Here is a 217,511-nt window from a genome sequence, read left to right on the forward strand (position 1 = left end):
AGCTGCCTAGTCACTAAACTAAACTAGACTAAAAGTAAGACATCAATTATTTAGACTGAGTATTTTCCAGGCACATTGTGACATATTATAGCACTGTCAAGTGGCTTTTTACATTTAGTTGTTATGGAAATGCTGCATCAAAAATAATTTGACTTTGGATCATATCCGTATCTCTCGAATTGGGACTCTGTCTCTTTAAGAAGCATCTTCTCTTTCCGACACTCCAGCTTCAGCACGTCATCACAGCTGTAGTTTGTATGATGAGCTCAGAAGACACACAAAGGCATTTGCTAATTGCTGCTGCTAGTCTATAGGAGCTGGGTGTGGACACCCCCAAATGGCTGCCAGAGGAGATTCAAGGATTTCTCTCTCAAACATGCATGAAAGAATAAAAGCAACAGTCCAGGTAGGTTTTTGATGAGGGAATAACATTATAACATGATGCAAAGCTCAAAAACGTTGATTTTGCTCAATACTGGGTTTGTTTGAGGTCATACCACAGCTTCTCAATTGGAGTGAAATCTTACGTTTGGCAGGACCAAAACAAATCCTTCATTTTGATTTTTTTGTTTGTTTGTAAACTTCCTGAACTTCCTGGTGTACTTTGGATCAACGTACCAAGTTAGCGAGTCCCAGTTCTTGAAGTTTGGCACTCAACACTGATCTGCCACTCCACAGGTGATGTCCTAATCTCCAATGCAACAATGAAAATGAGTGTCAAGAAAAACAATGTACAACAATGTCCAGAGTCAGGCTGAATCTCAATCACTTCACTAATTAAAATAACTGAAAACTAAAGGTTGATATTAACAGATCTGAATGTCCTGTAGATCCTTACATGTCGAACGTTTCTTCTTGTTCTAGAAGCAGCGTAATTAATTAACATGTCATACTTTAAATATAAAGTTCATATTTCTGCAAAGCTGACTCAAAAGCACGCACACTACTTTAAACCACCGGTTGCATCGTTATTATTGGACAACAGTAACAGGCAAGTGGAAGGAAGTGGCAGGAAGCAAAACCAGTGCGAGGCTAATTGGTGTAAGAGAGCGCTCAGAGGACAAAGGTTTAGTGTTGGAGTTTCTGCTTGCCATTATTTGGATTTCATATAAGATCCAGTCTGACCCAATTAATATGCCACCTGATAGGAGGGCCTCTCATCAACCTAATTTAGAGAATCAATAGGGGACAAATGAGAGTGAGAGCGAAGCTCTTTACGCATGCAAACAAAGACCACCCAGTACAAGCTCGAGGAGCCTGATGCCAGCAATGACATAAACCTTTTGACAAATTCTCACTCGACATAAACAAACATTCACACAGCCTCCTGCCCCTCAAGTGCATCAATGTGACCGTACACGTCATCAGTCATACTCGCCCTATATAGACAAGGGAGGGCATTGATGGCTGCTTTTATTGTTTTGGCACATAAGGAGCGGTTGTACAAGTTGAACATGAAGTGTTAGCGGTTGAATGCATCGCCCCGAGCCTCCTCACTGCTAACATGGTGAACTCTGACCTGGCTTCATTGCATTTAGATGCTTGTTGAGGGAAAAGAGGTACAGTACAATAGGAATATTGAATATGTTACAAAGCAGGTCATGAAAGGCCGTTGGGAGCCGAGTTTTAGGAGAAATGTAGCAATAAAGTTCAGAGAGACGTTGAACTCTGAACTTTATTCAGAGTCCAATAAACTGAAATGTCCAGTGTTGCTGGAAACGCTGCTGGACACAGCAGTCATCAGCAACACCTTTTGTCCGGCTCAGTTGCTGCTGAGAGTTGATAAATGTGCAAGAAAGATCAAATCAGCTAATGATGCTTCCAAAACAATAACGTAAACAGAGACAAGAGACACGAGTAGATCATCAGCACAACTGACACTTACGTTCGTTCATTGAACAAAACTAAAATCTGACTTTACTTTTTATTTCCATCCTCATATTTTGAAGCAAGCTTGGTGCATTTCAAGTACTGCTGCTACAGATGGTTTCATACTGCAACAGTGGCCTCTTTATGCATTTTTCTTTTCTTTTTTTTTGTGCAAACCTGCATTGACCGAAGCACACAGTTCTCCTCTGAAGTTCGGTTGCAGCTTCCGTGAATGACAGCTGTCACTCTTTTGTGCTCCCAGCACACCATCTGCTTCTGGAGCTGACAATTACTGGCTCTGCCACAGATGGTGCGAGCTGCAGCCATGCCGGGGCATGTTTCTGCATCATCCGGCAGACCCTGCAAGCATACCCGCTAATAAGATGACCACCCATACCCTGAGGGATTTCCTTTCCCACCATCCGGCAAAACTAGGAACAAGTCTAAATTATAGTCGAGGCTGATTATTAGCAAGACAGATGGGTGAAGTAGAATGAGTGTCAAACTGTGTGGTGTGTTTATAAATCCTTGGAGAAGAACAATTTAGGTTACTATAATCCAACTTGAAGGACATAACATGTTGGTAAAAATAGAACATTTTAAAGCATGTTCATTCATTAGCTTTACTTTGTGAAATAAAAGCCATTATAGAACTTAAAAGAAGTACATTCATGTCAGATGAAGTAGAGAATGTGGAATAATGAACACGATGGTATGTTTTTAGCTTTCATGACAGCTTAATTTCTTTGTAACAAAAATCCATCCATATTTTGTGCTCTGCTTTTCCAAGATCGGGTCACAGGGGCAACAGGTGCAGGAGCGAACCCCAGATATTCCTCTCCCCAAAGCTGGGCTGGGGGCTCGTTCCCAGGCCAGATGGGACGTATCATCCCTCTAACAAGTTCTGGGTCTTCCCGAGAAAACCTCCAAGGTGAGGCACCCATCTCAAAGACTTAGTTCGGCCACTTGTATCCGGGATCCTGTTGGTCATAGGAGAAGGTTGGCGCATAGACGGAGCGGTAAATCTTTGCTTTGGTTTATGGTTCAGCTCTTTCTTTACCACAGCAGACTGGACCAGCACCAGCATTACTGCAGATGAATCCCCAATATGTCTATCTGTCATCACTCGCAAACCAGATCAAGAACAAGATTACGTCATCCATAAACAGTAAAGATGCAATCCTAAGGATGTTAAACCACACCATTCATCCATGATGAAGCATTAAAATCCATGAACACCACAAACAGGATGGGTGACAATGGGCAACGTGAACTGGGAACAGGCTCAAAAACACACGCACCCGGATTGGACAGGCATTTAAAGTCACCCAGACACTCCGTATTCGCTCAGCAATCCCCCACAAAATATCTGATGGCCGCAGACGCACTGCAAGATATTTCAGTGAGGCTGAGGATGTGATCCCTCGATAATCGGAACACACTTTGATTTCTGACCAACACCAAAGTGCCAAAGTGTCCCACAACTGTGTTTTATCGGACATTGAAGAGGTGTGTCAACCATGACATCCACATCCCCATGTAGAAACGTCCACTTTTAAAAAACCGAAAGAATAAAGTTTGTGAGCTGACAAATCTTTTCTAGAGACAACCCCCTCCTTAACCAACGCACAGCAATTTGCACATTATGTCCACTTATTTCCAATGCTCCTCACAGCAGTGTGCCAATACTTGAAAGTCAGTCGAACGTCTCTCTTTAAGTAACGACAGGAATTAGAAGGAGGAGAGAGAGACAAAAGCTTTTGTCCCACAAACCACTGTTTCTGGTAATAATCCTAAATCTGCCTCACTGCTGGAAAAAGTTGTCAGCTTTTCTCACAGCCTTAATTCCTAAATAAAGAAGTATATTTCATGAACACCATGAAATGTGGTGTTCATGGATATTTATTTATTTATTTATTTATTTATTTATTTATTTATTTATTTATTTATTTATTTATTTATTTATTTTAACCTTTGTCAATCAACTCTGATGGTAAAAGAAATAACACAACATAAACTATTAAAAATATAAACAAAAAGTAAATAACATGAGAGTGCTTTGCTTCTGTGATGAGAAACGCTGACAGAGTTGTCGGCTGCTCTCTTGAGATGTCTTTTTATTTTTTTGGGAGGGGGGTTGGTGAAAAAAAAACAGGAAGGTCATACGAGGACACAGCTGCACGCTCTCTGTCTCTAATGTGGTAACGCTGGATACACCCAAATAATCCAGGTCACTGATCAAACATCCAAAAAACACAACCTTGGATCAGCTCAGTCTTCACTTCCCTTCGCCTTGATGTACAGGAAAATGACAACAGATGGAGGTTCTTTGTTTCAAACTGGGAAACGAGGGACTTCTTTCAGTCTTGCACTTAAGCATATTCTCTTTTTTTTAGTGTGTATTTTTATGTATTCAGAACACTTGAATGTACTACAAAAAAAAAAGCTAGAGAAAAGAAAACATATTTTCTTTCCTCCTTTTTGACCTCTGGTGTAAGGATATTTTTACTGAATGTCACAAGTACATTGTAGAAACAGTAATGAGTACATCTTAAATGATGCAGCCGACACATATCTCAGGAAAGAGATGCCATCGGCTGCAGCGCCAGCCAATGAGAAGCGCTTGTGCGTTTCTTTGAGCGACTTGAGCAGTCAGTGAAAGGCTCTGTGGGGTCTCCATAGTTCACATGGCAAACTCTCAAACACCCACGGAGGGCGTCCTCCCTCCCTCTCCTGTCATGCCTTAACTGAGGCGAGTGTTGACACAGTGCTGGCCAATCTAATTTTGATTGTCAGGAGCAAGGAATTGCGATCGTCCCCCCGCCCCCCACTCCTCCTCCCTTGAGAGCATCAAGTTCATTTCTCTGGTTGCATAGGGATTTTTTTTTTCTTCCCCACCACCATCACCACCTCCACCACCACCACCAAGCTCCCCACAGCCCCAGCTCCCCACCACTAGAACAATATTCAGCCGTTCCTGGGCCTCTCAGAGTGAGCTCACTGGAGTTAATCTCTCAGGCCTCTCTTCTTCTTCTCTATTGCTGCCTCTCTCTCGCTCGCGCTCTCTCCCTCTCTTTCTATTCAAAAAGCCATTTGAGAACAGCTTGAATTAGTGACAGTTATTATTCAGACTAATGAGTAAAATCTCAAAAGGCAACAAAAGTGGACTGTGACATCAGCTATGCTAGCATTCATAAATCATTCATTCTCTGCAAAAAAAAGGGATGCATCAGCAAATGGGTGACAAATATAATTTTCTGCAACTTATGAAATGTTTTTTTTTTTTTTACACACAACAGTCGAAATGAAATGCAGAAATGTAATTTTTTTGTGTGAAACCCTCAGTAGAAAACCTATAAAACATCACTAAACCCTTATTGTATTCGCAGATCTGCATCATCGGAGAAGACAGATGGTCCTCTGCACATTTCTGTGTGTGTGTGTGTGTGTGTGTGTGCGTGTGTGTGTGTGTGTGTGTGTGTGTGTGTGTGTGTGTGTGTGTGTGTGTGTGTGTGTGTGTGTGTGTGTGTGTGTGTGTGTGTGTGTAAACAATAAAAAAGAAAAGGTCATGTTTATTTCCAATTCTGTTTTAAATTTCAATGTTTTCCACATGATTCCTTGCATAAATAACCTAAAATATTTCTTCTTTGCTTTCTAAATAGTAAATACACAAGCAGTAAATGAAGGCTAAGTCATTATTCATGCATTCAATGATATTCTAATTTAGTCCATTGTGTGCCATTGTTTTAAATTTAGCTGTGCGTGAAAAGAGATTCCCTTAATGTCTTTTCTGTGGGAAAACTGCGTAGTGACGAGCTACGACATTTGGTTGACGCCTCTGAGCCGTGTGTAATCACATCCAAGCATTTGGAGACAGATGTTCATTTTCTCAATGCACTCTCTCCCATTGAGATGCAGCTCCGCTTGGCTGTATGGTGTAATTAAAACTGATGGAAATCCAGAAAGAGGACTGGATGAGCGAAACCCGCTGATCTGCCTGGATGTTTTTGACTGATTTGCACATCATGCAGCTCCAGTTAAGCATTTTGAATCATGTATGTCTTGTTCTCCAAATGCAATTTTTAGTGTGTTTAAAATATGTTGCATACAGTAGCAGGAAGAGACCTTTTCAGATGCAAATGTAAAAGGCAAACATGGGTTCAACTGCAGTTTCACAACATGGCCAGGCGGGGGCAGTGCAGCTACAGGACCGAGGTAAGATTTCTCCTCAGCTTTCCGTATTTGGTCAGTCTTACCTCTTCACGCTACCAACCGATGTCAATTTAAAATATTTCCTTTTCTCATTATAACAAATACATTCAATTCTAATTCATTAGAACCTATAAAGTTAATTACATTTACAAACTGAGTTTTAAAAACTGGCCAAGCTCATTTATTTGTGTAGCTGCATCAACACGTGCATTGCAGGAAAATAAAGGAACTGAGGTAAGGGGAATTTCATCAAACAAAAGAAATATATATATATATATATAAACTAAAGTAATGTTAAAATGCACATTTAAAACAAATAAGAAAAACATAAAAATGATCTAATAAATGAATTGTTCTAAGCTGCATCAAACAATATTTTCAATCCTAATTTAAAGGAGCGAACTGAGTGTAACTTAATCCAGAGGACTAAATCCTGCCTCCCTGTAAAACGGTTTTAAATCTTTTTTTTTTCTTTTTTTTTTACAATTAAGTTAATATAGGAATTTAAAGACAGGTGTGATATGATGGGTTTCATTCAGCAGGACTCTGGGAACAGCTTTAGCTGACTGATTACGTTACGGTAATTTCACTTTAGTAAAAAATCTGTTTCTTCTACGTCCTGCTTTGACAGAAAATCCTTTATTCTGATAATGTTTTAAAGATTTACTTCAGTAAATAGTAGTAGGCTTTGTGTAGATACTGGATTCAGGTCTGAGTGTGTGAACTTGCGTTTTTGGACAGAAAATGGCATGTCATGTAGTGACACGGAAATAATTACGTGTTATTGGGTAAGTGATTTGATGTATGTATTGATATATGTGGCTCCATGACCCAAGCAAAGGTGAGCAAATAAAAGAGAACTAAGAATGCAGCCTTGAGGAACCCCTCAGATGATTTTTTCTTTTTGCTCTGATGAGACAAAGTAGGAGACAAAGTTGACCCTCCCAATCTTGCTACACTACCAGACAATCCCACCCACTTTTCCAGTTTAGAAATCAGCCCTTATATGGTTTTGATTGCAGATTGTTTAAGTTTGCAGGAAGGAAACAGAACCTGGTGGGTATTTTTACTCTAAGAAAACATCTTTTTAACCTAAATCAAGGCCTGAAGTAGTTTGTAGTGTTCAGCTCAGTATTTATCACTATGGCATCCACAAACAGGGAAAGAGCAAATTGGAAAAGTAATATTTAAGATATTAAGTTTAGGTAAGAAAACCATTTCTGAACAACCTAACCACAAGAGAGATGCAAATAATCTGAAACCATGCAGGGACAGAGGAAACAAAACAACTCTATGCCTTTAAACCACAAAAATTTTTGTTCTCAAGTACTTTGCTTTCAGGCTTTGAGTCCAATTGCAGCTTGTCAGAAGCAATCTTGACATTATGGAAAACAATTTTAAATTGAAAGATCAAAGGTGAAAGGTCAGAATTATTCTGTCAGGGGCAGAGAGGTCATCGAGGGGGAGGACTGACCGAATCGGAGCGCCTTTAACAAAAACACAAATCCTTTACAGATATTTCTCAAAGAGTTACTCATGGCTCCTTAGTGTTTAAAAAAAAAAAAAACGCGTGGTGAAAAACGTCAAGAAGGATTCTGACGGGGTGGCGCCGTGTTCGGATCGTAGGTGCATGATTTGCAGGCTGTCACATGACCGGCATGCAGATGAAGAGCAGTATCCCCCTTGCTCTGCACCCGGCGCAGGGGGCTACCCACCCCCCTTAGCTAAGAAAGCCTCTCCGTACCCCAGGGGAGGAGGTCTGTTGCGCCACGGCCACACTAAATCAACATCGTCCAAATGAGGTGTCACACTTGACCCCCAGCAGCCTCAGCCCCTCACACGGGTGTCAGAGCCACAATGAGCGGCCCTCCATCTCCAGCGCCTGCCTGACACATTTTGATTCATGAGAGAGCCTGGGCCCTGTCAGGACAAAATTACCCCTATCAAAATGCCACCATCAACACATTCATCAACTCCACCTCTGAATCCGCCCTTTTTTTCTTCTTCTTCTTTTCTCCTCAAAAAACAATTCTTCTCCAAAATCAACATGCTGGACATGCGCCTGCCCTCTGCCCATGTAGAAGCGCAAATGCATGTTCCCACTGATTGCCTCCTGTTATTGAGGGTGAGGGTCCGGCCTTCTGCTCTGTGAGCGGCTGAGCCTTGTGGCGAGCCTCGTGTCACAAAACACCGCAAACAGGTTCTCACGCATGATAGTGAAAAACAAGATCCAAATCTAAAGGACATGTCTCTGAGGGCCTCGTGCACCATCATTATCCACGCGTTTAAGGAAGGAAGTGAAGCTAGTTTATCACGATCGCAACTCTGACTTGTGAAAAAGGGGGTGGGAAAGCACATTAACTGACCTGAGAAGGAGCCAGGCCACTCTCTTCTTTCCCAGGAGATCCTGTCCTCCATTTTGTGGACACAGCTGAGACTGTCCTCTGGCTGGAGTCACCCAGGGAACGGATCACCTTCCTCCTAATCTCCTGGGCAGCAGATGCTCTCCTGCAACTTTGGAGCTAAAGATCGATGAGATCTCCTTTCTTACAGTTAGTTACAACTCAGCCTTTCTTCTGTTTTTTTTTTTTGTTGTTGTTTTTTTTTGTGATTGTGTGTGTGTGTCTTTACCACAACAGCTAGAGTGTTTTGGTCCCTTACTGAGAAGATCATTTACTGTTAAATGACATTCAACTTGGCCCACTGAGGCAACCATCTGCTAGCAAAGCCTTTCCCCTGGGTGACGCAGTCGCTGCAGTAAGACAAGTGTATCTGTCAACCAACTGGTGCCTTCGTGAGCTGCTACAAATGTCCATAATCTCCACATCATTATCTTTCAGAATGAGAATGAGAAGCTGCCAATATCTATTAGTGAAAACATCAACTATCTCCAAGCAGACCTTTGATTTATAATTTGTTTATGACGTCAATTCAGAAATCTTTACATAGAGCAACTGCAGCAAAGGCTGAAACAAATGGTAGATTTAACTACGGGGGATAAAATGTTCACGTCATGAACTGGTGTTTATGTAAATTAATAGTACCCAGCTGCAACAACCTACGCGGAGAATAGCTCACATTTGTGTCTAAATTTACTGGCATAAATGTCACAACATTTAAGGTAAAAAAAAAAAAAACTCTTGAGGATGTTAAAAACTCTTGCAGTTTTTCCAAATAGCATTTTTTTGTGTGTCTGTGAGGAGTTGCTGCAACCAGAAAGTGGCAGCAGCTTGGTCATATTTCAAAACCTGTGTTTTGTTTGTTTGTGGCAGTTCTAGCAGGAACACGAGACACTTCATGACTTTCCTCAGCTTCCACAAAACAAAACAAAAAAACATGATACAAAGGTTAAATTTCAAATACAAGAGAGATAGAAAAGAAATTAAACGGCTACAACAAACATGTGAAGCAAGAACCGTGTGCAAACATTTGAATTTATTTTACGTCTTTATTTATTCATTACACAACAAATATGTACAATCTAATATTTTGTAATATTTGCTTAAATGTTCCTTAAGTTGTAGAGAAATCTCAGTCTTTCCCATCAACAAGCTTCTGGCATAAAATGCTTCCTGATTGTTTTTGTTGTTTTTTTGTTGCTTTGTGTTCTGGGTTGTTAAAGGAGGTTGATGTTAGCTGCTTTGTCGTTTCTTGGATCTGCGTTTAGGATCTTTGTTGCTTTTGGAGCAAACAGCTGTGTCCACATTTCAGCTGGATTTGAGGTGAAGTTGGAGATGGTTGCTGCACCGTCTCTGTGCCGAAGCTGAGCTTGATGGAGGCACAAAACCAAATCCAGAGGCTATCAAGAGGAGGCAGCATCATGCTGAGGGGCATAGTGTAATGAAGCTGGAAGCGTTGCTAGTACCATGAATGAGTGAAATAATGACTGATAGACTGTAAACATTTGGATAAAAATGTGTGATCCAACAGGACAAAACTGGTTTCGGAGTAAATAAAGCAGAATGAATGAATTAACTAGTGAGCAATGAGTTTATTTTGATTTCAATCATATTATTGTAACCAATATAACAGACCAATAAACTCTGCTGGAAACGAATGGACTCTGCTGAAAAAGTCCTTGTATCCCCAGACATTTGATGTTTATAACTTTTCTATTTTGGTAGATGAATTATAATCTTGTTTTCCACTACCTGAGAAACTTTTAAAATATGTGTAACACTACAGAAAAAGGAGACTTTAAGTAGATAAAAGGACAAGAGATACAAGTTAGTAATAAGTAACAGAGTTCATCAGATATCTGGTGCCACATCTGAAAGCGGATGATGATCTCTTGTTATTTTCTTTCTTTCTTGGCGTGTGGATATGGCTTCACAGAAAACACACATCCTCTCTTTCTGGTTTGGCTTTGTGCCTACTAAATGCTCTGAGATGGCAAGATAAGCCGCTATTGATTGAGACGTGTTTTGACTCAAGCAGCTCTGTCTGTTTCAAGTCCGGTTCAGTCTTGCGGGTATGGAAAAGAGAGCAAAGAGTGTTTCTCAGTTTCTGTCGCCTCCAAAAATTTCTACATTCAGATTTTAAGGGTAATTTCTATCTAGTAAAATAAATAAAGTGCTGTGGAAAACTTTGATGCAAAAAGATGTGTTAATATAAAAACCCATCAACACACAGCCAGATTAAAATCGAATAAAACAAATGTGATTTCTTCATGTAGTGAATTAAATAGGTCAGGATGCCACATGTCAGTCAGGTGTGCGACATTTACATTTTTCTGCTCGAAACAAGCAAACGACATTTTAGGTTGTGATTTCTTGTAATTTCCTGCAGTGTGAGCAAATCCCCCTCATTTCCTGCATTTTTTAGCCACACTATAAACATATTTACTGCAAATATTTTTTGGCTGATGCTGTCTTGCATTTAAAATGACTGCCTGATTGAAGGAGACTTGTCTGCATGCTTGAATAAATCTGACATATAGAGTTTTTGCTCTATCGATTTCAGTAAAGCTGAGGTTTTTCATGCAGGATGTGATGAAAAAGCCTGTATGACTGTGTTGAGCTTACGGTCATTTCTTTATTTCCCATCATGCTTGTGTACTTTGTGTGAAAGAGGCTTGATTGAGATGCTTTTCTGCAGGTCATTTTCCAGAGATTTATTATTGAACCTGCAAGACAAATAAACAGAAGTCAAGTTCTCAGAGTTTGTCTTGGAAATATTTTTCCATTTCTTTTGTCTTTGAGGTATAAACCTCATGTTCACTGTGTCTGTCAAAGCTTTTACTTTAATGTGGATGACTGTCTTATAGTTTGTTTTTCTCTGATCTTGTTCAAGACACTTGACAGAGATTTTCACCTTTAACCGTTCTTGCTTAAATTCATTCTTCCACACTGCACAGATTTGTCTGTCTCACAGAAAACCCATATTGCTGCCACAGATCATGCAAATGTCAAGTTCAACATCATAATTTCCTGACTTTTTCTGCTATAGCTTAACGTGGGTGGGAGGTATTATATAAAATCGACTTTTTTGAGGTTTATATCATGTAATAATGTTACCCCTTCATCAAAAGCATACCTGGAGATTTGCTTTGACTCATTCATGCTTGTTTGAAAAATCCTTCAGTTTTCTGTAGCAGCCATTTGCAGGCGCCTTCATACGGTGTGATGCAAAGTCAAACTTCTTTTACGTTGTTTTTGACATATACAACATTTTTATCACAACTAAAGGTAACATAGTTACTTGAAAAATACAGATTTTTAATGTTGACCGTCTGTTAGCTTAGCTTACTTTAGTTGATGCTAGTTTCCCATTCAATTTTCTTCAGATATGAAGCTGCAACATTTTTTCTGTATATACTTTTTGCTTTTTTCATTACACTAAGATATGTATTTAAATCAACCTTTCTCTTTCAAAAGTTATATTCCAGTTTAATCAGCCCTTTATTTAATTATTCAAGTTAATTTGTAATATTTTAGGCAATTGTTTTTTGTCATCTTTTAGTAATTATTTACATAGTACAGATGAGGAATTAGCAAAGTTATTTACATACAATCTCAGTAGAAGTGTCCTAAAGTAGAATGTTACTGAACCTCCATGTTTAATGAATTTACAAGATGAATTTTGATCATTTAAATACTCCTGTCTTCTAAATAAATAGTTTTTAAACCAGCTGATGTTGCAGCGTTGCAACACATCAATTAGAAAGTCATGTTTATTGGTGACAACAGCAAACTGCAGTTGCCTTCACATCATGTAGGAAGTTTTAAGTGAACTATAGTGAATAAAGCTCCATGAGCTGCATTTAAAACATTTCCATGCTAAGCATATCTTGGTGATGTTATTCCTTCAAAGGTGAAAAGAACACCGGGATGTGATGTTGCCAGTGTGAGTAAAAACCAGGGTTTTGTTCAGCAGTAGTTCATGTCTCCTGGAGTGGCTGGTGTGGGTCATTCACCCCACGTAATGATGACAAATGAGGGTCAAACACCTGGGAGCTGTTGTGACATGGCCGCTACTATTTCTTGCTTCTTATGCATTAGGCAGGAATCACACGGTGTAACGTTGGGTTTTTTTTTTCTCCACCCATCCCACTTAAATTCTGTGTAATCCATTCTACTTAAACAGTTCTTGCTTTCATTTAGTTTGTGTCTAAATGAAGCAGAACTTTTCACTTTGACGCCTTAGGGAAAAACAATCTTTTCTTCACGGCTGTAACGAACTCTGAACAAAGGGCGAGCGGCGGGTAAACACCTCCAACCACGAGAGATGAAACAGAACATAGAGCGCATCATGTGCAGTTTTATTTGTGTCAGCTCAACTTTTGATTCGTTTAGCCTCATTAAACAAGACATGCTTCAGAGCCAGTCAGTGGGGTCTTTTTCTTTATCTTTGCACATAATGAGTGTAAAACAGTTTATGCTTTTGTGGGCAGATGTGGAATAGAAGGCCATGTAAACATATTTCTACATTGCAACCACAAATTTTGGTGTAGTTCATTGATATTTTATGAGAATACTTGTGCATCTTTACTGGAGATTTAATGGAAAACAAACAGCATCATGATGAAAAGGTTGAGCAGCGTTTAGTTACGAAACATCATCTGAGCCGTTCACTTAACATGACAGACTGAGCAAGGAGAGCGTTAACCTGCGAAACAACCAGCAAACCTGTGGTACCTCTGAAGTCTGCTGATGGTGAAATTATCAGTTTGTTCACGCTTAAACTCGGATCATTTTAGAAAAAAACTATAGCTGAAAGAAAACCCTCGGATATCCACAATCCAAGCAAAAGAAGGTGCTCAGATAAAACCAAAATGAAACTTTTTAGCTTGTTCAAAAAACAGCAAACTAATGCATTTCACCTTAATCAGACATTATCCCCACTGTGAAACCTGACGGTGGCTGAATTATGCAGTGAAGATGCTTATTTTCATCTGGATGGAGCAAAAAACAAGTTAATCCTAAAATAAGTCCATCAGAGGCTTGAAAATGGGAAAAGATTGACTTTCCACTAGGACGACCTTAAGGATTCAGGTTTAAGGTTGAACCTGAATGACATTTAATGCAAAGTTATACTAAAACTTCCATTAAAAGTCCACTAAAAGCGTAAACTTTGCACTAAAGATGTCATTATTTACCGAATGACACTTCATGAGAACAGTCATAAACATTCACAAAGACTCCTTCATGTTCATAACAGGTGTTATGTCATGTTTATGGCAGCGTTGTGCCAGTCTTGTACACACCTCTTCAAGTAAAGTGTTACCCAAAGCATATGAGCGAGAATGGCCCATTTAAAGTCCGGACTTAAATCCAACAGAGAACAGAAAATAGTTGAACATGGCTATTCACAGAAACTCTCCATCCAGTCTGGCTGAACTTGAACAAAAATAAATTCATATATAATAACATATATCTCTAGACGTTCAAATCCTCAAAAAATAAAAATAAAAAAACCTACTAAAACAAAAGAAACTGCAACAAAAAGTTCCATAAAAAGTAAAATACTGGCTCACAGAGGCTGAGCACAAATACAAACCAAACTTTAGAGCTTTTTAAAAACCTCGTATAACTTTACTTCCATTTCTCAGTTACACGCCACTCATATTAGTGCATCACTTAAAATCCAAATTATGCAAAGTTCAAGGGATGTGAATACTTTTGCGAGGCACGGTATGCGTTTAAAATACAAACCCGCTCTTCATTTGCTTCATTGCAAAAAAAAAAAAAATCAGCGCGAGAGTAAAATCATCTTTAGGAGATCCTCTTCTAAACAGAGTATCCATGGGAATCTTGGCACATTGGGAAGGCCTTTCTCTCCCCCCCCCCCACCCCCCCGCTCCTCGCCACCTTCCCTGCTGCACCCGTGCACCAATGCAATTGTTTATTTTCTCCCATTGAGGCTGCTCCATTCACCGGCTCTCACATTTACTCTGCTCAACTGGAGTGAGACAGCACTTATTCGAGGAGAGGAATGCGGCGTTCCACTGACAGAGCAGCAAGAATGCCGCAGAAATAATGAAACCTTTTCGGGTAGAAAGTACAGCTGAGGGCAAACCTCGTCAAGCCGAACAATGACGGGCTTGGCAGGACTTTCTGCCGTGATGAGTATATCCGCACATCACCTTGACACTTCAAAGCCGAGGAGTGTTTAAATAACGCGCAGTGAGGATCCCATCGGGGGGGGGGAGGTCATTCATTTTAAGTGCTTTCCTCCTCAGAACAATAAGCTGCTCTCTTGTAAGACGTGCTCTGTCCCCCGACCTTACTTTCCCCAACCGCAGTAAAGCAACAACAAGCAGCAGCACAAAGGTCATCTCTCTTGAGCTCGACCTTGCTTTGGAGAGCTCACCTAGCTCCTTTGTTAGCGAGCACAGGTGCAGCGGCTTCCTCTGCTCCGTCTCTGCCAGAAACCTTCAACCAGACATGGCCGAATGGGTTCAATGCGAGGCGAGGAGTTACATCACTCACACCACCACCACCAGTTATGTCGGTTTTGACGGGCAATGCCAGGCGACTCATACAGAAACTGCACTTAAGTTTCTGTTCTTTTAATCACAAGCAGTGTTTTGCAACGCATTTTTTATGATGACACATGTTGCTTTGTCACAGAGTTAAATGTGTTTACAAGCTTTTGTGATATAACGAGACCAAAACTGCTGACTACACGCTGAGCTGTGGCAAGCAATGACGGCGTGCTTATCCAGAACTGATGGAAAAACTAGCAAGAACTTTAGGTTTTAAACCCGGAAGGTTCAAATAAAATTCGTCAGGCATTTAGGTTTGAAAAGTTGTTTTGCTCATGGTTTATCTGAGACAAACAAGTTGAATTAATATAAGAGGATCACACCTGCACTGGTGAGATTATTTAGAGTTACATATTTGAGCAAATGCCAAATGCAAACAGTGAAACTCCTTGTATATCACCACTGAGATGGAGACATGTCTGCCATCTAGAAGAAATCACCCAGACATTGTTTACAAATTGAAACACCACCAATAACCACTAAAAACAACAACAACTTCATAAACCTGGAACTAATAAAAGCATTTTTCATATTGACAATTGCACTCTTTAAGACAATCAGCTCAAATCAGACGTTTAGATGCTGCTTTTATTAAATCCTAACTAAAATAATGGTGAAATGAGATTACCAAACAATGTTAGGCATTGTAAAGCCACTTGTTTTTCAACGTCATTGACACATCTCTTGCACATCTGAATCGGGTAACTTGTTAATACAGCTTATCTTGAACTTTCACACATGTTGTTATGCTGTAACCACGGAATTCAACATCATTAGTGACAAACCAACACCTAGGAAATAAAACAAAATGTTTTTTAAAAATATTCTCTCAGATAAACATCTGAAAGTGTGGCATGCACCCCGAGCCGAGTGCAGCCAGCTTTCACCACCAACCTCCTGGTGTGTGTTTCTACTTTCTACCAGCTTTGCACCTCTAAACACTGAAATTTCTGCCCATTCTGCTTTGCAAAACAGCTCAGAGTTGGTCAGAATGGTTAGATAGGATCTATGAAAAACATTTTTCAAGTCCTACAGCAGATTCTCAAACGGTTTTACGCTCTTAACACATGACTTATGCGTTGATCTGAACCAAAGAGCCATTTCGTACGTCTGCTTGTATGTTTATGGTTTTTGTCCTGCTGGAAAGTGAATCTTCTCCTCAGTTTCAAGTCTTTTGCAGCCTCTAACAGCTTTCAAACAGAACTAAAGATTTATTAATTTGGTGGCCTCTTAAGGCAATTGAGTTTATTTCGGGGTGTCAGAATAAAAGGCACTGAAAATAAATTCAACATTTTTTGTGGGTTGCAGCTTTAATGAGGGAAAATGCGAAAAAGCTCGAGGGATATGAATATTTGTAAAGAGCCAGTAGAGATGAGATTGATCCCTTATTACTAATTACACAATATTAAAATAAATAGGTTGATAATTTAAAACACAGTTCTTTCTTTATATTTAAACAACACAATGATTTTTATGAAATCAACAACTCAACCTCGTTCTGCTGCCTCAAAGCTTTGTCATGAAACTGAACTCCCTGCAGCAGAAGCAGCTTAGTTAAAAAACAAAAACATGTAGCGCTGATGACATTTCATCCGCAGCCAGCCTGTCGGCTTTAACTAGGACGACTGTGGAAGTGCATTTTCACTTCACAGTTTTAGCAGATTATTGAACAGCATTTTCAGGTGATTTAAGAGATCAACTTACATGCAACTTGTTCCCCCGCAAAGTGTCGACATGTTGCTTATAAGTAATGCAAACTTATGTCTTCTAACAGGTTCCAAAAAATGAATGTTAAGATTTTGCCACAATGATTTTAAGGGTTTGAATGTATTAGAGTGAAGAAGAGTTTAAAAGCAAACACAGAAGTAAAGCTTAGCTGCCCCCTACTGGTCAGATAGATGCAGGAGACATAAAACTGGAAACTTTAGTGGGCAGATATTAAGATTTTTTTAAGTGAAATGATGGCAAGCCACCTGACCACAGACTTGTTGACAGTCCACAGGCGCATGGACGTCCGAGGAGAAGTGTTTTGAGGACATTCTAAAAAATTTACATGAAAAAAAAAAAAACGTTTGTTTTCTTTTAATACAAAACATTTGTCATAGCTTCCTCATGGTCTGTCAGTGATGCTTCTCAAGTTCCAAACTACATGTTTGGACTTTCAGTTTATTGCATTTTCAATTACATGAGAAAAAGCTATAAGGGGAAGTCAAGTCAGACAGATAAAGGAAGACGGTTGTGGCGCTAAGAGAGGAAGAGAACTGAAATAGGATCGTGTTTTTTTTTTTCTCTCTGTGGTTTGCACTCGTAATATCGAGTGGCAGTGTGTTCAGAGGGTTAGATCAGTCACCTCGATGCAGAGCACAACCTCTCCATCACCTCTCAGCATGGGGGACGAAGATTACGACTATTATAGCTATGAGAATGAGTCTAACGTTACTGACAATGAGACCTATAACATTGGCAGTGGCTTTTCAGACCTACCCGGCTCCCACATTTTCCTGCCCACCATGTATTACCTGATATTCTTCACTGGATTCTGGGGCAACATCTTTGTGATCGTGGTGGTGGGGAGCAAAGGCAAAAGAGCAGGTCGCCTGGTGGACATCTTCGTCTTGAACCTGGCCATGGCTGACCTGGTCTTCGTCCTCACGCTGCCTCTGTGGGCCATCTCTTCCAGCCAGACGAACGACTGGGACTTTGGGTTTGCCAGCGAGTTCCTGTGCAAGCTGAGCAGCTACATCATCTCTGTCAACCGCTTCTCCAACATCTTTTTTCTCACCTGCATGAGCATTGACCGCTACCTGGCAATAGTGAAGATGATGGATTCCAGGTACCTCAGAAGTAGTAAGTGCATTCGCATCACTTGTGCTGCCCTCTGGATCGTCTCTGGCATCCTTGGCGTTCCCTCTCTGATCTACCGAAAAGTGGCGCCATCTCTAGGCGGTCAGTCCTGCCAGGAAGAGGACAACTTGGCGATCCTGATCGGCATGAATCTGGGCATGGTGTTCCTCACGTTCATCTTCCCGGTGCTCGTCATCATGGTTTGCTACGGAACCATCATCATGCATCTCAACAGGCACTGCGCCGCTGCTGGGAACGCCCGAGCCGAGGGTCGCCGCAGACACTCGCTGAAGATGGTCCTCTGCATCATCGTGGCGTTCGTGGTGTCCTGGCTGCCTTACAACACCTTCAAGTCCATCAAAATAATTCTCTATCTCTCAGAAGGCGATCTAAGAAATAAAGCATGGCTGCACAACGGGTTCCTCATCTCCTGCTGCCTGGCTTTTCTCAACAGCTGCGTGAACCCGGCCATCTACTTCTTCTTGGACCACCACTTCAGGCGACGGGCGAAGTTCCTGTTCCAGAGCTGCGTCGGGAAGACAAAGATGCTGCAGAGCTTCAACTCCTCTGCTTCTATCACCAACCCCGGCACTTCTGAAACCTATGCGACAAATGGTGGGCGAACGCAGATTCAGATGTCCCTGCAGGAGGAGAACAAGTCATTCATTACCTTCTGAAAGTCCAGAAGAGGTGATGTCATTGTTTTATATTTCAATTAAAATCTATCTGACAATCATACGCAATTTTATTCTTTTTTTTTGTTAAATTCTAGTCTCTGCTCATTTTCTCCTGCAGAGCCCTGATGTATTACGGCAGAACATTAAATAACTCATCTTATTTTTTGTTTGTTTCTGAAATATTTGTTTTATGTTTAATTGTACAATGGTTTTTTTCTTTTCTTTTGACTCACTCATCTAAGAAAATGCCGTTGATACTGTTTATACTGGATGGCAGTACATAACTTGACTGTTTATTTTTTGCATGTTGCATTATTATTTTAGTATTAATCTAACAATAGTTCCTAAACATAACATTAGCTTTGAATTATTAGCATTTTTATGTTTTTTGTAAAACTTTCAAGTTTTGTACTTTTCTGATTCATCTTTTGTTGTAAAACTGCGAGGATTTTTGTAAAGTTTTTTTTTTATTGCGGGAAATAAATGTGTAAGAAAAAAAAAACAGTTTTTTACAATTAGCTGCAAGTTTTTCCAGATAAACACTTTTTATTAAATTGCTGTGAAACTGACAAAGCTCCAGTAATCCATAGTTTACATATGTTAACTACATTTAATGAGTGGTTTGATTTGTATTGTTTTTTAATAAAATCTAATTTTGTTATACATATTTTTATTGCTGCAGTGCTGCTCACCCACTTCTTATGCTTAAACAAATCTATCCACTGTTGTTTAAACATGATTTGAAAATAATACAAATTGACACATTGTAAACATATATATTGAGCTTTGTAATGACAATAAATCTCTTATCAACAAGTTTTAATTATACAAGAAAGACTTTTACACAACCTCGCGATGCTTTCAAACACTCGGCGGTCCTGACAGTCAAAGCACACGATACGTAAAACCATCAAAGTGGAAACATCTGGTTTCACATCGCACGAAAGCTACAAATCAGGTCATATTTATTTGCTAGTTATTTAATCATCATAAACCGATAACGACAATATTCAAATTATTATATATATTTTTTTTTATTTAATTCTCTTGAAGATTTGCACGCATGTAATTTGGATTAACTTTAGATGCATTACAGAGAAGTCTGTTTGAGAAATCAACTCAGACACTTTTCTCACAGGTGTCTTTCTGCAGTTTCTATGGAGAAATAGTCATTTTAATCAAATGCCAAGAGACCACAAAGTACTGTTGCGACTCAAGATGTAGATACATGCTCAATTTCAAAAATGTGTGCTTCAAACTTTATTGAGCTTACTTCATTTTTCACACTTAAAAAACAAACAAAAAAAAGACATAGAAAACCACAGGATCTGACAGCGTTGACCGCTTTCTGAGTTTTTTTTTTTTTAGTTTTCACATGACAGGCTCACTGTGTGAACTGTGTGCACAGTGCGACCCGTATTGTTTTCTGTCTTCGTCAAAACCCAGAGTGCACACAAAGGACAGTTAAACGCAGGGTTTTTCTTTGTTAAAAGTCTGTTCAAGACATAAAAGATTTCCTGCCTTCACATAGCAGAAAATGTGCCAAAAACAAACAAAAAGGAGCAATTAAAAGTTAAAAAAATAAAGGGGAAACACAAGAAAGAAAGGCACAAAGTTGACAAGACAGTGGGAGAGCAATGCAGACGATCACAACAGGAAACAACAAGTCTCAGTTCTTTTTTTTGTGCTTCTTGGTGTTGTTTTGAAAGCTGAAGAGTAAAATACTAACAAAGAAGATAATATCAAAAGTCATCGTCAAATAGTAGCCCACTGATTCACAAGAAAATATACATTTTTCTAAAAAAATCTAAATTTAAATCTAATTCCATAATCCATGCTTAATATTTATTCTACACATTTAAATCTACAGTCTCTTGCACTCCCACATAGTTGCTTTTTGTCCCCATGTAAAGAATCAACTGAAATCATTCACACCTTTTCAGTTTTCTCACGTTTTGCACAGACTTAGTCAAAAATAGATCTACATACGGTTCCCCATTGGGGTAAGGTGAAAACACCTGTTTTATAAAGATATATTTTCTGAGGTGAATGCAGACTCATTACAGGTGCACCCCTTGTCAGGGGTATTCAATGTGCAGGTGTATAAATATGGTTTAGTTATGGACTTATAAAATACAAGACTTCACGATTCAAATGGAAAAAAATTCATGCCCAACTCGTTTTTGAAGGGGCGTGTTGGCTTTAGTGTGTGAGTTTCATGCCTCTGTTGTTGATCACTTTGAATGTAGTTACTTTGTTTATTGTGAAGGCCGTTAAAGTTCTGTGCTTTTATTTTGTCAACGTTCTTTATAAGGTATCCATGGCAACAGTACAGCAGTTCTACCTGGGAAGGTTAACCGCAATGAAGGAAAAGCTTAACAGCAAAGCAGAAAAACCCATAAAAAGCCACTTAAATTTAGCTTCGGTCAATAAGAGAACAAGGTAACGGCGATTGAAGTTTAAGTATTTTAATTCTGTGATTGCTTAATTATTAATTAATTAAATGAATTGTAGCGAACTACGTCACGAATTGTGAAAATGATTGTAATTTTTCTTGTTTAGATCTTATCGTGGTTGATGAGAAACAGGGATGGCTTTAATAAATCATCATCTCATCATCAGCGTTCACAATGCAGCCTAAAGTGACCCAATTCCGTTTTTTGTTTTTGTTTTGTTTGTTTTGCCTTAATGCGACCTGTTTCTGATATTTTCATGACAGTCTGAACAACACAGGTCGGATTTTTTTCGAATCCGACCCAGGCCACTTAGATATCCGATAAGTATCTGATTCAAATGTGACCTACCGTCCAGGTCGCATTCATCCACCTGAACGTCATTGATACTCGACAAACGTCAATATTCTGCGTCCTGATACGACCAAGCGAGAAGAAAAGCAACATAGCGGACTGTAATGAGGATTAGGTTGTTACTGTACTGGCTCCGCTCGGACAACAACTTTAAAATCGTAAGCTATGTTCCACCGTTAGCATCCATGTTTACTTCCGCAAACGCTTTTTCTTTATGACAGTTGGCAAAAACACTGAGCACACTCTATTCGTGACGATATTGCGCCCTCTACTGCGCATGCGGGACACTTTCAGGTCGCTTACAGTTCAAACTGGAGAACGCATACAGGTCGGAATTAGGTCACTTAAAGCTGCAGTGTGAACGTAGCCTAAGTTGACTGAACGCTAACTACATTCAGTTGGCCTTTACACATATAATTTTAAAAATGCAGAAACAGTTGTTAAATACAGAGAATGACAACTCAAAATAGTATTTCCACCCATGCAAAGGCAGCACAGAACAGCCACTTTTTTGCACCATTGTTTTGGTGGGAAATGAATTATTGCCTAAGCAATCTCTCTATATCTAGCTGCTGTCATCTTATCCTCTATGCAGACTGGTCGTCCACATCATGCCACAGATAAACATGCTTCATAGTATAGTAGGGTCGGAGTTGGTCAGTTCATGACCAGAGCGTTGTTTTTTTTTTGTTCGTTTGGGGTTTTTTTTTCTCTCCAGGTCTGATTCAATAAGTTCAGGCCAAGAATTACTAGTTTAGTTTCTACAGACTATAATTTTGTTGCTCATTCTAATTTGTTAGAATGAGCAACAAAACAACAAAACAACAACGTTGATTGTTGCTCCTTTTAGCAACAAGAGCCTTTTAGATTTTCCTGGCTACTGTTCCATGAACATCTTATTGGTGAACTGTAGTAGCAATGGTTGATCTGGGTGATATTATCAAGACAAAGGAAACAGAGTCACTCTGTCTAAGTCAGGATGCCCAGAGTCTGTGGAGTTGGTGTGCTGCAGGTTTATTACTCTCTCTGGTTCAACACAGCATGTTAATTTTCTGAAGAGGCCTGCTAATAAACCTTCATCTGATTCATATGTTTTATTTCTCTTGAGCCAGGGAGAGAAATAAAACATTTCAACACCCTTGTGTAAGTGAACAATTGAGCACTGAGTTCTTGGTCACCTTCATTATCAAGGTCTTTTATACCTGATCTAATGTTAAACGTTTCCAACATTTTTTTTGTGTGTCCTTCATGAGAACTGTGGTTTACACAATCAGATCCATATACATTTCCTTTGACTTCACAGCTTTGTTTGTGATGTGATTTGCAGTATTAGCTGTGAGATATTATATAAAGTGCTATTGCAAATCATGTTCATTTAACTGAATTTAAAGTGCATCTGGAAATTGTTCAAAATGCTTCACTTTTCCACATTTTGTTACGTTACACCCCTATTTCAATGTGTTATGAATTAATGTTGATTTAAAAAAAAATCAAAAATAGAAATCCAAGAAATCATATTTACATATTGCAGCCTTTGGTATTAAGCTCAAAACTGAACTGGTTCCACTGATCATCCTTGAAAAGTTTCTACAACCTAAATGTAGTCCACTTGTGGTAAATTCAGTTGACTGGACTTGACTTGGAAAGGCACGCACCTGTCAATGTAAATATATCTTTACTCAATGCTGAAAAGCAGAAAAACAACTTACCGTTCCAGGTGGCAGGTTGTGCTGCCGGGATGAAGCTGTAGCATAGCAGAGAGCAAGGGGGAAGATGTGAGCAGTGTACTATATGATTGACAGCACTAAGACCCTCCTGCTGGCTATGATTGGTTGTTTCTGAGTATTTCTGCAGATAGCACTGGAAGAAGGCAGAGGAGCTTGATTAGTGACAGTTTAACAGCTGTGTAAAAAACAATGTTTTATAAATGTTTCATATGTTCTGCAGCTTTCAGATTCAGTCGGTAATGTCAGAAAATGTTGAATAAATAATGGGGTGTGAATAGTTTCTGGCTCTTGAGACTTGCTGACACGGAGCAAAATCCCCCCCACTCAGAGAAAAATGAAGCATAAATCTATTCTGTTTTACTCTTCAGAAACACATCTGTCAGCTCTGAGGTCTCCTGGGAGAAAGTCGACAGGTTCATCACCCTGAGAACCGGCTGTATGATTGAACATGCATTCACACACGAGACAGACAGTCAATACTAAAATGTAGCTTCTCAGAATCCGGCTGAATTCACTTGACTCTGAAAAGGAAGTTCATGTACTAGAAAGTTCAAATGTTCAAACATGCCCACTGCTTTTTCAGTGGTGGGCGCAATATGAATCGGAGAGTTTCAAAACCGAGAGAAACAGGTTAGATGCTGGCCCTTTGGTGGCAAGGTCAGGAAATTCCCTGTTTCCTGCTTCGAGAAGTTGCCAATCATCTATGTTCGTCACACAGAAACAAACTCTGCCCTGTCCCACGAGAGGTCAAACTGATTTTTACCGCTTTTACACAAACAGAAACACTCTTACATTTCTTAGAAACCGGCTTTTTTTTTTTCTTCTAATCCTTTCCAACCAGGTGATCTTCTCTCCAGCTTGTAAGTAAAAAAAAATAAAAACACATCATGTAATCTTCAAAACAAATGCACAGATTTCTGCCTCATTTATGAAAAAAAAAAAAAAGTCAGATTGGGAACTATACAATGATTAAAAACGAGTATATTTTTGCTGATTTATTTAAAATTTGTGGTAGAATTGTGCAGCGTGCGCATTGTTGCCATGGTTTCAGTTCTATTATGAGAGCTGTTAACCGCCTTCGCGTCACTCTCAGGGCACTGCCAGTTACTGCTGCTCTCAACTTCAACAGCCACCTAAAGTGCACTAGTTTCTGTTATCTGAGCACAAAAACCTGCAAAACTAAGTTACCATACTTGAGTATGCATCCCCTTTTTAATATAATTTAATTCAGCTCCAGAAGACAGACCTTTCTCAGGTTAGGTTTAATAATTATGCCAAACGTTTACCTGACTTTCACAGTTAAACTCAAAATATATGTAGTGTTGTGTCTATACCTGTACACAACATATTACACATTAAAGCACAGCATTTGTTTTATTTGAAGCATGAAATTATAAAGCAGCTTTTTTAAAGTTTTTAAAATGTTCCGCCTACATTCCCAACAACTCTTTGTCATTGTGTTTCTAATATAATTGTATATTCCTTATAGCCATTTTTGCATAAAAAAATGTACATATGAAAGCAGTTTTTTCTGGTTCAAATAAATCCCCGTGACGATCGTATGACTGGTCTGTTAGTCTGGCACACGCAAAATGAAAGGTGAGACACCGACTCTTGTGTCTTATCAAAGTTTCCTTTTGTTTCAGCTGCCCCTTTCTGTGCATATCAATGATGAGACAATCAACTTGTAATTTTCCCACAGACTTCTTGCTGTACCATCTGCAGAGGCTACACTTTGCTCATATCAGGAATCTAGGCTCACTATGACATCCCGTATGATCTTCTTGGTGTGAACTTGAAATCACCTCACTAGATGACATTTGCATCCAGCCTTCTTCCCACAGTTTCTCACAATATGTCTCAATGTCTCTCACAATGTCACATATAGCATAGGTGAAGAGGACCAATGTATAGAGATGTGTCTCAGTAAATTAGAAAATCTTTAAGTTCATTTATTTCAGTAACTTAGTTCCGATATTGAATCTTGAAACATATTTTCTACATAATTAATTACAGGCAAAATTATAGATTTAAATGGATTATTAATATTCATGGTTACAGCTAAAAACAAATGAATACCCCCAGACAAAAATGAGAAAATTGCATTCCCAAAAAAACAAGTTCAGAATGTATTTAACATAGGAATTATACGGCCATGGAAAGGGAAATACTGACTCGATAGTTGTCAGACAGTCGTTGACACACTCCACAAAAAGAGACAGTTATTCTTAACGAAGCTGGTAGTTCACACACTGCTGTATGTAAGCATATGAATGGAAGACTAAGTGAGAGATTCAAAAGGCATTAAGTGTTTCAAGAACTACTGCACACGATCATATCGCCATGTGATAAACCCGTCGTGAACCAGAGACAGCGTCAGCATCATCCTATCTGGGCTGAGAAGAAAACCACCTCCTGTTGTTCTGTGGTGCAGATTTTTTTTTAAAACAGAAGATAATTTTACATTTGGAAAATCGATTTATTTTTGTGTGCACTTATGTCAGCTGAACATAGACACGTGGTTCAATAAGTTGACATTTCTGTATGAAATTTCTTTTTCGTTTTTTTTTTTATCGTCAAAAGGAACTGAAAGTAAACTGTATAATGAATCAAGCTATTTTAAATCGTATACAATTAAATTTAGAAATTGATGTGCAGACATAAATAATCTTTATCAAGAATATTCAGATTTCTTAAGACCCGCCTTTTCCTTTTAACTCATGCAAAGCACTTTGAATTGCCTTGTTGCTGAAAATGTGCTATATAAATAAAATTACCTTATCTTACCTTTACCGTCTGGCAGAAAAGACTGAGGATCTTGAACTAAATGTTGACTGAAGGAGGTAATGATTTGAAAATCTGTGAGCCGAAGGAAGCAGTGAGGAAAATAACCAAAGATGAAAAAGCTAGTGGTAGATAATATGACATGAAAAAAAGACACCCTCGGTGACACATCAGCTGGAGTTTATTGGTGATCTGCCTTTGCTGTAGGAGACAAAATGAATACAATTTTCAGCACCTTGATATAAAGAAAAGGCAAACAGTTGAGTTGCATCAATTTCATGTTTTTGCATATTTAACTATTAATCATTTATATCAGCTTGTGTTTTTTTTTCTAAATTCCTGTCACTCAGTTCTTGACTCACACTAAACCGACACCAGACTCCCATATTTAGATTAAACATTTGATGAATCACAACATTTAAATTTTGTCTGAGCTGTTAGAATAAAAGTGACCCGAGAAAAGAGCCTTGTGGATCCCCAAATGTGGCATTTGTTCACTCAGATTTGTATCTGCCGATAGATAGACGGCGCGTTCAGTGTGCCAAAGAGGATCTGACACAGTCTAGCGCTGTGAGAGATTCCACCCACATGCACTCTGGTCGACTCGGGTCACAAGTTCTTCTTCCACCACTGATTTGTAGATCTCATGCCAAAACGTCACAGGCTAAGAGGAATCCATGTGAGGATTAAGGTTTTTTTTTGGTTTTTTTTAGCTGGACTTCAATTTAAAGTTTTGTGATAAAAACATAGCTGAATAAAATTCATAAAATTTTGTTGGTGTAAAATTCTGCAATTATCAATGTGTTTCTAAGGGGAACCCCTGCCTAAGTCAGCAACCATTTATAGCTGAAAAAGAAAATCTGACCACAGACCAAACACAGATCACCAAAAAAAAAACCAACAAGACAGTGAGTTAATGAATTACAATAATCATGCTTTTTAACTAAGAAGAGTTGAATTAAAGGATTTTAAACAGAACAATTATTTCTGATAAAATTATTTCTTCCCGCTCAGTGTTTTGTTTGCTTAAGTTGTCTGTCTTTCACAACAGTGGACTTGTAATGTAACAAGTCTATTTTTAAAAAGAATTGTCTGACTTGTCTCTTTTTACTTGGCTGGGTTTTAACCCTTTTCAATTTTACTTATTTCCAGCAATAGTTTTAAAATTGCACTCTCAGCAGTCATTTCCATGAAAATGAAAAACTCTAAAAGTGATTTTAAAAACTTTAGTTAATCCACGGAAAACGTCAGCCTCTTTGTTGAGATTCTTCTGCAGCGTCGCCCGGCTCCAGGCGTAGCTGCCCTCAATTCTGTCTGTGGCACCATGCATTCATTTCTCACAGTTAAACCACAAAGATGCAGCGCATTCATGCTGTGATCGTGCCAACGGTGCAGCCAATAAATGAAACAACTTGATGTGGTTTCCTAGTTCCTTACAACTTGAGCTCAAGCCTGCATGAGCGACATTCGGTCTGTGCAATCTGTAGCTAAAACCTAAGAAAGAAAAACAAGGCCAGAAAGTGGCTCGGGTGGTGGGGACCAGGGAGGTGGTCTGCCTTACTCCTCTAACTGTAAGGAAAAATATGAGTCATGCTGCACAACGCTTGGCCATGTCTGTGGTGAACTTGAGCAAGGCACAGAGTATGCTAAGAGTGACTGCTTAATACTTAAGAGTGCTGGTGTGACAAGGAGATATTTTAAAATAGATCATCTATTTCTAAGGAGGATTTTATTATTTAACACACATGCATCCTGATTTTTTATTTCAGTTTGATCTATTTGTGGCGTATACAATTTTCACACTTTGCAAGAGTTTTTTTTTTTCTATCCTGTCCATACTCAGATGTTTACTTCATTGTATTTTTTTCCTACAATGTACAGGTTTTAATGTGAAGAAAAACAACAAAAATAAAAGACTGAATGAAAGAAAAGCAAAACAATTTCCACCTTTTGATCTTGCAAATCTTATAATTGTTTTTTTAATCAATTACTGACTCTAAAGCATGTTGTGTAAATGTTAAATGAACTTAAGAATTACTTTTTTTTGTTAAAGTGTTAGCAAGTTATTCGCTATTAAAAAGTACAACCTTCTGTATTAACACAAGCCACTATGTTTTACTGAATTGATGTTAAACATGTTTACAGTATAATTTTCTGTAAGATATACCAATAAAGAGATACACACTATCCAATGTCACTGTCATTCACATGATGTAAAATTGAGTTGGTGTTGTTGTTGTTGTTGTTGTTGTTTTACAAATCTCAGTTCATACTGCTGCGATAATGGTCAAGATGCTGAGAAACAATGCATGTTCTTCTATAGTAATTGGTCACGAGTCTCATGTAATGCTCTGCTGTCCTCTAGTGGACGTGTTTAAAACTACAGTTCCGATGCATGAGGTTTGAGTTTAGGGGCGTTTCATTTGGTTCATGTAAGAATATCACATGTGGAAATATCATTCGCTGTCAGTTTGATAATGTTGAACATTAGTGTCGTCATCATGACTTTCGGTCATTCTACATTACAAATCACACATTTTACATGGTATGAACTCAGAGAGTTTTCAATAAATTCTTAAAAATCTGTTTTTGAATTTCAAAGTCTGAAATTATCACTTTTAACCTATGAATTATTATGACTGTGTCTCGAATTGAACATTTGGAACGCTATATAATAATCTTGTCTTTCTAAATTACGATTTAAATATCAGGACTTCAAATGTTAAAATCAAGACCAAGAGAATCAAACGTGTTACTTTGAGTCTATTTGATCGTGTATTACTTTGAGTCACTTTTTGCTCTTTGAGGGAAACTGTTCACACACCGATGGGGCGTTCAAACACACGCTGGTGCAGATGTGTAGGATTACTAAGACCTGTCGGGTGAACAATTAACTAACAATTAACTCACGATGACTGAGTTTGTGCGGAAAAACAAGCATTTTGCTGTTTGTTTTTCACACTGTGAACGTATCTAAGAAACAGCGCAGAAATAAAAAATAACAAAACAGTACGGTTTTAAAGATTTTTTTTTAGAGTACATGTGTTGTATGCATTTATTTCCTTTTTATTTGTAACCATTTATTGTACTCAATGATCCCATTTTTTCCTCGTCGAAACAGTTCTGTACAAATTAGGTGGTTACCTCGGTTAATGCTTGTTGATTCATGCTCCTTTACGACCGTACGTGAAGGCAACACTACATTACTTTACTGAGCTCTTGGAGAATCTTATTCAACAACGGCTGCGTTTGGGGGACTAAATTTAGCTTTATGTTCGGGGTTTTGTCGTAGTAATTAGAAATTTTACCTGACATAGAAACTTGGCGGTGTTTTCATTGCTTTTTTAGTCGGAGCAAAGAATAAACTTCCAGGTTAAATCTGGGAGGATGCGAGCAGCCGATGGAGCGCTGACTGTATGGATGTAGCTGGGACACGATGCTAGCAAGCTAACTGGCCGCAGAGGTAAGGGGAGAAAAATCTCTAACGTTTTGTGTTTTTTTTTATTTCTATTGTTTGTGAAAGACGCTCATTTAAAATCATAGTTTTCCATGGGTGGTGGTAACTTAAGAGAGATGATCGGTGTTTTTAGAGGGGGAATGCTTAGTTGAAGAGGGGCAGTAAACTTTCAGAAACTCCTTCAAAGTTGCGGCCCAACAGCAACTTAATGCTGCTGACTGATTACATGATGTACTTTCAGGGTTTCTTTGGTTATGCTTATACTCTGTGCTTTGAAGGTTATAGTGGCTGCTCAAGAAAATCAATCTGATAAGTTGGAAGTTTAAAAAAAGAGTATCATTCCTCTGGTTTGCGGTGTTGTAGATACAGGTAGTGTGTAAAGCTGATAAACATTACAGTTTATCTCCATTGTGAATATATTTTAAAATATCGTTTTATAGAGAGATACTTTTTAGTGTCTTGTAACATTTATAATATGAATATGTCTTGATTCAATAAAAAGCTAAACTAAGCAGAGCCAAGTCTGTAGTGAAATGTATTTACATTACTTATCCCTTTAGTAAAATGTTTCAAATATACATTTAAAAAGTCACTTTGAAAGGTTTATTTAGGATACTTGCATTAAGTGATGTGTTTTATGTTGCTGTATGTAGTTGTCAATGTTTTGGAGTTTATATACTTTTGACTTTATACCCTATCACATTGTTGCATATTGAAATTTATGACAGTATATAAACATACATTATGGTAACTAAATAGTTGTCTAGCTTCACCTTCCTGCTTGTTGTTATTGGTGTTGACCAAATATCAACACCACATAATGACGCTACCCTCTGTGTGCTCAGTCTGCATTAATGGAAGATTCATTCACCTCTGTATGCTGAATGCTTGAAGCAGCTCCAGCATCAAGATGATGTGTGGGATTAATTCAGCTGTTAGTCACTGGTGAACTTTGGTAAAGAGTCATAGACTCTAAGGAGCATTGAACTTTCATCCTCTGGTAGTCAGGCAAACAGGAAGTATAAAGAAACTAGATTAAACTGTGAATTAGTCAGAACATCCTTTTCCTAAATGCTTTCTCTTTGATACAGAAGTTGCAACACTTTGCTTGGCTTAGCTCCGGCTGTTTTAATGTCAAGGGAAAAGTCCAGGTTTTATCATAGTTCTTTGTAAGTACACTCCAGAAACTGAGGCTTACATTTTTCCTTTAATGTGTAAATGATTCGGTATTCACCAGGTTAAACTTTTATTTAAATCTAACCTCATGGGTAGAAAACTAGATGCCAGAGAAGTCATTATTTAATAAGCAAAGAGAAAACCAAAGATATGGAAAAGTTTGAAACATGTATGCCCTTAAAATGCATAAACCAGAGAATTTAAAGAGTTTGAGCTTTATTTTTACTGTGATGGCTTCAACCATGTTAATGTGTACATGAAGTCAAACTACCATGAAAGGGTCCCAGTCGCCACTTCTTTGTGTTTATTTGCTCTTGCTCTACTTGTAATTCTGGGCTTCATCTCTTGTCATTTGTCCACAAAGCAGAAGAGAAGAAGTAGAACAGTGTAAAGATAGAGTGGACAGAGAAGTTATAAGCCTGCAACATCCTCTTTGACTAGACGGGAACAAAAAAGGTCAAGGCAGTTTAAACGCAAGCTGTTGAGGTTTGAAAATCACGTTTTCAAAAGGTTTAATACAACGTCTTACAAATTTGTGTCATAAAAATTCAAGTGTATCGTGTCAAGCATTGTGAATTGCTTGTTGCAGAAATTTGCTATGCAAATAAACCAGACTTCACAACTATGACGGGCAGTAAAGTGAGATCTCAATCCCAGAAATGTAACGAGTGAAAGGTAAATTAACACCAAGTTTTAACTCCAGTGACCCAAATATTTGCAGCATTGATTCCTGTATGAACGTAGCTTTAGCTTCAGTCAGCGAAAAGCCTTTCCACCCCGCAGCACTCTCATTAGTTAGCGTGTGATTTCTGTGCAATGAAATATCTCTGCAGTTTATGCATTCCTGAGCTCTGACCTGGGGGCAAGTGGCTTAACCCCCTCAGCTTCACAGACCTGCCAGTGGGACGGTCATTAAAAACCCACGCTGAGTATCCCCACTCGGTTCAGACTTGCATTCCTCTGGTTGGGTTTCCTCGGCAGCCACAGATATGAGTGTTGCCAAAACACACATGAGTGATTGACTGGTTTAGAGGTGAATAATTGAGTGTTCACCTTTTGCATCAGGTTAGCATAAATTGTCATACTACCAAGTTTGAGGATGTTGAGGGTTTGTGAAGACGTACGAAACATGAAAAATTAATAACTGGTTGAAATAAATTCTTCATGGAAGACAAAATATGTCTTTGTTGTTGTAACAGAAAAACATTTTTTAAGAGCTTCTGGTCTTTATCACAAGGTTCAAGTCTTCTTTAGGTCATGGTCCTATTTTATGACTTAGTACGTTTTCTAGGCTTGTGATCATCAAGCCTAGAAACAAAAGCCACTGAAGGCATCTGCAGTTATTCAAACATGTTTCAATATGTTTTTAAGCTCCAAATGTCCACAAAAACAACATAATTAAAGCTGACAATTATAACATTTTTGGATTGTCTAAATCTTCTTTAAAAATTTTTTAACTATTTAAGTTTAGTTTGACCGTTTTATCATGCAAATGTGGTATTTATTGCACACCACAAAACTGTAAGCTGAGACTTAAAGCATGTGAAAGTATGTTAAGGTTCCTGAAAAGCATGAGAAGAATAAATGAACTCAAGCGCAGTACATGAAATATTCTGGAAATAAATAAAGATATGGTTTATTACAGTGTGGAAGTTGTTATAGGTTATAGCTCATGTCATTAATTAAATGAGTAAAAATATTATGAGCTGTTTTTCTACAACTCCCATCTTGATCATATGTGAGTTTTGTCGTTTCCATGCTCTAATTTTCAATCAAATTAATTTGCACTTCATAAAAAAAAATTTTAAATTCACAATGCCAAACTCCACAATAAACTTAAATTGTCATCATATTTACTTTGTTTTTAACTCATGTTTTGAATGTTAAATAATTTTTTTTAATCTAATTTTTTACCATTTCTATAGAAACTTTACTAGGAGGACCGAGCTACAACAAAGTTAGTTACATATTTAAAAACAAAAAGATTATCTACAGGATGCAGCTGAAGTGAACTGGATGTGATGCAGAGTCATCTGGTGGAGGATTGGGAGGAGGAGGAGACTCTTTTTGGGTGGCGTAGAGTTTCATACTTCCAGTCAATTTCCTATGTGAAACGTAGAAAAAGACGGAAATTTAGGGCATCTGAGTGAATAAAAAAGAAGAATAAGGCAGGGAAATTTGAAGAGATAAATGAGGAAGATGAGATAAAATGGAGGAAGAGACAAAGGATGAAGGGATTCCTGCTGAGGATATGGGAGGGTGGGGTTGAAGGAATGCAGCTAACAAGTGATGCATGGGTATAAATAAACTGGACGGTAATTAGACGCATGTTTAAATCATGTTCCAAAACCAAGTTTACATATATTGCATCAAAAACCTTAAACGACTTATTTCTCCACGTGTAAAATAACATTCACATGTTAAGCCCAAAGCTTTTGCAGTGTGGATTTACACGACACATCTGGGCGGGGAGCTTTAGCTTGTTTTCACATCATCATCGGATTCTCATAAACACGAAGTTAATTACAGGAGAAAAGCTGAGAAGGAAGACGGCGGCTCCGAGTGTGATCGTCTGTCACTGAAGGCTCCACATGTAGCCATGAACTTAAAAAAGTACTCAAGAGTATGTAAAGAATTAGTTTTGTCAGCTGCTGTGTAGCCGACACAAAGCTGCCCTCTGTCTCTCTGGGACTTGTCGTTTATCTAAACTACCCACCACATCCAGCAACTGGTTACCTCCTCGGCCCTGGGTGGAAGTTGTGTTAAAGTAGCGTTTTAGAAAATGTCTCCCACAAGACATATTTGTGTTCGTAAAACCTTGACTGTAGTTTCCCAGGGCCAGAATAGGTCATTATTCACTACTATGACAGCACTTCCCTCAGTTGGGGTTATCAGACTGTTTGGATTACAGCATGTTTATGCAATATGCTGCTTCTGTTTGGGATGAAAAAGATTTTTTTTTTTCCCTGCTGCCTTCTCTCAACCCAACCCAAGTTTTTCTAAAATAGTCCCTTCCTGCCATCAAGAAGTTTATTTGTGTTTTTGTGGTCTTCGCCTTTGTTGTAAGTCCTGTGAACATGCGTACGTTTTTCACAAATATCAGTTTTTGATTGTTTTGTTACATCAGTATTACTTTAATGAGGAAGTCTTTATTTAATAGGCTATTTAAACAGAAATGGCAGTTCTGCTTTTGTTTTCCGAACGGAAGTCGTGAAACAGACATGAATCATCCAATAAAGATTTCTCCACGGAAATTACCTTCCTTCAACTTCTCAAGGTTTGGCATGCCAGAACAATAGGAGGCCCAGTATTTTTCACGTGTCCAGTTGTGTTCGCAGCCGTCAAGGCTGAATGTAATACATGTTGCTAACCTAAAACTACAACCTCTAAAGCTGCTGCTGCTTCCTCGGTGCCATGTCATTTGAGATCTGACTCTCCAATGTCTGGGAATCGCCGGACCTTTTGCTACATGTCTGAGACCCAACATTCCTGGAAAGCCAAAATGAATGTGTAGATTCAGAATGAATTTAAGCCATGCAGGAGCGGAGCAGGTGCTGCGAGTCTGCTTAAATCATGTGGACTTCCCGCTGCCATTTGCTTCTCCATATGTTTTTACATGACAGGCCACAAAACATCCTCTGGGTTGTTCTGAAAGCAGGTCGTCAAGTGGGCATGTTTAAGTGGCGACACGCATATAAAGAGTTACGAGATAATTACAGATTCTTGTTTTAAGTACTGTTAACAGGGTTTTAAAAAGACTTAAATATGTCTAGATTTTTCATATTGGATCCTAAATTGAAATTTATGATTTCTATATTTGTTCATTTGTTGCTTTTTCCACCGACTACAAGTTGTGAAGACAGCAGTAAATGAAATGTTGCATTTCCTACAAAACCACTAAATAATTCTGGTTCTGAAACCGGCATATTTTATGTTCAATCTATTAAAATCAAAACACTCCACCTACCTTACCCGGAGTAAGTATATATATATATATATATATATATATATATATATATATATATATATTTCTAGTTTGTTGGTATTTGTTAATGAAGCTTACTGTATACTGCTTAAACCCTTGAATAAAAAACTGACCTACATTATTAAACAATTTGAAATATGTTAAACAGCGTAAACTCCAAAATGAGCCAACCTCAAGACCTTTCAGATTCAGGTTTAAACTAATTGTTTAATTTTACCAACACGTGGCTTGTGAGTGGAAGAAATAACATTTTGAAGTCGCCAAATTAGAGGCCCAACTTGAATCTGTTGAAGAAGTAAAAGATTAGAGTGATGACAAAGAGGCTTTCCAACTTCAAAGATGTAGCACTCATCTCCTAAAGACGACATTACCAGGAGAAACAGGCCAAACGTTCGATTGTTGTAGCTCCAGGAACTATTTTACCACTCATTATTGAGAAGGACATAAATAATTTCATAATTTCATTTTCTGAAATGTGAAAACAAAAGTTTTTTTTATTATTATTGATTCTTCTTTTATATTGTTCTGTCAAGAGATACTTGTCTGCTTTTGGACACAAACTTCTTGGTTGAACTAAAATAATTTTAAATCTAAATCACCTAGAAGATGAATACTTTCGTGATTAAATGTGTGCTATAATGCAAATTACGTTTTTATTGAGTTTATATCATAATTCAGATATATCTCAAATTTAAATCATGGTCTTATAAAAGTCTGTAAACTCTTAACTTTGTTTTACTGAAACTTGCAGGAATCCTGTATTCCACAACCAGGAGGTGGCAGTAGTCAAAATTACTTGCATGCCTGAATCACTGACGTTGGAAAACAAGCTAGAATGGTAATTATCAGAAAACCAGTAAAATAGCTTCTAAAGTCATAAAATCTTTTAAAACCGTTAATTAAAGCAGTGGTTCCTGAAAGGGGGGTGGCGAGCCCAAACCAGGAACTGTGGAGCTTCTTTTTGGAAATCAAAGTAAACGACATATAAAAGGACCTTAATTAAAATGTTTTTATGCCATTTTATCTTAGAAGAGATAAAAACATGCTTAAAAATTGACAAGATAAGTTGGTGTGGGTTTTATTTTTATTATACCAATGTTTAATTGATGCCAAATTCTTGTATGCGCAAGCTTTACTAGTCAGTCACACGCTGCATTGCTATTTGGGGATTGGAAGCGGAAAAGTTTGGGAAGCACTGGATTAAAGAAAGTTTGTCTTTAGTCGTCTCTGAGAGACACTTTTCAATCTTTCCCTCAAATCTGAGCCTATAAACAAGTTGTCACAGGAAACGGTGAGCAGTACTGTTCAAGACGGATGACTTGCTGGAATCGTCAAGATAGACTAAGCATGGGTGGGAATATCAAACATTGGTCACAACATATTAAAAATGAGAGTATTTCTTGAGCTGCCCCATTTGTTTTGCTTTTCTGATGATCAGCTGACAGATTAATTTGCTTGTTACTTTATTTTTAGTCGGTAAACTGCTTGGTTTCATTAGAGCTGTAGTGAATGTGAAGGAAAACAGTTTTGATCAAGTTGCCACTCGTGTGTTAGCGAGTGCTGATAGGAGGGTGATGCTAGGTGTAATTCTTCAGTGTGTTGGTCATTGTTGTTGACACAGTTTCAAACTCTGCCAGTGGAGTCGGGTCATCCGACACCGTGTTTAAAGCGCTCAGCCCTCTGAATGCAGCCACTCCTCTCCAGAAAGCGCCGCGCTCTGTGGGCGAGTCGCTCATTCCTGTCCAGACTCCACACCGCTCACATTTTTCTTAACATTCAAGTCACGGATTCTCAGGGGGATTATTTCACCTCTTTGACTTTGGCTGTTTTTCTTACGTTTCCCACAGAGTAAGTGCATTTCTTATTGTTGTTTGGCTGGAAGTGCCTGAGAAACATCTGCTTTCATCTGCTTCCTTATTTACGATGTAGAATATGTTGTACTTTTTCATTTAAAAAAAAGTGGGGGGGTTACATCACATAACTGTATCAATATTTGAAAACTATAGAGTTAATGAATATTTATGCTTCAGAAATATTCTTTTGTCTAGCCCTTATCAGAAAAATTGTTTCTCAAACACCTTGCGTTCTTCAGACATCACAATACTGAACGTTCGGGGCTTTTCACTGCTTCAGCTGTTTAAGTTTTAAGTTTTTAAGTTGTTCAATGCATAATAAATGAATTGATAACATGTTTATCTCAGTTTGAACCAGATAATGAGAAACGAGGAACTTCTAATGCTCAGAGGTTAAGACCTGTCAGGTGGTATTTCTCTTCGTATTCTAGAGAAATCAGCTTAGCTGTGGAAGTGATGCAGGTTTGAAGAGAGTGAAATATTATTTCATGTGGCTGTTTAAGTAATTTAACGGGATAATTACAAACTTTTCCAAACTGACTTTTTATCTCTTTTTGTTTTATTAAAAAGCAATTTCTCCTAAGTTGCAGCATTTTCACTTCACAAAAGAGGCTGATGGTGAATTCCACTTGTAGTTCTGGGATCTTTTTCTAGTTGCTGGCAGTAGAGGTTTTATTTTTAAGGAAATCTGTCTAATTCATAAATGTCATAACATGTTTTGTTTTTGTTTTTTTTACCAATTTTTGTTTAGCTAATCAGAATTGCTTTCACACTGTTTATAATCTAGCTTTTACGTTTTAGCACCTCAGTTCTGCTATCTGCAGATATTTGAGATTTTTTTTTTTTTTTAATTTGGTCAAGATGGCTTTTTTCTTAAACTCGTCTTACCTTGTTCTGTTTGAAATATCATCTGGATAATTTTCTTTTTATAGCCTCTTGTGTATTAGTGATTTCCCTTAATTTCTGCAGTGACGCCAGCAGCTTATCTGTGGTTTGATGGTGCAAAATTTTCAAAGTCATGAGATTTGTGGAGGCAGTTTGTCATCTGCTTGTCATGCCCTGAATGATAATGGGAGACGTTTTACTAATGCCTGTATGTTCCTCAGTGTCATCATGTGCCAGCAGCACCATCAGTATGTAGCTTATCTATCCAAAGGCAGCAGGGAGCCTCCTGGTGTTAGCTGGAGTGACCCTCTCCTGTGTGCTGGAATGCGGTCACCATCGCATTCCTTCATTTTCCTGGTTAATAATCGAACCAACAAGCCTCACAGTCGGTCTCTCTTTGACATCAGGTGGATTTATGTCTCAGTTATTACACGGACTGAGCTAACAATCATCAGAGTGTTAACAAACATGTAGTCACAGGAAACGCCTTAGACAGAGCAACATGTGTATGTACTCACTCTCTTGAAGACGCTGACTACACCTGTCTGTGAGGTCAATAAGGCACGTCACACCTGAATCACTGAAGCAACAGGTCGCAAGATTAGGTAATGCTGGGAAAGAACGTTTTGCTCATGTTTGTCCTGGCTGCCTGTCTGATTTATGAAGGAAAACTATTCATCTTTTCAATTTTGTAAATATTTGCAGTTTTGTGTCAACCCTCTCTATTAAATTAGTGAGATAATTAGGCATCTGTTGGCAAAACATGCTTCAGAAATTTCTTGCAGTCTGTTGAAGGTCTGATAACCCTGAGTAAAAATAACTTGAGTTTCGGGAACGCACTGTATTAACACAAAAATCTAAATAACTTTACACCATTCATTTTTTATTATACCAAATGTAAATAATGTAGAGCTAAATTTAGGAGTGTTTTTTATTTTGTAAATGCAAACCAGCACTTTGACGTTGATATTAGCTGGTCAGTAACCAGCCAGCACTCCGCTGTGTTACAGACATGCCAATAGCAGCACGATGGATGCTTTTCTCCTTGGTTTCCACACCATGACCATTGTGTTTTCTCAATAAGAAATATTTGCAAACAGCCAAATTTGTCCTTGTTGAGCGAGAGAAAAATATGTTGGGGGCTGTGTTGTTGCTACATAAAGCCAGAGAAATCTTCCGTCCCTCCAGCACTTTAAGGAATGGTATGAAGGGAAACGTTTGAAAGTTTGCGACTACTGCTGTTTACTGCGACTACTGCTGTTTACAACTGTGCTACTAACTGGCACAGTTAGTAGCACAGTGACCTGCAGTCACAGTATTTATGTGACTGCAGGTCACATAAATACTGTGACCTGCAGTATTTATAACTATTTTTATACTCATAAAAATAAGTTTCCTTTCGTCAGCAATTATTACCAATTTGACCATGACGTTTATCCCAAAGACTCCACAAACTACACTTCTTTTTTGTGTTTATTTTAAAGTTTAATGTAACATTGCCTGGTGTTGTACTTCACAGGGCATGGTGTGGCTCTTATCGTTTGCTTCAATCGAAAACCAGTAGCAAGAAGTCGATCAGCTGACATGGAAGTCACTGGAGAAATCAGCGACACGGACAGCGGCATCATTCTTCATTCAGGTAAAAAATTGTTGTTGTTGAATTGGTGAAAATGTTGAGTAATTATTAATGACATGAATTTCTATGTTTCTTGTTGGAAAACCAAAAAAAAAAAAAAAAACGCGTCTCCCAAGAGTAAAATTCCTTCTGCTGATTCAATATGGCTGCTGCGCTTATAACCCTCTGTCGAGATTCTTGTTTGCACATCTTATGGGTATATTACGTTAAACACACCTGCATTTTTTTTACCAAACCAGTTCTATTCATAAACTGGTACTGGAACTTGTTTAGCACCTGTTCTTTGTGTTTCCACCAATAGAAACTCTTGTTCCAGTCCTTAACCTCTTTCTTTCTTTATTGTCATTATTATTATCAGCTGCTTTCATCAGGAGCTAAGGAGACGAACAACCAATCCAAATGCTACATTTAAAACTTTATTTTTTTATCAACTTAATGTAAAACAGACAGTAAAACGGAGCTCTATAACATTAATGAAAAGTCTTAAATCTCTGCAATAGCATGAGCTCACTGTCTCTTATCTTCCTGCTATTTAATTTGATATTACCAGAAACACCCACAGCCGTCTATGGATGTAATTTCCAAATTGGTTCTTAAACGCTGGTTGTCTTTTGGCTTTGCTTCAAATATTTACTTTTACTTCTTTTTCCAGCACTTCTGGTGTCAAACAGACCAGAGACCCTGTGATTGTTATTCTAATGTGTTCGCAAATATGGCTTGTTGTTTTAGCAAACATCTAATAAATCCCAGCAGCTATCCATCTTACTGATACGGCAAGCCTGACAGTAGTGAGACATCGTTCCCATATCTAAGCTTTGACTTCCAAGACAAAGCAAATGCAGCATTAGAGCTCTACAAAAACATGAGACAAGCTGCTGAACTGCTTTTTAATTTAGGAGACTCATATAAGCAAGGCACAACTTTTAAGTGATTTGAGATGCAAAAACTAGTGCTTAGACATTAAAAAGGTGTTAAAATTACACATCAAGCTCAGGAAAACCTTGTTTGTTACAATTGTTAGTTCTGACAAATGCGCTGTACCTTCAGCAGGTCGTGCAAAGAAGACATACCAGATGAGTGAAGCAATGCTTTTTATGATGACAGCTCTGTACTAGCAGTAATAGGCCTGTATCATTAATCATAGTTTAATGTCTTTGGTTGAGATAACAGGAGCACCTGACTGTCCAACCATGTTTTTTCCTCAGGCTTGAAGCTCATTATTTGTCCAGGTCAGGCCGACAGCCGGGTCTCAACATGACTGGGCCTTCCTCTGAATTCAAAAACATTATACTGGATATGGTGTTTTTCTTTCTCTCCTTTACAGTCTAAATCAAATGAGTTTGAATTGGTAACCACAGACAGTTAAAGTTGAGTGCAAATGATCAATTTTGTGAATGAAAAGAAGTTGTTTGGTATACTCAGAGCCATTTCAAAACTGACTAGTCTGTCCCGACTCTTGATTTGGATTAAATGATCACACTGATTTAGCATTTCTCTTTTTCTGACTAGATGATCCACACAGAAGTACCTGCTGCTTATTTTGCCTCCCAAGCAATAATAGGATTTGTGGTATTTCCATATAAGCTAATAAAGATGAAAGCCTGTGTTAGAATTGAGGAAGTGCCTGTGCAGACATGCCCTCTATATTTAAATGTAACTGCATGACCTGCTGATTTGCTCATTGTGAAACTTTTGGTTCCTGGATCTAATAAACTCTGACTTGAATTACATCACTTAAGGCAATCTCAGTTAGTGCTGTTTTTGATGTTATTGTAAGCATTTCTTTATTTAGGTAATGTTGGCATGTTGCAGCAAGCTGCAAAAAAAGCATTTTGTTGTTTATGTCCATTTTTTTTATTTCTATTTATTAGGGTGTGCTTGTTAGTAGAATTTGATGTTTGATAAATACGGATTTTATGACGGAGGAAACAAAGTTTTTCTTTTACCACTTTAAACTTCTTCACATGGATGCATTCATAATTTAAAGATGTATTTAGACATGTCACCATCAAATTGATTATCTTACAAACATATAACTCTTCTTATGCTTCCTTTGACTTTAGGAAGGTTAAATTGCTGTCTGATTTTACATGTCTTGTTTATTATTCAGCATTTGAAACTTCTGTTTTAAAACTTTTTTTGCAATACAAGTCTCGCTGAATATGTGCTTAAATGGACTCGAGTTGAATTTGTTTACTTCTTTTGTAAAGCAAATGAGTTTAATTTTGGTTAGACTCAAAAGTAAAATCAAAAATGAATCTTTGACGTTAGTTTATGTTTCTTGACAGATCTTATCATTAATGTTTCGCTCTCAATCTCTTGGACTGCTAACCCAACACTAATGGTTCTGAATAGAAAATGTAAAGTTGGATGCGCACAAATTGTTAATCCAGCACACAAGTATGAATATTTGTTGTTATCCCCTTTGTCATGAATACATTCTTTTCACACCAGTAACATATTCATCCTGTTCAATGGAGTCTCAGTGGACAGATTGCACACTGCTACCAGCAGCCGATACAATCCATATTCAAAGCTTATTAAATAAATATGAATCGATAAATATTAACTAAATTACAATCCTCGTGAATAAGTCAGTCACCATTTCTTATCTGAACTTGCATGAAACCTAAACTCTTATCTCTCTGCACCCGCTGCTGTCTACTGATACGTTGTCCTCTCTGACATTCCGTGAGCTTTAATTGAGCCACGTGGTTTCTGCTTCGCACAATGAAAACGTGTCAGTCCACATTGAAAAGGGGAATTGTGTCTGAAAATGGGGGGAATCTTTAGCCTATTGTCGTGCTGTCACGTTCTCTTCCTGTTGCACCTCAGATGTTTGTCAGCACCTGCAGGGATTCTTCGAGTAATCTCTGAAGGTATGCAGCACTCAATGCATTGTGGCTAGTAGCCCCTCCCACGCCAGAGACTAATCTTTATGTCATCAGTCGCCATGGCTACAGACGGCACCAGTCACACTCTTAACATTGTCTGCGATTAGAAAGATCCTGATACTGATTGTGCAGTTTCGGTGTCACTAATGAGGAATGCACCAGGAGTTTATTTTTCACTTAAAGAGTTATGTCTTGTCCAAACTGCTGTGTTGGCTAATCGCCAAATGAACAAAAGGCTTTCCACTCAAAATTTTGATTGATCCACTGTCTTGTTTTCATACCAGATTAGCTCAGACAACAAAAAAAAATTATTTCAAAATATAACGTGAATTAAAAATATAAATATATTTGTTCGTACAAATTAATCAGAGAAGTCCAGTTTCACACCAACACTTGAATAATTCTTGAACCGTTCCTTTACTTATTAAGTAGCTTTTGTTTAAACAATGGATGCTTTTCATGTTTTTTTGTGCACGGAGCAGGCGTTCAGTTTGCTCGCTGACTTGTCACGATAATGCAATGCAGTTCAGCAACAATTAAAGTGATGCTTGAAACAACATGTCCGTGACCCGGAGTCAACACATCAGCGCTCACAAAATGTTCTCTGTGCTGGGGTTACAATGGGGACAAACTCATTAACACCAACAATAAGATTATTAAAGTTTTTATGATGTTTTATTTTGAATTCCTGCTTTGTTTTGACGTGACTTGAGTTATTTATTAATTACGTTCTACCTCCGTGTGAGCTTTATTATTAACTACTCACTCCGTAATGAACTTTAGGACAGTCACAATCACGATTGTTGATCTCAAACTAAGTTGTGTTTCGTTTCTCTTGTTGCACGGCACAGGATCCGACAGTCCTACTACGCATGCAAAGGATGTGACCACACACACGCGGGCCATGAAGCTGAAACACCAGGCGCTCCAAGACCGGCTGGAGATTTGCATACTGGAGCTGAAGAAGCTCTGCATCCGAGAGGCTGTGAGTCACAATCTCAAGACAAACTCTTCAAGAACAAACGTTCAAGATTGATTTTGTTTGAAATGATGTGCAATGTTTTTGTTTGACAAAACTAAAGATATTACATTTAATCAAAGCGATCCAATCCGCAGTCAGCGTGTGGATGATTCATTGCCTGCTTAGGAAGGCTTAGATTGGTGGGGCAGTTTTGTGCCGCTGACTCATTTTACTGCTTGTTAACCATCGTTGGTTTCACAAAAGCTCCAGGGAAATCTTACGTGGAAACACACATTTTCACAATGTTGCTTCAGACATGTGTAAAAAATTCTCCATTTTTCTGTCTTGTGAAATCTCTTGAATATCATTTAAAAAATATATTTATTTTTTTCCTACAATTTCAGGAATTGTAGGAATTGTTAGAAGTGGTTGTAGTTGGTATTTTTATATTCAGTGAGATATCTGTTTGTTTCTACTAAAGTTTGTCTACTTTTTTCAAATAAGACTTGACAATAACACAGACGTTAAAGCATGTTAAACTGGAGTTTAAAGAGAAAATCTGAACTCCTGTTTCCCTGTAATTGCCCCAGGAAAGTTTCCTTTTAAAGGGATATATTGCCCCAACGCCGATCAAGGGACTGAAAGCTACGCCTTTCTAGCCGCTAATGGGTCATCAGCCTCTCCAGAGTGACTCTTAATATAATATAAGTTAGATGTACTTTCTTAATTAATAGATAATGCAAAGATTATTTATCAGTTTTTAAAATTAATATCTGTATAGAATTTACACAGAGTGGTCAAATTAAAGGTATTTTTCTTTCTGTTTTGGCATCAGGTCACCAATTAGTTATTTTTTTCTTCTTAGTTTTTACAAAAATGGAGCACTGATTAGGAATGTGTTCTCTTTTTGTACAAATTTGATGTTTATTTCTTTGTTCTAAAACCTGTCAGTGGAAATAACCATAAGCTAAACTATTTGTACAAAGCAGTTATTTTTTAATTATAAACTAGACAAGGGTCTAGTTGGTCTTTTGGACCTTTTTATTCTCCAGTAGCAAGGGCAAAAGCCACAGTTTGGCTTGTAAAGGTTGTTGATTTCTGCTCTCCAGGAGTCGGGACACTCCCAGCACCATTTGCGGTCATATAAAATGTTCACGCATGATGTGACCCTCATTTTTGTTTATTTCAACCTTGAAGACACTTCTCGAGCAAACAATCTGTCTTTGCAAAGTGGAAAAAAGAAAAGCAACTGTAAATCATTTTTTATTGAATTGCCCAAACATTCTCCATAAAACGAGTTGGTATATTTTATCTTTTCCTTTTTGTTGTGGAAATGTTTCTAGCTTATAAGGTTTTATAGTTATTACAGATCTTTGATTAAGAAAAATGTCGAAACATGCTGTTCTGAAATTTAATTAAAAATCCCTGTCCTATCATCCTCATCTGTCCTGTCAGTAAGACACTTTTTTTTCCTTCTTGGTAGAAAAAGTTCCCGTAGCTCAGCAGACAGTGCAAAGTTGCTTCTCTAAGATAAAGCAGATTGAGATCAGACTGCGTTAATCTCCACTCTGCTGGCGAATAACATAAACACTTAAAGTGATACAAGCAGATAATGGCGCTCGCTAATTTTTCAAGAGCTAAAATGGAAAAAGATTAAGGAAAATACTGGTTAAGGTTTTACAGATTGGCATCTTCTCTGCTTCATTTTTATCATTCATATCAACTTCCATTGTCTCTTGGGGTCATAAGAGTCAAACTCTGGTTCAGACCTGTATGGTTGAACTCTTTCAACTAAGGTGATTCTCAAATGTTTTGGAATATTAGTCGAAATCTCTCAGAAGATGTTCATCTGATACAAAGTTTTGTCATGCTCGCTGAGCGTCGTGGTCATTGTGCCTCATGTGGCGTCACCAACCCAGGAACATGAAGCAGAAACGGCAGTAATATATCTTTAGGATCCTGTTTGGTATCATTTTTTTTGTTGGAAATCCATAGATAACATCTTTAAAGAGATGAGAGGAAACGGTAAAGCTTAGCATTTCTGTAGAATTGAATGTAGTTCAAGGTTTGTTTGTTTTCTGTTTTTTTGGGGGGGGTTTTCACACACCATCCCGTTAACTTCCTCTTTCCTTGTCTACACACCAGCTGAGTGAAGGGTTCAATAAAATCTGGCATGCACATTACATGTAATTTCCAAGCTGGAGATATTGGGAAACAATTGTAGTGTTGACATGCACAGGCGCTCCAACGTGGAATCCCAAAATGGGTCGCTGTTTCCCGTTGACACTTGGGCTGGGCAGTCCTGTTGGGACATGCTTACACTTACTAATGGGAGTCACACTCCCTCTCTCACATCTCGGTGACAAAGAATAAGGACATATTCATAAACCACAACGCGGTTGCGTAAGAACGATGTCTCCGTGACAATTAACTTCCCTAAAATGTATTTATTGTTTTATCTGCGTCTTGCTGGGTATGAAAACCGATTCGGTCAGAAAGTGAAATTCAAAAATATGCGGTTGTGAAACAAAATCCCCTGCTTGGTTGCACGCAGAATTGTGCAACCGAGTCTTTGAATGTGTCTGTCTGAACACGTTGGAAAGGATCTGATACAGATTTTTGTGTATTGTTTCATAACCGCCATGGAGGATGTTGGATAAACCCCTTCAAAAGAGTGCAACAGAAACTAAACACGGGATTTAACGGCTGTGATTTTGAACAAACTTTTGTTTTGATTAACTGTCTAATAAATCCCCTGTCTGTCCTATAAAATTAAACTTTCAGTGTTGTTAAGATATTAATGAGTTTTCTAATTATTATTTTTTAATATTATTATTGTCTAGGAGCTGACGGGTCAGCTGCCAAAGGATTACCCTCTGCTTCCAGGAGAGAAGCCTCCACAGATTCGCAGACGCATCGGCGCTGCGTTTAAACTGGATGAGCAAAACATTCCTCAGGGATCAGAGGTACCTGGTGCATTTTCAGATGGCAGAGTCTAAGATTTACGGTTTTGCATGACGCAGAAATCCAACATTTCTGGCTATTTAATCTCCAGAATTCAGAGCTGAGTCTGGTGGATGCCGATTTGGCGCTTCAGACGAAGATATATGAAGCGGCCCGCAAGCTCTGTGAGGAAGGTCACCTGAGCAAGTCTGTCAGGAAGAGTCGGATACTGCACAGCAAGACTGAAGAAAAGAAACTCAAGAAGCTTCAAGAAAAGGCCTTTCAGCTGCGGCTGGAGCACGGCCGATCATCGCCACTCCCCGGTCTCACTGTTACACAACAAGGTGAGAAACTCATGACCACAAAAACCCACAGACTGACAGTTTGATGAAAAATCCCTTTAAGATTTTAAAAGTCCCTCTGATTTCGAAAGTAATAATACCTCTGTCTTGGTCAGATTCAGTTGTTTTAATATTAATGTTTATGCTTTGTTTCCTTTGTTCTATCAGATCTTGGCACATCTGATGACAGCTCTTTATCTGATTCTGCGGTGCAAGATGAAGGTAAGAATTAACTTGTCCCGGTTTGTACAAATGGAAAAGTTTAGTTTCATTTTTTACAGTGGGAGGAAAAACCTTGGATTTTGAGCTATTAGCAATAAAACATACGCTGATTTAAAAAACATGTTCACTCGTACAAATTTTCTTCCGTTTTTTACTTTTTTTTGTTGCACCTTAAATGTTTCAGATTATCAAACAGATTATGATCTCAAAGACAAAACCAGCAAGTACAACAAAACTGATTTGCTGTTGAAAGAAGAGTAATTGTACTCTAAAACTAATAACTGCCAACATTTCTGATAAATGACAATGCGTCTCTTTTGTCTCAGTGGAGGAATTTTGGGCCCAGTTTCCTTTTTATAGACACTAACAGCTGGATGTTTTCATTTAGGGTTTTATGATGGAGAACAGATTTCATGGTTTTATCATTTATGGTAAATTTTTCAACTCCTGAATCAGTGAGACCTCCTGGACCATCACCCTCCCCACCACCATTTTCCAAAACATTTGATTTATGTGTTTAGTCCACTGATTATTTTCCCAAAGCACTATGGTACCATTGTGGGGTGTTTTTTTCTTTTTTTTGTTGTTGTTTCTTTATTTCCTGAGAAGGCCAAGTTTTTTTGTTTTTTTTCCCCCTGCCAAATCAAATCATCATTTTAAACCTGCTTTTCTAACTATTCAGGTCATCGTTGTCGTTGGATGACTCAGTTTCTATTTTGTGAACCACTCCTTCCCTGGTTGCATCTCATAGAAGATGCTCCAAAATAATCTTTGCTCAGCGGTCATTTATACTAAATACTTTACCATAATTATTTATTTGCTCCCAGAAGTTACAAGCCAGTCCTCGCAGCCATCCTCTGGTCTTCCTTATCCAGTGGAAACGGATTCGCCCCGGCTGCTCACCATGTCCTCACGTTCCTGCGTCGACAGCTCCTACATGTCTTCATCAGCGGCTCCTCGGTCGCCGCTGTCTAACCCCTGTCAGTCTCCCTGCCCCAGCGTCGACTCCAAGTTGAGTTTTACCTCCAGCCCTGCGTACGACCCTCCTCCCATCCAGCACTCTCCGTGGTCGGAGTCCAGTCTCGACCAGCCGTACCAGAAGAGCAAGAAGTCGCGTTCCTCCAGCACAAAGAGGTGAGACAGACCATCCGTCATGACGATGGTCGTGTTTTTTTAAGTCTAGATTAAGTGAGCCATCTTACCTCTCATAAGAAGGTTGGAAATCACGTTTTATTTCTGTGATTATAAGTCGTTTGTAATATTACACCTACCGTTTCACCTATTGATTGATATTGATGCTTGGTTAAAGCAAAAGTTTCCGTTTTAAAGCTAATTCTCTTTACTTCATGCTCTGATTTATGCTGCTTTGTAGAAGTCAATCTATTGGAAAGTGCGACACTGCCCTCTGTAGGTGCAAAAAGCCAACACACACAGAAAGAGGCACAACATTATGACCAGTGAAAGGGGAAATAAACAGTACATATGTCTTGATTGTGGCATCAATAAGTGTGTGGGCAAATTATATTAGGCAGCAAAAAGTGAGTTAAACGCTGGAAAAATTAAACAGACGTTTGAGGCAAGTTTGAAAAGCTCTAAACGTGGAGGCTACGTAAAAATATTTAGACTTCATTATCCTAATAATTTCTGGAGCTGATCAAAACTTTTAAGCTTCGGAAATGAAAACAAAAGTAATGTATTTCCCCAGAACATTTTTCTGAGGGATCCCTTTTGTTTCCCAAATGTATGTATTGTTTTTATGTTTGTGGTTATGGTAGTATTACAGTTGGTTATTGCTTTATTTTGAGCCACATAGAGGAAAATAAATGCATAATACAGGTAAAAAAAAAAAAGAACTAATAAAATATATATACTTCCACACAGAAATGTATACAGTAATGTCCAAACAGTAAGAACATTGTTTGACTCATCAGTTCATGTTTTATGTAATAATACTGTATTTAGACATAAACAAGAATGCATTTAGCTCCAAAAGGAGTGGGAAAAAGACTTAACAGTTCGAATCCATATGGAGACATTAAGAACAGAATCGTCCTCCAACCACAGGCCCTGCAGTGTTCATCCCAACATTAACAGGAAAATCTGTGCTTTGTGTTCAGCAGTCCAGCCAAATCTGAATTGTTGCCACCGTTGGAGGCTTGCTTACCTCAACAACTGTCCCATATGAGACTGGGCCGCACCCAGTCCAGCAGCACCCCCTCCACTCCAGAGATGCGTGTGCACAGACAGCTCTCCCTCAGGTAGGCACATCGCAGACACACCTCCATGTTTAAAGTTCTTCTTGGGACGAGAACATTAATATATTTTATATTTTGGTGTATTTTCATTCTTTTTTGCCATGTGCACTCTGAATCAGAGCTGTTTCTGTGTTATTGTTTTTTCCCTCAGGGTGTCCAATCCTGAATCGTCATTTTATAAGGAGCGTGGCCGTACCAGAGGTCCCAGGCGACGTCTGACAGAATACCAGATAATGTTACCAGAGGCTCATTCTCCTACGATGAGCTACAGCAGCTGTGCTAGCTCTGAGGACAGCAACTCTGAACGCTCCTTCTCCATTCACAGCAACTCCCCGGGTCAGGAGTTCCCCTCTCATCCACGCAGACAGTATCAGGCTACACCCCCTCTCTGCAGCCCGGAAGGCAGCTATGGACCTCAAGGTCTCGCTCCCACCGCCTTTCATTGCAACCCCGGGTTGCTAATGAGTCCTGTGGTTCAGAGACAGTATTACGATGATGAAATGGTCTACCCCGCCGACATGGACCTGACTCGGTTCCGTATCCCGCAACAAATGGCTTGCTCCCCCAACACATATGAATATTATTACAGAAAAGCTGCTATTCCCCACCTGAGAGCACAGAGGCCTGCGCCTCCTAACATCAGACTCACCCCCCCAGCACAGACGGACAACGTGCACTACGGCTGCCATGGTCTCCCGCGTCAGGTGGTGAACGAGCAGCTGAAGTCCTGGCACCGCCGCAGTCAGTTCAAAACGCCACGGTCTCGCTCTCTGGACAGACAAGGAGCAGTCAGGCTCAAAAACATGTCAACACGAGAGTCAACCAGCTACCAGAGTCAGAAACTCCACGACCAAGTAAGAAAACCCAACTGTGATGGTGTCTTTTCACAGCAGTAATATTCTACTTTTACAAGACAAAAATGCAGCGACTTGCAAGAGCATTGAACTGTTTTTCACATTTTTGCCAGGTCATAGTCACAAAATGTAATGTGTTTTCTAGAGATGCACCGATCTGATATTATCTGTATTGATCCTGATACTGAAAAAAAAAAGTCAGCTCAGCTATCGGTGAAAATGCACCTGATCCATAATGGCAGATCTGTTCAGTCTAATTCTATGATGTGAGCTCAGAGCAACATCATGCTTTTTAAAATGTATTTTACATTATATTTAGAATTCCCTATTTGCACTTTCTGAATCATTTTAAAGAAGGTTTGTTAGTTTATTTTTAAATGTTGGCCAAGGTCAACTTGTTTTTGTCAGTTTCTTTATTGACCGTTAAACTCCTGCGCTGGGGAAATTAAAAGTTGATTTTACATGTTTGGCCAATCTTGTGAAGCTATTTGATGTATTTAAGTGTGCAGAGTATTAAATAAATTTCTAATTCGATACACTGTTAAATGTTTAATAAAATAAACGTTTTAAGTCAGTTCAGCTGTTTTTCCTGCATCGAATCGGTAACTGGCAAATGCTAAATATACTCCTATTTCGGAATTGGTAATAAAAAAAGTGGATCGGTGCATCCCTAGTATTTTATTGGGATTTTATGTGATAAATCAGGACATAAATGTAAAGTACAAGGGGAAAAAAATAAAATACACCTTTTTTCTTTTTAGTGTAAATGAAAATGTGGCTCTCATGTGTGGGCCTATTTTCTAAATTTATTTTAGTTTTTTTTTATAGATTTAAGTTTATGTTGAAAAAAGCCTATTATACTTGGAAACAGAGAGGTCTTCCTCTGAGCAGAAAATATTCTGCTAATGCACTGTTGCCTGTCACTATCAGAACCTTAAACATAAATGTAATGTTTTCTCTTTTAAAGGATATCCAAAGAGGAGCCATGCATAAAGCTGCAGAAGAAGCTCCAGAGCACTGGATGATAGACAATGGCTCTCACTACATGAGTCAAGTGTGAAGATCAGAGATTAATTCACCGACTGCAGTTTTACATGTTGAACCACAATGCTGAATATCAATTGTATTGTCAGAATGTATTTTTACCTTTCTGCTTACTCACTTTGTTTCATTTGCGCACATAAAATGAGGACAAAGGTTGGAACGCCTTGCCAACAGAAATCAGCAGAAGGTCAACATTTCCTCAGCAGAGTTCAATTTGCTGCAGATGTTTAGATTTGATTTAACATTTAAAAAAAAAAATGTTGCCATGTTAAGAGAATGGAGTCTTGCTGCTGCTGCCGCTCTTGTTCAGTCTGGAATATTTGTGTCATAAAACATAAATCTTTAATACATGGAAGAGTTATGCAATGTTAAGTTGGTGTATAAAGACAATAAAACTAACAATAATTGTTTGCTGTTGGTCAGCAAAGCTGTAACTTTATGTCCTTAAAGCTGAAGCATGAATTATGAAATTCAGGTACCGATCTTTAGGTACTAAACCTTTTTAGTTGATAATATTTCAGGTTTGTGTGAGGATGTACAAAGAAAAGTTTTTTTTTTTTAGTGGATGTGAAATAATGTCATCCTTTTCAACCTGTTTTAGGGAAATAATCCACTATGTAATAATAATAATAAAGATTAGAAACATATTTTTATAAAATAATCCCAGTTAACGAGCTTGGGCTGCTTGTAGTCAGTGTCCTGAGATTGAAATCTTTGTTGTGTATGTGCGTGCGTGTGTTTTATATATATATGTATTTTAGGCTGCACTGGCTAACTTGAATAACTGACCCACTGACTTAAAATAGTAAAAACAAGGTACTAACCTAAACGTGTGAAAACTAAAGCAGCAAAGTAACACAGAAGCAAAGTCAAAACTGAATCTCTTGGCAGCTATTAAGAGGTCAAACTGAAATTCATATTCTTAAACTTTAACTCTACCTTGGGTTGTTGTTTTTTTCTTGTTTTCATTTTAATTTCACCTTTTTTACGCACCACCAGTGGTTGATTAACAATGTAATTTGCACCATAAAAACCACACAAAGCCAAACTTGAACGTAAAGCAGACATGGACCAGAGTTTGTAGAACAAATCTATTTTATTGTTGTTTTTTATATATATGTATTTTAAATAGAACACAATCATGTTACCTTGTGTGCCTCTTGTTTTTTTACTGCCTTTTTTCCTATTTATCTGTGTTTGCAGTTAATATGTGGTAAATGTTTTGCTGTTTTAACAAAAACCTGTGATTTTGGTTTTTCTGTGGAAGTAAAAATAATTGAACACAACTTGGCTTCATTTATGTGTGTGTTTAATCTTACATGGCTTTAGAGCTGTTTCAGAAAGACTGATATAAATTGTAAAATGGTTTAAATAATGGATTTAAAGGTGGCTGAAATTCATTCATTAGATCAGAATGTAGATCTAATTTTTTATGAGAGTGTAATAACCATAAAGCTGATTTACATGTATTGACAGGTAGAAATTACACCCAAGTTATTTTTCCACATAAAGAATTATTTCCTTATTGACTCTGTTTTTATTGCGCGTGCTACAAAAAGAAACTAAATGTATATCATGCTGTTGTAATAATTCAATAACCAGTTTTTTTACTCCCAAGTTTTAAGTGTAGCACTAACTTTGTGTCCCTCTTTTTGACTTAACTTTTTTACTTGTAAATCTACCACTTCTGTCACATTCATAAAACGCATAAAAAGATTTAGAATAAATGTATTTTTTTTATAGTAGCAGCATAATCTCACATTACAAAATGTAGAAAAAGCTACAATTTGACTAGATTTAATGAAAAAGTTGTTTTTGTCATTTTAAAATACACTGCACACTTTTTAGACTTCTGAAACACTAATACTTTTTCCACATTTTCTTGTGTATTAATTTGAGTACAATTAATAAGGCTGTAACATAAAATGTGGAAAAAATGAAACACTGCAGGTTCTCTACCATACTTCACAGTGCGTATGGTGCTTTCCCTCATGTTCATACTTTATTTATTTTTATATATAATTATTACTTTTTTTTAAAGCCTGTTTTGAAACTTTTTTTACATTTATTGTGACAGACAAAAAATATTAATTTGATTATTTAAATTTACCTAATTGTTTCTGCTGGGTTGAGGTAACATTTTGGAGGGATCATGTGTTAAATCTAGTAGAATATTTGTGGACAGTTACAGATTAACGTGATTGCAAGGAGGCCTTCCACCTTCAAAAATTTGGAGCTCGTTCTACACTAGCAGAAATATGCAGAAAGAAGGATTGTATTACTATCATTTCAATATAACAAAAATCATCCTTTGGTTATTGGAAAATGTATTGTATACCATTTATGACACGTTGTTTTTAATGAAATGTGAATTTTAAAAATATATCATGAAAACTGACTATCCTTTCACATTGTTTTAATATCTTTGAGAGATGCCTACCTCATTTACTATCAGAAACAAACTTCTTGGTTGAATGAAAGTAATTTCAAACCTATATCTGCCAGTGGTATGAATAGTTTTGGTCATGTACATGCACATAAGGAGAAATGCAAATGATTGTTAATGTTGAACGGTTTTCGGATGTTGTCATTCAGTTTTATCTTGTGTAATTTTATTGCGTCATTTTCCTCACAAAATAAACTAGCTGGACATCTTTTCTAAATAAAACTTCCAATGTTTTGGCCAGCGCCGTAAATAAACGACTTTGAGTTTGGCTTTTATTTTGGAAGAACAGAACAGGATTCAGCTTTGCTAAGAGACTTCAACTTCCGGAAGTGGCTTTTGTTTCGCACAACCATAAATAATTTACCTTCCTGGTTAGGAGTCTTCCTCGTCAGGTAACTTCGGGACATTTAATTAATATTTGTTGACAGTGTTAACCCCGCTGAGTGTTTAATTAAGCCTGTGGCCTGCTGCCGTTGTGTTTGGACCGCTGTATTTCTGGCAGCAAGTGCGTTGAAAAAGAATCAATTTCCTGTTCGGCTGCTGGAGCTCGGTTAGCTAACAGGTAACGTTAGCAACCAGATATTTATCAGGTTGTTAAAAACTAGATGATTTATCCACCTCATCTGCTGTCATTATATACTAACTCTGTATATTTTTATTAAAAGCTACAAATCGTACATTATTCCCACATTTGGTGGACTTCGTCTGTATTTTAGGGTTGTTTACATTTTGTTCTCCATGTTCCGTCAGACGCTTTGTGATGTTATTCAACATCCGTCGGGAAGCCGCTTGCCTCCAGTCTTAACACCAACTTTGTTGAAGGTGTAGTTCTCTTTATTAGACCTAGCATCACCTAAGAAATCATTCTCATAATATAATGACATAGAACAATCCTGTCAGGTTAAGTACCCTTTGGACAATAGTGAACAATAACCCACACTACACTGTAAAAACAACAAAAAAGGGTATTATTGCTAAGTAAAGATATAAAGCAAAGGGGAAAATTAGAAGCTAAGTTTCCTTTCCTGCTGATCGAAAATCTCCTGTGATTTGAACATTTGGTGGGTTGGATCTGGTATTGATTGAACTCCTTTTGTTAGTTGACTCTACTTGAAAATCTAGTTCAGCTTGATTTAAAGAGAGTGCAGTATGAATCTGTGGTCTGACTTGGATTAGTTATCTTAGACTGTTTAGCCCGCTTGACTGAACTTGCATTTTTTTCATTATCTATGTATGTATAATACCTGGTTAACTAATGAATCACATAGTTTTGAATTCACAGCAAATACAGATAAAAAAAAACAGAAGGGAGGAGATGTGTATTTATTACAGCTGATCTCGTCCTTTTACAATTTGTTTTATGACGTTGAAAGGATTTTGTTTGTGTGAAAATGCATGCAAGTTTTACTAACAATGAACTGAACAGGCTTTTCTTGACTGATATTGGTTTCCTTTAAAAACTGACCTGCCGACTCCCAATTTCTGATTTTTCTTTTTCTTCTTTGCACTATTATACGTAAAAAAGAAAAAAAAAGTGCTGCAGGTTTTAAATGCAGTAGAAAAATTGGAAATTTAAGGATTTAGCTAAATTGTTGCACAAACTCTTGTGTACAAGAGTTTGTTTTACTAAACTTAACAGCTGGGGTTTTCTCTGACTTTTTAGTTTTTTAACTCACTGATCATCTATCCGAGACAATCAAGAGAAAATTGGGCAGATTCTGATCCTACATTGATTATTTCATACGTATGAAAAATGTTCTGATAGGATTTATTAATTCAGTATTAACAAAGTCTAGTTGAATATGTCTGCAAATCACAATGTTGCCTTTGTTTGTTCTAGCTTATAAAATAACCGAGGAATGTTATATGCATGCTTAAAAATATGATTGATCGCCACCATTCGGTGCTGATTAGCAGAATAATAACTCTACTTGGTGTATTCTCTATATATGAAGACAGACTCTTTTTATATATTTCTGTATATTTTTATACCAAGTTAGTATTTTGACTTTTTAAAATACTTTTCATAGTGTTTACATTAAATACCACACAATATTGTCATACAATTTATGTCCCTGTTGTTCTTTTAAAATTTTTGTATTATGAAACAGAAAAACATGTCTTCTGAAACAACTTTTATAATTGACGATAATCCTTAAATTAGACGTTTTCACCAAGATACAAACACTAACTTCCAAAGGTTAGGATGCAGTTACATTTGTCCTGTGGTGGAAATGTAACTAGTTACTCTGAACTGGTAGTATTTTTCTTTGATGTGTTAAAATAACAGGCCAGTGTAGCACATTAACCGCTGTCATTCTGGGTTTACAGGAGGAAGTTTCCTTGTCCCGACTGAAGCAGAAAACAGGACTCTGATCAGGTCATCAGGCAGTCTCCCTATGTCAGTCCGAAACGGGTCTGCCAGTGATGCAGACTGCCGGATCTCTGAGGACTGCAGCGTCCCAGATGTTGAGCTGATGGAGCTCGGGCCGCTGCTGGAGGAGGGAGGGGGGCGGCAGGGGCCATGTAAAGGCATTCATCCGGAGGTAGGACTGTTTTGGTGTTTTTGCCAACCGTCCAGAGAAAAGTTTGCTTTCTGTGTCTCGTGAACTGTCGTCTGTTTGAAGGGAGCAGCGATGCTTGCTGATGAGGAAGAAGAGGACGACGAGGTGGGCGAGGTTTTGACTTTACCTCTTCAGGCTCATCATGCCATGGAGAAAATGGAGGAGTTTGTGCACAAGGTAACTGTCATGGAAAAAATTGCCTTAACAAGAGTCTGGATGAGAAGAAATAAGAAATTTATTGAAACCTTGCAAGGTGAGAACAGAAATACAGAATCAAGGAGTCTGTCAAGTCCGCTCTGACCAACAGTGGATCTGGCTTCCTTGTTTCTGGTCAGAGAAGAGAGACTTGGATTGGATATTAGGTGTGAATCCCTGATAGTTATGCATCAGGGATTCTGTGGAGCCCAACCCCGATGGCCTGGCCAGTTGTCTATTGTTAAGGAAAGGAGGTTGTTACTTAATGTATGAAATGCAGTCTCAGTTCTGGGTTGAGGAAGTTTCACCCCGATTGTCTCCTGGATCACAGACATTCTCTGCCGTTACGTCACACTGTGGAAGTCTTTAGGAGAGCAGCTTGGCCAATCTCATGATAAAATCATGCAGACACAATGATCTCATCAGACACAATCTAAAGCACAAGAGGGGTGAGGAGCACATTATAAAGTTTTCCATTACAGTAACAAATTGGCTCAGATAGGATGTGTAGGTGGATTAAAGGCCAAAGGAAATGGCTGTAGAAGAATAATGTTATTATCGATTAGGTTATTCGGATGTTTTTACCGCTCAGGGCTTTTTAGCTTAAAGATTATATGTAGATATATATTGACTAATTCATATCTACCTTTTTAATAAAAGAAAAAAAATCTGTAAATGTTGTCATGCAGCCTGATGCCAGTTTGCTGTAGCTTGTGAAGTTTGTGGCACATGTTTGAAGTGAGCTGCTTACAATCTTAGTAAAATTATTGAATTATTGATGAGGCTTCAGATGAAAAAAACTCTTTCAAACATCAAAACATCATTGTAGTCACAGACTCTAAGGTTTCCTTCATGTTCTAACATACCTGCCTTACGATGTAGAGGCACATAAAGAAATAATGCTCCATTGTTATTTCAGACCATGTTAGACCAGTGTAAGACGTGTTGTTAGATATTTTAACATGCATGGCAAGCTGAGGATCAGTGTGACAGCCGCCCAAATTCAAAATAAGTAGTAATGTGTTTTTTGGGGCGGTTGACTGGAAATAAGCCCCTCTCGTAAATTTGGCCTTCGTAAATCAAATTAGCTTCAGCCTGTTCCAGTTTCCCCCTCGTCGTCACCGGCCCTCCCTCCAACACTGCAGCCTGGGTGCCCTCAGGGCGGCCTGGCCCCATTTTAAAACCGCTACATGATCCCATGTTCATTTTGGTCGGCTCACCCACCAGTTGGCTTCACGTCGATGCTTTCGCATCCTGTGGGGGAATCACTTTCTAATGCATTTTTACAGTAAATTGATGGTCTGGTGTTACAGTAATTGTTGCCTGTTCTCACTCTCTCAGATGAGATAAAAACTGCAAACTAGTTTATCTTCATTCTGTCAAACCTGCATTGCAGCTGCTGCATCAAATTACCTCAGTAACTTGACAAGCACATAATTGTTTACCAGCTTCTTGTAAGCTATTTATGGTTTCAAGTGTCTAAATACTGTAAGTTGTGACATTTGTTTGCCTGTTTACGTGACGATGCTGATCAGAAAACATTATGAAATGATTTGTTTCATGAGAGAGGTTGAGATATTTTTCAGAGGAAGTTTAGAAAAGCTCTTTACAAGTGATTTTTGTTTGTTCGTAAATCAGGAAACTTTGCACATCTTTTGACACTGGATATATGTGAATTCAAACCGTGGAAAGGGAAACAAAAGGTAGAAAACAGCAATGTTGACGTCCTAATTCATGGCTAGAGTGGACGTTGAATTAAAAGAGCTTTTTGCAGGAAGGGAGAAGAGCTCTCTGATCAGGATAAATACCTGCCATCTAAAAACATATTTTACGTTTTCACTCAGTTAAACTCTGGAACTGAATTAAAACATAACTCACAAAGCTTTAATAATTAAAGTTTGTTGGATGTATTTTTTTAGGAACAGTAAAAACACAGCAGCTAAAATTAATCATCAATTTAAATCTATGAACATGAATACAGTAAAATATCCCAACCTTCCTAGTTAAAAAGATTTGATGAGAGTGTTGCTCTCACTCCCTCTCTCTAGCTGAAATATTTTTTTTTAATAAAGATTTCAACAATTTTTGCTGGATTCAACATGTTGAAAGACTAAAACATTGTGACATTCAAAAAAAATAAACATCTGGTCCAGGTTTCTGCTTTGGAAAAGATTGGGGGGAGAAATAAACTGACCCAGAAAAACGCCCAGGAAGCCTGTCCTCACATGTGGTCTAGTCCTTTATGCTCAGGTCAACATTCTTGCTGCGCTGCAGGTGTGGGAAGGTCGCTGGAGGGTCATTCCTTTTCATGTCCTGCCTGACTGGCTGAAGGACAACGACTACCTGCTGCACGGACATCGACCTCCGATGCCGTCGTTCAGGGCCTGTTTTGGAAGTATCTTCAGAATCCACACTGAGACGGGAAACATCTGGACTCATCTGCTAGGTGAGCACGAAAACTCATTTACAGTCTCTCTCATGTTTTTGATGCTGAACTTTATAAAGATCCTAAAGCTTTCTTTCCTTCCTCAGGGTGGATCTTATTCGTTTGTCTGGGCACTTTAACCATGTTGCGCCCCAACATGTATTTTATGGCACCTCTGCAGGAGAAGGTTGTGTTTGGGATGTTCTTCCTGGGAGCAGTCCTCTGCCTCAGCTTCTCCTGGCTTTTTCATACTGTCTACTGCCACTCGGAAAAAGTCTCTCGCACATTCTCCAAGTAAGGATGTAGGAAAAACTAACACAAGGGCCAGAAAATAATAAATAAAATTGCACGCAGATGGACTGTTTACAGGCATTGCTCTGTAATTTACTTAGTAGCATCAGGAATAAATTTTTATAGCACACTTTTTAGATTTTTTCATAAGATAAAAAATGGAAAACTGCACACATTATAATTATGCATGACTTTGTGTTGGTCAAACAATCCAAATAAGGTTATATGGAAAAATGTGAAATTTTCTTAACCTCTCTTTACTTATTGGGGCTAGAAAAGAAAAACTACATTTTGCATTAATTTTACATGAGACTATATAACTGCTCGGTAAATGTTACATTTTTATGTATAAGATAATTTGAAAAACGCCGAACAGGTTAAGAAGGTTTGCCTTAATAAAGCTCTGTCCTCCAACAGAAACATGGCTGCAAAGCTCAAGTTTTCTAAAGGTGCATCTCAAACATCCAAAACGTTCCTGCAAATTCACTGCCTCACATCTGGAGAAAGCCAAACACGGCGTATCAGAACAAATACCTCACACCAACTGTGATGCACAGCGGTGCTTAAATGTGAGGCCATCTGTCTGCTACTCCAGCTAGACCCAAAGTGGGTCACCCAACAAGACGCTGATCACTAGCAGAGTATCAAGTCTGAAACCAAATGAAATGACTGAAAAGCTGCGGCGGAACCCTGACAGAGTTTTGCGTAAATGAATATCTGCAAACCACAGCGAAGATGTTTGATTTGCTAAGATAAAAACGGCGTCTTACATTTACAGCCCCCTCTGCTCTTTTTAGTGAATTATTAAGTGTGGATTACAGCAAATCTCCTGCAGACCAGCTGTTCAAAACGGGTCTGCCCATCCTTGTTCTTCTTCTCTGCCTGCTTTGTGTTGGTTAGAAAAATCTAAGTTGCGCATGCTTGGTCCAGACAGAGTTATCTGTTTTGGTTTGATAAACTGAGATGTGAGAAAGTGTTTGGAGACGTTGCGATCATCACCGTCTCACCTTCCCTCCACAGGCTCGACTACTCGGGCATCGCCCTCCTGATCATGGGCTCCTTCGTGCCCTGGTTGTACTACTCCTTCTACTGTTCCCCTCAGCCTCGACTAATCTACCTCACCATCGTTTGTGTTCTTGGCATCGCTGCCATCATAGTGGCCCAGTGGGACCGATTCGCCACCCCTCGTCACAGGCCAACAAGAGCAGGTGAGGATAATGTCTTTTTCAACACACTGCTGTGTCTTGAAGCTTTTTGCTTGGGCTTCATTCTGGTTTTATCGCACAGATGCTTTTATTTTGGCTTCATTTCGTCACAAGTGGAATTTTCTGCTTGCAGAGGGAACAAAAGAAAACATTGTTAAAGATGGCTGAGTCTTTTTTTTTTTTATGTCTGAAATTATTTAATGCACGTTCCTTTGTTTTGCTCAGGCGTGTTCATGGGTCTTGGACTTAGTGGCATTGTCCCCACCATGCACTTCACCATCGAGGAAGGATTCGTAAAGGCCACCACAGTCGGACAGATGGGTTGGTTTTATCTGATGGGCGCCATGTACATCACCGGTGCCGGTCTGTATGCGGCCAGAATCCCTGAACGTTTTTTCCCCGGGAAGTGTGACATCTGGGTAAGTGTCAAATTGTAGACATTTGTCAAACGTTCACATAGTGGGACATGTGCTGCTGATACAGAGCTAGGCTTTAAGATTAGTTATTCAGGTAACAGTTAAAGACAGCACTTAGTTTTTACCTGAATGAATTTGCTTTCTTGGTTTGTATTTGTAGTATCAATTATACTTTGCTGAATAAAAGGAAGTAGATCAAATAATGATTCTGATAAGAGTAGTTTTAATATTGAAAAAGACAAGTACTCATTAAAATTGACACAGAAAAGTGGAGATGCACTGAGATTTTCTGATGATTCCCAGCATTTCTTACCAATTTTTGTTTTTTCTCTCACGTCTTTCTTTTTTCAGTTTCATTCTCATCAGATTTTCCATGTCCTGGTCGTTGCAGCAGCGTTTATTCATTTCTACGGCGTCTCCAACCTGCAGGAGTTTCGCTACGGCCTCGAAGGAGGATGCACAGATGACTCTCTACTCTGAAAGGCCCAACTGTGACTTATTTTTTCTTTACAGCTACACCCACACAAACACACACCCATACACGCAAAATGCTGCTGGACATCAGTATAGTCTCTTCTTGCTCCTTCTGTACTTCTGGGTTGCTTACATCTTTGGGTTTTAGTGGTCTTTCTGCTTTGGCTTTTTTGCTCCAGTAAAGTAGCATTTACTAGCCAACGTACTATGGAGGGATCAGACATTACTTATTACTATGATACCTGTCAGATAAGTGTTACAGATAGTGTTTTCAATTAGGATTAAAGTGGGATTTTTAACAAATCTGATAGCCTCTACATAGGTTCTCTCTGTTACCCTGAACCTCTTCATGGTCTGTTACAGTTGCACAAAAGGGTTCAGAGTAATATTATTTATGCTAACGGAGAAGGCCTGGACTTCAAGTCGTCCCCCCTCACATGCAGGTTAGAGGATGGTTGGAGGGTCTACAGCGGCGTGGAAGCCGGAGAGAACAGACACGCCTGCGTAAAGAGTGGGAAACTGTCTGAATGTCACCGGATGTTTGTTTTCAATACTGATATTGATTACCTATGTTTGGCTTCTCAGCAATAAAGGGAAAAAAAAAAAAAACGTGAAATTTCCAAAACCCCATTCAGTAGAAAACTCCAGTGTTTTTATAATGTTTTAAGGCAAATTTGAAATGGTCATCCAGGCACTCAAGGTGAGAAGAGTCTCTAATGTCCGAGCAGAATAATTTAACGTGCACAACCTTTGAGGAATCAGGTGAATTCATAGTTTCTGATGACGTCTTTGGACGTTTTGCCTCCTATTGCAAACATCCAAAATGGATTGCTTATAAACTGTTCAATGCAACAGAGAAGCTGTAATTGTTTGTAGCTGATGTGTAAAAATAAACCTAATTCAGGTTACATTGGGACAAAGTCTTCATCCCATCGCAGATCAATTAGGAATAACGCTTCAATTATAAACTCTTAGTTGGTAGCTCTTGAGCTGCGACCAATGTACGGATCTGAATCGGCGATCAAACTCCATCTTAGTCGACTGGAGGTTTTTCTTTACTGCTGGATTTCAGATGTAAAGAGGTGTAAACATTTAGCGCACCTTGCGTACTTTAGAGGATTAAATTCAAGACTGTAAAATCATTAAATGAGGTTTAAAATGTGTTCTGGATGATTGGTAGAAACTTTTGAGTATTCCTGTGCCTTACGCCAACGGAAATGTTTTTAAATAAAACGGCCTATCCTTTACAGTCAAAGGAACATCCAGGATTTAGGGGTTTTATTTTTTCTTTTCTCGTTTTCTTCACCATGCATACAATCAAATCATTATTAAAAGTTGCAATTCCACTGATAGGTTGTACACAATGCTGTTAAAAGACTCCTTTTTCTAGATGATCTTATTCAAGCTTTATTACAAAGACTAAACATGAGTATCCCTGACTTTGTGTAATGTTCTGTGTAGAAGGTGATAAAAAAATCATACATTTCTTTGAAATGTAAATCTAAATATTTATTAATGGTAATATTGGAAAATTATTGTAATAAATTCTTTTCCATATGTAAGAGGATGTTGTTTTATTTTCCCACTGTACATTTTAAAACACACAAGTAGCCAGTAACGCTTGCATACAAAAGTATTTGTAACTCTCTTTACTATCTCCTCACATTGAAGTGGATATTTTGAGTGGATAGTTTTGCTTGTACCATCAGGAGAAACCGTTTTCTATTGATACTCAGTTTAAGTCCAGACCCAGGTAACACACTGTACCTCTGTCTGCATGTTTTTTTGGGTTTTTCTCCTGCCTGAAGTTGAACCTCTGTCTCAGTCTTAAGTCTTTTGAAGCCTCTAGCAGGTTTTCATCCCTACTCTCCTGTATTTAGCACCATCAATCTTTCCATCAACTTCTTTGTGCCTCAGGGGGAAAAAAAACATCTCTAAAACGTGATTCACACAGCACTTTGGACATTTTTTGCTATCTGTAAAATCCTGCTCACTGTCTGTGCTGATAAATATGGGACCAGCATTGGGGCCACTTGCATACCAAAGTATGTAAGGAAGTTATAAACTCCTGTTCATACCCCAGGAAAACAGGAGTTTAGATTACATAGCTGCCAGGAAACTCATCAACTCAGTGTGTATTAAAAATACATTTCAACAATTGTGCCACCTTTAATTTTTGATAAAAATTATATATTTTTTAATAACCAGAGATGGTGGTCAAAGAACACCATAATATTTTATTTCTTTTTAGCATTTTTACTGTGTCATACACACTTTGAAAACATGGAATTTCTTAGCGTTTTACAGGTTTGAATGTCAGAAAAGAAATTAAAATAGTGGAAACAAGAAAAAATGAATTGTTCCAAAACAAAGGCAAACATGGTTAAAAATGACAACACTTGTTATCATTTGGGTTTCAAAATCACTAAAACCCCTAAAACTAATATGAACTTAGTTTAATTAATAACTTAATAACCATTACTCTCTTAATGGTTATTAACTTATATTAAGACCCTCTAGGTCAGGGGTGTCTAAAGTCGGTCCTCGAGGGCCGGTGTTATGCCCGCCGGCGTCCTGCACATTTTAGTTCCTTCCTGGTGGTAGTAACAACCTTTTCAGCATGTCAATGTTCCTCTTAGGCCTTCTAACGAGCCATCATTTGATCCAGGTGCGTTAAACCAGGGAGAGAACTAAAACATGCAGGATGTCGGCCCTCAAGGACCGACTTTGGGCACCCCTGCTCCAGGTGTTAAAAGTTTCATGAAAATATCACGTGAAATATGGAATAAATTCAGGAAATTTGAGAATGAAATTCGTTTTTTTTATTCCAAGATCTAATTAACCTCATTAACATTAGAAAGACAGTTCATATAAATAACTTAGAATTAATAATTCAATCAGGAATATTAGTATTTCATTTCACAAATATCTGAACACATTAAGGTTAAAAGAAACGCTTTCAACCAAGCCTTTGTGATGTGGTCAACATATCATTGAATGCGGTACCTTCCCGCGGTTGGTTGTTTCGCTTCGGACGCATTTAAGGGTCGCACCGTAACATCAGCTAGCATTCCAATGGCTAATTTGACTGTCTTGGCAGATTGTTTTTTCTGAATAATTACTACCTCAGCGCCATAACTCAGGTACGTCTCAAATTGTTCGATGTAATTATGCATGAATAATGTTCAAAGCGTCCCGCTGAGTCATTTCTTCATTTGGCGTGGGTCAAATTCAGTGTTTTTAAATACATATTTTAGCGTAAATTTGAGAGGCGGCTCATCCTGATTTTCTCATTTATTTGAGATTATAGTTTTGCAGCCTGATAAATGTTTATAAAACACTGAGCGTTTTTACTTATACTTCCGCTCTCCACAGCCCTAGCTCCGGGATCCAATCGCCCTATGAGCTCAGGCTTTGTTCTGCTTAAACATTAGGGCTTTAATAAATCAACCGTATAATGATGAGATATCAATGGTCATTTATATTGATGCGATTCCCTGTTTGAAGAACCGCTGTAGTAAGCATCCCCATCTGTATGTATGAATGTAAACTCACTGCTCATTAGGACTCAACATGGACAAAGAAGGCACTGAGCGATCCGACCTGGTGTCTGAGGACGGGAAGAACATCAAATCTGTCCTGTGTCAGCGGTGCGGGTCCAAGGTGTTGTGTCCTGGGATGGCTGTGTTTGCTGAAAACGAGGTTTGTTTCCCGATGCAAAAATGGACTGATGTAAAAAAAAAATAAAATAAAATAAACCGGATGCGATACTGAGAACTTTTCAGAAAACAGCATTAACACTGCAAAGCTTTTCTTTCCACATTCCAAGCTGTAGTGTGAATAACTTGGACAAGTAGGGGGGGAAAGCGCGCGCGTGAGTGCGCGTGTGTGTGTGTGTGTGTGTGTGTGTGTGTGTGTGTGTGTGTGTGTGTGTGTGTGTGTGTGTGTGTGTGTGTGTGTGTGTGTGTGTGTGTGTGTGTGTGTGTGAGAGACTCCTTAAAAACATCTCCAGCATGTTGACGGCATCTAATTTCATGAAAACATATATGCTTTTATATAATAGATGCAATTTAAAAATAAACTGGATCCTAATAGGATTGGGGAAAAGTGTACATTTACATTTGTCATGCTTAGAATAATGCTGGAAACTTTCCCCCCTCACTCTCTGAAGTTAAATTAGACCAGTGTTCCTCAACCCTGGTCCTCACCAACCCCCTGCTCTGCATGCATATTTTTCTCATTTGCTTTTAGCAAATATAAATAATTTTGGTTGTTCTAATTGAATTAAAACATATTTTTAATTGGTGCCTCTCGTTAGTAATTGGTCTGGAGAATTTAAGTTATTTAGAACGGAAATGTTCAGTGTCACTTCAGTCAGAGATCTACTGAGGTGTGGAGTTGGACCTTTGTAGAGACAGATCAAGATTTTTACCAGAGTTTCTGGAGCATGAGCGATCCTTGTGCAACCCGTAGCAGGAAGAACAACACAAAGTGTTGTCCAGCTTTATCCCGTTCTGATTAGATATAAATAAATACTCTACAAACCTTGTGCTCTTAAGCAAATCTTTTTGTGTCGCCTGTTTTCTCTCCTCCTCACATCAGCTGTTCCTGCCCTCCATGCGGAAAAAGAGCAGCCTCAGCAACACCGAGGGCTCAGTCGACGGTGACACTCTGACGGCTCACTGGTTGGTGGACGACATGTTCAGTTTTGAAAACGTGGGCTTCACAAAAGACGTGGGAAAGATCAAGTACCTGATCTGCGCAGATTGTGAGATCGGACCAATCGGATGGCACTGTTTGGATGACAAGAAAAAATTTTACGTCGCTTTGGACAGAGTGAATCATGAATAATGCTGGTGCAGATGTGAGCCTAATGGACTTCAGGAAGGTTGTGGCCTGCTATGCATTCCTTTATGGATTTCCCCACATAAATTGACCCTAAATCAATCCGTCATTGACACGTGTAAAGAAACGGCTGTGTGTAAACGGTGTGTAATAAGTTGTGTCATATTCATTCTCATAAGACTCACTAATATTATAATAAAAGTATTGAAAGTTGATTCTGATTTTCTTTCATGCACCTTATATCAAGACGTTACAGTCTCTGTACAGAAGTTACAGTCTAAATAAAAGTTACAGACTTTTATTTTTCATAAAAGTCATACAGACTTTTATGAAAAATATTTTCACCCTACAAACTCTATTAAAAATTTTTTTAATCTAATGCCACCTGAAAACCACCTTTAAATCCAGTGAGGTGTCTTTGTGATATTTCTCTACCAGCTTTGCACATTTTTAAATTGGATAGTTTCCTATTCTTTACAAATACCAAATTTCAGGTTTACTACAAATTGTCAATTGGATTTGGATCTGGACTTTGACTGGGTCATGCTAGCACACAAATCTGCTTCGATTTAAACCATTGCATTGTACCACTAGCTAGATTTTTATAGTTATCCACCTGGAAGGGAAACCTTTGTATCACTTTGTTATGCAGCCTTTAACAGGTTTGTTTTGTTTTGTTTTGTTTTTTGCAGAATTGCTCTGTTTTAGCTCTACCCTCCCATCAACCCTGATTGTTTTTGTTTTTTTTATTCCTGTTGAAGAGAAACATCCCCAGAGCATAATGGAGCTACCACCATGCTACACAGTGAGTAATGTATGCAGGGGAAAAAAAATTTCTTCACTTTTATTGGTGTCTTTGTCGTGACATGAGATAACCTCTTTGAATTTATGACGCTGCATTGATTAGACAGGCACTGCTAAAGATGGGTATCCTTGAAAAGTTTGCTTTTTATGACAGACGGTTGAATAAAATTTGATTTACAGCATGCAACACACTTTAACAAAGATCTTAAAGTATTAAGTATTAAATCAGGCCAGGGGAAATCATGTGAATTACTCTATTTAAGAGTAGAGTTCAATCCAAACACAGCATTCATCTGTTCTTCAGCTTAACCAACCTGGTTAATCTCTTAGTATACGGTGGATTTCCTTCAAAAACCCCAGTGTGCGCCATTTCAGGATGCTGTTCCGCTCTACAACACTAGATGTCCTAACTTCACGGCTTGATGAGCTTCCTGACTGCAGCGTCATGTGGTCTATTGTTAGTTTTAATAACCAGAGGTGCTGCACACCTTAACTGACTTCTTAACCTCAACGCAGTGGTTCACAACTTTGTGTAACAAACACCACTAATATCGTAGCGTTTCCAAGCTTCACCAGAGCTCGAGTCAAACTGCTGCAGTTTATTTGCGCCAAAAATGAAGACAGAAGTGAAGAACACAATCTAAAGACCAGAAAACAACTATTATTACTGTGGTTAAAATAAATGCAATGAAATTGTTGTGTTTTTTGTGTCATTTGCTTTTTGTGTAATAAAAGTATTACCCTGAAAGGATAAGCTGGTGTAGGTGATGAGTGTATATTTTGATTGTAAAGCATATACTTAGAAATGTAGATTAAACACCTGTAGCAAAATGAAAAACACAGTGATCTTTAAAAAAAAAAAAAAGTAGTTTGGTTAGTGATTACGTTAATTAAGAGGATGTTAAGTGAATGACGACGTGGATGATGGATCGACATGTTTGCATCCCCTGTATTGGTTTACTGCGAGTTCAGCCCGCTCTGTGTCCAAACGGAGAACGGGTTGGACTTTTTCTGGGAGACATGATCCTTCGCCGTGGCGCAGTGAATCCTGAGTAGTGTTCATCCGAGGTGCTTTCTGATAACAGTGCATTCTGAGAACGCTGACTGGGACTGATTCTGACGTTGGAGCTGTTCAAGGTTGATGACGAGGAGCAGATGTGGGAGGTGTGCGAGTTTCCTGGAGTGCATCTGGGAAGGAGACGCGTTCATGGTTCCTTCTACAGTTCGACTCTTGGATCTTCCCAAATGGCATCCAGAGCTGGGGCTAACTGAAGGAAAGTGCTGCTTTGTTCAGTTATTTCTGTGTCAATACATTTTTCCAAGAACTTTCTCACATCGGCCTTTGAACGCAACTAAACCCCCTTATACACAACCTTTCTAAACTATCTCTTCTGGAAAAGACCTTGAGCACAATGCTCTGAGTCTGTGGTATCTATATTTTGGAGCAGTCTCTCTCTAAAAAGGAAACAAAAGGCTTTTTAAAAAATAGTCAAATCTGTTTTTCCTAAGGAGGAGTGGGCATATCAGTTTAAATACTAATAATATTGATATCAAGGTAAGTATTTGTATCAGATCAATACTTTTGTTCATAGTTTCTCTTCAATATGTCTTGGACATTACTCAGATTTCCACACAAAGTTCATGCCCGAGCATATGCAGGAAATAAAACGCCAAATATCAAAAGCTTGCTTTTTTAATTTGAGAGCAGGATTTCATACTTCTGTAATGTTTGCACTCAAAACATGTAAATATTACAAAATTCCTCATAAGCACAGTTTTATTATTATTTATTCATGCATTTGATGTAAAATCTTTCTGAAACTCAAATATATTTACTCATGGAAAGATGTATACCTCAAACCTAAAATATATGTCTGAATATTAACCATTAAAGAAAATATAGTACTCCAATTTAATTTATATATAGAGAGAGTAGTTATTCCAATACACAATTGTGTGTAGTAGAAGTTAGTAAGGGGATTATGTTATTTCTATGCAGTTATATTATTTTCTATTGTAGTTGGTAAAAAAAAAAACACATCATAAAATCTATAAACAACTGTCAAATGCCCAAATTATTTAATAATGATTTTTGTAAAGTATTGATATTGTTAATGATACTAGTCCAGTATTTATTTAGTATTCGTTTGATACCATAATTCCCAGCGTTGCACACCTCTGCCAATGCTTGTCTGATGTAAACATGGCAAAGACACTTGTAGCGTACAACTGAGAGACGAAAACTGATAATGCAAAGATGGAGACAGGAATTTTAAATGTAAAAAAATCAAAGTTAAATTAAAGCAACTGTGCAAATGTTTTAACAGAACATGACAGTAAAAAAACAGGAAAATATTAATCCATTGTTGTTGTTTTTTAAATAATGGCAGAAAACATGTTTTAAAGCACTTTTAGTGAAAAGGAGATCTACACATTTACACATGCTCCATCGGTTTTTGCTAAAACAGCCAAGGCCACCTGCAAATTACAGCTACTTTCTAAAATCCACGACCAGGAAGTTCAAGTGAAACAGAGAACAGGGACATTCAAATGAGCCTTTTCTGAAGTGTGAAGCAAAAGCAACTCTGGACTGTTTTTAGCAGCAGTCTTAGCAGATCGAGTTTCTGAAGATCTATTTAAAAAATGTAATTAGAATTTGTCTTTTAAAGTAAAAAGTCACATCTTAAATGAGGCCAAAAGACAGAAAAGTGACTTGCTACAGCACATCAGGCCAGTTCTAAGGTCTTTAAAATGACTCAGAGAATAAATTTTAAAATACTATTGTTAGTTTATAAATCACTCAATGGCTTAGCATCAAAATACAGTAAAGATCTTTTGTCAAGTCAAACTTCCACACTCAGGTCTTCTGGTTCAAGTCTCTGCATCTCCAGTCAAAGACTGAAAAGCAGCATTCAGTTTTTATGCTCCGCTAATCTAAAGTAAGTCATTTTAGTGTATAGTACACATTTTCTTTACAATCCTACATTACATCTGAGCAATACACTCTTGTGTTTATGTGTTCTTGTGATATAAATATAAACGTCCCACACATCTGAGAAATTAAAGAAGCAGCATGTTTGATACATGGATAGTTGTCAGAAATGATAGCCTGGACAATTAAAAACATAAAATCAGCTTGTTATATTTATGTTGCTCCATAAAGACAAGAATAGAAAAAAGGTGATATTCTGTCAAAACACACACCTGAAAAAGAGTATGAATCAAAAATAATAAATGTTACAAGATAATATTTTGATGTTTATGTTTTGCATCTTTTTCAGCAGCTTTTCAGTTCCAAATAAAAGCAAACTAAAACAAATTTAACTGATTTGGACTAACAGATTTAACTAAATCTAAGAATTATAGTATTTCGATTTATTTTTAGTAGTTGTTGGCATCTTTGGGAACAAATGTTTACTATAAAAGTATAAACAATTGGTCCCTGGACATATGACTGCTCCCTGCCAATGAATGGGCTTCTTTGGACCATTTAAAAACATAGTCCCGGTCAGCGCGGAGTGATCTGGTAGGTGTGTTCGAATAGCAAACACAGAGTACAGTCTGATAAATCTATTCATTCAGCGCAACCGGGCGGCCTATGGAGCTGTAAGCTCATCTCATCGGTTTATTTGTGAAGCTACTGAATGCTGTGCACCGCCGTGCCAGAAAAATGAACGAATCAAACACGGCCATAATTTTTTGACATGAACACGGAACCGATAAGGAATTAAACCTCATCAATGTGTTAGTAGTCAAAACAATTTCCCCTACTGTTTTAGTTTTTAACTGTTTCAAGTCAGACTGGGATTATCTCTGTGTGGTTTCTCAGCCATTTATATTCTGTGATATAAACTGATTGTAATTCAGATAAACTACAAAAATAGTCCATTCAAATAAAAGATAAACGCACAAACAGTCTGTTTAGTCGATAAAAAGCCGTGATGTATGTTCTTTTGTGAGATACGTCCGTACTCTTGGGTGTCTACCTCTCGTAGCGGAAGCGCACTGCTCACCAGCTCGTGTCCAACTGGATAATACGTCTTTGAGTTCAATGAGTAGAGAGTGGACATGAATTGAAAGACAGAAATTCAAAGCGAATACAACCGGTGTGAGCAAGCCGTTTCCCCACATATTTTCATCCGGAGCCTTATCAAAGATGCAACAATGACTCAACCGCAGCTGAACGAGTTTATTCCTCCCCCGGAGTGCCCTGTTTTTGAGCCCAGCTGGGAGGAATTCGCCGACCCTTTTGCGTACATCAACAAAATACGACCAATTGCGGAGAAAACTGGCATCTGCAAAATCCGACCACCACCGGTGATTATCTTTCTTCTCTTTCATTTATTCCGAATTGTTAGAGTTTGTTGCGTGCTGCCGTGGTCGCGGCTGTTGGGGGGGGGGGGGTAATTTTAGCAGACAAAGTTGTGTTTTTAGACGGCTTTCAACATGGCGGATTGCGGCTCCGTTGTAAGCTAGCCCGAGCTGGAGTTGCTGGCACCAACGGTCAGCAGCTTTTTCAGACGGGAGGAAATCTGTGTCTCCATCCAAATTAACCCCCCCCCCCAAAAGAAAATTGACCTTCCTTTAATGATGCACTCTGTGAAAAATGCGACAGATTTTAAAACGATAATAGAAACGTTGAAGTTTGCCAGTAAGCAAATATAATGTAAATTGTTTACATTTGCGCAGAATCAAGTGCTTCCTGGAGTCGGGGGCCCCCCAGAGAAAGAGAGAGAAAAAAAGGGAAGGGCAAAAGAAGAGTCTAAAAATTTTGAACTGTTTATTTGACTATTAACGTATTTCAATGTAAAACTGAAGTTTAGTGGGCTGGATTTGACAGATTTAGCCAGCATGAAGCGAGAGTTGGGCCTGTTTAAAGCTGCAGTTGTCTGACATTAACGTACGTGCTCGGTGACCAACTGTTTATGGAGTGAAAAGAGTCTCTCAAACTGGACACTTAATGGACACTTATTGTTTATTTGCTTGCCTTTTTGTGTGGCATCTCTTCACCCGATGTGCGATGATCGATGTTGTTAAATGTTTAGGGCACAAAGACTTAACCTTTTTTTTTTTCTTTTTTTTTTTTAATTCTCGCAAACTGACTATTTTTAGAGCTCGGGATAAATGGCTGGGTTTTATACCATATTCCACACCACTGACATTTCATAGCTGACAAACATTTCCAATTTCAAAAAATAATAATTTATCCATATATTAAAAGGATTGGCAAAACAAATTAATCTCAATTTGACCCCCTTTTTTTAAATATATATATATAACAAATTGCAGAGACCTTCTTGAAGGGTGTGCCCAAACAGTAACTTGCATTAGATAAAACGCAGATTCTGCCCAAACAAATTATCTCTGCATGACTGCTGTGTGTCTCTGGCTTGTATTCCCCTTTGTCATTATTATGCCCTGGATGAAAGGGGTTTTGTGGGGCCTGTGTATTTTCACATAACGTGGCAGTGGTGTCCTGCAGAAATTTGGAAGCAGTAAAAGGCCCACTTTGCACGGTCTAACCAGACAGCCAGGGCTACAAGGAACTGAATTGTTATCAAAACCCGGTGGGTGGGGTGACTGCTTTTCAGTGTTTGCTCATCCAATGGTAGAAAAAAAAAAAAAGCCCAGCTCATGTAAACAAAGGCCACTGAGAGAAGGTTTGAACAAAGATTGACTGCTGATGGCTAGCTCATCAGCAGAAGAAGTGAATTAAGATTAACTAATGCAATTTTTAATTTAGTTTTTATTTGCACATGTGCACTTGGATCTGTCACAGTACAGTGTTTATTTAAAATAAACACATAAGAACTCGATGATCATGTTGCAAATAGACGAGTAACTAATCTACAATTTCCATTGAAGAGTATGTTTAACTCTTGAAAGTATCTTCCAGGTATCTAGTCGCTTGTTTGAGCTTTTAATAAAGTCGTTTTGTTTCTGAAAGGAGAGTTTAACGCTGTTTGACGCCTCTATATATAGTAGTCTGTGTTTAGAGCTTTCCTCAGGCAACCTCTTTGCTCCATTTTATTTCCGTTTTTCTTTTTTTTTTTTTCCCCTCTCTTCAAAAAAAAAAAGTTTTTGAAGCGGAAGTAAACATTTCACCACAACCTGTTTCTGATCAGAGATTTCTGGGTGCAGAGTATGTGGTAAGAATTTCCTCCAGGGTTCTGTGCAGGTTAGAAATGTTTTTAAGCCTGCTTTGTGTTATTTTGTAGACGTATAGTAAACAGTGTTTTTTTATTTTTATCTTTTTGTCTATTTTACATGGAATATTTTTAGGAATGAGGAGTTATCCTAGTGTCATCTTGGAAGAACAATATCACAATGAGAGTTGTTAAAAATGACTCTTAAAAACTGAAAATGAAAGCATTTTAAAAGCTGTTTCTAAAAATGCTGTTTCTGAACCAAGTTGAGCTGTTTGGGACTTAATCAGTGTGCTTTTGTTGGTCACTAACCCTGGACAGAAACAATTCCTGGATTTTAATTAATATAGGCAAAACAGGAGTAGGAGTGGTCAAACTACACCCGTTAAGTGCAATGAATAACTTTCCAAACATCGCTTTATTATTGACAAAGAAATGTGTACATAAAATAACTGGTTTCTTGAACAATAACGGGTTTCTTTTAGCTTCCATCACTGTGTTAACATACTACAGTAGAAGAACTTCAGGTCATGACTTTAAATCATCCATATATGAAAGAAAAAGCATTGTGGTGGCTTCCGCTTCTGTTTAGTTTGTCTAAGAATATATTTAAACTGGGCTAAAGGTTACTAAAGAACCCCATGGCACGCCTTCAATAGCGTCCTTTGTCTGAAATCAAGACATTTCATCCTTTTTTTTGCTAGTTTTATTCATTCTAATACAGTCCTTCCAGCAAAACCTGGAATATTTCAATGTTTACTATAATCATGCTCTTAGTGAGAGAGGCCCAGCTTCCCTTCACACTCCAGGACAAATTTTCACCAGTCGTTTTATACTCGTTTGCAAATCCTCTCAGTCGTACAAGGAAGTGTGCCATAACACTTTTAACAACGCACAGCTGAAATTCATTTGCTGATTGTTGGACCACAACTCTGTTCTCGAGACTTGTAGGAAATATTTGGTGTGTGAGAGAAATGCTGCTTAAGAGTTTGATAATAAGAATCACAATGTTTAGACTGGTAGCAGCGACCAATACGCTTCAGCATCTGCCTCCCTGTGGCTCTTATCTGTTTTGGTTTGCAGGAATTCATTTGTCATGCAAAGTAATCAGTCATTTTAATAAAGCGGTTATTTTAATTAGCATTTCTGCTGCTTATTTAATTATTAAAAAGTATCGCATGAACTTATTGTATACTTAGTTGGTTAATGCTGAGCCCAAAAGTAGCAGGAGGGCAATAAAAAGAGGTTGTAGACACCCAGCTTTTGAAAACTGCATCCACGTTTTTGCACTTTTTCCAGGTTCAGTGAATCTGTTCACACTGATAGGCAACAGTAATGATTATGTATGTGTTGAGCATGTGTTGACTTTCAACATTCTGCTTTTTAATATTTCAAAAATATAAATGCCGTTATACTGGAATGTCACCAGACATTGACACATTATACATTTATGTTCCCTGATAATGTCATTCCAGCAATAATAACAAAACAAAGAAATGCTGTCATTTCTTTGTTTGTATATTTATTAAATATTGTCCCCTGAGAGGTCAGTGTACATGTTGTTTTATTAAAAGATTATAGGGATTCCAGTTTTGGCTGAAGATGTTTTCTTTTTTTGGTTCCGTTTCAACAGTTTGGGTTCATTTTGGGGGATTGGGGGTTGAGAGCTGGACTGAGAATTTGTTCAACATTCCAGTCACAGGACCCAAACAATGGTCCATTGCAATTTCTCAAACAAAATAATGTCTTATCGCAAAACCTTCGGCACAGATTAACCAAAGTGACAGGGAATTTGCGATTCTTTGGGCACGGTTTCCTAAACACAAACTTTTTTTTTTTTTCTTTCTCCTGTACCTGGTATGTTCAGGCAACAATTTCTCTGTAGCCACAAAAACCAACCTTTATTGTTATGTTTTTTTCTTTCCTGCAGGAATGGCAGCCACCTTTTGCTTGTGATGTTGACAGACTAAAGTTCACGCCACGAATACAAAGGCTTAATGAGTTGGAGGTATTTTTATTTGTTGCATTTAAGTACTTGTGTATAAAAGTTGAGCATAAAACCATCTTTTTGATTAATTCCTCACTATGTTCATGCTTCTCTCGCCCAGTGAGAATGAATAGCTTAGTTTCTCTAAGACGGCCTGTTTTTGTTTTGGTATGCACGGCTTTATTCAGTGATTTATTTGTTTTTCCTCTAGGCTCAGACTAGAGTCAAACTCAACTTCCTGGATCAAATTGCTAAATTCTGGGAGCTCCAAGGATGCACTCTGAAAATTCCTCATGTCGAAAGAAAGATTTTAGATCTGTACCAACTCAATAAGGTGAGTTAGATGATGACAAATGTAAGTGCAGCTGTGCACAGAAGACATCGCTGAATTATTTGAGTTCTAATTTTTTACACTTTTGTTCAAATGTTTACCAATTTGCCCTCTCATAATAACAGTCCTCTTTCAAACATTTTCACTTGCTTTTTGTTTAAGTTGGTAAATGAAGAGGGAGGCTTTGACGCGGTTTGCAGAGAACGCCGCTGGACTAAGATATCAGTCAAGATGGGATTCGCTCCTGGCAAGGCCATCGGCTCTCATCTGCGGGCGCATTATGAGCGGGTCCTCTACCCATATAACCTGTTCCAGATTGGATCCAATCTGCCTGTACGTTCCATCACCTGTTTCCTATTCGCTGCACCAGTCATCACTCTTATTGCTTACAGCTGTGTAGAAGTTTATTGGACTATTCTATAAGCCCTTACAACTCACTTTTAAGCTCCATGATGTGATGTTATGAAGTCAAAGTGGACTACTAAACTGTTTTTTTTTTTCTTTTTGTAAAATAAATGTAATAATCTTTCATAGATAACTCTTGGATTTGTTTTAGTTTCTTTTATTTGGAACTGAAAAGCTGCTGAAAAAGATGCAAAACATAAACATCAAAATATTATCTTGTAACATTTATTATTTTTGATTCATACTTTTTTTTTTCAGGTGTGTGTTTGACAGAATATCACCTTTTTTCTATTCTTGTTTTTATGGAGCAACACAAATGTAACAAGCTGATTTTATGTTTTTAATTGTCCAGGCTATCATTTCTGATAACTATCTGTTTGTCAAACATGCTGCTTCTTTATACTTCATACAGCAGGGAAATGTTCTGCTCAATTTATGCACTGCAAAGGAAACTTTACCTGTTTTGAAGCCATTACCTTTTAAAACTTTGATATATTTCAACACAGGTGACCTTTAAGGTATTGTTATATTATATTTTGACACCAAATTGTCCTGTTGGTCCTTTAGAAGGCCACCTTGACCAACGACACTAAAGACAAGGAGTACACGCCACATGACCTGCCACAGCGCCAGTCTGTGCAGCCCCAAGAGACCTGCAGCATCGCTCGCCGGGCTAAACGAATGCGATCTGAAGTAAGTCTGTCGGATTTGTTTTCTTGTCAGTTCTCCTGCGACTTAAATGTACAAGTTAGTTTCACTATTGCCGATTGACGGCAATAGTGCACAGCTGGTGAAAGCATAAGCACCCAACATATTTGTAAATGAAGGTTTTTATTGCCTCACTCACAGCGATCATCTTGGATTTTTCCAACCAGCCTCTGGATCCGTCTGACTGACAGTGTCCTGCAGTGGAGGCTATTAAAAAAAGAAATAAATATGTGACCCTTGAAGGATTAATCAGGGGGAAAAAAACTTGTTTATTTTCTAATGTTGTCATATGAATAATCCAAAACCCTGAAGATGAAATTGGAAATGTTTAAATGCTTTTTTTTATTCTGTTTTACCTGTATCCATTTAACTTAAATTGTAGCTTCTTTTGACCACAGCATGAGATACTTACACCACAAACAAGCTGGCGACCCAGTTTTAAAAGTAGTTGACCTGTTCAGTGGTTTTGCTTGTCTTACTGGTCAAACTCTCTCTGTTTCTGTCCGTTTCTTCCTTTATGACTGCAGCGGCTCTCTTTCAAAAAGGAACCTGGTGAAATTTGTGAGAATCGCCCCAATCTGAGGAGGAGAATGGGAACCTATGTTGGCAAACCAGAACCTGGTAGGAGTAATAAATGGAAAAATGAAATGTCTGGTTCTGTTTTTAGAGACTCCTAAAGTGTCTGTTGGATGTCCATCCTTGTCTTTCAGTGAGAATGGCAGTCACTGAAATAAAACAGGAGCCAACCGAACATGCGGACCCAACAGAACACGAAGAAACCGATTTAAATAAAATAAACAAACCTCCACAAAATAAAGTAAATGGTTTATGCTTTCAACTGAGGCAGAACTGTTTTAGTCTTGTTTTTGCTGCTTGGAAGTTACAAGTCCGTCGTCGTTTGTCTCTCCGTAGGTGGACCAGTACATGTGCCTGATATGTGGTAGTGGGAGTTCAGAGGACCGCTTGTTGTTGTGCGACGGCTGCGACGACAGCTACCACATCTTTTGTCTCATCCCGCCCCTTCACGACGTCCCTAAAGGTGACTGGAGGTGCCCCAAGTGCCTGGCTCAGGTGAGCTGCTGGTGTCTGCTCCTAACTGGGATTCTACAACCAAACTCCCGGGAGGCCTGATTACGTTGAGCATCTGTTGTTGTTTCCATCTGTTTTGCAGGAATGTGGTAAACCTCCTGTAGCATTTGGGTTTGAGCAAGCCAGCAGGAGCTACACCCTCCAAGCTTTTGGGGACATGGCTGACTCGTTCAAGTCTGATTACTTCAACATGCCAGTTCATGTAAGCTTACATCACTGTGTGTACTTGCAGTTTATCTTGTAAAGGATCCTGGGCTTTGTGTTGCTCTCTTCCCTAATATTGTTGTTTTGGCGGCTTAATTTGCAGTAATTATGAGGATGGGAGTTATTTAGATTTTTAAGGAGGAATTGGTGAAGTGGACAGGTAATTATAACCATCATAAAATCAGTTCAACTGGTTTTAGCATGGGCCTGAAAAGGTTTTCAGTGATTTCAGTTTTGGTCCAGCAGAACAGGGCAGCTTTGTAAATGAACACGTTGATGGATAAATCTCTAAAATTAATTGGACCTTGTCTAAAAACTGCAGCTGGGGCTCTGGTTACGAGCGACTTATCTGTTTTTAAAATACTTTACATCACAGTTCATAAACTCAAACAGTTAAGTGCACCAAGGTTGTTAACATAATTTGGTAAAATAGTACAATAAGATACAAAGATTTCATGTGTGCTACATGAAAATGTTCTGTCCAATTTCAAGTTGTTGGTCAAATACATTCTTTCCCATCTCACAGGAACCAATTTTAGCGTTTGTTACTGATGATATGAGTAAATCTAAACAAAGGCACTGATGGCATGCCTTTAAAATGGTTTGTGTGTGATCGGGGGCTTATACCTGTTATACACAGATTAGTGGTGAAGAGTCTGGTTCACGCCTAAAAGAGGGCAGACAACAAAAGAGATGACATAATGGACTAATTCGGATTTTTTAAAAATCTGATTCAGTTGTTTTGGTTCAGAATCAGCAGGTATGCGGCAATAATGTGTTTTCATTTTCAGATGGTTCCTACTGAGCTGGTGGAGAAGGAGTTTTGGCGACTTGTCAGCACCATTGAGGAAGACGTCACTGTGGAGTACGGAGCAGACATCGCCTCCAAGGAGTTTGGGAGTGGTTTTCCCGTGAGAAACAGCCATTTTGAAGTCTCTCCGGAGGACGAGGTATTGTTTGTCTCTCAGGATAGTACACTTCTCTACTGTTGGAGCGAGGTGTTATTTTTCCTTTCTCATTAGTAAACGATCACATTGAGCCACTTTTGTTTGGAAATATGATTTCTACAAAAACGAAAAGGTTAACTTCTTGATGGCTGCAAAGAAAGGAAAGGGGAAAAAAAAAAAAAGAGCTCATACTTTGTGATATTGATGCGGGTTAGGGAGGAGTTATTTTCTTGGCTCGATCTGAGTGTGTAGTGGAGGCGGAGTGCTGAGACCTGTGTCTGTCCCACAGCATTACCTGACCAGCGGCTGGAACCTGAACAACATGCCGGTGCTGGACGCCTCGGTGCTGACTCACATTACAGCCGACATCTGTGGGATGAAGGTTCCCTGGCTTTACGTGGGGATGTGCTTCTCTTCTTTCTGCTGGCACATTGAGGATCACTGGAGCTACTCCATAAACTACCTTCACTGGTAAAGAACCCTCTGCTGCCTTGCTACAACATTGTATTCACCTTACACTGGGAACGGTTGTTGTTTTGTGGCTGACTTTGCAGGTTCAGATGCGTGAGATGTGTTTATGGCTCACCTTAGTTTGTTTTTTGCTGATGCAGATTTTAACAAATTACAATCTCCTTTAGAGAACTGCAATTTACAATATTCTAAATGTATCTCCCTAGATTCAAAAGCCCTTTAAAGGACGCAACCCAGCAACTTTGGTGTATCACCTTCAGCCTTTCTGCTACGTTGTTACATTGCATCCATACTGAAAACGGATGACTGTATTTCTTTTCTGACCTGGCAGCTTGGCTGAAAAGTAGCCAGTTTTTTCTGTGCACGTTCCATCTTCATAAAATGTTTCAACAATACGTTAATTAATGTAAAATGATCTGGTATAGATGGATAAACTTAAATGAAAGTCTTCGTTCTTTCTAATGAAGTTGTTTGTCTTGTGTGAAGGGGTGAGCCAAAAACGTGGTACGGAGCTCCTGGTTATGCTGCAGAGCACCTGGAGTCCGTCATGAAGAAACTGGCTCCGGAGCTGTTTGAGTCTCAGCCTGACCTGCTCCATCAGCTCGTGACCATCATGAATCCCAACACGCTGATGAACAACGGCGTCCCGGTAATCTGCTCAGCTTTAACGCTCATTTAGTGCCGCTCATTAAAGAACGCAAAACTGGCATAAATTATCAATCATAATTGCATTTTTTTTTTTATTCACAATGTAGCATGAAATAAATCTACATTTTTCTGGCTGTGTGTAGATCTACCGCACCAACCAGTGTGCAGGCGAGTTCGTGATCACTTTCCCCAGAGCTTATCACAGCGGATTCAATCAGGGCTTCAACTTTGCTGAAGCTGTCAACTTCTGCACCATGGACTGGGTGAGGAGTCCTGCTTGTACAGCAAAAGATTATATCTGCATATGAGTCGACTGGTATAATCCCTTTGAACCAGTTCTTAAGGAATAGGTTCTTTAATTTAACGTAAATGTGATTTTTGTTCTTTTGGAGACATCTAACGTGAACAGATTTTTTTCTTTTATTTATTTATTTTTTTTGTCAAAACGCGTTGGGGATATACAACCAGTCTCATGCACTGATGCTGGTTTTCATTCTTTCAACTGATCTCGCTTTCGTGTTTTCTGGCAGATGCCCATTGGCCGTAACTGCGTGGACCATTACCGTCAGCTGAGCAGATACTGTGTCTTCTCCCACGACGAGATGATTTGCAACATGGCCTTCAAAGCAGACACGATGGATGTGGAGCTGGCGTCGGCACTGCTGGAGGACATGACCACCATGATCCAGGAGGAGAGGAAGCTACGAGAAAAGATCGACAAAATGGTGAGAAGCGTAACGCTTCGGGGTTTAATTTACTTTAAAGACAGGAGGATGAACAAAACTTGGTTTGAAGGCGATGTTCAAACCAACTTGTAGGAAACCTGCATTGTGTGCACCGATGCTGCGTTTGGCTTCATTTTCTCCTCCGTGGCTCTGATGTCTGGATGTTTGTCTCCAGGGCGTGGTGCAGTCTCGACAAGTTGATTACGAGCTGCTCCCAGATGAGGGGCGGCAGTGCTGCAAGTGTCGGACCACCTGCTACTTGTCTGGCATCGTTTGCTCCTGCAGTCCTGACAAGATGGCTTGTTTGTACCACGCCCAACACCTCTGCTCCTGTCCCCATAGCAACCTCACACTCCAGTGAGTCTCCAGTAACCAAAACAACTGAAGAAAAGTCACCTGTGAATTTTACTGTCATGTCGTTTATTGAGATTTTTGATTTCATTCAGAAATCTTGGGTAAAAGTAAACAAGTTCTTTTAAAATGTACCCTAACATTTGCTGAGTTTTATTAAATAATGGCTCTGGAGACGTTTGTTAAATCAAAAATAATTACAGCTCGTGTCATCTTTTCCAACAGTTTTAAGTTTACCCTCGACAAATTATATCCGCTGATGGAGTCAGTGAAGCTGCGGTCGGAGTCCTACAAGGAGTGGCTCTCTGCTGTTGAAGACATTGTGGAGAACAAAGGAGCCAAGAAAAAAGGTGCCACATAACCTTCATGAAACGTCACTCTGAGACGTTTTAACAATTGGTTTTGCTCTTCGTGTTTCCTGAGACACAATTCTGCTTTCTGCTCAGGTTTGGAGGAACTTCACAGCTTAGTGGAGCAAGCTGAAACCAAGGCTTTCCCTAAAATTAGCCTCCTGGATCAGCTGCGCACCGTCGCCTCCGAGGCTGATAAAGTTGCTGTGATGGCACAGCAGCTTCTCAACGGGAAGAGGCAGACGAGGTACTAAAAATAAGCTTGAGGTGCGGCTGGACCGATCCAGCTGCATTCCTGCTAAACCATAAGGAGGGAAATATTCTGTTTTGTAGTCAATCAAACTAGGTATTAATCAGGCTTTTTTCACTGAAGTGGGCAGGGTTTTATTTGTTATAAATGATGTGTTGGTAGTAGAGATGTAGGAGTATTTAAACCAGGAAACACCCAGAACAGCAGGAGATGTAAACATCAGTGGTACTGGAGGAAAATGGGCTCACATCCAGACGGCTGCCTGTTGCAGCCAATCGGATTAAAGTCCTTACTTCCTATAAAACAAAAGTTGGAGGAATCCCAGTGATGAGAGAGGTTTTCCCAACAGCTGTGTGTGCTGCATTCAGGTACTGCTGGATTATCAAAGTATCAAAACAACGCCAAAGTTGTGGGGGTTTTTTTATTTTTCAAAAATAGATTATGCAAATTTTGACTATCAGGCATTGGCTCTACCTACTTGTACGAATCCAATCAAATCTCCAGTCAATTACGTGTTTTTTACTACTTTTTTTTATGTTTTATAAAGTAAAAACTTAATAATTTCTGAAATTACATATTTGTTGTTTCCACCTAACCAAAGTAAAAGAAATATTTTGTATTTCTTTATATTTTTTTTCTTTATATTTTTGTTTATTTTTATCTATTGAAGCACACTGAAAACGTACTGAACCATGACTTTTTAAAACCCGAATATTTACCACACTTGATTTTAATAGGCTGTATTTGCCAACCTGTTCAGGTATTTAGAAATTAAACCAGCATTGCTTCTGTTCTGGCCTTTTATAACAAAAGAGCGAAGCTGGTTTAGAATAACAACCTAATCTTTCTGCCACAGATCCATAGGACGTGGCTCATTTTCTTTACTGTCGTGTTGAATGTTTTTCATTGTGTATCAGGTATCGTTCTGGAGGAGGAAAGTCCCAAAACCAGAACGAGTTGACTGTGGAAGAGCTGAGGTCCTTCGTCCAACAGCTGGACAACCTGCCATGCAACATCCGACAGGCTCCTTTACTAAAAGTAAACATTTTAATCAATATTCATAGAAAAGTTGTGTGTTTGTACCAACTCCCCCCCCCCAAATGCATTCTTCTTTGCTCTTACAGATGCAAAGAGGCTTATATATTTCATTGCGCTGCAAAAACAAAGATAATGTGAAACGACCTAACCCTTGTTGTGACCTCCAGGACCTGCTGACCCGGGTGGACGACTTCCAGCAGCGCAGCAACCGTCTGCTGTCTGACGAGGCGCCCAGCCCCCAGGAGCTGCAGGAGCTGCTGGATGTGAGTCTGGGCCTGGACGTGGAGCTGCCGCAGCTGCCGCTGCTGAGGGAGCGGCTGGAACAGGCGCGCTGGCTGGAGGCGGTCCAGCAAGCCAGCAGCCGGCCCGACAGCCTATGTCTGGACACCATGAGGAGGCTGATAGACCAGGGAGTGGGCCTGGCCCCCCACAGCTCTGTGGAGAGAGCCATGGCTCGCCTGCAGGAGCTGCTGACCGTGTCGGAGCAGTGGGAAGAGCGGGTGCTCGGCCTCATGGACGCCAGGTAGGAACGTTTCGTTGTCAGGGTGCTTGAAATCCTTCAATGCTTGAATTTCACTTGGATGATTTTTCAAGGTTCTGAAAGTGCTCAATTTCGCTATAAAGTCCTTGGAAGTGCTTAATATTCTATCTGTACAGCTTTGCAATAAAGTTGTAATAAACCTTTAGGAAAAAGGAGTCTTTACAGGAAGTCAATTTATTATTCGTATTGTGCTGAAGCATTTTGTTTGAGCTGGACGCTCATTTACCTCGACACTAACCAATTTGTTTAATGTAATGAGTATTTATTGTACCTCATGACTCAATCTTTGAATTGGGGGATTTGTTTTTTGTTTGTGTGTTTTTGTTCTCAGATCAGTCAGATGTAGAGTGAGAGAGACTTTTCAAAACATAACATTTCATTAGTTGACCTTTTCCCTGCTGTAGAATATTATCACAAGGTATTAATCACTGTAATAAATATCATATAATAGTAAATTGAAACTATCTTCTTTTTTTTTTAGTTGATTTGTACTTTTTTTCTCTCCAAAATATGGTGCTGAAAAAGCTGTACAACTTGCCTTGAAAATGATTGAAAAGATCTTGAATTTTACTGTGGGAAAAGTGTGCAAACCCTGTACTTTGTTGTTTTTTTTAATTGAGTTTAAATTTGCTTCTCTACACCTAAAACTTTAAGGTCTCTAGCTGCTTTAAATAAGCAGATTTATGAGACTCATATGCCTCATCTTGTATTAATGTAGCACAGAATTACAAGGGAATGTGATATTAAAACTCTCAGCCAACGACTGTCTCCTTTCTCTTCGTAGGCCGTATCCCAGCATTGAGACGCTCGATGATGCTTTACAGGAAGTGGAGAACATCCCTGCTTATCTGCCCAACTGTCTGCAGCTGAAGGATGTCGTTGCTAAAGCCAAGAAGTGGCTTAACGAAGCAGAAATGCTCCAGGTAAAACACTATTTTACCGTACACCTCAAACGGGTGAGTGAGTTTGGACATTAAAATAAAAATGTTTTTCTTGTTTTTAAGATGGGGGGACGGATCCCCGTGCTGGACAGCCTCTCTGAGCTGGTTCTCAGAGCGGACGGCATCCCGGTGAGGCTCGACCTGCTGGGCCGACTGGAGGCTCTGATCAGCGACGTGCAGAGCTGGAAGGAGAGCGCAGCGAAAACATTCCTACTGAAAAACTCTCCCCTGTCGCTCCTCGAGGTTAAGAGATTTTGGAGTGCGATTCTGTACAAGCCTGCTTCCCACTCGTAGTTAAAAATAATTAAGATGTTTTTGGGGGGTTTTTTTTCGTGTTTTCAGGTCCTCTGCCCAAGATGTGACGTCGGTTCTGGGCATCAGAAGTGCAGATCTAAAAAAGTAAAAGAAGCTCTGCAGCTCAATAAAAAAGCTTCCCTAAAACTGGAGTCGGTGTGCGACGTGGAGAGAGCTCTGTCTGAGAGCAAAGACTCTCCGTCTGCTGTGAGTACCACGAACAAGTGTTCAATCAATCATGATTAATCGATTATTGATAATCAACTAATTTCGTGACCGACTAAGCATTAACTGGAGCATACAGACTCAAAAAGATGCCATTTCCTGAAAGAGCAACACACTTACCTTAATTACAATAGTAATTGAGACAAAAAATTTAAAAATATACATTTTGCATTGAAGAGTTGAGACAAAAACCTCTGTCTGTAAATGTGTTCCACGCAGAACTCCTCGAACGGCATAGTAATAGCTCCACACTGTTAAAAAAAAATCCTATTAAGCAACTTTTGCTTTCCAATTATTAATCAGTTATTAAAAAATAATTAACAGATCAGTCCTACACTGTGCTGATGAGTGGAAAAGGCAGAGCTTTTCACGATGTTGATGTTGGAAGTACACGAATCCTTTGCTACAAATGCTAAACCGTGCACTAAAGGTTGTTGCATTTTAGGCAATAAAATGTCTCTTATTTAAAAACCAAACTGAATTATTAGTCATTTAATGCATTTCTAATGTATAAAGTCTTAAGTAGTTAAATAGTTGGTAAATTGTCAGAATAATTGATTTAATAAAATAGTCATTAGATGCTTACATTCAAGCTATAAGTGCTTGAACACAAAAAATTAACAGTTTTGTTCATTGGAAACACAACTGATTGCAATGAAACGGTGAGTCAAATATAGATTAAAAACAATATAAATGTGATGTAAAAATAAATGAAATAATTTCAGCCACAGAAGGAAGTGTGGCTGAAGTTACTTTTGACCTGTGACGACTCCAGTTGTAAATGAGTCTGCTGCTCGTTGGCAGAGTTTGTTTTAATCCGATCTTCTTTCTCTCCTCTTCAGATGAGCGCTCTGGCTGACGTGCGGCAGAGGGAGATGGAGCTGCTGCTGGCGCTCAGAGCGTCCAACGAGTCCAAACGTCTGCCTGCTGAAAACTCCTCTGCACTTACTGTCTGCCTTTGCCAAAAGGCCCCTTCAGGCGCCATGGTTCAGTGCGAGCTGTGCCGAGACATTTTTCACCGCGACTGCGTCACCACGGCAGCAGAGCTGGAGTACGGCCAGGCCTGGCTCTGCCCACTGTGCCAGCGGTCGAGGAAGCCTCCTCTGGACAAGGTTCTGCCGCTGCTGGCCTCGCTGCAGAGGATCCGGGTTCGTCTGCCAGAGGGAGACGCGCTCCGCTTCCTCATCGAAAGGACGGTGAGGTGGCAGCACAAAGTCCAGCAGGCCTGCACCGACGGCCTGTTAGAGAGAGTGCCAACCACGGTGAGTTTGAACGTCTTACAAATCTATTCAAACCTCTTGAACTTTTTTTTTTTTTTTTATCTCTCCCATGTTAAACCCACAAACTTTATTGGATTTTATTGGGATTTTAATGACAAAGTAACACAAAGCAGTGTTTCGTTTTAAAAATAAAACTCATTCATTTGTTGATGGACAGATGGAGAGAGCAAAACACAAATTGATCCTAAACGAAAACCCATCTGAGGCTACAAGAGCCCCGAGAGTTTAACATGAATACAGATGTAATGGTTTAGTCCAAAGCATGTTCAACTGGCCCAGTCAAAGTCCCGCTCTAAATCCAACTGAGAATCTATGCCAAGACTATGTTCACAGGAGAAGAATGGGTGGAAAAATGTCACCCTGTAGACGTACAGAAATGGTAGAAACATTCTGGAATGAATCCAGAATGACCGAATAGACGCGCCGAGCTTTTCAGATCTTTATAACAAATTTCGGAAACCACGTTTTTTTTTTTTTTTCTTGGATTTTAAAGTTATGAATCAAAACCCAATAAAATGCATTAAAAATGATCAAAAGATGAAAAGTTCAAGTTGGTGAATTTCTGTTGAAGCCGGTCAGGAGATCTGTTTGTCTAACGCTGCAAACAAATTGTGTTTCAGGGGCGACTCGGACCTAAAACATCTTCATATTTGACTCAGGAAATAAATGGTTCATTTCACACAAAGCATCTCTCTATTCCACTCCAAGGTTTGTGTTGTTAGCTGTCCTCTGGAGAGTGTTTTTATTTTATTTTTTAGTTTCTTTTTAATAGTAATGGCAATGCATTTATTGCAGCACTTGGTCCTGAGCTGGAGGAGCTGATGGTGGAGGGTTTCCTGCTGCAGGTCACCCTGCCTGAGACTGAACAGCTGTACAGATATCTGCTGTACAAACTGGCCCCGCCGTCCTCACACAACTCCCCCAGCAGGAACGGGGCAGAGCAGTCCGACGAGGGGAGCCCCCGACACAACAAGGTACAAATCGACCTCCGGGTTTGCTTGGGTCGCTCTGAAAACAAAGAATCATGTTCATGATGCAATGGAAAGCCAAGCTAAAATGGGCTTATAAAGCGTTTTTCAAACGTTTGTAGAACGGAGGCTCCAGTCTGAAGAAGGAAGTGAATGGACAAAGCAAAAGGACTAAACGGCGGAAGGACAGTTCAGACTCTCAGCACAGCGAGAAGGCCAAAAAGTCTCGCAAGAAGAAGCCGAAGAAGATCAAAGAAAGGAGCGAAGAGTCGAAGAGGACAAGTTCCCCCTCGCACACCTCGTCAGATCCGGCTCTTTCTGATTCGGAGGAGGACTTCTCGCTGTGTGCTGCACCCTGGTGCAGAGAGCCCGAGGGCGACGAGGTCTGTTTTAATCACCGACTTCAACTCCTTCTTTCACTTTAGTGTCTTTAGTCACATTCATCCTGGTATTGTTGTCATTTCAGGTGAACTGGGTCCAGTGTGACGGTAACTGTAACCAGTGGTTCCACCAGGTCTGTGTGGGACTGTCTGCCGAGCGCGCCGAGAAAGAGGACTATATTTGCATAAGCTGCACACAGCCCGATTACGACCGAGGCGAGTGATGACCAAACCGTGATGTTGAAGGACGAGCAGTCGTTTTTACACCAGCCGCAGCACCGAAGCGCACACGTGAACTCTGTGTCTGCTGTGGCTTCTCCTTTTTACCTTCTGGCTTGCCCTCAGTGAACATGGTGCTATTTCCTCCCCCCTCCTCCTAGAGTTACTAAAGACTTCTGTCACTGTTTTTGTCACTCGGCTGGTTTTTCAGCTAATCAACTAATCCTTTACGAAACTTTCCAAGACTGGACGCAGATGTGGTTTGAGAAAAAAACCAACGGCGCAGGGATTTCTTCTGTTTTTTTTTTGTTTTGTTTTTTTTCTTTCTCCCAACCAAAAAATGTCACTTTGACATTTCATAACTGTTTTTCTTTGACCTACATCTGAACAATGTGAAGCTTATCTTTTTCCTTGTAGAGTAAATATTATTTATCTGAGCAATAGCTGAACAGATTCAGGTTCAGTTTTCACCTGAGCTATATTTGTGTGTAGAGAAACTTTGATAAGATGCCTTCCTGATGCAAAAACCCTGAAGAATTCACCTCACAGATCCTAAAATGTCACTCAGTACAGTAGATATTTGTGCACCTCTCAAAAGAAACTGCTCTTTATCTCCTACCAGTGCAGATGTTTGCACCTGATCGTTTGCCCGTATCCCTTAATGATTCACTGGCTTAGACATGAAGTTGGGTTTCCTTTTTGCGCCGTCTGCAGGGGTAAGATGAAAGTCCTGGAAAAGACTCGAGGATGTTCACAAAGTGAGAACGAACGGCCCGACATTAAAGGAATGTACATTTAGTTTTTTTGGGTGAGTTTTCCCTTTATGGTTGAGGTTGAAAATATTGTGTTGAACTTAGATTTAACACAGACTGTGTGATTTTTTTTTTTCGCCACGGGTATATGACTTTTTCCTTGCTCCTTTGGATAAATAATATAATTCATATGTTGCAGTTTGCATTATTAAATAAAATGTTTGTTCCCATGTGGGCTCTTTGTTTCTCTCAACATGTAAAATGACTTTTTAGTCTGAATCCTGACGGTTTTGCTGTGTGGCAGAAACGGGTGACATATTCAAGAAACATTGTCAGGTTGCAGCTTGAAAGCACAAACTAATTAGAAAGTTAACTTTAAAGAACCATAAATGCCACTGTATTAAATATATAATCCATTATTCTGTAGCTGAACAGAACATAATCGTAGTATCCCTAACAATTTTTTTTATTTTTTATTTTAGCTTTATTTTTTCTGAAAATAAATCCATTGAGACTAATGAGGAAATCCTGCAAAATAAAAGTAGAGCACTGTGCAAGATGCAAACAAAGCATTATTTTCAAAGCAATGCTATTTACAGTATCAATGTGTCAAGCAATAATTGCAACTAAAGCATTTTTAAAAGTATACTTTATGATCAGGAACCTCTAATGCATGAATTTGTTTATATGGTGATATATGACATAACTATTTCTTTCTCCCATTGCCTACTAAACTGAAGGAGGGTCAATTTGGAAAATGTCAGCAAGTATGTTAGGAAAAAAAATTCTCTCCCACCATGACAAATATTTGACTTAACTGGAACCACATGCTTTGGTGAGATTAAGCTTAAATTTCCCTTTTTGGCAACAAACATTCCAGCCTGGACTTGTATACAACAAAGGATGAAGATGTGGGGAAAATCATCTCATCCCCCTTGGTTTACATGGTTCAGGTCAGAGGTCACAGGCCTGTTTCTCTTCTAAAGGCTTTAGGAACCTTGTTCGAGTGACGGCTCAAAGATCCCTTGAAATACCCGGACATTTTTGATAAACTAATCAAGATGTGTCATGGTTGTGACTGTAAACCATCTTTAAAAAAATCTGCAAAGAAGAGAATATAAGAAAGGACTTTGTAAAGGGAAATGAACAAATGGAACAAGATTAAGTGCTGTCCTGGTAAGAGGGTAGTACAAATTGAGCCTCCAGGTACTTTTTATTATCAATTATTTCTTTTAACATGGGATTTTCTTCCCAGGAATAAATGTACTGAAAGATCAGTTTTCTAAATCCCCCTATTCCTAACTACTACAGTAAGATTTATTAAAATATTTCAGATTGCCAACATATTTAACATTTCATTACATTTTTTGAGGAATTTCAAGTTAATAATGGTTAAAATAAATGTGTGTAACTGAACCCAAAGAACAACCAGTATCGGGTTGTGACATTAACTTGAGCTCACTGAGCCTGTCAGTCTGTACTCGGGGAAAAGGCTCAAACCGCATCTGTCGTCACCATAGCTATGGCCGTTCTTGTGAGAAATTCTGTTCCCCTGTGAAAATCTGTTCCCCCTGTGTCGGGTGCGCGCATTGCAGCCAGAGAAGTGGATCCGGCGGATCTGACCATATTCACGGCGCTTCGGATCGATTTCTCGGTAAAAACTACTCATATAATCATGTCAATGTTGTAACTTTCAGTTTAATCGGCAGCTATCGAAATAAAAATACATACATAAATAAACGAGGTCTTGTGTGGAGGTCTTTTTACGCTGTTTTGTGTTATTTTAAACGCGAAGTGAATCGATCTTTTTTTCAGCTTTTGTCTCGTAAGCCTGACAAATAAAAGTCAGTCAACAAACACAGATTTCCAACACGTTGTATGCATTTATAATTTTTCATTTCTGACAAAGGAGGAGGAGGGAAGCTGGCCGATACCAGGGCACAAAAATAAAGACTTCCTGAAAAGATCAGAGTATAAACTTTTTGGTAAATCCCGTTCTAATGTAAAATATGACATTACTGGATTAAGGAAATGTCTAGTATGCTATCACACATAATATTTTTTGAGAATTTGGAAACAGGTGCTTTTTATTTCTCAAAGTTATTGGAGAAGAGGAGAGAATGGATATTTCAGCTGCCTGAAATAATGTGTCCGGCCTCTCTAAAATGGAAACAAATTAATTTACCTTAAAAGTTTTTACTGTGTTCATTCCCCTTATGATCAATAAGAAATCCTGTGATTTTCATAACATTTGCTCTTTTTTTGCCAAAGTTAGGATGGGGGAACAAAATATCTTAAGCGCCTGATAAAATCTGTTCCCCCTTTCTAAAATGGAAACAAATAAATTTACCTGAAAAGTCTTTTACTGTGTTCATTCCCCTTATGATCAATATTAAATCCTGCAAGTTTGAAAACATTTGCTGTTTTTTTGCCAAAGTTTGGATGGGGGAACAAAATATCTTAAGCGCCTGATAAAATCTGTTCCCCCTCTCTAAAATGGAAACACATTAATTTACCTGAAAAGTCTTTTACTGTGTTCATTCCCCTTATAATCAATAAGAAATCCTGTGATTTTCATAACATTTGCTCTTTTTTGCCAAAGTTAGGACGGGGGAACAAAATATCTTAAGTGCCTGATAAAATCTGTTCCCCCTCTCTAAAATGGAAACACATTCATTTACCTGAAAAGTCTTTTACTGTGTTCATTCCCCTTATGATCAATAAGAAATCCTGCAAGTTTGAAAACATTTGCTCTTTTTTTGCCAAAGTTTGGATGGGGGAACAAAATATCTTAAACGCCTGATAAAATCTGTTCCCCCTCTCTAAAATGGAAACAACTTAATTTACCTGAAAAGTCTTTTACTGGGTTCATTCCCCTTATAATCAATAAGAAATCCTGCAAGTTTGAAAACATTTGCTCTTTTTTTGACAAAGTTAGGATGGGGGAACAAAATATCTTAAGCGCCTGATAAAATCTGCTCCCCCTCTCTAAAATGGAAACAAATTAATTTACCTGAAAAGTTTTTACTGTGTTCATTCCTCTTATCATTAACAATAATTCCTGTGATTTTCATAACATTTGCTCTTTTATTGACAAAGTTAGCATGGGGGAACAAAATATCTTAAGCACCTGATAAAATCTGTTCCCCCTCTCTAAAATGGAAACAAATTAATTTACCTGCAAAGTCTTTTACTGTGTTCATTCCCCTTATAATCAATAAGAAACCCTGTGATTTTCATAACATTTGCCCTTTTTTTGCCAAAGTTAGGATGGGGGAACAAAATATCTTAAGCGCCTGATAAAATCTGTTCCCCCTCTCTAAAATGGAAACAACTTAATTTACCTGAAAAATCTTTTACTGTGTTCATTCCCCTTATAATCAATAAGAAATCCTGTGATTTTCATAACATTTGCTCTTTTTTTGCCAAAGTTAGGATGGAGGAACAAAATATCTTAAGAGCCTGATAAAAGCTGTTCCCCCTCTCTAAAATGGAAACAAATTAATTTACCTGCAAAGTCTTTTACTGTGTTCATTCCTCTTATCATCAACAATAATTCCTGTGATTTTCATAACATTTGCTCTTTTTTTGCCAAAGTTAGGATGGGGGAACAAAATATCTTAAGCGCCTGATAAAATCTGTTCCCCCTCTCTAAAATGGAAACACATTAATTTACCTGAAAAGTCTTTTACTGTGTTTATTCAACTTATAATCAATAAGAAATCTTGCAAGTTTGAAAACATTTGCTCTTTTTTTGACAAAGTTAGGATGGGGGAACAAAATATCTTAAGCGCCTGATAAAATCTGTTCCCCCTCTCTAAAATGGAAACACATTAATTTACCTGCAAAGTATTTTACTGTGTTTTTAAAATATTTGCACTTCATTGTTTGATTTAAACCATCTTTCCATAGCTACCTTATATTAATGAAATATTTGTTTTAACATAAAGCAAAAAGTGATAAACAACCTGCCAAACGTCGAGCGGACATGGATATTTCCATAATTGATTGAAGGAATAGTGTCACGTGATTTTTGACTTTCCAGAAAACACCGTATGTCTTTATATTGTAATGTACTTTGTTAGATGCAATATCAGAAAAAAATGTACTAAATTTGTTGATAAATATTTAAACATAAAATACATTTAATAAAGATTGTGAAACAGTCATATTTATTTAAACCATTTTGGACTTCAAACTTTATATGGAAAAATAATAAAGAATTAATAGAATGTATTTATTTAAACCATTTTGGACTTCAAACTTTATATGGAAAAATAATAAAGAATTAATAGAATGTATTTATTTATTCCAATGTTACGGGGAGAATGGATCATTACAGACATTTAAAATAAACGGTTCCCCCGCTTTAACACTTTATTTTAAAGAGCAAATGTTATGAAAATCACAGGAAATATTGTTGATAATAAGAGGAATGAAAACAGTAAAAGACTTGCAGGTAAATTCTTTGTTTTCCATTATAGAGAGGGGGAACAGATTTTATCAGGCGCTTAAAATATTTTGTTCCCCCATCCTAACTTTGTCAAAAAAAGAGCAAATGTTATGAAAATCACAGGAATTATTGTTGATCATAAGGGGAATTAACATAGTAAAAGACTTTTCAGGTAAATGAATGTGTTTCCATTTTAGAGAGGGGGAACAGATTTTATCAGGTGCTTATGATATTTTGTTCCCCCATCCTAATTTTGTCAAAAAAAGAGCAAATGTTTTCAAACTTGCAGGATTTCTTATTGATCATAAGGGGAATGAACACAGTAAAAGACTTTGCAGGTAAATTAATTTGTTTCAATTTTAGAGAGGGGGAACAGATTTTATCAGGCGCTTAAGATATTTCGTTCCCCCATCCAAACTTTAGCAAAAAAAGAGCAAATGTTTTCAAACTTGCAGGATTTCTTATTGATCATAAGGGGAATGAACACAGTAAAAGAGCTTGCAGGTAAATTAATTTGTTTCAATTTTAGAGAGGGGGAACAGATTTTATCAGGCGCTTAAGATATTTCGTTCCCCCATCCAAACTTTAGCAAAAAAAGAGCAAATGTTTTCAAACTTGCAGGATTTCTTATTGATCATAAGGGGAATGAACACAGTAAAAGAGCTTGCAGGTAAATTAATTTGTTTCCTTTTTAGAGAGGTGGAACAGATTTTATCAGGCGCTTAAGATATTTTGTTCCCCCATCCTAACTTTGGCAAAAAAAGAGCAAATGTTATGAAAATCACAGGATTTCTTATTGATTATAAGGGGAATGAACACAGTAAAAGACTTTTCAGGTAAATTAATGTGTTTCCATTTTAGAGAGGGGGAACAGATTTTATCAGGCCCTTAAGATATTTTGTTCCCCCGTCCTAACTTTGGCAAAAAAGAGCAAATGTTATGAAAATCACAGGATTTCTTATTGATTATAAGGGGAATGAACACAGTAAAAGACTTTTCAGGTAAATTAATGTGTTTCCATTTTAGAGAGGGGGAACAGATTTTATCAGGCGCTTAAGATATTTTTTTCCCCCATCCAAACTTTGGCAAAAAAACAGCAAATGTTTTCAAACTTGCAGGATTTAATATTGATCATAAGGGGAATGAACACAGTAAAAGACTTTTCAGGTAAATTAATTTGTTTCCATTTTAGAGAGGGGGAACAAATTTTATCAGGTGCTTAAGATATTTTGTTCCCCCATCCTAACTTTGGCAAAAAAAGAGCAAATGTTATGAAAATCACAGGATTTCTTATTGATCATAAGGGGAATGAACACAGTAAAAACTTTTCAGGTAAATTAATTTGTTTCCATTTTAGAGAGGCCGGACACATTATTTCAGGCAGCTGAAATATCCATTCTCTCCTCTTCTCCAATAACTTTGAGAAATAAAAAGCACCTGTTTCCAAATTCTCAAAAAATATTATGTGTGATAGCATACTAGACATTTCCTTAATCCAGTAATGTCATATTTTACATTAGAACGGGATTTACCAAAAAGTTTATACTCTGATCTTTTCAGGAAGTCTTTATTTTTGTGCCCTGCTATCGGCCAGCTTCCCTCCTCCTCCTTTGTCAGAAATGAAAAATTATAAATGCATACAACGTGTTGGAAATCTGTGTTTGTTGACTGACTTTTATTTGTCAGGCTTACGAGACAAAAGCTGAAAAAAAGATCGATTCACTTCGCGTTTAAAATAACACAAAACAGCGTAAAAAGACCTCCACACAAGACCTCGTTTATTTATGTATGTATTTTTATTTCGATAGCTGCCGATTAAACTGAAAGTTACAACAATGACATGATTATATGAGTAGTTTTTACCGAGAAATCGATCAGAAGCGCCGTGAATATGGTCAGATCCGCCGGATCCACTTCTCTGGCTGCAATGCGCGCTCCCGACACAGGGGGAACAGATTTTCACAGGGGAACAGAATTTCTCACAAGACCGTCACCATGTCGCCATCTTCCTCCAGTTGTTGTTAGCTTACTTGCTAAGGACGCTATATTTATCACCAGCATTTACCACTCGCAGCTGGTTCAGTGTAGGTGGGCGCAGCGTCTCCTTTTCTTCCCGCCGCCATGGACGATGAATATTACGGAGGGGCTGGAGACTGGGAGAGCTCGGAGGGACCGCTGGTGAGAGCGGGACTTGTTGCTGTTCAGCTTTTATGACCGTTAGTTAGCATTAGCTCGGTTAGCAGGCTAAGCAGCTTTACCCCGGTTTACTCCTCACATATTACTGTTCCCGTCAGCTTTCTGTGATATTTATGTAATCGCATTACATCAAAATTTCTTGTATCCACTTTAAGGGTTTAATAAATGTAAAATCATAATAATACAGAGCATTTATATTAGTTGAAAACAGTTGCTTCAGTTTGTAACTGACAAAAAATTATGGCATTTATATTCAGTAACTGCCTTAACGTTTAATCCTGAATTGCGTATCAGCTATGCATATTCTGATCAAAGTGTAAGCATATTAAACTTGTGTATACTTGCATCTTGCACCTGTCATTAACGTGCAAAGCCATCACTTTAAAGTTGCGTTAATGTATAGAAAGAAAGCGAGGTATGTTGAATTACCCTCTGCAGGCTTTTAGCTCCTGTTAACAAGCATATTATTGAATCTTTCAGGAGGATGGGTACGATGAGGAAAATGATGGAAAAGTTCAGGAGGACTGTTTGCTGAAATTCTCCAGCAGGGACTACATCATGGAGCCTGCAATATTCAACACCCTCAAACGGTGAGGTTCTTCTTTAAAATACCGCACAAGTTTAACCTTTGTGCGTCTCTCACATACACCCACAGATCACTGCCATTAAGTCCTCACACAACAATATTCATCAGCTTTTTTCATAAAAACTTCAGCTCTGCTCAGAACTACCACATATATTTCAAAGTGAGTCAAAATGCATTAGCCTGCAATTGGAAAAAGCTTCATACAGTGCAAATGTTTATCATTACTTTTCTTTAAATTTAAAGAAAAAAAATACAATTACATTATAATTGCATAAATTTATATTGTAACTATAGTTAGATTAAAAAATGTTTTTTGACCCAAAAATTTGTCCAGTGGACTCAAATACTAATAAAGATAAAATCTTGACATACGTAAGACCCCGAGCACCTCCACTTTCACACAGCTGCTATTATTTATTATATGATAAAATAATCAAGTGTGTTTTGATTTAGCAATAATTATTATTGTAAATATTCAAACTGGCCAAAAGGGGGCGTAATTTATCTATCTTTGCGACTTTTAAAAAGCGGTGTAACGTTGCATACAGTAACGTGAGAAAGCATTTACCCCTTAACAGATTAGACAGATTTTGACCTTTTCTCACAGTTAAATGTGACAAGCTAGCTTGAAGAAATTCAAAAAATAGTTTTCAAATGAAAAGAGAAAAGATATTCAAAGAAATCCAGCCCTTTCTGAAGTTTTAATTGCATTTCTTGGTACATAACTAATTACATGTTCCCCATTTGAAAGGTACAACCAGTCACTGCGTTTAGTGTCCTAATAACTTTTCACATAACACCAGGCTGTTTTGGGTAACCGTTTTCCTCTAACGAATGAAATCTCTTTTTATTTACTCTGGTTATGTTGTCTGATGTGACAATTAGTTTGATCTGCAACAAATAGATGTGATTTAAAAAAGCAAAAACATAAGAAGCATTAAAAGCCCGGCTGCTGCTGTTGCAGATATTTCCAAGCAGGCGGCTCTCCAGAACACGTCATCCAGCTTCTCTCTGAGAACTACTCTGCTGTTGCACAGACTGTTAATCTGCTGGCAGAGTGGCTCATTCAGATGGGTGAGTAAAGAAATACAGGAAAACTAGCATGGAAACGCCTCATCAACTGTTTATTTTGTGGAGTGTATCCATGCTTTGTTATTAATCTGTAAGCTGTTTCGTTGGGCTGCAGGTGTAGAACCGGCTCAGGTCCAAGAGCGAGTAGAAAACCACCTCAAGAGTCTCCTGATAAAGCACTTTGACCCCCAGAAAGCCGACTCCATCTTCACGGTTGAGGGAGAGGTGGGTGTTATGAGCAGGAAGGAGCAGATACATCACATTTCAGGCCCTGTTAGAACTGCATATCAGATTGCAATCATTATCTTATGTCATAGTATTTAAAATGTAACTCGTCTGGGTAAATAATATATTTACCCAGAAGGATGGATACTTCAATAAATATTGTCTGGAAGCTCACAGAAAGTTTTAATGATTTCATAAAGATGGAGCAGGTTTTATTGTTGCCCCGCAGCCCCATCATAATGTATCACATGTTGCATATTCTCCCAGTATCTCACAGCTCTAGTCCGTACGAACCAGTCCAGATTTATACCGTCTGATTTGTTTTTAGACTCCAGCTTGGCTCGAGCAGATGATAGCACACACAACATGGAGGGATCTCTTCTACAAGCTGGCAGAGGCTCACCCCGACTGCCTGATGCTCAACTTCACTGTAAAGGTACAGTTATATATTTTCTACTTTGATTCGATCTAAAATTATTTACATTAGATTTCTTCTGAAGTCCTGCTGCTATATTTACTGCACTCAGTTTTAGTTAATTCCAGTATATCCACAAATAAAATGATGTGTAGGTTGGTGGCTGAAGAAGCGTCCTCATATTTTGTGTTTTTTTTTTTTTTCTTGTTCAGCTCATTTCTGATGCAGGCTATCAGGGAGAGATCACCAGTGTTTCCACAGCGTGTCAGCAGCTGGAGGTTTTCTCCCGGGTGCTGAGGACGTCTCTAGCCACGCTGCTGGACGGAGGAGAAGAAAACCTGGAGAAGAACCTGCCAGAGTTTGCTGTGAGCCTTTCTTGTGTTCCTGTTTTACTTATAGCTGTAGACAAAGTTGATAATTCTAAAAATTAATAAATACTAGAGGCATACTTCCTCTGATCAGGCAACAGATTGAACTTTTAAACTCTGATATCGAGACAAATTTAAGGAAGTTGGATTTTGTTTTCAACCAATCAGGATCTCCTGAATGTCACACGAAACAACCTGTCAAAAACATTTATTGCTTCAGAAATATTTCCAATCCAAGAAGGTTTGTGTCTAAACAGAAACTTCAGATTATTATGTATTGATTATGGATTGATTGTATATGATTATGTCAGTAGAAAAGACTCTGACTTAAAAAGACTTAAAAACAGAGGCGGGTAGAGAACCCAAACTCAAGTGAGAGAAGCACTACTTCAACATATTTATACTCAAGTAAAAGTAGAAACTAACCTCCCAGGGAATTACTCAAGAGTAAAAAATTATTTGGTAAAAAGTACTGAGTAACTGGTCAAATTATCACTTATTTAGTATTTAAAAATTACATCATCAGATGAACCAAAATATAAATTTGAATGAACATTTTGGTATTTCAAGGGTGAAAATGACAATAATTTATGCAAGTAACAAAAAATGACAAAATCATGCAAAAAAAAATCTTTCCAAATCAGTTTCTTTCAATAAAAAAACTTAGTAAACTTTAACAAAAACTGCAGGTCTGAGTCTTTGTCCTGTAATTTTTTGGTTAAAACATGTTTGTTTGAACAGTTGTTGTCATAACAGTTTGGATTCTTATAAAAAGCGTCTGAACATATTCCTGTCCAAACATGATTTTTTTTTTAAAGGTTTTTAATTTTTTGTCTTTTCATATTTTATTTTTGATGCTGTCTTTGAGGAACATGTTTATCACACAAATTTTATCTCTAGAAAGGGTTATAAATAAATGAAATTCACCATTTCTGTAGTTTGAAATAAATTGTATCCTATTGAGAAGAACACAACTACCTAAGCGATTTTAGCCGACAAGATATTAATTACATAGTAGATTATTAACTTAAGAATGATGCATCTCTCCTGTTCATTTTCTATTTTTTGGAGAAAAGTTCAAAGAAAACGACAGAAGGCCTGATTTAAATCAGCTTTATAAAATGAAAGAGCTCATTTTGAAACTATGATCTTTTCTGTTCTTCTTCTGTCTTCTGCAGAAAATGGTGTGTCATGGCGAGCACACGTACCTCTTTGCCCAGGCCATGATGTCCATCCTGGCTCAGGAGGAGCAGGGCGGCTCCGCTGTTCGTAGGATCAGCCAGGAGGTCCAGAAGTCGGCACATCAGAGGTACGGCTGCCTCGTAATTTAGCAAGAGTTACAGAGCGAGGATGGACAAGGTTCCCATCTAAACTGAGTTAGATGGAAGAGACAAAAATCTAATAATTAACTCTCCAGAAAGCTCCCCTTATGCTTTTGTTGTAGCCAGTATGGTGGCTGGGTTGTTTGTGATAAGTGTCAGTAATAACCCTGATGCTGTGTCTGTCACAGGGGTCATGATGCCAGTCAGATAACCCTTGCTCTTGGTACGGCAGCAGCCTACCCTCGAGCCTGCCAGGCTTTGGGTGCCATGTTGTCTAAAGGAGCCCTGAATCCTGCTGACATCACGGTTCTCTTCAAGATGTTCAGCAGCATGGACCCTCCTCCTGTGGAGCTGGTAGAGGAGATGAAACCTCTCTGATTCTGTTTCCATTTGTTGCTTCTGATGACTGAACCTCTGCTCCCCGTCTGTAGATCAGGGTTCCCGCCTTTCTGGACCTTTTCATGCAGTCACTTTTTAAGCCTGGATCAAAAATTAACCAGGACCATAAACACAAATACATCCACATCTTGGCTTATGCTGCCAGCGTGGTTGAGACATGGAAGAAGGTACAGAATATAACGACGCTCTTTGCACACTGTATCTATTACTAGCAAATCACTAACATTAATGTAGTTCCTAGGATACACCTTGGACTGTTGGGTGTTTTATCTGATTTTATATTCTAGACCGACACATATTTCTAAACTGGAATGAAAAGGCCAAATGTTTTAAAAATGTATTTTGTTGTAATACCAGAACAAGAGAGTCAACATCAATAAAGAGGAGTTGAAGACAACATCCAAGGCCATTGAGACCGTGCACAACCTCTGCTGTAATGAGAACAAAGGAGCGACGGAGCTGGTGGCTGAACTCGGCACTTTGTACCAATGCATCCGGTGAGTCAACTAGAGACTGAACAAAAGATATTTGGTAAGGTTTTGTGTTGTATTTTATTTATTTTTTTCTAGATTCCATTTGTTGAAAGAATCATGACTTCAGAAAAACTAAAAGGGCTTTTTACATTTATTTATATTAAATGTAATCCTCCTCTGGTCCACGTGCCAGTCTGTGTTTTTCTCTAGTGTCACATGAACCTCTCCTCCCGCCTCTCTCTGGTTCTACTGGTGATAATTCCTGTGTGCAGGTTTCCAGTGGTTGCCATGGGGGTTTTAAAGTGGGTGGACTGGACCGTCTCAGAGCCCCGCTACTTCCAGCTGCAAACAGACCACACCCCGGTCCACTTAGCCCTGCTGGACGAGGTATGACTGCGTTAACAGGTGGAAGTGTTGGCTCCTCAAAGATGAAGTCTAAGCAGCAAATGTTGTTGGGCTCAGATCTGCACGTGCCACCAGCTGCTGCACCCGCAGGTCCTGCAGCTGCTCATCAAGCTCTTTGAGACGGAGCACTCTCAGCTGGACGTCATGGAGCAGGTGGGCGTCTCAGACTTTGTCCCTCTCGTTGCTTCTCTGAATCCTCAGTGATATTTTTTTACTTCATTTGCAGCTGGAGCTGAAGAAGACTCTGCTGGACCGAATGGTTCACCTGCTGAGCCGCGGCTACGTCCTGCCGGTCGTCAGCTACATCCGCAAGTGTCTGGAGAAACTCAACACGGACATCTCCCTCATTCGATACTTCGTCACCGAGGTAACATGTTGAGCCTGGGTTGAAACGGGAAGAAATGCACCGCTGCTACTACACTGCATTAATACTTTGGTCAGATTCTGTCAATCATGTAAAAGGAGGCAGTGCTTTGCAATAGTATCAACACTCTAACTTTTTATGTTTCACATTTTGAGAAACCTGTTTAGATTTCCTTTATTTATTTTGTGGTCTGCGTTAATCTACAACTGAGTATTAGGGCCAGGCTAAGAAAAACAACTATAAGAATAAAGTCAAAATAATGACAATAAAGTTGTAATGATGTCATAATATTACTTGCACAATCATTGCAAAATCCTGCTACTGATAATCTGATGCTGATGCTAACAGATTTCCAAATTAGTAAAACTAATACCTTCACAAGATATTCAGTATTCTTCAATTTACCACAGTTGTGAGTCAGCTTTTTCTGTCTGAGTTCTTATAATGTTACAACTTTATTCTGGTAATATGTAGAGATGTGCCGATCAGGTTTTTTCCTGCCGATTCCGATCACCCATGAGGGCCGATCACCGATACCGATCACATAATTATTATTTTTTTAATCATAAACACTACCGGTTACATTATATGGAAAAAGGAACCATGAATTCACCTTAATTTAGACAAAAACTTGTTTTTAATCACTTTTTCCAAGAAAAAAACAAAACAGGCATTGTGCAAATTGTACTGCTATCGGTAATACTATCTTTAACAGACTGAAAACATATGAAGGCTCTGAAGAGGCTAAATAATAATAAGAGCCAAAATAAAACCTCTCAACATTGCCAAAAAATTCACGTATAAAACTTAACATTCAAAGGCAAATACAGGTTCCATTACAATAAACAATCCTGAGTTACTGAATGAAAACTTCCTGATAGCACGGCGGCTAGCTGATTATTGCTAGTTCTGAGTGGCTGTTTCTGACTGAGCGGAGTAATTATGCAGAGCAGGGAGGAGATCGATTATTTTTTTAGAGATTATCTGTCTCATGTTAGGACAGCGAAAGTTTTAATACGTTTGTAAAATGTATTTTTTAAGTTCGATGCTGCAGCTTTTAAGAGAGTTTTGGTGTGTGAGTCACACCAACAAACTTCCCCATTCACTCAATGCGTTATAGTTCCACATCGCTTAGGATTTGTTGCTGCGCGTTTGTGCAGAGTGAAGGAAAGAGGAGACCAGCTGCACAGGCAGGTTGCGAAATGAGATGCAGGTGATCGGTATCGGCAACAAGAGACGATGGTCGCTGATCGCTGATCATACAATTTTTCACGGAAATCGGCCGATTATAATCGGCATTAATACTCCTCACTAATCCCATTTAATCAGACCAGATACTGATGTTTTATTTTTATTAACTTGAAAATGCAGAGTGGGTTTGCATTCATCTGCTAAATTTATTCTTTTATAAGTTGTATTTTGATATTTATTGAACATTATAAACTAAAAATAAAAATGACAGTAATACAATAAATGCTAAAAACTCAGTAGCAATATTTTTTTCATGACTTTATAAGAAAAAGGAGATCTGTTTTTTTAATACGAAGTTCATCCTGGAGCGTTTCTCTTGAAGGTGCTGGATGTGATCGCTCCTCCGTACACGTCGGTCTTCGTGCAGCTCTTCTTACCCATCCTGGAGAACGACAGCATCGCAGGAACGATCCGCACAGAGGGAGAACACGACCCGGTCGCCGAGTTCATTGGTAGGAGCCGACAGATTAAAATGAGTCCCAGAAGTCAAGTAGGCCTTTTGCGTTTTAGCTTTCAGAAGCCTGACATTAACTTTTTATTGTTTTCAGCTCATTGCAAGTCAAACTTCATTATGATTAACTGAAAACAACACTGGAAAACCCGAAGGAGATGCTTTCTGTGAGAATCCAGGGTTCAACCTGATCTCAGCTCGGACTTTGAGGAGGTACAAACGGACGTCTCTGAAGACGCAGCTCAATGGGTTTTTTCTCCACATGCATCTTTTATTTTCCTTTTTTTTTTATCTTTCATGCTTTTTCACAATAAAATGCTCGAGTATTTTTGTGATCTATTTAATTTTTCCACTAAAAACCCAGATATAGAAAATCTCCCACTTAAGCTGGAAAAAAATAAATGTTAATTGTTGTGCAAACCAATAATTTTCACAGGCTGAATTATCATCAGTGTTTATTAATACTGTTTGAACAAAGAACATTGGTGTGATGAACTGCTCAACATAAAGTAGCATAATTCCTAGTTTGACATCAAGTCCTAATAAGGCACATTAAAAGTCGCATTCCCTGTAGTGCAATAATCAGAAAACAGACATTCAGTGCTGCTTTGCTTTGGTTTCATCACAAATAAAAGGGTTTCATCTTTTATCATGCACAGATAAATGGCTGTTCAAACATCAAAATCTCTCTAGAGAACAGATGCTTCAAATCCTCCAATTAAAATTCATTTAAGTCTCAGAATGTCAGCCTGCAGGAAATCACTACAGCAAATCTTCAGACCTTAGCATCATTTTTTAAAAACTCATGTAAAAAAAAAAAATTCCCTTTTTGTTTGTATACAAGCATATAAAAGTTTCCCTTCACCACTATGATAGGAAGACAACAGCATTGCGTGACCCGGAGGTCGTCTAGAGGTAATCTTTGGGGACGATGGGATCTCCGTACATGCAGTCCTCCTCCAGCGCCAGGTTGTATTGGCTGCCACTTCCTCCTTTGTAAGCGCTGGTCACAATCCTGAGCCAACCCTTCTCACCCTGAGGAGAGGAAAAAGATAGAGAATGAATGACTGATAAAAAAAAAAAAAATATATATATATATATATATATATTGCTCAAAAAAATAAAGGGAACACTTAAGTGTTCCCTTTATTTTTTTGAGCAGTGTATATCTTATTTACCTAAAATAACCTCTGATCTCTCTAAACCAGCATTAAAAATTCACATAAAACCGTAACAGCCAAGCTGGTGTGTGCATATTACTAGTACTACCATCTAGTGGTCAGAGTTATAATTCACATCTACTTTTAGCATTTGCCATATTAGAAAAAAAAGGAATCCATTTTAGTGTTTGATGACCAGAACATATTTTTTTTTTATTTTAACATAATTGTTAAAAGATAGAAGCAGTAATGGGTTAAAGACCACAATCTAAATTAGTGCAATTTGGGATATTTTCAAACTTCAACAAGTAACACAAAACACTACATTAACGATTTTAGACACAACTTCATTCTAAAACAAATAATGACCCGAGTCAGACTTTAAATCTCTGATTTTCCTGTATAAATTTCCTTCTCCTCTTTAAAACTGCTCATGGCTTTGCAAGCTATTCACCAAGAAGTGAATCAAGTTTAAATTGCCAGCATTCAAGAAGAAAGAAATGATACATGAGCAACTGCAGCTCACAGTATCTTAGATTTACATCAAATTTAACAATAATGGAGAGTAATGAATCTCCCCTGCTGAGAACTCACCCATGGCTCGCCCCAGGAGTTGCGAACGACCCAGTATTCGACCCCGTCCTCGACGCCCCATCCCGCCACCGACACGATGTGGTTGATGGATGCGAAGTCCTGGTACTCGGAGTAGATGCCTCCGGTGTAGGCGTCCAGCTTGGGTGTGGCCATAATCCCACAGCTGAAGAACATGAAAACACATCAGGTCACTTCCTGTTTCTGCTTTAAGACACATATGAACTGGAACAAGAACAAACAAAGTAGGATACAAAAACAAAACATGAAGATATGGGTGATTTCCTGGTTCCTGATCATGTTCTTCATCAACATACAAGAGATTTTATCAATGGCATCTATAGCTATGGAAATGTTTTGTAACATTTCACTCTCCATTTGTTGATCTATGTTGCACAATGCTATTGCAGTCAGCTATGGATACAGTATTATGCAAATGTTTCAGTTTATAGGATTAATGAAATAATATCCTTCAAACCATTTTGCTTTAAAGGGATCTTAAGTTGTTTTTTGGGTTTTTAACAGGTTCTCCTGTTCATTTCCATCACTGGAATTATTCAACACCCATCTGTGGTTCTTGATAACTTTCAGATCTAAACTTAATGAAAAGCAGAAACATGACTGCAAACCTGAGCAGATTGTAGTAATTTTTGAAAGAAAAAAGATACAAGCTGATTGATTTTCTGCACTGAAATCAGCACCATGATTCGGCCTAAAAGTTATTGCAATAAACGATATAGTTATTTGAGATTATTTTTAAGTGATACAGTAGAAGTGGCATAATAATGCAAGCACACATTCTCAAAGATCAATAAACTTTTCATGCTGGAACTGGGAGACATTTTAAATATACAAAATAAAAAAAGCAAACCACAAAACAGGTAAAATGGACATACAAGTCTATAAACAAAATTGTACCTAAAAAAAAGGGGCTAGTTGAGACCAAAACATGAGACTCAAGACTTTTGTCATCCAGTTTTTGGTTGAAAGAGGAAAAAAAATTATTGCACTAATTTTACCATGCGATTAATTTATTTATTGGTTATAGCAACAGACCTAATTATGATCGCCATTGAATTTTACCCTGAACCAACCTGATTGGTCCTCTGGCATAAATCTCGGCCATCATCTTCTCTCTCCCGCTGACGGAGCCGTAGTCTCCGACCTTCCACATGGTGTAGTTCTTCACGATGTTGCACACTCCGAAGGTGGTGCAGGTGCCGCACTCGTTGAAGGGCTTGCAATCTTTTGGGTCACACAGAGAGCATGTTGATGTCTGGACGCGTAGACCTAGCCGTCGCTCCACATGCAGTGGCGGTCTTACCCTGGTCTTTAGCCTGGTAGTTGTTGCAGGTTTCATCTGGGATGCCGTGGGAGTTCGCATACTCCCAAACTCCGCTGTGATCGCCGCCGTGGCAAGAGCCTGCGTCGCCGCAGTCGATCACATGCTGCACAGAGAGGTAGGCGGAAGGCCACACTCCTTTTCTCTGGATGTTGATGCGATCTAAGGGGGGCGGGGGGAATTATGCGTTAAAGCTGCAGGATGTTACTTTTACCAAAATGTTTGTTTTTTCCATATCTATTAAAACCGTCAACATTTTTGTGACAGCATGGCATGAGACAGATAATCTGTGGAAAAAGAAAAGTGCCAATTGGTGTGCAAAAATCCACCACTCATGGTCAAAACCAACCAATCAGAGCCAGGAGTAGAGTCTTAGTGCTGTCAATCATCCTTGTGTATTCTGCTCAAAGTGTTAATGATGTAAAAACAACTTTACCATTGCAGTCATCATTGGTGGCTATGCTAACTGGCCTTAGCATTGGTGGCAGGCTATGTTGTGGTAGTAAACCAGCTGCGGCTTAACAAAGAGCGAGCAAGCTGGGGTGAGCATGAGAGTGATTGTTTCCAACAGAGCGGTCTGTTTCTGTAGTTAGTACTGGGAGAAGAGCTGATTTTTTTTTTTACATTATACTGTCACAACATAGTTTTAACAAATATGTAAAAAAAATTTAATAAAAATACATTTTTATAGAAGTTACATTCTGCCGCTTTCAAAAACAGCAGAGACAATAACCATAACGGGTTTCTGTTCCTGACGGGCCCGTCTCCAAGAGGAAATGAAACGACCACATACATGTAAAAATACATTCCAGCCTTGTGATGATGACGCCACAACCGCTAGGCGTCTAGAAGCGCGTGAGAACTGGAGCGTGTTGACTCATACCTGCCATGGCGCTGGTGCTGCCATGCGCCCAGCAGGAGCCGCAGTACTGCGGGATGTGCTGGTTGCGAGTCGTGCTGACGAAGTTGGTTCCGTTGACGTTCCTCCAGTCCCACACCTTGGGCAGGTCAGAGATGTTCAGGTACTCATGGGGCCGAGGACCGGTTCTGGAAACGGAGGGGAGCCCATCAACTTTCTGCTCATTTTTTACCAATTTATCTTATACAATTCATGCAGGAATTGAGAAAAAGTTACAACTTTGTACAAAGAGAGCATTTAAATCCACAAAGGCTCCATTTTTAATCTACAATCATACTTCAGTCATTGTAAGTGAGCTGCGTTCTCAGTTAACGTGTCATGGTTACTTTTCACACTTCTGTTTCACTTCTTTGATTTGAAAATAACTCAAAACACCTACAAGCTGCAGAGGGACAACATTCTCTGCTGCTCAAGCATGCTAAACACACCAACACATCCAAAAGTAAAAGAAACCAGACAGGTGGATCTGCAGAGCTAAAATTACCAGTTTGCACTAATATTAATTTCAGGAAACAGAAACACTGAGGAGATAACAGCCAGCTCCAGTAACATGTGGCGTTTCAATCCTAAACTGCTTCCTGCATGAATACTGTACCGAACATCAATACACAAGGACAAAAAGAGAATCCATTTTTGCATACAAGTTATGCAAAAGTTCCTACTCGATTATAAATAATCTGTAATTGGTGTAAAGTAATGCAGTAGTTGTTGTTTTAATGCGTGCAAATTTAAGAAGGTCTTGATGCAAAATATTTAAAAAAAATCAAGGTTTCTCCCATAAAACTTGCTAAGCCTGGTGGTTGGGTGTTAGGGCAGTCATTCATCCAGCGGCTCGTCATGTTTTTGAGTAAAAAAAATTATTAAAGTTGAAAATATCACTTGATAATGATGTGTTATAGGAAAATTGGAAGATTAATACCTGAACACCAACTATAAAATCTTAAAAAATGCAAACATTTTTAAAAGACTTAAGAAAAATAAGCAATGCTAAGCCTGGTGGGGGCACAAGAAAGGTCTGGTGGCCCGCCAGGCTTATAATGCACTGTGGGAAACCCTGATTAAAAATAAAGCAAAAATATGTCATTTAACAGTTGAAATAGTTTCATGATTGAGAAACTAATAATTAACTTTAAAGTTTAATAATTAAGCTCAGGTTTTGACTACTTAGAATAGTCAATAGGAATGTTTAATCTGATACCACAAAGTGCCAACTGTGAACTTTCCTCCGCGTTCACAGGAAAATAACTCAAACGTGTTAGAGAGAAGCCAGCAGCTTTCTTCTTTTTCTACATCATGCTGCTCCTGAGTTATGATGTGAAACTAAAAGCACCATCCATCCGTCTTATTAAGGTAATGCAGCTTTAAGACCTCGTTGCCAAGCGATGAGTGTCTGTTAATGAGCCCACTGCTTTAAGAGGCCTAAGGATGAATTGTTGCTTTTTTGTGAAATGAAAGCAGCTAGAAAGTTTTTGAAAATGTCGTGATACAAATAAAGTGCTCTGAAATTTCCAGGTAGATGGTTGAGCTGACTGAGAATCGTATAACTTTAGAAAACACAGTGGACCAACGCATTCAGATGGGAACGCTCCCCAAATCATCACTGTGAACAATTTTCAGAACCTAAAATAACTTCAACTCTGCGACTCTCTGCTCTTCCTCCAGACACTGAAGGCTTTATTTCAAAACTAAATTGCAGGATTTACTTTAAAAAGTGAACTTTGGACCTCTGGGCAACGGTCCAGTCCAAGTAAGATGCTTATGTCCATTTCATGGATGAATCCAAGTGTGGTGGTGTTGAACCTCTGACTCCAGCTGCAGTCCACACATTTTGAACATGAGCTTTGCGTCAAATTTCTGTCAGAGCTACGGCTATCCCCAGTGCATGTGCTCCCGAGTTTTTCTTCCACTCAATTTTCCATCCAGCCTAAATTGCATAAACATTTTGTGGCATACCCTCCACTCTGTAAGAATTTCAATAAAAACAAGTCATCAATCAAAATTTGCAGAAGCAAAGATTTTAAATATGTTCATCAGGGTTTAATGAATCTTTGTGTTTTTGAATTGAATCACTAAAATCCAAATAACTTTTTGATGAAATTCCAATTTACAGAGAAACACCTGGGGAAAATACCTCCCATAACGTTTCCAGCCAGGTTTCCTCTTTCCGCACCAGATTATACAGCTGTAGTCCAGTAACTTCCTCAGTCTAAACTGGACCGAACCTCGTGATCTGTGGTTAAATGTTGACGATCATCTGTCAGTTTACTGTGTGTTCACTCAAACTGGCACAAAACCAGGAAGAAAACGAAACTAAAACCCCCACACGTCACACACGGGCTCAGCAGGACCTCATTTTAAATCTCTTCGTGTGAATGTTGTCCACTTAAAGACAATAAATGTATTTTAAAGTGAAGTTAATCCGTATAAAGAAGTTACATAGCTGCTGCTGTCTTCGGTCAGATTAGCTAGCGGCTCATATTGAAGCTAACCGCAACCGACGGTGTTAGATAAGTAAAAGGGGAAAAAAAGTATATTTTTTTAACCGACTTTAATTATGCTAACTTTTATAGATAAATGCTAGAGAAAAAGCAGTGACACTTTACCTCAAACCGAAGTTGTTTTTCCTCGGTGTGCGGACATAACACGGCTCATTCTGGTTGAAAAACACTCCGGCGGACACAGCCGAGAGAACGACCGAGAGCAGGACGCAAACCGCGGCGGTCCGAGCCATGTTCGGCACCTTTCTGTCTCACTGGGACGGAGAGGACAGGTTAAGTGGACCCTGCTGCAGCGGAGACAAGCTGGACACTGATGGTTTGGTGGGGAAAGTCAGCGGTGATCATCAGCCGGTGTTCCGAGATTTGGGTCACATGACCTGACCGAGGCGGGCCACATGTTCCAACCTGCAGATCACGAGTTGCACAAAAACAACATGACTGGGCAGATTCATAGAGAGCACAAGACGTAGAAATACAACATTGACTGGCAGTAACAGTAACTGCTCAGAAAGATCAAATAGATATGAAATGAACAGATCAGGTGGTGAAATGGACAGCGAACTCTTCAAAGTTATTGTAGATGGTGATGGTTGTGATCTCCTGTAGCAGTCTGTTTTACAGCAGATTTGAAGAAGCTTCTGACTGAAGAGGCTCAGCTTTTCTAAGACTACATTCACACTGCAGACCTTAATGCTCGATTCTCATTTTTTGTGAAATCTGTTCTTTTTTTTTTTTTGGAAACGTGAATCTTGGAAAGATTCACGTTTCCAAATATATGCGGCTTATATATGTGATCTGTTTGAACTGTGTCAGGCAGGCATACGCAGTAGAGGATGCAGAAGGGTCACACATGGTGAACGTGCTCAGTGTTTGCAGAAGTAAATATGGATGGTAATGATGGAGCATATTTTGTGATTTTTGTGAGTTGTGCTCTAACTGTAGTTAACGCATTAACAACTTAATCCACATTATTATCTGCTCTAATTCTTATTTCTTCCCATTTGTACATGTCAGGACGCAGAATAGTGACGCTCTTAAGAACAGACTTACAGAAGATCTGGTTGTAAAGTTACAAATAGAATAGAAATATTGTAAGCATGCAGATAAAAAAAATCACTTACAGAATGGTCAAAATGACACCTTTAAAAACACATACCTATTAATTAAAAATTCAAGTTCTGAGAAATAAGCAACCGAGTAGAATTGTTTTTAAAAAATGCTTTTTGTTGGTGTGTTTGGTCATTAAAGCAATCAGGTTGCTTGCAAGACTATAGAAAAAACTGCATGTATCAACGAGGAGTTTGTTGGATGTAGCTGGGAGGAAGGATCTGCAGTAACCCTTCTTAGTGCAGCTTTGGTGCAGTCAAGGAGCTCTCCAGTTCAGCCACAGCTTCATGCATGGAGTGGGAGACATTGTCCATTATCGGTCCAGAGATGATGAGCTTTTCTAACAGCTTCCTCGAAGCTGTGGATAAGCTGCTGCTGCAACAAACCACAGCTTAGAAGATGGCTGATGATGGCAACACAGAGTCAGAGAAGGTCTTCAGCAGCGCCCCCTGCAGCCCAGAAGACGTCAGTCTCTACAGTAGGTGGACAAGTTATTCAAGAACAGGAAAATGTGTTTTTGGAAAGATTTAAAAGAATTTTCGAAATAATTATATCCCATAATACTTTTATCCATTGAACAAAAAAAAGGGAAAACCTGTAAAAAAAAACAAAAAAAAACAGTATCATGTCCCCTTCTTCTAATTTTATGTTAAAACAAGTTCAATTAAAACACTTTTTAAATTTAGAATTTTTAGTCCGACTGGTGTTTCACAGCTTCCCGTTTTCTTGGTGTAAATGCCTGACATACAAACCCATTTCCCTTTGTCGCTTTTTAAAATGAGGAAGACAGGAGAACACACCACTGAATAAAACTTTTTCTTTCCATATGTTGGGAAGTAGCTATAAGAGTTAAACCTTTATTTGTGCCGACATATCTTTGTTTTATGCCGCCATCGCCTGACCAGCTGGAGTTCAAAGGTCTTCAATCATGTGAAGACAAAGGTCTTCAATCATGTGAAGACAAAGGTCTTCAATCATGTGAAGACAAAGGTCTTCAATCATGTGAATACCTTTGTCTTTACCTGATTGAAGACAAAGGTATTCAATTGAAGACCTTTGTCTTCACACGATAAAGCTTCGACACAAATTTATTATTGATTTTGGAACAAAAACAACCTGGAACAAATACAAAAAGCATCTTAAAGTTCACATACTAGTCATTTATTTTTTCAGATGGCACTGCCTTTAATGAGGGACATCATGATTGTCAGACATGTAGAAAGACACTGTTGTGCAGGACTCTGCTACTAATACAACATTTTACATGTTTTTTGTTTTTTTTCTAAACAATTTTTCAAACTGTTAAAACCTGCAGTGAGAACGTAATGCTTCATGTAGAGTCACCGGTAAAAAGTGCAGAGGCTCCTGCCAGATTTATTTGATCCACTAGAAAACACAATGTGTAAGACATAATGGCATACTCCTTTGTTTGCATAAAAGAATACCGTTAAAAAGATTCCTGCTGATAAAAGGTGGTTATTTTTAAGAAAATCTGCGAGGTACGTGTTAAAATCTGTCAAAAATGATCACAATACACCTGAATAAACTGATTAATAAGACAAAAACAGTTTCTTTTAATTTCTAAGGTAATATTTAAACTTTCACATACTAATCTAAAACAAAAAGGATAGAAGAAATGGAGCTGATCAGTAAGCAGGACAAAGTGAAGAAGGTCAGTGTTCGATCATCGTCATTTATACCACGTCTGATTTTACTGATCGGCTGCTATTGAGTCACATTAAATGTAATCAAACGTCACTTTAAAATGTTTTCGACAAACTGGAGGAGCCTCAGCAGCCGGGGCGAGAGGAGTCGACTCTGAGGTCGAGGAGTGAACCGCTGGCTCTACACCAGCCTTCGTCTCTTGCAGTCGCGCTCCATCTGGTCTTCAGGCTTGTTGGTCGGCGCTCCCAGAGGAGACACCTGGTTCAGCATGGAGTCGTCGGACGCCTGGCCAAACAGCGCCATGAGCAGAGCGACGCCGAACCCAGTGGCACGCTCGCCCTGCAAAGACAAGAACCGAATGAAACACCAGCGACTGGCCTGCTTAGTTTACCTTTAACCATCTGATGAAAGTGACAGTAAGAACTAATTATTACATATTTTTTAGGCAACTGTATGGATCTGATTGAATGTCACATTAAGCACAAACACTGCTTTACATAAACACTTCCATTTATAAATTAGGACAACAGTCACAGAAGGAAGTGTGATTTATATTGTTAAACTGCAAATCGTAAATGCATTTAATCATATTTTCAAATTTATCGATAAGGGCTGCAGGGATACACTAATATCACGATACAATATGTAATATTCTGCTCACGATACGATATAAATCACGATATTCAGCAAATGATACTATTCAATACAATTCAATGCATTTTTAAGATTTGTGACAAGTCTATGGAACAGTCACATTTTGTAACTGTTCCATAGACTTTGGTTGAATTAATTGAACTGATGATGTAATAAATGTTTTTGTTAACATTTAAACAAAGCAAATGTATAATTGTGTGGCTTTGTGTATCTGGTTATGCAGAAAAGGAACTTTTTTTGTCTTATTCATTTATATTAAATAATGTAACTTATCTACTTCATTTCATTATTAAATTAATTGTAACTGGTTGTTTTGTTACATGCTATTTTTAATCTACATGTGCAACTGGGTAAAAAATGATAGCCGTCATTGAATTCATGTGGATTTGACATAAAACTCAAAGTAGGATTTAATGAATTGATACTCGCCGATGAAAAATCGATACTTTGAGGAAAAAAATATCAATACATATTGCAGAATCAATAAAATTACGCAGCCCTATTATTGATATTTATTGAAACGGTGAGAAATAAATAGTAAAACAATCCCGACAATACAGACACTTTTGGAGTTCAAGCGTCATTAATGGGAATTTATTGTGACGATAAACCAAAATAGTTATCATGACAAGAAGTTTATCACAATAAAACAATACAATAAATGTCCATCTCTATAAGGTATTTGAGGTCCTGATGTTTAACACCATAAGAACAAATGTTTTCTGAGATTTTAAAACTATTCTGATGCAACAGAGAGAGCAGCTGTGAGCAGTAAAGTTAAACAGTTACTCACTGCATGAACTGGAGAAGCGATGTCGACATGGACCCAGACACCGGGCCAATCGAAGCCCAAGTGGGAGCCGATAAAGAGGCCGGCACAGGAGCTCTGGGCATTCTCACGGTCCTGAAAAACAAAGCAATAAACAAAATAATCATTACTGCAACTAATTCAATCTCTCCAAACCAGCCTGTGTGGAGCAGCATTTAGCAGCTGCCTTAAATCATTAATTAACCAGTTACATTTCTGAAAAGCACCGCTCAATTCTACCAGACCCGATTATCACCCAGAGAATCAAAAATAAAATAATCACTGTCTAACAAGAAGGTAATATTTGAAGTGTAATGAGAAACAAAGTCCCTGACATTTATCTGTCTAGAAAACATCCCTTGCCCATTTCTAAGACTCTAGAACTTCAGTCAACTACAGTTCAGAGTTGATTCAGACTGAGATGCAGCTGCCTGACCCAAAAGTGTTCATTAAATTGTATTCTGGCAAGAAGAGGAGCCAAAATTCCTCCAAAGTAAATTAGACACAGACTCCTGCAGCAACAATCGTTTCCCTTCAGGTTAGTTTTCATGCTTAGAGTAAAGAGACGTTCAGGACTCTGTAGTTTGCCACTTACAGCCACAGAATTTTTCATGTCGGCTACAGCCGAGGTGAACTCGCTGAAGTGCAGCTCGGGACAGTAGACCAGAGGGTGGGCCAGATCGCCGCTGCTGCGACCCGCACGCACACACGCGCCCTCCCACTGCTCGCTGTTGGTCATGACGGCGGCGTGGTACTTCCCTGTGGAGATTCCCTGAACAGAAAACAAAGAGCAGAAGTAAATACAAAGACAATACCTGCATGACGGCTTCCTGTGCTGGTGCGTTTAAACACCTGAGCTCCCGTCAGAGTGGCCATATCCAGGATGATGTCAGCAGACAGATCTTTGGAGGCGTACACCACTCCGTCTGCCAGCACCAGTCTGCCCTCTGCATCCGTGTTGTTGATCTCCACCGTCCTTCAGACAAAACAAACAATTTACAGCAGCTGGGAGGAGAAAACGCAACTCTGAGGAATGAAATGAATCAGAAAGAGTCTCACTTTCCGGAGTAGAGCGTGTGGATGTCATCGGGTCGAGTGGCGGTGGGTCCCACAGAGTTCTCTGCCAGGCAGAAAACCGCGTGGAGGTTATCCTTAAATCCCTGAGAACGGCAACAGAGAGCGGCTGGTCAGAACCGCGTCCAGACGCAGATACGACATGAAAACGTTTTATTAGCTGCCTCACCTGTTTGATGGTCGCCTTGAAAGCTCCCAAGATGGCAGCAGCTCCACCGCAGTCTCTCTTCATCCCAGGCATTGTAGTCTAATAAGACACATTTATTTTTAGTTTTAAAAACATAGAAAACAACTGATGACGTCAATACATTTATGAAAAAATGACAAAACCTCCAAAAACAAGATAAGCAAAAAAGCTGTTTCATTCAGTTGATATTTAAAGTGATTAAATATCTAGAAGTTACTTCATCTTTTTGTCAGAGTGCATGAAAGTCATTTTGTTCCTCGCCTTTCCCTTGATGCTGAGTCCACCGGTGTCGTACACGATGCCTTTGCCGACCCATGCGATGGTCTGTGTCGCCCCGTCAGGAGTGTGGCTCAACACCGCTAACGCAGGAGGATGCTCTGCAGCCTTCCCGACGCCGTAAATACCTGAGAGTGGAGGGGAAAAAAGACATAAATAACTGCCATAAATGATGAGATATTTGAACAAATTGATTCACGTCAGTTTGTAAAGTTATTCTGCCCTGAATAAACCTTATTCCAAAATTAAACCTTAAAAATAATATCAGTGAGTTTATTTCTAGCCCTTTCATTATGATATTACATAGGGTCACACATATTTTTTTTAACCCTTTGAAGTCTAAGTTTCAAATCTTAGGCCTCATATGGTTGAGATTAGGCCTCAACTTGTATTTGAGGCCTAATCTCAAATAAGATTTGAAGACATTTTTGCTTCTTCAAATGTCCTGTGAGTAAATATATATTTGCCCATTTATCCATAACAACTGGAACTTTCAATATCTAGCAAGTTATTTTTGTAATTTACCGTCTAGTAAAAGAAGCCCCCTCAGATTAATTTGACTGCTACTGCGGGAGTGAATTTACCGTAATAACCCGATATTGGCTGGAAAGCGCAACGTCTCCCCTTCCAGAAATCGTTTGAATTTTTCAGATAGCGCAACGTGTGACAGAGTTACGGTACGGGAAATTTGGCAGAATTGTCGGCAGCACGTTCGGTCTAGAAGGGTTCATGAGGAATGAAAAACTGACAAATGGAAAAATTTATTTTTCTTAGTATTGGTATAGTTTAAATTTTTTATTGGGACAACCATGTTACCAATAAGTCAATGGTGCTACAACACCCTCCTATTTCTTACTATTTGCAGAGCTGAGAGTAACAGTAGAAACTTTTATAAGTACAGAAAACCACAAACATGAAAATGCTCTACCTCCAAATCCTCTTTGTTTCAGTTCCTCTCCACGAATGATGACTGGAGTAATTCCTAGTTCACTTCCTACAACCTTTATTTCCTGTAACAAAAACAGCAAAATGATTCAAACTTATCAGGATGGCAACACTTCATTTCAACCACCTAATGTGGCTTATACTTCAATTTATACTTAAGGAATCAATAAAAGGATTTTAGAAAACCAAATCTCTAAAACTTTGGGAAAACATTATGAGGTAAATATGAAAGTTTTCCAAAAATAATGACTTACATCTAGGAAGTGGTCGGTGTTCATCTCACTGCAGGGCGTGTCCACAATGCGAGCAGCCAGCCGGACGCCATCAGCAGCATTGGAGAGACACTAAAATTAATAAATAAAAAACCTTATGTGAACCAGGACCGGACAACAAATCAACTATAAATACCGCAATAGACAAGTTATCAATATCAATAGATAAAACATCTGATAGAATATCCAATGGCATTCTGGGAGATGTAGCAGAGGAAATGATTCGGCTGCTCAACCTCTGAATGCCAGCTAAGCTAGGTTGGTGGCTTCAGCAAACTCACTCATTTTTGGTTACCTGGCAACAATCTGTTGAGTAGCTTGTGGTTACCTAGCAACAACCCATTGAATAACTGGCACAGCAGCAGTTTCAGGTTTTGCCACTATGCCTTATAACTGCTTAAAAAAGCAATAATAATAATAATAATAATAAACAATTTGGAGTGAAAACTGGCTAACAGGAAAAGTTATATCACCTGTTTGGTAGTATTTTAAAACAAAAAATTAATCACTAATTATCAGGAATTACAGTTATCAATATCGACTGATATGAAATGCATATATTGTAATAAGTTTTTCATCCATATTGTCCAACCCCAATGTGAACGTTAGAAAATGAAATTATGTGACTGAAGGAGGGGAAACTAAGCAGATAAAGGTCATACCTTGAGTTCTGCGTCATCCAGGAGACCTCCGTCGTTATTGACGACCACAAACTCCACGGTCACGTGCTTCTTCTCAGTCCTGCGAGAGGATGCTGAGCGCCGGGTGAAGAGGGGGAAGGCCCTGGCAACGGCACAAGCAGAGGCGAACACATCTGAACGCTCACACACCACCTACAGAGGACAAAACGTGTGTGTTAGCTGAATAATAACCAATCAGGTTTATTAGGGTTGATCCTGAAATTTTCACCGGGATAAGACACTGACCACAATGCAGCGGTTGCTCCCTCCAGGAAGGCAGGAACGGATCAGGCGGGAGAGGAAGTGGACAGAAGCTGGGTTGTTGTGCCTGCTGACACGTGAAGGAAGAGCGGCCACCACGGCTTGGTTCAGGTACAGGGGGCAGCTGTCCGTGGGGTTTGGGTTCAACGTGTTGAGAGCTGCCTGCCAGGTCTGAAAAAAATAAAATAAAATAAGGTGAAACTTTTGTCTCTCTGTAAGGAAATAAAGCCTTTTGGTTGTATTTTAATAGACGTTCAATAAAAAACATAATAAACATAAAAACAGTTTCTCAATGAGTTTATAGAAACATACATATTTATATTTAGTCAAGATAACTTAACCCGAAATTCATGTCATGCAAGAGAGGAGTTACTTGCCGTAATATTAGTGTGGGAGGTGTGTGTGTGTGCATGGGTGAATGTTTATGCTCCAGAAACTTAACCTCATCATCGTTTTACTTTTATGTTTTTGTTGTGGTAATAGAGTCTCTCACCTCTGTCCTACTCCATTTCCTGCTCAAAATAAAGTTTGGTTGCGACACCCACACATACCATCACGACACATAATAAAAGAAAGGAGAAAAAAAGATTTGAAGACTGTAGGGGGGAAATTACCTTAGGTAGCAGACTGCACTACCTAAGATGGGATCAAAGTTTAACCTCTCTTTTTGCTCGGATCTGATTGATGGGCTTTCCTAACCTCTTATCAGGAAGAGGAACAAGATTAACAAGTTATTCTTAAAAATGTGAACAGCAAAACACACAAACGGAAAATAGAACCTTAAACGTTACATCAGAATCGTCATTCCAAAATATACTTATCAATTTAATACTTAAGTTTACTAATGACGCCGTTTTGTTTTTTCCCCTGTCATTTCCAGGTAACAGAGCACCAATAAAAAAAACTATCGTCTTTTTAAACCATGCTAAAACAATATGAACACATTTAAAAGTTGGACTCTTGGACTACTTTAACAGTAGATAATACCAGAACATCTGTAGCAGAACTTTATTAACTCAGCGTGTTAGTCTGCGTTATCTTCAATTAGCGTGGCGCTAACACTAGCAAATACCCGGCTACAACACTTCCTCACCTCTTTGCTAACGACGGGCTGCAGTTTTCCTTTGACGTGGCTCCAGCAGAGTTGCTGTAGGTTGTTCTGCTGGCCCAGAATCAGGACGGGCCGATTCTGGGGCTCCGAGTCGCCGGCAGAAACCTTGAACTCCAGGACCACGTTCGCCATTTCTGCGACCCAGGAGCCACCAGCAGCAATCCGCTGATGGTCAACGCTATGCTGCGTTTAAGGCGCTCAAGGAAACTCGGAACTTTCAATTTTCATGAACAAACAAAAAAGACGCCAAATCGGATTTTCTTGGCTAATTGGTCAGGCTAAACTAGTCAAAAGGTTACAATTTTACTATATAATTTAAAGAAACTTGCGATATATATAACTCATTTTCCTTTTTGGATAATATTGTGGAATATAATTTTAGAGCATTTATCGAAATTATGTCTTCGGTGAACCACAGAAATAATGTTGACAAAACTAAAATTAGCTCACGTTAAACTCCATTCCATTCACTCCTTTACATAATGTTTTGTCACAGCTCAAATAGGAAGCTAGTCCAATTTCCTACTCCACACTTTAACCTGAACTTAACGGTAGTAAGACTGATGATGGCAGCCGAGAGAGGACAAAACACTGTTCGCAGTTTCGCTACATTCGTCATATGTAGCGGCGATGAATATGAAAAATAGGGCCTTAAAAAGTATTCAAAGCACCTTTAAAGTGTTCATATTTTGTAATATAATAATCAGAAACTTTGATTAATTTAATTGGGCTTTTATACGGCTGACAAACGGTAAAAATCAAAATGCAGAACAACAAAGTAACAGAAATGTACCATACTTATCAGTTTCATCTGTAACTGTTAATCACTTTACATTTTAAATATATGCAGTATGTTGTGTTACTCCGTCATTTCAAACACTGATAAAATGAGTGTAACTAAACAATTTCAGCTACAAAAGACAAGAAAAATGAGTAGAAGCCACTTCACTGGTATTAACTTTTCCTCGTTACTGTCATAAATGCAACCAAAGGTAAAACAATAGTTGGTATTAAAAGCATTAAACCTTGGTAAAATGTTTTGCATTGCTGCAGAATAGATTCTGCAAATAAAGTATTTGCAAGTATTAGCTTCAAAGATAAAATATCTTTATTAACAGATGGCAGATTATTAAAGTAGGTTGTACAGTTGTGCAAATGGTTTAAAGCCATATTTAGATACAAGAGGAGGTATTATTGAGCCAAAAAAAAAAAGAAAAACCGAGCAATGGTTAATGTATTGTCACCATAATTATTCAAAGCTAAAAACAGCAATACACTTTTGGGAAAGGGCATAAATTCAAATGAAGAGAGAATTAGAATAAAAATAACAAAATAAAAACTCAACTAAACTGAGTTTGTCTTTAGTGTCACAAAAAAGATTATCTTCATTTTAAAGACATAATAATTTAAAAACATAATAGACAAAAATGTGTAAAAAAAAAAAAGTCTTTTAGTGTCAACATTTGTTGAAAATTGTTTCATTTGACCATATTTTGGTCTTAAACTGGCCAAATATAAGAATAAAGGAGAAAATAAATGATACTGCAATTTCTTTAAACTTTAGTTAAAAGTTTAGCATCAAAACATTTACTTTGCTAACATTTAAACCTGAAGCATCCAGATAAAAATGTTTATTATTACACCTTCAGTGCTGAATGCAATCACCTGAGGTTATTCCTTCATTACTGAATGTTATAGATAGTACATGTAAAAGATGGCCTTCATTTTAGGATATTCATAAATACACATTGTTCTGTAAATAATATGATCAAAACTACATCTTTTTAAAAATTAAATGTTATAAATGATCATTTATAGTAATAATTACATTAGTGCTACTCGCGATAAGAAAATAGTCTTATGAATTGCATAAAAAGTTTACAGCATCTATTAGATGTTTTGAAAGAGTAAATCAAAAGCGTTTGTAAATCACCAACACAGTATTGCAAAGCTTACGAGAAATGTGCGTTCTCAAAAATATTCCCTAAAATGTAAGGTACAAATTATTGAAGGGCACAGAAAAGTTAAGTCTGACCTACTTGATAAGAAACAAACCGTTCAGCTTAATGGTTATTAATAAAACACAAGATTCTTACATATTTCTTTTGAAAAATACCAATCTTTCCAGAGTTCCCAGTTCTTTTTGGTTGATATTAAATAGAAAATACAAAAGATATTTTAAATGATTTAAAACAGAAAATAAACGACAGGCAGAAAGAAACAAACAAACAACACAAGGAAGGAATTGATAAAGAACAAAGGAAAGTGAAGAAGTTCAAAAGAAAGTAAGTGAGTCAGGAAACTAAGACGGAAAAAAAAGGAGGAAACAAGAAAAAAACGAAGGGGATAGACGCAAAGAAAGAAGGACAGGAGGAGGAATAATGGGAAAAGTTTGCAAACAAAGTTGTTTCTATACTTACCTGCATCTGGAAACCACAGAAATCAAAATCTATATGTGTAGAAACCTTTCAGGCAACAGGGAAGCCTCATTAAAATTTGTTGCATGTCATGATAATCAAAAACTATTCGACATACTGGAAATCAATCATTTCCATTTAAAGCAGAAAAAACAGGACTCAGATTGAAAAAATCCTAAACTGACTTATAAAGATCTCCTAAAAGCAAATACTGACTCGTAGAGGGTTGAAGAATAGCTTGCTTAGTGCGCTCTCAACAACACTCCCAATAAATTCTTCATAGCCTGTGACTTAATAAAAAAGTTAATCTAAAAGCTCTACAAATATTAGTAATGTAAATGACAGGATTTTAGAGAAGCAAATATTTTTACTCATGCAGGACAACATACGTAATGTGTAGCAGCTTGCCACATGTTCATAACTTGCAGCTGTGTGTTGATAAACTCTCCCTTCATCAGTGTTTGTATGCTTTAAGCATGACACAAGCTTCCGTTGGACCCGCAGGTGGCAGCGATGCTGCAGTTCTTCAGGATGGGGCTGAAATGGGAGGCTGCGTCCGCCTCTCTAGGAGGAAATGGCCTCATGGTGGAGAGGATCAACGCCAGACAGTCGGCTACGTTTTTGTTTGGGGCGCAAGCCAGAGCGGGGGTGTGGCCTGAAGAGGATCAACAGGTTAGACAACTTGGGCTCCTTTGACGATCTCCCTCACAGATGAATATTCTCTCTTACCGTCCTCGTCTACAGCCATGACCGCTGCTCCTCTGCTCAGCAGCACCTGCACAACAGTGGCCAGGCCTTTTCTCGCAGCAATATGAAGAGGCCTGCAGGACAAATGGGTTTTTACAGTTTCATCAGTAAATTTATTAACATCGTCATGGCTGACGTTTTAATGAGAGGCTTTTTCAGGTGCCGTCATGCTGTTGTGGGGCTCAGAGCTTTACGGCAACTCACATCTGGAGGGAGTTGTTTCTTGCGTTGATGAGCGAGGAGTCTGTGATCTCCCCAAGGAGCAACAGAGCACACATCTCGTGACCCTGCAGACAGAAGCATGTCACTCATGAGCCTAAACAATGCTGCTAAAATTGCTGGTTGGCACCAAACTTTAGTTCCCACTCCAATCATAAAGAGTAACAGCGGACAGGTTTGTGTGTATGTGACCTTGCTGCAGGCTAAATGAAGTGCTGTGTTATTGTTGACGTCCACCATGGTCAGGTCTGGCTTCGCCTTGAGCAGTAAGAACTCTGAAAGGGAGATAACAAGCAACAACTTTATACATCACAATCATAAAGTTGCGGTTTTTAAACAGGATGTAAAACAATCTGCAAGCAGTAGAGCATTAGAGGATCAAAACTACAAAACTACAGAAAACAAGAGCAAAAACTAGTCAAAAGTAGGGATGCAAACAATTAATCGACGAACGATTAATGGTGTATTAGATTAAAATTATTTCGTTTTTTTTTGTGTTGTAGTTTGGCCACCACCCAGAAGAGGGCCCCCTTGGTCATCCTTAAACTGAGCCAGAAACAAATATGGCGGCCAAATATTGGGAAATGAAGGAAACATAGTGGATATTTACAAATTAAGGAAAGCATTATTTAATTATCATCCGAATAGATGATTAAAAAATAGAATTTAATGGAAATAAAGTAATGTTGCTACACACTCATGTAGGTGGCGGTATGCACTTAATGCTGTTTGCAATCCGCCATAATAAAAAAGAAGGAGAAAAAGATGGCCGCCAAAACAGAGCAGAAAAGACAAACTATCTAAACAGAATCCAGAGTGGGATGGAAAATACACATTATGCGGTTCTGTTTTGTAATATAAACACTTGACAAGCTCCTTAATTTAACACCTTAAATTCAGCCGATAAGAACAAGAGCCTAAGATACCTTTGGTCCAAACAATCTTTAGCTACCTACCAACAGCCATGGTCTGTCCGCAGTCTGCTGCCACCATTACAGCCGAGCATCCAGAGTGATCTACGGCATTGACCTGCGCCCCGTGAGCCAGAACCAGCTGGAGCCCAGCAACACTCCCTGAGTAAGCGGCTGCGTGCAGTGGCGTCCTGCACATCAAAACAAAACAGCAAAATTAATTAAAACCTACCCAAGCTGCCATAAAATAAACCAAAATAAGAAATATTAAGCTGGGATACCCGTTAAATATTTCATTTAATATGCTAATCTTTTCTGCCATTTGCTAACAGGAAAAAAAAGCAATATGTGGGATACTTTATTTATACCCAGGCTCTGAGTTTTTCGCATTTTGTCATGTTAACGTCACACTTTTATATTGTATTAGGACTTTCTGTGAAGGACCAACAAAATACGAAATGTGTGCTATTATTTTGTTGAGTCACATTTCAGAGGATTTAGGTATTTTGAAGTTTTGCTGAAGCTTTTCCGATTCTTTTAAAAACGTATTTAACTTCAGTCAGATTGTTTGGAGAACACCTACACACCAATTTGTCTACATCTGTGTACGAGATTTCCAGGTCAGGTGAACTGCACAATACATAATTATGTAGATTTTAGGCCTTATTGTTGAGCCTTAGCGACAAGGCATATGAATCCTTTTGAGGACTATAAAACAAAAATTATGTACATCTTACTGGTGTTATTTTAAATTATTTCCCTAAATGAAAATGAATTTGCATTTACATCACTTTATATTTAAGGAGTAATTTCAATGCGAGTGTTTTTGACGTGAAAATGTAACCTACCGTCCTTTGGTATCATTAGTGTGAACAATAAAAGGGCCAATCGTCTTTACTAGAAGCCCAGCAGCAGCATCATGTCCATTGATTCTGCGTGGAAAGCCAAAAGCACTTTAAATAAACGAATCTAGTCTAATATAATCAGAATTAATGCATAAATTTAGTGCTTAAAGTTTACTACAATACTCACAAAGCACAGTGCAGTGGCGTGAAGCGACTTCCTTCCTGGTTGCTATAAAGTCTGTTCTCAAGTAAATTATGTAAACATCCTTCGTGACCTAAGACCAAATATAAGGTTGATTCTTACATATTCTAGTTGTATTATTGTCCTTATTTGCTCATTTATTCATTAGTTAAGAATGAATTTAATTAGGAATATTGTCTAAATTGACTAAAACAAAATTAGCCAAATTGTCACCATGATAAGCGGCCCAGTGTGTGGGTGTGTAGCCCCTGAAGTCTAGCATGGAGTCCAGAGGGTCAGCCTTTTTTGCAGCTCTGAGCAGCATGTGGAGCAGCTTTGTGTGACCACAAGATGCAGCGAGGTGGAGCGGCGTCTTTCCCTGAGCGTCTCTGCACAGGGCAGAAGCCCCGTGTTCCAGCAGAGCCAACACAGAGTCCTCACTGCACAACATGGCCTGCAAAAACAAGCAGGCCGTGAAACAGTTTCTGGATTCAATTAAAGTTCTAATGAAGCTAAAAAGAAGAACTGCAATGTGTGATGTGCAGCAACTCACAGCTCTGTGCAGTGCAGTAAAGCCTCGCTTATCTGCAGCATCCGGATTTGCATTTTTCTCCAACAGGATGTGGACACAGTCAGTGTGGCGTCCTAAAGCTGCCAGGATGAGAGCTGTCCTAATAAACAAACAGGATTCGCTGTTTAATAAGGCTGGTGAAATTATCCTGGCTGGGAAAATGTGCTTTTCATAATGCATGTGGTCCATATATTTCTCTTAATATTTTTTTTAATGAATCAAGATCAAGATACTCACTGCATATCAAATATTCTTTTTGTTACTCTTTTTAAATGGATTTAACTTTAAATATGAAATCTAATATTTATTTTCTGCCCCAGGGAAACATTTTTTCATTTAAATATGCTTTTTTTCTGTCATGAATGAAAAAAACAACTCATGTGTTTAAAATTAGAGTACATCAGCGTTGGAAAAAAGTCAAATCACACAGCCACTCACTGCCCCTGTGTGTCCTGAGCGTCAATGACGCCGGCACTTTGTTCCTTGTTGACCAGTAAAAGCAAACAGTCCACTTGGCCTTCAGCAGCTGTGAAAAAGAAAGATCATTCAAAGACTAAAACTAGTTAACGCATTTGGAAATACTCCAAAAACACAAAATCTTACCAAGTATTCTTGACTAGTTTCTAGTACAAACATCTTATTACACTTGAAATAAGACAAAACTAACTTACAAGTAACTTTTCAGCAAGAAATAGGAGCTTGTTTTAAGTCAATCATTTCCTAATAATGATGAAAAATGTCTTGCTCCACTGCAAGATTATTTCTCTGCTTTTCACCAATATTAAGGAATTGCTGACTTAAAACAAGCCATTTCTTTCTTCCTGCAAGTTACTTTTAAGTTAGTTTTGTCTTATTTCAAGTGTACAAAGATATTTGCAATAGAAACTAGACCCAAAACACTTGGTAAGAGTTTGTGTTTTTGCAGTACATACCTGCTGCATGCAGAGCAGTCCGCTTCTGCTTGTATTCCTTCAACGTGTAGGAAGCCTGGTGCTCCAACAGGACCTCCACACATTTGGAAAAGCCTCTCTTGGCAGCAAGGTGGAGCGCAGTCTGGCCTTCAATGTCCCGCACATCCAGACTGACTAGCGTCTCACAAAGCAAATGCAGTGCCTCACAATGCCCATAGTAGGCCTGCAGACATAAAGTAATTAGTAGAAAAAAAAGGCTGTTGTGAAGCATTTAAAGTCGTCATACTCACGGCTAGGTGCAGAGGACTGACTGGAATATTACTTTCAACCTCTTCAAGACAATTAAAAGAGATCTCCAACAGCTGCAGGAGCAAAATAATAATAAAAAGCCATTAGTTGCAGGCTGCAGTAACTAATGTCAAAAGAAATACATAAAAGCCACAACTGACCAGTTCCAGATGCTGTTTGTTCCCATAAGCTGCTGCGTAGTGAACAGCACTGTAACCTCTGCTGTTCTTCAGAGTGGGATTTGCCCCGTTGTCAAGCAGAAAGTCTAAACACCTGAAATCAGCAGAAAGAATGAGATGCTTGAGTGTTTTTGCCCTGAAAAATAAATAAGAACAATGTCCCTTCTTGTAATCTGAGTTTAGCTTTAAATGACATTTCTGTTTGAAATGTTCTAGTGGGAAAAACAAATAAAGTGTTATTATTATATGCACCTCATTTGAGACTGTGCTTTGAAATAATATGCAAAAAAACACAAAAAACACTGTATTATGTACAGATGAACTTTAAAAGCACCAAGTATTTAACTAAAAATGAGGTTTACTTACAGAGAGGCTTCTTGTTTTCTTTCCTCACTGAGGTCTGGCTCGTATTTTGTTCCTCCTCTGTGAATAAAAACAAGTACAGTTAATCGAGTCAGACAACAGAAAAACCCACAAAGCAGTTCCCTGTCTGATGGCAAGAATCAGTTGAGTTTCAGCTTAAATGGCTGATGAGAAACGTGAGGAAGTTTTTGATTAAAATGACAGGAAAAGGTTCTCACCCACAGAAAGTGTGTGAAGCAGCAGCGTAGTGCAGAGGGCTGCAGCCCGTCAGATCCGCCTCGTTGAGCTCCGCTCCGGCTCTCACTAGAGAAATTGTACACTGGCTGTTCCCATTGGCTGCAGCGTAGTGCAGAGGAGATCTGAGAGACAAAATAGAGAGGGTTAAAAAATGTTCAAAATTATTTTATGCTTCGCTGCATCTGCTGCTTACCTCCCCAAGTCGTCCTTTATATCCAGTTCAGCTCCACTGTTTATCAGTAAATTAAGACACTCAACATTTCTGCAAAACAAACAAATATCAGAGAGAATATATAACATCTAAGAAGGATTCAACATATCTTATGATCACAAATGATAAAAGGATTAAAGTTTCACTAATGACGTTTATTTGACCGTTTAGCCGAGAGGAAAAGAAGCTGGGAAAAAAAAAAAAAGATATTGCGGCTGCATCACATCACAGATGGTTTTATTAAATGTAGTACCTGCTCTACACACAACAAACACCCAAACTTTTAATTACAGGCAGACATCCCCTCTAAAAGTGATGCAAATGCGGAAACAAAACATCAACTAATTAAATAATCAAAACGGTTCAGTTCTTCCACTTAGTCCAGTACCAGATTTTCTTTTTCTGGTCAAACTTCAATCTGAAGCCGGGTTGAGCTCGATTGTGTCTGATCTCTCACCCTCCAGAGGCGGCTGCGTGTAGGCAGGTCCTCCCATAATCGTCCTGCATGTTTATGTCAAACTCCAGGGTTGGGATCTGGCCATCCTGAATCACGTTGTAAAATTGGCCTGAGGCAAAAACAACAAAAACGTTCAGCCATAGCTAAACGCATCATGAAGACAGCTAAGATCCTGATAGAGAGCTGGTGGACTTAAAGGGATCCTCACCATTAGAAAGTAACTTGCGACAACAATCTGGGAAGCCAAACAACGCCGCAAAATGTAGAGGAAGCATCCCGTGAACCCCCTGTCTACAGATCACATTAATTAATTCACTAATCTCTGCAACCAGTAATAAAAAAAAACCATACAGTGGATGCTTTATGAGAATTCATCAAGGACCAGGATTTCTAGTCATTTTTTTAACCATAGATATGATTTAAAAGACTCACCTGCCTCTGGCAGCTGCGTTGGTCAGCAGAGTACTGGTCAGCAACTCCTGACCGTATCTCGCAGCAACATGGAGAGGAGTGTTTCCATTCATGTCCACACAATCAATCTCACCTCCTGAATGAAGAAGACAAATCTTGCATATGACAAACCCTTTAATCACCATCAGTCACACGATGCAGCAGGATGCGTGTTACCGTTTTGGATCAGGATCTGGGAGCTTGTGAAGCGTCCGTGCATCGCAGCCATGTGTAAAGCGCTTTTTCCTTCTTTGTTCTGTTCAACACATTAATAATTAACATTTAATATACCAGAGGTCTTTAGGTTCTTGTTTTGAACACATTCAAAGCAAATTCAGACTCCTTTCCAATTATCATGTGCAAAAAGAAACAAAAATAAAATTAATATTTCACCTCGACTGGATTTGCTCAGCCTTAATTAAGCAGCTTTTTTGCGGTGTAATGTTAACAAAAGTAAGAAAGGAAAGTTACTGATCAGAAACTTTGGAAAAACTTTTTTACCTTAATCATATTTTATATTTTTTTGCTTACACAGAACAGTTTCATAAATATAGAAACATGAACTGCTGGGCAATTGAAGTGTGTCTGATGGATTTTCCTTTTTTTTTTTTTTTAACCTGTAACTATTAAATCTTAGTCATTTTCAGAAAAAAATATTTTAAACTAAAAGCATTTTTATAAAAAAAAAAGTTTCATAAAAGTGTAAAAGCGAAGTCTATTTACAGTTAAAGCAGTCAAAATGTTAAAGTTTAAGCATTTTCAAAAATCTTCAGCACCTAAGCAAACCTTTAAAGTACTTTGTTCAAATCCTAAAGATCAGTAGATTTAACATCTAAATAAATTATTAAACGCAGTAAATCTGGATGTCCATTTTGAATCCTTTCTACAAATGTTTTTGGTTTTATAGACACGTTTCACCTGGATGTTGACATCAGCACCGTTGTTGACCAGGAGCTCAAGGCAGAGCACGCCGCTGGAGGAGATGGTGGCCAGATGCAGCGGCGTGTTGCCTGCATGGTTGGCCTGGTTGATGTTGGCGCCGCAGTTCACCAGTTCAGTGGCCACAGAGTCCTGGCCTGTGTGACAGGCCATGTGAAGCGCCGTGTTCCCAAAGCAGTTTGGCTCATCGGGCTGAAAACAGGGAGGGGAAACAAAATAATACAAAACTCTCTCAATTCAGAACGTATTTTTCTTTCTCACCAGACGGATTATTGTTTAAAGGTATTGAGGCGTATAGTTTATTCGACTAAGCTCCGGCAGCTTTTACCTCCACCTGGAGTCTCAACAGACACCTGACCACATCCAGGTGTCCGCTGGCGGCTGCAGCATGGAGCGGCGTGTAACCATGTTTGTCTTTGCACGCCACGTCTGAAATGTAGGACACCAGCAGCTTCAAGACGTCCAAATGTCCTGCAAGAAGAGACTTACATTTACTATAGGAACCTGTGTTCACAACATAGGAAAACATGTTGCTACATAACCAGCGAACTGAAACTAGTTTAAAGCCTTTTCTCATATGACCGATGTAATAAGAAGACAGAGATCCATAAAATCTTACAGATTCTCAGAACTTTCACAAAGTTACCAAATATTGTCAAGATGTTGATGAGGAAATTTAATCAAAATGTGCTTTAGCATAGGATCAGTTTAATATGCACCAGGTAGTTGCAGATTATTTGTATAGTTTTAACAGATTTGTTTGCTTTTTAGGTGAACTGTACAGCAGGTTGTACATGTCACATTAAAATATAAAATAAAACCCTTCAAATGTGTTCTTATGGTGTTTTTTTCAGTTAAAATTGTTCAGAATGGGCTTAAGTTACCAAAGATGCAGGATGGAAAACTGTGAAGCTCTTTTACTTGACAAAGCTCCTGAAGGTTTTTCAAATATTTAAAAACTTTAATTCAAGCTAAAGAGTTTTTATATGTAACTTTACTCACCGAGATGTGCAGCCCAGTGTATCGGCTGTCTATCCTTCTTATCTTTGGCATTTGCACTGGCTCCTTTACGCAAAAACAAGTTCACCATCTGTAAAACACAACACCTGGGTAAACATGTGCATTTGTGCAAGACGCCCAGATGTCGAGCTTGTCAATTAGAAATCACGAGTTATACCTTTACACACAGACAAAATATTTCACAACAAGTCGTTCAAACCATAACGTGCTTTATTAAAAGGAAGTAAATCTGCTCTTAATTCTGGTCATAAAGATTTAAAAGAGGACATAAAAAGTTCATTTGTTTTTTTCTGTCGTCTTTACAGGTTACCTCAGCGTGGCCGCTGTGTGCTGCGTGATGTAGAGGTGTCCTTCCCAGTTTGTCCGCAACATCCAGGCTGCAAACATATGGTATGAGGGCTGCAGCGCAACCTGTGGCCCAGTTTGCAGCTGCCATGTGTAGGGGAGTATGCCAGAATTTGTCCCGCGCGTTGAGTTCTGCTTTGTGTTTTAGGAGCAGTTCTACAGCCCTCTGAGGTTATAAAAAAATATTCATACATATCACATGTTAAATTGTAAAATCAAGTAGTTGCTTTTTCAAATGCCTTTCATTTAAAAAAAAAAAAAAAGTAAAGAAAAGTACTTCATTTCTCGAGGCTGCGGCTCGATGTAAAGGAGTGAGCAAGCCCTGGTCCTTAGAGTTTACATTTGCGCCTGTCATAATCAAAAACAGAGCAAAATCAAAAACAAGCTTTTCAGCTGCACACTGTAAGTTTTAGTCCTTATGCAGTAATCAAGGCTGCTTTGGTTTACCTGCATTTATAAGTAGTTCCATGACATGAACATCACCCAAATAGGCAGCAGCATGAAGCGGTGTGCTTTGTTCTTGGTCCTGAAATTTGAAAAAAAAAATTAAAAATTTAGTGGGAGAAAAATAAATTTTCTCAAACAAGAATATTTGAACTAAAAATGCACATTTTTATTTAGCTGTAATTTACTGTCAGGATAATAACAGAGAGCCCCGAAATGGAAGATCACAACATCCCTCTGTTACTCTTAAGTTTTAACAGTTTAAAGTTGAAATTTTACAAAACACTTCAGCAATTTATTGAGCTTTTAAACGCCATCTTTGATTTAAATAAGCCTAGCGATCAGTAATAATTAGTTGTACCAAGCAGAGCCACATACTGATTATACTGCTATATTAATGGTTATTATACAATCTTGTGCCAAGCCTCTTATCTCTGTGATTTATTTAGATGATCTTAAAATAGCAAAATAAGCGCCAAGTGAGTTATTATATTTGATACACATCCTATAGCCATAAGAAAATGGTAAAAAGTGACAACTTTATAGCCTTAAGGATTTGTCCAAGATGTGTAGCAAACAACTTTGACATCACAACATCAGCTCCAGACAGGATGATCCTACCTGAGCGTTGACACTTTCGTTGTGCTCCAATAAAAATGAAACATCTTCGGCATTTCGGCTGAATATGGCCTGGATCAGAGGAGACTAAAGAGAAGACATTGTCAACACATACAATAAAGAGCAGTAAGGGGCATGCTATTTAAATCACCTCATTCTCTCTGATTTAGGTAAAAAGCAAAGCTCGTAAAGGATAAAAACTTTGAAAGTCTCAGCCTTCAAATAAATGAAACAAAATCTCGATGGTAAAGGATCTGTGACACAATTAGCCTGAAGGAAAACTTTCCTCGTAGTGCAGCTATGATGACTAGCAGCTGTGCACAACAGTGAAGAGTCGAGTAAGTTTGCCCAAAGTTTATTAATATCACTTCAAAATCAGTGTTTACTACCTGGTCCTTGATACTTCTCAACTCCATGTCCCAATCACTCAGAAAGCTTCTTCATTGAGACTTTGTGTAAACTTAGCAACATATCAGCTAGTTAGCCTAGCTTTAGCTTATTTGGCAACTGGGATGTTTGGAGCAGTTGCAGAACATCGCGAGAGCACTTCGGGGAGCGAGATTTGAAGGGATTCGGTTGTAAAGCCAGCTTTCTGTCAATAGTACCGATGCAGAATCTGTGGATGGAGATGAAAGTTAGGGTAATGGTAAGGAGGGACCCCAGCCTCAAAGAATTAGAAGATCTCATTACCGATAAATCCTGAGAAATATCTTGAAAACATGCTAAAAGCTGTCCAACTATTATAAGAGGAGTCTGTAATGTCAATTAAGACTTTTCATTTGATAATTTGAGAAGTAGATAATTAATTTCTAACGCTGTAAATTCTTTTATCAAAGAGTTAATAATTTCTTTCTCTTTTTTGTCAAATTGAAATTCCTTTATACCATTTGAGTATTTTTTTTAAATGTGTCATTTTCCATCAGATGAAAAACTTTGCTGATTAATTGTGACGTAAAGCACCAAGACTAAATAAAACACAGGACAAAATGAAAACTGAGTGAGAGAATATGTAAAATATTAGAAACATTTAAGTTATTTCCCTTCTTGGCCTTCATTCACGACACCTTCAGGTGAAGGTGCGTTACAGTCGATCATTCACAAGCTCGTCCGTAGTCTGGTGAACCAACCAATCACAGCAATGCAGAGATACGGCACATGCGCACTTTGACTTAAACCTACAGTTGACACGACTTTGACCAGCTTTCCATCGATAACGTGCTTAGCTAACTTCAAGTTTGAATAAATGGTGTATTTTATAAACTAACAGGGGGGACTCAAGACGCACGCTGATATTTTAACTCCCTGATCTTACCCACAGGTAAGAATTTTTATTTACACAGTCAAGCTAACGTTAGCAGAGCTAACTAAATACTTTGTACATCATGGGAAGGGGTTAGCATAATCTTAATCATGAACTGTACTCGGAAAGTGTCGATGTTGGCGAAGCATGGTTGCTTTTTGGGGGTAACTGTAGGCTTTGTTACTGCATGGCTTATACATGTGGGTATATGGACCGGAAGGATGCATGTTGGTGAGCGCTTCCTTCTCCATCCTGGTCATCTAAAGGCTTACAGTATTGTTTCTATCTGTCAGTGGCATATTACAGCGACAACTGTGGTTTCACATCACCTTTACGGGGTTTTAGTTCAGGGTGCTGGAATTATTACAGTATTACTAACATTGATATCCTGCTAATAGTACTTGCTCTCAAACTTCATAGTAATGTGATAAAATTGTTGCATTTTTAATTGGTTTATTTGAGTTAATAGGAAATTCATTACTTCCAAAAAGCCCGAGAAATGCATTTGTCTTTTTCTGATTGTATTAATTATGGCATAATAGGGGAAATATTTGTCTTGTGAAACAAATGATGCCTTAAACTCTCCAGAAACATTCATTTTCTTGTATTAAGAAAAAAGTAGTTGCTTTATAAATTGATACCTAATTTCTAAATGTGCACCAACCAGGCGGTCAATACCAATACTCAGTTCAATTTTTCTATCAGGATTCACAGAATTTACATTATCATAATTGCTTAACTTGCTAAGGAATATTTTAATAGATTAAAAGCATAGTTTTCAATCCATTATAGAATGAATGAATTACGCAATTGATCGTATTTTTGCATGAAAAAAGGTGATCTTAAACTATATCAGATTATTTATATTTTTTGTTAAACTCAAGCAATGGGCAATGAGCAGTTTGTTGATGTCTTCATACACTGTCAAAGGTGGGAGTTGTGTAGTTTTTATGAATTCAATGAATATGTGGGACCATTGACTGGTGAAAAACACTTTCCAGCTGTGTTTTAATACAATGTGTCCAGTAAATAGTAATCTATTTGGAAAGCAAGGCCACAGAATAAAATATAAACACGCTTCTTCAACATTTTCTTCTTGTTTCAAGCCCGTGCATGTGTAATGACGGCCTCAGTTGTGGAACTAATATGCACGGTAAACAGAATATTTCTTAACCAGTTTGCTTTGTGTTGACCTTATTTCATTACACCAACATGAACCAAAGCCTTGTTGTGACCTCAGGTGCCAATTTTGCAAATCCAATGTTTTTCATGTCCTTACTTTTCAAAAAATGTTTTTGCTGTTTACAGTAAATGTCTGTAAATCCCACTGTGAGGGGTGGGACCTCACTTACAACTTGTCGGTTTGGGAGGCGTTTTAAATGTAGTGATAGTAAAAGCTGTTCTGTACAGATTATGTTGTGGTTTTAACTGATGTTTTGAGGGAAGTTTGGTGAATGAGTGACTAAGTGACACGTATTATTGTGTCATCCAGATTTTAGTTGACGTCAGCGTGGTGAATCCAGCTTTACAACATTCTGTGAAGTTTCAAGAAAACATGGTTATTCCCACAAGCTTTTAATTCACGCTTTTGGTTAAAAATAATGTTGTTCTTTGCAGTCACTTCTAAGGCAATAGCATGCCTTTTCTGATGTTGGCATTCAGATGTGAACAGATTTTATTGGTTACCCCGGGGAAGAGCTGTAAAATAAAAGCAGCAGCATAATTACACACAAATTGTTATAGAAACAGCCAACCTTTAATTTGAGAAACAAAAGATTTTAACTAACTCACTGGTTGGAAACTTATTGGTGCTCCTGGTGTTTCTACTTCTATAGGACATGGCTCATCTTTCTCAAATACCTGAACCATCTCTTTTTACATAAATCTGCGTAGATCAAGGTGTGCAACTCCAGTCCTGATAACAGTGCTGCTTGTTTTAATTATTTCCCTGCTTTAGCTAATCAGACTTAAATCACTGCATCATTAGCAGGCTACTTCACAGCTTAGGCTTAGCAGGTAATTCACTGATTTATATGAATATTTTAAAACATAAACATATTGCTGACATATTTATATTTAAAATTATGGCATCATGTTACTCCTAAACAACTGATACACATCTAGATAGCACCTAGCCATCACTTGACATACAAAGATCATCCAAAGTTTGCCTTACCCGAACAGAATTTTCTCTTGTCTTGCCCATTTTGAAGAGGGACATAATTGACAATAATTTTTTAGAAACTAAGATCAACTTAAAACTGTCCCAACTTTAATGAGGAAGTATTATTGTACAGGTGATTTTTGTAAAAAAAAAAAAAAAAAAAAAAAAAAAACATTTTCAATGAGAGCTTTAGTTTGGAAACTAAATAAATGTACTTAAATTAAGGACTGTCATTTCAGAGTCAATGTTATGAGGTTATGCAGTTTATTTCAACACCATTCTCACATATTTATCGTATCGTTGTCGGGAGGGGGGTGGGGGTGGGGTGACTGAACCTCTATAGTGAATCTGACAAGATTGGTGGTGACATTTTGGAAGAGTTACCCAATCCGTGGCTGTAATCCAAGACACACTGGGACAGGAACAACACATGCTGACCTTCCAGACTCGGTGAAGATAGCAAAATGAGTAGACGAAATAAAACATCGAGCCAGCAGGTTCTGTTGAGACTAAGAGGAAATCTGTTGGAGGACAGATATGATGGGAGAGCTTTAAATTACACCCAATGTCTGAACTTTGTAACTTGAAAGACAGAGGAAAACGAGAAGATGCATTTAGTTTCAATCTAACCTGAGAGGTTTACCGCCTCTGACTGATTTGGTTAACAAATGAGGCCAAACCACTTCACTTGAGTAGCTAAGCGAGAAAAATTAATCCAATCTTTATGTTGAACCTTGTTCCAGAGCTGCAAGCTGAATAAGTGTTTTATTTTTAAATCAGAAGATTAGCATAAAAAAGAATTAGCTGCTGGGTGAACACTTAGGAAGTAGAAATGCTCAATGTATGGGTGCGAATTGTTAGTAAAATCATTCAGAAGGAGTTCAGAAACACTTTTGTGTTCATTTAATTATTCAAGCACAATGGTATTTATTTATCAGTTGGCACTTTGTGTTCAACCTCTTGCTGGTGTGTCTGGTTTCAGAGTCTGCTGACGGTGTGGTCACATGAGAGAGCACATGACAAATAGTTGGGTCTAAGTCATAGTGGATCTAAGTGTCCTTCGGCCCATTAATCAGTGCATGTCCAATGAGCAAATCCAGTCCTGAGACAGTTTCTCTTCAAATAAAAATATATTCTGTTTCACGTCACTGTGAATCATCAAAACCTCTGACTTAAATATGGAAAAATGTGCTAGGATCAATGTTAGAGATGGGAAAACTCGATGCTGGATTGCTTCTTAATAATTTATATTAACATTAATACTAAGGAGATAAGGACTGCACTCTTGCTCAGTGGTGCAACATCCCACTTTTTAACTGAAAGTACATAATTACATTTCCCTTGCAAAGTCCCAGAGCCTGGAGGAAGAGTGGAAAGGCACACAATCCAAGATGTTTCAGGCCCAGTGTGAAGTTTCCTCAGATAGTGATGATTGTGGCCCAACATCAGTCGGTGTTGACCCACTGTGTTTTCTAAAGTCTCTCAGGAAGTTTTAAACCAATTCATGCTTCTCTCTGCTGATGAGTGTTGAAGAGAGATTGGTTTCATTTTCCTGCAGGAATTACCTGCAGCCCAAAGCCTGCTTTTATGTCCATGTTGCAGCTGTGCTTGATTAGCCAGCAAACCCAGACCCAACAACACAGACAAGCTGAAGGCTACTATAAAAACAAGCTGGCTCTTCTCTAAAGCTTCAGCAGAACCTGAGGCTGATCTCCTCCAGGCCACATTGCATTGACTTCATTTTGCTGATGGCTTCTCCTCTATTACTGTATACTCAAAGGAACAGGACAGACAGAGGAAGCTCAGGCACTTCAGTGTTGGGGTGCTTTCACACCAGCGCTGTTTAGTCCGCTTTAACCGAGCTCTAGGACGTTTGCTTAGAAAGTCCGGTTTGTTTGGGGAGGTGAGAATGTGCAATCCGACACAGATGCGGACCAAAAACGCAAACTTTCTGTGGTCTGCCTAAAAACGTAGGTCTCGGCTCGTTTGAACTGAACTCTGGTGCGTTTCAAATACCAACCAAACGGACTGGAGACCGCTACAAAAGCAGAAAGTAAACTATAACGCAGGGCATTCTGGGTAAATGCAACCAGAACAAACGCTCGCGATTGTTTAGTGCTAGACGGAGAAATGGCCTGTTGTCTTTCATTAATGACAAAAGCGAAAACCACTAAAATTGGATGCTACTCCATTTTTGTTTACATGTTGTGAAAAAGGAAGGTGCGCTCATGTCTTCTTTGGTGGTTTCCTTCAGTAGTTCTTTGTGCAGCGCCACCACAGGTGAGGAGGTGAGCAGGTTTTTCAAATCGTTTGAGGGACTGCAGTGTGAAACTGAACCTCACCAGCTGAAAATGTAACAGATGTTGCCATTTTAGCCCCCAAGTCAAACTGAGTTTAGGGGACTATCAGTTGTGAAAACACCCTTAGATTTACTAAAAGGAGAGTGCAATCTTTTCTGAAGTCATGTATTGGGAACCTCTCTGAAGAAGATTGCACAAAGACAGATGCTTCACAAAATGAAGAACATCATGGAGAACATGTAACTATGATGTGTTTTACAGCCTCATTTTTCTTAGTTATATTATAACTCTTCATTAACATTGCTTTTATGGATTGTTATTGTTTGATGAAGTCGCTGAAGCAGAACGTGACTTTTGGTTAACTATTCCTGAAGCCACCTCATAGTGAGGAAGTGGTTTGTCTGCTGGAAAAGCTGCCCTGTCTGCTGCCTCAGCTCCTCACTCGCCCCATCGTGCCACAGTCATGTGCCCAGACTGTGTTATGAACACCGCTGCCTGCTTTACATTTGGACTCTGTTTTGGAGTTTTGCCTGCTAACGGTACAGTTAAGACTGTAGCAGAAGTGAAACTGGAGTGGTTGTGGTGAAGTTGAAGCTTCCTGTGAAAGTTCTCCTCCACATTGTGGCTTTTGCCTTGATTCCAGTGTTGCTTAATCATGAGCGTGACTTGTGATTTTCACAGTTAACAAATTTCTGCAAAGTCATTGAAGTTGCTCCTTTATTTTTTTCACATTTGTAAAGCATTAATTTCATTTAAAGCTAATAAAACCTCATTCTCATTTCTCTCATAAACTGTTGCCTTGTTTCAGGGGCGGCTGACATTCATCCCTCGCCTTCCCGCGGATCCTGCAGCCTGCCCTGATGACAGGCGAGCAGAACGGAGACCTCCTGGAAGGTAGCACCTCCTTTAAGCAGGAGAAACTTCACATCACACTCTGAGTGCCTCCCTGAGGTTGCAATATAGTTTTGAAGTTAGTTTAAAGCGTTCAAATAACAAGTAACCTGAATAAAACACGTTTGAAAGTCACAAAATATATTTACAGGCTTATTTCTGGGTTGTGCTTTGTGTTCAAATCATGTTTTGACACATAGCACCAGACTGTCAGTGTGACATAACCCCTCCCCCCCCTCCTGTATTGGAAAAAACACACCCAGAGGCAGCGGCGTATAAAGACAGAGTCATTCTTAGGCCACAGTGGACTTTAGGACCTGCAGTGAGTTGGAGATGAGTTCAGGGAAGCAGGAACGATCCAGGCTCAGTGAGTTGCATTTATACAGTCGTACATTTATCAGCTCAAACAGCAATTAGGAGTAAAGGGAAAGCTTATTTGTAGGTTTGGAAATGATTATTTTCCTTTCAAGTGTTGTCATAGCAAATTTTAGTTCAAGTTGTGAGTAATTGGAGGTTTTGCAGGTTTCAGACTACTCGTGTGGCAGAGTTGCATTAGATGTTAATTACTTCTTTGTATTGAGGATCTTGCTGCACCGCTGCTGTGAGGAAGCTAAATATGCTAAATGTGAGAAGAATGAGTTGAGCAAATATTGAACGCAAACAGAACGAGTCTCAAGTTTGTGTTTGTCTTTCGCCAAAATTCATGTGGAGACTCTGGCATAGGGTTCGCTGGAAAAGAGTCAGCTGATTCTGCTGATTTGAAGAAGTTTCAGTGCAGTAGGGTAGCTGATATTTGACACCAGTAAATCTTTTTACTTTTACGGTTTTGCTTCCTGTAAAAGAAAATAAAAGATTGCATGACTGTTACAGGTTCTTTCTTTGATTGTGCATCGCCAATACACCACAAATATAACCGAGTAACTAAACCAAGTTTTCTGCATGATCTAGAAAGTTTAAAATCTTCAATATCTCAAATAGTCCTATGTTATTTATTTCTGAATTTAGGCCTCAAAAAGTCCTGAATGAATCCAGATTTGTAACCTAGTGTTTAAATTGCATTTGGTTACGCCTGAGATGTGTTTGTTTTTTCATTCTTTGCTCATTCCAGAAACGTTTCAGAACGTTTTGGTTAATGAAGAACCATTATATATTGGATATCTGGTTCCTGCCTGTATGCATCTCCTTCCTGATAAACTCTCTAAAAGGAGGAAGATCCACGCTGCCGTGTGTTGACGGAGCTTTCTGTGAAACCTGTGTGTCTGTCTCAGAGGAGTCCCGGCAGGAAAATGGAGTCCAGTCGAACCATTACAGCGCCATCTCTCCTCCTGCCTCCCCCGTGGCTCAAGAGGAACCGTTCTCCACCTACTTTGAGGCGAGGGTTCCCATTCCAGAAAGTCCCAACCAGGTAAGAACATGGGAATTTTCAAACAATACGAGTGTAAATCTTTAAGTGCGTTATTTAATGATGAGTGATTTTTTTTTTCATTAGTATGCCGTTTTCACATTTTAGTTGTGATTTTTATTCTTTTTTTACTTACTAATATTTAAATAAAGCTTTGTGTAAACGTTGGGTGATTTATTGCACATCAGTTTTGTAACCATTTTGAGAAATAAAAACCAGCTGTTTCTCCCTGTCAGATGTTCAGTTTCCGTAAACTATGGGCCTTCACCGGACCGGGGTTTTTGATGAGCATCGCTTACTTGGATCCTGGGAACATTGAGTCGGACCTGCAGTCTGGTGCAAAAGCTGGTTTTAAGGTACTGAATAAAACATGTTGATCTGTGCATCAAAACAGATCTCAAAGTATAAAATAAATCTGTTTATTTGTACATTTGGACATATTTTAGACTAAGATTAAAGGTGAAAATGAACAATTAATGCTTTTTTGAGGATAAAGCAGATTTTGGTAGAGAAAACCCAAAATAGATCATATATTAGGTTTAAAAAAAACCTACAGGAGAGAAATAAATAAGTTTTGCAGGAATACAATTTTGGACTTCTGAGTTTTGTAGATTAGCATCAAAAATAGGTCAGAATTGCCACCAAAATGATGACTAATGTTTTGATAATGATTTATATTATATTATATTACCTTCCTTCATTATTCAGGAAAGTATTGGGTTTCAGATTGATTTGGCGCGCTTCATTTTTTCCGCTCTGTGACTAGCCAGCTTCTAAAGCAATCACCTGCAGCCAGTTACTGTCTGCTGGAGATATTTTCTTCACCTCAAGCATTGACTATATGAAACCTATTGCACACGTTTAGGCTCTAATTTTATGAGGTGTAATGCTGGTGAATGAAAGTAGGCCCATCAGAGATGATTGTGCTGATCCTCTCTCTGGCAGCTCCTATGGGTGCTGCTTGTGTCCACCATCATTGGGCTGCTGCTGCAGAGGCTCGCTGCACGCCTCGGCGTCGTCACCGGGATGCACCTGGCTGAAGTCTGCAACCGCCAGTATCCCACCGTGAGTTTCCACCTGATTCCCTCCTTCCTGCTGGTCGTAGTTGTCTGAAGCGGTGGTTGTTTTGTAATTACTTCTCAAACAAACGGTCGTTTCTGCCAGGTTCCACGGATTTTACTCTGGTTAATGGTCGAGCTGGCTATCATTGGTTCAGACATGCAGGAGGTCATCGGCTGTGCCATAGCTTTCAACCTTCTGTCAGTGGGCAGGTAAGGTGCTTTGTTTTCGTCGGGGATTTAACATAGATCAAAATTTGAGTGGATCTTCATCGTTCTCTTCTCTTTGTGTAATTATCCAGGATCCCACTGTGGGCAGGAGTTCTCATCACCATCACAGACACATTTGTGTTCCTCTTTTTAGACAAATACGGTGTGTAATCATTTATGACCAGACTTACAACACCTTTCCGACTAGTTTTAGTGTTTTTACATGTTTTTCTCTCTCTAGGCTTGAGGAAACTTGAAGCTTTCTTTGGATTTCTGATTACTGTAATGGCCATAAGTTTTGGTTATGAGGTGAGCTTCCTTCACACCTGACATAATGGATGTCGTATTAAATCTGGGTTTTTCAAGCTGCAGCTGAACTCTTCTTCTTCAGAGTGGAATAGCAACATAAAACTTCAAACATTAAAGATATAAAAAAAATAAGAATTAGGTTTAGTTTTAGAGAAACCGCACACGTTTAGGACCCATCAATAACTCTTACTGGATGTGTGACAGTTTTTTTTGACCTCGTTCATATTGTTTCAGTTTCTGGCTCACACTTAAACCTTTAAGAATAGTTAGAAAATTTCCACTTTGTGTGGATTAGTGAACATTCACATTCATTAGATCCATTTGTAGTATCATCGTTTCACTCTGGGGGAAAAGAAAACGTCTAACGTTGTTCTCTCTCTCTTGTTCCTGCTGTTGTCCGGCTCCAGTACGTTCTGGTGAAACCGGATCAGGGAGAGCTTCTTAAAGGGATGTTTTTGCCGTACTGTGCTGACTGTGGGCCCGTGCAGCTGGAGCAGGCCGTGGGAATCGTTGGTGCTGTCATCATGCCCCACAACATCTACCTGCACTCAGCGCTTGTAAAGGTAAAAAATAAAGATAACTCTATATCCTGAGAAAATTCATCAACAAGCTTTCTAAAATGAGAAATAAGCCTAAAATGGTGGTGTTTTTTTTTTTTTCCTAGTCCAGAGAAGTGGATCGGAAAAATAAGAAGGAAGTAAAAGAAGCCAATAAATACTTCTTCATCGAATCATCCATCGCCCTCTTCGTGTCCTTCCTCATCAACGTCTTTGTCGTCGCAGTCTTTGCTCAGGCCTTTTACAATAAAACTAACATGGATGTGGTGAGTACGACCGCTATGCTATTTGCTAACTGATGACAGATTGCTGCAGAGCTTTTTTTTAAAGAGTAGATTAACACAAAATGCAGATTTAGTTGTTGCTTGTTGTGTTGTAGAACCATGAGTGCAACGCGACCGGCATCAACCGCACCGACCTCTTCCCTCTCAACAACGGCACTCTGGAGGTGGACATCTACAAAGGGGTATGTCTGCTCAACAATTGACATGCATACAATAAGCTCTGATGCAGAGCTTTAGCTTTTAGACTAGAGGTGATCGCTGTCTTTTTGTACATTTTGCACAGGGAGTGGTGTTGGGCTGTTTCTTCGGACCTGCAGCTCTCTATATCTGGGCTGTCGGGATTCTGGCAGCCGGTCAGAGCTCCACCATGACAGGCACTTACTCTGGACAGTTTGTGATGGAGGTGAGAAAACCTGCTGCTCGTCATTTTGCGTGCAGCATCTGCTGCTTTGCGGTTTTTCAAACAATGTTTAAAAAGCTGCAAAATGGTGTCATTTTGTGCCTTTGCTCAGGGGTTTCTGAACCTGAAGTGGTCTCGTTTCGCTCGGGTGCTGCTGACCCGCTCCATTGCTATCACGCCGACGCTCCTAGTCGCCATTTTTCAGGACGTTAACCATCTGACGGGGATGAACGACTTCCTCAATGTGCTTCAAAGTTTGCAGGTCAGGAGAAACTAAAGTAGTAACATGCATCTTAAGCGTTTTTTGTCATGTTTTATGTAACGCTGCTGTGTATCAATAATCATTTTTCTTCTCCAACAGCTTCCGTTTGCTTTGATCCCGATCCTGACGTTCACCAGTCTGACTTCCATCATGAATGACTTTGCTAACGGGCTGTAAGTCAAACATTTCTGTTTGTTTAATAGAGTCTCTATTGATGTCTTGAGTCCTGACCCACTGACGTTCTCACAGTATTTTTAGATCAGTTCCTCATTACAGGAAGGGAACTGAAAGGGTCGATTAAGGTGTTTGGGTTAAAGAAGTGAAATATTTTAACTTTGTTCAAATTACAAGGTTATATTTTGTATATATATATTTTTAAAGTTATGTTAGTGTTCAGTTTTTTCAGCTTGGCCAATTTTCTGAAAACTGCAATGTTAAATAACCGTTTTTCTTTCTTTAAGGGCGTGGAAGATTGCAGGAGGCATCGTCATCCTGGTGGTTTGTGCAATCAACATGTACTTTGTGATTGTTTATGTGACTGCGCTGAACAGCGTCCTGCTCTACGTTATCGCTGCTCTCATCTCCGTGGCATACCTGGTCTTCGTGATCTACCTGGTGGGTTCAAGAGATAAAATCCAATTTTTTTTGTCAAGTCTAAGTGGGATTTATTCATTATTTTATTAAAACTGTGCACTTGGTGTGCTGCTTCATGTTAGTGCAGCGTTAACTTGAATTGCTGCAGCCTAATCTCACATGAATTAGTCTTTCTAGATTCATCGCTCTCTCTACTTTCAACTACTTTACCCATAACTTTGACCACTTTCAGGTACATTTCAACCACAAAAATAGATTTTTTAAAATCCCAATTTAAGCAATAGTTACTTTAAACAGAATCACAGGTGGTACAGTTATTAGAACCCCAACTACTTTGAGAAATCGTTTGCCAGCAGGACGACTCTTACTCTTCTCCTATAATATTTCACAAGGTTGGAGCACAAAGAGAGAAATTTTTGATCGTTTATTTATTTATTTATTTTTCTTTATGCACAATCTGTGTATTATCCACAGTACTGGGTAGAAAACATGTTTTCTGTTGGACTTTTGTGTTTGATTGTATGTTCTGAATCATTAACCTGTTGAAAAACCAAGTGATGGTTTCAGCTTTAAGCCTGAAGGTTATAGTTTTAAAATCTGTACTTTATTATGCCATCATAAAGGTTTCACAGCATAACAGGTCCTCTACCAAACCAAATATTAGCCATAAAGTGCTTTTCCACAGAGTCTTCCTTTTCTAACTCTTGACCCAAAGGAGAGAGCTTTTACTAAAGAGCCAGTTTAATTTGGCTTGTTTATGTTTGTAATTGTTTGATTTCTCTAGATTGTTTCTATTTATTGACATATAAAGTGCAACACATATCTACCTTTCTACCATAGCATGTTCTCCAGTCTTTCCGATTTTAGAGAGTCAGTTAGAGAAAGTAAAGTTTAGATTAAAAATAAAGTTACACTTATGTCGCAGGTAGCAGTGATCCTGCCGCCAGTGTCTTTGTTTGAAATGAGTGGTAATCCAAACTAAAACTGTGAGATTATGCAACTGCAACAAATAATTTATTTACGTTTTTTTTTTTTTTAAAAAGCAGCTATTCGTGCTAGCTTGACCTTCTCTGTTATAAGATGAATCATAATCCTGCAGAAATCGAGTCTTGACCTCTTGCTCTGCTCTGGTTGTCTGCAGGCTTGGCACTGCCTGGTTGCCCTGGGGGTTTCCTGCCTGGACTGTGGCAGCAGGGTAAGCAATCGACCTGCGGTGTTCGTAGAGGAGCAGTCTGAGTACGACTCCTAAAGCTGAACACCACATTGTCCGCCTGCATGACTCTTACCGCTGGGGGAACACTGCACACAACCAGGACTTATTTTAGGATCACGAAGTCAGACTCTCTCCTCTTCTCATGTTGTTCTTGTGTTGGGCTGGATATCAACATTTGATGCTTTTTAGGCTCCCAGACAAATCAGGACTACATCAGCACAGCATGAATGAGCCAAATGTTTGTAAAGATGTTGGTGTTATTAAAACAAACGGTTATTTAGGGAATCAGATTAGCTGTATTCATTCTTTAGATATTTACTTGTGACAGTAGATATTTATCTACCTGAGTTATAAGTCAGTAATATGAGCCTACATTAGACATCTTTCCGTCTGTATTTCTAACGTCATAACTACCGTATTTTCCGGACTATAGAGCACATGATGCTATAAGCCGCACCTACAAATAAAAAATAAAAAAAACTGTAAAGTACATCTATAAATAAGCCGTACCGGGCTTTAAGCTGATGATATCTCCACCGCTCTAAATCTGCTATTAAGGACGCAGTCCTCCGTCTCTAAAGCAGAACCATGGATTCGTTCACGCCAAGTTTACGTCCAGCGGCTCTATTTGCTGCCAGATCGATAGCTTTCAACTTAAAAGCTGCATCATATGAGTTTGAAGAAATTTCTCTTGTTGCTAGCATGTGCTTGTTCTAAATGAAAATTAGCACTTTCTTCTTTGATTTCCAATTGTGACTTCCAATGAGTCACTTCCTGTTAAAGCGCCCCCTGGTGGTTGAATAAAAATCCACAGAAAAGCCGCACCGGGCTACAAGCCGCATGGTTCAAAGCATAGGAAAAACGTAGCGGCCTATAGTCCGAAAAATATGGTAATACGTAGCTGGTAGCTGATAGAAAACCATCTAAGGTGCTGAATATTTGTGTTTCTCCACATGCAGTCCTTCAAGTATAGGAGTACAAAATCACAGCGCTGCAGTAAATCTGTAAAAATTGCATTTGGTTTAGGTGACAAGCAGCCGAAGATCTTTAACGATACTGTTTAGACCAGCTGTCTTTCTCTTTCTTTTGGTTTTCAGCTGATATAGACTGAGTGTAGGGAAAACTAGCCTACATCTTCTCTAGCTCTCAACTTGTTCTTTTTGTCGTATGTGAACCTCTCTACTAACAGTTTTAACGTTAATGCCGCATGAAGCAGCCGACACAAAATTCTTACACACTAATTACTGTATTTTTAATTGATGACAAAAATCTGATGTGCTGCATAAGAGTGGATTATCCTCCTGCACACATTCTGCTTACATGGAGTCCATTCCTTGTTTTATAAGGATTTCCACCATGACTACCTCAATGTCCTCTGCTGTTTTATCCTATGTGTAGCGTCAGATTGCATGTTTTTGTCTCTTCTATTGCTTCAGAAATGTTACTTTATAATAAACATGTATTGTTTTATTTTTGTGAACTAGAAAGCTCTAAATGATATCCAGCCCAGTTGAGCTTCACTCTCTTAGTTGGTGTGTCTTTTTTTTTTCATTTGTTTTTGTGTTATAAGCTGATTCTAGTATATGCAGAAAGCTACAAGCATATGTTTCATTGTTTTGCACTGGGACACAGTGCAAGTTTTGTCACTTTTTACTGTCTCTTTGCACAACGTGGAGTTTAATATCGGGTTAGTTTGAAGCCGGTTTTAATCTTAAAATGGCACACTTTAGAGGGTGCACTCTCATGCAGACTCTCAGATTTGTTCACGGTTGCTCCACAATAATTGTCTTAGTGCCTCAATAATTCAGATGCCAGAGAGGCGTGGCCTCTACTGTGTGTTTGTCTTTTTATATAAATGATTTCTGTGGTTGGGGAACTAATTTGAAAACACCTAACGAGCATCATCATGTAGATCATTGCAGTAGTTTTTTTGATATGACACAGTTGTCACTTTTAGTTTCCACATGTGAAACATGTTAAACACATTTATTTAGCAGAAGACGGTCAGTAAACAAGGAAGTTTACTGTATTCTAGTTTGTCCAAGAGATATTTTAGCTTTAAAAAGCTGCTCTGCAATGGAGTTGTATCTGAATTAAATTCAAAAACATAGAAAGGTAATGATAAATTACTATATGCAGGATGAGCACAAGTAATTAAAGGCTAGTTTGTTTTTCTAGCTTCAGCTGTCTGTTTTAAACATGTACCATTTTTGATCTGTGTTTTTCAGGTATTTCACTGTACATAGTTAAAAACTTTGGATCATTTAGATTATTAGAATTATAAAGAAAATGCTTAGATGGAAACAAATTATATTGAAGTGTGTGCAACCCAGCTGCTGTGGCATTAAAAAAAAACACAATGCAGTTAATCTAAGAACGGCTGGGTAGCATACATTCAACATTTTAAATTTGATTACTTTATAGTGATGAATTATTTAACGAGGTAAAGAAAGTGCTGGTGATGCTCATGTTTTGCAGAGTTTTATGACTGTAAATCTGTCACTCATGAGCAGGAAAAGCTTAAATTCCTTCACATTTTCTTCATGACATGAAGTTGAATTTGTTCTCGGTAGAGACAAGTGATAAAGTAATGAATTTTAAATTAGATCAAATATAAAAGCGTAAAACTGAGCAATATCCAAGTGATGTGAAGATGTTTGCAGATGTGTTAAGGCAGCAGTTCAGGCTACATTCGGGAATCACCGTCACAGTTTGTATTAGTTGTTTGTTCATGTTGGGTCGGATCCAGATTTCTACATTTTAACCTCTTTCTTTTTAGTAGAACTATATTTTTACATGGCCTAGGGTCTCTTCTCTGTTAGAAATACCTCACACAGATATGTTCTAAAAAATAAAAGAGATGACAAGCGCACAAGTGTTATGAAAATTAGAAAGTGATGTCTACACTGGAAGTGTTATGTGATATTTTTTCATATCTGCTGTTTTCTGATGCTTGATGAAGCACACCATGTGTCCAAAATAAAAGCCAATTATGGATATGTGGACATGTGTTGGACTCTTCTGTCTCAGGACTTCTGATGAGGTTTAATTAACCATCAAATATTCATGAAATATTAAGAAGAAAAAAAAGATTAAAAATTAAGGAAACTTGATTTATTTTTTTTACAAAGTGTATAAACTGATAAAATTGTGGGTTTTTTGTTCTATTGATTATTTCCTAGCTTTTCTCACCAGTAAAATATTTATGCTTTACAATTCAGCTGGAAAATAAAAGATCTGGTGGAGGAATGTTTTTTTTTTCTTTTTACAAAGTTTCTTAATTTTAGAGTTACTTTAATTTAGCAGCTAGCAAATTAATCAAATAACTATTAAAGCACAATAGTGGCAGCAAATTATTGAACTGTAAAAATATTTGATAAGTTGTTCTAAGATCTCAAGATTAATCAAATGATGTAACTAATAAAAAATGATTTTAAAAAACCATATGTCAACACATCTGTACAAGATTATACTTGCATTTTCAGGATTTTGTTTTGCAGAAGGGTTAGTATGACAATTTTAAGGTTGGCTTTAAGAGACTATTAGCACTCATTATCTTTACTTTAAAAGTTTCCATTTTAATAAGTCTCCAAGCCCCTCGTCTTGTGAGGATCACAGTCCTGATCCACTGGGTTTCTGTCAGACGTGGCTCTGGTTCAAATTAAATCTGGTTGACAATTGCAATTTCTTTTCTTCTGGCTGGTGAAGCCTTTTCTTTGTTGAAATGTCGGCAGGTTTCTAACTTTTTTGATTTGAGACAAAACCGAAAACGGTAATCCCAGATTATGACGCTGCCACCAGGCTGCCTTTGGTTCCTCTCTGCGCTCCAGGGTTTCATCTTTTAAATGAAAGGAAAATCAAAATGACAGCTGAGGTTTATTTCTGGTTCATCACATTCAGATTAGATGTGTATCAAATAAGACTGAATACTGATATTAAACAATAACTTCAATAAAGTCAGTTTATTAGTGGAAGCCTGTCTGTAGGTATTGTTTGTTACATGTTTTGCTAACAAATACAATTGTTTTTATTTTATTTTATTTTAATATTATAAATCTCACATTAAAATTGGAAACATTTTGAAATGACATATTTGTCTAGTTTGTAACTTTATCAAGTAATTTATGAATGATCTAAAATGATATGTTTTTGAGTTGCACCGTATGATAAAATTAAATCCCAATTTAGTTTATTTATTTTAGGAACCAAGCATTGTGTCGTTTTTTTTTTTTTTTCTTGTAACAGGAGAAACAAATGATCATGATGAGAAACTCTCAGATTCATCAGACTTTATTTATCAGAGCTCTTTTCTTACTTTGTAATGTAACACCTCACAATTGTTACTAATAGTTAAATACTTTAACTATTGCACAAAAATACATTTTGTTTCTATCAATAAAAGGCATATTAAATATGCTATGATTCAACTAGAAATCCCTACAAACATATTGAAAATCAATTAATTGAGATAATTTTGGATATAGTTGCACTACAGCTGATGTAAATGGTGAATTGAGGAAACTTAATAATAGTTAAATTGTAATTGCAGAGCAATATTTCAGTTTGGAACAACTTTCCAATATATAGTAATAGATTTCTATTATATTTAAAAAGAGTGATTAATTTTGCTTTTTATATTAATTTTTATCACCAAAAATAATCAAAATACCACTTTTAGTATCTTTTTTTTAAAGTCTGATACTCCTTTTATGTTGTTTTACTAAATCATGACAAAGTCTTGTCTCATTTCATATGAGAAACTTCTTGAGCGAATAAAAACAAATGGAAATCTTAATCTGCTGGGGGTATGAATAGTTTTGAGCTTAGCTGTAATCAAGAAAAACAAAGTATTTAAAGTTACACTTGTTGTCAAGGTAAGCTAATTGGTGCTTTAAAAACAATCACAATTTGGCCCAAATGAAGCTGATTTGCCTTGTAACTAGAGATGTGCCGATCAGGTTTTTTCCTGCTGATTCCGATCACCCATAAGGGCCGATCACCGATACTGATCACATAATTATTATTATTTTTTTAATCATAAGCACTACTGGTTACATTATATGGAAAAAGGAACCATGAATTCACCTTAATTTAGACAAAAACTTGTTTTTAATCACTTTTTCCAAGAAAAAAAACAAAACAGGCATTGTGCAAATTGTACTGCTATCACTATTACTATCTTTAACAGACTGAAAACATATGAAGGCTCTGAAGAGGCTAAATAATAATAAGAGCCAAAATAAAACCTCTCAACATTGCCAAAAAAATTCAAGTATAAAACTTAACATTCAAAGGCAAATACAGGTTCCATTACAATAAACAATCCAGTTACTGAATGAAAACTTCCTGATAGCACGGCGGCTAGCTGATTACTGCTAGTTCTGAGTGGCTGTTTCTGACTGAGCGGAGTAATTATGCAGAGCAGGGAGGAGATCGATTATTTTTTTAGAGATTATCTGTCTCATGTTAGGACAGCGAAAGTTTTAATATGTATGTAAAATGTATATTTTAAGTTAGATGCTGCAGCTTTAAGCAGAGGTTCGGTGTGAGAGTCACTACCAGGTGGAGCAGAAGCAGCGCTCCGTCTGTGAAATATTACTACCTGTAACGTGTAGCAGCGGTTCAACAGCGAGATCAGAACCAGCGTCTTACATCGCAGCTCGAAGACTTAAATAATTTTGCGGGCTTATTTGTTTAGCTTTCTGACCGTCATGCTAATCCGGGTGAGTGTTTGTAGCTGTGCGCTGCTTTACCTGCTATCTGATCCTCCATATGTCTTTTTTACTGCAGTGAGCCTCGATGTAGCCAAACTCCGTCAAGTATGGCATTGTTTTTATGCCATATTAGATTCGTTGTGTTGATGCATTTTGACGTGCTTCATCCCACGTGCTTCAATTTCTGCTGCAACACGCAAACTTCCCCATTCACTCAGTGTGTTATAGTTCCACATCGCTTAGGATATGTTGCTGCGCGTTTGTGCAGAGTGAAGGAAAGAGGAGACCAGCTGCACAGGCAGGCTGCGAAATGAGATGCAGGTGATCGGTTTGTGTGATCGGCAACAAGGGACCGTGATCGGCGATCACTGATCATACACTTTTTCATGGAAATCGGCCGATTTTGATCGGTGGCCGATCAATCGGCACACCTCTACGTGTAACGCATAAAACTGGTTGAGATGTTTCATTTTCTAAAGTTGACTCTATGATGATGAAATACAAGATGCAGCAGGGACAACAATTAATCTAAATTAAATGTCCTTTATTAGTGTGCCATAATAATATAGGTATTTACGTGTACTACCATATTTGTTAATAACACTAATCTAACCCCGTTGCTTTTATGATGCTCATTGTAACCTTGTCAAGAAAAATGCTACAGCTATGCAAAGGTTAAACAGAGACACAGCTAGTTAATGGCTAATTTTATTACAAATTGATTTAAAAATCTGAGTAATAGCAGAAGGGATCTTACGTATGTTCTTTCATTCAAGGCAGATTCATCTAGTTTCCATGTATAATAATAAAAAATAAAAAAAAGCGTAGCGTCCGAAGCATGCTCTCTGATGACAGAACCTTTCTCCTCCTTTCAGATGGTCGGGGGACTGTCCCGCCACACAGACCTGTACCTCCTGAGTGACATGGAGACGGATCCGCAGGCTGAGAGATAATGGGACGCCGGGTGCAGTCCAGTGCTGCACTCTGACTGACTGTAGACACTCGATTTGACTGGAGGGAACCCCATGAAGCTTGGCCAGTATAATTTTCTCTTCAACCCTCAGTGTCTCACATCAGCTGAAGTGTCCTTACAGCGCACCAAGAGACATTTAAACATGTCCAGCATCTCAGACGCGTCGTCTTTCCTGGACAGCATCCTGTGAATTAAATGGGTGCTAAAGGGAGACCTGAGAAGCTGGATAATGCCAAGGACAGTTGGCGTTGGCGACCGCACACTGCAGCACATGTTCAATCGTTTCCTTTCGTGAACCAACCAGATAATGAAACCTCAATAGCAAATGATCAGAGTAACAGATTCAGAGAAACTGTAGTGCTTGAATGCTGGTGTCAATCATTCACTCTTTATCGGCCATTTTTTTCCTCATCTAACATTTTTATTCATCAGGGAAAACATACATTAGTTTATATAATTATCTACATATTTATAAATATGTTATTCCTGTATTATCAGATCATTCTGTATGCTACAGTATGTTTGTTGTTTTCAGGGACCAAGCTGCCTCCCATTATGCTACAAAAGCCTGGGGTTAATTATTTATTCAGATATTTAACTCAAAGTCATTGTAAAAAGTGAGGAGGGCGTTTAATATGAGTAAAAAAGTCATCTGGTCTTTAAGCACTTATTTTAGACAATTTTTTTTTTCTCCAAATAATTTTAAAGACATTTGTGGGCGACTGGTGGATTTAGTACCATACAAGTATGCTAAATAAAACCCAGAAATCATTTATAATTAACAAGTATAAAAAAAATGTAAATTTCGCCATGGTTGAATTAAATTCTATTTTTATTTCATATGAAGAACCAGATGATTTTTTAAAATTTGAACCTGAATGACCAGACATAAAGTTATTTGTACAATTACAAAGTTCATAGTTAAAATATCTAAGGTGAATGTAAAAGATAAAAGGTTTAATATATGTGAAATATTGGTCACACTTCTCCCTCTGTTGTTCTTTTATAATATGTAAGAAAATATCATTTCTTTTTAGTTGAATATTTAAGGAAACCATTTGCTCCAAGAGTACAAAGTTGATGTTATCTTATGTTTGGCAAAAAACTTTAATTTGAAAGAATGTTAATTATTATTATATAAGCTGCAGTGGTTTTTCTGTTTGAAACCGTGTCACCGCTTTCCGTTACTTTTTGTGTCTTATTGTAACCATCACAACGCAACTGTTGACAAAAACTGGACGATATTTATAGGAGAACGTGAAGTTATGGAGCAACGCTTTTGTTCTTTTGTCTCCGAATGTCCAGTCTGTGATTTTTCAGAAATACTAGACTGTGATGCTGCTGTTCATTCTTTGTTTTTAAAGTGCCAAACTAAACTTTAGCCATGCATCACTTGTGACAAGTTGGAGGAGATAATGCTGAGATCAAATGTGCTTCTTCAGGTATTTCATTAGACTTTTAATAATAATCATGATAATAATATGCAATAAATCACTTAAACTGTTAGCAAACACAACCAAAGTGACAATTCACTACGCGTTCCCGGTCTTCGCATGTTCCGTTAAAGAAACTTATTTCATGAATCTGCAACAGCGTTGTACTCTGATGGATAAATTCTTTACCCACGTTTCTGCTTCCATCCTTTTACCTGAGGTCAATTCAGTTCTATTTAAAAAATGTGTATTTCTGTTTCTAGCTGTGCATTTTTTTCTGTTTCAAATGTTTCAATTATTCTAGACGTCTTGAAAAGATACACCAGCTTGTTTTGATTTCCCCAACTTTGTGCAGTCTGTTACCGAAAAAAATTACTTCGAAACAAATGTGTGTTGGGAAAACTGGCAGCTGAAGTGAACTGTTGTGATATTTATGTGGCGATACATACATCCTACAGAGTATTTGTAACTTAAAGTTGTTGTATGATTATTATTATTATTTAATTTAAAAGATGGACTAAAGTGCATTCAGAGAAATTAATAGAAATCAGAAGTAACAGATTTAGGCTGGTGACCTTTCAAAATAAAAGCAGCCAGACGGGAAGAAGAGCAGAAGAGAAAAATACTAAATTATTAACAGCTGTACCATAACCCATGGTAACTGAATGTGGACAACTGATTTGCATCATTAAATCCAAATCCTTCCCCTGACCAAATATCAGACTAAACTTGTACTGTATGTTTTTATTCCACAGTGCCTCAGACTATGTTCACCAGCGTGCCTCAGCTAACAAATGTTTGGCACCACTTTTATTTTTAAATTTATTTTACTTTTTTTTTTAAAAAAGCATCTGAGTACATGAGAAAAAAATGAAAGATATATTTGAAAACCTACATAAGCTTTATAAGATGAGTCTTTGATAATGTTCTGAAACAGCATTTGGATTATACTGTGTTACATGTAGATCTCCACGTTTTAAAGACGTTCCGACGTCGTGCTAATTTCGCCACACATCTGATCTATAGACAGAAAGCTACTGAGATGGTATTTTGTATTTCTGAACTTACGAAACTGTACAGTAGGGTCCACCATTGAAAACATGTGTAAAGGTGGTTTTCTCCCATCTGTATTTTAATGTTTTAATATTGTTTTTTTTTCTTGCCAAACCAAAAGAGTTGAGCATTCTTGAAAAGCTGTTTCTTAAAAAATAAATATATCCACAATTTTATTGTGTGTGTGTGTTTTTTTTAAGTAAACAACACCAGAAACAAATTAAATTTGGGGTGGATGTCAAGTTTGTTTAATACTTTCTTATGCCATATTCATTTTATGTGTGATTTTCTGAGGCCCACTTGTCAAATTAAAAGTATCTTTTTAAAGAAGATTTTTACCCAGATATTATGCTTTTCATTAAGCCCACATTTCTGTATTAAAAGGTATTTTTGTTGGTCTGAATTGAATTAAACTTATAATCATGTTTTCATCAGCCATAATTGTGGAAAATCATCACAGGCTTGAAAATGTGTATAGCGTGCTGCACAAAGTGAATTGAGTGACTGAGGTACCTGTACTTTGAAATATTTGCTTGTATTGAATGACTCTGTACCCATCATTTATCTATATTTGCTCAAATTATGTCCAAATCTGACTGAGTGGATTTGTCTGTCCCTGAGTGTAGTGTTTTATTTCAGGGATAGCACTTGAGATTAAATGGGAAGGAAAAAATAATAATTTCTGCTTATAGGAAAGCATACATTGACAGGTATAAAAGAGGCTAAATTCGCATAATATGCCTTCATGAAAACTTACCACACTGTACATTTGAGAAACTTAAACATAGGGTGGTTGAGGATTATATGAAAGTTGTTTAACTTCTAACTGTTCAAACTTGTGTGGTTGCTAGGCTTCTTTGAGGTTGCCCTGGTAACAGTGGAGCTGCTGGAATCTTCCTGGCCACGCGGGGGAGCTGTCCTGTATGTGCAGAGCTCACCGCTGGTGGAAGAGCTACTCCGTTGCTACGTCACCACATTTCACCGAATGCTTTAAAACAGCTTGGAAAAGCCTAGAAGTTCATCCTGAGAAGCTTCCAGAAACAGGTAAGTTAAACGAAAAAGGGCTTTAACTTCGCATAGGGTTAGGTTAGGTTGCAGAACAGAATAATAAAGATGAGACAGGGGTAGAGAGTTTTACCAGTGAACCTGTTGCGGTTTTTGAATGTATTGATGTGCCGGCTGGCGATAAAGTGGCATCTCTATGTTTAGAGTTAAGATGAGGGATGCTGCTCTCCTACTCACGTCCTGTGTAGTTATGTTTCTCCTCCTGAGCTTCAGCTGCGCTGCCAGACAAGGACAGGACATCAGATGTGGAGGTATCCGTTTGTGTCTTCTTGATCAGTTTTCACAACAAATTCAGAAAACTCCTCATGTTCCTGTGTTCTGCTGCCTGCTCAGCCTGCAGGGCTCTAGTCGATGAGATGGAGTGGGCCATATCCCAGGTAGATCCAAAGAAAATGATCCAGACTGGATCCTTCAGGATCAATCCGGATGGGAGTCAGTCCATCAGAGAGGTAAGGGGGTCATTTCAGAGCAGTACTGTTGTGATCAGGCGGTGCAACTAAAACTATTACCTTGAAGGATTCAGTTAATCAAAAAGTATGTTTGTTTTCTTATCCTATCTAATATTATGTCCGAGCAGACCTCTTTTTGGGCTTAGCCAGACCCTTTGTGGTTAGTTAGATTTTGTGTGTGTGTGTGTGTGTGTGTGTGTGTGTGTGTGTGTGTGTGTGTGTGTGTGTGTGTGTGTGTGTGTGTGTGTGTGTGTGTGTGTGTGTGTGTGTGTGTGTGTGTGTGATCTTTGCTGCAAACAGATTCCCCTGGCACGCTCAGAGGGAAACCTCCTGGATCTGATGGAGAGTGTGTGTGAGAGGATGGAGGACTACGGAGAGCGCACGGATCCGTCCACTAACAGGAAGTCCTACGTCAGGGTCAAGTCTCGGACCGGTGAGGACATGGACCTCTCAGAGGCCGCGTTGGACTCAAGAGTGACATCCAGCTTAAAATTTGCAGTGAGTATAGTTTTCTCTTTTGCCCTCTTGCAAAGTTGAAGAACTTCTACACAAGCTTTTAAACTAATCATGATGTTTATTTACTTTAATTTAGTTGTTCGTTCATTAACAAGAAGACAAATCATGTTGAGACATTCACTAAGAGTTGTGCTCTTATTTTATTACCTTTTTTTCCTGAAGTGTGAAACAATTGTCGAACATCACGAAGATGAAATTATCGAATTCTTCGCTCATGAAACGGACAATGTGAAAGACAAACTCTGCAGTAAAAGGACAGGTATGGTCACCATTTGCTTTGCTCCTCTTTGTGAATTTGAGCCACAGTATGTTTGTGTAATTTCAATTTTTTTTTTTGTTGCTGTTTGTGTGCCTTGCAGACCTCTGTGACCACGCCTTAAACATTCCCCATGATGAGCTTTGATATTCTCTCGTCAGAGCTGCGATCTCTGACACAAACCAAATCTTCTGGTGCTGTAAAGTCTCATGACATTGCCTCAAGATGTAAACAAATCTTTTTGTATAGGATCACAGAGAATTTAGGAGAACTTGCCGTCTAATTATGCTGTGTTGTTCTTGGTTACCGATCCAGTTACTGTATGTTATATATTTGTTTCTTTCATTCCCATCAAACATTCCTCATTAAACTCAAACTGTGAACAATAGGAATTAATGTTTAGTGTCATGTTGGAAATTTGAAATGGCACTTAAAGTTCATTTATCAGTCCAGATTTATAGCGTTAATTTGAGGCTTTCCTGACTTGTTTTTCTTTAGTCTATTAAGTCAATCTAAAGATTGACTTTAATCTGAGATTGACTTTAAAAACTTTACAAATAAATTTTATTTAAGTGAAGTTAGGTTTTCCATGGCAAATATTTCTTGAGTAATCCTGACGTTTTGAAAAGTACCTCCCCAACAACTGCACAATTTGATTGTAACAACTACCACAATTCAATTACATGGTGCACAGACTGCATACACCCTTCTGTTTTACAGAAGGATCTATGAATCCACCAACATATACCTACACTTTATGCTCATGTTTAGCAAATTTCTATAAATTTTGATGTGGTAGTTTTTGCACAACCTGGATTACAAACGTCTAGCATTAGAAGAAAACCTTCATGTCTGTAAGCCAGACTTTCTTCAATCCCAAGAGTATGTCCATGTTTCAGTTTCAGCTTTTTCACTATAAAAACTAATAAACAGATGATTTAAAAAAAAATAAAAAATTTCATCAAGACTGTTGAGTCTGTTTACATCTGAGTGTGAACATTTGTGTTAAGATTTCTGGCTCTGAGTGACCTTATGTTTAATTGTCTTAATTCACCTACACATTTTTGCTTCAATAAAGCAAAAAGGTGTTAAGTAGTTTGGGTAATTGTAGCCACAAAAAATCTAGAAAGTGGCTTTTTATTTTATTTTTTTCTTTTACGTACATTACATATTGTGTTGTAATTTTTTGATTAGGACATAAAAACATGTAATATTTATAGGATTAATTTAAGTATGGTCATGTGAATATTTAAGTTTAGTTCCTCTGTCAGCATAATTACACCAAACTCTTGTTACATCAATAGAGTGATCTGTGTTATGACGCTATGCTGATGCTGAATGAGCAAAAATTACATTCTGGCTTTTATTTTAAAAAAACCCAAAAAAAAACAGTTTCACAAGTGACTTGAAATTTCCACATTTGTATGAATTTCAGAATCTCTTTTCCCTTCAAATATATTTCTATGACCTCAACATGAGTTCAGCCTTTATTTCTAGACTCAAGACATAAATAATCTGAATCATCTCATAAACATCTCATTCTCCGCACTGAAACCTAAGCAAACATTCTACTTATTTTCTGTTTTTATCACTCAGCTATAAAACCTCTAAAATAACTGACAGTATGGATAAAATAAAGATATTGTACAGTGACTTGCAAAAATATCCTCACTCCTTGAAATATTTACACCTAAAATGTTATGCATAACTGTGTGGTATAAAATAAAGAAATTGCAAATTCGAAGGAAATTGATGCTTGGAATTGCTAGTTTTAAGTTTAGGATTGTTGTAAACCTTAGCTCTACTCTCAAGTATTTTGCTTTTCTGAATAGGTTTGCTTCCTTGTATTTACCTTGATGGGTTTTCCAGTCAACGTTGACCATTTCAATGTTCCTATTGAAGGAAAATCCCCCCCACAGCATGATGCCCCCACCATCTTATTTTACCATTGGTATGGTGTGTTCAGAGAGACAGGGAGTCTTTCTCAGCAACTACAAGTACAGTTTAGATGTTGACCAAAAAGTTAATGTTCTCTAAGAAACCTCAGAACAGCTGGATCCTACTGAGATTAAATTACACACTTGTTCACTAATAAAGTGACTTCTGGTGGCAATTTTATGGATTTTATTTAGGGATATCAGAGTATGCATGTGTATATAAAATGTATTTGTCATGCACTTGACATGCAGACACATGCCAGATTTGTTTTTATTTGTAAAACAACTTAAAACCACATGTCTTTATCCTCCCATTTCTCAGTTTTGCTTAGCTTAGGGGTTTAGTAGATAAGGCCCAATAAAACACACTGAGGTTGTTGGTTGTAATGCTACCAAATATGAAGTTTAAGGGGTCAGAATACGTTTGCAAGGCACTGTTTGTTAGATATCTTGTTAGTCTAACTCAACTAACTCACTGACCTCTTGATCTACCTCCACTGGACTCTCTTCACTAGAACCACAAATGTTGTCCTCTTCTTCTTCACTTTCTTCCAGTTGGATTTCATCTTTTTCTTCACTGGAGCATCTTAGCTCCTGGTTGACAGTGTCATACTCCTCTTTCACCTCACCAGAGAGTGTTGTTTTTTCAATCCCTAAAGTAACGGTGTCTTCAGACACGTGGCTGCTGCAGGACGTAGTGTCTTCTTCAGCATGTCCCTCTGGGTCTTTGTCATACTGGTCCGCCTGACCAGTCTCAGTGCTGTGCTTTAAAACTGCCTGCAGCTCGTCAGAGAAGTTCTTCTCAGACTTTGTGTCTGCCACCACATCTAGACAACTCAGATCCCACTGTTCACTAACTTCCTCCTCTTCGCTCTCGGAGTCAGGTGCTGTGTGCTTCCTGATGCGACTTACCACATCCAACAGGGACTTAGGATACTGAGATGCTCTCTTTTGTGCAGAAGATGGAGAGAACTTTGGAGAAACGTCTTCCTCTTGGGAAAGAAAAGTTTTCAACTGGCTGGATTCTTCGCAGGAATCCAGATAAAAAGAATTAGAGGGATTTCCCACAATGTCTGGAGCAGCAGTGATGTTGATGCTTAGAGGACACCCAGTTATTTCAGTTTTGGAGAGAGGAGTATGGTCTCTGTCAGAATCTTGTGGAGAAGATGAAATATCAGAGGTTAGGAGCTTGTTTAAGACCTCACCAGATGAAGGACAGGTATCGTCAGGGCATTCATCTTGTGAGTTTTGCAAGTTGTTTAGTTGGGTTTGAGTGAATTCATCTCTCTCATTGCTTGTTTCTTTCAACGGACTTTCAGTCAGATCTGGATTTAGAGTCACATCTTTTTCTGTCTTGCACAAAACATTTTCCTCCAAATCAGACTTTGGTAAGCCGTAATCTTCTGATTCACAATTTCTTGGATTTTCTTCATTGTCTTCTGCATGAACTGTAGGATCAGAGAAATTACTGTCGGCTAGTTGAAGATCCTGGTCCTTGTTTGCATAAGTGGCACCTTCAGTTTGGGTTGGAATGTTTAGATCTTCATATTTTGCTTCAGCTCTAGATGAATCATTCTCAGCTGTTTGCTCCTTCTCAGTGACACAAAAAGTGTTGTCACATTGGTGATTGTGTAGATGTGGCAAAACTTTTTTCATTTCTGTGGCCAAGGACACGTTTTCAGCAGAGTCTGACATCTCATCCCCACTATGCTTAGGCTCGGCACCACTCTCCACATCCGCTTCTAGCAATACTTCCAGAGGAGGAGGGCTTGGGAGTTGCTCTTCACTGAGAGTGGAGCTTAAAGGAGAATCGGGTGATTCTGGGAAAAGAGGAGGTGAGGCATCAGAGTGAGGAGTTGGGTCAGCACTTTGTGCATCCGGTTCAGAATCAGCACCTTCCTGTATGCTTGAATCTGAAGAAACTGAATAAGTATTGCTGAGCTCAACGAGGTGCTCTTCGTTTTCACTTTCGCCACACGTAAATTCACCCCCTCTTTCTTTGTTCAATTCATTTTTGGTTGAAGTATTGTTTGTTTCAAGTTGGGACTCGGTGTTTTCATCTTCAGCCACGTTGTTGGCTGGTTGTTGAGATGCTGCAAAATCTTTATCATCTTCACTTGTTGGCAGCTTTCTACTGTAATCTTTGTCCACTAGGAGAACCTCTGCTGTATCCTCTAGAGTTTGCCCTGAATCAGGTGGTTCAGCCTCCTCACTCTGCTCCTCCTTGCACAGATCAATCGGTAGTTCTTCATCATCGGTTTGCTGTTCATCATCATGCAGAGGTATTCCAAGGATTCTTTCAGCACGCTTCTCCAACATTTCCCTTTCAGAAACCAAAGGTGACTGCACACCAGAGGGGGAATTGCCACTCTCTTTGTCTTCCTGTTTCTTCAAAAGTATTGGATCCAGGTCAGCTTCAGGGTCTTCATACCTTTGCAAGGCCTCATTGCTCGGATCAGTTGCAACATCTAGATAAACCTGAGAGTTGGATTCAGATGTTCTGCTTTCATCATGTGCTGTGGAGTCTAAATAGTAAACTTGCTCCTTCTTTGGTGAAGGAATCACCTCCACTTTGACAACAACACAGCTGGTGTCTGTCACCAGTAGCCCTTTCATATCCTCAGCGATGTCTAGTTTCTTCTTTTCAAAGACCATTGATTGACATCTTACGTCCCCACCTTCATCTTGGTTCAAGATGCTTCCTTTTGTCTCTTTCAAACAGTTTGTGTTGAAGCTCTCAGTTTCTGCCTTGGTACTGGAACTAGGCTCCCTCCATAAAGGATATCTGGTCAACACAGGCTCCACAGACTGAGATACAAATCCAGATTTTTCCAGGAAAACATTGTTGTTTGCTAGGTCATCTTTAGGCATAACCTTTTCCTTGCATTCGGGGGTCTTTTTATCTGACTGCTCTGTTGGTGTGTGTGCTCTGAAGTCCACGTCATCAGCGATCTTGTTCACTTGGTTGCCAACCTGTCTGTCTTTTGAAAGCTCTCCCATTTCTGTGCTTTGGACGCTTGTTTGGGAGGTACAGACTGGTAAAGATGTGGTTTCAGAGGGGCTAGCTATTCGAGACACAAGGCAGAATATTGTCATCCCTCCTGTCTTTTTCTTTAGTCTGAACTTCCTTCCTTCTATGACCTTACAGATTTCTTCCTTCTCCATGTCTGACTTCTGAACTGCTTGTGGTTCTTCATCCAGTATACCTTCAGGTTTCTGCACATCAATAGAACCGACTCCTTGTAAAGCATCACTCTCATGTTTGCTGAACTCTAGTTCCTCCAGTCCAGGGCAGATTTTACTTGCATCTTTCTCGACTTTCCTCTTGGTTTCCAAATCTAAAGGGACATCTGACTTTCTGAGAGTTGGCTGTGACCAGTCGGCTTGCTTCTTCCCAACCAGCCGCCTGCCAAAATCACAATGGTGCATCACAGGTGGACTTTTGTGTGGCCTGTTGTAGGGAGGAGGTCCAATATATCCAGGAGGTTTGTCCAGTACCCTTGATTGGTATTCAGTGCTTCCCTCCATGTGGGCTGTGGGACAAAGAGGTCCTGCTTTGTCCCACAGCACATGCGCTCTGCTGCTTCGATTTAGCTGGTTGTATTGTAGCTGAACTTCAGGATGTGTCAAAAGTTTTTCTCTATCTGACTGGCCTTGGACGGCCTCTCGTAACTCTGCTTCTAAGCGTCTCCTCCTTGGCAGCGAGTGACTGTACCGGGCTGCCCAGGCCTCCAGCTCGCGATAGCTGCTGTCGGTCCTCTTAGCAGAAACATCTCTGTTGTAACGGGAAGGCTGACTCTGGTCCCACCGCTTTGGCCATGTGTCTCTCAGAAATCCTCTGTCGTAGTCCCTTGCAGCTCCATGAGGCGCCCACTCTTTGTCTCTGGGGTTGTGTTGCCGATACTCCCCCAGGTCCTGGTGGCGCTGTTCATGACGGTGTAAAATGAAGGGAAAGTTTGGGGAAGAGGAGTCGGGCGGCTCTCGGTCGGTCCAGTTGGTATATCCCTGTAGAGCTCCTCCTGCTCTTGATCCTGGTACCGTCCAGTCACTGCACTCCCTTCCCTGATCCTGCTGCTCTCCATAGCACAGTGTGTTATAGGTCGCCTGCCGTCTCTCATGATAGCTGTGAGTAAAATGGTGAAAAAATTCAAATTTAATTCAACTTGGACAACATAAAGTTGAAATGTGTTAAATGCATTTTACCTCAAGATTCAGCCAGCTGCAAATCATTTATGACTTAATACTATGCAAAAGAATTCATACATAATAATTCATATTAAATACAACATCCTATATTGGTCAGTTTAAAATGTTTGGAAACGGATTTTACACAACTCTATTCAGTTTCTCAAAAATGTTCAGTTTAAGAGATTAGATTATTGGAGCATGTTTGACAATAAAGTTTTTAAGAGACTTTTTCTAAAAAGTAACACTTTTTTAAGCATTGTCTAACTAAAAGTTTTTATTTTCTTTTTATTTAACTCACTTGTTTGCACAATTTCTCGAAGGAAGAGTCCCAAATCTGGAGTACATCTGTGACTGACCCTGATGGTCCAGCCAAAACTCCATCAGTTGCTGCCAAGCACAGATCTGAAGCGTTACCAAAGAAAACATATTTTAAGGTTCATTTGCTCCAAATTACGCAATTTAAAATAAGCAAATACAGACTGACAAGTATAAAGTAAAATGTTTTATATATTGCATCCCAAACAAGCTTTAACACTTACCTTCAGCTGCTGTTTTCAAAAACCTTAACCAAGCTGTTCCTGAGGTGAGGCGATGAATAATGAAGTCCAAACAGGACAAAGAGTTTTAGGGGATGGTGGCTCTCTGTCCTCCTCCCACTCTTTAAACACACACACCCGCACGCACACACACACACACACACACACACACACACGCAAACAGCTATTAAGGGTCCATCCTCTGCTCATGTGGCAATTTTTAAATAGTAAAATTTTAAGTTTTTTTTAAAAATTAACCAACATTTCCTCTATTATTTATGCTTAAATTTGCCAAAATCGTTATCTTTATCTTAAATTAACATTTCAAATATACTCTTAATTGTCTCAATGATTGTTTGTCTCCCATGTTTCTGAAAATTGATAATAAAAATGCTATTTTAAAGAGGCATTCATTTATTTTTTATTTGTGTTGATAATACACAAAAAAGGTTGTTATATCAGTAAAAATCCTATTAATCTATTGGTATATCTCGTATGTGCAATTTGTTTATTTTTTCATCCCTTCAATAGTTGCTATAGTAATGAGGTATTATAAGAATGAAGCATCAACAAAAAAAAGTGATTAGAGTTTTTTGGGACGGTCGCGTGGGAGGCGCTGGGCCGGCGAGCAGATAGAGATCTGTTGTTTTGTTATGTGAATTGTAGCTTAGGGAGTGACCGGCTGCAGTCGGGTCGTCTCCCTTTCTTTGAAACTCTCCAGCGTAACAAACAGGCTTTCCTTTCCTGAACAGAAAAGCTGCACATCAGCAGAGTGCAGGGCAGAGGGGATGAAGGGCCGACAGGCGGCTGCAGGGGAGGGACATCTGTTGATGTCTGACAGCACAGTTTGGGAGGAGAGCAACTTTGTGTTGATGTTTTCTAATAACTTATTAGAAATAATGCTGCTAAGAATGTTGGTGTCTGTGTTAAAAATTGTGTTATTGCACGTATGCATTAATTAGGCGGTTGTTACAAAATGCAAAACAAACTCATGAGTACTGAAAAGCTTCTGGATCTGTAAAGTGACTTTATATATTCCAAGAGGTAAAGATTAAAGTTACTTTTTATTTAAAAGAACATTTGCAGCAAAGTTTGGTTGAAAATTGTAGAGAAATTAAACATTAAGACTTAAGTTAAAAACCAACAGCTTCCATAAGTTTCAGGTTCAATAATACTTGCAAGCACATAAAAACAATAATGTTTTCTGTAACAAATCCTTTCTTTAAAGGACAAACCCAGACATGAATACAATTTTTTTGTTGCTTTTACTCTGTTGTAAACAAAAACTGTTTTCTGTCCAGTCTCTTATTAAGCTCTTCCTCTTGTTACTCCTCTGCTCTCTTGGACGCACAGTAAATATTATTATTTTGATTGTCATCGCGAAGCACAAGCTCCACATCAAATCTGCTGCGCAGGTGCTCCTCGTAGAAACTCTGAGTCCGGTGCTCTCTGCGCATTTTGGACGAGAGATACACCACGGCCCCGTTTTTGCACAAATGAGCCAGCGTCTCCACCAGCAGAGGGTACGTCTCTGGCAGGTAGACGATGTCCGCACAGAGCACCAGATCCCAGTCGGAGGGGAAGGCAAGGTGGTCCTCCCCCCAGCACAGAGGGAGGACAGCGGGAGGGGCAGAAGGCCAGCCGGCAGGGGGAACGTTGGCAGAGACGTTCGCCTGAAGCTGTGGCAGAGCCAGAGGGAGGTCTGTGACGGTCACCTCTGCACCTGGAAGACAACACAGCGTCATGTGACGCAGGTGAAAACTCAAAATGGGATGAGTCTGAAGACATCCAGAAAGTCTCAGAACTTGTCTTGATTGCCGTTTAGGTTGCGAAACACAAGAAGTGCTTAAGTTATAACAGACTGATGAGCAATGAAGCAAATAAAAATGAATGTGAAGAGATTTTTCTGCAATGCGTTGGACATGAGATTTTAACATAGCAGATCACCAAGGCAAGTTACACTGAAATCAAAGGATAGTTCAATATTAAGTAGATTGTAGTGACCGTGGAGGTGAGATGTGAAACAGATCTGCAGATTTGTTATATTTCTGGGACCATTCATTAAAACTCTGCTTGCCAATCATATATTTGCAAAAAGACAAAAGAAAAGACAGAAGAAGAAGCAAGCTAGTTTCTTAATCACAATTGATATTGTTATTGCAGTATCCAGCAAAAATATTTCATGTTTTCCTAAAATCATGCAGCCATTTTTTATTTGCATGAAAGCCACTTTGTTGGACTTCACTGTAATACACTGCCATCTAGTGGGCAGATAGTAAAAGTTCTCTAAAGAGATTCAAATCCACTTGGCCTGAGTCATGAATTGACTGATAAACTCATGAACACATGAATGAATGAGATGATGAATGCATGAATGAAATATAATGAATGAATGGACTGATGAATAAATAAACGAATATATGCATCGACTCCAGGATGGACTAATTAATAAAACGAATGAGTACATAAAGCACTTTGTCTGAATGAATGAATGAATGAATGAATGAATGAATGAATGAATGAATGAATGAATGAATGAATTCTAACCTACCCAGACGAGCAGCCAAAATACCGACCACCCCGGTTCCTGCTCCCAGCTCTATGACGCGCCTTCCTCTGAACTCCACAGACTGATCCTCAAAGTAGCAGCATAAATGCAGCGCCTGTGGACCCAGTCACGCAGTTACCATGCAACTTCTCTAACCCAGTCATCACAGAAAGCTTTGGTTTAATGTCATCCGCTCTTACAGCTTCCCAGACAGGAGCAGCCACGCCGAGGTTGGCCCCGAAAAGCTGCTCTATGCGGAGTTCTTCGCCCATCAGCCTGTACACCGTCTCCTGCGAAAACGTTTCAGTGGACAGGCAGTCATCGTCGACAGGGAACGGGTCGTCTTCATCCTCAGCACAAATCATGATTTATGATTAATAAACTGCGATTTTCACGATTCAAGAGCTACCATTTCCACTGTGGAAGACGAAAGTAGAAATCTTCCAGGTCAAATTAACGAGTACGGTTGTTTCCGAGGAGCTCTCAAAAATTATTGTTAAAATTGGGAGTTTATTTATATTTTAAGTAAATGTTCAATTCATTACAATTCAATTTGCAAAAGAAAAAAATAAAAAGTTAACTTAAAAGGAGATAAAGCTTCAAGCATGTATTAAGACAACGCTCAGCTTTTACTTTGAAAGGATTTAAAGATCCTTTTAGTTTCCGGGTAAAAAAAGGGACAAAACACCGGTGTTTTGTCAGCATACGTTATCAGATCACCATACGCGCAGCACAAACTGACGGCTATATTTGACAGGCACTTGTCTGACAGATATAGCTGTGGTTACCATTTGGTTTTATTTAATCAGCAACATAGCGCCATAACGTTGAAGTTGGATCGTCATACACTGTGTTATAAGCAGCTGTATGACATCCTGACTTACCAGTTAACCAGTCAGACCATCATCAAGGAATCTGAAAGAACAGAAGGCTAACGTAAAGTATTACGTTCGACGTTATTACGGAACTGCCAAAAGTTATTGTACCTTATGGTTGTCCCTTCACATCTGCCTATTTATGGCGTATCGTTTAAAATCGGATTTGCCTTTGATCACGTCATGAACTATGACGTCTTGTCACCAAGCGACACGCAAAGGCCAAAGCCTTTAATACGTCATAGTCACTGACTTAATGTAACCAAGTGTAGTTAGAATTTACTTCATTTCTGTTGGACACTACTCCCAGAAAACTTTAGCAACAAATTGCTGTCTTAGGACAAAAAGAAACAGCAGAAAAACAAGAAGCAACTTAGAAAGACAGCATAACTTTGATAGAAAATTCTGGATGATGGATACTGAAACTTCTCAATCGGAAACATCAAGCTGCTCTAACATCACACGCTTTGATATTTTCATGGAAAACCAGGAGCTTTCTAGAATTGATTTTGACAATATCAGTGCAGAGCTCAACGCATTGCTCGATAGACTCAGAAGGGCTTATGAATCTGAAGAGAGTTTAGATAGAAGAGTTCACAAAATGACAGCTTCTCTCGAAACTCAGAGACTTGCCCAAAAACTGACTCGCAAGATCTACTTTCATCTAAGGTACCGTGATAAAAACGAGCTGCCTGTTTCTCCTGTTCCTTCTGTCGTTAATCGTCTGCTTCCCTCTTGCAGCTCTGATGTGGCAAAAACAGATGAGGATCTGAAAAAGGTAAGCTCTTCAGAAAAACTGTACACAGTTGCGAGGAAAACGACTGAAACATTTTTCAAGAGACTTTTTCAGAGGATGTTGAAGTCGCCAGACACTTTTGAAAACCAAGAACTAGACACTGCCTTCAAAGAATTACAAAATGAGGTTTCACATATTTCCATCCCTCCAGAGATCCAAAGCGTAGCATCTGTCACTGAAGATGACCAGTTAAAACAATCTCCTAGAACCTTGTTCAAGTCCTCCATGGAAGAACAAGATGCCACAAATGCGGCAGAACAACATCCTAGTCCAGTAACTTGTGGTGTGCTAGACACTTTTGAAAACCAAAACGTGCGCACTCCCTTGGAAGGATTACAAGATGAGGTTTTAAATATTTTCATCCCTCCAGAGACCCAAAACTTAGAATCAACTGACATTGAAGAAGGCCAGTTAAAATCATCTCTCCCACAACAGATGAAGTCCTTAATGGAAAATGCGGCAGGTCTACATCCTAATCCAGTAACTTGTAATGTGGCAGACATTTTTGAAAACCAAGATGTGTATGCTATCGTTAAAAAATTACAAAGTGAGTTTTCAGATGCTCCCATCTCTCCCGAGACCCAAAGCTCAGAATCAGCTGTCATTGACAATGACCTGATAAAATCATTTCCTCAGAAAGTGGCTAACTCCTTAACGGAGAATGTGGCAGGACAACATCCTAATAAAGTAATTTGTAATGTGGCACACACTTTAGAAAACCAAGATGTATGTGCTGTCCTCAAAAAATTACAAAGTGAGTTTTCATCTACTTCCAACTCTCCTGACAGTCAGAGCTCAGAATCAACTTTCTTTGACGATGGACAGTTAAACTCATTTCCCCAAAAACTGATTAAATCCTTTGTGGAAAATATGGCAGGACAAAGTCCTGATCCAGTAACTTGTAGTGTGTCAAACACTTTTAAAAACCAGGGGGTGTGCACTGCATTTAAAGAATTACAAAATGAGATTTCACATATTTCCATCCCTACAGACACCCAAAGCTCAGAATCAACAGACATTGATGACCAGTTAAAATCATTTCCTCAGAAACTGATCAAGTCCTTAATGGAAAATGTGGCAGTACAACATCCTAATCCAGTAACTTGTAATGTGCCAGACACTCTTGAAAACCATGATATACGCACCGCCTTAAACAAATTACAAAGTGAGGTTTCAGATACTTCCATCTCTCCAGAGACACAAAGCTTAGAATCAACTGTCATTCATGATGGAGAGTTAAAATCATTTCCTCAAAAAGTGATTAAGTCCTTAGTGAAAAATGTGGCAGGACAACATCCTAATCCAGTAACTTGTGGTCTGCCAAGCACATTTGCAAACCATGATGTACACACTGCCTTCAAAAAATTACAAAACCATGTTTCAAATATGTCCATCCCTCTAAAGATCAGAAGGTCAGAATCAATTGACAATGATGATGGGCAGTTAAAATCATTTCCTCAAAAAATGATTAAGTCCTTAGTGAAAAAGGTGGAAGGACAACAATTTACTCCAGAACCTTGTACTGCCTCTGTACAAATTCATTCTCAACCTTGTGCTGCTTTTGCACAAGTTCCTGCTCCAGAACTTTCTACTGACTTTGATCATGTTTCTTCTGCAGAGAAATCTACTCCCTTTAAATTCTTTAACAGGCCTACTATTGGAACCATCCATTCAAAGCTCAGCAGCATTGGCCGAAAACATCATCCCAACATTGGGGATCAGGGAACCAGCAAACAACCACCTTATAATCCTGCTACCAAGAGGGACCTTGATAGTGTGCAGACTGGGCTACTAGGAGTAGACCCTACAGCACACACTGAAGTCAGGGCAGGTCAAGAGAAGCAAGAGAAAGGAATACAATGTTTTGAGCACGGCATTGCTCAGGGAGAAGATGATTTGACTGACTGTGAGTTCCATTGCAAAACTTGCAAATCCAGTGTCAAACCCTCTGTGCTTAAGGAGTTTGTCACTGAGGTGTCAGACTTGCTTCAATGCCAAACATGTAAACACGAGATTTACATTATTTCTGCTGTCGTCAATAGACTTTTGGAAAAATACCCCCGTGATTCTGAACGACTGCTGCTGAGGGAACAGTCTGCTGTTCTGAAAAGGCGTCTCTGCATTTACCTGTCAGCTCACTTAGGCATTCAAAAATGCTATGAAATTGATCAGAAACTAAACTCAGATTACTATGCTAAGGTCATAGTTAACAACCTTCTAGGGATCTACGGTTCACCAAGAAAGCTGATCAAAGCCGCAGTTATTCCAGACAGTAACTTTTGCGATGACTTTGCAGCATTTGTTGGATGTGAACTTGTAAAGACAAGAGCATACAAGAAATACAGTTTCCTTAAAAGGATGTTTTCGCCTTTCAAAAAGGCCTTCAATTGGACTTATGATCAGTTCGCTCCAGCCACACAGGTGATGTTAGATCTCAGTTGTTGTGGATATGCTTTTCCAAAAGACAGAGATTATTAGGAGGATAACAAAATAAATCCTCATCTCTATTTTCATTGACTTTTCTCATTTTGGTGGAGGTTTTTTCCTGTAAAAACAGAGTTTTCCCTCTTATGTGATGTTAGATAAAAAAAAACACCTTCCAAAGTAGAAAGACATACATTTTCCTTTGGTTCTGTTCTTAACATAAATTAGCTTGGTTTTTAAAAAGTTGACTTGTGGGTTCACTCCGGGCTTTCTGGCTCCCGAACTTTACTTCAGAACATGTGGTTTTTTGTACATATTGTTAATCTAAACTGTACTTTATTTTTTTCTCTCGCTCTCATTTTCTTTTGTAATTGTAAGTCAGATTTTTTTGTTTTATTATTTTTATTTATTTTTAGTCTGACAAGTAATGACTGTCATTACAACTAAATTATTTTTCTATTCTTTTTTCTCTTCCCCACCATGTTATTGTTATTAGCACTGTAAATCTCTATCACTACTTCTAATATATTATCAGTAATATTTTATTATCATTATTACTATTTCACTGTTCAAAATTATATACACAGACACACACATATACATATATATCCTGTGACTCTGCTGAGGAGTTATGGAGCCCAGGATGTTTCGATAGCGGCTTTAAGCTCATCCAGAGTGTTGGGTCTTGGTCTCTCAACTTTCTCTTCACAGTATCCCACAGATTCTCTATGGGGTTCAGGTCAGGAGAGTTGGCAGGCCAATTGAGCAAAGTAACACCATAGTCAGTAATACCAGTGGTTTTGGCACTGTGAGCAGGTGCCAGGTTGTGCTGAAAAATGAAATCTTCATCTCCATAAAGCTTTTCAGCAGATGGAAGCATGAAGTGCTTCAAAATCTCCTGAATGCTGCTGCATTGACCCTGCCCTTGATAAAACACAGTGAACCAACACCAGCAGCTGACATGGCTCCCCAGACCATCACTGACTGTGGGTACTGGACACTGAACTTCTGGCATTTTGGCATTTCCTTCTCCCCAGTCTTCCTCCAGATTCTGGCACCTTGATTTCCGAATGACATGCAAAATTTGCTTTCATCCGAAAAAAGTACTTTGGACCACTGAGCAACAGTCCAGTGCAGCTTCTCTGTAGCCCAGGTCAGGCGCTTCTGCTGCTGTTTCTGGTTCAAAAGTGGCTTGACCTTTGACCTGGGGAATGCAGCACCTGTAGCCCATTTCCTGCACACGCCTGTGCACGGTGGCTCTGGATGTTTCTACTTCAGACTCAGTCCACTGCTTCCGCAGGTCCCCCAAGGTCTGGAATCAGCCTTTCTCCACAATCTTCCTCAGGGTTCGGTCACCTCTTCTCATTGTGCAGCGTTTTATGCCACACTTTTTCCTTCCCACTGAGGTGCCTTGATACAGCACTCTGGGAACAGCCTATTAATTCAGAAATGTCTTTCTGTGTCTTACCCTCTTGCTTGAGGGCATTAATGATGGCCTTCTGGACAGCAGTCAGGTCGGCAGTCTTACCCATGATTACGGTTTTGAGTAATGAACCAGGCTGGGAGTTTTTAAAAGCCTCTGGAATCTTTTGCAGGTGTTTAGAGTTACTTCGTTGATTCAGATGATGAGGTTCATTGCTCGTTCAGAGAACTTTTTCATGATATGCAAATTTTTTGAGACAGGGATTTTGGGTTTTCATGAGCTGTATGCCAAAATCATCAGTATTAAAACAGTAAAAGACCTTAAATATTTCAGTTTGTGTGCAATGAATCTAAAATATGTGACAGTTTAATTGTTATCATTATGGAAAATAATGAACTTTATCACAATATGCTAATGTTTTGAGAAGGACCTGTATATGTGTGTATATATTTGTCCTCATTTTCTTTGATAATTATATTACTTTGCTATGTAACTTTTCATGGATACGATTTCTTTAAATTATTATTATATTTTACTTTCTGTTTGTCAATTACCATAATTACTGTCATTATGACCACTAAATTATTTTGTTGTTCTTTTTTACCTCTTGGTTTTTAAAAAATATTCATTATTATTATTATTATTATTATTATTATTATTATTATTATTATTATTATTATTATTATTATTATTATTATATCCTTTTCTTCTTTCTCTCTCTCTTTTACTTTTACCTTGGATTCCCCAAAATGGTTTTCTTCCAGCTAGTTTGTTATATTGCTCTCTCCTTATAACAATCTGTGTGCAGCCTATATATCGAAACGGCCCCTGTGTAAGCGTGAAAGAGAGAACTTCCGGGTCAAGTCACTTGTCTCATAAAAAACAAACAAAATCGTAATTGAACAGTCGTTATTTGTCTTTTCTATTTTCGATTTGTGCACAAAATCGGAAATCGGATAACGGTTACACGGACTGGTTAGGTTCGGTTCGTTATCTGATTTCTTGCTTTGGTTTAATAAACGAAAAAAAAGCGTGTCTGATTTTTTTTCTTTTCTTTTTTTTCCCCCCCAAACAAATAAACTAGCTCCCTGAATACACATGGTGCTCGACGGACACCTTGCTCCCTGCTCTGTGACGAGCCTTCCTCTGAGCTCCTCGGTCCGTTACTCAGTAGCGGCATAAATGCAGCGCCTGCCAGCTGCTAATGTTTGCAATATTTGGAAGCGTGAACAACACGGACACAGTTTTAGCAACGTCTGTAGTTTTAGGCGCTGCTAAACCTACAGCAACGGTAAAACCGGGAAAGGAATCCAGGCGAAGGGGAGAAAGCCCAGACTGTGCTGTAAACGAGATTTTTTTTCTCTCGAGCAACTGCAAAGGAAAGCACTGAAGGCAATGGTCAGGCTAACGTAATACTACCCTCTTCGAAGTTATTACGTCACTCCCACTCCCTTATTGTTGTCCTTTCACGTTAGCCTATTTTTGGCGTATTTTTCAAAATCGGATTTGCCTTTGATCACGTCGTGAACTATGACGTCTTGTCATCAAGCGACAAGCAAAGGCCAGAAGTCTTTAATACGTCATAGTCATTGGCTTAACGTAACCAACTCTAATTCTAATTTACTTCATTTCTGTTGGAAACTTCTCCCAGAAAACTTCAGCAACAATCTACTGTTTTAAGACAAAAAAACAGTAGAAAAATAGCAAAGTTGGAAACTTAGGATAGCTTCGATAGAGAACTAAGGTAAGAAAATGAAGCGGATAATTCAAAAGTGCTCTGAGGATCAGCTAGACACTTTCGAAAACCAACAGGTGCACGCTGCATTCAAAGAATTACAGAACGAGGTTTCACAAATTGCCATTTCTCCAGAGACCCGAAGCTTAGGATCAACCGACACTGAAGAAAGCCAGTCAAAATCATTTCCTCTGAAACGGATGAAGTCGTCAGTGGGAAATTCAGCAGGACAACATCCCTATCCAGTAACTTGTAATGTGGCAGAGTCAGGCACTTTTGAAAACCAAGATGTACGCTCTATCCTCAAAAAACTACAAAGTGAGGTTTCAGATGCTTCCAACTCTGCAGAAACCCAAAGCTTAGAATCAGCTGTCATTGAGAATGACCAGTCAAAATCATTTCCTCGAAAAACGATTAAATCCTTAGCGGAAAATATTACAGGACAAGGTCCTAATCCAGTAACTTGTAATGTGCCAGGGACTTTTGAAAACCAAGCGGTACGCACTGCCTTCAAGGAATTGCAAAATCAGACTTCATCTATTTCCATCCCTCCACACACCCAAAACCTAGAATCATCTGTCTTTGATGATGGCCTGTTAATCTCATCTCCAGATAAAGTGATTAAGTCCTTAGCCAAAAATGTAGCAGGACATCGTCCTAATCCAGGTCCTTGTAGTGAGCCAGGTACTTTTGAAAACCAAGAGGTGCGCGCAGCCTTCAAAGAATTACAAAACCATGTCTCAAATATTTCCATCTCTCCACATAACCGAAGCTTAGAATCAGCTGACTTTGAAAAAGGCCAGTTAAAATCATTTCCTGGGAGCGCAATTAAGTCTTTTATAAAAAATATAGCAGGACAACATTTTACTTCAGGCAGACCTCCGACTGCCTCTGTGCAAGTTCCTTCTCCAGAAAATTATACTGCCTCTGTGCAGGTTCCTTCTCCAGAAACTGAACCCTTTACACAATTTCCTTCTCCAGAACTTTCTACTGGCTTTGATCATGTTTCTTCTGCAGAGAAGTCTACTCCCTTTAAATTCTTTAAGAGGCCTGCTATTGGAACCATCCATTCAAAGCTCAGCAGCATTGGCAGAAAACATCATCCCAACATTGGGGATCAGGGAACCAGCAAACAACCACCTTATAATCCTGCTACCAAGAGGGACCTTGATAGTGTGCAGACTGGGCTACTAGGAGTAGACCCTACAGCACGCACTGAAGTCAGGGCAGGTCAAGACAAGCAAGAGAAAGGAATACAATGTTTTGAGCATGGCATTGCTCAGGGAGAAGATGATTTGACTGACTGTGAGTTCCATTGCAAAACTTGCAAATCCAGTGTCAAACCCTCTGTGCTTAAGGAGTTTATCAATGAGGTGTCAGACTTGCTTCAATGCCAAACATGTAAACACGAGATTTACATTATTTCTGCTGTCGTCAATAGACTTTTGGAAAAATACCCCCGTGATTCTGAACGACTGCTGCTGAGGGAACAGTCTGCTGTTCTGAAAAGGCGTCTCTCCATTTATCTGTCAGCTCACTTAGGCATTCATAAATGTAATGAAATTGATCGGAAACTAAACTCAGATTACTATGCTAAGGTCATAGTTAACAACCTTCTAGGGATCTACGGTTCACCAAGAAAGCTGATCAAAGCAGCAGTTATTCCAGACAGTAACTTTTGCGATGACTTTGTAGCATTTGTTGGATGTGAACTTGTAAAGACAAGAGCATACAAGAAATACAGTTTCCTTAAAAAGATGTTTTCGCCTTTCAAAAAAGCTTACAATTGGACTTATGATCAGTTCGCTCCAGCCACACAGGTGATGTTAGATCTCAGTTGTTGTGGGCCTGTTTTTGCAAAAGACGAAGAAAATTAGGAGGGCGGATTATTAGGAGGATAACAGAATAAATCCTCATCTCTATTTCCATTGACCTTTTTATTTATTAATTTTGGTGGAGGTTTTTTCCTGTTAAAACAGCGTTTTCCCTCTGATGTGATGTTAGATTAAAAAAAACACACCTTCCAATAGACATACATTTTCCTTTGGTTCTGTTCTAAACATAAATTAACTTAGTTTTTAAAAAGTTGACTTGTGGATTCTCTCTGGGTCATTTTCTTTGGTAATATTACTACTTAACCTTCATGTACAAGTAAGTCAGATTTTTGCTTCGTCATTATTATTTATTTTATTTTCTGTCTGACAATTAATAACTATCATTACAACTACTAAATTATGTTCTCTTTATTCTCTTCCATATTAGAATTGTTTTTTGTCTCTTTTTTGTATTTTATTATTAATATTATTACTGTAAGCATCAGTACATGGTTATTTTGCACTAATTTGTTGGTCTGTAATGTTTGTTCTGTGTGCCTTTATTGTTGAATTTTAAAAAAACATGCTGAAAATCCCTCAAGAATAATAAAAAAAAACAGGATCCCCAGCATTTGGCCATGGACCCCTGCACTCCCCCATTGGGGGCACCACTGAACATCCATATATTACACACCAAGCAACCTGGAGGGAACCTTTACAGAACTCCCAAAATGCAACATTTGCAAGGGATATTAATCAGTACCGTAACCGTAATAGACCAAACATTAGCTGATGAAATATACTAATCTATGCCATTTTATTGTTTGTTGTCTTTAATATCCAGTTTCATCATAGACTCTTTATGTTCACCACACATAAAACACGCCATATTTCAACTTTATTTTCTTAAAAAAAAAAAAAAGCAGCCATGTCATCCACTGTTTCACTTCAAAAATCAAAGCATACATGTAGTACCACAAAGACCGTTTTGTCCGTCACAAACAAAAACTCCACATCAACGACAAAAGATGATTGGACAGTTGTATGAAGTGTAGGTTTAAGTACAGATAGTAAAGCCATCATTTAAGCTTCTCAGTCTTTAAAATGAGAAAGTACATGAGGAGAATTCGAAACACACTCGAATGAAATGTGTCCAAACTGAAATAGAAACAATAATGACAATAATAATCATCCTAAAACTGATGAGGATATCTTCAAGCGACTGCCTGCGTTGGACAACATCACAGTTTTCAGTGGAGTGGATTTATTTTAAACATACTCTACTCAGTTTACAGTAAACCTACAGGAAACACCTCTGGATTATTTGAAGGTATCAGAAAATAAATAATTCTTTTTTTTTTTTTATCATACAAGCAACAGTAGTATTACATCATAACGTTCCTCTCCTCTTAGGCCCTCAATATGTGCAAACTGCAAGAGCTTAAAAAGGTAGCACTTTATGCATGGACCGCGGAATATAAAAACAAGTGTTTTTACAACGAGCACTTCATTCAAAGTGTAGCGAATGTGACAGAAGATTAAAAATCATTGTAGGGTATCAAGGAGAGTCATGTTGTTAATATTAGAGCCACTTAAATAAAATAGGGAGGTAATAAAACCAAAGGATTTTTTTTTTTTGGAACTGACCAGCTTCTCTAATCAACCCAAATGCTAATATTATCCTCTTTACATCTTTAAAAAGTCAAATACTGAGATGTAAATATAACGCTGAGCTGAGAGTGAATTAGCAGTGAAATCCCACCCAATGCATTGATTTTTTTTTACCAACTCTTGTCCCCATCAGAAACCAAATTACTTTTTAGACAGAAGACACTGGTCTTCATCACCACCTGTGCTTCGACAGAAAAATACTCCGTTGTAGCAGTTTATCACGAGTACTTCAACATTAAAGGGGTTTTCCTTTCGTTAAGACACAGATATGTCAGAGCGGACGGGGCTCCTGTCAGAGTCTTCGTCTTTAACCAGGCTGAAGATTCGCTTCTTTCATGTGACAGCAGCCAGAAAGCATCTCCACACCGCTGAAAATGCACTTGGAGGGATGTTGAATTCTTCTTGACGGCTTCAAGACGAATCCAGAAGAGTCCAAGTCCAAACAGACACCCGACAAAAACCCAAACAGATGGACACAAAGCCGGAGGAATGCTTCACTTAAACTTTGTTCCAAAAAGAATAATAATTAGAACGAGGACTATGACGAAAAGGATCAAAATGACGAGCATCTTCCTGTTTTTCTTCTGATACTGCTCCGCCTGCGAAGGAAAGGGAAGAACAAACGTACAAACATAAAAATTTAGGTCCTGAATCATTCATTTGGCATGTGGATTTCTATTATTGTCTTTAAAATCTTTTGTGGACATTTAACACTTAAGCAAATGAATGATCAAAGTCATCCAAATTCATGACAACGGATAAAAATAACGTAATTATCCAATTGTTAGATTCAAAGACGTTCATGTTAATTGCTTTGTCATCATTCACGTTTTGGAAAAAATAAATAAATACAGATTTATTATTGAAAGCCCTGCCGATCATATGTTTGTAAACTTACAAACATAACTGGATGGTTCATACAGGAAACATCTAGCGCTTGAAATATGACATGCAGAGTCGTGTTTTGTTTACCTTTTGTAACTGTTTTAGTCCATCCTCTGTTTTTACACAAGCCTGCTCCACGTTGAAGTCAATTCTGTCCAGAACAGTTCCCTTCGAGAAAATCGAAACATTTTTATTAGAACAAAGTACAAACAGCCGGAGTTGCACTTTATTTGGTAAAGCTAATGCCAGTGTTTTTTTTCTCCATTTCCAAATACATCTAAACTTTTAAATAAGGATGTTTTTATTTTACAAAGATAATCTCTAAAATGCAGAGATATGAATGAATTTTCATACAGAGATGGTATCAAATGCTTTCTCTTCTGCTATATATTAAATGACAACAACAAAAAAGGCAAACTTCAACTGAACGGATTTTTTTCCTTCTTTGATTAAATATTTTTCTGGCTGCTAGATTTTCTGTTTCTTTTTTCTAATTATTTTTAAAGTTGTATTTGTTAGATACAGTTTTCTGCATTTTTTTAAATACAGCAGCCTCAACCATAAAGTCTAGTATTGCCTTGTTTTGAAAAAAAAAAAACAAAAAAAAAAAAAAAGAAAAACCAAACAAAGAAAAAAAACATGCAAAAAAGATTCAAGGCTTATACCAACATGACAAAGATCCTCTAAAAATCTTGTTTTCAAAAACAAAATGACTTAAATGTTCACAGTAACCAATAAAAAAAATAATAAAAGAATAAATGTAGCATTTACAATTATTCCTCTTATTATTCTCCTTTTAGTACCTGCTCCACCACCATTCCCGCCAAATCCCGGAAAATCTCATTCAGATCCGAGATGGACTGCACTATTTGTCGGATCTCCCTCTCCCGTTCCTCCACCAGAACCGTGTTCTGCTCCACCAGCATCAGCTGATCATCTGTGAACCCCTGAGAATTCAAGATTCACACAACCTGTTACACACTCACAAAGAAGGGAGGATAATAAGCACAGAAAACCTGAGCAAACGCTGTTGCAACCCATAATGCAACAGTAATTCATCAATATTAATGAGTTCATGTCGCTAGTTGCTAATCATTTACAGGCTCTAATCAGCGTAAACAGTGACAGATAAACAGGACTGTTTTATTTCTTGACACTTTCATCCTGCTCACTTTTGTGGAAAAGATATATATTTTTTTACCTTTTTAAAAGGAGTTTAATGCAGGCCTGAATCGACTCATAAAAACAAAATACCACTTCTAAATTCATTAGATTTCATTCTAATAAAGCAAAATGTGTGAAAGATGACCAAAAAAAGGGAGACAAACAGGCAGACTCATGAAAACATCTAAATTTTATTTACACTTTTATAAAATTACCAAAATAATCAAGAATAACATTAAAAAGTATGTGTTGCTGGAGATTATCAGTGTGATAGTTTGCCTGAAGATCGTAAACTAAGTAATTACATAACAGTTAAAAAATAAACTAAAACATTAAATGAGTGAAAGCGATACAGGGACTTTCATATTTAAAATATGATTGAGAACTTCCTGATGGTGATTTACTTTACTTTTATCGTTCTGTTTTTTCTTTTCTCGTCTGGATTTTTATGCATTTTTTTTTTTAATGGATTTTGTGTATTTTGTTAATTTTACTTAAAGTTATGAAGAGTTAACAAACCCAAATAGCTTCAGCCTACACCCTTTTGATTTATGAACACTTATGAATTAATTTTACTCGACTTTGTTTTGAATTTCTTTGGTTTGTAGCTGCAGGGTCAACTGATTGCAACAACTATTATGTGTGTCTGAATGTTTTATGTCGAATAAACTAAACCTTAAAAATATACGGAAACTGTTTATGACGTAATCATCGTTCAGCTGCAGCAATGTCGTCCGGCTCTCGCTCCGCTGGCGAAAACAAAAGCCTCTCACCTTGTCGTACAGAGCTAGCTCTTCATCCTCTTCCATCAAAGGTCCTGAATCAAAAAAGTGCTTCGATCTCTCCTCCCGATTCTTCATGCCTGGTACATAACCGTCCGCATGATTAAGACGGAAAAATAAAAGAAACGCCGTCTAAGACGGATCTACGTAGATGATGTAGAACAGAATAAGAAGTTCCTTACGTTTTAAATAGCTGGACTGCGTGTGCCTGAAGTTGGTGGACAGGTCCTGCAGGCTCTGAGCCAGGGACGACACCACGTTCACCAACAGCCTCTCCTCCTGCTCGGTGCAGTGGCCCCGGCGAGACTGCAGGCCCGTCACGGATCGCTGGCATCGGTGGAACATCTGAGCAGAAGACGAGATCACGAGCCGTCAACCAGCGCAAGCAAAGCAGGACCCGACTGGAGGAGGTCGTGTTTTTATATTTTACGTTTTTCTGTTAAGTCAACAATGTCAAAAGCATCTCTGTTTTATCAGTTTGAGTTTTCCTCTGCTGTTCAAGAATTTTTTTTTTATAAAAAGGTACAAATAGAGATTTAAAAAAAAAAAAAGGAAATTACACAAATAAATCTCTAATAAATAAAAGCTGCTGCTCCTACAAAGCTGCACAACCACAGAAATGTTAAAAACTTGCACTTTTAATGAGGTCAGATATGAACAGCTAAAGCAACAAGTTAACCAGCAATAATTTTCAAAGCAATAAATAAATAAATTCAGATTTCTGCACGATACTTTTAAATCACGTTTAGCCACACTTTGTAAGTCGTGTTGCTCCATTTAGCACATCATTTATTTGAGAAAATCTGCAGACTAATGGAAGAAATTAGGAACAGTTTAAAGGAAAATTTCAGCAGAGATTAATTATTTATTTTTTAACAAAGTCATAAAGTGCTGCACAATATAAAATCTCAAACCATAAACCATTAAATTGACAAAGTGAGACGAAGCGTACGATGACAGACATGGAGAAATGCTAAAGCTGATGTAGAGCCACAGGGAAAGGCTACATCAAATACGTCTGTCTTTAATTTTAGATAGCTAACGGGCAATTCTTTTACCATCGAATGTTACTGCATAATCTGTATTGTCAATTTTTTATTTATTGTGAGAAAAAAAAACTCCGCATAATTATGTTTACTTACCCCAAAAACTAAAACTATTGTTGAATCTGTTAGTTTTTTCCCCTCCACTGTTATTTTCATGAGAGCATCAATAAAACAATATAATTAAACGCAGCTATCATTTGCTGCTCAACGATAAAACTGCACTGCGTAATATAACCTCTGCAACAATAAGCAAGTTGCTCCTGAAGGCAAGTTGCTGATTCCACTCCTCATCTGGACACTAATGACAGCGAGTGTCGAAATTAGATAAAAAGGTGAATTGTAACTCAAACCAAAACTGATCCAAATGGGGACAGCGGTGAACAAAAGCACCTGCGTGATCTCCTGGGTAGTGATCTCTATGGCGTGCTCCTCCTCGCTGCTGTCATCCAGCGTTGGACGGTTCATGTGCTTGTCGTGAAGCAAAGCCAGGTCCCTCATCTTCTGCTGGATCCGTGTGATGTCGTACTGGATCTGAAAGATCAGCAGTCAAAAAAAAAAAAAAAACCCACAAAAAAAACACATCAATACTGCGCGTTTTCAATGTTTCATTTCTGCTCGACCGGTGATCCGAATTACCTCGTCGACCCCTTCTATCCATTTGGGAGGCAGCTTCTTTGTGACGCCGATAGCAGCTTCTGGGTCCAGACTGATCCCAGAGACCAGAGCCATCCGGTCATCAGCCAACTTAGAAAAAAAAACAACCCAGACATCTGTATAAAAATGTTTCTTATAGCAACGAAATGGTGTGATGATTATGATGATTGTAGAGCTCTACTTTTATTCGCTTAATATTGTGAAGGGAAAACAACAGTGGTACCTCGTCAAGCTCCTAATGTGATTGTCAGAGAGCAGAGTGTTTCCATCCAGCCAGGTTAAGCAAAGGGAGAGAGAAGCAGAAATAACAGATTGAAACGCAGAAAAAAACAACCCCCTGCAAATATCAAAGAAAAGTTTTGCTGCCTACTTTCAGTTAAAAATTAGCGTCATTAGTTCTAGCAGCTCATATTAGTCCTTCATAATGTACTCAAGTGCGTTACTAGTGTAAGAAATAAATCATCCCTGAGACGATGATGTAAAGTTAGATCGTGTAAGCTCCCATACAGAAAGAAAAAATATATATACACTATTCTCAGCAAGTTCTTATAAAATTTTTCCACATAACAACCACAGGCGTCACAGTATGATATTGGGATTTTATGTAATGGAACATCTGAAGCGGAGAAAAAATGTTTTTAAATTACTTAACCCTCTCTTCAGAACCACCCTCAGCTGCAATTACAGCTTTTTCCAGTTTCCCCATGTCTTCAGACCGAAACGTTTGCCTATTCTGATTAGCAAAACAGCTCAAACTCAGTCAGACTGTACGAAGACTGCATGTCATGTGTCAATGTCCAACATCCCCACAGCATGATGCTGCCACTACCACCCTTCACGCCGCGGCAATAGATTTACAGCATTTTGTGCGTAGGTCAGAAAGTTTGATTTCAGTCTCAGCTGGTGAGTCTCTTCCTGCACATGCTGCCGTCTCTCCTACATTGTTTTTGGGGAAACTGCAGATTGGTGAAGAGTACGAATGTCAGTAGTTTTAACGTCGACTGACTCTCCCACCTGAGCTGTGGCTCTCTGCACCTCCTCTACGGCTACCGCCAGGTGCTTCTCTAATTACTGCTGACCTTCCTTGGTCGTTTTGAGTTTGGAGCACCATACTCCCTTTTAAATAATAGATACAGCAGTGTACTTAAGTTTTGGTCTGTCACATAAGATCCCAATAAAATACGGTGAGGTTAAAGGTTGTAGTGTGGCAAAATGTTAAAATGTTCAAAGCATGCGAGTGCTTTGTCAAGGCATTGAAATTCTGTTAGTATTCTCCAGTAAAATGGAGTGAAACCATAACATTGATCTGTTCGTGTTTCTGCGAGAGAATGTGAGCTGAGCAGGAATGTGGTGGAAACGTTCACAGCAGGGCGCGATAGTGGCAGCTGGAAGCTTCCTACAGCTTAGAGAATGTTTCAGGGAGTAAGAAGAGGAATGTTTTCTACCTTTACTTCTGTAAAGGTTTCAGCATGCATACAAACATCAGGGTTTATAACATAGGCTTTGTTTCTAGACTGACTCATGTCGCCCTGTAAATGAAATTTATCACATCAGACGATCAACAATAAATGAAGTTTTCATTGCAGGCAGGGAATGTCAACTATCCCTTGTTTGGGCTCCCTGGTAATCTGATACCAAGCTTTACCCTTTCTGGGTTTTCAAGCTGCGGGTTTGGAAAAAAAAAAAAAGTTTGGGAAGAAAGATCTCAGATAAAAATGTTTGCCTTCCATTAGAGCTGCTCTGAGGGAAAATGTTTGGACACATTTTGCACCTTTGCAGAGAGATTCCACACCATGTGGTGACTTGTCTCTCACAATGCCTCAGAAAACTATTCATAACTCCTTTGCACTTTTTTTTTTAAGTGTTGGTGTCTGACTACAACCATGACCTTCAACGTATTGTATCGCAATTTTATTTTATAGACCATAAAATAGTTCATAATTGTGAAATGGGATATACCAATACATTGTTTACAAATGTTTTACAAATAACCGGTATTAGTATTAATGCAGTTGTTCTATGAAGGGTGTTTGTTAAACAAAATGTTAAAGAACAATTAGCATAATGAAGATTAAAGAACACAGCAGTCAGGTCAAGGAAAAGGGAGAGGTTTCAAGAAGGCTATAATAAAATACTCAAAACTTTGAAAATATCACAGAAACCTCAAAATATAAGAACGCTACTAAGTAATGAACTGACAGGCCGTGGAAGGACAGCATTTGTCAGAAGTCAAGGATCCAGGGTTCAGTGGGAAAATTGTTGAATAAAATGGTTTTTTGGTGAAATAATAAAAAATGCGCGGCAAAAAACTAACACTGCAACTCCCCCTGAAAACCCTGTGAAACATGGTAATGGCAGCATCATGCAGTGGGGAAAGTTCGCTTTAGCAAGGACAAGAAAGTATGTCACAGTTAATAAAAAAAATATGGGGAAAAAAGATGGGAAATCATTGATGAAAACCTGCTGGTGCCAACCAACAGGCGTCCCTTTTCCTCGACTAAACAGTTGTGAAAATGAGTGTGAGTTTGTTGTAACCTCACAAAAAGTTGAAAAGGTTCAAGGGATGTGAATACTGATTTACAAGCCTGAATAATATCAAACCTAGCTTTGGATATGTATATATATATAACAGAGGTCTGACTTAGCCAATCCAAAACATGTCACAGAGGAAATCAGCTACAGTCACAGGATGGACCTAGACTACAGCACAGATTTTACAGAGACGAGAACACATGTAAACATCTTTTAACTTTCAATAGCAATGAATGATTTAAATAGTGTCAAAATCAGACTTTAGCAGTGGTTAATATTTAACAAATGTCATTTTTCATCGCTTTTAGCTACCATTTAGCTTCTGCGGGCAATAAAACATCCGTGCGTGGTCCTCCTGATTCACTTCCATCAATCAGTCATGAAGTGAAACAAGGGACCACATCAGCTCTGACAACACAGAATATCTACTGCTACCCAGGTGGCTCTAGCTACGCGGGCTCAGGGACTAACTACATGCAAACACACACAGTAAAATGTCAAAACGATGCAGAGCACTCACCGCAGCATTGCTACGTGTACTCAGACGGGGGTCGTATGTACTCACTTGCTCAGCCAAAATCTGCCGGTTTTGGATCGCATTGTTCCGCATTAACAAGAAGGCATCGGTCAGACGCCGAGTGGCCATGACTGCCTTTGTTGAGCTCTGAATTAACAGAGGACAAACTGACTGCGGATCAGCCGATGATTTAGTAAATTATCTCCAATGACGCGCTGCTAGCTTTAGCTTTACCTGCGAAGAGTGAGGGAAGTCTCGCGGTTACAGCCCCTCAAATCTCTCCGATCATATTGGTCTAGCAAGCTTCTTTAGCATCAAACTTAAGTACTGAGAGAAAACCGGGAAGTTCGAGACAATTTTGTATTTATGGTCAAATTGGAAACGGTTGCTCCTCTTTTAGAGAGCTACGGAAGTATGTGTACGTCAACACGTAAACATCTGCGTTAAGCGCATCTTCTTCTAGTGATACCCTCATCTACACTTTACAGATATGTCGCCCTCTAGTGGCTTAATTAACATTTTTTCTTTCTTTTTTTAAACACTGTCAGGTTTAAAATTTTTCTAAGTAATGTCTCATGCTGATACAGGACAGGATACACTGCAGCCACTTAAATTATTTAGTGAAACTGTTAAAAATAATGCACAAATGCATTGCTATTTCAATGCGAACAAAATGTTATTTCACTTATTATTAATATTATAGCATTTTTAAAATATCCCAATGAGCAACATTTTTAATAGTTTAATCATTTAAAACATTAATTAATCTATTGTCTATATTTCTATTCTTGGAGGGTTGAGAGGCCGTTTTAATTCTTTAAATAAATTTTTTTTTAAATAATATTTATTGGAATAAGAGCACAGGTTTCCATGAAGTCTGAAATATTGAGGAACTAATTAGTAATAAGTTGTTTTTAGTAGTCATATAAAAGCAAAACAGGTGAGAAGAGAACTATAATTAAACATCGGATTATTTTTTTAGGTCAGTGCATAACTTCATTGATTTTTATTTTTAATTCATATGACAGAAAAAGAACTACAATGCATTTAAAATTTAATCTACATTTGAATAGAAATAGAATGGGAAAAGTGGACTAAAATTAATTTAATTAATCTCATCTTTTACCTGTGACTTCCTTCTACCAAAAAACACAACCGCATACACACAAGATGAAATTATTTAAAATAATTAAAATCAGATTTTTTCATGTTTCCTGAAAGTAAGCTAAATTATAAGTAATGCAAATTAAATAATGTAATTTTTAAAATGGTTTTTAAGTAGTACTATTTATAATAGTTCCCATACTATAACAGTAGTTCCCGATACTGTAACATTTTAATACTTAAATTATAAAAAGATAAATTAAGTCTCTGAGTAAATTGTCGACCATGTTACTTTAAAATACTTATCACCCCTCTTCCCACCAAACAATTTTTGGTCATATGACTCACAGAAAGTCAAGATTGTAAGCTGCCAATAAATTCAAAAGACTAGCAGGACATTTTTGGAGGGAAAACATCCACAACAAGCAAGATAAGTATCACCCTGTATTTTAACTTTTTTTTTGTTGTTGTCAAGGAATGGCATTATCTGCTGCAGAAAAGCAGAGGTGCCACAGGACTTGTTGTGATGCAAACCCTGAAAGAAGGCAGAAAAACTTGACTTAGGCCTATGCAACTGGACATCTGGGAAAATGTATAGATTTTGATGCATTTTGGCCATTCATCTATACAAAACCTTTATTAAATACCACTCGGACCAAAGTGCATATTTGAGAAAACTTTTTGTGTTTTTGTTTGGGTGTGTATGTGGAAAAATTAAGTTTGTTGATTGAAGATGTGAAGCGGAAATGCATGAATAAGAATTAAACAATTTTTTTCTGGTGAAGTTCATGAGAAGACATTAGCTGGTAGGCAGATGACCTGATTAGGGAGTCACAATCCCCATTAGGAAAAGCGTCTCAAACTAGCTTTCCTATGCATTTCTGCTGGATTCTCATCTCCCTTCAGTGCTCTGTCTGGGTTTTCTCCCATTGAGTTTGATTCCTCCTGTAGAATTTCAGCTGGGCCAACATTATCAATTGGGTAAAATCAGATCCAATTGTTTAAAACTTCCACAAAGCCCATACCTCTAAAAATAAAAATAATTTATAATGCAAAGTTAGGGACAAGTTGGAAAATGTAACCAGGGGAAGAGTATCCAAAAATTGTACTCAAGTAAGAGCAGTACTTCATCATATTTCCACTCAAGTAAAACTAAAAGGAAGCCGTCCATGAAATTACCCAAGTAATAGTAAAAGAGTGTTAAGTTACTCAAGAACTGATAGCTGATCAAGACATCAATAAATTAATATTCAAAAATTACATCATTAGATGGACTAAAATATAGAGTTACATGGAAATTGAGGTATTTTAAGGACCAAAGTGAAAATAATTCATATGAATAGCATAAGTACAAAATAACAAAATCATTCAAAAGAAAAAAATCCAAATGGATTCATTTCTATTTAAAACTTATGAAACTTTAACAAAAACTGAAGATGTGCATCTTGTTCTTCAGAATCTCCGAAAATGTATACACGAATACCAATACTTCATAATAAAATTACTCAAGTAAAAGTAGAAAGTACAGTTTAGTAAAAATATTCCTGAAATAAAAATAAAATAAAATAAACAAATCTAAAAAGTTACTCAAGTAAATGTCATTCAGTAAAATAGTCTTTATCCAGCTCTGCCTGTAACATGGTGGATATTTGATCCCTGTAGTACAAAAACTTTCACCAATATAATTTTCTTGTTGTCTAACAAGCCCCGTATCACAAGGAATACTTTCTATGAAGTTACAGTGGCCAAAAGGCACCGAATAGTAGCGGGAATAAATAAAGTGCGGTGTGTTTGAGGTCGGTGGCGGGGCCTGGGTGGTGCCACTAACTGTAATTATTATGTCGCTGAAAGCTCCTCCTCCGTTCATTCTTAATCCCTCTGGCTCTGCCCGCTAATACTGCGGCTGAAATTCATCCACAAGGATCAGGCGGCCGCGGTAGCAGAGCTCCCTGCTGACTTTATCCCCGCTTGGGACAGTGTGTGTGTGTGTGTGTGTGTTTTTTTTTTGTGACGCGCTCTCGCCGCGGTTTGGTTCCGGGAGACGGAGTCAAGTTTTCAGGGAGAGCCCAGGAGGGTTCAGCCTTTCTTCCTGCTTGAACACCTGAGTGACTTTGACCGAGCGCTATCCCGGTGAGTTTAAAGGCCCTGCCGCTGCCAGTCACTCCGCTTTCACATTATAATCCTCTCTGATGGATGCGGCCCCCTTTCAGAGGATGGCTTTGATTGCTGATTTATCCTCAGCTTGAGTTGCTGATTAAGATAATGGCACATCACATTTTTCAAGCAGCTTGTCAACTTGTTGGTGCTGGGGTTGGTTTTGTTTATTGTTATTATCTGCAGCTCCTCGTTAATAGTGCAGCAGTAGCAACTGGTGCAACTTTTAAGACATGAAAACAGAGATATCCAGGCAACCCTGTCTGGTTTGAACTACTGATTGGAGAAAAAAAACCCACCTTCAGTTGGCAGATTATTATCCCTGAAAAGAGGAGTGTTTCACATACCACTGGTACGCTGCAGTGCTTGGAATGGAGACAAACCAGTTCATGTAACAGACAAGCAGGGAGGAACTAAACCTGATGCTTTTTCTGTCAGACCGCTGACTGTTTGGCTATTGTTTGGTTTTCTGTCTTGTTTTTTCTGCAGGGATCATCATGGCCTCAGCTGATGACACAGAAGGGACCCTGGCTCCTGTGGACTTCATCCAGCTGCAGCATTACATGGAGGGTGAGCTCCTTTCTTTACATCTATGGCAATAATTAGGAAATCCATACACTGAAGTTTGTAAAATGACATAAAAAGTTCAGTTTTTGATTGATTGATTGATGTTTTTGTTTCACTTTCTATCATTGAAACCACCAACTTTAACATATTTTTTATGTAATTATATGAGTTTATGTTGGATGCTTAGGTAGTAATTTCGCTATAAACACCCCTTTTAGCTGCCTTCAGTAGTTACATGTTTGTATTTAACCTCTGTGTAAATACAGCTGCTCTACGGAGGACAGAGATAATAATGTGGAGAAGCTTAAAGCATGGTTAGGTTATAAAACAATGAAGTACTGTTCAATCTATAATCTGATGGAAAGAGAAGGACACCACAGTAAACTTACTATCACATGGTCGTCCACCTAAAGTGAGGAGAGCTTTAGTCAGAAAATCAGCTGTCAGGCCCTTAGTAGCTCAGGAGGAGGATGGGACAAAGTCTCTTTATAAGTGAAATAATAATAATAAAATAATAATAATAATAATAACAAGCTTCTGTATGTTGCTAAAAACATTAGTTTTGTTCTATTTAAAGTGTAATAAGACATTTGCACTAGAAACTAGAGGGGGGAAAAAATGGTAAGATTTTGTGTTTCTGCAGTGAGTTAGAATGGCCCAGTCAAAGTGCAGCTCTAAATCTAATTGAGAACCTACAGCAAGTTTTCAAAACCAGTATCTACGGATGCTCTCCTACTTTTGCAGAAAAGGGTGGTCAGGAATATCTGAGTCTAGGTGTGCAAAGCTGCTATAGGCATCACCCAAACAATGTGCAGATCTATTTGCAGTGAAAGCATTTCTAGGTGCTGATTCAGGGGGGCTAAGAAAAGGCACACCATGCTTTTAAGGAAAATGTCTGAAATTTTGTTTATCATTTCCCCTCTAGCTCACTGTTATATACTACTTAGATAATTGTTGTTGCAACCAATGTTAGCTAAAACTAACAAAATAAGAAAAACTGGAATTGAGATTTTTGTTAGCTGAAATAAATAAAAACGGTAATTAATGGGGGGAAAACTGTAACTGACTGGAACTATGTGGTCCTTTTATATAAAACTAACTAAAATATACTGGAATTATAGATATCATTTGTTTTTTTGTGTTTATTAATCTATTTATTAGCTTTTGGAACTGATATGAAATTGATTATTTTCCTCCCACATAAGCTGTCGATAGATTAGGGCTTTCCATACTCCTCCTGGCAGCACTTTTTGCAAAATGGTGACTGTGAAAGTTTTGAGAAAGTACCAGTCATTTGGTTGATCAACAATAATCAATTTTTTTTTTGAAAACTGTATCTTTTGTTGAGTATTCATTACTCAGTTGATATGTACATAATCACAAAGTGCAGAATTTAAATAGGTCAAAGTACAAATAAACGAAAACTATTACTATAAATAACAAAAACTAACCCAAAACTAAGCAACATATAACTAATAATAACTAATAAAAACTAGCAAACACACTAATTAAAACTGAATTAGGCAAACAAAAAGTCACAACAAAATAAAACTAAACTATAATGAGAAACCCAAAACTATTATAACTCTGGTTGCAATGTAAGAAAAGTTTGAAAAAGTTCATATTAGGGTTTCATTACTTTTGCAAGGACCAGTGTGTTTATTTATGAATTAGTGTAAACCGTTCAATAAGAGCTGAATAAAACCTGACATATGACTGGACACACCCACCGTTCTCTTTGTGTGAGTGGGAGTGTCCAAATAGTTCAGTAGTCCTGCACTTTCACAGACTGAAAGCAGTCCAGTATTAGGAAAGGTCCATAAATGCTAATTGAGATAAGCGAGAGGTGAGCAAAGTCCATTCAGACAAGACCAGTCCACACACCCATCAGGTCGGCCATCTAAATCCTGTTAAAAGTGGCGGCGGCCTCGAGCACCGCCTGACTTGGTGAACTGTGAACACGTCAACTCTCGTTCACCTTCTCTGGAGAAGCCATTAAACTGAACGCCGCGGCTCTGGGGTCAAAGCTAATGCTGAATTATATGGGACCTCTTGACGGGGAAGCTGCACCAATCTAAAAATACTCTGTCTACTCAAAGGCTTTGGTAGAAATGAAATGGGTCCGTAGGCCTTTATTTGGATAATGGATGAATAGATAATTACATGTACCATGTGCTCAGAGGCGGAGTGTGTTTGCTCAGACTGTGGGGCCCAAATGAATGTTTTATAAACACACACACACACACACACACACACACACACACACACACACACACACACACCCACACACACGCACGCACGCACGCACGCACGCACGCACGCATGCACACACACACAGAGTCTATTCATGGTCCCGCTTACTGATACTCCCACCTTTCAGTTGCTCCTTCAACAAGAACAAACCATGATTTGCAATTAGACATAATCAGTTGTATTGTAGGATTTGTTATAATCAGTTCAGATGCAGAAAAGTTAACATTCACTTGTAGTTTATCGCTGAAGTTTTATTTTGACGTCCCCAAAATCCTCCCTGCAGAAAGCAGCTTGAGGGTCAAAGATGTGATTAAGGAGTTTCACCCAGGAGGCCGATACGCCAAGCACACGTCTGGAGAGGTAATTAATGCTTTTTCTAATCAGTCCGTCCGTCCGTCCAGCAGAATTCAGACTAAATCCACCGATTCTGAATTTTGGAAAAACACTTTGTCTAAAACCAAATGTTAAATGTCTGATTAATGTCTGCTTTAACACGCAAGTAAATATTAATTTGTCATGTGACTGTTGATCTTCTCTATTTGGCACTTTAACACTTTTTCTTGGACTAGTTGGAGCAAAACTACTACAGAATGTTTGCAGTTTCACAACTAATGTCACAAAAAACATTTATGTGATCCCCAAAAATTATATCAACCTCCCAGACGTTGATAAAAGTTATTTTAGTGCAATTTTTTAGTAGTCTGGACTCATACTGGGATCAGAACCAAAACATTTAGACATGTGGTGTACTACAAAGTCTACAGAAAATGTGATTCAATTTAGACTTTCAGAATTTGTGTCTTTTTATAATTAAATTTCTTGATCATTTATAGAAACGTTTAACTATCAGAAAAATGTGACTGATAAGCAAGGGTTCAAATACATGAGAAAAACCCGGATAAGGGGAAATTTTATTCAATTCATATTTTAAATATTAACTTTAAGCCTGTCACAATAAACAATAAATCAATTAACCTCATGATAAATTAAAGTGAGCACTTCATAGTCTAATTTACTTATTGTTGTTTCGGTTGTTTTTATTTATTTTGCATATCTAAAATGTTTCCCAGTTCCAGTAGTAAATATTCTTTAGGAATCAAAGTATTTTGGTGTTTGATATTTGAAGATATTTGATATTTGGTGATATTAGTTGAAAATGGTCTCAAAATGACAATATTATCATCTATCACAGTTAGTTCTAGGACAACTTTTTTGTCACATTTGTCACTGTGACACTATTAATTATCTATTTGCTTGACTGCAGTGACTGTGTTTAGAATTTAAGTGAAAAATGAGTTCTTATCCTGGTTGCTGTTGATCTGTGTGAGTGTAAATGTGACCTTTGTCTCTGCTCAGTGCCTCCACCTGGAGGGATTCTGTCTCTTCCTGAAGACGTACCTGGAAGTGGAGAGCTTCCCTCCAAACTTCTGCCAAAAGCTCTTTAACTATTTTCAACAAGCAGAACTAGAGGGCTCTCCAAAAAAGTCCACTCCTCATGGAGGTAATTCATTAAAATACCTGAAATGTTTTCCGTAAGGTAAGGGACGTCAGGAGGAAATGTCTGCTGTTTATGCATGAGTGGGATTCTCAGTATTTCCTTGAAGAGACAGAATAAAGGAATGCTACTAAGACAGTTTGTCTGTTGGTTGGTTTTACTTTTTGTGTCACGTGAAGGAAGCCGCAGGCACTGATTTCATTGATTAGCAGAAAACTAACTGGGATGTTTTCTCCTACTTTGCAAACACGTTAAAGTCTGAAAGTGAAGTTGTCTTGTTTTAATCTCATGTCATGAATTTCCAGTTGCTGCAAAGTGTCTGTCGTTTCAGGTGGGGTTTTTCTTCGTGACGTTTCCTGCTACTTCTCAGTGCTGGAGGAAGGACAGCCACGGGAAAAGCTTGAGTGTTGGTTCATTAATTACTCTAGAACAGATTAATTAAAGATGATTGTGTAGAAATGACTGACAGCTTTTTGTTTGGTTTCAGTTACCTTCAAACTTTACGACAAAGATGGAAACGGACTCTTGGACAGTTCTGTAAGTATGAATGGAACCTTTATGCTTTAATAGGAAAAGAAAGAAAATACGTATTTGCTAATTTTCACGTTACACTAGTTATACATTAAAAGCAAAATTATTAGAGATCCACTAATCAATCACCCACTGATTAAATTATCTTCTTTCCTTTGATCAGCTGTGACTGCTTATCAACAGAAATTCAGTGAAATAAAGAAAAATAAGAAAAATTCTGCACTAAATGACTAATAATTTATTAGTCATTTAGTGCAGAAAACCTAAGAATTCACATTATTATGTCTACAAAGGCACCTATTAACAGCACCTATGTTAATTTTTTGGAAATATATAGTCAGTTAAACCAACCATTTATCTACCTGCTTGTAGTTTTTAATTAAGTACTCCAAGTATCAATCGACCAGAGATCAAAATTAACCAGTACTCCCTTGACTAGCTCTGATATATATATATATATATATATATATATATATATATATATATATATATATATATATATATATATATATATATATATATATCTTTATTTTTTTTTTAGTTTTTTCTATTGAGGAATGTTGCACTTTGTTTCCACTTTTACTCCTGGCTACACTGGATGTTTTGGCTGCTTTTGTTTCTAATCTAATCTTTGTGTCAGGTCTTTCTTTGCACACTGAGATGGATAAGATTATGTAAAAACTCGTGGTCTCATCTCCAGGAAGTGGATCGTATAATTGCGCAGATGATGCGAGCCGCTGATTACCTGGGCTGGGACGTGACTGAGCTGAGACCAGTACAACTTCTGTTTCTATTCTTAGCTTCCCTTAATATGTGCACTATGAAGTATAAGTGTCCTGTTTATGACTGGATAAAATTATGTTTTAGGTTCTCAAAGACATGATGACTGCAATAGACGTTGACGACAGTGGGACTGTCAATCTGGAGGAATGGGTCAAGGGAGGCATGAACAACGTGCCTCTGCTTGTGCTGCTTGGACTGAGGGTGAGCACTTTTTCCATTTATTTCAGTAAAACTTGCAAAGCTCAAATTTTGCAAACATAGTGATATGCTCCAGACTTTTATTTAGGTTCATTTTGGTGACTATGGCTTAAAAATAGAAATGAGAAAATGTGGTTATCATAACATTTAAATATTAAGTAAGGCAAGTAAAAATAGATTTTAAAAAATGAACAGACTTCTTTATGTTTTGGCCAACACAGTCATGGAAAAAGTGCAGCTTGAGCTTTCATGTTTAATGGGAGAAAAGTTGCAGAAGAAGCCCAGATAACGTACGGGGGGGCATATACTACGGTACCTGTTATTTTGTTATTAAAAAACATTTTTTATAGATCTTAGGTGATATTCTTATTGTCTGAGAAACTGAGTCATTCATTAGCTGAAAGTCTTTATATTTGAAAAAGATTACACTGTGCATGAGTTCCACATTTTGAATTTAATTACTGAAATGAATTCAGTTTCGGTAATACTCTAATGTCTTGAGCTGCTCCTTCCACGTGGCCTCGATCTGGTTCGTTTCAGGACTCAACTCTTCACAAGTGTTTTTCTTTTGTCAGTAACTTTGCTTCTCCCTCCTCCTTCCTCACCCACAGATGACTGAGAAGGACGGCCAGCACATCTGGAGGCTGAAACATTTCAACAAACCCACCTACTGCGGCGTGTGTGAGAACATGCTGCTCGGCCTCGGCAAGCAAGGACTCTACTGCAACTGTAAGAGATCGCAGATGCCGGCAGGGGGCAGTCATGCTCCTTCGGGTTTTCTTAACTGGCCTGCTGATGTGTCCGTGTTTTTTCTGTAAGCAGCTCTCTTGTTTGTTTGTTTGTTTTTTATTTATCTTGTAGGTTGTGCTTACACTGTCCACAACCAGTGTGCCAACAAGAATCCTGAGCCATGCGCTCGGACCTTCGTCAAAACCAAAGAGGAAATTGGCGTAAGGAACACAAACCTCACTTTTTATTTCCACTTTTACCGGTTTGGTTTTATTTCTGCTTTCCAGCTTTGTTTATAAGTGAATTTCAGTTTTGTATTAAATCACAGCTCCAGATGTGTTTCAGACAGTATTGTCGCCTCACTTCTTGTTTTTTTTTTTCTTACCCAACAGTGTCTGTAAGCACTTTGACTACAGAGAACATAATAGTGTATTAGTCAGCCAGTGCAACCCATCAGTGTTTTTTAAGTGCGGATTACAGCTGGCACAGTCTGCTCTGTGCAGCTGGTAAATGTCCTAATTCTGCATAAGGACAGACAATGGTCTGCTCCGTCTCCTTTTCAGCGTGTGGCGTCAGCAGCGCCGCAGCTTGCAGGTTTTTACAGAGTCATGTTGCAGACCTCAGCAGTGGGCTGAACAGACGTGCTTTGTCTTCTGGAGGAAGGAGTATTAGAAACATCATGCTTTAATGGTGTTACAGTGGGAACATTTGTTGGCACGGCTGGTGAAAATATGTAAAAGAAAAAAAAAAGGCTTAAAATCAACAAACTGTTTTGTAGTCATGCAAAAATCTAACATTTAATTTAAATCGTTCAGTTGATAAGAAAATCAATGTTAAGAAATGATAGTTACAATTGCTGGTAATCTCTAAAATACATGAAACTAAAGAATTTCTTGGAATTATGCTTTGCTATTTTATTCAGATCAGAGTTTTAAAGCTCTGATTTGCTCTGATGTGATTTTTACTGGAGCTTTTAGTGTTTCTATTGTGGAAATTGAGTTCAATCATTCAAGGAAAATGCAATCAATCATACCTTATTGTTATATTGATATTTAGTTAAATAGAGCCTCCACCACCGGCTCTTCACAAGTTGTAGATTTAGAGAAAATTTGCAAAGAGAAATAGTCAAAGACCTCTCCATTTATACTGCAACTTTATGAAATGTTAAAGAAAAATTCAAGATGAAAAGCAGGTTCAATAAACCTGCTTTTAAAAACTGTTGATTTGTCATACATTTATTTTTTTATTTCTTTGTTTCATGATGTTCTTTCTGCTGTATTATTTTCTTAATTTTGCCGTGAAGGTTGTTGTTGAAACTGGGAATTAAATTAAAAATAAAAGACAACATACTGTCCTGGGACTTGGACAAAGATATTAAGGTGTTTTTCCCCACAATGAATCAATGGAGTGTTGGATTTTTCAGTGAATGATAAAACTGATTCTAGAAAAAAATTATTATTTTTGAGTGGTTCACATTCTTCACATATCTTTACAAGGTGAATGTTTATTGAAAAATGTAAAACCTGAGCTGTCCAAACCCTCCAGAGCTGACTTGTAATGACTCTTTTAAGTCAGTTTTAACATTTATTTAGAACATGAACTTAGACCTAGCAGTTTTTAAATGAATAAAATGAAAATGCAGCAGAATACTCAGCGGTTATGCTTCTGTGTTACTTCAGAAAGCAACTCATGACTGGATCAGAGCTGACTGCAATGCCAGTAAGTGTCAGGTCTGCTTCAAGAAGATCAAAACTTTAGCAGGGAAGCACTGCGTGTGGTGCCAGGAGATGGTGAGGACGATTCTTTGGATACTTTGGCATAAAACCTGAAAGTAGACGTGGTCGTGTTTAGTTACCAAATCTGGTTTATTTTTAAGCGCCACGAAGAGTGCGTTGTGCCCGGCGTACCCAAATGTGACTGTGGCGATCTGAAGGATCATATTTTGCCACCGTGGGTCATCTACCCCGTCTCAAAGGTAAAACGAGAAAACACGTTTTTGCTTTACATTTAGGATCTTTGCAGCTAACTTTTTGTTGGTGCTGCAGGAGGAAGACACCAACCTGCTGAGCGTCACTCCTGACGGCCACATCCTGCAGGTCTGGTACTGCTGAATCTGTTCAGCATCGCTGCATTTATCATCCCAATACCACTGCCTCTGGTAGAGCTTTTATTGTTAATCTTAGCCTCTTTTTCCCATCTGAAATTAGTTGTCCTCTGCATTTGGGATCATTGTGTTGTTGGAACGCCAACAACACAATGATTGAAATACAATGTTGTATTTCAATCATCTGACATTAGGTGTGTATTAAACTACAAACAGCTGAAATAGTCATATTCCCGTCCACAGTGATGCAAATTTAACCTTGACATGGAGGGTACCAGCTGAGAAAGAAGCACCTCCTCCAAAATTAACACGTTTAAGCTTAAGCTTAAGCAATGATTGACCTGTAACAAGAAGTATGATTTAAGGAGTCAAAGTGAGATTTTATAACCTTAGAACACTGAATAAACTATGAAGCACAGCGGTGGCAGAATCATGCTGAGAGTTTGTTTCAATACTATCAGTATAAGTTCTTCCACTTCACTCCAAATCAACAAATAAATGCTTGAAACTGAGACGTCACTAAATATTCTGATGGGACAAAGATCCCAAAACTAATTTTGAAAAGAATAAATCTTTTTTTACAGACTTCTGGAGTTATTCTGAACTCAATTTAACAGACTGGAAATAAGTCAATAAAATTATTTAAGGCAACAAAATGTTAAATATGTAATAAGAAATATTCTGGAAGCTTGTTGAAAGCTACAAACGCTGTGACTGAGGTGAAGAACATCAGTCCAGTTACTAGTGGGGGTGTATTCGAGTCTGTGCTCATAATTTTTATGCACTGTGGAAAATCCAAAATATTTCTAGCTTTGCCGCACAGTTCTTGTGTTAGAAACTCACTAAAGCTGCATATTATGATACATGTGCTCTGTGAAAACGAACATTTCAATAAGTGTATGTAAGCTGCTGACCGTGGCTGTATGTAAACTGACACATTTATCCAAAATCTTAACTAATTCTGTGCTTGTCAGATTACTGAAGAGTATTTGAATTTCTTCTGCCTTTTCCAGATTGCTCCTATTCTAGACACTCATCCTCTGCTGGTGTTTGTCAATCCTAAAAGTGGAGGGAAGCAGGGCGAACGGTGAGCAGCTCTGAAACAATTCAGTTCAACAAACTCTGAGTGAACATGCTCATCTAAAAAATTAGGAAAGTCAAAATTCTTTTGTCACGTGAGAAAGTGAAATAACTTACAGCAACTAAACTTGGTGATATATTGAAATTTCTGACAATGTTAAAATTTTTTGATGCAATTTTGGGTTTTGATTTTCTGTAAGTCATAATCATCAAAATGACAAAAAAAAAGGCTCAAAATATTTCACGTTGTGTAATGAATTTTGATAAGTTTCACTTTCGAACGACAAATATTTTGAATTTTTTCCTAATATTAATTTTTAGATGTACCAGTAATTGAATAGATCCTCTGTGTTTTTACTTATTGTGTTGCTGCTTTGTCCTGTGGGCTGACCTCAGTTGATGGATGTTTTCATGCCTGATGTTTTGTGCAGAGTTCTCAGGAAGTTTCAGGGCCTGCTGAACCCACGTCAGGTTTACAACTTAAGCAACGGAGGTCCCAGTAGAGGGTACAGTGAACCAGCGATATGCAAGCTCATTATGCGCATCTTTTAAAGGATTTTTTTACAGGAAATTTCTTCTTTTAGACTGCACTTCTTTCGAAATCTGCGTCAATTCAAGATCTTGGTGTGTGGAGGAGACGGCACAGTCGGGTGGCTCCTGGATGCTATAGGTACCATGAATCCCTCTTAACTTTACAAGAGAAGACTGGAAGAGCTGATGCTTTAAAGAAATAATGAAATACTTGTGATTTCAGATAAAATGAGCATCTCCGTGCATCCTCCGGTTGCTGTGCTTCCCCTGGGAACTGGGAACGACATGGCTCGCTGCCTACGCTGGGGAGGAGGTAAAAAACAAAACATGCACCGCTACGAGCATCTGTAGCTCAAAGTTGAAACTCTTCTTGTAACTCTGGCAAGGATACGAGGGGTCTGACCTGAAGGAAGTCCTGAAGGAGGTTAAAGACAGTCAGCAGATCCCTCTGGATCGCTGGAGCATCAAGGTGACGCCGAAAAACCCGCAGGATGCAGGCGATCCCGTCCCCTACGAGATCATGAATAACTATTTCTCTATCGGAGTGGTGAGGGGCATCACACATTCATTCATGCAGTTCGATTAAACACAAGCCGTTGCTGCTGCGCTCGTAGATTTGAGCTAAAATGTGATTTTAATTAAAAGTGAATCTGTGTGTGCATGCGTGCAGGATGCTTCCATTGCGCATCGTTTTCACTCCATGAGAGAGAAGCATCCACAAAAGTTCAACAGCCGGTGAGGACTCTGATAAGAGGCGATGTTATCCTCAGTTACCCTCTTTATTCTGGGTTTAGATGAGTCAAAATTCAACCAATCCTGTGGCATCCTGAACTACATCTGGATCAGGCCGTGGTTTTCTGTTTTACATCTTGTGATTCAACATGTTCAGGATTTGGTTTTTGGTCATTTATGTTTACATTAAATACAATAAAAGTAAACATTTCATGTAAATCTCTGTTACTGGAACATTAAAACTGAATCGGGAAACAATTTAAAACATTTTCTCTTTTCTTTTTTTCTCCAAGAATGAAGAACAAGCTTATGTACTTTGAGTTTGCTACTTCTGAGTCCTTCTCATCCTCCTGCAAGAATCTGAAGGATTGTCTGAATATTACGGTAAGAGTTTGAACTTAAATCAGACTCTGCTGCTTTCACAGTTAGAGCCGTTCGATACGGGACATTCTGATATCATACGAAGTAAAAACGGGGTCAGTATAATCGATACCAGTAGCTGTTATTTAAGTGTCACGTCACATATCATCAAACCGCTGACCTTTTTGTGTTTTTTTCCTTTAAATTCTTTTGTTAAAACCTGGGACAAAATTTTGATAGTTTATAGGTGTCTATGAAATACTTTAACATGATAAACAGAAAATAATAGAAAAACAAAACTAATTTGTGTGCATTGTTTCCTAAATAAACAAAGAGCAAAAATATAATAATCTGAGAGCAAATCAAAGCAAATTACATTACAAATATAAAATAAAATTTCAACAGGGAATCTGAGTACTGTATTGTTATTTGTTATTATAGACATTTTGTATTGATATGCCCACCTTTAGTTACCGTACCTAATACTGATACCAAATATATCGTGTCTGCAGCAGAATATTTCTCCAGAAACAGAAGCACGTTCTCATATATTTGAGAGGTTTTGGTGCCTTCCCCGTCAGGAACAGCCTCTAGGATCTGCAATCCTGTTCAATATGTTTAATCGGACAGCATAATTGACACACAGTTCAATGAAAATGGCTCAGAATCAAAATCAGCTCAGAGTGAAAAACACACAGATTGATTCTAAACCCTCTAAACAGAAGCTAGCACCTCCCACCCAGGATCACCTTTGATTCATTTGGAGTTTATCTTTCCATAGTGCTGTGGAAAACCTCTGAACCTGCGCAATTCTTTAGAGGGCATAGCCGTCCTCAACATACCCAGCATGCACGGTGGCTCCAACCTCTGGGGTGAGTCTAAGAAAATTGAAGCCGCGCCCGAAGCGGTGCACAGCGAAGTCATCACCGACCATGAACTTCTCAAAACAGCCACACAAGGTGAGTCTCTGTAAGCAACCGTTCAGCTCCAGCAGCATCCGAGAAACCCCGTTTAAATCTGTACGGGTTTATTTTACGCTTTTCTTTAGATATAAGCGATAAACGTTTCGAGGTGGTGGGGCTGGAAGGAGTCTTGGAGATGGGACAGATCTACACTGGACTGAAGAGCGCCGGGCACCGACTGGCACAGACCTCCGAAATCACCATCAGGTTCGAAACTTAAAGATAAAATGAGCTCCTGTTAGTTTATTTGTGGCCTAAAAGCAATTGATGACATCAGAATGAACAAAATGGTCCATAGTTATTGTTTCCTCCACCTCTGAGGCTGCTTTGCTTTGTTGATCCTGAAAATAAGTAAATGCTGATTGGGACCCGATTTATTTCCTTACAACTGTGAGATTTGTAGGTTTGTCCTCTTTTTTGCTGTATTTTCAAATAATATTACGACACACTGTGTTTAAGTTTTGCCGTCTTTAATTTCCATGTGCAGCACAACCAAAGCTCTGCCCATGCAGATTGACGGGGAGCCCTGGATGCAGCCGCCGTGTGAGGCGAGTAACTATCAATGTTCTCATTTCTGTTGGGCTCTAATGTGATAGACCAACACAAAGTAGTTGATATCTGTAACGTGATAATATAAACATTTTATTTCCCCAAGGGGCAATTTGTTTTGCAGCCAGCAAAGAACAATTTCATTGAAAGATTGAACAAATCACAAGGCAATACTACAAATAACCACTCAAATACAAAACTGAAATTAGAGGAATGTGTGCAAAGAAGAAAAAAGAAAACAAATTTAAAAATTGAAACAAAAATTAACATTAATATCGCTGCAAAACTGCTAAATTAGTTTCTTAGCAATAGGATTACTTTAAGGGTTTTTCATAACATTGGGACTCACTGAGAAAAACACAAAGCATTTTAGTGACACACAAACAACGACAAAATGCAAAGCAGTTTTACTACAAAGTTCAGAACACACACTGTTGGTTTAAAAAAAGATATTTTAATTAAGTAGACACAAAAATGTCGCCCCATCTTGTCTTTCCAGATTCAGATAACTCACAAGAGTCAAGCTGCTATGCTCATGGCTGCACCGACCAAACCGAGCAGCTTCTTTCAATTCAAGTAGCCGTCAGATCTTCCACGTCGGCCGGTCTGCAGGGGCTCACAGCTGAGTATTAAACTCTGAACAAAAGTAACTGTGTTTTATCCTATGTGTTCTTTGTGTTCTTTCCCTGACACGGTTTTATTTTACCCGCTTGAACTACTTGAAAAGAAAAATGTAACTTTGCATGTCTTGAGTCTGAATTGCTGCTTCTGTGTGCCAATTTAAATATAATTCAACCTGTGTTTGTAAAAGGAACCGTCAAATATTCCCTACACTAAAGAGGAATATGAGTTCACTGTGTCTATTTTATGTTGTGATAATGGTTTGTGGTAAAAAAAAAAATGTTTACAGTGGTGTATTGTCAGGTTTCCTCTGTTCTCAATGCAGCTTGTAGTGAAGCGGCTTTGTCTCGGCCTCCAGGTTCTCCCGGGAGCTCGATCACTCTTCATAAAACGCACCGTCAGTGTTTATCCCTTTAAAATAAGGAAAGTCAACAGCGTTGCCAATTTTTACTCTGCGACTAATCTACTAAATGTCTAGGTTTTGTTGCTTAAAGGGTAGAGCTTGCTTAAATGTTGCTTTTATAAAACGGCATTCCTCCATATTTTATTTAGTATAAATTAGACGAGTTGTATGCGTTCATGGATGTAAATTACTTAATGATTTACTTTTGCAAAGTCAACAAGATTGTGACGCTCTTTTACAAAAACATCCAATATTTCTGGAAATTAACCAATGCCAAAATGTGGAGGAATGAAGCCAAAATGTGATTTTTTTTTTGTTTTTTTGGAACGTTGTAAATTATTTGTTCTTATCAATCAAATGCAAGTCCTGTTTTGTCTACATAGGTTACTTGTGCACTTGTGAGTGTGTGTGCATTTATGTATAATTTTAAATATCAATCTGTGTATCTGTCATTTGAATGTTTCTGGTGTTTGTTTTCCTTTTCAATGAAGCTGGTGCAACGTCAGATGTGAAAGGTGTACTAAAATCATTACCAGCTGGATTAAGACAGCTGGTAATGGTTTCATTCTTCCTTCCAGTCCTTGAATTCATCCCGTTTTGACTCTGCATTGCCTCATTCTTTCATACATCACCACAGCTTCAAACATGGATGGTCACCTTTACTGTCTCCTTTGGTACAAATGTTTAAACAGCACTGAAAATACTGTTTTACAAAAGCAGCTTCGTCCTATACGCTAAAACAAACAATGCAGGAAAAGAATCCCAGACTAAAAATTTTTTTTATTTTTTAGTTTTGTGAACATCCGTTCTCAATACATTGTTCAACAATTTTTTTTTGTCAACAGGAGAGCAATTAGTCCTTTCTTACAGATGGCGAGCAGAGAGTTGGAGTCACGTATGGGTTTGATGGTTACCATGGCGACCACAACATGCCACTCTGGATTTCTTTCTTTTTTTTTTTTTTTTTACGTCACTGTTGACGAGTCAAAGTTTTTTCCTTAAGGACATTGTTAGTTGAGCAAAGTGCTGCACAGGATGTAAGATCACCATTAATGTCAGACAAACCTGTCATGTCATAACTGTGCTCAGGCAGACAAGAATTTAAAGATTAGTAATAAATTCCTGCGAACTTTGACCAACTTAAAAAAGAAAAATAAATATATTAAATTTCTTTGTAATGAATTGCTAGGGGTCCTTATGACTTTGAAAGAAATTGACTCAAATTAAAGATGGGGTTTGTCAGAGGAAGATTGAAATAATTTTACAAATTTCTTACATTTATTTACCCTGTTGTTACTAGAAGTTCACTAATGCATTAGATTTGATCTCTGATGTGTTAAAATTAAAGAAACAACTTTTACATGTTAAATTACCCATGCATTTTTACTGAATGTTTACCAGCTATATTGGTTGTTGATTGCATATTTTATTCAGGGTCTATTAGTGGTGTCCAAACTTTTTGCCCAGGGTCCAAAAGTAGCAAATCTAAATTACTGGTGGGCCACAAAATTCATTAAACTAAAAATACAGAAATTAGGTTGTGATTTTTTTTCTTTACTTTTTATTTTTTTAGCTTTACCTGCTCAACAATAACACAATTTTTTTAAAATAAAATCTGTATATCATTATAGATCCAAAACATAAAAAGTCATTTGGACTGTTACCTCATTAAAAGAAAAATAGACAATTTGTCATTTTTATTGGGTCATCAATTGTTTTGTTTTTTTGTTGGCCCAATTTTTTACCATTCTAGACTTGTGGTTAGGAGCCAAACAAAATAATTTCAAGGGCCTCTAATGGCCCCCAGCCCACACTTTGGACACCCCTAGTTTGTCACTTTTAAAGCTATACATTTATTATTTTCACACTTTTTAGAAAGCTTTCAGTTTCCCAGAAATTTCAAAGTTTAGATGCACGCTCAATTAAAGTATGCAGTATATCATAAGTTAGCAGCGGCTGAATCAGTTCACTGAGTTGAGCATTTATTCATCAGTGAATGCATGTGGGAGGCATAACCTCGTGTGCTGCCCACTTAATGAAATTCTAAGTTGGAGTTGGTGAAATCTTATTACAAACATTGCAGCCCACAGCGAGGCAGGCTTCGCAGCAGTGTGGGAGGAAGAGCAGGAAGGCTGTAATCCACAATAGTGAGGTAAAAACCCAAGAGGTTCAGAGCGATGCGGCTGCCAGGATCAAAGGAGGAGGCTCTTACATGAAGGACGGTAGATGATGCAGAGAAACGATGCCTGATCTTTCCATACATATACTTCTAGTAGACCTATTGACATGAAATTTATATCAGATACTGGTAGCAAACTAAGTAATTCATACTTTTCAGAAAAAGCTTTTGTTGATGCTTCACAGCTTCAAGGTCTCTCCTATATGGTTATACAAGTGGCACGTGTTTAGTTGGGATTTTTACTCATCTTTCCACACAAATTGACTCAGATTTCTGGGTTTTTCTTTGTATTTCAACTGAATTAAAATCAGCTGCTCCGTTCTATCAGCTTTGTTTTCTTTCTGTGAAACCAGTTTAAGGTTTTGGCTTAAGATTCTGGCATGATGCTGAAAGGCAGTCCCACATCTTGTTGGTTTTACTTTTGAACCTCAGTGTTAGTTTGATGTTTGATGTAGAAACAAGAAATATGCGATGACCATCCAAACATCTGATTAAACATTATTGTACCAGTCAGTGATTCTTGAGAATAGGGACAAAACAGGTCCTATGGATAAAGCACAAAATTTGAATAAAATATACACAAAATATAATTTTTTCAAATATCTAAATAAACTAACCTGGGTCATGTGAGCACAACAATGTATATTTTCCAGGTATTTGCTGAATATTTTTTTATTTTAAACATTGTAGTCGGTGGATGATGCCTGTAAAATCCCTTGTCCAGGAGCAGAACTCAATACATTATAATAGTTTAAAACAATTTTAAAAATACAAAAATTATATATTATGACAATTAAGTATAAGTATTCATATAAATAATTATAATAGTATCAATAAATTGAATTAAAAATAATTTTTATATATTTTACTACTCCATTGAAATTTGTCCCTAGTTTTTGTCAACACCGTCAGAAATGAAAATAATGTAAAAAAAATCAGGCATTATTGGGAGGCACCAGAATTTCTGAGGACCTCATGACCACTTCCTTTCTCTTCCTTTGCTGAGAGGGCTAGTTAGCTCTGGTTCGCTTAAGTTATTCTTTAGTTTTTTTCTTCTTTTTATTCCTAAGTTTTTTGTCACAACCATGATGTGTCAGCACCATAACTGACAATTTACAAAACTTTGATGAAATTTTGTGAAATAAAAGCTTAATTTTGGTAAAATGTAAAGATTTCATGGACCTGATGAGCTACAATATGGCCTCCTTCAGAATAACATCATATAAATTGAGGTAGTTTGGCTTTTTGTCAACTCCGTCAGATGTCAACTCCATCAGAGTTTTTGTGACTCTTTCAGTGAAATTGTTGTCAAGTCTCACTTAAATGTGCAATTAATTAATTTTAATGTATTTTACATAAATTGCATTACTTCTCATGTACCAAGTATTTCATTTTACTCACTAGTTTGTCACCAAACTAGTGATGGACAGTGCTCCATCATGCACTGTCAACTCTGTCAGATGGACTTTTTGTTGTTTTTTGTTTTAAATAATATTTATCTTGTTTCTTGAGAAGCATTTGTCTGTAAAATGAGTAAAAATGTCACTAACAGGGTCATTAAAAATTATTTTTTATATTTATTTTTGTCAGATGGTGATGACAAAGTTCTGGGTCATGTCGATTAAAAATTACATTTTTTTTTTTAAATGTTGCAACTGGGAGCCTGCACCTTAGCATCTTTACATTTCCAAAACATTATTTGTCATATTTGTATACATAAGGTTGAGAAATAACACAAAAAAGAAGGGAAAATTAAAACCCATTTTGTCCCTATTCTCAGGAATCACTGCCATTATTTCATATTTTATCTAAATATTCTGGAGCAACCTTCAAATGTGCTTCAACATGCTTTTTTCTTCAGCAGTGAAGTCTTTTGCAGTGAACATACACAGAGATACTTTACAAAAACGCTGCACATACTAATTTAAAGTGATTCTAAAGGTTTCTGCTTGCGGTCTTTTGCACTTGACTGAATGTTTTGATTATTATTATGACTCCTATATCAGAAATCTGTTTTACAGTGAAATTATGTTCTTTTCGTTTCCAGATTATGGCCCAACAAGACTCAGTAAAACATCCTAAGTTTTGTTTTACAACAAGAAAACTGCAATTATGCCTTGATCAATTATGGTATTGTTATAATAGGCTGTCCATTAGGAGTAAATCAGAGGTTTCTTGGACAGATGGTGACTGATTTTTCTAAATTAAAAATGACTAATTTGAAATGGTTTATATGTTCAATGCTTATTCCCTGTGTCATTGCGCTTTAAGAATAAGTTAAGGAATAAAGATTTTGGAAGGGTAAAGTCATTTCAGGTGATAATCTTGTGTAAATTTGGCGATGAAAACCCCATTGGAAATACATTTACTAAAAAGTGCGATGAGGCATTTGATATTATCCAGGTAAACAAGCAAGATTTGAACTGATTAAACTGTAAAACTTTATACTAGAGGACTGCTTCCCTGCATTTAACTTAAGCTGACAGACAAATAAACATATGGTAACTATTTAGGAACTCCTCATTGAGAGTTATCGACACCCCATCATCACAGCACTGAAGACTTGACAGCCAGGCCAAGATATTACACTAAGATAATTACCTGCAGTTAGTAACTTTCAGGAGAGTAATCTCAGTTAATATGATAATATCACTTATAAAAGTACTTGACCATGTGATACTCCAACTTCACAACAGGAATGGTGTGAAATGTGCGCACACCAAGATCTCTGCTTGTTCTAATGAGCCAGAGCAAAAGGATAGAAAGATAATATGTCTCACGTGTTTGCTGCGTACAGAGAGTGCTGCACTCAAACTCCTATAATTACATCCAGCAACAGACTGTCTGAGTAGGTTGCACTTCTCCGAGGCTTCTCTAAAAGACGACTCTATTTTTTTTTCCACAAGCTGGACCGGACCCAAATGTCCCCAGAGAGGGGTGAAGTCTTGATACAAGTGTTGGTTTGTCTGGTTGTTGTGGAGATGTTATGACATAGGGGGTATTAGGTGAGACTTAAATTGATGCTGACAAATGGATGTCAGCAGCTGCGGCTGTCACATCCATTGTACAGATTTTCCAATGATGACATTTTAGTACCGATGGCATCTCTTCACTACAGATGCTTGTAGTTCTCATACTTTGGAAGTCAAAGTAAGGATCTTTATTTCTATTGCACATGGCATCAGACTCTGTCTCTCATTAAGGTCCATTTAGCGAGCATAATGTTGCTATTCATTCCAAATTTCATAAGAACTTAAATGGTAGATTAAGCTTTTGGATGTACCACTAGGTCAGTCTTGTACTTTGCTCTTTAGGCAAGACAAGGTGTCATCACAGTTAGCTCTTTGGAAATTAGTCCAGAACTCAGTGCCCAGCGGGAAGACTCATGAAGATAGTGTGAAATAAATTTAAGTGCAGTTTAAAAACAACAGTAAACAAATCAAATTATTTTAAATTAAATGCATAATTTAAAAGTAATCTTGATTAAACACAAAGAGGAGGCAAGTGCAATTATTTTGTTTATGAAAAATAAAGAAAAATACACCAGAATACCAGTAATGCGAGTCATAACTTTCTAAAAATATTAATATTTTTATGCTGGGAACTAACAGAACAACGTGAATGGCTATAAAGATATAAAAAAGTACACTATATTGCCAAAAGTATCACCGGTGACCTTCTGGAACATCTTAACTTGAATGACACCCCAGAAGAGCCTTTGTGTGGTCAGACACTGATGTTGGACATGACGGTCCAGCTAATAGTTTATCTCATAGATATTCTGTCTATTTGAGGTTAAGCTCTGTGCAGATCAGTCACGTTTTCCAATATTAAACTCCCTCATCCATGTTTTTCTGAACTTCTGCGTCTCAGCATCCATATGACAACATTCTGTGATTTTATACAACTTACCACTTTGTTGCTGTTGCTTCCTTTCTCTCCCACTTTGTTTCGTTACCACAGACAGTAGACTGTAGAGCACTTATTTTCCAGGACATTTCGTGGATGGGTTAATGAAAATGTTTGGCAGCATATTGTAAACATGAATAAAAGGAGATGGATATAAATACATAATTCAAACTTGTCTCCTTTCCTAAATTAATATTAATTAAAAAACATTATGGTAGGTTGTGGGTTCAATCCCTACACCCAGCTAAATGTTGACATGCCACTTGGCAAGACACTCAATCCCATATTGCCCACTAATGTGTGTATTTGGGAGAACAATGTTCCACTATAAAGTGCTTTGAGTGGTCCATATGACTAGAATCACAACTATTACAACTATAATGACAAATAAATAAAGCAGATAACGTATATAATTTATTTTGTAATGCATAAGGTGGACTGGTCTTGCACAGTTTGGCTTTTTTCCCCTCAATAATGCGTACAAGTATAAACACAAAGTGTAATATAAAAAGAAAATGAACGTGAAATCGTCTTAGGTAACTGTGATCTCTTTTGGAGAGTTGACAGTTTAATTTTTGACAGACGACAATCCCTTATCCAAATTAGAAAGAAAGCGGTTGTTTCCCGGTCTAATCCGTGATAACATACCCCACACGTGCATTAAAGCTAAATTTCCAGATAAAAACGTCTTCACCTCCTATCTAAGGCTATTTTTAGCATTTTTTTCATTCAGTAATAGCCCATGTGAACGCCGCAGGCTATATTTAGACCAACGTTCACTCTCGGTTCTTGCGTCAATGGAATCCCGTGCGTGCGTCACCACGAACAACGTCTGCGTCTCGATGCTGATTGGCTGCGCCCCCGGAACGTTCTACCGTCCCGTTCACCATTTTTGGGCATTGGCCCGCCTTTTTGTCGATGCGGCCAAAATAAAACAAGAGTGTATGAAGCCGACTGCTCTGACCCAGCGTGTGTGTGGCAGAGTGTGTGCCTGAATGGGTGGGTGTGCCGACAGCAGCTGACAGAGGTGATTTCATCTGATTCTTCAGTTTTAAAAGATAAAAACGTTTCAGAATCCGGATATTCACAAAGAACAGGTGAGTGAAAGTACTTTTCGTACAGGAGCCTGTAAGTTAAGCTAGCTTGTTTACACTTTTATTGCTAGTTATGTCATAATTTAAAGTTGGAATAACTTTGATTTGGAATGTGGAATAATAGTTGAAGTATTTTTTTTAAAAGATTCGTTTTAGACGCTTTGTTAAGGCTGTAAGGTTTACCTAGTCAAGACTGATCCAGTTTAACAAAGTAGTACAGCGTTATTATCATGTTTAGTCAGGTTGTTTGACTTACTTCAGCCTGAATAATGTATCTGTAAAACAAGACAAACTGAAACAAGACAAGTTAATTTAACTATGAAGCTACTGAAAACCAGACAGACCACTTTAGCAAATTTAACAAACTTTATAAACCAGTTATGAGTTGTAAAACAGGAATAAAATTGAAGTATTTAATACATAAAACTAGGCCAGCAAATCTAAAATTAATGTTGTTTATCATTTTTTAGACGTTTATGCAAATCTAACTATCTCTTTAAGTTTGAATCTTTTTTTTTTTTAAGAAACAGTAGCCCTCTACTAGTTTGGCATCTGATACCCATCAAAAAACAATACAAATGTTGAAATTAGGGGGCTTGTGGATGCATGTCTGTTTAGCTGTAGTTACACGTATGCTCAAACAGGCTTCACCACCTTTCTCACTCTAACTGGCACTACGCCAGACATGAAATGCAATCTGCAACACTCCATGGTACGGCTGCTGTGAAAGAGGGTTACCCTCTACTGAAGGAGGTTTTCAAAGCATTAGCAGCCGGTAACACAATATCTGACAGTATCCGAGCGATCTGCCGGACCACCGTCTGCATTTTCCAGAGAGGAGTGATAGGGCCTTAGGCAAGAGAAATGGCATGTTTGGTGAAACGAAGCAGAGCACCTTCAAGGCGCTAACGTTGGCTACTGTTTACATGGGCACAAAGGGAAGGTTATAAACCTAAATAATACAAAATATTGTTATATCTTTCAGTTTTTCAATTGCAATGTTGAGCTTATTTACACCTTAACACACTTTACAAGACAAATAGTTCTAGTTAGCTTCCAATTAACTAGAAATCAAACTAATCTAATCCATGCAAATACAGTAGAATCTTATAGATAGATTATGCAGTTTCTATTTGTAAACTGGTTATTGAGTTATTGAATTTGTATCAATCCTTCATCTTGAGACAACGGTAGAGCGGCACCAGTTTCTTTGACTTGGAGTAAACTTTAGTCGTAGGCTCAGACTGACTGTCAGTCTGCTGCTACTGACTTCTGGTTAAAACGACATCAAATGAATTCAGGAAAAATACATTGGTCAAGCTGTACCTTTATTGTGAAAGGAAAACTTAATACCCAGAGCGTAGCCATAATATGAAAAATAGACGTTTGATTAAGATACATTGAAAAACCTTCAGATATCTCAGAGCAGAGTGTTGCTTTTGCAACATATGAACAAAATAGCATTTATGTTTGAGCTAAGAGACAACTAACATCTATTTTCAATTGCCTCCTGTCTCTTAGCGATGCCCTGTGTACAAGCCCAGTATGCATCTCTGCCCTATGACAACTTCTTCAGCTCTGAGCTCTTAAATCCTGACCTCAGTGCCAAACTGGCGATGGAAATCTCTGGCCAAAAGGACCAGCTGTCATCATCCTCACTGCCTAGCATCAACACTTTGATGGGAAATGGTTACATTGGGGAGTTTGATGCTTACTCCTGCAAGGTTACCACTTCCCCTCCTGCCTCTGCAGCTTCATACAGCCATGCTGCTGCAGCTGAAAGCCCCAACCCACAGATGCAGAACCAAGCCTTCAAGCTGGATGATCTTCAAGTGTATGGCTGCTACCCAGGATCCTTTTCTCTCAGCTGTCTCGAAGAAACACACTCATCGTGTGGATCCGATTATTATGGAAGTCCCATCTATGGCGCTGGTTCTCCTCCAACACCAGGCTTTCAGACCGAGTCTGCAGCTGTCTGGGATTCCCCTTTCAGCCCCTTCCCCCCAGCACTCCCCTCCTCTGTTGGGAAGGCCGCCATGGCGCAGCAGTTTTCATTTTTTACCTTCAGCAATGCACAGGAGCAGCACTCTCCTTTGGGTCAACATCAGGATCCACCATCCTGTCAGGAAGATGGCTTCTTTCATCTCTCACAACATCAGCATGTCTCCCCACTTCACTGCCCCCCCCTGTCCCTGGACCATGGACGGCTGGAGAGCCCGAGAGCGCTGGAGGAGGCTATGATGTCTCAGAAAACCCCCAGCCTTGGATCCAGTGAGGGTCGCTGTGCAGTTTGTGGTGACAACGCGTCTTGCCAGCACTATGGAGTTCGTACCTGTGAGGGATGCAAAGGTTTCTTCAAGGTGAGAAAGAAATTAAGCTTTCATCTGGTTTATTATGTAGGACTTATTCGACAAACAAGCAGCAGAGGAGAGAAGACTTGACGCACAACGTGTTAATAACCTGTGCAATATGAATACAGTTAACATAAAATAAAACCTGCGTTACACAGCACTTCAGTCTGTAGTATGGGCTTTATGCATTAGGTCTATATGCTGCAGCAGATTCACAGTTTTTAAAGATGCTTTGTGGGAAAACGGCAGAAACTTTACATAGGAACGGATGGACACATCCAGATCATAATCCACTGCATTTCAGCTAATGGCTCTTTGGTATTAAATAATGTTGTAATAACAACAATAATATTAATTAAATCTAAACATGCTCTCACAACACTGGTCTAAAGGCAAAATGTTCCTCTGGAAATATTCAGGTATTGAGTTGAAAAGTAGAGAAAGAGAACAAAGCACAAGGAAAGAGAAAGTCTAACTGAGTCTAGATACATATTCTATTTATATTATCATTGCTTCTATCCAATTTCCTTACATGTTGCTAATTAGAAACACTATTAATAGAAAACATTGCCAATTAGCATACAGTAATCACTAGCAAACTGAAACTGTTTGGTATTGCATGCCAACATTACTGATAGCATGTCGCTATCAGTAATGTTTGCTTTCCATAGCAACTTGCTATTAATAGCATGCTGCTATACACAGTTGTCTCTGCGAGATCTGGTAGTAATGCTTTTTGTCTTTTGTTCCCCAGCGAACTGTGCAGAAAAATGCAAAGTATGTGTGCCTCGCCAATAAAGACTGCCCGGTGGATAAGAGGAGGAGAAACCGATGCCAGTTCTGCCGTTTCCAGAAGTGTCTTGCAGTTGGAATGGTCAAAGAAGGTAAAGCGACGTCAGACTCTTCTGAAGGGTTCGGGGGTCTAATGCAGCGGTTTTCAATCTTGGTTGTCTGGACTCCCGGCAAACCTGATTTAAACGACTGCAGTTCTTTCTCAAAGTGCCGTCAAGTGCAACAGAAGTGTATTAGGAAACCCCTTAAACATGCAGAGCAGAGGACTGAAAACCTTGCATCCAATGCATAATGACAACAAACCTGAGATTTGCAGTGGCAGTTTTTGGAAACCAAAGCCATGTGCAACTTGAGCTTTACAGTGCCAGCTGAAGGGAGCACTGAAACCGATACTGAAGTCGTCTGAAGTATGTATCAGGTGACATGTAATGCTCATACATGTGTGCTCTTCTCCTTGTCCCTTTAGTTGTTCGCACAGACAGCCTCAAAGGTCGCAGGGGTCGCCTACCGTCTAAACCCAAGACCACGGTTGAGACTTCGACAACGACTCCCAGCGTGAACCTCATCGCTTCTCTCATCAGGGCTCATTTGGACTCTGACCCGGGCATCGAAAAGCTCGACTACTCCAAGGTAAGCTCGTGGTTTTTGCTTGACCCAAACTTCTCCTTTCATACGACCTTTTGAGTTTAGAGATATTTATCAATCTTCTTTTGTTCCTCTGCAGTATCAGGAGAGGTCAGACGGTCTGAAAGAAAAGGAGGACGCCGGCGACATCCAGCAGTTCTACGACCTGCTGACCGGTGCCTTGGATGTCATAAGAAACTGGGCTCAGACCATCCCAGGTTTCACGGACTTCTGTGCCGAGGACCAGGAGCTTCTTCTCGAGTCTGCCTTTGTGGAGCTCTTTATTCTTCGTGTTGCGTACAGGTTGGTTAGATTTCTCCACTTTCAAATCAAACTGAGTGTTTTAAATATTTGCCATTTCAGTGCTCTAATTGTTTTAATCATTTAAAACCGTTCAGGTCGAAACCAGAGAAGAACAAGCTGATCTTCTGCAACGGCCTGGTCCTCCACCGGCAGCAGTGCGCCAACAGCTTTGGTGGCTGGATCGACTCCATCATGGATTTCTCACAGAGCCTTCATCGCATGAACTTAGACATCTCTCTGTTCGCCTGTCTTTCGGCATTTGTCATCATCACCGGTGAGTTCCTCCTTTTCAGAGAGGCAAACTTTGGTTGATTAAAACATTTGAAGTTAAGGCTGAAATCTTGACTGGAGCGTAATTTATGCCTAGATCGCCATGGCCTGAAGGAGCCCAAAAGAGTAGAGGACTTTCAGAGCAACCTCATCAGCTGCTTAAGGGAACACATGAGTGGAATTGGATCAGAAGTGACACGGACGCAACCCAACTACCTGTCTCGTCTGCTGGGCAAGCTCCCAGAGCTGAGGACTCTGTGCACTCAGGGCCGGCAGCGCATCTTTTACTTGAAACTGGAAGACTTGGTTCCTCCTCCTCCGATTGTGGAAAAAATCTTTATGGATACACTTCCTTTTTAAAATAAAAACTGGGATGTGTGTGACAAGGAGGCGAGATGGCAGCATTAAGAAGAACGGTTGTCCACATCAGACACTGACTGGTGGGCTACCATGCATGATATTCTCTAAGAGACCATCATTTTTTTTACTATTGCATTTTGAAAGTGAATATGACACGTTTCATGGCACTATAAGGGATCGACATCAGTGCCGAGACTATATCAGTATATTTTTAGTATGTTTTCTGTGATTTGTAAATTTACTTTGTTGCTACGGTAGACGTGTTAGCGTTATTGTGTTCTGCAGCTTTTAAGACGGCAATGCGGTGCTCCAGCGTACTCAGAAACACTAATTTCTTAAGAGACTGCTTCACGATCCCACTCTGAAACTTTAAAACTTTAGCTTTAGCACAGATATATTTCCTTATACATTTCATAAATTATAATTCTTTTTGTGCTTTCTCGGAAGGTCTTGGACCAAAATTGAGCAAAGTTTTTATTTTGATACAGTCATATATGAACCTTCTCGCCTTAAGCTAAATAAAAAGGTCTGTGCTGCCTTTTTGGAGCAGCTTGTTGGTAAACTCCTTCACAGTGGCTGCAACATGTTTGTGCTTCAACAGTGAAACTAGATGATGTTCAGGATATAAATACAAAGTGCCTTTATAAGCCTTTAACCTCTAACTAACATTATGTGCCCCCCCTCGTTCACGACAGACATAAAATAAAATGAGTATTGTACAACACCCTCCACAATTATTGGCACCTTAAGATCTGTAGAAAAGCCTGAAATTATCATTGCAGTTTGTGACCTCAAGATGCATTTCTTTGTTAAGCTTCTTTAAGATGAACACTCATCTGTCTTTCTTGATTTTCTTGGTTTCCTGTTTTTCCTATTTTGATTAATTTGTCAGGGCTGCACAGTGGCGCAGTTGGTAGAGCTGTTGCCTTGCAGCAAGAAGGTTCTGGGTTCGATTCCCGGCTCCGGTCTTTCTGCATGGAGTTTGCATGTTCTCCCTGTGCATGCGTGGGTTTTCTCCGGGTACTCCAGTTTCCTCCCACAGTCCAAAAACATGACAGTCAGGTTAATTGGTCTGTCTAAATTGCCTCTAGGTGTGAGTGTGTGTGCATGGTTGTGTGTCCTGTGTGTCTCTGTGTTGCCCTGTGACAGACTGGCAACCTGTCCAGGGTGACCCCGCCCCTCGCCCGGCACGCTAGCTGGAGATGGGCACCAGCAACCCTCCTGACCCCACTGAGGGACAAGGGTGAAAGAAAATGGATGGATTAATTTGTCTAAAAGGAGTGAGTCCCTGTCACGCCACCATGAAGAAACATAGTCATGATTTAATGCCAACTAAATGTTTCTACACATACTAATTTGAAAGCATGAATTATAAATTACATTTTAAATTAAATTTTAATTAATTTCTGTTCTAGAACATCTATTAGGCGTGCCATCAAATGTGGAGGGTTCAGTGTATCAGAGCTGCTTTTGATATAAAGTTGCATGTGTCCATCCTGCAACGACACAGTTATTGAGTGATGAAATGCCTGAGAGGATATAATCCTGTTCACATGCTCTTGAGGCAATGAAAGTTAAAAGTGCAACTCCGACTGAGATTAAAATAGATCCGAGCAGATGTCCACTTCTTCCTGTCCCAACAATGGAATCGATCTTGTTCCTGGTACATTTTACATACACATAATGTTTAAGTACATTTTAAAAGCCTCACCCTGCATTTCTGTTTCGTACATATTGAATGTAGATCTTGTCTTTCAATCTTGTGGACTCACAGGGAAATGTGACGACCAGATGAGCAGCTATAAAGACTGATGTTCATACGGAACGAGCAGTTCTTCTCTTACGGTTTGGTTTTTGTTGGGATGCGCTCAGTGGAAATGTTGCCATAGCGTTTGTTAAATGGGGCAAAAATCCCAAAAGTCAGTCTTGTTTTTTTAAAAATAATTGCTCAAGAGATTATTATATTTTATGTATCATGTTGATAAAAATGTTTTTAACCTTGTGAATATGTACATGCCAGTTTCTCATTTTTTTTGTTTCATATTTAAAATATATATTTAATACCTAATAGTTAAGGTATTGAAACATCTGTAAATTTTACACCTTCATCCCAACACATGCACAATACGGACAAAAGTACATTATATATACACATACTTCATACTCTTGTTCACTCTAAAGTACAAGAGTTCAGTCTAAAGTACACTAATGTAAAAGCACACAGTGTCAACTTTCCAGCTTATTACCTACAAAAAACCTGTACTACTTAAATACTGTTTAAACAAAAAGTACCAATTAGTAAATTATGCAAGGACGCCAAAAACAGCTTCTGCAACTATTGCATAATTTTATCTCTAACAAGCATAGAAGAAAAAAATTAATTTATTGACAGTTAACAGATTCACATTTTATGCTTAATAACTCACAAAAAATCATGAGAATTTAGTTTTTTACATTTCTTCCTTCTTACTTCATATACCCTAAAGTTATACAAATATTTAAACATTTCATCAGTTTATATTTGCCATCCTTATCTCAACAGTCTCAAAACATTAAACTGTTGCATACCACAATCTTTTGCAAAAGAACAATACAGATTTTTCTTGTCTATCTGTAAAATATTGCATGCAGCGGCATGTTAACTGATGTAGTTTTCTAATTTTAGGAATCGTATGGAAACTGATTCATTTGAAAACCTTCAATATATTCAAAAACCTACTGTGCAGAAAGAGAAGATTTTTGAACTTGGGCTGAGTCGATACCTTTTAGACCCCCAGCTCATTTTCTGCCCCAAACAGAGGCATGGTGATGTCCAAAGAGCACGAGGCATTTCTTCCCTCAGGTAGAAATGCCTCGTGCATTTCTACCTGAGGGAAGGCTGATCTCTGTCAGGCTGATCTGACAGAGATCAGCCTGATATAAATAGCTTTGAATGAGTTAAATCTGCTCCTTCGTCTGCAATAACAACTTCACTGTTTAATTATGCCAATTTGAGATTAGGACGAGGAAATGATCAAATCTTTTATCTAATCTCTTTCTCTCTAACTGTAGCAGTTCGGTAGTTAAAGGTTTAAATAAAGAGACAGCATAACTTTCTGGTTGTTACATAACAATGTGGCAAAAAGTATAATACAAAGTCCTTTTCACTGAGGTGGTGTCAGTTTTGTCAAACATGGTGTTAATGTTGGCAACATTTTTGACCAGAGCAAGGCGACACCGTGCGCCTCTCGGCCGCAGATGACTGCTGCCCTCACGGCATCCAGGCACTTGACATCTGATCAGACTGTACACCTCGTACTGGTCCTCTGGATTTTGGCACTGGCAGATAGAATGGAAAAAGGGATACAGGGGGAAAAGAGGAGGAGGTAAAAGCAACATTAGCCGGCACAGAGACTTCCGTTTTGTTACAAAACGGCACGGGTAGCCTGTTGTAAAAGCCTCGAATGATGTGATGAGCAGATAAGTCTGGTTTTATGAGGAGAACAAAGACAGATGCGGCGGTTCGTTGTAACCGAGAGCATGTTTTATATTTGGTTTAAAAACTGCAAATCTCTTCTGAAAGCCAGGATTTGTTCTTTGTGACCCCGCAACTATAACAAGTCAGGCATGCGGCCCCTTCATGTTTCCCAAACCCAAACTCAAAATACCTCCTCATGCCAGCGTATCTCCTGCTTTGAGATGCGGCGTTTCTTGACACCATCTTTTTCCAAAAGTAGAAAGTTACCATCTGGAGCTGCCATTGGCTCCTTGACCTCTGACCTGACATACAATACTACTTTTAGGAGCAAACCAAGGCCTTGAAGCCCTGACATTTATCATGGTGATTTGTAAACAAACCTCCCAGACTAAAATCATTTGAAAAAAATTATCCATGCAGCAGAAAACAAGAGGCTTTGCATGACATTGTTAACCTGATGTTTTTATTGTTACTTATAAAATACAGAGTGAACTAAGGCACAGGTTCCCCTGCAGCCTCACTTTGGACAGGTTAACATTACAAGCACCTTGAAGGTGTTTTTCACCAATAACCATCAATTAGATCATTATAGCTAAATCGATGTCTATCTTGCATCGTAACCTCTAAAATGATGTGTTTTCATTTTACAAATTTAATTGAATAATTTTTTCAATACGACAGTGCATCAACATACTTCATAGCCCAAAATATCTCAGATTTAGCAAGATGCTAATTTGCATCCATGGCCCCAAAAACACAAAAATAACTACAACATTAAGACAATAAAAATACAAGGATGCAAGACAACATTCTGCAAACAGGAGGATCTTACTCATCGTTAGTTGAAGACTTTTCTCTGCTCTGTTTACAGTTCATATCTTAATGTGCTCCTAAAGGGGAGGAAATAATTATTTAATCTCCTGCTATTTTGTACATTTTCTCAAATAATATGTTTTTATAGCTTCATTTCACTGTAAGGGTGCAGAATATCAATTATTAATAATCTAGAAAAAAAGCATTACGTAAAGGTTAAAATTGATTAATATTTGTTGAGAGAAAAAACATTTTGATGCTAAAATGTAACGTAATCAGTTTTGCTCTGTACTGAAATACTGCAGAGCACTTCAGTGTTTCTTGCCGTTTGGTGACTCAAAGCTCCTTTGACAGATTTTCTGAGGGACTGAGACAGACCTGCCCACTTAGTGACCTTAAGGTGCTTCTTGTTTAGTCGGTCCTTTATTCCCTTGGTGATTTGCCTTAAGAATTAGATTCATCCACAACCCATCAATGACGTTCTGGCTCATGGTAGAAGATTTTCATCCAAGATATTATCGGTCATTAGCCTCTCATTGTGATGTAATCAGGTATTATTTGTACTGTAATTGTGACAAATAATGCAGATTTTATTAATTACTGCAGACAAGGTATTAATTCCTGAAAATGTCTTAACAGACCCCTACAACCTCTTTAGGTTAGGTTATATTCTAGCGTTCGGCTACATTCGCCTTACAGTTTCAACCGTTGTTTTGTGATGAAAGTTACAAAGTCAAAAAGGATCAATTGTCATCTATAATTTTTCTTGACATTCTGTTGTGTACAACTCTTTTACCAAAACTACAGATGTGACAAAAGGGGATAGTAGAGACTCATGATTTAATCACTCGACATATTTCATTTTGTTCAATTAATTTTAAAAGAAATATGATGTAGATAATGTTTTAAATGGGTTTCTCTTTATTTTCTCTTATTGTCTCTTTACAATAAGTAACTTAAATTGGTTAGCATGACTTAATGTTATGTGATGCAACTTCAAATCGAACACAACAGTAAGTAATGTAACCAAATTTAACAGGAAGTATTGTGAAAATCACACAAAAATAAGCAATGCAATGAAATATTAGGCATCTTTATATGACAATAAGCAATGAAAACTTAATTTTACTTATGCACCACAACTTAATGCAGCTTAGCTTGACTTAGCTCCAGTTAAATATAAGTAAAGTGACATGCAACATGGCAATGACTGATATAATGTTAAGTAACATAACTTATAGTAATGTAGCTAAATTTAAAATGTAATGTTAGAAAATGTAAATTAATTCAATGTAACATGATAAAAAGCAATATAATATAATGTAAAGCGACGTAATTTACCATGAACTAAATTAAAGTAACGTATTGTATCTCAACTTTAAGAGAGGGTGAAATGTAGAAGTATTTAATGTACCTATAAGTAACGTAGTGGGATTTAACACTAAATAACAATACTGTGGTGTAACAGTAACACTTTGCAACATGACGATGCTTCAGTCGCAGTGAAAGAAGTAGGATGTGTGATGCAGATGAAGAGATTTTCAGCCACAAACGTAGCAATTCTCCGAGAATAGATAAAGCAAGACAGCAGCCTACTTGGAGCAGGTGGATAAAACTGCAGTCCAAGGCCAAGTCCAAACGCCACGCCTTCCCTCTGAGTGCTATTAGACGAAGCGCTCTCAATCTCAAACAAAGCTTGCATCCACTTTCGCCGACTTACTGTCAGAAGATAAAAACTAGAAGCAAAGAAGCCACATGTAACGCAATCGAATCATGCAGTTTGTCACTAATGGATCTGCGTGTGAGTAAGAGAGAGCAGCTGATTGCCGGAGATGTCATTGTTCCAGAGGGAGGAAAGCTAATAGGTTTGTTTGTGAGGATGCTGCACCTGCTGTTTGTTGACGGATTGAGCTGTAAATAACTTTGAGAAGCAGCTCGGTGCCCCGTGGTGACTCCAGTAATTACTTCTCCATGAGTCCTTCTGCAATATCGCTTTTTAAAACACACACATGTCCAAAGTACTTTGAGTACACGCTATAAGGTGCCCTGTGAAATTGTATACATGCGTGCAGATTCACGCTGCAGCATCAGGTTCTACGTGGGCGTTTTGTTGAGCATGGAAAACCCACCATGGGTGTATTTATAGCCAGACCATTGTTGAGCCCACAGTATCCTCAGTAATTGGATCTGGTCTCCCTCACTGAGAATGTCCCATGATAAACGAGAGGGCGACTGTCATTGCTCATGACACCTTGTGATAACTCTATGTAACACATCACGGCATTAGGGTTTTATTCCCCCCAGGATTAAATGCACAAGTGAACGATTAGCCGTCTAAACGGTCATTTTGAAGTGAGTGACAGGAAGGGATGGTGAAACGTAGTTCAGTTGATTTGTTCTGAAGAATTCACTCAAGTATAAACAGCAAAAAACGTAAGAAAACAAACAGTCCTTCTTAACATATGTGAAATTGAGAGAAACTCAGTTCATCAAAAGCACAAAACAGATAAATTACGTAGGTGTAATATTATGAGCAGCTTGTCGTCTGATGATTTCAGTTTTAATGTTTGCTAAGCTCCCCTCACTGTTCTTTGCAGGATGCTAATTTGCACCATTTCCTCTCAGAATGCTGGGAACTGAGCAAACCAGTTCTTTTCCTTTTGAGTGTAAAATATTTTTCCTTTCTTTCCTGCTATATATTTCAGATGCTCAGCAGTTCAGGGCCTCCTTTGTTGTATTTTTAGTTTCTAAGTGTGTCAAATGTTTTCAATGCGGGACCGGTCTTGGCTACAGGCATGACAGTTTAACACTCTGAGTCTTTTATGGAGCCGCTCGATAGTCGTACGTGCAGAATTGTGTTTGGTATTTTATCTATGATTATGTGCCAGGCCTTCTCTAAAAAAAGACACAAAGAAGACAGGCAGCATGCTGTGTGTATGTCAGCATTGATGGGGCCTTCAGAGATGTGGAAGTTACTCTTGTCATGTGCAGCAGCGCATGCCTTTACACCATCAGACACACATCCACAGACAGTAAAGCTGATGGAATGACCGATAAGTATCAT

At 38.4% G+C, this 217,511-nt stretch overlaps 15 protein-coding genes across 29 annotated transcripts; 10 read left to right on the forward strand and 5 right to left on the reverse strand.

Annotated features, from left to right (window-relative positions):
• Positions 1-16,834: 16,834 nt before the first annotated feature.
• gpr25 (G protein-coupled receptor 25) lies at positions 16,835-19,781 on the forward strand. Its single transcript, XM_081607249.1, has one exon. The coding sequence runs from the start codon at positions 17,422-17,424 to the stop codon at positions 18,586-18,588; it is 1,167 nt and encodes a 388-aa protein (XP_081463375.1). The 5' UTR covers positions 16,835-17,421; the 3' UTR covers positions 18,589-19,781.
• Positions 19,782-29,083: 9,302 nt separating this feature from the next.
• Positions 29,084-51,698, forward strand: inavab (innate immunity activator b). 4 transcript variants are annotated; one of them, XM_008409994.2, is made up of 10 exons: positions 29,084-29,369; positions 38,782-38,901; positions 42,644-42,777; positions 45,597-45,719; positions 45,809-46,040; positions 46,206-46,259; positions 47,087-47,393; positions 48,377-48,517; positions 48,666-49,368; positions 50,336-51,698. In XM_008409994.2, the coding sequence occupies exons 2-10, from the start codon at positions 38,847-38,849 to the stop codon at positions 50,426-50,428; spliced, it is 1,842 nt and encodes a 613-aa protein (XP_008408216.1). In that variant the 5' UTR covers positions 29,084-29,369; positions 38,782-38,846; the 3' UTR covers positions 50,429-51,698. The 4 variants fall into 4 exon arrangements, with proteins under 4 accessions (XP_008408216.1, XP_008408218.1, XP_017160140.1 ...); XM_008409996.2 differs by lacking the exon at positions 29,084-29,369 and adding an exon at positions 36,051-36,372 and having other exon boundaries at positions 48,380-48,517; XM_017304651.2 differs by lacking the exon at positions 29,084-29,369 and adding an exon at positions 36,056-36,372.
• A 1,433-nt stretch (positions 51,699-53,131) lies between these two features.
• adipor1a (adiponectin receptor 1a) lies at positions 53,132-61,990 on the forward strand. Of its 2 annotated transcripts, none has more exons than XM_008409992.3 (8): positions 53,132-53,250; positions 55,190-55,404; positions 55,486-55,599; positions 57,892-58,063; positions 58,150-58,336; positions 59,354-59,541; positions 59,764-59,957; positions 60,306-61,990. In XM_008409992.3, exons 2-8 carry the CDS (start codon positions 55,258-55,260, stop codon positions 60,432-60,434), a joined length of 1,131 nt encoding a protein of 376 aa, XP_008408214.1. In that variant the 5' UTR covers positions 53,132-53,250; positions 55,190-55,257; the 3' UTR covers positions 60,435-61,990. The 2 variants fall into 2 exon arrangements, with proteins under 2 accessions (XP_008408214.1, XP_008408215.1); XM_008409993.3 differs by lacking the exon at positions 53,132-53,250 and adding an exon at positions 53,266-53,420.
• A 1,422-nt stretch (positions 61,991-63,412) lies between these two features.
• Positions 63,413-65,488, forward strand: rabif (RAB interacting factor). The gene is made up of 3 exons (XM_008409991.3): positions 63,413-63,571; positions 63,994-64,130; positions 65,031-65,488. The coding sequence occupies exons 2-3, from the start codon at positions 64,002-64,004 to the stop codon at positions 65,277-65,279; spliced, it is 378 nt and encodes a 125-aa protein (XP_008408213.1). The 5' UTR covers positions 63,413-63,571; positions 63,994-64,001; the 3' UTR covers positions 65,280-65,488.
• A 4,585-nt stretch (positions 65,489-70,073) lies between these two features.
• kdm5ba (lysine demethylase 5Ba) lies at positions 70,074-87,557 on the forward strand. Its single transcript, XM_008409990.3, has 27 exons — positions 70,074-70,394; positions 74,154-74,231; positions 74,422-74,544; positions 74,704-74,874; positions 75,514-75,639; positions 76,182-76,275; positions 76,365-76,471; positions 76,567-76,725; positions 76,826-76,945; positions 77,739-77,897; positions 78,184-78,365; positions 78,852-79,014; positions 79,157-79,276; positions 79,544-79,738; positions 79,914-80,095; positions 80,315-80,439; positions 80,536-80,686; positions 81,607-81,727; positions 81,895-82,250; positions 83,053-83,191; positions 83,273-83,452; positions 83,552-83,710; positions 84,571-84,990; positions 85,629-85,716; positions 85,804-85,982; positions 86,099-86,359; positions 86,443-87,557. Exons 1-27 carry the CDS (start codon positions 70,242-70,244, stop codon positions 86,578-86,580), a joined length of 4,449 nt encoding a protein of 1,482 aa, XP_008408212.1. The 5' UTR covers positions 70,074-70,241; the 3' UTR covers positions 86,581-87,557.
• Positions 87,558-93,740: 6,183 nt separating this feature from the next.
• nelfcd (negative elongation factor complex member C/D) lies at positions 93,741-101,634 on the forward strand. The gene is made up of 15 exons (XM_017304653.2): positions 93,741-93,958; positions 94,457-94,566; positions 95,527-95,636; positions 95,749-95,858; positions 96,187-96,294; positions 96,486-96,638; positions 97,820-97,950; positions 98,152-98,317; positions 98,395-98,529; positions 98,720-98,859; positions 99,108-99,222; positions 99,298-99,393; positions 99,467-99,607; positions 101,178-101,307; positions 101,404-101,634. Exons 1-15 carry the CDS (start codon positions 93,902-93,904, stop codon positions 101,436-101,438), a joined length of 1,737 nt encoding a protein of 578 aa, XP_017160142.1. The 5' UTR covers positions 93,741-93,901; the 3' UTR covers positions 101,439-101,634.
• A 110-nt stretch (positions 101,635-101,744) lies between these two features.
• ctsz (cathepsin Z) lies at positions 101,745-108,200 on the reverse strand. Its single transcript, XM_008409988.3, has 6 exons — positions 107,922-108,200; positions 105,283-105,446; positions 104,382-104,561; positions 104,152-104,302; positions 103,061-103,223; positions 101,745-102,341 (listed from the first exon to the last, which is right to left on the reverse strand). The coding sequence occupies exons 1-6, from the start codon at positions 108,047-108,049 to the stop codon at positions 102,216-102,218; spliced, it is 912 nt and encodes a 303-aa protein (XP_008408210.1). The 5' UTR covers positions 108,050-108,200; the 3' UTR covers positions 101,745-102,215.
• Positions 108,201-110,062: 1,862 nt separating this feature from the next.
• On the reverse strand, positions 110,063-117,051 carry npepl1 (aminopeptidase like 1). Its single transcript, XM_008409987.3, has 12 exons — positions 116,839-117,051; positions 115,731-115,916; positions 115,467-115,637; positions 114,787-114,876; positions 114,516-114,597; positions 113,573-113,715; positions 113,294-113,371; positions 113,110-113,210; positions 112,903-113,026; positions 112,646-112,822; positions 112,036-112,146; positions 110,063-110,927 (listed from the first exon to the last, which is right to left on the reverse strand). Exons 1-12 carry the CDS (start codon positions 116,986-116,988, stop codon positions 110,769-110,771), a joined length of 1,572 nt encoding a protein of 523 aa, XP_008408209.1. The 5' UTR covers positions 116,989-117,051; the 3' UTR covers positions 110,063-110,768.
• Positions 117,052-117,941: 890 nt separating this feature from the next.
• ankrd52b (ankyrin repeat domain 52b) lies at positions 117,942-129,758 on the reverse strand. Its single transcript, XM_008409986.3, has 28 exons — positions 129,599-129,758; positions 129,213-129,296; positions 128,595-128,673; positions 128,425-128,495; positions 128,113-128,313; positions 127,785-127,872; positions 127,111-127,253; positions 126,762-126,974; positions 126,021-126,099; positions 125,826-125,940; positions 125,602-125,684; positions 125,394-125,502; positions 124,919-124,987; positions 124,707-124,847; positions 124,492-124,548; positions 124,108-124,219; positions 123,949-124,020; positions 123,680-123,881; positions 123,186-123,273; positions 122,730-122,847; positions 122,411-122,630; positions 122,183-122,270; positions 121,999-122,082; positions 121,196-121,341; positions 120,432-120,514; positions 120,225-120,307; positions 120,003-120,094; positions 117,942-119,928 (listed from the first exon to the last, which is right to left on the reverse strand). Exons 1-28 carry the CDS (start codon positions 129,623-129,625, stop codon positions 119,744-119,746), a joined length of 3,132 nt encoding a protein of 1,043 aa, XP_008408208.1. The 5' UTR covers positions 129,626-129,758; the 3' UTR covers positions 117,942-119,743.
• A 592-nt stretch (positions 129,759-130,350) lies between these two features.
• On the forward strand, positions 130,351-151,502 carry LOC103465300 (natural resistance-associated macrophage protein 2). 2 transcript variants are annotated; one of them, XM_008409982.3, is made up of 17 exons: positions 130,351-130,527; positions 135,782-135,867; positions 137,133-137,269; positions 137,503-137,622; positions 138,212-138,331; positions 138,431-138,537; positions 138,627-138,697; positions 138,776-138,843; positions 139,251-139,406; positions 139,508-139,666; positions 139,780-139,866; positions 139,968-140,087; positions 140,197-140,346; positions 140,446-140,519; positions 140,808-140,961; positions 142,082-142,135; positions 148,743-151,502. In XM_008409982.3, the coding sequence occupies exons 2-17, from the start codon at positions 135,834-135,836 to the stop codon at positions 148,818-148,820; spliced, it is 1,689 nt and encodes a 562-aa protein (XP_008408204.1). In that variant the 5' UTR covers positions 130,351-130,527; positions 135,782-135,833; the 3' UTR covers positions 148,821-151,502. The 2 variants fall into 2 exon arrangements, with proteins under 2 accessions (XP_008408204.1, XP_008408206.1); XM_008409984.3 differs by lacking the exons at positions 130,351-130,527; positions 135,782-135,867 and adding an exon at positions 135,984-136,231.
• A 719-nt stretch (positions 151,503-152,221) lies between these two features.
• Positions 152,222-154,579, forward strand: cnpy2 (canopy FGF signaling regulator 2). 2 transcript variants are annotated; one of them, XM_017304657.2, is made up of 6 exons: positions 152,222-152,370; positions 152,536-152,642; positions 152,725-152,840; positions 153,141-153,338; positions 153,519-153,615; positions 153,716-154,579. In XM_017304657.2, the coding sequence occupies exons 2-6, from the start codon at positions 152,543-152,545 to the stop codon at positions 153,757-153,759; spliced, it is 555 nt and encodes a 184-aa protein (XP_017160146.1). In that variant the 5' UTR covers positions 152,222-152,370; positions 152,536-152,542; the 3' UTR covers positions 153,760-154,579. The 2 variants fall into 2 exon arrangements, with proteins under 2 accessions (XP_017160146.1, XP_008408203.1); XM_008409981.2 differs by lacking the exon at positions 152,222-152,370 and having other exon boundaries at positions 152,528-152,642.
• Positions 154,580-161,280: 6,701 nt separating this feature from the next.
• On the reverse strand, positions 161,281-163,855 carry eef1akmt3 (EEF1A lysine methyltransferase 3). Of its 6 annotated transcripts, none has more exons than XM_008409979.3 (5): positions 163,808-163,855; positions 163,706-163,736; positions 163,022-163,111; positions 162,825-162,936; positions 161,281-161,996 (listed from the first exon to the last, which is right to left on the reverse strand). In XM_008409979.3, the coding sequence occupies exons 3-5, from the start codon at positions 163,091-163,093 to the stop codon at positions 161,599-161,601; spliced, it is 582 nt and encodes a 193-aa protein (XP_008408201.1). In that variant the 5' UTR covers positions 163,094-163,111; positions 163,706-163,736; positions 163,808-163,855; the 3' UTR covers positions 161,281-161,598. The 6 variants fall into 6 exon arrangements, with proteins under 6 accessions (XP_008408201.1, XP_081463378.1, XP_081463379.1 ...); XM_081607252.1 differs by having other exon boundaries at positions 163,022-163,171; positions 163,808-163,824; XM_081607253.1 differs by lacking the exon at positions 163,706-163,736 and having other exon boundaries at positions 163,808-163,826.
• An 8,914-nt stretch (positions 163,856-172,769) lies between these two features.
• On the reverse strand, positions 172,770-181,607 carry stx16 (syntaxin 16). Of its 4 annotated transcripts, none has more exons than XM_008409965.3 (9): positions 181,143-181,607; positions 178,314-178,325; positions 178,073-178,180; positions 177,827-177,967; positions 176,573-176,735; positions 176,382-176,470; positions 175,248-175,391; positions 174,532-174,612; positions 172,770-174,158 (listed from the first exon to the last, which is right to left on the reverse strand). In XM_008409965.3, exons 1-9 carry the CDS (start codon positions 181,266-181,268, stop codon positions 174,054-174,056), a joined length of 969 nt encoding a protein of 322 aa, XP_008408187.1. In that variant the 5' UTR covers positions 181,269-181,607; the 3' UTR covers positions 172,770-174,053. The 4 variants fall into 4 exon arrangements, with proteins under 4 accessions (XP_008408187.1, XP_008408189.1, XP_081463380.1 ...); XM_008409967.3 differs by having other exon boundaries at positions 181,188-181,605; XM_081607254.1 differs by lacking the exon at positions 178,314-178,325 and having other exon boundaries at positions 181,143-181,606.
• Positions 181,608-183,867: 2,260 nt separating this feature from the next.
• Positions 183,868-202,054, forward strand: dgkab (diacylglycerol kinase, alpha b). Its single transcript, XM_008409969.3, has 24 exons — positions 183,868-184,373; positions 184,887-184,967; positions 187,501-187,577; positions 188,574-188,718; positions 189,044-189,118; positions 189,200-189,249; positions 189,944-190,018; positions 190,111-190,227; positions 190,836-190,953; positions 191,086-191,174; positions 192,633-192,743; positions 192,830-192,928; positions 192,999-193,049; positions 194,071-194,144; positions 194,569-194,643; positions 194,722-194,807; positions 194,892-194,981; positions 195,055-195,215; positions 195,339-195,403; positions 195,694-195,784; positions 196,542-196,719; positions 196,809-196,929; positions 197,210-197,270; positions 197,771-202,054. Exons 2-24 carry the CDS (start codon positions 184,895-184,897, stop codon positions 197,849-197,851), a joined length of 2,163 nt encoding a protein of 720 aa, XP_008408191.1. The 5' UTR covers positions 183,868-184,373; positions 184,887-184,894; the 3' UTR covers positions 197,852-202,054.
• A 3,273-nt stretch (positions 202,055-205,327) lies between these two features.
• On the forward strand, positions 205,328-212,183 carry LOC103465292 (putative nuclear hormone receptor HR38). Its single transcript, XM_008409963.3, has 7 exons — positions 205,328-205,480; positions 206,999-207,837; positions 208,583-208,712; positions 209,087-209,250; positions 209,345-209,547; positions 209,643-209,821; positions 209,915-212,183. The coding sequence occupies exons 2-7, from the start codon at positions 207,001-207,003 to the stop codon at positions 210,175-210,177; spliced, it is 1,776 nt and encodes a 591-aa protein (XP_008408185.1). The 5' UTR covers positions 205,328-205,480; positions 206,999-207,000; the 3' UTR covers positions 210,178-212,183.
• Positions 212,184-217,511: the final 5,328 nt, after the last annotated feature.

This window comes from Poecilia reticulata, chromosome 5 (assembly GCF_904066995.2).
Source record: "Poecilia reticulata chromosome 5, P_reticulata-male-v2, whole genome shotgun sequence".
Taxonomy (NCBI): Eukaryota; Metazoa; Chordata; class Actinopteri; order Cyprinodontiformes; family Poeciliidae; genus Poecilia; species Poecilia reticulata.

Coding starts and splice junctions, on each gene's coding strand:
- gpr25 (XM_081607249.1), top strand. CDS start 17,422: ATGCAGAGCACAACCTCTCCATCACCTCTCAGCATGGGGGACGAAGAT.
- inavab (XM_008409994.2), top strand. CDS start 38,847: ATGGAAGTCACTGGAGAAATCAGCGACACGGACAGCGGCATCATTCTT. Junction 45,720..45,808: donor ACATTCCTCAGGGATCAGAG/GTACCTGGTGCA, acceptor TTTAATCTCCAG/AATTCAGAGCTGAGTCTGGT. Junction 47,394..48,376: donor CGTTCCTCCAGCACAAAGAG/GTGAGACAGACC, acceptor CTTTGTGTTCAG/CAGTCCAGCCAAATCTGAAT.
- adipor1a (XM_008409992.3), top strand. CDS start 55,258: ATGTCAGTCCGAAACGGGTCTGCCAGTGATGCAGACTGCCGGATCTCT. Junction 58,064..58,149: donor CATCTGGACTCATCTGCTAG/GTGAGCACGAAA, acceptor TTCCTTCCTCAG/GGTGGATCTTATTCGTTTGT. Junction 58,337..59,353: donor GTCTCTCGCACATTCTCCAA/GTAAGGATGTAG, acceptor TTCCCTCCACAG/GCTCGACTACTCGGGCATCG.
- rabif (XM_008409991.3), top strand. CDS start 64,002: ATGGACAAAGAAGGCACTGAGCGATCCGACCTGGTGTCTGAGGACGGG. Junction 64,131..65,030: donor CTGTGTTTGCTGAAAACGAG/GTTTGTTTCCCG, acceptor TCCTCACATCAG/CTGTTCCTGCCCTCCATGCG.
- kdm5ba (XM_008409990.3), top strand. CDS start 70,242: ATGACTCAACCGCAGCTGAACGAGTTTATTCCTCCCCCGGAGTGCCCT. Junction 74,545..74,703: donor ATCTGTACCAACTCAATAAG/GTGAGTTAGATG, acceptor TTTTTGTTTAAG/TTGGTAAATGAAGAGGGAGG. Junction 76,946..77,738: donor ACTTCAACATGCCAGTTCAT/GTAAGCTTACAT, acceptor TTTCATTTTCAG/ATGGTTCCTACTGAGCTGGT.
- nelfcd (XM_017304653.2), top strand. CDS start 93,902: ATGGACGATGAATATTACGGAGGGGCTGGAGACTGGGAGAGCTCGGAG. Junction 98,530..98,719: donor TGGTTGAGACATGGAAGAAG/GTACAGAATATA, acceptor TTGTAATACCAG/AACAAGAGAGTCAACATCAA. Junction 99,608..101,177: donor TTCGATACTTCGTCACCGAG/GTAACATGTTGA, acceptor TTTCTCTTGAAG/GTGCTGGATGTGATCGCTCC.
- ctsz (XM_008409988.3), bottom strand. CDS start 108,049: ATGGCTCGGACCGCCGCGGTTTGCGTCCTGCTCTCGGTCGTTCTCTCG. Junction 104,303..104,381: donor CTACCAGGCTAAAGACCAGG/GTAAGACCGCCA, acceptor GTGACCCAAAAG/ATTGCAAGCCCTTCAACGAG. Junction 103,224..104,151: donor TATGCCAGAGGACCAATCAG/GTTGGTTCAGGG, acceptor CATGTTCTTCAG/CTGTGGGATTATGGCCACAC.
- npepl1 (XM_008409987.3), bottom strand. CDS start 116,988: ATGGCGAACGTGGTCCTGGAGTTCAAGGTTTCTGCCGGCGACTCGGAG. Junction 115,638..115,730: donor GGAGCAACCGCTGCATTGTG/GTCAGTGTCTTA, acceptor TGTCCTCTGTAG/GTGGTGTGTGAGCGTTCAGA. Junction 113,372..113,572: donor GACTCAGCATCAAGGGAAAG/GCGAGGAACAAA, acceptor GTGTCTTATTAG/ACTACAATGCCTGGGATGAA.
- ankrd52b (XM_008409986.3), bottom strand. CDS start 129,625: ATGGAGTTGAGAAGTATCAAGGACCAG. Junction 124,549..124,706: donor GCTTCACACACTTTCTGTGG/GTGAGAACCTTT, acceptor TTTTATTCACAG/AGGAGGAACAAAATACGAGC. Junction 120,515..121,195: donor CGGACAGACCATGGCTGTTG/GTAGGTAGCTAA, acceptor TCTCCCTTTCAG/AGTTCTTACTGCTCAAGGCG.
- LOC103465300 (XM_008409982.3), top strand. CDS start 135,834: ATGACAGGCGAGCAGAACGGAGACCTCCTGGAAG. Junction 139,407..139,507: donor TGCACTCAGCGCTTGTAAAG/GTAAAAAATAAA, acceptor TTTTTTTCCTAG/TCCAGAGAAGTGGATCGGAA. Junction 140,088..140,196: donor CTGGACAGTTTGTGATGGAG/GTGAGAAAACCT, acceptor GCCTTTGCTCAG/GGGTTTCTGAACCTGAAGTG.
- cnpy2 (XM_008409981.2), top strand. CDS start 152,528: ATGTTTAGAGTTAAGATGAGGGATGCTGCTCTCCTACTCACGTCCTGT. Junction 152,643..152,724: donor ACAGGACATCAGATGTGGAG/GTATCCGTTTGT, acceptor CTGCCTGCTCAG/CCTGCAGGGCTCTAGTCGAT. Junction 153,339..153,518: donor CATCCAGCTTAAAATTTGCA/GTGAGTATAGTT, acceptor TTTTTCCTGAAG/TGTGAAACAATTGTCGAACA.
- eef1akmt3 (XM_008409975.3), bottom strand. CDS start 163,186: ATGATTTGTGCTGAGGATGAAGACGACCCGTTCCCTGTCGACGATGAC. Junction 162,937..163,021: donor CTGCTCCTGTCTGGGAAGCT/GTAAGAGCGGAT, acceptor CTGGGTCCACAG/GCGCTGCATTTATGCTGCTA. Junction 161,997..162,824: donor TATTTTGGCTGCTCGTCTGG/GTAGGTTAGAAT, acceptor GTTGTCTTCCAG/GTGCAGAGGTGACCGTCACA.
- stx16 (XM_008409965.3), bottom strand. CDS start 181,268: ATGGCCACTCGGCGTCTGACCGATGCCTTCTTGTTAATGCGGAACAAT. Junction 177,968..178,072: donor GGATAGAAGGGGTCGACGAG/GTAATTCGGATC, acceptor CTGATCTTTCAG/ATCCAGTACGACATCACACG. Junction 175,392..176,381: donor AGCTAGCTCTGTACGACAAG/GTGAGAGGCTTT, acceptor TTGAATTCTCAG/GGGTTCACAGATGATCAGCT.
- dgkab (XM_008409969.3), top strand. CDS start 184,895: ATGGCCTCAGCTGATGACACAGAAGGGACCCTGGCTCCTGTGGACTTC. Junction 184,968..187,500: donor GCTGCAGCATTACATGGAGG/GTGAGCTCCTTT, acceptor TCCTCCCTGCAG/AAAGCAGCTTGAGGGTCAAA. Junction 195,785..196,541: donor AGGATTGTCTGAATATTACG/GTAAGAGTTTGA, acceptor ATCTTTCCATAG/TGCTGTGGAAAACCTCTGAA.
- LOC103465292 (XM_008409963.3), top strand. CDS start 207,001: ATGCCCTGTGTACAAGCCCAGTATGCATCTCTGCCCTATGACAACTTC. Junction 209,251..209,344: donor AAAAGCTCGACTACTCCAAG/GTAAGCTCGTGG, acceptor GTTCCTCTGCAG/TATCAGGAGAGGTCAGACGG. Junction 209,548..209,642: donor ATTCTTCGTGTTGCGTACAG/GTTGGTTAGATT, acceptor AAAACCGTTCAG/GTCGAAACCAGAGAAGAACA.